The sequence below is a fragment of the Capricornis sumatraensis genome, chromosome 6 (genome assembly GCF_032405125.1).
Source record: "Capricornis sumatraensis isolate serow.1 chromosome 6, serow.2, whole genome shotgun sequence".
NCBI lineage: Eukaryota > Metazoa > Chordata > Mammalia > Artiodactyla > Bovidae > Capricornis > Capricornis sumatraensis.
In genome coordinates this window covers 91,560,524-91,848,881 of record NC_091074.1, presented here as the reverse complement: position 1 = coordinate 91,848,881, position 288,358 = coordinate 91,560,524, and the positions used below count along the sequence as shown (strand labels likewise).

General features: G+C 39.5%; 1 protein-coding gene across 1 annotated transcript; it reads right to left on the bottom strand.

Moving 5' to 3' along the window:
* Positions 1-68,846: 68,846 nt before the first annotated feature.
* ERCC6L2 (ERCC excision repair 6 like 2) lies at positions 68,847-219,763 on the bottom strand. Its single transcript, XM_068973896.1, has 19 exons — positions 219,682-219,763; positions 213,923-214,347; positions 201,666-201,785; positions 189,588-189,781; positions 178,480-178,641; positions 177,902-178,109; positions 169,541-169,681; positions 168,824-168,937; positions 167,907-168,026; positions 163,431-163,502; positions 161,007-161,152; positions 139,779-139,874; positions 128,353-128,452; positions 118,076-118,228; positions 107,198-107,278; positions 104,658-105,810; positions 99,228-99,382; positions 78,559-78,740; positions 68,847-71,071 (listed from the first exon to the last, which is right to left on the bottom strand). The coding sequence occupies exons 1-19, from the start codon at positions 219,761-219,763 to the stop codon at positions 70,099-70,101; spliced, it is 4,677 nt and encodes a 1,558-aa protein (XP_068829997.1). The 3' UTR covers positions 68,847-70,098.
* Between the last annotated feature and the right edge of the window lie 68,595 nt (positions 219,764-288,358).

The following is a 288,358-nucleotide window of genomic DNA, read 5'->3' as shown; positions in this document are numbered from 1 at the left end:
CCTGGGTGTCATCTGAGAGCCGGTCCAGTGAAGCAGGAAAGGAATGTTCTGGGTGAGCTGTGAACACGTTTGCCTACGAGTCCCAGAATCACACGGCTTTACAGTCCTTCCAGGCCCTGTAGTACTCTCGCTTCAGGCACAACTGGTCCAGGTCTAACTATTGGGAGCAAATCAAACTTGCGATATGTTAAGCTTACAAATTTAGAGTTCATGATTCAGCCAGGATGGCTTTATGACTTTCTCCTCACTGCATTAGTTATTCAGCAAAGATCTTTTCTAACCTTTCGCTGTTTCTCCTAGTTACTGAGAGAAAACCATGGGTATGTAGAGCTGCAGAGTCTTGGCATACAATGGAGCAAAGCTCCTTGTTTTTCATGAGGTTCGGGTGCCTTGGTGATTTGAAACAGACTTGGTGGAGTGTGGAACTGGGTGTTGGTTCCCAGTGGGCTTCTGTTTGTTCAGGGCAGACAAAACGACTTTGTCATTGTTGTTCAGTGACCGTGTCTGACTCTTTGCAACACCATGGGCTGCAGCATGCCAGGCCTCCCTGTCCATCACCCCCAGAGTTTGCCCAAGTTCATGTCCATCACATCAATGATGCCATCCAACTATCTCATCCTCTGTTTCCCTCTTCTCCTTCTGTCTTAAATCTTTCCCAGCGTCAGGGTCTTTTCCAATGAGTCGGCTGTTTGCATCAGGCAGCCAAAGTATTGGAGCCACCTTAACTGTAACCAAATTCTCAAGATCTCATAAACTAGTATCCAGCTAGCTCTGTTGGTTTTACTGAGATCCCACTAAAAAGGACTTAAGCCTCCATGAGAGATAGGTGTCTGAAGGACTCAGAACACTCCAGGAAACAGGATTGCAAAGAAACTGCCCAGTGGAAGGTTTCCCAGTGTGAGGAAGGCATTTGGCACACTGTAGGCAGAATGCCAGGTGCAGTGTGAGGAAGGAATGGGAGTCCAGGCAGGAATGTGCCCCTCTAGTCCCTGGTGTATCAACAAGAAGACACTGTAGAGCCCACAGACCAAGTCTGGCCCAGGCCTATTCTTGTGTATAAACCTCTATTGGCTCTCAGCGATGCCAATATGTTGTAACAGTACTTACAGAGGAAAAGCGTACATAATTCCATCAAGAACTTCATCCTAGAGGTAGAGGCATCGCCACCCTTTCTGTCAGGAATGCAAAGAAAGGACAGGGTAAAATCCAATCAATGATGAATCTGAATCAGTACAGCTCAGTGCAGTTGCTCAGTCGTGTCCGACTCTTTGTGACCCCATGAACTGCAGCACGCCAGGCCTCCCTGTCCATCATCATCTCCCGGAGTTCACTTAGACTCACGTTCGTTGAGTCCGTGATGCTATCCAGCCATCTCATCCTTTGTCATCCCCTTCTCCTCCTGCCCCCAGTCCCTCCCATCATCAGAGTCTTCCAATGAGTCAACTCTTTGTATGAGGTGGCCAAAGTACTGGAGTTTCAGCTTTTGCATCATTCCTTCCAAAGAAATCCCAGGGTTGATCTCCTTCAGAATGGACTGGTTGGATCTCCTTGCAGTCTAAGGGACTCTCAAGAGTCTTCTCCAACACCACAGTTCAAAAGCATCAATTCTTTGGTGCTCAGATCTGAATAGGTGTTATTTAAATAAAGAAGTCTTAGAGCAAAAGATCTTAGTCCCAAGTAACATGTGGCATCTAGGGCTGAGAACTTTACTAAAAAAGCCCTTGGTACCCACGCTGAATCAGTGTCTTGGGATGAAGTTCATACAAAAAGCAGGGACACTGCGGGTTCCTCAAATGGGCATCGTTTAAGTTAACTTGTTCCTGCTAATAACCTGCAACAGCTTGAACTTCAGTTGTTGCAAGTTTATCATGCCAAGGGAGGGAGAAATGACAGAAAAAACATAAGGAACTTGTGAAAAGTTACTAGAGAGGACGTGAGCCAGTCTTTGGCAACATCAGTTAGCTCCAGAGCTTTGTAAAACCCAAAGCACCAGGATTATCTTTACCTTTGTGCACTACAGATACACCAGAGAGTGGTACAAGGAAGATTTAGAGGGAGGAGGGGAATGGGAGAGAATGAAGGAAACCAATGAACTTTATAATCTTCAAATGGCTGCTTCAGAACATCTGCAGGTTCAGTCCCCAGGAATTCATCAATCAATCCCCCCGGACATGTCCAAGGTCACAGGGGTGGCCAAGGAGCAAATGGACACATGGCCAGTGCAGTCGATGCCAGGCCGTGCTCCAGAAGAGGGTGAGAACTGCACGTGCCTCTGGGGGCTGATGGCCCTGCCCCGCCACACAGAGCTCCGCACGATGCCCTCAGAGTACAGCAGCTCTGGTCCTTCTTCAGTAGTTGGAATGCAGCATCACAGCTTCAGCCTTCTTCCTTTTCTTCCTTCACGTTCTCCAGCCTCCAAGAAAGCAAAGTGTGAGTCACAGGAAAAGGCTTGGAGACTGCAAAGCACTCGTTTCTGTGGGCATCAGCCTTCTCATCTGTGAAAGGGGAGAGATGTGCATGAGAGCAATGGATTTCCAACTTTTTGTTTTAAACAAACAGGTGTCATTTTTCAAATAAAATGTTGCTCAAAACCAGGTGGAAACGTTTCAGTTGAAGAAAGAGGAGGGGAGAGGGAGAGGCCTGTGACGGCGGTCATGACAAAGGACCACCAACAGAAATGTGTTGTCTCACCATTCTAGGGGCAGACATCTTAAATCGGTCTTCCGGGCGCATGAGTGTGAGGGAGGGATGTGTGCAGGCCTCTCTCTTTAGCTTGGAGATAGCCATCTTCTCTCCTCAGTGTCTTTCCTCCAAGCATGTCTCCATGTCCACATGCCCCCTTTTTGGAAGGATCCCAGTTATGTTGGATTCAGTTCAGTTCAGTTCAGTTCAGTTCAGTCACTCAGTCGTGTCTGACTCTTTGTGACCCCATGAATTGCAGCACGCCAGGCCTCTCTGTCCATCACCAACTCCCGGAGTTCACTCAGACTCACATCCATCGAGTCAGTGATGTCATCCAGCCATCTCATCCTCTGTCGTCCCCTACTTCTCCTGCCCCCAATCCCTCCCAGCATCAAAGTCTTTTCCAATGAGTCAACTCTTCGCATGAGGTGGCCAAATTACGTTCATCCTAAGACCTCACCTTAACTCAGGTACCTCTGTAAAGACCCTATCTTCAAATAAGTTCATATCCTCTGGGGGTTGGGACTTACATGAATTTGGCAGGCGGTCGGGGTGGGAGTGGGACACAGTTTAACCAATAACAGAGTCTTTCCTGCTCTGACCCAGTGTCCTCTCCTGTAGGCTCCTGGGACTGCACCACAGAGCTCAGACACAGTTTGCAAAAGCTGACAGAGTCAGCCCCTTCTTGCAGCTCTGACAGTCTATCCTTCGGCAAATGGCTATACTTTTGAGAATACATGTGTCTTCACCTGGTACCCAGATCTTGGTTTCTAAATAACATTCCCCACTGAGAGAAACCAGGTTTCCTTGAAGAAATGGCAGATTCTATCTAGGATGGCATAGAAAAAGCATGAGATGCATCTGAAACAGATTTTGGTGATAGAATGTAATGATGGGAACACACTGAGAGAATGCCGAGTAGGGAGCAGAGAGAGAGAGAAGAAAAAAGAGGAGAAAAAAGGACACTAAAGCCTGTTTGAAGGGGCCCCAGTGGCTAAATCTAGGGTAACATGGATGTTAAACAATGATTGTAACAGGTTATAACCTTTTGAATAAAAGCAATCTACGAGTCTGTACTGATAGAAATAAGTGACTAAATAAAGAAACAGATGTGGAGAGGGAATGTGGTTTCTTATGGTCTAATGCCAATGAATACATTTGTAATTAGATAGATTTTGAAAATCACCTTTGGAAGCATCACAGTAATAATTTCAGGCAAGAATTATCTTTAGATGCTAAAACTGTGGGGGATGTATGAGGACAAATGAGATCTTTATATTGGGTCTCATAGAATCTCCCCACAAGTTATCCATTAATTTCAAAAGGGTAAATAAAAATTCTATGGTGAAGAAACACAGAGAACATCACCTTAACTGATTAACAAAAGGAGCAATGGGTCAAACCTCCTGTATGATGCACTAAGAAGGACAAAACTTTTTTGCGCTGTTTCTGCTGTATTTGTTTCCTGTGGATGCTATTAAAAGAATTTACAATGAGCTTGGTAGCTTAACAGAATAGAAATTTATTTTCTCACAGTTCTGGAAGCCAGAAGTCTGAAGTCAGTGTCAATGGGCAAAACCAAAGTGTCAGCGGTTGCTCCTTCTAGAGGCTCTACAGGAAAATCCATTCTTTGCCTCTCTGTTTCTGCTGGTTGCCAACCTTCCTTGGCTTGGCGTCCATCACTCCAGTCTCTGCTTCTGTGGTCACATCACCTCCTTCTGTCTCAGTGTGAAAACTCCCTCTGATTCCTCTGATAAGAATTCACACAACTGCACTAAAGGACCATCCAGATAATTCAGGAGAAGTGCTTCATCTCAACATCCTTAACTTTCTTACATCTGCAAGGGTCCCTTTTCCATAGAAGATAATGCTTCCAGGTTCCCGGGATGATGACCTGTTATCTTTGGAGGACCATTTGTTAATATTACCCAACATCTTTTATTTATTTATTTATTTATTTTTACTTTATTTTACTTTACAATACTATATTGGTTTTGCCATACATTGACATGAATCCACCGCGGGTGTATACAAGCTCCCAATCCTGAATCCCCCTCCCACCTCCCACCCCATATCATCTCTCTGGATCATCCCCATGCACCAGCCCCAAGCATCCTGTATCCTATATCGAACAGGACTGGCACTTTGTTTCTTACATGATAGTATACTTGTTTCAATGCCATTCTCCCAAATCATCCCACCCTCTCCCTCTCCCTCATAGTCCAAAAATCCATTCTATACATCTGTGTCTCTTTTGCTGTCTCGCATACAGGGTCATCATTACCATCTTTCTAAATTCCGTATATATGTGTCAGTATACTGTATTGGTGTTTTTCTTTCTGGCTTATTTCACTCTGTATAATCGGCTCTGGTTTCATCCATCTCATTAGAACTGATTCAAATGTATTCTTTTTAATGGCTGAGTAATACTCCATTGTGTTTATGTACCACAGCTTTCTTATCCATTCATCTGCTGATGGACATCTAGGTTGTTTCCATGTCCTGGCTATTATAAACAGTGCTGCGATGAACATTGGGGTACATGTGTCTCTTTCTATTCTGGTTTCCTCGGTGTGTATGCCCAGCAGTGGGATTTCTGGGTCATAAGGCAGTTCTATTTGCAATTTTTAAAGGAATCTCCACACTGTTTTCCATAGTGGCTGTACTAGTTTGCATTCCCACCAAGAGTGTAAGAGGGTTCCCTTTTCTCCACACCCTCTCCAGCATTTATTGCTTGTAGACTTTTGGATCGCAGCCATTCTGACTGGTGTGAAATGGTACCTCATTGTGGTCTTGATTTGCATTTCTCTGATAATGAGTGATGTTGAGCATCTTTTCATTGTTTGTTAGCCATCCGTATGTCTTCTTTGGAGAAATGCCTATTTAGTTCTTTGGCCCATTTTTTGATTGGGTCTTTTATTTTTCTGGAGTTGAGCTGCATAAGTTGCTTGTATATTTTTGAGATTAGTTGTTTGTCAGTTGCTTCATTTGCTATTGTTTTCTCCCATTCAGAAGGCTGTCTTTTCACCTTACTTATAGTTTCCTTTGTTGTGCAGAAGCTTTTAATTTTAATTAGATCCCATTTGTTTATTTTAGCTTTTATTTCCAGTATTCTGGGAGGTGGATCATAGAGGATCCTGCTGTGATTTATGTTGGAGAGTGTTTTGCCTACGTTCTCCTCTAGGAGTTTTATAGTTTCTGGTCTTACATTTAGATCTTTAATCCATTTAGAGTTTATTTTTGTGTGTGGTGTTAGAAAGTGGTCTAGTTTCATTCTTTTACAAGTGGTTGACCAGTTTTCCCAGCACCACTTGTTAAAGAGATTGTCTTTACTCCATTGTATATTCTTGCCTCCTTTGTCGAAGATAAGGTGTCCATAGTTGTGTTAATATTACCCAACATCTTTTAAAAATGCAAAATCAAATTGTTTTGTGAGGATATATCAGACTGACCAAAACTGAGGGCAACTAGCCTGTGTGCTTCAAAAAATTTGATGTTATGAAAGAGAAAACAAGTGGGGACCAGTTTGAGACTAAAGGAGACCAAAGAGACAAAAGGAGACCAAAGAGACGTGACAGACATTTCCATGTATAATCCTGGGTGGAATCATGAGTGGGTGGCAGGGATGTCTAAGGACAGTATCAGAAAAATTGGAAAAGTTTAATGCTACAATAAATAATGGTAATGCAGTAATGCTAAAACTACTAACTTCTAAGCTATATAAGAGAATGTTCTAGTTCTGAGGCAATGAATGACATAGTATTTGAGGGTACAGAAGCATCACTTAAGTTTAAAAGGATATCTCAACTAGTTCTAAAAAAAAATGCTCACAGTAGATACAAATAAAGCTATAGAGAGATAAAGTAAATTTGGCAAAATGAATCTGGTGAAGGTTATTTGGGAGTTCTTTATACTATTCCTGCAAATCTTCTCTAGGATTTCTGTAAGTTTGAGTTACAAAAGAACATAGAGTATGTGCTTTAATTATCAACCTGGGTACAAGTTTATGTCATTGGAAAGTTCAGATGTAGTGACTTTGTGTTTTAGTGGTAATATCCTGATTGGAAGGGCCAGTCTTTTGATAATGAAACATTAGAGGTGAAGAAGGCAGCCTGCAGGTGGAGTCTTTTTTCTTCTAAGTTTTTTTTTTTTCTTTTTGGAACACTTTATCATGAGATATAATCCATATATATATAATTCATGAATTTAAAGTGTACAATTCAATGACTTTTAGCATTTTTACTGTTGTGCAACTATCATCACAGTCAGTTTTGGAACCCTGTCATTTCCCCCAGGAAAAACCCCTTACATCTATCTCATCTATCACCCCATCTCTTCAACCTTCACTCAGCAGAAGCAACCACTAATCTGCTTTCTGACTCTATTGATTTAGCTAGTTGGTGCATTTCATATGGAATTACATAATACGTAGTCTTTCGTGACTGGCTTCCTTCGCTTAGCATAATGTTTTCAAGGGTCATCCATGTTGTAGTGTTTATCAGTACTTCATTCCTATTGTACAAATGAGCCATGATGACCTTAGCTTGTTTATTTCTTCCCAGCAGGCTGAGACCTCTTACCTCAAAAGTCTACAGGTGCCACACTCAAAATTTTACACATCTAATTGTTTTAAGAGTAGCCCAAACAAGCAGACTTTTAGCCATATAGGATCTGCCTGTTTTGCATATCCTGAGGAAACTACACTCAGCTTTTGCCAGCCATTGACAACATAGAGTCTTGTGGTTTTAAGATCCCATGGTGCTATTGCTCTTCAGAGCTCTCCAACTCAAAAGACTCATTGCTGTGCTTCTAAGCAAGGTCACCTAGACACATATGCTCGTATTCTGGGCCCCCTTCTCTGGGATTTCCTTGCCTTCCTCCCCTTTGGGGTTGTCTTAAGCCTGTGCACCATCTCATGTTGTAAGGAACTTCGCTTCGCATAGAACCCCCATCCAACTGCTGCCCAAGAAGGCTTGTGTGTTACTCCCTCTTTTGGCCATCTCTTTCCTCCATTTCCCCCAAATCACACATAACCTCTATAATTTCTTTTTATTGTTGTGAAGTGAAGTTGCTCAGTCGTGTCCGACTCTTTGCAACCCCATGGACTGTAGCCTAACAGGGTTTTTTGTCCATGGGATTTTCCAGGCAAGAATACTGGAGTGGGTTGCCATTTCCTTCTCCAGGGGATCTTCCCAACCCAGGGATCGAACCCGGGTCTCCCGCATTGTAGGCAGATGCTTTACCATCTGAGCCACCAGGAAGTAATAGCATTCAATTGTATGGATAGATCACATTTTCTTTACTCATTAATCCCTTGATGGACATTTTGGTTGTTTCCAACTATGGGCTATTATTTTTGCTGCTATGAATATTTATGTCCAAGTTTTTATTTGAAACTTATTTTTATTTCTCTTGCTACCTAAGTGTAGCATTGCTGGATCATAGGGTAACTGTATGCTTAAACCTTTGATAAATTGCCAGACTGCTTTCCAAAGTGGCTGTAATATTTTCTGTTCCTGCCAGCAGTGGACAAGGGTTCCAATTATTCCACATCCTTGCCAACATCTGTTTTTATCTGACTTTTTAATTATAGTGATCCTAGTGGGTATAAAGTGGTAACATGTTTTGATTTGCATTTTCCTGACCAGTAATGATGTTGAGCATCTTTTCATGTGCTATTGGCCATTTGTGTATTTTCCTTGGAGAAATGTCTATTCAGATTATTTGCTCATTTTAAAATTAAGTTATTTTATTATTAAGTTATAAGAACTACTCATATATTCTGGATCCAAGTTCCTTATCAGATATGTGATTTTGAAATATTTTCTTATATTCCATGGATTATCTTTTTATTTCTTGGTGATCAGCACAAAAGTATAGAATTTTATTGATGTCTAATTTATATATAATTATATACATACACATATATACTTTTTTCTTTTGTTGCTTAAGCTCTTGAAGCTATATCTAAAAATCCATTGCCAATCCAGAATCACAAAGATTTAGCCCTCTGTCGTCTTCTAAGAGTTTTACAGGTTTAGCTCTTACATTTAGATCATTGATCCATTTTGAGTTAATTTTCTATAGTGTAGGTTCATTTCCATATGGTGATTATTTCCTTTCTTCTAGAATATCTTTTTCATGCTTCATTAGACTGCTTCACATCTTGGCCTCAACTTTGGTATTTTCAAATCAGAACCAAAAAAGTAAAACAGAGTCAACACTCAAAGACCAGTGTCAGTGGGAGACAAGGAGTGCAGAGGAACCCCCACTCCCCTATCTCCTGTAGACTATGAGTTTTATCCCTGCCCTTCACCAGTCTCTTCTGTTCCAAGTTATCAAGCTTTTGTCTCAGCACTATTTGTTGAAAAGACAATTCTTTCCCCATTGAATTGTCTTGGCATCCTGGTCCAAAATCAATTGAACATAGATATATTGATTTGTTTCTGAACTTTCAATTCTATTCCTTTGATCTGCAAATTTATACCTCTGTCAGGACCACAATATTTTGATGCTTGGAGTGAAGACTTTTATGTGACTTATTGCCTTAACTAATGAACTGAGGTGAGTTGAGGCATCACCCTAGGCCATGTGTCCTACATATAAGAGTAGGAAATGGAGGAAAGAGATGGCCAAAGGAGCTGCTGCCTGAGGTCCTCAGATTTGCACTGTATCCCTGTCCATGTCTTGTGTTTCTCCTCCTTTCTTGCTTTTGTTGGACATTCTATCACTCAGGAACATCCCCCTTAGGCTGGTGGCAGTGGCTCATGATAACTTGAAACAGTGAGAGGCCTGGTGAAGGGCAGTGATTAAACTCAGTCTGCAGGAGATGGGGGCACTCCTCTTGCACTCCCTGCCTTTCATTGACACTGGCCTTTGACTCTGCTTCACTTTTTGGGTTTTGATTTGAAAATACAAAAGTTGAAGCCAAGGTGTGAAACAGTCTAGTGAAGCAAGCAAAAAAATTCCAGAAGGAATAGAAGAAAAAGACAAGGGCTCAATTCCTCAATACTTGGGCCTTTAGCCTTCATATGTTCTCTAGACTTCCATCCTTTTGAAGTGAGGTAAAAAGACAGATGTTGAGAAGGAATCCATTTGTAATCAGTAGTACCATGGCTCTGAAAACCTTCGTCAACCTGAAACATTTCCAAAAAGGGATATTTTACAGACTCGCTAGGGAACATAATAGAATCTGGACCTGGAAAAGCAACTGAAAAGAGGCAAAGATCATTGCCTTCAGGAGAGAAATACTGGGGAAAGGAGACATCCCCAAAGAATGCTTTCACATGGAAGAGGGATGTGAGGAGAGCTCAGGTAATACATCTCCAGAATGAGGTCACTTCAGGTGCTTTGCTGGGAACCAAGAAGACCTTATATCATCTGGGAATATCTTTAATGAAAGCATCACTGGCGATGATTTTAGACAGAGGAAGTGTTGCTTAATATTCCTCATATGGAGTCCAGCTGGAACAGGATGGGGGTGCAGGAAGGAGTCTAAGGACATCTAGAAGGACCTCTTTCCTAGATGAGAAAACAGCATCACCATTTTGCAAACATAAAGAAGGTAGGGACCATGTCAGCTTTAAGTTGTCCTATCAGAATTCCAGAGTTCATACCAGCACTATAACCACTAGTCCCTGATTCCAGAGGCCATGGGGAGGAGAAACGGAAAAGGCATAGAGACAAGGCTTAGCTTAGACTGGACCATCATGTCTAGAGTGGCTCACTTTGGCTTTCCCTGTTGGGACACTGAGGCCAACCTTTTTTCCCTTGCCTAAAACAGTACATGTTTTTAATACCAGGTAGCCAAGAGCTGGAATGAAGACCCTAAGGGTTCCCCCTTAGCACAGGGTGTGGAGGACACAATATGACAAGAGTCCCTAGAGCTGTGCCCTGAGGGGACCCTGGCAATTTGGTCTGTCCCCAAGGTGTTGTAAGCAGGATATTTTTTATACCTTAACAATTTTCTTTCACATTAATTATATGCTGATTTAAACAGTGCAAGAAAAGAAAAATAGTGATAATGACCTGGCATTCCACCTGATAGCTTTTGAGAATATTTTCACATCTACTCTCTAAGACTTAAAAATACATACTCACTTATACACACACACATACAGAGACACATATAATTTCTTCAAAAATTGAGTTTCACTGTAGGTTTTTTTCCCACTCAACTGTATATAAGGAATATCTATCTTCTCATCTCTACATGATGAATATTTTCGTATGTCAACTGACATCTTTCACAACATCATTTTTTAATTGAAGTTAAAAATTAATTAATGGGTTGATTGATTAATTGATTTACAACGTTGTGTTAGTTTCTGGTATAGAACAAAGTGATTCAATTATATATATATATATATATATATATATATATATATATAAACACATATATTTATACTTTTACATATTCTTTTCCACTATAGCTTATTACAGGATAAAGAATATTGTTCCCTGTGCTATACCGTAAGACTCTGTTGTTTATCCATTTTATATATAGTAGTTTATATATGCTAATCTCAAACTCCCAATTATCTCCCCCCTACCCTTTCCTCTTTGGCAAGCCTAAGCCTGTTTTGTATGTCTGTAAGTCTGGTTCTGTTTTATAAATAAGTTTATTTGCATCATGTACATCATTTTTAGTGCTTGTTTAGTATTCCATCCCATGGATGGTTCACAGCCTTCTAGTGGGTAGTATATTAGACGAATAATTATAATCAGAGCAACACATTTTTGACTCTCCTGAGCAGAGCCAGAATAAGGATATCTGTTAGACATTCATCTTCTATCTCCCAACTTTTCTTAAAGAAATAAGGGTTCATAAAAAGGAAGACCAAGGAAAATAGTGATCCCATAGTGAGTAAACACTGAATCCTGCTTAAGAATTATTTATTTCTGATGGTTCCCTTAAGCTTCAGTGAAATTCATGTCTTCCCTAGAATAGATAATATCTGTGGTTCAGAGGGTAAAGCGTCTGCCTGCAATGCAGGACACCCGGGTTCGATCCCTGAGTTGGGAAGATCTCCTGGAGAAGGAAATGGCAACTCATTCCAGTATTCTTGCCTGGGGAATCCCATGGATGGAGGAGCCTGGTAGGCTACAGTCCACGGGCTTGCAAAGAGTCAGACACGACTGAACGACTTCAATTTCAAGTGAGATAATACATTTTTATTATAAATTAAGTTCTGGACTTTGGGTTCATAGCAAGAACCTATAGAAGATTTAGAATTACACAAAGCAATAGTGTGTTTCACTTTAGCCATATATGCTCCAAAAAGATTGGGACAAAATAAATGTTTAGTAAATTAAATCATACATTCATGCTGAAACTTGAAAGTGGTTCTGAAAATGGTTCTGTTTTCCTTTCTGATTGGTGTTCAATTTTCTCTGCTGTTAAAATTTTAGTTTCAAGTTCCTCCAAGAGGCTAAGTTTAGGCAAACACTTCAACCTTCCAGGGGAACCTCCTAAAGGATTGGTCCAAGTGTAAGGCATCCTGTTTGCTGCCTTCTGCCTCCTGCCATCCACCGTCACCCTCCTGACACGCCCCTGAACTAGGAGTCTGGCATGCATGGACTGCATTCTACAGCTTTGAGGTCCTCAGGCTTCTGGGTGGGCTTGGCCAATGCAAGCCCTAACAGGAGATCAGAAGGAGGGGGAAGATGGAGGCCAGGGTATCCATTGCTTTGGCTTCCTCCCTACAAAGTCACCTTTTGAGAAGGCATCCTCCTCACAACTCTTTCCTTCTTCATCCTTTAACTTTTTCCCCTTCCTTATCTCATTGGGTTTGATGATGCTAACAGCTCCTCTGCCCTAGCCTACACCTTGTAAGTAGTCCTTTTGTAATCTAAAGAAACCCTATTCTAAGTATTGTAATTTGAGTGTACCTTCTCTTTCCTATTGGGGCCCTGCCTGATAAAGTCTGGAGGGCTCAGGAATCCTTTGATAATAGATTGCACTGGTGGCTAGAAGCCAGTGGAAGCTTTGCTATTTTTTTTCAAGGGCTCTGTGAATTAAAGATATAGACACAAAATAGGGAGGACCATCAAGGATCTAGGTGCTAGACAAAAATGGCAAAGCTATCAGTGGGAGAAGATGATAGTGGTCAAGCATATATAAGCTTTGGTGCCATGCTGCCTGAATTCAAATACAGCATAGTGCTCACTTGAAGGTGGCCTCCACTGACCCTGGCTCCTGCATTCTGCCCCTGTGCAATCCCTCCCTTTTAGTGTGGTAACATGTGACTGCTTCTAACCAATAAAATATGATAAAGGTGATAAAGTATCATTTCTGTGATTATGTTGCTTTAGTTTGTAACTTCTTTCCTAGTAGACCCTCTCCCAGCAGCTTTGACTATGCAAGCTAGTGTGCTGTGAATCATCATAAAAAGAGGCCCATGAGGCAAGGAAATGAGGTGGTCTGTGGACAACAGTCAACAGGGAACTGAAGATTTGACTACAATAGTACTCAAGAATCTGCCACATCCAACAACTCTGTGAGTGTGGAAGGAAATTCTTCCCCAGTCGAGTCTCCAGATGAAATCCCAGCCCTGGTGACAACTTGATTGCAGCCTCATAAGAGACCTTGAGCCAGATCATTCAGCTAAGCTATGCCTGGGTTCCTGACCCATAGAAGCTGTGAGATAATAAATGAGGATTGTTTTAAGTCACTAACTTTGTGGTAATTTGTTAGCCAGTGAAAGATATCGTAAACTTTCTATCTGTGTAACTGTAGAGAAGTTACTAAACCAATTTATGTCTTAGTTTCCTCATCTCTAAAACTGGAATTAAGATAATAATTACACACTTCTGCTCTGTAGGGCTGGAGTAAGGATAAAATGGGTGAACTGAAACATGCCTAACACAGCATCTGTCATAGAGGTGGCTGATTACATCAAGTCAAGTCAAGTGTTAGTTGCTCAGTTGTGTCCAATACTTTGTGACCCCATGGACTGTAGCCTGCCAGGCTCCTCTTTGTTCATGGGGTTCTCTAGGCAAGAATACTGGAGTGGGTTGTCAGGCTGGTTACATAATGTTGGCTAATATTTTTAGACCAGACTCTGTAACCCCTTCGGGGATATGCTGCCTTCCCTGATAATAAGATTCCATTGATCCTGAACCCCAATTTTCCTCCCTCATTTGTCTCTTCAGTAAGTTTGCTGTTTAATAACAGATTTTCACAGAGCAGAAAGATTTTGCAAGCTTGCAGAGCCCTAGAGCATGAAAGCATTGTCCTGAACTTTTTCCAAGACTCAGCCCATCCACTCTGTCATACTCTCTATGGACTCTACCCCACTGTGATCTCTGAATTCCAAAAATCAGCTGGAGACACAACTTGGCTGACTTGTGGAGCTCAGGATCAGAGCATAAATCTGGATGTTTGTTTGGTGACATTTATTGTAATTCATCTCTCTAGGGGCCAAAAGAGCATCAGAGACCCATGGCATTTGGAAGCTGGAGAGGAGGGTCTCCAGCTCTGTATCTCCCAAAACAAAGTTCTCCTGCAGTGCCAATTCACTGTTCTGCCCAGATCTTGGGTCCTTCTCTCTTCCTCAGGTCTGAGAGATTCTGGATTTTGAGGATCTTTTCTTATTGATCTTCTTTCTCCATACCTTCTCCCCATACACTTTAAACTTTTGGATCCATCTTCTTATCATCATGAGGCCTAGGCCTCTGAGCTCCTTCCCTTCTCCTTGTACCCACCATGCTCCTTTTTCTTCATTAACATTTTATCTTTCCACCCAGTCAGCCCTCTCTTTTACTTCCTGTTCCTACCTACCTGGATTTGGTAGAGATGGGTTTTCCCCATTGTCCCATAAGCCACTTTGCCCCAAATAAACACATGTATACCTATGTCCATATGAAAAATACACTTGTTTCAAGTATAAGCTGCCCCACATGCTGTGGTAGAAAAAACAGATCAAAAGAGGAAAAAATGACTCCCCAAATTAGGGGATCACTCCAGTTAGAGATCATTACCCCAGGAATTAAATCCAGGTGTCCTGACCCAGAGCAGACACTATCAGACAACAGAGCTGGCCTTGTCGCTGGGTGCAGTCAGCTGTGTGATAGTTATGGTTACTTTATGACCCCATGAGATGGGGCAGAGCTGGACCTGGGAAGCACTCAGGAAATATGGTTTGCTCGTCATTTCTTTCAGAGGGCAGGGAAACGAAGAGCTTGGAGCTCATCCGGAAAAACAGCCCACACTTTCCAGTGGAGCCTTTCCAGGGGGTGCATTTCATACATTTCACAATAGCTGTTTACCTTTAAGCACGCTGTCAGCTCTCAGGGGCTCTGCTGCATGCGTTTTATTTCAGGGCCAGACAAAATGATTCTTTTCCTTGCCAACTGTGGTTTTTTAATATGTGAGTAAGCAGCTCCCTTGCATCTTTTAAATCTCCCTCTGCTGAACTCTGGGCTGCAGCACTGAGGAGAGCAAGGACAGAAACAGAGTGGATTTGTTCACAGGGATATTTTATTAGTAGAAGGACAGCTTCCTTTCCTTTCCCCCTTTTTAAGGAGGGCAGTGGGTAGACATGGCAGTCCTGTGAGTAGGTGGGCAGATGACTGAGTGCATAGACAGAAGAAAGAGCTTTCTTCTTGGGATTCTTATTGGTTTGATTGGTCTGTGCTTTACGTCCCATTCACCGGGAGGGCACTGAGATCAATCAGAAACAGCTTGAGCTGAAACTGCCTTTGCTGAACTCCATCAGGATCTCTTCCCTCCTTCCCACCAATCAACTCTTGCTTTATTCTAAACAAAACTCCCCCCAAGTGTCCTTAATCTCAGGTAACCAACACATATAAATTCATCATTTAAACTAAAAGCAGTAGGTACACAGAGTTTAAAAAAAACAACAGACAAAAACAGTACAGAGAAATGTACAATAAAATTCCAGGTGCTCCCCTCAAAAGAAACTTTTTGAGATTGGACATTTACAGAAAAATGCAGCTACTACACCAAGAAAGCTTATGTACTTTTTATTTATAGAAAAGCATCTTCTCTACATTCACAGCTCTGGTCCTTGCTTTCTACTGGATTTTACCTTCTACACATTAGAGATCTTTTCAGATGTGATCACTCTTAGTTCCTTCCTTATAGCAGTTGCTGTTGTTCGGTCGTTCAGTTGCTCTGTCCTGTCCGACTCTTTGCAACCCCATGGACTGCAGCAAACCAGGCTTCCCTGCCCCTCACTATTATCTGGAGTTTGCTCAAACTCATTTCCAGTGAGTCAGTGATGCCATCCAACCATCTCATGCTCTGTTGCCCGCTTCTCCTCCTGCCCTCAATCATTCCCAGCATCAGGGTCTTTCCCAATGAGTTGGCTCTTCACATCAGGTGGCCAAAGTATTGGAGCTTCAGCATCAGTCCTTCAAATGAGTATTCAGGGTTGATTTCCTTTAGGATCAACTGGTTTGATCTCCTTGGGTCTGAGGGACTCTCAAGAGGCTTCTCCAGCACCACAGTCTGAAAGCATCAGTTCTTCAGTGCTCAGTCTTCTTTATAGTCCAGCTCTCACATCCATACATGACCATGGAAAAACCACGGCCTTGACTAGATGCACCTTTGTCAGCAAAGTGATATCTCTGCTTTTTAATAAGCTCTCTAAGCTTGTCATAGGTTTTCTTCCAAGGAGCAAGTGTCTTTTAATTTTATGGTAGCAGTCACTGTCCATAGTGATTTTGGAGCCCAAGGAAATAGTCTACCACTGTTTCCAGTTTTTCTCTATTTCCCTATCTATTTGCTCCTTGGAAGAAAAGCTATGGCCAACCTAGATAGCATACTAAAGAGCAGAGACATTACTTTGCTCATAAAGGTCCATCTAGTCAAAGCTATGGTTTTTCTAGTAGTCATGTATGGATATGAGAGTTGGACCATAAAGAAAGCTGAGCACCAAAGAATTGATGCTTTTGAACTGTGGCATTGAAGAAGACTCTTGAGAGTCCCTTGGACTGCAAGGAGATCCAACCAGTTGATCCTAAAGGAAATCAGTCCTGAATATTCATTGGAAGGACTGATGCTGAAGCTCCAATACTTTGGCCACCTGATGCGAGAACTGACTCCTTAGAAAAGACCCTGATTCTGGGAAAGATTGAAGGCAGGAGGAGAAGATGATGACAGAGGATGAGATGATTGGATGGCATCACCAAGTCGATGGACATGAGTTTGAGCAAGCTCCAAGAGTTGGTGATGAGGGAAGCCTGGCATGCTGCAGCCCATGGGGTCACAAAGAGCTGGACATGGCTGAGAAACTGAAATGAACTGACCTGATTAGCCATGAAGTGATAGGACTGGATGCCACAATCTTAGTTTTTAAATGTTATGTTTTAAGCCAGCCTTTTCACTTTACTTTTCAGCTTCATCAAGAGACTCTTTAGTTCCTCTTCATGTTCTGCCATTAGGTTGGTATCATTTTCATATCTGAGGTTATTGATAGATCTCCCAGAAATCTTGATTCCAGCTTGAGCTTCATCCAGCCATTTCACATAATGTACTCTGCAAATAAGTTAAATAAGAACAGTGACAATATTCAGCCTTGAGGTACTCTTTTCCCAATTTTGAACCAGTCTGTTGTTCCATGTTCAGTTCTGACTGTTGCTTCTTGACCTGCATACAGGTTTCTCAGGAGGCAGGTAAGGTTATCTGATATTCCCATTTCTTTAAGAATTTTCACAGTATGTTATGATCCAAATAGTCAAAGGATTTAGCATAGTCAATGAAGCAGAAGTAGATGTTTTTCTGGAATTCTGTTGCTTTTTCCAAGGTCCAGAGGATGTTCGCAATTTGATCTCTGGTTCCTCTGCCTTTTCTAAATCCAGCTTGAACATCTGGAAGTTCTCAGGTCACATACTGTTGAAGCCTAGCTTGCAGTAGTTTAAATATTACCTTGCTAACATGCGAAATGAGTGCAATTGTGTGGTAGTTTGAACATTCTTTGGCATTGCCTTTCTTTGGGACTGGAATGAAACTTGACTTTTTCCAGTCATGTGGCCACTGCTGAGTTTTCCAAATTTGCAGGCATGTTGAGTGCAGCACTTTAACAGCGTCATCTTTTAGGATTTTAAATAGCTCAGCTGGAATTCCATCACCTCCTTTAGTTTTGTTCATAGTAATGCTTCCTAAGGCCCTCTCAAGGATATCTGGTTCTAGGTTAATGATCTCTATCATAGTTATCTGGGTCATTAAGATCTCTTTTGTACAGTTCTTCTGGGTATTCTTGCCATCTCTCCTTAATATCTTCCACTTCTGTTGGGTCCATACCATTTTTGTCCTTTATTGTGCCCATCTTTGCTTGAAATGTTCCCTTGGTATCTCTTATTTTCTTGAAGAGATCTCTAGTCTTTCCCATTCCATTGTTTCCCTCTATTTCTTTGCACTGTTCACTTAAGAAGGCTTTCTCATTTCTCCATGCTATTCTTTGGAACTCTACATTCAGACAGGTATATCTTTCCTTTTCTCCTTTGCCTTTCACTTCTCTTCATTCATCAGCTATTTGTAAGGCCTCCTCAGACAACCATTTTGCCTTTTTGCATTTCTTTTTCTGGGGGATGGTTTTGTTCACCACCTCCTGTACGATGTTATGAACCTCCATCCATAGTTCTTCAGGCACTCTGTCTATCAAATCTAATCCCTTGAATCTGTTTGTCACTTCCACTGTATAATCATAAGGGATTTGATTTAGGGCATACCTGAATGGTCTAGTGGTTTTCCCTACTTTCTTCAGTTAAAGTTCATGATCTGAGCGATAGTCAGCTACTGGTATTGTTTTTGCTGACTGTGTAGAGCTTCTCCATCTTTGGCTGCAAAGAATATAATTAATCTGATTTTCATATTGACCATCTGGTGATGTCCGTGTATAGAGTCTTCTCTTGTATTGTTGGAAAAGGGTGTTTGCTATGACCAGTGTGTTCTCTTGGCAAAACTTGGTTAGCCTTTGACCTGCTTCCTTTTGTACTCCAAGCCAAACTTGCCTGTTACTCTAGGTATTTCTTGACTTCCTACTTTTGCATTCCAGGTCCCTATGTTGGAAAGGACATCTTTTTATCGTGTTAGTTCTAGGAGGTCTTGTAGGTCTTCACAGAACCTACCTCAGCTTCTTCGGCATTAATGGTTGGGGCATAGTCTTGGATTATTGTGATATTGACTGGTTTGCCTTGGAAATGAACAGAGATCATTCTGTTGTTTTTGAGACTGCACCCAAGTACTGCATTTCAGACTCTTTTGTTGACTATGAGGGTTACTATATTTCTTCTGAGGGATTCTTGCCCACAGTAATAGATATAATGTCATCTGAATTAATTCACCCACTCCCTTGCATTTTAGTTCACTGATGCCTAGAATGTTGATGTTCACTCTTGCCACCTCCTGTTCGACCATTTCCAATTTACCTTGATTCTTGGACCTAGCATTCCAGGTTCCTATGAAATATTGTTTTTTCTCTTTTTTTACCACATCCATTCCTTTTGGAGCTATTTCTCTGCAGTTCTCCAGCAGCATATTGGACACCTACCAATCTGGGGGTGGGGTTCATCTTTCAGTGTCATATCTTTTCATCTTTTCATACTGTTCATGGGGTTCTCAAGGCAGAAGAATGCACAAGTTCAATATCATTCCCTTCTCCAGTGGGCCACATTTTGTCAGAACTCTCCACCATTACCTGTCCCTCTTGGGCTGCCTACACAGCAGGCTTATAGTTTCAATGAGTGTCACAGAGCTATGATCCATGTGATCATTTTGGTTAGTTTTCTGTGCCTGTGGCTTTCATCCTTTCTGCCCTCTGATGGATGTGGATAAGAGGCCTGTGCAAGCTTCCTGCTGGGAGAGACTGGCTATGGGAAAAACAGTCTTGGTCTGGTGGCCAGGGCTGCACTCAGGGCCATTTCTTATAATGGCTGGATTGTATTCCATCATATGGTCCCTTCTAATTTATTCAATCAGTTTTTTGTTGATCATTGTTTTGGTGGTTTGCAGCTTTTCATGTGGCATCTTCAATGGCAGAAGTCTCTGACAGGAATGTGAGCCCTGGTGGTCATTGGCACATTGCTCCTGCTTAAGGAGTCTACCATCCAGGGGCTGAGCCCATGGACTCTGAGATGCTCCCTCCTACAGCAAGGCCTCATCACAGGACCGACCCAAGCACTGCATGCTAAAGAGATGTAGGAAAAAGAAATTACGCTCCAGGGTCCTAAACTGGGGCACCATTACACAAGATCTCCAGAGTGAGCAGGGAGAACATTCTCTGGGAGCCCATGCCATGGGCTCTGGTCCTCCCTCTACACAAGAATAAGAAACTTAGGGGGCATGGACCAACAGTTCACTGTGCTCTGACTCAGAGCCAGTCACTTCGCATAGGCCGTGGCCCCTCCTGCTCATTACAGGGGTAGGTATTATGTGGGTGTGGGGCCTGAAGCATCAGTGCTAAGTCTCCTGCCCTAGGTCAACACTATTCTTGTCCTAGTGGCAAATGTCAGGGTCACTTCTCTAATAATTCTGAGTTTGAATTCTTTCCTTCCCACCCTCTCTTTGCTCTCCTTTTTGCCACTCTTTCCCCATTTTTCCTGCCCTCTCCTTTCAGGATAAACTAAACAAGACCAACAAGCTTTTACTGAGCTCCTGTTCTTTGCAGAATATTTCTTTTTCTCTTTATCCTATAGGTTTCCAAATGGGAAGCAAAGTTGTCTAAATGATTTCATGGTCTCAAATCATGCCCCTTGGACCACAGACTCAAGAAGTCTGCCTTCTTGGTACTCAACATTGCTAATTATTAGAGAAACGCAAATCCAAATTATGAGGTACCACTCCACACTGGTCAGAACGGCCATAATTAAAATGTCTACAAATAAGAAATGCAGGAGAGGGTGTGGAGAAAAGGGAGCCCTCCTACACTGTTGGTGGGAATGTAAATTGGTGCAGCCACAACGAAAAGCAATATGGAGATTCCTTTAAAAACTAAAAACAGAGTTGCCATACGATCCAGCAATCCCACTCCTGGGCATATGTCTGGAGAAAACTCAAATTCCAAAACGTACATGCACCCCAGTGTTCACTGCAGCACTGTAATAAAACAGCCAAGACACAGAAACAATATATATATACATCATATATATAATAGATTACTACTCAGCCATAGAGCAACATGGGTGGACTAGAGATTACCATACTAAGTAAAAAAAGAAAGAGAAAGACTCACAGACATAGAAGACAAATTTATGGTTGCCAAAGGAGAAAGGGGATGGGTGAGGGATAAAGTAGGAGTTTGAGATTAGCAGATACAAACTACTATATGGAAAATAGATAAACAGCAAGGACCTACTGTATAGCACAGGCAATTGTATTCTATATCCTATAAGAAATCATAATTAAAAAGAATATGAAAAAGTTGTACATATAATATATATACATACAACTGAATCACGTTGTACACCTAAAATTAACACAACATTGAAAATAAACTATATTTCAGTTAACAACAACAAAATGTCTACCTTCTCAAGGTCTCCTTGGGGGAGAAGTCACAGGATGCCCTCCTGGCATATAATATTGTAAAAGGGGTTTGAAGAGAGGGGCTGGTGGTGAAGTGGGCCCTCCCTGCCTGCATGTGTCTCCAGCCAGTGTAATGAGCCCAGGGTTTCTCCAGATTGCACTCTGAGCTTCAATGCTAAGTGCGTCCCAGGCTGGGAGGCTGGAGGCTGCACCAGGGCTCAGGCCACAGAGGGCTTAGAAGGGAGGGACCTGAAAGGTCCCTGGGGCAGGGTGAAGACAGCACGCTAGTATCTGCAGGGCTGGAGACTGAAGGAGGAGGTTTATGCAGTCAGAAGCCAGACACCCAAGCCCTGTCCCCACCACCCACCCCACCAGTCCCTGTGGGAAATGGGCTCTGAGGAGTGAATCAACAGCAAGTAGCGCAGCCCTAGGCCCCTTGCTGCCATCAAAATCCGGCCTGTCATCAAGTCTATGGGACCTCCTCAATTGCTCCAAAGTCTGGATGAGGTAGCCATTCCCTGGGCAATTGCTGAGGCCAGGCACTATTTAAGCTGGGCCCTTTTCTAAACCCACAACAGCCCTGTAAGTCATCTAACAATAGGCACATTTTAAAAACAGCAAGACAGAAGTTAAAGTTAGTCAACTGTGTCTCCCAGAACATGAAACATGTATAAGCCAGGCAGACAAAGTATGAGCCTGACGTGGGGAAACCTGGGTGGCAGCCTGAGGTGGATGGGAGGTGGCCCTGGCTAGGGTGCGGGAAGCAATGGCATTAAAGAGCCCTTTGGGCCTTGTCTTCCTTGAATGGGGCTATTTATTGGAGAATCCATAACACTGGAGCAGATTGGCCTCTTTGGCAAATCTCTTGGCAAACCCCTTGGCAGGCTTTCCTTAATGGAACATCCAGAGAGAAAAAGTCCCCTGTCCTCCTCTGTGTCCCTCGTAACCTCTGCCCCAATCACAGGGACCTTGTTTGCTCTGGCAGACAGGGAGCCCATTCAGAGCCCTGGGGTGGCACAGACCGAGTCTGGCCTGGGAGCCTGGACCCCACGTCTAGTTCCCAGGGGTAGGGGGCAGGGAATTGCAGGGGCCTCTGGAAGCCTCTTTTGGCTTGAGGTGGGAGGGTGCTGACTTTATTCTGGCTGATGAGAAAGACTGGCTTTATGGTTCCATTCTGCCCGTAAATCAGAAAGCCACTTCCAGCTGGTGGAACGGCCCCTGGTGGGAGGGTGTCTGGGGCCAGCCTGCTGCGGGAGGGTAGCAGGCTGGTGGGACTGTGGTCTCTCTTGGCCACAGGGAAGGAGATTCTAGGGCCAAGAGCACTCCAGAGGGGGCCTGGCCACATCTCTGGGGAGAATATTTGCTGTACCTGCTTGGAACCCCAGCCTAATATTTCATTTATGCTACTAGCTGATAGTTTTTTGTTTTGTTTTGTTTTGTTTTGTTTTTTACACAAGGAGGGGCTGCCCAGAACCTTTTATTTTCCCAAGGGTGGAAATAGGAGCTTACCTTGGGCTCTAACCACATCTGATCATGAAGGGGCTGAGAGTGAATTCCACACAAGCTGCCACCCAAACTGCCCCCGGGCTCTCTCCGCTTTGGAGCCCAGACAAGCCCTCATTTCCAGCTCCTGGCACCAGCAGCCCAGCCCCCAGCGAGGAACAAGCTGGGCTGCCCAGGCCGGCCCTTCCGAGGAACAACACGGGCACCGGGAGGAAGGAACATTCGCAGCTTTCCCCCTCCCGCCTTCTTGTTGGCCAAAACTGTGCACGATGAGCTGAAGGTTATTATGTTTAAATATTCGAAAATACTTGCCTAAATATGTCGTCAGCTTGTTTTCTTTCGCTGATAGTAACAGTCTACCCACAAAGCCATTTCAAACCTCGGCAGTGTTTGGGAAAGTGGACAAGGGACTCATTCAGTGACGTGCAAGTTTGAGCGGAGCCAAGAATGAAGCATGGATTTCATGAAATGAAGAGTAGCCTTGGACCACACACAGAGCCAGTTCTGAACTGGGGCTGCCTGCCTGCTCCTTTGCATCACACACACACACACACACACACACACACACACACACACACACCACACATACTCACTCCCTCTCCTCACCCTGACAGACGGCCCTGACTAACAGCAAGAAAGCTCACTGGTGTCCACATGAGGGGTGCAGGGGTGTCCTGGGCTTAGGCGGCCCTTTGTTAGCAACAAGCTGATGAAAAATGGATTACTACAGTGTGTGCACCCCATCCTAAAGAGAGCTCACACAAAAGCCAGAGCCAGAGCTGTTAGAGAAAAAAATGGAGCTGAACAAAAATTGTTGAAATCACTTTTGACTGGGGATGCATGAAACATCCAAGTTTTCCCTTGGAATGAGGCCCATTTTTGGAGACTTGCCCTGAGTTCAGCAAGTCCAGAGGATGCACCCTGGTCCTATTCCCTGAAATGTGGGTGCCCCCAGATGAGATTATCAGGACTCTAGGAAATATGTTTCTTCTAGGAGACATTGGGGCAAAATTGTATATTGTCTCCTTGCTGTTTTCCTGTCATTGACTGCAAATTTCATGCAGTGTGAACTGAATCTGACTGATGCCCTGTTTGAAATTTAGAAGATTTAGGCCTTTTTTTTCCCTTTTGAGCTTTTATTTAAATGTATGTTCCAGTGTATCCAGGGAGATTGAGCAGTTACACTCAAGAAATATTTATGGCACTTCAGTGAACTGGGATAAATATGTGGGCTGGGGGCACAGGCGGGCAGGGTGAGGGAGGCAGCCCCAGCCCCCACAGCCCCTCTTCCCTCCTCGTCCTTATCAAAGGGATGTGTCTCCCAAAGCTTAGGTCCAGGCAGACATCACTGTCACATCTAACTTGGCAAAGACTGCAACAATTTTTCATGGTTTTTGTTTTTCCTTCCCTATTCACAACCTCTCCTCCCCTTCCCCCCTCATCCCTGGCACAGTGGAGTGGTTGACCCTGTAGAGGTTTGGGGGAGGCGGATTGCCAGCACCTTCTAAGGATGCTTGAAGGAGAGCGACCTGAAGAGAAAACTTGTGTGGCTTCTTTCTTTTCCATTTTTTGAAATGAGAAGATGATTTTGCCAAGAATAAATACAAAGTTAGAAGCCAAGGGATTCTGGTTTGGTTTGGAACGTGAACCACGCAGTTCCAGGATGTCTCAATGGGGCACACAAATTCTTAACCTCAAGTAGTGCAGATGGTCAGGAGGATGAGTTCTCTCTTTTGAGCTTTCTTGGGGTTTTCCTGAAGCTTCCTCTTAGTCTGTGACCATGCTGGTGAAATCATTGACCTCAGCTTCCTTAGCCCAGAGCATGAACCGCAGAGATGGAACAAGGGCCAAAGGTTCCTGGCTGAGTGGTCACTTCACATCCAGGAAGGTTTCCTCCCTCCATCCTGGGTTGATGGAGCTAGTTACCACTTCAGATGATGGTGGCACCTCCCACAATAACTCATATTCTAACTCAAGAGCTGATCTTTAATCCTTCTGCTCTGTACCCTTGGGAATCCATGAACTTGCTGCCTTGCTAGATAGATGGCCACCCTTCTGCTCCCCTGGCATCTCTATTCCTGCACATTTACCTCTCTCAATCCTGCTGCTCCTGCCCCTGGGACACCAGGCAAATGGAAAGGTGGGCAGGTAGCATCCACATATCCTCCTGCTTCACATGTCCCAGTGTCTCATGTGTGGCCCAGGGGGTAGTCACAGCTAGGTCAACCCTCCTCCACAGGCCTCCTAGGAGGGGCAGAAAAACAGCTTCCTCAAGCAGTAAAATAGAGATCATGACCTGAATCTTTCAGGACGATGTGAAGATAAAGTAAGATTCCCCCTTTTTTAAAGTCAAATATTTATCAAGTACCTATTACACTCCAGGTACAGAAACATTGCCAGTTTCCAGTTATTTGACAAATATTTTGGAACAAGTTATCAGAACAAGAAGCAACTTTTTCAGATGTTATAACTAGTTATAACAGTTAATCGCCAGTTTCCAACTGCTCGCCAGTACCTCATACCTCTCTTCCATTGCTCTTGCTCCTGGAACACTGTCCCAGCTGCCCTTGCAGCCAGGTGGAACCATGTGATTGGGTCCTAGCCAATGAAATGTGTGCCACGCCCAGGTCCAGCCCATAAAAATTTCCCACACCTTACAAAAATGAACACAAAACTCGTCACAGACTTAAACATAAAACTATAAAAGCTTTAGAATAAAAAAACCCAAAACAAAACAGAATCCAGGGCTAAACAAAGAGTTCTTAAGCTTGACTAAAATCACAGTCCATAAAAGGGAAAAAATTCTTTAAACTTCCTAAATTAGGCTTCATCAAAATGAACACCTTTGTTCAGAGAAAGACTCTATTAAGAAAATGAGAAGACAAGCTACAGACTGGGAGAAAATATCTGTAAATCATATACACGTATATCTAGAATACAGACAAACCTCTCAAAACTCAGTAGTTTAAAAGCAAACAATCTATAAAATGGCAGAAAAATAAATGTAAACAAAGAAAATAGGCAGAGAACATGAGATATTTCACTGAAAAGGACATACAGAAACAGATAAGCACATAAAAAATGCTCAGTATCACTAGCCATTATGGAAATACAAATTCAAATGACAATGAAATAACCATACTGGAAAACAGTTTGGCAGTTCCAAATATTGTCTACTCCAGTGATTAGACCCATGAGTATTTTATAGCAAAGAAATGAAGACTTTTGTACTTAAGTTCACATACAAACCTCTATGCAAATGTTTACAACAACTTTATTCATAGTAGACAAAAGCTGGAAACAACCCATATCTCTTCCAGGGGGTGAAGAGCTACCAAATTGTGGCATATCTATACCATGACACACTAGTTCAGCAACAAAGAGAATGAACTACTGCTCACATATAACAACTTGGAAGAATTTCTCAGGCGTTATGGTGAATGAAAAAATCCAGTCTCAAAAGGTGATATATATACTATGTGATTTCACATATACAATATGATTGAAATAAAATTATAGAACTGGAGAACAGGTTGGCTTGCCAGGGATCAAGGAAGGAATGGAGGTAGGAGGGAAGCAGGTGTGGTTGTAAATGGGTAGCATAAAGGATCCTTGTGTGATGAAACTGTTCTCTAGCTTGACAGTACTGATGTCAGCATTGACTGTGATATACTAAACTAGAGATTTGTAATGTTACCACTGGATGAAGCGCCCATGGACTCTTTCTGTTTCACTTCTTACAATTTTATGTAAATTTACAATTGTCTCAAAATAACAAGTTTGATTACTCCCTCCCAAATATCCTTAAGATGTATGATCTTTGCTATCTTTCCCACATTCATTGGATGGATGAATATAGAGGGTCAAGCCCCAAAAGTGTTCCTGAATGGCCATGTACAGTAAAGTTGTTCCCTCAACTTCCCACACTGGGCTGAGATGTAATTTAAAAAAACCCTTTTCTTGTGTAAAATCACTGATATTGGGCGATTGTTTTTTACTGCAATCACTTCTACTTATCCTACTAATGACACATTGAGGATCTGGGACTTTATCCCAAATTTGGGTTCCACAGGGAACTCCATGACTTGCTCTTGGGGCACTGTGTCCCTCACTTGAGGCTGACCTCAGAAACAGTACGTAGGTGGGGCCTGGTGCCGGGAGCCAGCGTGAGGAACTCCGCCCGTGGCAAAGGTCATGAGGAAGGAGGCTTCGGCATACGCAAAGGCAGGATCGAGCCCCAGGAAACCCCCTGTTCCCCGAGCATCTACTCCCAAAACCAGAGTCTACCTACTTTACTGTTTTATGCTCTCACCTATACCTCTGACTTTACGGGGGGCTGACCCCCATTACCTCTTTTGGAGAAGGAGTTAACTTACAGCTCTAAATCAATAAAAATTCCTGGGCATGACAAGAGTGTTTCAACTTACGAACTCCTCTGAAGGTTATCTAGCCTGCCTGTACAGGTTCGTCCGGCCACATGTGATTGTTTACAGCCTCCCAACCGTTAGAGGCACGAGATGTTTTAGACTTACTAAAGGCAGATTCTTTTGGGAAGTTAGAAATTATTAGTATAGTGAGTTGGTTAGGAATTATATTGGTGAAGGGTTTTTCATTTGTTGTGCCAATAATTGCTGCTAATTCCCTGCCCTGGGTGTGACAAGGGTGTCTCAGGTCAAACCTCTCTGCTGGCAAACTAGCTTGTGTGACAACCTCTCAACCGTAAACAGCACAGATAGTTTGGAGTATTTTGAAAATCTTAATTAGCACAGGGCTTTTTCTCATTGTTGAGTCAATGATTGCTGCCAGGCCTCCATATCCTTAGGCACCTGGGAATATATTAATCAATGTATTTGGAATATAGAAAAGGAAATATGGTAGTTTTTGATGTTAGCAATACTAGACTTTTTGAGTTAATGAATTTTCTCTTTTGTTATAGATCACTGTACTTTGTTATAAATCACTGTGTCCTTGCTATGCAAAAATGTAACTTTATCACTATCTTGAGACTAAATAGATCTTAAGGGGAACATTGGTGAAGGGTTTTCATTTGTTGGGCTGATGTTTGCTGCTAAATCTCCATATTCCCTGCCCTTATAATGAATATAACTAGCATACAGGAGAAATAAGTATTAACCTTTAAGATTAATCATGTTAACCTTAGGTTAAATAAATTTCTTTCTTAGTTGTAACCCACTACACCCTCACCCTATAGGAATGCAACTTTATCTGCTACCTTCAGAGGGTGGTGCCTGGTTTAAGAAAAAACACCCTTGGAAAAAATAAGTTTTGGTTATCAGAAAGAAAGGATCATAAAATGTCAGCAGGCCTCATGGCCAAAAGATGATGTAAAACCCCTAAGACCTTTTTTTATACATTTATATGAAGCACCTGATCTTGATAAAGGTCAGGACTGCTGACCCCCGCGTGACTCTGTATTCATCCCTATGTATAACAAAAGGTATATAAGCAAACCTAAAAAATAAAGAAATGGGATCAGTTTCTGGAAAGACTGATTCCCCCATGTTGTTTCTTTCTTGCTCCCCGTTTTTCTGGCTGAATTCCCATCTGGAGCGTGGATGCTCACCCCGCCCATGTAAACCAAGTTATTCAGCCTCTTTTTCTCCACTAATATTTCCTACTACACTATTCATTTCCAGTCTCTCTCTATATCTGTAATTAAATAAGTTTTTTCCTAGGATGCCGATTCCGTCCCCACCTTCGAATTATCCTGGATCCACTGGGGCTGGACCCCAGCAGCCTGGGTTTTACCTGCTCCTGAATGGCTTCACAAGCTGGGCTCTGGGGAGAGTGCTCCTGTACATCATCTTACCTGTTACACACAATGTCCCTCTGTAGAATGGGAAGTTCTGGCAGGCTCTTTTTAGGGTGGGGTCCTAAAGTTAGGGGCCCCCAGACCTCAATCAAGCCACAATGAAGTGTCACTGGTTGCGCGAGTCTTGTAACACTGCTGTAACAAATTACCATAAACTCAGTGGTTGAAAACAACACGAGTATATCTTCCTGTTCTGGAAGGTTCCAGGTCTCACTGGGTTAAAATCCAGATGTCAGCTGGGCTGCGTTCTTTCCTGGAGGCTCTGGAGGAGAATCCCTTCTCTTGCCTTTCCAGCTTAAAGAGGCGACCCTCCTGCCTCGGCCGATGGCCCCCTCCTCCGTCGTCACAGTCACAGTAGTGGGTGGAGGGCTTCTGCCTATGGCATCATTCGATGTCCTCTTCTGCCTCCTTCCGTTTACGATTACACTGGACTTGTGATTACACTGCATTGGGCCCACGTGGATAATCCAAGACAACCTCCTCATTTTAAGATCTGTTTGTGAACAACCTTAATCCTATCTGCTACCTGAATTCCCTTCTGCTATTTAAAGTAATACATTCACTGGGTCCAGGGATTAGGAGGTAGCCATTAGGCCTAACACACTGGTCCATAGCAAAGTGAGAAAAATAACAATGTAGTGATCTTCCTATGAAGCTATTTTTTTTTAAGTTATAATTCTTAACATATGCCTTTGCAATCTGGGAGAGGGGTGTTAAATAGTATGAAATGTCCTTTTGAGAAAAAAATTAAAATTTGGCAAACTGAGATCTTCCCAGTCCATGAAGATACAACCTGTGGGAAACAATGTGCTGTGTGTGCTAAGTCGTTTCGGACTCTGTGACCCTATGGACTGTAGCCTGCCAGGTTCCTCTGTCCATGGGGATTCTCCAGGCAAGAATACTGGAGTGGGTTGCCATGCCTTCCTTCAAGGGATCGTCCCAACTCAGGGATTGAACCCAGGTCTCCCACGTTGTCGGCAGATTTTTTTTTTTTTTTTTTTTTACCATTTGAACCATCAGGGAAGCCCAAGAATACTGGAGTGGGTAGCCTATTCCTTCTCCAGGGGATCTTCCCAACCCAGGAATCAAACTGGGATCTCCTGCATTGCATGCAAATTCTTTACCAGCTGAGTTACCAGGGACCCTGTGGGAAATAATGCTTTGGGCCAAATAGTCCCATGGACATGATCTCCCAGAGCATCACCAGCTCGGCAGCCAGAGACTGGCAACCTCAGCTGAGAATCAGGAGAGGTAAGGGAGTCGATGGCAGGAGCTTACCCTCTCATTCAGATCGACTCCCTGATTAGTACTCACGTTGGGCTGAGCGAGGCGAGGGCAGGGGCAACTACAGGAGGCAGGCTGATGTAATGTGTCACAATCGTTCACTGACAGGTGCAGCAAGGGGGATGTGTACATGTGTTTGTCTAAGGCAAATGTGGTTCCATGGATGTAGTAAGAGGGCTGGGTTGAAGCCCTCTGAAGAAGCCACTCAACCTCTCTGAGACTGTTTCTTCATTGTCAGTTAAATAAAGAGCCACAATACCTTCCTCAAGGGCCTTATGAGGCCAAATGAGATCCCGCACGAGAGGAACTTTGTGTGGCCCACACACTTATACTATGGGTGTATGCTTAGTCGCTCAGTCGTGTCCTACTCTTTGCGACCCCATGGATTGTAGCCTGCCAGGCTCCCCTGTCCATGAGGATTCTCCAGGCAAGAATGCTAGAGTGGACTGCCATGCCCTTCTTCAGGGGATCTTCCCAACCCAGGGATCAAATCCAGGTCTCCAGCATTGAAGGCGGATTTAAGCAAATAAAACAAATACCAGGTTTTACCTTACCTTGTAAAGAAGACTCGATATTTCTGAGGGTTAGTAATAACTGTAGGGCTTCCCCAGCGGCTCAGCAGTAAAGAATCCACTTTGGACCCTATAGTCCATAGGGTTGCAAAGAGTCAGACGTGACTGAAGTGACTGAACATGCACTCACATGCAGTAATTGTAATCTTTAACAAAATCTGTTTCTTGGTTTTTTGCCATTGTCATTTGTTTTTAGAAAAGCAAGTTAAACCAGACAATTTTAAAATAACTTCTAAATCAGCATTTCAAGTTTCAAGATGTTGATAGACAGATTTACTCAAGAGATGAGATAAAATCCAGCCATTGGCAAACAGATGAATTTGGTTCAACTGTTGTGTGCTTATAATATTTTGAAAATGTTTAATAACCTATTAGTTCCACAGGTAAGGATTTACCTACTGGTGAGACCTTTTAGAATATCAGCAAATGATTTGAAAGAATAAAAAGAAAGAAAAAAAAAGGAGAGAAAACATTTGGTTTTGGTTGATTACCTTAAAAATCATATAAATGGCTTTTTTTTTTTTACAGATAGGAAAATTAATATAGAGATATTGATGGATATATAAAGAGATTGTATAAGGCTGAAAATAATAGCCACTCTTATTTCCATGACCCAGAACACTGCTGACATTTTTTTGTGTTCCCTCGTTGTTTCCTTTTTAACCAGCAAGAATAAAGTGACTTGCATAATGTATTGCTACCTCACAGAATCCTACCAGTGCAGAAAAATGACTTTAGCTGAACAACAGAAGACTTTGCTTGTGGGGTTTTCTAATTATTACAAAATTTATATTTACCCTCCAATATTTCTAGATGTCTGCTTTGATTCCATGCATATTTTCCATTTTTCTTCTCTCCTAGAAATTCCTTGAAACTGTCTTTCTTTTTAAAAAGCTTTTAAAAAGATTTCATGTTGAGACATTTCTAAGTGTTTTCTTTTTAAAAAGTCTTTATTTGTTTATTGTTTTTGGCTGCACTGGGTCTTCATTGCTGGTGGCCAGCTCTGTCTAGTTGCAATGAGTGGGGCCTACTCTCTAGTTACAGTGTGTGGGCTTCTTTTTGACATGGCCCCTCTTGTTGATGAGCACAGGCTCAGTAGTTGTGGTATACAGGTTTAGTTGTTCTGTGGCCTGTGGGCTCTTCCCCAACCAGGGATCAAACCTGAGTCCCCTGCATTGGCAGCTTTTAGAACCACACTGGGATTCATCCATGGCCAAGGAACCCAAGGAACCCAAGGATGATGAAGGCAGGAAGAGTTGGAGACGAGTCCCATTTCCCGTCTCCCAGTCCTTAGGCATTTATCTCATGACCACCACAGTAGCATGGTGGCTGGGGCTCAGCCCATGTCCCTCCTTCTGCTCACACTCCTGATCTGCTGGGGTGGAAGGACTAAACAACTGTACCAAACTCTCTTGTACCCGAGCGTTTGCATATGAATTTAATGAAGTTAGCCACTCAGATACATCAATGACAGGCTTGGAAGATAAGAATGAGGCAAGGCTGGTGTCTGGTTTCTGCACAGGCTTGTGGACTTCAGGAGGTGGAGGCGTGGGAGCCTTCCATTTAGGTGGGATGGGTGATAGCCAGCAGGTGTGACTTCTAGAGCCTGCAGCTGTAGGGGCTGTTTCTTGATAACAGAAGAGGCAGCAGCTCTTTGATAGCTCCATTCTGAAGAGTGGCTTTGAGAATCACCCCGAAAGCTCCCCACAGAGGTAGCTTTCAGCCCTTCCACTGATTCTATTAAGCTCAACTCACTTACACCAGCTATAATGGCTTCTCTTCTCTGCAACTGAGCCCCCACTGATACTGCTCTTCTACTGGTTACATCCATCTTGAGCATCTGCTCTGAGTCCACATTGTACTAGGTAAGGAGTCTGTCAGAGAAGTTCTAGAATGACTTGCAATGTGCTACCCCAAAGTTACCTTACTCTTCTCCATCACTCTTATCAAACAGAAGAGGAAATGGAGTCACAGATGAATTAGATAACTTGCCTGAGAGATTTTCAAACCTGAACTCAAACAAGGGAACATAAACATCTCCTTCCCATTATGTTTTGCCACACAGTCATTCATGGTCTCTTTTCCACTCCTCTTCCACACCATCCATCAGCAGAATGATACTTCACAAGAAGCCTGTTTAACTCTTAGAAACTAATTTATTTATGTCCTGTATTTGAAGTCTGGAATATTAACTGAATAGTGCTGCTGCAAAAGACAATTTTGGTCTGTTCCTAGAGCGGGCTAGAGTATGACTCACACTCACCACTGCAGTTCCTGCTTTCTTGGTAGAGAGATTAGCAGGGTGAATTACTCTTTTTTTCACTTTTCCACAGGGACACTCTATCACTATTTGAAGAGTTGTATGTTTCTGTTGATTTCTTGGTTTCGAATTGCAACAGACACTCAGACCAAAATTCCAATTACTTTCTGCATGGAATGCAACTGAATGCTTGGATGTCTTCCAGAGAGCAGGTCTTATGAATAACACAATTCTTGGAGCCCATTTTCACTCGAGCCTTGCATTGATGGTTTCGGGAGCTCCAGGTCAGAATTTCACTTTACACATCTGAGGTTCACACTCATCCCTACCCCTGTCCTGCTTCATCCAGTACAAAAAGAGGCAACATGAACTTGATGGAACTGAAAATGCCAAAACCACACAAAAGAATGTAGGCCTGGGTGTAGCACTCAACTGCCAAGTATGAGATCTTTCCCCCCAGTGAGTCCTCCACAAACAAGGTCAGTCTTGAAAGCCGACACTACCTTAACCAGGGAGGAGCCAATGGCGCCATTAAAAACTCTTCCAGTGGTTACCTCAGACAATGTAAATACAAAACTGGTGCTTATGTTTATTTAAAGTTATTGGCATTGCGCTTATTCCTGGTAGACAAAGATTAGCTTGTTTACAGCAGCATCCAGCTGATGGACAAGACTCTGTATAACATAAATCAAACTATGTGGTGGGGGTGGGGGTGCGGCGGGGCGGGGGTGGGGGGAGACCCGTTAGCATAAACAACTTCCCTCAAGCAAAACAAATCCTGCCAAGACTCAAGCTGGAATTCATTTATTATACAGTTTCAAGTTGACTTGTTTCAACATTAAACAACTGCAAAAGCAGAAGGATAAGAACTGGTGTCCAAGGCCATGACAAGCCTGTCCTTTTTGCTCCTAGCAGTTTTTGCAGAAGGGGTTTCTGGCTTTGTTGTGTTGCGACATTCACTCTTGTGCAAATGTTGCTGTTTGTGTTACTCCACAGGGAAAGTGTGGCTGTGGACCAGACACGTGTATAGACGACAGGAAGGGGCAAGGGGACCACCTGAAGTTTACCATGGTCTTTTCAAAGGCATTTGGCCTGGTGGACAAACCCGGACTTGGGAACCTTAGTGAGTTTAACGATACAGAGACGAGGTGTTAGGATTTCAGGGCAAATGTACACAGCTCTGCTGCTGCTGCTGCTGCTAAGTTGCTTCAGTCGTGTCCGATTCTGTGCAACCACATAGATGGCAGCCCACCAGGCTCCCCTGTCCCTGGGATTCTCCATGCAAGAACACTGGAGTGGGGTGCCATGTCCTTCTCCAATGCAGGAAAGTGAAAAGTGAAAGTGAAGTCGCTCAGTCGTGTCTGACCCTCAGCAACCCCATGGACTGCAGCCTTCCAGGCTTCTTCGTCCATGGGAGTTTCCAGGCAAGAGTACTGGAGTGGGGTGCCATTGCCTTCTCTGTTACAGAGCTCTAGTGGGGGTCAAAGCTTGGCAATGACCTCAGCCTCCTTCTGGGGTTCAGACTTGTAGGCACTGGTGGCAGGGCCTTGCTGAGGTTTACTCACAGGAGAAACTGCAGGACCTCCTGGGAAAGACTCATGTCAGTGAATATATAATCTAGCAGACAAGCAGGCCCCAGAGATAGGAGCGGTCCTAGGTCCTGCCTGGTGACGTAGTAGCATAGACTCTCAGCAGAAGTTGTGCCTGGGGAACACATCTACCCTCAGAAAAGTGAGGTATGGACAGGAGTAGGAAGAACCGCAGTGGTGGTGGCACACGGGGTGGGGGTGGGAGGCACCCAAGGGAAAAAGAAACACTCTGTGTCAGGGGAGGAAACAGGAGATGATGAGTAAGAGGAGCCTGCCTCAGAAAGTGAGAGTGGAGGATGGATGGATGGATGGATGGATGAAGAGGCCCCTCATCCCAGCACAGAACATGCGACATTGGAATAGGAGGGAGACTGGCCAGGAGGGGCTGGCAGGGCTTTGTTTCTCAGAAACTCAATTTGCATTCTACGTTTTTCTCCCTTTGCTGTCTGTTTCTCCTCTAGTTAGGACGTGTCTTAACCAGGTTGTCCCTGGCTTCCCACAGAGGGTGGGATTGACACTGGGCTTGACTCCATGCCCATCTGTTCTTCCTGGCCACACTACCATCCCTGCAGCCCTCTTGAGCCAGGGGCATCCTTGGCTATGCACAGGCTCTTATGGCTCCACTCTTTGGAAAAACCTCCCTGAAGCCTCAGGCGACCCATAGATACCACCTTTATCCTGCCACCTTTTGGCTGACCCACTCTAGTATTCTTGCCTGGAAAATCCCATGGACGGAGGAGCCCGGTAGGCTACAGTCCATGGGGTCACAGATTTGGACACGACTGAGCGACTTCACTTTACTGATACATATTAAGACCTTTGATATCTGAAGGTAGGTCCTTCTCTCCAACCTAAGCCTCACCTCTGTCCTGGTTGCCTTGACTCTTCATGAACCTTAACGCCGCTGACCTCAACACCTCAACTTCCCTTAACCTTCACCCTGACTACCAAACATGTTCCCCTCAAACAAGAAACACTACCTGACTCCCCTACACTTCACCCACTCACCCCACTCCCATGCATATGCTCTTTGGTTCCTCCAGGCCTGTGCCCTCTCCATCACCTTCTCACCTGCAAGGTGCTTCCTGGCCCTACTTCATTCTCTTCTCATATCACCAGTCACCCTATCCCCCTGCTTCTCTGACCTCTGCCAGGGTCCACCCGCCAAACCTGATCCTGGATCAGTCCCACTGTCTGCCTTCTCTGCGCTCACATTTGGGCAGTATATTGGTTATCACTTGTTCATAAGAAATTACTCCAAAGCTTAATGGCTTAAAACAGCAAACATTTATTTTTCTTCATTTGTTTTCTGTGGGCTGAGCTGGGTGGCTGTGATTCAGGGCCCCTCGGGAGGTTGCAGTGAAGATGCTGTCCAGGGATGCAGCTACCTAAAGGCTGGACTGAGGCTGGAGGGTTTGTCTCCAAGGGCTGCATGATAGCTATTGACAGGAGGCCTCAGCTCCTTGCCATAGGGCCTCTTCATCAGGTTGCTTGAGTATCCTCAGGGTCTGACAGCTGGCTTCCCCCAAAACAAATGATCTAAGAAGGAAAAAGAGCAAAGGAGAAGACTCCAGTCTCCTGTGACCTAGATTCAGACATTACACACTGTCACTGGCACTTCTGCTATTTTCTATTGCTTAGAAGAAAGTTGCCAGTCCAGCCCACACGCTGAGTTAGGGGAATTAGACTCAACCATTTGAAGAGAGGAGTGTCAGGAATATGTGGACATTTAATATAACCACCGCAACTTCCTTCATTCTTTTACTTTAATGACAGCAATCACTCCAATTTCCTGCCCACTTGACTACAGTCAGAGCCAACTTGTGAAATCTTCAGTTCAGTTCAGTCGCTCAGTCATGTCTGACTCTTTGCGACACCATGGACTGCAGCATGCCAGGCTTCCCTGGCCATCATCAACTCCCAGAGCCAACTCAAACTCATGTCCATTGTGTCGGTGATGCCACCAACCATCTCATCCTCTGTTGTTCCCTTCTTCTCCTGCCTTCATCTTTCCCAGCATCAGGGTCTTTTCCAATGAGCTGGTTCTTCACATCAGGGGCCAAAGTATTAGGGTTTCAGCTTCAGCATCAGTCCTTCCAATGAATATTTAGGACTGATTCCCTTTAGGATTGACTGGTGGGATCTCCTTGCAGTCCAAGGGACTCTCAAGAGTCTTCTCCAACACCACAGTTCAAAAGCATCAATTCTTTGGCACTCAGCTTTCCTTATAGTCCAACTCTCACATATATACATGGCCACTGGGAAAACTATAGCTTTGACTAGATGGACCTTTGTTGGCAAAATAATGTCTCTGGTTTTTAATATGCTGTCTAGGTTGGTCATAGCTTTTCTTCCAAGGAGCAAGCATCTTTTAATTTCATGGCTGCAGTCACCATCTGCAGTGATTTTGGAGCCACAAAAAATAAAGTCTGTCCCTATTTCCACTGTTTCCCCATCTATTTGCCCTGAAGTGATGGGACCAGATGCCATAATCTTTGTTTTCTGAATGTTGAGTTTTAAGCAAAATTTCTCACTCTCCTCTTTCACTTTCATCAAGAGGCTTTTTAGTTCTTCTTTGCATTCTGCCATAAGGGTGGTGTCACCTGCATATCAGATGTTCTTGATATTTCTCCTGACAATCTTGATTCCAGTTTGTGCTTTATACAGCCTAGCATTTCACATGATGTACTCTGCATAAAAATTAAATAAGCAGGGTGACGATATACAGCCTTGATGTACTCCTTTCCCTTTATTTGGAACCAGTCTGTTGTTCCATGTCCAGTTCGAACTGTTGCTTCCTGACCTGCATACAGATTTCTCAGGAGGCAGGTAAGGTGGTCTGGTATTCCCATCTCTTTAAGAATCTTCCAGGGTGTTGTGACCCACACAGTCAAAGGCTTTGGTCAAATCAATAAAGCAGAAGTAGATGTTTTTCTGGAACTCTCTTGCTTTTTTGATAATCCAATGGATGTTGGCAATTTGATCTCTAGTTCCTCTGCATTTTCTAATTCCAGCTTGAAAATCTGGAAGGCCATGGTTCATGTACTATTGAAGCCTGGCTTGGAGAATTTTGAGCATTACTTTGCTGGCGTGTGAGCAAAGTGTTCAGTGATGTGGTAGTTTGCACATTCTTTTTGGCACTGCCTTTCTTTGGGATTGGAATGAAAACTGACCTTTTAAAATCCTGTGGCCACTGCTGAGTTTTCCAAATTTGCTGGCATATTGAGTGCAGCACTTTCACGGCATCATCTTTTAGGATTTGAAATAGCTCAGCTGGAATTCCATCACCTCCATTAGTTTTGTTCATAGTAATGCTTGCTAAGGCCCACTTGACTTTGCATTCCAGGATGTCTGGCTCTCGGTAAGTGATCACACCATCATGGTTATCTGGATCATAAAGATCTTTTTTGTATAGTTCTTCTGTGTATTCAGCTGTTTAGGCCTCCTCGGACAACCATTTTGCCTTTTTGCATTTCTTTTTCTTGGGGATGGTCTTGATCCCTGCCTCCTGTACAATGTCACGAACCTCCATCCATAATTCTTCTGGCACTCTGTCTATCAGAGCTAATCCCTTGAATCTATTTGTCACTTCCATTGTATAATCATAAGGGATTTGATTTAGGTCATACCTAAATGGTCTAGTGGTTTTCCCTACTTTCTTCAATTTAAGTGTGAATTTGGCAATAAGGAGTTCATGATCTGATTCACAGTCAGCTCCTCATCTTGTTTTTGCTGACTGTATAGAGCTTCTCCATCTTTGGCTGCAAAGAATATAATCAATCTGATTTCAGTATTGACCATCTGGTGATGTCCATGTGTAGAGACTTCCCTTGTGTTCTTGCAAGAGGGTGTTTGCTATGACCAGTGCGTTCTCTTGGCAAAACCTGGTTAGCCTTTGACCTGCATTGTTTTGTACTCCAAGGCCAAATTTGCCTGTTGCTCCAGGTATCTCTTGATTTTCTACTTTTGCATTCCAGTCTCCTATAATGAAAAGGACATCTTTTTTGGGTGTTAGTTCTGAAAGGTCTTGTAGGTCTTTATAGAACCGTTCAACTTCAGCTTCTTCAGCATTATTGGTCAGAGCATTGACTTGGATTACCGTGATATTGAATGGTTTGCCTTGGAAATGAACAGAGATCATTCTGTTCTTTTTGAAATTGCATCCAAGTACTGCATTTCGGACTCTTTTGTTGACTATGATGGTTACTCCATTTCTTCTAAGGGATTCCTGCCAACAGTAGTAGATATAATGGTCATCTGAGTTAAATTCACCCATTCCAGTCCATTTTAGTTCGTTGATTCCTAGAATGTCAACATTCACTCTTGCCATCTCCTGTTTGACCACTTCCAATTCACTTTGAATCATGGACCTGACATTCCAGGTTCCTATGCAATATTGTTCTTTACAGCATTGGACCTTGTTTCTATCACCAGTCACATCCACAACTGGGTGTTGTTTTTGCTTTGGCTTCATCCCCTCCTTCTTTCTGGAGTTATTTCTCCACTGATCTCCAGTAGCATATTGAGCACCTACTGACCTGGGGAGCTCCTCTTTCAATGTCCTATCATTTTGCCTTTTCATACTGTTCATGGGGTTCTCAAGGCAAGAATACTGAAGTGGTTTGTCATTCCCTTCTCCAGTGGACCATGTTTTGTCAGAACTTTCCTGCTGACTTGACTACAGTCAGAGGGAAGTTGTGAGATCTTAACGGGAACCAGTCTTGTCATCCACCTTCTCCTCTGCACATGGGTAACTGAGCCCTGATGGAGAAAATCCCACAAATGGGCGATAGGGTTTATGCAGACGTGTTTTCTTCCTGCTTCTGGTGCATCTTCTCTGTGGCCCTAGGTGACTCTCACTGCTGTTTCTTGGTGGCACAAGCAGAGTTCACCTCCCTCCTCTGTGCCTCCTCTGGACACACACACCACACACGGTCATCAGGCAGCTGCCTCCAGCTTCACTGATGGCAGCACTTCCTCCCCTCTCTCCAAATGACTTTGTGTCATAAACTACTTTCCCTCCTTTCTTAGGGCAAAGGGGCCTTCCCTCCTTTATTCAAGCTTGATTTTCTCTGATTCAATCCCCTGTTCCTCTAGTAATTGGCCCAGGTTCCTCTTAATCTTTCACCTTTCCAGTGGGTTCCCGTGTCCCCCTGTGACCCCCAAACTAAGAGCAAACTCATGTTTGTTCCAGCTTTTTACTTTAAGGCAAAACAAAATAACAATCCATCCTCAGCCACACAAGACACCCACAGCTATCTTTCACGGATGGTCTTGTGTCTCCTCCACTTCAAAGCAGAGCTTCTAGAATGAGTGGTCTGCACTCTTGGGCTCTTTTTCTACCCTACCACCACCATCCAGCTCTCAATCCTTGGCAGTCTAGCTTCCCCTCCCTGGCTTCCTTGATATTCTAGGGGCCACCACACAGCTGGCTCCACAGATTATCTGGTCTTGTGTGGCTCCCTGTAGCCCTGGACTCTCTGTCAATACCTCCTTCCCTTTGACACTCTCTCCTCATTCCTGTTTGTCTCCTCAGCCCCTTCTGGCTCTCCTACTTCTTCCTATGTGTTCTTGGTCTTTCTGAGGAATCTCACCAACTCATATTACTCGCCCTGGCTTTCTGCAGCTGCGCTTCCAGCCCTGTCCTTGTTAAGCAGCTCACAGCTATTGCTCGTGGCCCTGCTCCCCCTGCATGTCACATGCGAAACTTAACCTTGACACAGTCACGTCTAGACTGATCACATTTCCTCCCAAACTTGGTATCCCTAGGCACTCAAATCAGGACCTAGAAGCCTTCCATCTTACATACATATGACCAATCTATTAAGTAATCTTGGGGAAAAAAACAACAATGATAACAAAAATGTGCTTAGTCGCTCAGTCATGTCTGACTCTTTGCAACACCATGGACTGTAGCCCGCCAGGCTCCTCTGTCCATGGGATTCTCCAGGCAAGGATACTGGAATGGGTTGCTGTGCCCTCCTCCAGGGGATCTTCCCAACCCAGTGAATGAACCCAGATCTCCCATATTGCAGGTGGATTCTTTATCATATGAGCCACCAGGACAGCCCAGCTTCCCCTCACAGCTATCTTGGCCAGCTCCTTTCCTACTGGCATGAGCCTCTGCTTCCTCATCAGTAAACTGGGCATAATAACAATATTTACTTGTGCTGGCTTTGTGATGATCCATGTAGTGCCAGAGAGTAAGATCTCAGTAAAGGTTGGCTCTGACCATCGCTGCTTTTCATCGCCAGGGACAGACATGAGCTGCTCAAGTTCTGGCCCACAGACTGGGGCCAGTTTGGGAAATATCTGTCATTGGTTTGCAATGGGATAAATTCAGAAGTTGAGAGTATGCAGTTTCAACTCTTTTAAATTGTTATAACCCTGAAGCATTCTAAACTGTTAGAGGGTCTGATGGGTAATTTTATACAGATTGAATCTAAAGAGAAAAAAGGGGCTTCTCCTCGCACTCATAAGGATGTGTGACCAGAAGACCAGGAGATACCAAATGCTGGTGAGGATGTGGAGACACCGGAACACTTGTACTGGTGGGAATGTAAATGGTGCCAGCACTGCAGAAGAGTATTGCAGTTCCTAAAAAATTTTTAAAATTACCATATAATTGGCAATTCTACTTCTGGGTATAAACCCCAAAGAACTGAAAGCAGGGAGTTAAACAGATATTTGCACACCCATATTAATAGCATGGGCTTCCCAGGTGGCAGTCGTTGTAAAGAACCTGCGTGCCAATGCATGAGACATAAAAGATGCAGGTTCGATCCCTGGGTCAGGAAAATTACCCTAGAGGAGGGCATGGCAACCTACTCCCGTATTCTTGGAGAATACCATGGACAGAGGAGCTGGGCAGACTACATAGTCCATGGAGGTTGCAAAAAGTCGGACACAGCTGAGGCAGCTTAGCCCACATGCATTCATAGCATCATTATTCATTAGCTAAAAGATGGATGAAACACAAGTGCCCACAGTAGGATGAAAGGGTAAACAAAATGTGGAATATTATTCAGTCTGAAAAACGAAGGAAATTCTGCCTTCCTGAGGGCATTATGCTGGGTGAAATAAGCCAGACCACACACAAAAGGACAGATACAGTATCATCTCACTTGAATCAGATTCCTAGAGAAGTGGAATTCAGAGACAGAAAGTAGAAGGGTGGTTGCCAGGGACTGGGGCAAGAGAGAATAGATAGTTCTGGAGATTGGTTACATAGCAGTGTGATTGTACTTAACACTACTGAACTGTACATGATAAAAAATGGTTAGGATGGTAAATTTTATATTATGTACATTTGATCCCAAGTTTAAAAACTATTTTGATAAAAAATTAGATCTAGAAGACCTCCTAGAACTAACACCAAAAAAAGATGTCCTATTTATCTTAGGGGATTGGAATGCCAAAGTAGGAAGTCAAGAGATCCCTAGAGTAACAGGCAAGTTTGGCTTTGGAGTACAAAATGAAGCAGGGCAAAAGCTAACAGAATTCTGCCAAAAGAACACACTGGTCATAGCAAACACCCTTTTTCAACAACACAAGAGATGACTTTACACATGAACATCACCAAATGGTCAATACTGAAATCAGATTGATTACATTCTTTGTAGCCGAAGATAGAGAAGCTGTATACAGTCAGCAAAAACAAGATCTGAAGCTGACTGCGGTTCAGACCATCAGCTTCTCATAGCAAAACTCAGGCTTAAGCTAAAGAAGGTGGGGAAAACCATGAGGCCAGCCAGGTATGACTTAAATCAAATTCCTTATGAATATACAATGGAGGTGATGAATAGATTCAAGGGATTAGATCTAGTGAACAGTGTGCCTAAAGAACTGTGGACAGAGGTCCACAATATTGTGAGGAGGCAGCGAACAAAACCATCCCAAAGGGAAAGAAAAGCAAGAAGGCACAGGGGTTGTATGAGGAGGTTTTACAAACAGCTGAAGAAAGAAGAGAAGCAAAAAGCAAGGGCGAAAGGGAAAGGTACATGCAACTAAACACAGAGTTTCAGAGAACAATAAGGGGAGACAAGAAGGCCTTCAATGAACAATGCAAATAGAGGAAAACAATAGAAGGGGAAAGACTGTAGATTTCTTCAAGAAAATTGGAAATATCAAAGGATGGGCACAATAACTGCGGATGTCAAATATCCAAAGATGGGCAAAATAAAGGACAGACATGGTAAAGACCTAATAGAAGCAGAAAAGATCAAGAAGAGAATGTACAGAAGAAGTGTACCAAAAAGAGTTTAATGAACCAGGTAACTACGATGGTGTGGTCAGTCACCCAGAGCCAGACGTTCTGGAGTGTGAAGTCAACTGGGCCTTAGGAAGCACTGCTGTCAATAAAGCTAGTGGAGTGATGGAACTCCAGCAGAGCTATTTAAAATTCTAAAAGATGGTGCTATCAAAGTACTGCACTCAATATGTCAGCAAATCTGGAAGACTCAGCAGTGGCCACAGCACTGGGAAAGGTCAATCCTCATTCCAAACTCCAAGAAGGGTAGTACTAAAGAATGTTCAAACCATTGGGTAATTGCACTCATCTCCCATGCTAGTAAGGTTATGCTCAAAATCCTTCAAGCTAGGCTTCAGCATTATGTGAATCAAGAATTTCCTGATGTCCCAGCTGCATTTAGAAAAGGCAGAGGAACCAGAGAGCAAATTACCAACATTCACTGAATCACAGAGAAAGTAAGGGAATTCCAGAAAAACATGTACCTCTGTTTCATTGACTATGCTAAAGCCTTTGACTGTGTGGATCATAACAAATTGTGGAAAACTCTTAAAGAGATGGGAATACCAGACCATCTTACCTGTCTCCTGAGAAACCTGTATGTCAGTCAAGAAGCAACAGTTAGAACCCTGTGTGGAACAACTGACTGGTTTAGGATTGATAAAGGAGTACGACAAGGCTGTTCATTGTCACCCTGTCTATTGAACTTATATGCAAAGTACATCATGAGAAATGCTAGGCTGGATGAGTTACAAGCTGGAATCAAGATTGCCAGGAGAAACATCAACAACTTCAGATATGCAGATGATACCACCGTGATGGCAGAAAGCAAAGAGGAACTAAAGAACCTCTTGATGAGAGTGAAGGATGAGAGTGAAAAAGTCAGCTTAAAACTCACATTCAAAAAACTAAGATCATGGCATCTGGCCCCATCACTTCATGGCAAAAAGAAAGGGAAAAGGTGAAAGCAGTGACAGATTTTCTCTTCTTGGGCTCTAAAATCACTGTGGCTTGTGACTGCAGTCATGAAATTAGAAGAGGGTTACTTCTTGGATTGAAAGCTGTGACAAACCTAGATAGGTTTTTTCTTTTTTTCTTTCCAGTAGTCACATATGATTGCAGGATCATAAAGAAGACTGAGCGCCAAAGAACTGAGGCTTTTGAACTGGAAAAGCATCAATTTTGACTCTTGAGAGTCCCTTGGACTGCAAAGAAATCAAACTAGTCAATCTTAAAGGAAATCAACCCTGAATATTCATTGGAAGAACTGGTGCTGAAGTTGGAGCTCCAATACCTTGGCCACTTGATGCAAAGAATCAACTCATTGGAAAAGATCCTGATGTTAGGAAAGACTGAAGGCAGAAGGAGAAGCGGATGACAGAGGATGAGATGGTTAGATGGCATCACTGAATGCAGTGGACATGAATTGGGGCAAACTCTGGGAGATGGTGAGGGACAGTGAAACCTGGCATGCTGCAGACCAAGGGGTTGCAAAGTCAGACATGCCTTGGTGACAACAACAATGACATGTGGTCCCAATTTTAAAACAACTTTGATAAAAAGTTAGGGTTTATATTTTGTATGTTCTTTTAAATTTTCATTTTTTTCTGATAACATGTTTTACAAAAGTATCTGCCCAAGAAGTATTGGAAACAAAATGGGTCTGTCACTGCACACTATATATGCTTTCATAAGCTCTGCCTGGGGTCAGGCTCCTGACCAATCCTACTGGTTTGCCTGCCTGCACTGTCTCACCCCTCTCCAATCCATTTCTCACCCTGAGGCCACAGTAATCTTTCTAAAGGGCAAGTCTAACTTCAGGTCTGTCGTGGGGAAAGTTCTTAGTTGCTTTTTGCTTGCTTTGAGAAAACCTTCCAACTCCTCAGCTGACACTCCTCTGAGCTCCAGTCTGTGCCCCTGCCCAGCCTCATGGCTCCTTGCTTGCGGATGGACCTCAGAGCATCCCCGGGGGCTCTGAATCTCCTGGTGGGGCACTGGCTACCCTTTTGCTCGTAATGCCTTTGCCCTTGTGTCCCACCCACCTAACTGGCTTATCTGTAAAAGACCACCTTTTCCCAAAAGCCTTCTCTGAAAGTCAGGAAGCCAGTAGGAGTATGATTAACCATGGGAAAATGAGCTTCCTTGGCATGGACTGAAATATGAGAAGCTGGAAAGTAAGAGGTCAGGCACTCTGATGTGCCATAGGAGGGAAGCTGCTTCTTTGCACTCCCCAAGTGATGCCTGGAGGGTCCTCCGACACTTGCTATGCGTTTCTGTGTCTCTGTTTCCTCCTCCAGATACTTTAGCAAATCAGAGTTTCTTCACAGCTGGTGGGATGGTGTCAGACAAAGGGGCCCTGAGGGTGTGAACATCTATGGGACTCCAAGCCAGGACTCGCCCTGTTGCCACTCTGCACCACGTGGAGAAGGCAGGTGGTACAGAGTCCCCTGGGCCTCTCAGGCCCCCAAAGATTGCTGTCTCTCCTTTCAACTTGGGACGCGAAAGAGAGACTTCAGGCCAGGTTTCCGACGTGCTTCTCAGTGAGCGGGGAACAGCCAGGCAGAGCTGGAGCCCTAACCCAGCAGTTGGGCTGTGTGGACAGCAGGCCCTTCCAAGCCTGCTTCCTGCCTGTGCTCCTGCAGTGGCCTTGACCTCCCAGCCCCATCCTGAGGGGTCAGTGGGGTGGAAACCTACTTCCTGCCAGCAATGGCCCACATCCTGCTTGGGGCACCTGGATTCATATGATGTGCCCAAACCTCCAAATACCTTTGTAAGATCTGCCCAAATGACCACTGCAGGCATCTCTTTTATTTCAAGATGACTACAAAAAGGGGCAGTGCTGTCCCGGCCAGACTTCTTTCCTAGCTACCTGGTTCCCAGCCTCCTCTTGCGGGTGGGGAATTAAAAAAAAAAAATCATTATTATATGTAGACCCAATGTAGAAATTAAGAATTATTTATGGTTTCCTGCAATCCTCTCAGGTATAATATGTCAGATTCAAACTGGAAACTATGTCTGGGATGAAATCCTGCTTGAAACAGTATTTTGTGGTTCATATTAATGACTGGTTTCTGGCAGGTTTACACAAACAAAATGAATATTATAATTTGGTGGGTAAGCAAATAAATTACTTTTATAGGATTTAGGCACTTTCCATGGAAGCTTTGATTTATCCAAAGGCACCTATGCATGCAGGTTGCTAAATAGCCAACTTGTGACCTTTGAAACCTGGTTCTTAGATTAAACAGGAGGCAGGGCCCATGCCTCTGCAGGCTTTCTGCTTAAATAGAGAAATACAGGATGCTTGATAAGTAGAAAGATGCTAAGTTGAATTTTAAGCCAGCTGGGAGCCTTGAGACTTGACCTACATACAAGGGAATGGACATTTTCACAGGCCATCAAGTGCCTGGTAGAGTTTGTGGAGGACAATGACATTTTAGAGATGGCCAGCATTATTTCTGGGCCACACAGAAGCTCTCTTGGGCTCTGCTAGCCCTGGGCTTCCATGAGATCTCTGCTGGTTTTAAATTGCTGCAAGGTATAAGAGGGTCCTTTAGAGTTTTCATGGCTCTGAAGCATGATATTACTGACAGATAAAAAGGCTCCCACAGGACAGCTATCAAAGCTGAAGGGCTGTGTTTGTATAAATACCCAAACAAACCCTCCAGGGAGATATATGACGAGAGACAAACTCTTGGAATCTGAGGCAAAGATAAACAAGCCAGTTGTAGCGACAGAGCCAGAGCACCACCGAGTTCTTAGGGAATGTTCTGTGAGGAGCTGTTGCTGGCTCAGATCCCCGAGGAGAGAGGCTGTGGAAAAAGAGCCTGAGTAAGATGCTATGTGTAGCTTCCACATGGCAGGCCTCGCTTGGCCCAGCTCCAGTGGCCCCAGGTGAAATGGGCCTGCTCTTCCCTGGAGGCTCCGGGGGGAGCCATGCTCTGTTCCCAGTGCCTAGTCCTTCTTTGATGGAGGCAGGTGTATGGAGCACTGGTCTTGGGGCCCAGGGCATGTGAGGAAGGATCCCAAGTGCGGAAGGGCCCAGGCCCAGCCCAGGAGCTCTGAGGAAGGGGAATGTGGGAGCTGCCAGCTCTCCCCGCCCTCAGACATGTACATCCCTCAGCCGCAGGCCTCCAGACAGACCTGCGCCTTGTCAATGATCTGCGCTACCATGCCATTCATGAGCTGAGCGCCCGAGATTTAGTTTTTCTACCCTTATTTGATTGAAACCTACTTTGATTGTCCAAAGTAAGTTGAATCTTAAAAAAAAAAAAAGCTGGAATGTTGTGTGCTTTTAATGTGGATGGAGGATGGCTAGCGTGCCCTTCCTGGGGTGTGTCTAGGGCAGGGGGCAGGAAGGGAGGCAGTTAGGTCTGCAGTGACCAGGGAAGCCTTCTGTTGCTGCTGAGCTGAACCAGGCAGTGGGTCCTCAGTAATGGGGAGTGAAGAGGGCTTGGGGCTCCACACACTTACTTTTTATTTGCAAACAGTTATGTAAACACATATGCAGGCTGGTTGCTGCCTTGGGGGATTTGGCATGTAACCAACCCATCCCCTGCGTCCTGGTGCTTGGGTGCCTCCACTTTACAGCATTTGGAAGGCAACTTGATTGGAGCAGGCTGTGGACTTTGCTGATGTGGGGAAATAATTTTCTCTTGGAGTCAAGCCCTCCTTTGCTTGTTGAGAAAGGGAGAACGTTTGTTCTGGATGAGTATTGGCAGGAGATATGTCATTCTTGTTATTTTAGATGCCCAACACCAACCTCCAAGGGTACCCTTGGTGTACAAGCAACTATTGAGGCCAAATGTTTGACCCATTTGCCTGGGTCAAATGTCACCTCCTTAAGGAGAACTTTTCTGACCAGTCTTACTGAAAAACAAACCAAAAAATCCCAAACAACATAAAATGTCTCATCCTGGCCTATTTCATTCATACCACCTTAACTCTATCTGGAAATATTTATTTCTTTGCTTGTTTATTTTCTCTGTCCTATTAGACATGAGCTCTGTGAGAGAACGGATCTTGTTTGTATGATCTCTGATCTATCCTTGGCGTGTAAAACTGTTCCTGAAATAGTAGGTGCTTAAAAAAATTGTGAAATGAATGAAGGGGCTTTCAAAAGTACACAAGATTTGTTTTTATCAGGTTGGTAAGACTATGCAGAAATGATTGCCATTGAAGATGTCTATGCTCACAGATCCCTGGAAACTGAAGGCACAACATACCATGCAAGGCCCTGTGGGGAAGCACAAGGGCCCACCAGGAGGCAGAAAGAGAGTAAAGCATGAGCCAAAAGGCTTTATTGTGACTTCTGCGGGAAGGGATGAATCTGAGTGAACAGCTGAACAGGTTCAAGATTGGCTGGTTTGAATAATTTCCACAGCTCTGGGCTCTAGGGGTGGTCCCTCATTGTCTAGTAGTTGGTTATTAAAGCAGAGGATATTGCCTCTAGTGTAAAAACTAGATAGAGGAGGTGGTTTGGAGCATAGTCTCTGGATGTGTTTGCATATGAAAGACACGCAGGCAAGTCGTTTGCTGCCTGGAGAGATTAGCTAACCCTGGGAGGGGCAGTCCTTCACTGGGTCCCCAAAGTCCCTAGATGACAAAGTATCACAAAATATAGGAAATAAAAAACATGATTAATGCAGAATGACTCTTTGACATGCATAGAAATGTAAAAGTTGTGGGTATAGATGTTTAGACAAATGTGATGACCAAACACACTTAGAGTGAGCTAAGGCAGGTGGAGCTATCATTCCATTTCTGTTGGTCCTGTAATCAGCATATTTCCCCTGGGTGGTTTTGCTAATGGCATTGTCAGTGGGGGATGATCTTTTCTGACACCAGCCCTCTAAAACAATTTATTGGAGTGTAACATACATACTGCTGCTGCTGCTAAGTCGCTTCAGTCGTGTCTGACTCTGTGCGACCCCATAGACAGCAGCCCACCAGGCTCCCCCGTCCCTGGGATTCTCCAGGCAAGAACACTGGAGTGGATTGCCACTTCCTTCTCCAATGCATGAAAGTGAAAAGTGAAAGTGAAGCCGCTCAGTCGTGTCTGACTCTTAGCAACCCCATGGACTGCAGCCTACCAGGCTCCTCTGTCCATGGGATTTTCCAGGCAAGAGTACCGGAGTGGGCTGCCATTGCCTTGATTGCATCTAACATAAGGTCTGACTCATGAATATTTACAAACTGAACACACCCAGGAAGCCAGCCCTCTTGTACCCTGTTCATTTCCTGTGGTGACCACCATCTTGACCTTTAATAGCATAGGTTAGTTTTGCCTGTTTTTACCTTCATATAAGTGGATTAATATGGTGCTTCACTTTTTTTTTTTCTAATTATATTTGTGAAATTCACACATATTATTGCCCTTGTAGAAAATAGTCCATTCTCGTCACTATAAGGTATCCCATTGTGTGTGGATACACCACAATTTGCTTATTCATTCAAATGTAAGGAGCATTTGGGAAACTTCCAGTTTGGGTCTCTGGCCCCTCCACTGACTTTTTGCCCACTGGTGTGTCAGTCAATAGAACTGTTACCAATAGAACTTACTGTGGACGAATTGGTTCAGAAGGCAGATTTATTGGAACCATTCTAAGGCACTCACAGAAAACTATAAAAGGAAGAGAGGGAACAGCCAGGCTTTGAAAAGGATGTGAGTCAAGGCTCCCCCTACTAGGGGATCTTGGTGCCCACAACTTGTGGATGACCTTTTAAGGTGGAACAGTAAGTTAAGTTGCCCCACCTGCATAGAGCAGTGTTGCTTATCTGTTGTGTAAACACTAGTGGCTCACAGGAATTTTATAAGTGACATTGAAAAACAAAACAAAACTAGTGGCTAAGGTAGTTGAGAAACTGGTTTAAAAAGGTTATACTTCTCAGGACCTTTAATATAAAAAAATATATTTTAACTTTCCAGAAGGACAATGTTTTCCAAACTTGACTTTTTTTCATGGAGCATCAACTTCTATTGTAACGGGCCCTAGTGTTCCAAGGAAGACAGTTTTGGGAAAGAGCAGAGTGTGAATGAAAGAGGATAGTGGAAAATACACCTTGGGCTGAATTTTTAATGCAAAGACAGGGATTTGGTTTTGTTTTTTTTTCCCCCTAGAAAATAAGGAACTTTGGAAATAGATGATCAGTGTTATACTTCAGGAATAACAGTCTGGCAAGTGTTACACTAACAACATTATGTGAGTTTTGCAGTCTGCAAAGTATCTCCAAGTACATTACCCCAGTCAGCTCTGAGGGTGGGAGTTATTAGCCCAGTGTGCTCTTAGAAAGCTGAAGGTCAGAGGGACAGAGGAGGATTCAGATGTGCAACACTGAATCAGGCTGTCCATTGACTCTCTGATAGATGCCAACTTAAGACTTGGTTCTAGATTGCCTTTGTGATTTAAGCCATGGGTGTGGATGCGATCACCTGGGAGAATGTGGAGCAGAAGACCCAAGAGTAAGACTTGGACAATACTCATGCATAAAGGCCACGCGGATGAAGATGAACCCGCAAAAAACTGTCAGAAAGAACATCCAGCAACATCTGAGGGAAACCAGGAAAATACCGAGATACAGAAGCCAAGACAAGATCAGGAGAAGGGACCAGTCAACAGTCTCAGTGTTCAGAGAAGTCAGGTGAGCCCAAGGCTGGAGGAGGATGCTGGGTTTGTTGGAGCAGTGGCTGTGGCCGTGTGGCAGTGCACCACCCAGATCTCCCTCCCAGAGAGGACCTGGCCCAAGGAGGAGTTTCCTTCTCTTTTTCCTTTTTTTAGCTGCACCACATGTAGTATCTTAGCTCCCTGACTAGGGATCAAACTTGCGCTCTCTGCATTGGAAGTGCAGTGTCTTAACCACTGGATCACTTAACCAGGGAAGTCCACAAGGAGTGGAGTTTCTGATAGCCCCCAGCTCTGTGTGCTCAGGATCTGCCTCAGTGTTGGAGCAAGACCACGTTTCTTCAGGGCAGCCCTCAGCCAGTGAATGAGCAGACTGGTCATGCTAGGGCTCACACTCCTGGCCAATGTAGTTAAACTTCACGCTACAGCTCCACAGGGGCTGCTCCAGACTGCCCAAAACCCAGTGTCCTTCCTACCCTCTCCCTTTCCTGCCCTCTTTTCTTCACAGCAGTCAGATCCACATCACAGTCTCCTCACTGCTTTATCTTTCACAGGGGTCACCCCTAATGAAGCTCCTGCACCTCTAACTCTTAGAGTCTGCTTCTATTAATAGAAGGACCTGAATTGACACAGTGGTCATTGGTGAATTTAGTGAAGGATGTTTAGATAGAATTATGAGGCTGGAAGCCAAACAAGGGTGAATTAAGAGTGAGTAGAAAATGATAAAACAGAACAAGAGTGTATAAACAAATTTGAGGAGGCTTAGATGAGGATAGAAACTTCTGGTGAGTATCCTGTAGTCCATGAATCATGTTCTCTTTTGTAGGCACATTTTTCTCAAAGCTATATATTTTTTTATGTCTTTGCACAAAGGATCATCCAAAGAAAAGCTGGTTGATTTAGCATTGCCTTCTCTGTTCCATTTATTGAAAAGCCACTAACTTCTCAGTTTCTTTACCACCTTTACCAGATGATACAAAGGCTATTCAAAAGCTCTTTAGGATATAAAAGAACCAGTACTCCAGTGTCACCTTCCTCTCTGTTGGATGCCGTGAGTTACACTGAATTAAATTTATTTTTAATTAGACGATAATTGCTTTACAGGTTTCCCAGGTGGCTCAATGGTAAAGAATCTACCTTCCAATCCACCAATCCAGGAAGAAATGAGTTCGATCCCTGGGTTGGGAATATCCCTGGAGAAGGAAGTGGCAACCCATTCCAATATTCTTGCCTAGAAAATCCTATAGATGCGGGGGTGGGGTGTGCTGACTGGTTATAGTCCATGGGATTGCAAAGAGTTGGTCATGACTTAGAGACTCAATAAGAACAACTTTGTTTTACAATGTTGTGTTGGTTTCTGCTGTACAGCAGTGTGAATCAGCCATAAGTATACATATATCCCCTTCCTGTTAAACCTCCCTCCAACCTCGCACTCCCCCATCTCACCCCTGTAGGTCATCATAGAGCACTGGGCTGAGCTCCCTGTGTTAAAAAGAAACTTCCCACTAGCTATTTATTTTGTACATGGTAATGTATACATTTCAATGCTACTCTCTCAATTCACCCCACCTTCTCCTTCCCTCCCTGTGTCCACAAGTCCATTTTCTACATCTGGATCTCTGTTCTTGCCCTGAAAATAGGCTTTCTCTGCATAACAGGTTCTAGGTTCGCTCACCTCAGTTCCACTGACTCAAAATTGTTCCTTTTTATGGCTGGGTAATATTCCATAGTGTATATGTACCACAACTTCCTTATCTATTGATCTGTCAATGGATATCTCAGTTGCTTTCATGTCCTGGCTATTGTAAATATAGCTGTAATGAACACTGGGGTACATGTGTCTTTTTGAATTGTTTAGTCAGGGTATATGCCCAATAGTGGGATTGCGGGCTTACATGGTAGTTTTAGGATTTGATTTAGGTCATACCTGAATGGTCTAGTGGTTTTCCCTATTTTCTTCAATTTAAGTCTGAATTTGGCAATAAGGAGTTCATGATCTGAGCCACAGTCAGCTCCTGGTCTTGTTTTTGTTGACTGTATAGAGCTTCTCCATCTTTGGCTGCAAAGAATATAATCAATCTGATTTCAGTGTTGACCATCTGTTGATGTCCATGTGTAGAGTCTTCTCCTGTGTTGCTGGAAGAGGGTGTTTGCTATGACCAGTGCATTTTCTTGGCAAAACTCTATTAGTCTTTGCCCTGCTTCATTCTGCATTCCAAGGCCAAATTTGCCTGTTACTCCAGGTGTTTCTTGACTTCCTACTTTTGCATTCTAGTCCCCTATAATGAAAACGACATGTTTTTTGGCTGTTAGTTCTAAAAGGTCTTGTAGGTCTTCATAAAACCGTTCAGCTTCAGTTTCTTCAGTGTTACTGGTTGGGGCATAGACTTGGATAACTGTGATATTGAATGGTTTGCCTTGGAGACGAACAGAGATCATTCTGTCGTTTTTGAGATTGCATCCAAGTACTGCATTTCGGACTCTTCTGTTGACCACGATGGCTACTCCATTTCTTCTGAGGGATTCCTGCCTTCAGTAGTAGATGTAATGGTCATCTGAGTTAAATTCACCCATTCCAGTCCATTTTAGTTCACTGATTCCTAGAATGTCGACGTTCACCCTTGCCATCTCTTGTTTGACCACTTCCAATTTGCCTTGATTCATGAACCTGACATTCCAGGTTCCTATGCAATATTGCTCTTTACAACATCGGATCTTCCTTCTATCACCAGTCACATCCACAACTGGGTATTGTTTTTGCTTTGGCTCCATCCCTTCATTCTTTCTGGAGTTACTTCTCCACTGATCTCCAGTAGTATATTGGGCACCTAATGACCTGGGGAGTTCCTCTTTTGGTATCCTATCATTTTGGCTTTTCGTACTGTTCATGGGGTTCTCAAGGCAAGAATACTGAAGTGGCTTGCCATTCCCTTCTCCAGTGGACCACATTCTGTCAAAATAGGGAAAACCACTAGACCATTCAGGTATGAACTAAATCAAATCCCTTATGATTATCCAGTGGAAGTGAGAAATAGATTTAAGGGCCTAGATCTGATAGATAGAGTGCCGGATGAACTATGGAATGAGGTTCATGACATTGTACAGGAGACAGGGATCAAGACCATCCCCATGGAAAAGAAATGCAAAAAAGCAAAATGGCTGTCTGGGGAGGCCTTACAAATAGCTGTGAAAAGAAGAGAGGCAAAAAGCAAAGGAGGAAAGGAAAGATATAAGCATCTGAATGCAGAGTTCTCAAAGAATAGCAAGGAGAGATAAGAAAGCCTTCTTCAGAGATCAGTGCAAAAAAGTAGAGGAAAACAACAGAATGGGAAAGACTACAGATCTCTTCAAGAAAATTAGAGATATCAAGGGAACATTTCATGCAAAGATGGGCTCGATAAAGGACAGAAATGGTATAGACCTAACAGAAGCAGAAGATATTAAGAAGAGGTGGCAAGAATACACGGAAGAACTGTACAAAAAAGATCTTCATGACCCAGATAATCATGATGATGTGATCACTAATCTAGAGCCAGACATCTTGGAATGTGAAGTCAAGTGGGCCTTAGAAAGCATCACTACAAACAAAGCTAGTGGAGGTGATGGAATTCCAGTGGAGCTGTTTCAAATCCTGAAAGATGATGCTGTGAAAGTGCTGCACTCAATATGCCAGCAAGTTTGGAATACTCAGCAGTGGCCACAGGACTGGAAAAGGTCAGTTTTCATTCCAATCCCAAAGAAAGGTAATGCAAAAGAATGCTCAAACTACCACACAATTGCACTCATCTCACATGCTAGTAAAGTAATGCTCAAAATTCTCCAAGCCAGACTTCAGCAATACGTGAATCATGAACTCCCTGATGTTCACGCTGGTTTTAGAAAAGGCAGAGGAACCAGAGATCAAATTGCCAACATCTGCTGGATCATGGAAAAAGCAAGAGAGTTCCAGAAAAACATCTATTTCTGCTTTATTGACTATGCCAAAGCCTTTGACTGTGTGGATCACAATAAACTGTGGAAAATTCTTCAAGAGATGGGAATACCAGACACCTAACCTGCCTCTTGAGAAATCTGTATGCAGGTCAGGAAGCAACAGTTAGAGCTGGACATGTAACAACAGACTGGTTCCAAATAGGAAAAGGAGTATGTCAAGGCTGTATATTGTCACCCTGCTTATTTAACTTCTATGCAGAGTACATCATAAGAAACGCTGGACTGGAAGAAACACAAGCTGGAATCAAGATTGCCGGGAGAAATATCAATAACCTCTTATATGCAGATGACACCACCGTTATGGCAGAAAGTGAAGAGGAGCTAAAAAGCCTCTTGATGAAAGTGAAAGAGGAGAGTGAAAAAGTTGGCTTAAAGGTCAACATTCAGAAAATGAAGATCATGGCATCTGGTCCCATCACTTCATGGGAAATAGATGGGGAAACAGTAGAGACAGTGTCAGAGTTTATTTTTCTGGGCTCCCAAATCACCACAGATGGTGACTGCAGCCATGAAATTAAAAGACGCTTACTCCTTGGAAGAAAAGTTATGACCAACCTAGATAGTATATTCAAAAGCAGAGACATTACTTTGCCGACTAAGGTCCTTCTAGTTAAGGCTATGGTTTTTCCTGTGGTCATGTATGGATGTGAGAGTTGGACTGTGAAGAAGGCTGAGCGCCGAAGAATTGATTCTTTTGAACTGTGGTGTTGGAGAAGACTCTTGAGAGTCCCTTGGACTGCAAGGAGATCCAACCAGTCCATTCTGAAGGAGATCAAACCTGGGATTTCTTTGGAAGGAATGATGCTAAAGCTGAAACTCCAGTCCTTTGGACACCTCATGCGAAGAGTTGACTCATTGGAAAAGACTCTCATGCTGGGAGAGATTAGGGGAGGAGGAGAAGGGGACAACCCAGGATGAGATGGCTGGATGGCATCACGGACTCGATGGACATGAGTCTGAGTGAACTCCGGGAGATGATGATGGACAGGGAGGCCTGGCGTGGTGAGATTCATGGGGTCGCAAAGAGTTGGACACGACTGAGCGACTGAACTGAACTGAACTGAACTGATGGTAGTTTTATTCCTGGCTTTTTAAGGAATCTTCATACTGTTCTTCATAGTGGTTGCATCAATTCACATTCCCACCAATAATGCACCGTGTTCCCTTTTCTCCACATCTTCTCCAGAATTTATTTTTTGTAGATATTTTTTGGTGATGGCTATTTAAATTATCTTAAGCACATTAATTTAAATTTATAAAACTAAATACTATGTACTCATTAAACACAATGAGAATCTATTTAATATAATATTATAAAAAATATTACCATGAGATATTTTGAATAAAAAAAGCAAAGGTTTATATGTATATAGTATGGTACCACCTGTGTAAAAGCAGAAGGAAATAAAATGCAGTTGTATTTATTTCCATTTGCATAAAATACCTCTGAAATATGCATTCTCATTCGGGTGATATCACCCACAAAGGGGTAAAAATTGTATTTGTGTGGGAGGAATCTTAAACTTTATGTATAGAACATATTTCTATACATAAAAGGAGATAAACAGTACAAAAGGAGATACACAATATACTTGGGTATGCAAATTAAAAGGGGAGCCAGTAATCAGAAAGAATGTCTCCAAAGACTCCTTAGGAGAGTGGTGATTAAAAAAAAGTTTGAGAAACACTTTTCTAGAAGGATGTAAATAAATGAATCCATATGGAGCCTGAGAGAGCCGAAATGAATTACCAGGAGAAGGAAGTGATGAGAATTAAGACTGTTCATTGTGTGCTCTTTCATATTTTTGGTATTAGAACCATTATTGGAAGATCAGTTCAGTTAAGTCACTTAGTCGTGTCCGACTCTGCGACCCCATGAATTATAGCACGCCAGGCCTCCCGTCCATCACCAACTCCCGGAGTTGACTCAGACTCATGTCCATCAGGTCGGTGATGGTGATGCCATCCAGCCATCTCACCCTCTGTTGTCCCCTTCTCCTGCTGCCCCCAATCCCTCCAAGCATCAGGGTCTTTTCCAATGAGTCAACTCTTTCCATGAGGTGGCCAAAGTATTGGAGTTTCAGCTTCAGCATCAGTCCTTCCAATGAACACTCAGGACTGATCTCCTTTAGGATGGACTGGTTGGATCTCCTTGCAGTCCAAGGGACTCTCGAGAGTCTTCTCCAACACCACAGTTCAAAAGCATCAATTCTTCAGTGCTCAGCTTTCTTTATAGTCCAACTTTCACATCCATACATGACCACAGGAAAAACCATAGCCTTGACTAGACGGACCTTTGTTGGCAACGTAATATCTCTGCTTTTCAATACGCTATCTAGGTTGGTCATAACTTTCCTTTCAAGGAGTAAGTGTCTTTTAATTTCATGGCTGCAATCATCATCTGCAGTGATTTTGGAGCCCCCGAAAAAAAAGTCTGATACTGTTTCCACTGTTTCCCCATCTATCCACCATGAAGTGATGGGACCAGATGCCATGATCTTCGTTTTCTGAATGTTGAGCTTTAAGCCAACTTTTTCACTCTCCTCTTTCACTTTCATCAACAGGTATAGTATCTATCAAAATTTAAATTAAAAACAAACCTTAAAAAGGAATACAAGAAATATTTAAGAGGTAAAATTTGGAAGACTTGATTACTGAATGAGAGAAATGGACTCATCCAATGAAAAAGATGGTGCTGAGATTTAGGTAATAAGGTCAAGGATTGACAGTAAAATCATTGATTTGGGAGAAGAACGAGTAGAGCGTTAAAGAATTTCCTTCTGGATATGTGTGTGAGGTGCCCATAGATCACCCAAGGCAGTGCACTTACACCAAAGCAATTGGATGTGAGTCTGAAACTCAGAAGAGAAGTCGGAGTTGTGCTGAAGACTTACAATCACCTCCAAATAGATTAATTAGAAGCCTAAAAATGAATGGGGATTGTGTGGTGTGAGACTAACCCTACTCTGAAGGCAGCATCCTAGGAAACAAAAGGGCAGCTGAGAAGTGGGGGCCCACCAAGGAGACTAAGAAGAGATTGGTAGAGAGGTACAGGATATCCAAGAGCACAGCCTTCAAGCTAAGGGAGCTCTGCTGTGTGATGTCAGGCCACCTTGACCATATAGGAAAGCAAAATGTGTACTTTCCTAATGACATTGGGACTGATCAGGCAGATTTTAAACAATCTGATCCCTGACTTCCCTTCATGCACTCTGGTTACACCTTCTTGTCTTCCTGATCACCACTGCCTCCCCCAAAGGATGGAGGAAAAAGTAACGAGACAGGGACTTTGACCAGGGAATGCAAATCTTTGGGATGGCATGAGGTATGCTGCGCGGCCTCTCTTTATGAAGTCACTGGACTAGAGGAGCTGAATCAGACTAGTTTCTGCAGCAATAGTTAGTATCGACTTTATAGGTGGTTGCCTCAGTTCATTTCTGGGAAGCAATTAGTGTTCAGGACACCTGAGACTCAGATAGTCTCTGACAGATAAAACTGATATTAAAACACCCCTCCCCAGAAAAAAATTTAAACCAATCTTGAGAAAGAGAAGGCCACTCCTGCTTGGTTATGTTGGCTGGTTACTCCTTCATCTGATCAACAGCCAGGTTGTTCGAACGTGTGGTTACTGCAGTGATAGATTCTAGCACCCAGCAACTCCTCCCATCACAATTAAGTCTAATCTTGCACATTTCACATTCTCCTGCATTTCTTGTTCTGTAACCAGAGATTATTAAGGAAATCTTTCAGTCTCTATCTGAGGCAGATGCCTCCTCATTCTTGCCATTTGCCATTTGATTAACAGTTTGAACCATGGGCATGTTGAGAATCTCAGCCCATCATTCTGAAACTCTGTTGATTTTTTTTTTCAAAGCATCAATTACTATATGTTGTGGCTCAGACGGTAAAGTGTCTGCCTACAATGCGGAAGACCTGGGTTCAGTCCCTGGATCGGGAAGATCTCCTGCAGAAAGAAATGGTAACCCACTCCAGTATTCTTGCGTGGAAAATCCCATGGATGGAGGAGCCTGGTAGGCTACAGTCCATGGGGTTGCAAAGAGTTGGGTACAACTGAGCGACTTCACTTTCTCTTTCAGTGGGAACACGGAGGTATCCAGGTAAAAAGAAATGAGGCATGTTTATAAATGTGTGGACTATTTCCAAAAGAGACCCACAATAGTGGTAACAGTACCAGGTAAGAGTGAAGATGGCAGAGCTTGCCCCTGGGTGATGAGGGAAATTGCTCTTTTTTACCCTTTTAATTTCATATTATGAATCTATACAGAAAAAATAATTTTAAATTATATAAAAAAGCAATAAAGCCACTAGTAGGACATGTATTACAGAAATTGGAATACATATATTTCCAAAAAGAAAGCAAAACTATTACATAACAGGCAAGTTCACAGAAATTAAAATTGGGGATTCACATGAGCAAATGCTAATATCTACTATCTCTGAATGTCTGTCCATCTTATCTAGGTTATAGAAGCTCCGGTGGGGAGAAATCACCTTAATTCCTAGATAAGAAGTGGAGGCTAGGGACACTTGTGGTGCCAGTGTGGCTCTTGGAAAGGGAAGCGGTGCTGACACTTGTATTCCTAGTCACTAACTAATGATAGAATTCCCACCCTCTCCCAGGACAAAGGGCTTCCCTGGTGGCTCAGATAGTCAAGAATCTACCTGCAAAGCGGGAGACCTGGGTTTGATCTCTAGGTTGTGAAAATCCCCTGGAGAAGGGTAGGGCTGGCTACCCACTCCAGTATTCTTGCCTGGAGAATTCCACAGAGAAGCCTGGTAGGGCTACAGTCCATGGGGTTGCAAAGAATTCTACACAACTGAGCCACTTTCGCTAGGAGTCGGACATGACTGAGCGACTTCACTTTCACTTTTCACTTTCATGCATTGGAGAGGTAAATGGCAACCCACTCCAGTGTTCTTGCCTGGAGAATCCCAGGGACGGGGGAGCATTGTGGGCTGCCATCTCTGGGGTCGCACAGAGTGGGACATGACTGAAGCGACTTAGCAGCAGCAGCAGCAGCAGCAGAGCCACTTGGAGCTTCCCAGAGCTGGTCTCATTCACTGTGCAAAGGAACTAGCCAGAGGCTGCTGCTTGCCTGGTCTGGGATGAGACGGGGTGGAGGGTGGAAGATGGGGTGTGAAGCGGATTGTGAGGTGGAGGGGTGTGTGCTGGAGATGGAGGGTTCTCGAACCTGTGTTTGTGGAGAGTGACGAGAATAGCAGAAGTCTGCTTTGGGGATTGGATTCGACACCTGTGTTGTCTCTAGCATGCTGCCAGGTAAGAGGAGCAGCCTAAGGATGGTAGGTGAGTGTGAGGAAGAGGAGTCAAAAGTGGAGACTCCTCTGAGAAACTGAGTTTCTTCCAGAAACTCAGACCCCTAAGCCACTAACATCTGCCTGCCCTATCCACTTAGTACTGCTTCCACCCAGCCTCTAGGACACAGCTGGTGCTGTGGGTCACTCCATCCCTGTTAGGAGGGTCAGGGTTTTCTGCAGTGGTGGGGGGTGGGGGCAGTGCAGGACCGCCTGGCTCCAAGTGCCTCTGCTACCCACAAGCTGTGTGATCCTCTGTGTTGCAGTTTTTTCCTTCATAATAATAGATGATAATAATAATAGATAATAATACTTAATAATTCCTACCCAGAAGGGTTCTTGGACAGTCAAATGAGAATATGCACTTGAAATGCCTAACGAATGACATAGTAAGTGCTCAATGAATGAGAACCGAAGCCCTCAGAACCTTCATTCCTCAGCCCAAGCACCCTTAGCTTGCTTAACAGAGGAAATACGAGGTTCACCACCACCGGGGTAACACGCTCTTGGAAGCAGTGTGGAAAGTGGATTAGGGAGGGAGGAGAAGCAAGACTAGAAATCCAAAAAGAAGTCTGCAGGCATCCAGATAGGAGGTGGAGGGGCGGGACCTCGGACCCTTGGCAGTGAGAGACATTATTTCGGAGAAAATTTCTCTAGGACTCTAGGCTGGGAAGGGACCTTGGCCAAAGGCCGGGCTTGGATGGCGGGAGGAAGATGGAAGGGAGGGAGAGCAGCAGCAGGGAAGATCTTGGGCGGGAGGCGGGGGGGTGCAGGGGTGCGACACGTGCGGTCTGGGGCTGGAGACAGAAGCTGCAGGCAGAGGCGGCTGTGAGTGCCGCGGTGGAGTTAGAGTAGGAGGTGGAGGAGCAGTTTTGCACGTGGGGGGCCCATTTCCCCGCGCAGCTGGCCGGGATCTAGGTGCTGTGTGAGGAGGTGCTAAGCCCGATTTCCTCCCTGGACCGTCGGCTCCGCCGCCGTCGGGTGTGCCCCGCCGAGCCGCCCAGGGGCGCTCGCAGGCACCGAGCTCGGGCCCCGCCAGGAGGAGCTCCATCTGGCCGGCTGGCTTCCTTCCTAGCGCCCTTCATACCCCGCGGTCTTCAGTCAGAGCTCGCATTCTGCCCAACTACCCGGCGCCCGCGTCCTCTTGCTTCTCGTGACCTCCGTTAGAGGCGCTGGGGATCAAATTGAGGCTGGTTTTCCAGCCGGCCGCCGGCCAGACCGCAGAAACCTTCGCCGTTCACACCCGGCGGCCTCGCACCCTCCACGTCCAGGGCGGGACGCGCGCGAGCGGCGGGAAGGGGGCCCCCTCTCGGCTCGATTCCCCCAGTCTCCGCGCGGCCCACGGGTGGGCGGGTGTCTAACTTTTCACTACTCACTGAGTTCTGATCCCGCAGGTGTGTGCTCTGAGCCAAGCAGTGTCTGCTTGAGGGGCGATGGCGGGCTGTGCGCACCGAGGGGACCTCCCCCTGTCTGTCCCCGGCTGGATCGCAAGCTCCTGCGGGTTCCCCAACCCAGGGTTGGGGATTTTCACGCCTCGCGGCGCCCGGAATCTCGAGGGGAAGCAGGATACCCCCACCACCACCCCAAAGGGCACCTTCTCCACCTTCCTTGCTTCACTTTTCACGGTGGACGAGACCCCAGGGCCCGGTGGAGATCGGCAACCCAATGCTTGCTGCTCACAGAGGGGCTCGCGGACTTTATTGAGGTTTGCAGCTAACGGGAGATCAGGTGCCCTCGAGGCACGAGGCCCCGGAGTTTGCTTTTCATGTTTTCCATCAATACAGCCAAAGCATAATTTAATTCGCTTTCTTTTTTCCCCAAAGGGAGAAGAAGGTAAACCTAATTTGGCGGATGACTCCCCCTTCTTGGAGGTGGTGAATCCTCGCTCCGGTTGTGGGGCACCGCAGCAAGGGCTTCTAGTGACGACCCTCAGCAGCGGCGGGTGGCCTGGAAACTCGCTGAGGAAGATTCAAATGAGCTTTACTTAGAGTGATTTCTCCATACAGTGTCTAATATGTGCCTGCCACGAGGGAGAGAGAGGTAGGCGGAACCAGCAGCGAGGTGGATTCCCCCATGGCGCTCTGGCGGAAAAGGCGTGCAGCGCCCAAGAGAAGCGAGGGAGGCGGTGGTGGTGGGGCGGTGGGGGTCTTCCCTGTTATGTAGCTGGGAAGCTTACCTTTTCCACCACTCAAGAGAGCACCCTTCATTTGTGCTTGGGTTCCTTGGTGGGTCTTCTTCCTTTACTCACACACCTCCCTAGGGGACACTTCAAGCTTCTGCCCTCCCCCAAACGTTTCCCACACACCCGCTGTGTCCTGTGGGGTCTTTTAGGACTACAGGAGTTGTTATGCCTTTCAGGGGAATGTGGCAGCTCTGGGACATTTCAGGCAGTAAATGGCACCTCTGCAAAAGCCCCACTAACTGGTCAGTTTTGCCCTTTTCCTGGCTGGTCAGTGAATTGCTGCCTCTGGGTATGACTTGCCTGGTGATATGACCTCTGCAGTCTCCCAAGTATGACATTCAGAGCTCATTCACTGGTGGCACTTCCCAATAGGTGAAGCAGGAGGATGAAGTACCTACTAACCAGGGAACTTGGGGAGTTAAGAAGTCTGAGACGCAGTTGGATGAAGTGTTTGGGGAGGCTGGGGAAAACTGATTGAGGTGGGGAAGATACTAGGTTGCTGGGCACCACACTGAGGGCTCCATTGATACTGGTGAACAGGATGCTTGGTGGGGGCAGATAGGAACTGACCTGGGAAAACCCTGTGGCTTTGCTGCTGCTGCTGCTAAGTCACTTCAGTTGTGCCCAACTCTGTGCGACCCCATAGATGGCAGCCCACCAGGCTCCCCCGTTCCTGGGATTCTCCAGGCAAGAACACTGGAGTGGGTTGCCATCTCCTTCTCCACTGCATGAAAGTGAAAAGTGAAAAGGAAGTCGCTAGGCAGTGCTAAAGGGAGACCATTTAGGGCACTGGTGCTGGGTCTGGAAGGCAGTGAGTGCGCCTTCAGTGACAGAGTTGAGTGTGTGACACAGTTGAGTGTGGGAAGCACAGTGAGGGCACTGGCAGGTGAGCAACGTGGGTGAACTCTGATCATGTAAGATCAGAAGTTCCCATGACTACATGTTGACATTTGTTTTGAAAAATTAAGATTTTGTTCTGTTGTTTTTATCGATACTTTTATAATAGTTTTAGGAAAGAGGAAAATATATATATACAGATTATCTTAATGAGGCCTCTTTTGAAGGCCATCTTTCAGTCCAGAGGAATGTCTCACTTTACAAAAACTAAAGAAAAATCCAAAGTTTAAAAGATATCAGTTCAGTTCAGTTCAGTCACTCAGTTGTGTCTGACTCTGCTATCTCACAAACCACAGCACGCCAGGCCCTGTCCATCACCAACTCCCAGTGTTCACTCAGACTCACGTCCATCGAGTCAGTGACGCATACAGCCGTCTCATCCTCTGTCGTCCCCTTCTCCTCCTGCCCCCAATCCCTTCCAGCATCAGAGTCTTTTCAAATGAGTCAGCTCTTCGCATCAGGTGGCCAAAGTATTGGAGTTTCAGCTTCAGCATCAGTCCTTCCAATGAACACTCAGGACTGATCTCCTTTAGGATGGACTGGTTGGATCTCCTTGCAGTCCAAGGGACTCTCAAGAGTCGTCTCCAACATCACAGTTCAAAAGCATCAATTCTTCAGTGCTCAGCTTTCTTTATAGTCCAACTCTCACATCCATACATGACCACTGGAAAAACCAGTCTTGACTAGATGGACCTTTGTTGGCAAAGTAATGTCTCTGCTTTTTAATATGCTGTCTATGTTGGTCATAACTTTCTTTCCAAGAAGTATCTTTTAATTTCATGGCTGCAATCACTTAACACTCTGCAAGATCATGTAAGGCAAGATCCTATGGTTGATCTTTAACAGAGAAAAAGTGCAGTGTCCTTTCTACCTGCCACAAGCACTGGGAGAGGGGTGAGGCAAAGGCAGTGTATGGGGCTGTCACCCAGGGCAAACGCAGTGTCACCAGGGCTAAGACCGGTTCCTGAGCTTACGAGCCTTTCCTTTAAGGCCTTTCAGAAAGTTCTGGGTAAAGCATGTTTTGCAAAAGAAGGTGGGGATAGAACTGGGAAAGGTCACATCAATGAGGATTAAATCAGATTTAGGTGAGGAGCCTAAAAAGTGCTTTGAATTCTGGGCTCTTTGATGGCAGATGCATCTTATAGTATCTCAGGTTCACTGACATCTTTGAAGATGCCCAATCCACTGCTAACTGGATTTATGACATAGTGACTGTGGAGCTCAGTTGCTTCACATGTGAAAAACGACATTCGAGGGAGGCATTGAATCCATTCTTTCAGATTTGAAGATCAGTTCAGTTCAGTTCAGTCGCTCAGTCGTGTCCGACTCTCTGCGACCCCATGAATCACAGCACGCCAGACCTCCCTGTCCATCACCAACTCCCAGAGTTCACTCAGACTCACGTCCATCGAGTCAGTGATCTCATCCTCTGTCGTCCCCTTCTCCTCCTGCCCCCAATCCCTCCCAGCATCAGAGTCTTTTCCAATGAATCAACTCTTCACATGAGGTGGCCAAAGTACTGGAGTTTCAGCTTTTGCATCATTCCTTCCAAAGAAATCCCAGGGCTGATCTCCTTCAGAATGGACTGGTTGGATCTCCTTGCAGTCCAAGGGACTCTCAAGAGTCTTCTCCAACACCACGGTTCAAAAGCATCAATTTTTTGGAGCTCAACTTCCTTCACAGTCCAACTCTCACATCCATACATGACCACAGGAAAAACCATAGCCTTGACTAGACGGACCTTAGTTGGCAAAGTAATGTCTCTGCTTTTGAATATGCTATCGATGTTGGTCATAACTTTTCTTCCAAGGAGTAAGCGTCTTTTAATTTCATGGCTGCAGTCACCATCTACAGTGATTTTGGAGCCCCCCAAAATAAAGTCTGACACTGTTTCCACTGTTTCCCCATCTATTTCCCATGAAGTGATGGGACCAGATGCCATGATTTTTGTTTTCTGAATGTTGACCTTTAAGCCAGCTTTTTCACTCTCCTCTTTCAATTTCATCAAGAGGCTTTTTAGTTTCTCTTCACTTTCTGCCATAACGGTGGTGTCATCTGCATATCTGAGGTTATTGATATTTCTCCCAGCAATCTTGATTCCAGCTTGTGCTTCTTCCAGCCCAGCGTTTCTCATGATGTACTCTGCATAGAAGTTAAATAGGGTGACAATATACAGCCTTGACGTACTCCTTTTCCTATTTGGAACTAGTCTGTTGTTCCATGTCCAGTTCTAACTGTTGCTTCCTGACCTGCATATAGGTTTCTCAAGAGGCAGGGCAGGTGGTCTGGAGTTTCCATCTCTTTAAGAATTTTCCACAGTTTATTGTGATCCACACAGTCAAAGGCTTTGGCATAGTCAATAAAACAGAAATAGATGTTTTTCTGGAACTCTTGCTTTTTCCATGATCCAGTGGATGTTGGCAATTTGATCTCTGGTTCCTCTGCCTTTTCTAAAACCAGCTTGAACATCTGGAAGTTCACGGTTCACGTATTGCTGAAGCCTGGCTTGGAGAATTTTGAGCATTACTTTACTAGCATGTGAGATGAGTGCAATTGTGCACTAGTTTGAGCATTCTTTGGCACTGCCTTTCTTTGGGATTGGAATGAAAACTGACCTTTTCCAGTCCTGTGGCCACTGCTGAGTTTTCCAAATTTGCTGGCATATTGAGTGCAGCACTTTCACAGCATCATCTTTCAGGATTTGAAATAGCTCAACAGGAATTCCATCACCTCCACTAGCTTTGTTCGTAGTGATGTTTTCTAAGGCCCACTTGACTTCACATTCCAGGATGTCTGGCTCTAGGTGAGTAATCACACCATTGTGATTATCTGGGTCGTGAAGATCTTTTTTGTAAAGTCTTCTGTGTATTCTTGCCACCTCTTCTTAATATCTTCTGCTTCTGTTAGGTCCATACAATTTCTCTCTTTTATCAAGCCCATCTTTCCATGAAATGTTCCCTTGGTATTTCTAATTTTCTTGAAGAGATCTCTAGTCTTTCCCATTTTGTTGTTTTCCTCTATTTCTTTGCATTGATCGCTGAGGAAGGCTTTCTTACCTCTTCTTGCTATTCTTTAGAACTCTGCATTCAGGTGCTTATATCTTTCCTTTTCTTCTTTGCTTTTTGCTTCTCTTCTTTTCACAGCTATTTGTAAGGCCTCCCCAGCCAGCCATTTTTCTTTTTTGCATTTCTTTTCCATGGGGATGGTCTTGATCCTGATATCCTGTATAATGTCACGAACCTCAGTCCACAGTTCATCAGGCACTCTTATCTATCAGATCTAGACCCTTAAGTCTGTTTCTCACTTCCACTGTATAATCATAAGGGATTTGATTTAGGTCATACCTGAATGGTCTAGTGGTTTTCCCTACTTTCTTCAATTTAAGTCCGAATTTGGAAATAAGGAGTTCATGATCTGAGCCACAGTCAGCTCCTGGTCTTGTTTTTGTTGACTGTATAGAGCTTCTCCATCTTTGGCTGCAAAGAATATAATCAATCTGATTTTGGTGTTTACCACCTGGTGATGTCCATGTGTAGAGTCTTCTCTTGTGTTGTTGGAAGTGGGTGTTTGCTATGACCAGTGCATTTTCTTGGCAAAACTCTGTTAGTCTTTGCCCTGCTTCATTCCACATTCCAAGGCCAAATGTGCCTGTTACTCCAGGTGTTTCTTGACTTCCTACTTTTGCATTCCAGTCCCCTACAATGAAAAGGACATGTTTTTTGGGTGGTAGTTCTAAAAGCTCTTATAGGTCTTCATAGAACCGTTCAACTTCAGCTTTTTCAGCATTACTGTTGGGGCATCAACTTGGATTACTATGATAGTGAATGGTTTGCTTTGGAAATGAACAGAGATCATTCTGTTAGTTTTGAGACTGCATCCAAGTACTGCATTTCAGACTCTTTTGTTGACCATGATGGCTACTCCATTTCTTCTGAGGGATTCCTGCCCGCAGTAGTAGATATAATGGTCATCTGAGTTAAATTCACCCATTCCAGTCCATTTTGGTTTACTGGTTCCTAGAATGTTGACATTCACTCTTGCCATCTCTTGTTTGACCACTTCCATTTTGCCTTGACTCATGAACCTGACATTCCAGGTTCCTATGTAATATTGCTCTTTACAGCATCGGACCCTGTTTCTATCACGAGTCACATCCACAACTGGGTATTGTTTTTGCTTTGGCTCCATCCCTTCATTCTTTCTGGAGTTATTTCTCCACTGATCTCCAGTAGCATATTGGGCACCTACTGACCTGGGGAGTTCCTCTTTCAGTATCCTATCATTTTGCCTTTTCATACTGTTCATGGGGTTCTCAAGGCAAGAATACTGAAGTGGTCTGCCATTCCCTTCTCCAGTGGACCACATTCTGTCAGACCTCTCCACCATGACCCGCCTGTCTTGGGTGGCCCCACAGGCATGGCTTAGTTTCATTGAGATAGACAAGGCTGTGGTCCTAGTGTGATTAGATTGACTAGTTTTCTGCGAGTACGGTTTCAGTGTGTCTGCCCTCTGATGCCCTCTTGCAACACCTACCGTCTTACTTGGGTTTCTCTTATCTTGGGTGTGGGGTATCTCTTCCCGGCTGCTCCAGCAAAGTGCAGCCGCTGCTCTTTACCTTGGACAAGGGGTATAGATCAGTAAATGTGAAAATTTGGGGGAACTGACATATGGTTAGCAATTTTTACATAAAGTAAAGACGATTAAATAGGTGAGAATACTATATCATTTTGTAAGATTATTTTGTACCATAAAGGAAGAATAACTTCAGAATTTTAAAACTGCATAATCAACGTTAAAAACAACTATACCTCCCTTGGCTTTCTCATATTCTATGGATTGATGAAAAGTTTATCACCAACTCATCTCTGCAAACTAAGATTCTGTCACCTTGAACACATGAGGGCAGCTGCACTGCTTGTAGAGGATGTTAACTTATCCAACTAAGTGGTTTCAGGGCTTGAAGGGACCTCTGAGGAATTCAAGTGCAAAGATTTCACAGTATCTTGCCTCAGTTTCCAATAATGACAACTGTGTGTTGAATGCTAGCAGCCAGAAACTGTCATTGCTTTGAAGAGAAGTAAAAAAATACAGATTGTGGCAAATAGAATCATGGAAACTTGAAGTTGGAAGGTTTTTTAGCAATGATCTTATTCCTTTTCAAACTAATACTCCACGGAGGCACAGTAGTGCTCCTTGAATCAATGGACCTCCATTTTAATTGTTATAATTGAGCCTCTACTCACAGTGGACTTCAATTGCTTAAAAAAAATGCTTGACCCACCACTGATTCAGTCCATCTTCAATTTAAAGAGGAAACTGAGGCTGAAAGAAGCCCTGGGATTTGCCTGTGGTCACCTACTTAGTTGGCAGAACTTGGTAGCACATCACCAGTGGAGTAGGAAGGAAGGACTGTTGGTATAGTGTCTGTTCCCATACTCATCAATGGTTGAACCAAATTTTCTCATTGCTCCATGGCAAGGAGAGTCAACCTTTACAGTTACCCTTCTGGAATGTTCTGACTGGCTCCTTTCCACACTGATCCTCATCCTCTGCTTGGCATACCATTCCTACGTGATAATTATGACAAAACATTTCACTGACAACTGCTGGAAACTAATTTCTTAACTCCAAGTCTGTATTTTTACTCCCATTTTGACCATGATTGATAAAAATCTCGTTTAATAGCATTTCACTATACTTGAAGAGTACAGAGCTAATATTTGTATGAACATCATTTTATGTTTCTAAGGTCAAGTCTATGTAAAAAAATTAAAAAGTACCTGATTTTATGAAAAATATACTTTTATTAAAATGACTGAACTCTACTGTCTGATATGTAAGCTGAGTTGAAGAGGTAGCTACTTTCTTTCTGAGGTCCTGGTAGAGCTGATCCCACATCAGTCTAACAACATTTATATATTAAGTCTACCACATACTGCACAGCACATTCATTTTGCAGCAAGCTCTTGGTGGTGAAATGTAGCATCTATTAAGTCTGGATACAATTCTGCTGCAAGTAGCAAAAAAGAAAAAAGAAAAAAACCCAACTAAGTCTATATAACCTAAAACTGAATTTTTTAAACTGTGGTTACCAATCATTAATGATCATGAAATCAATTTAGTGGGTTATGAAAACATTAAAAAAAGCATACATATACAAGAGCCAAAATTACAACAGAAGAGAAAATATCGAAGTATGTTGCATGCCTTAAGGGTAAATATTTCATAAACATTTTATTTCAGTCACGTATATATAACACAAATCTACTGGGTCATGAAGTAAAATATATTTCATAGCTCTCAACACTGCCCTAGAGAGTTAGGCCATTCACTGGCTATTTGGTCCCCTGAGAAAAGATTTTTCTTTCTTTCTTTTTGTCATTTCTGAGCAACAGCTTGACACTACAATGGCTGGGTATTCCAAAGGGCCTCTCCCCCAATACAGTAACAATTCAGTGTTCTCTGAGCACCACCATTTCCTGGTTCACTGCTATTTTCTGGACACTTCCTCCCATCATAGCCCTGCAAGTTCAACTGACGGAAAGTTGCCACAGAGCATCTGTGTGTGGGTCAGTAGAAGGCTCGGGTCTGCTACCATGTGCCAGGGGCTTTACAGACATGACTCTTTATAGACATGGTTTTGTTTGTTTTACTGGTAGCAGTGCCTCACCTGTACATCTAGTGCTCACAGCACAGTACCCACACAGTGAATGTTTCCAAACAAGTGAATTCAACAACAAACACATTTTACTGGTTATAAAGCATATGTTAAATTCAACAAAATATAAAAGTTTTAAATAAAATCAAATGTTTACTCATTTATTCATACTTAAGAGAAATACAAAAATACTATACGAAGTTTTATATACTTTTATAAAAAGTTGAGGCACTGATGTTCTGTGGCTAATGATAATAATTATATTACTTTAGCATCATACATCATATATTGATAGTAAAATTATACAACATTAACTCTTTGCTTTTGAGCAGTTATGAGCTTACTATTTTAATATACATCATGTATTTAGTACTCATTATTACTTTTGTATAAATAATTTCATAATGGTAGCACATGATACTGAGGGAAAAGGAAAACAGTTACTAATCTTCCAAATGCTAGTAAGAAAGAAACTCATTAATGTACACTTGATTTGAGGGGGTAAGCATAATTTGGTTCTATGACTTAATGGAATCTAGGAGAATGAAACAAACTGTTTTTAAACTGGAAGATACTCATGTTCATCAATTTCAAGCCCTTCATCTTTCATATGAGGAAATGGCTGCACACTAGCCTAAATGACTTATCTAAGGTCACATAATTATACAATGAGAGATGCCCCAGGTCTCCCAGTAACAAATCTAGGATCTTTTCCATTTCATAATAACAGGTTTATACTATAATATGACCATATATTTTTTTTAAAGATCAAATCAGCTATCAAGGAAAACCAACACATGGTAACATTTGAGACTGAAAAAGAATCCAGAGCAAGGGTTTATTAAAAATATATACTGACAACTTTGTAACATAATTAGTGTGGAACACAGAGTTCTAAACATTGATAGCAGCAATTCATTGGTTGTAGTAATTCATCTATATGTTTATGTATCACTCTTGTGTATTAGCTGTGCTTTCATCTGTATCACTTAAGTTAAATTTTTTCCACAAAAATTTCTCGTTTGATTTCCAAAGAGAAGCTTCAAGATCCTCCTTCCTTTTGGAAGATGCCGCAAAAGGCACTTTTTCACAGAGAGTCTCTATTACTGCCAAGTCGGTGAGTTTACTAAGACTGTCGTCATTTTGGTCATTCAAGATGTCCCAGAAATCTTTTGGTCTCTGTTTTGCTTTCTCTATGGACCCAGAAAGAACCTTCTTTGGCAGTTGTGTGGGACTATTCTCATGACTTTTAAAGAGGTCATCAAGAACAGAGGTGTCACCAAGTAAGCCTACCACAGAAGTGTCTTCTAACACTGGATTTTCTATTGTTTTGTTTTCCACTTTGAAGATGGGTCCATTTCTTGAAATACCCAAACCAGTGAGATCCTGTTGGTCTTTCCTGGCATTTTCCAACTTTTCCAACTCATCTGCTCCAGACTTACTGTTCAGGGAACAGGATGCTGCAGTGTCTCTGGACGCTTGGCTGCTTTCCCCACTGTCAGTCTCTTGGGTACAGCTTATAGGTAATTTCTTAGTTTCCATATCATTGGAAAGCACCTTTTCTTTATAGGAACTATGATTTTGAAACTTAATTGATTTTTTTTTACATATGCTGGGGCTGAAAATTGGAGAAATTTTTTTGGTAGAATTTTTAAATGACAAAGTTTCAGAATCTGATAGCCGCTCTTTCATAAGAGATTCTCTTTTTTCAGACTTATTCTTGACTCTCTCTCCTTTCTCATAGGCAGACTTAGTGCATTCTGAGGGAGAATCCACAAAAAATTCTCTTACCTCTGGATACTGGGAAGTATAAAATTCTCTTAACATTTTCTGTCGTTCTTCTGATGTGGCATTAGTTACACGTTTAGCAAATTCCTTTACAGAAGACAACTTAAAATAAGCAGCCATTTCTTCAAATTGTTTTCTGAAAATTTAATGAACAAATCCAATGGTTATTTTTACTATATTTTATTTTTAAAGAACTTGTCATCAGTGTTATGCTATGTAGCAACAAAGCTATGTAAATGTATTCATTAGCATATATTATCTTAATATCACAATGAACATACATTTTGTACTTAAGAGAATGTGAACTCTTCCCTTACACTACTTTAGTTCATGAAATTACCAACTTTTTAAGTTATTCTGACTTTAAATCAGGTATTTCCTGGGAATTGTATGATCCCAGCATGCTGCTCTTCCATTCAGACAATTTATGACTTACAGCAGAATTATAATTTATATAATCTGTTTGAAAATCTATATTGCACACAAGATACATGAAATAAAATTGTCAAAGAGGGTATCAATAAATAGAAAAGAGAAAATGCTCAAAAATTAATAGTTTTAAAGAATTTTTCTCTTCTATATCCTTTTTTCTCTTTCTTCCACAAATACAATATAGAAATTTCACATGCCTTTTTGATGAGCCTAAAGGGAAGTTCTAGGAGACCAGGGTTTGATCCCTGGGTTGGGAAGCTCCTCTGGAGAAGGGAATGGCAATCCACTCCAGTATTCTTGCCTGGAGAATCCCACAGTCAGAGAAGCCTGGCGAGCCACAGTCCGTGGGTTCACAAAGAGTCGGACATGACTGAGCTATTAACATACACACACACATACACACACACACTCACACACAAAGGGAAGTTCTAAACTGATAAGTCTAGATTCTTTCTCAGTTTTGATCTGATGGATCTGACTTTCAGTACAGGTAACTAAACTAATGTCAGATGGTATTTGAAGAAATGAGTTTCAGAGTTAGCATCAGATATTAATAAAAGCCGTTGAAGAACTGCACCTTCTGAAACCCTAATAAGATGAGAGGTGGAAAGCTCGTTTAGGAACCCTGGGCACTAGACTCTGGTCCCTTTCCCCAAGTAAGGGTTCTATAGACTGAACTGTGCCACCCACCCCAAATCCGTATGTTGAAGCCCTAAACCCCAATGTGACTATATTTGGAGATGGGGTCTTTAGGAGGTAATTAAGTTTAAAAGAGGTCATAAAAAGCCACCAGAAGACTTTTCTGGTGATCCACTGGTAAAGAATCTGCTGCCAATGCAGGAGTCACAGGTTCAATCCCTGGTCTGGGAAGATTCCACATGCTGTGGAGCAACTAAACGTGTGTGCCATTAACTACTAAGGCTGTGCTCTAGAGCCTGGGTTCCGCAACAAGAGATGCCCCCGCCATGAGAAGCCTGTGCACCGCAACTAGAGAAAGCCTGCACGCAGCAACAAAGACTCAGTACAGCCAAAAATTAATAAATAGATGAAATTTTGGGGGAAAAAAAGTCACCAGTGAGCTCTCTCTCTGCCATAGGAGGACACAGTGAAAAGGTGGCCATCTGTGAGCCAGGAAGAAAGCTCTTACCAGGAATCCAATCAGCTGGCACCCTGATCGTGGGACTTCCCAGGCTTCAGTACCGTGAGAAACATATTTCTGTCTTTTAAGCTGCAGCCTGTGGAATTCAGGCCAGGCAGACTAAGAGGGTTTTCCTTTGCTGATGCTGAGTTTAGGCCATGAATCAGGAAGGCTCACTGCTTACAAATGTTTTTATAAACAAAAGCTACAGATGACGCTGGAGCAAATGATTAAAAGTCCCCAAATTGAAGACTTACATCCATTTTTATATAATATTTCCTTAAAACTTTGATTTACTGACTGAAAAAATATTTATAGAGCTCTCTTTTCTGCAAGGCACTGCAAGAGAAACTATACAACACTCAACAAATCCCAGTTCCCTGTCTTCACGGAGTTTAGAGTCTGGTTGGCAGAGACAGATACGTGAAGATGAGACCAGAAGGGAGGGATAAATCCTATGATGGAGGTAAATATGGTACCCTGTTGGCACCCACAAAAGGGGTGTCTAAGCCAGTGACTGGTAGTGGGCTGAATAGCAGGGAAGGCTTCACTGCTGTCACCTCAAGCCAGTCAGGTAAAGATGAGCCAAGAAGCCCCCTAGAGAGAGAGGGAAGATGCACAAGCCCAGTTCCAAGAAGACGTGGTGGACAGAGGGGCAGGAGGAACTCCAAGGAAGAGGATGAAAATCATGAGGGGTCTGTATGCCAATTTCAGAAGTTTGAATTTCATTCTGTACACAACAGGGAATCCTGAGGGTAAAAAAAAGTGAGTTTTTAAATGTACATAAACAGGAGCTTTACTTAAAGCCACTCTTATTTTTGCCACTGAGACCAGGTTGTATAAAGTTTGTGTTTCCTTTGATTTTAGCGGCAATCCATACCATATATTCAGGACTTTTTTTTGTAGTTTCAGATGAGCACCCTGGCTTCTAGTCCTCACCACACTGGTCCTGTTACTTGTTTCCAAATCCAGGTCCTAGCTATGCCTGATCAACAGTCACTCTCATTGCCAAGAGAATATTTAAAATAACACAAAAACAAGTTTCCAAATTTCTGTCCTGGGTATGGCCAATGTCCTTGTTGTAAAGCATCAAGTATGTTTTTAAGAGGTTCCAGTTTCAACCTCACAGGAAGTAACGACGTATCATTATTTTATTAATCACTTCTGAATCCATTTTCATGGCCTTTCTAATAAATATTTGTGCTGTGAAGATTAAGTTATTAGCAATATCTTTTATTTATCTGAGACTTGGTGGTGTATCAGCAGTTGCCAAAGTACTTTCCCCTTTGCTGTGTTGACCTCACCTATGACCCTGTGCTTCTGTCAGCTCTGGGAGGAGAGGTGCTTCTGATCTTATTCTGTCTGAATGTTATACCAGGATCCCGGGCTGTGTGATTACCCCTTACAGGATGACTTATGATTACAATTCATTTTATTTTTGCTTTCTAAACTTGGTTTCATAATTCTTGGTCTTTAAAAGAGTTTTCTTTAAATATTTAATGACTGCAAGGTACAACCAAGGGATATAAGCTAGCCACTTTGTGGGGGAAATTTTGTAGACATTCATAAGCCACTTAGGGAAGGGGGTGTGGGTGGGGGAAGAAATCAAAGTTGGGTATCTTTGTCTTTCAGCAAGTAGATGAAGAGTAGCTGTGGAAAAATTCAATTCCTCTCCCTTGTTCTTGAGGAACTGAAGGAGAAGGGGTGGAAACACAGCTAAAAACCATGCTGTTTCTGCCTGAACTTTCTGAAGAGAAGGTAGGACTGAAACTTCCTTCAGATGACCCATGGGACTGCATCGTGGTATAAATTCTTGATTCACACAGAGTAGGATGGTTAACAGGAAAGAGGTGCTAGCAGTTCGGGCACTGTTCCCTAGCGCAGATGTTGGCATTCCAATATTAGACACCCTTCACCTTTTTATGTAGCATGAGACATTTATCCTGAGGCTAAGATAGAGAAAAAAAAAAAAACAGGTAAAAAAATAATCATTGTTAATTCTTTCTTTCTTCCTTCCTTTCTTTAATGTTTTGGCCATGTTGCGAGGCATACAGGATCTTAGTTCCCCCACCAGGGTTCGAACCCAGGCCCTCTGCAGTGCAAGTGTGGAGTCTTAACTACTAGACTACCAGGGCAGTCCCAATACTTTTATTTTTATATACAGTGCCAAAGGGGATAAGATGCTTTTGCTTCTCAAAGATTGGTAAAAATGTATACAGTTGGCCTTCTAGCAAAATAATTGCCCATACAAAACTGCCCCAACTTTACTCCAAATCATTGCTGTAAATATATCTGTGAGGAGCTGCAATGCTGTAGTAGTGTGGGATGTTCACTTTTCTGGGCAATGGTGCGCAGCTCAGGAGTGTGATCCAATCTGCCACACCAGGACCTGAGGAGCTAAGGGGCCAGTTGCCTGGGAGTTGCCAAAACCCTGAGGGAAGCATCGGGAACACACAGAGCAACTAGCACTTTCCCATTGCCTGTAGAAGCCATCAGGACCAACTGGAGCTTGCCTCCTCTCCCTGCTTACCTCAGTCACTACACCACAGTTACCCTGAACACTGGCTTCTCATCCTCCTCCTGGCCTCTACAGCCTTGATCTAATCCAATCCCTCATCCTTCCAGACCACTCCTTGGTGCCCCTGGAATCAGGCTATGATCTACCATCTCTCCTGTGTCTTCTACCCAAGGAGTCCCTCTGTCTCCTCCAGATACTGCCTCCTCCTATGCAGCCTTCACAAGTCAAAATTCTTATACCTCCCATCCTTAAGCCTCAGAGTTCAAGCTTCCCACTGCTGTTTCCAGATTATTTTTTCTTAAAAACTCCTCCTACTCTTTAAGGTGCATGCTATCCAGCTTTCCATTCTCACTCCCACCCCATCTTATTAACTGACTTCCTAGTTGCTCCCTGCTGGAGACTGACACTCAAGATCCTGGATTAACGTTGCTTCCTTTCCCATTTTCTGCCATCATTCTTGGTAATATCAGTATCCGTGTGGATGTCCCACCCAACTCCTGGCCCACTAGTTTCTTTACCTCACCTCCAAAGACTCAATTTCACGCAGGTCCCTATTGCCAAGATCATACCACTAATGTCATTACCATTAACTGCACAACTTCCAAATTCCTGAATTCAGTCATATCATGCTTCAGTTCAACTACTCAATTATCCCCATGACAACTATGTTGGATTGTACTTTTCATCTCATCAAGTCCTCCAATTTGCTGACTCTTCTGCTTTCTCACTATCATCAACATCCCTTTGTTGAGTTTAGGTTCAACTTTATAATCACTTCTTTGCGAACATCATTCATCTTCCTTTCTTTCCTTTCCTTCTCCTTGTAAAACTCAGCTGTTTGCCTATTCTGTGTCTGCAACTGAGCAACTGAAACTTGAATGAAGTCTGTACAACTGCACAGAAGGTTTCACTGTAATTACTCTCAAAAAGGGACTTAACATCACTCAGGAATTCTAGCCCCACAAGCGTGCTTTACTACTTTATAAATTACTTCTTTCATAATTTCTCTTTCCCCCAATTTTTCTCCCTCAATACCGATGCTTTAATTCTCAATTAATTAAGGAAATACCCATTGTATCTGTGCCTTTCTTTACGCCTTTCTCTTGTTGTCGTTCAGTTGTTCAGTCATATCCGACTCTTTGCAACCCTGTGGACTGCAGCATGCCAGTTTTTCCTGTCCTTCACCGTGACCCGGAGCTTGCTCAAACTCGTGTCCATTGAGTTGGTGATGCCATCCAATCATCTCATCCTCTGTCGTCCCCTTCTCCTCCTGCCTTCAATCTTTCCCAGCATCCGGGTCTTATTTTCCAATGTACTGAAGCTTCAGCTTCAGCATCAGTCCTTCCAATGAATATTCAGGATTGATTTCTTTTAGGATTGACTGGTTGGATCTCCTTGCAGTCCAAGAGACTCTCAAGAGTCTTCTCCAACACCACAGTTTAAAAGCGTCAATTCTTCAGCACCCACCCTTCTTTATGGTCCAACTCTCACATCCGTACGTGACTATTGGAAAAAACACAGCTTTGACTATATCAACATAGCCACAATATCATCTCTATTGTAATGTCTCTGCTTTTCACTATGCTGTTTAGGTTGTCCCTTTCTCTTAGTACCTCTCAAAGGCTAGACCTTCACCTGTGGTCTCGATCCCACCTTTTTCTGCCTTCAGGACTTCACTCTTTCTGTTGTCACCTCCCTGGTATAATCTCTTTTTCCTCTATTAGTCTTTTTCCTTGATATACAAATAGGTTCTCGTACGTTGGCAATCTTAAGGAAAAACATGAATGAACTTTTTGGCCAACCCAATATTATCTTCTCAACCTAAAAACAAACTACCCTTGATCCCACAATGCCCTTCAGCTACTGCCAGTTTCCCCATCCAGATTTAAGGAGCAGTCCCAGGGGCTTACCCTTTCACTGCCTGCCCACCTCACCTTGGCATCTGCCTACTTAGAGTGCTCACATGAAAGCAACCAAAGAGTCCTTCAGCTCCAGGGGCTTTCCCTTTCTGCTTCTGGTCCTCAGCAGTACTCAATAAAGTCAGTGCTCCCTCCTTTCTGAAACTCTCACTTCTCTTGGACTTCAGGGTCTCACATAGGGCCTCCTACCCAGCAGGAGTACATAGTCACCCTCCAGGCTCAGTCCTGGGGCTTCTCCTCTCCTCTCTGTGTTCTGTTCCTAAGCTGCTCACACAGTCTATGGCTGTAAAGGCCATTTGTAATCTATTTCTAATCTCCATGCTGATAACTTCCAAATTTAGATCTCCAGTCCCCAAATCTCAGGGTAGCACTATCCACTGCCTATGTGACATTTCCCCACATCCTCAAATTTAATATGAATGAAAGAGAACTCTTGATTTTTTTTCATTCCAACCTTTTGTCTCTCCTACTTTTCCCTATTCAGTGAGTCCAATCTGTTGTTTAAAATTGGGAGTAAACCTGTCTTCTCCCTTTTCCAACAACCAGTTCAACACCGAACTGAATTTATCCAATTGGCTCTGTCTCCCCGGCAACTACTCTACTCTAGCAAAACACCATCACCTAGTTCCTTATGGTTTCCCCTAGTCCACTCTGCCCTCTTCCAGGCAGAAGCTGGAAAAACCTTTTAGAAACATTAATACATCAAATCATGTCATGCTTCAGCAATTTCTACTGCGGTTGGAACAAAATCCAAATTCTTTTCTACAATCTACAAGGCTTTGCATGCTCCAGCCTCATATATGTCTCTCCCTTCATCTCATGCCATTCTCTCCTTGATTTATTATGCACTAAGTACACTAGCCTTCTCTCAAAAGCCCCTCCCTCTTCAGAAAGTTCTTACTCTGTTCTTTGCCTGATTATCCTTTAAGTCTTAACTCACATGTCACTTGTGTAGAGAGGTCTTCCCTGACTACCCGCTAGAAAGGAAGTGGTGCCCTTCCTGATCCCACTCTTCTCTATAAACTGTCCATTTCTTTCCTATAACACACTATTTCATAATTACTTATGTTTTTTTTTTACTTTTGAAAATTTTATGGTTTGATGCCAAACCTCATCTCACTGTACTGTAAGCTCTTTGTCTCTTTTTTGACACTGTATATCCAGCACTTAGCCCAATGCCTGAGTGCGTATCAGGTGCTCAATAAATATTCAATGACTAAATGAATAGAATGCACTCAAGTATTTCATTTACCTATATAAAATCTACCTACTTCATTTACCTGTATTTCATCTTTTATCAATTCAGGGATTAACCTTCTTAGAACACTGAAACATTTTAGATTTTTTTTTTTTTGGCCATGCTGCAAAGCTTGTGGAATCTTAGTTCCCCAATCAGTGACTGAACCCAGGCCACCACAGTGCAAGTGCTGAGTCCCAACCACTGGATTCATGAGGGAATTTGGGGATTTATTTTTTTAAGTGTAAAAATTTAGATTTTTCTGAAATATTCAGATGCTAAATGTAGTTAAAATTCAAATAATTTATGTATTTAACTAGGTAGTTATATTTCTTTTGAGAACTATTCACAAAGCCAGGTGTTATTATAGATGACATACCTGCGGATCCCCTTCGGTGTTTCTCCAACTATGAAGGTGGTCTGGTCTATTCGGCAGACTTTTTTCTTCTTCTGGCTTACAGGGTGTGAAATGTAAAGAGGAAATGAAATGCTGCCTTCACTTGGTGGTTGGCATTCCTTTGTACGTGTTGATACATCGCCCTTCATTTTTTCCTTATGTGTCTGAAACAAGGGATGAGAGCAAAAACTTAAAAAATATTCATTTTTACTCAAATAAGAAGTCTGTCTTACTTTTTCCCAGTATTCTTTACAAGCTTGTATATCATATTCATGGGCTTCCCTCGTAGCTCTGTTGGTAAAGCATCTGCCTGCAATGCAGGAGACCTGGGTTTGATTCTTGGGGTGGGAAGATCCCCTGGAGAAGGAAATGGCAGCCCACTCCAGTATTATTGCCTGGAGAATCCCATGGATAGAGGAGCCTGGCAAGCTACAGCCCATGGGGTCACAAGAGTCAGACACAACTTCGCAACTAAACCAACAAACCATATCATATTCTCCAAGTGATAATCATTGCCAGATCTTGTTAGATCTTTAAAAAGATACTACATTTGGCAGTAATGTGATGCTTCTATTTTCATTAAGATATATGCTAAAGATGTATCTTTCTTAAAGATATACGAAAGGTAATGGTAATATGATGTTTCTACTGTCAAGACTGTGGGTATACTGATACACATGCTGGCATCTACTTTCCTAAATAAGGATACAAATTAGTGATGTAAATAATGGTATAAAATGAGATATTTAAAAACTTTTAATTTAGACATTTTTCTCAATATTACTAAGCAGACTTTCAGTTATTTAATCTTATGTAAGTAGTCAAACTTTTAAAAATAATAATCTTTAATGATAATGAAATAAACTAGTTTCATAAATCCTACTTCAATATCTATTGAGTTGCAAGAAGTAATTGTTACGATGTTTAACAACTGAACCTGGGATTGAACCTGGGTCTCTGGCCTCTCCTGTATTGGCAGGTGGATTCTTTACCACTGAGCTACCTGGGAAATATTGGATGTAATTTGACAACAATAAAGTTATATTTGAGCTCAAAAATAGAAAGGAAAATCTCTAGATGCCCAAATTAAAGTAACACAGCAGCAGGTGGGAGCTGAAGCTCAGCAGCCCCCAAGGATGGGTCCTAAGTTCTGGACTGCAGGACTCCATGTGTAGAGGGAAAATGGAAAAGATTTAACTCTCTGAGTTAAAACGATCAACAAACCAAAAACACAGTAGGAATTAAAAGGATATCCAATTTTTAAATTAAAGCTAGGAAAGCCCAAACTGGGGCACAGGATAGAAATAGGCTACTTTTTTGGTCTTGATAGAATCACTGGTGAAAACATGGAATGTCCAGCCTGTGCGATTTGTGGAACACACTTGCATTGTAAGGAAAATCTAAGCTAAAAACCAACATAAAAAACTAGCCCAGAATCAGTGAAAACCATAGATCTCAATGAGGGGTAAAACATAACATAGGAACACTTTTTAAGTTTAGGGAATGCTTGTGATTCTAAGGGGGAGTGCAGCGGGAAGAGCTCAGGTAAAATTATAAAGAACATACAGAACCCACTACCATGAAAGTGGGCAGATACAACAAATGTGAGAATTTGTATCTGAGGAATTATAGGTTACAAAGCAATGTGAAAGAGACTTTAAATCATTAGCATGTCCAGAAAAATAAAGGAAGTACTAGGTATTATAAAATACCAGATCTGAGAAAGAACAAGATACAAACTCTAGAAGGGAAATATAGGTTTGGAAAAAAGGACATAGAAACAAACTTAAAATCTGTGTTAAGAAGCAGGCTAAATAGCCTTACAATGACAGTTTATAAACTGGTAGAATAAATTACTCAGAATGCTGTGCAGAGATTAAAAAAGAAAAACAAGAAAGAAAAATTAAGAGACAGAAGACCTGTCAGAAGATAAACCAAATTTATAAAATATTAGAAGGACAGAATAGAGAAAATAGAAGAGATAACGCCAAAGATATAACGGCAGAGAACTGAAGAAGGCACGAATCTTCAAAGTAAAGAAGGAGACTCTCTAGTGTGAAAAATGAAAATAAATCTATACCTTGTTATATCACAGAAGAGAGAATATCTTATAAACAGAGAAAAAAGATAAGCTCTCCCACAAAGAAGTAATAATCAAACTAAAGGGAGACTTCTCATTACTACTACTAGTATCACCATCGCTGCCAGCAGAAGATAGTGAGGTTATCTTCAACATGCAGGGAGGAAAAAAACCTACCAACCCAGAATTCTACACCCAGTTAACTACCATTTAAGAAATTTGCAGGCATACAAATACTGCAAAACACAGATTAGTAATTCTCAGTAAGACAATTACTCTTTCTTTTATAGGTATTCAATGGGATTGAAGTAGTACATATCATTGAATGTGGCTGGGGAATGGCTTTCATTCCACATATATTTACAAAGCACCTATTACGTTCCTGCCACTATGCAATGTAGTTGAGAACCAAAATATTTACATACAGAAGGAGGCTTGTACTCTTAAGGGACTTAAAAATGCTGTTACCCCTCCCTTTTTAAAATGGCACATTTAGTTTATTCCTTTTTAAAATTAAATAATTTATCTCTTTAATTTATATTCATTTCACTGAAATAAACTGAACAAGAGAAATAATTGTATTATTTTTTAAAAAGCAAACCATTCCTAATGAAAAGAAAGACTTCTTCAAAATCTACTGTGATTCAGATGGGCATCACAAAATGCCAGGTTGTCAGTTTGAACTAGGGCTTTGCATTAGTCAGTAATGCTGAAAGTACTTTCCTCAAATACATCATTTCCTATATCTTAAAACATTATTAATAAAGAGAGAAACATGTTCATCACTAAAGATAAATTTGAAAGAGATTTGATGCATTTACTTCACATCACAAGAAAATAAGATGAATTTTAAAAGTTCCTAATAAAAAAGCTCATTATCTTTGATGATTCTCAAGAAATAATTGTCCATTATTATAAGGAGGGATGGTAATGTCTATGTGGGGATAAAGGGAATAAGCCAAAAGAGAAGGAACTGGGCCAACCAGAAACATGCTCTCCTCATATACCGTAATTTCTGAAGTCATGGAGAAATCATGCCAAGCAATGGCAATCTTCAATTATTTACATGATTACTCTGAGTCTTTCTGACTCTGGAAGTATTATAAAACTCATATTTCAAACTCCAGATACATTTTTTCTTAAATTAGTTTTATATATTCTTCAGGAAAATTCAACTTTTCCAATCATAGCTATCAGACATGTGAATTTTATATTTTAAACTTATGACAAATATTCTATACTTTAAAATCTGATTATTTTAGATAATAATGAAAAGAGAAAAGTATTTTTCTCTCACATGGGCTCAATATTCCATCTTTTATTTAAAAAAAAATCTAGGTTCAGATTTCCATTTTAGTAGGGTAGTTTAACACTTACTGAAACAAGGCTGTGAAACAAAATTTCATTTACTAATTTGTTTAATAAACACTTTGATGCCCTGGTTATAAAAGCTGGTGTCACTATTTTGTAGTAAAATAGTATCTTTTACAATAGATAATATAAAGAAAGCAGTGACATAACGCAGTTACAATTCCAGGGGCAGTTATAATTTATTATAAAGTAAAGTACAAGGCCTGCGACCAAGATGATAAGATTCCAAATAATGTGAAATTAGATGCAAACTCGTTTACTACCACTTATCTCAAAGCTGGGAAGTCATGTGACACTGGGGCAACAGTAATGACAGGTCAAGAAATGAAAAATTCAGTAAAATGAGCTGGATTAAGAATTTAAAAGATAATATTATTGCTTCTCAACATTATGGTAGAAGGTAAGACTGCCAGCTCTGGAAAGCAAAATAAATCCACTCTTCTTTCCACCAGAGAACAGAACGGCCAACAGCTGGAACTCTATGTCTGTATTCAATAGGAAAATTTGAGATCATTTAACATGAAGGAAGCAGAAAGCCCAGTTTCCATAAAAGCCTCTAATTGATAGCAAAGTTTCCCTAAAGAGTTTCTTCAAAATTGTCCAAGATTTGCTTTGAGGAATTATCTCTATACTCCATGATGCTGATGTAGGTTTCCTTCCTCTTAAGATTTATGGTTATAATGTCAAGGAGGAAATTATGAAGATAAGAACTTTGCATGGTATTTGTATAATAAAAACATGTCTGCTAATAAGTATTTTACAAAGCTTGACACTGAGTTTAATTTATAACAGTAACTGCTATGTTCATGATTATTTCCATAAATTATTGGATATTGTTAGGTATTTCTACTATGGTACTTTTACAAAAACAATCAAATTTAACTTCTGGAATATTTATTAAAAATAAAATTCAGTAGGTGTAAAGAGTATAGAAATTATTTCTAAATAATGTAAATATATAGTTAAAAAATCCATTTGATGATGAGATTAACTGAATGGAAATGTGGGGTTACTTGTGCTGTGCTGTGCTGTCACTTTAGTCATGTCCAAATCCTTGCAATCCTGTGGACTGTAGTCCACCAGGCTCCTCTGTCCATGGGATTCTCCAGGCAAGAATATTGGAGTGGGCTGCCATGCCCTCCTCCAGGGGATCTTCCCAACCAGGGATCAAACCCAGGTCTCCCGCATTGCAGGTGGATTCTTTCCCAGCCGCGCTACCAGGGAAGCTCCATGGGTTACTTAAGAAAGCTAAATCTATTAGAGAATATTGAAATAATTCCAATTTATGAGTAGTAATATATCTTTCTCCTTTGGCTGTTTCCTATGTGGAGCAGCCAATTGAAAGTTGAAAAAGTAGAGGAAAAATTCTCTCCCTTCAGAATTAAACACATCTAAAAAGGTAAAAGGTGGGCCATGGCTAATTGTGTTAAATCCTAATCTGATTTATATAATTAAAATTTTTTTAATGTTATTGTCACAAAAAGAAATATGTTATTAAAAACAAAATTCAGAATATAAAAATTATTTAATTAAACCAAAAACACTAAATATATATTATTTCTACAAGTGGTAATTATTTTAATATATTTTGGCCAAAATAATCTCCTTATCTATCCACAATTAAGTGTTTACTGTGGAAATGGCTCACTTCAAAGACTTCATAAATATCTACTTTTTAAAAAATTGAAGCATAGTTCATTTACAATATTATATTAGTTTTAGGTATAAAACATAGTAATTCATTATTTTTATAGATTATACTCTAAAATTATAAAACACAATAATATGCTATGCTGTACAATATATCATGAATATCTGCTTTGACTTAATTTTGATAAAAATATAAAATCAAAACTCATGTCTCTATAAAATACACTTGAAAATACATCATTAAAATTACTACTGAAACATGTATAAAGTATACATTCTGTAAAATAAAAGCTATAATTTTAAGTTGTAAAAGATATACATTAGGATTATAACAAATAAGAGGGTACTTTTACAGGGAAGCATTTCTTCTTTTAGAGTAGCCAAAATGAATTTACACTAGACCTAGTCAACTATATACAACCCTGGACAACTTATTTATTTCTTATTGTAAAGTTTCAGATTTATATTGATTCTAGGAGGAAAGTTTATCTTTAGATTAATAGTATGAGACATTCAAAAGACTTTTGATAGTAAGTACTTTTTTCTTTTAATCCCAAAGTGTACTGTCTGTATTACAAGGCATTAGACCTAAGCAGATGGTGATTGCAGCCATGAAATTAAAAGACGCTTACTCCTTGGAAGGAAAGTTATGATCAACCTAGATAGCATATTCAAAAGCAGAGACATTACTTTGCCAACAAAAATCTGTCTAGTCAAGGCTATGGTTTTTCCAGTGGTCATGTATGGATGTGACAGTTGGACTGTGAAGAAAGCTGAGTGCCGAAGAATTGATGCTTTTGAACTGTGGTGTTGGAGAAGACTCTTGAGAGTCCCTTGGACTGCAAGGAGATCCAACCAGTCCATTCTAAAGGAGATCAGTCCTGGGTGATCTTTGGAAGGAATGATGCTGAAGCTGAAACTCCAGTACTTTGGCCACCTCCTGCGAAGAGCTGACTCACTGGAAAAGACTCTGATGCTGGGAGGGATTGGGGGCAGGAGGAGAAGGGGACAACAGAGGATGAGATGGCTGGATGGCATCACCGACTCGATGGACATGAGTTTGAGTGAACTCCAGGAGTTGGTGATAGACAGGGAGGCTTGGCGTGCTGCAATTCATGGGGTCGCAGAGTCGGACATGACTGAGTGACTGAACTGAACTGAACTGAGACCTAAGCCAACAGCATTATTTTAATTGAACCAGTAGTTATTTTTTGAAAGGCATAACTGAAAAAAGAAGATAAGGTATACATAGATTTTCAATTGAAAGAGTAAGAAGAAATAAAAAATGAAAAAGTTTGCAAATAATCTTTGTTGCCAGTGTACTGAAAAAAGGAAAAAGGAATATTCTCCCTACCTCACAGCCATATGACTACATTAGCATTTTTCTATTTACTCTGCTACATATTAAATTTATCTTTACATAATAGAAAACTTCCCAGGTGGCTTCCCAGGTGACTCAGTGGTAAAGAATCTGCCTGCAATGCAGGAGACACAGGTTGGATCCCTGGGTTAGGGAGATCACCTGGAGAAGGAATTGGCAACCCACTCCAGTATTCTTGCCTGGGAAATCCCATGAACAGAGGAGCCTGGCAGGCTACAGTCCATGGGGGTAGCAAAAGAGTTGGACACAACTTGGCGACTAGACAACAATAACAACAACAAACAGAAAACTTCACTGGAATAGTGCAGAGAATGTGGTCTTTTAAGTATATTTTTGTAAAAATTTAAAAAATAAATTTAAAAAAATTTAATCTATTAATTAATTTGTGTCTGTGCTTGGTTTTCATTGCTGCTTAAACTTTTCTCTAGCTGCAACGTGAGACCTTCTCACTGCGGTGGCTTCTCTTGTTGCAGAGAAAAGGCTCTAGGCATGTGGGCTTCAGCAGTTGCAGCACGTGGGCTCAACAGTTGCAGACCCTAGGCTCTAGAGCAGAGTCTCTAGTTGTGCTGTACACAAGCTTAGTTACTCTGAGGCCTGTGGGATCTTCCTGGATCAGGGATCAAACCTATGTCTCCTGCACCGGCCGGTGGGTTTTTACCACTGACTCATCAGGAAAGCTTCAGTGCAGAGAACATTTAAGGAAAAAAAAACCCTCTTTCTTTGAAGTAAAAAATAATTTTGGAGGCAAATTACTAAAGAACTATAGAGTGCATCTAGGTAGGAATAGCAAGGAAAAGGGAAAAGTTAATAGGCATCAGTTTTCCCATACACACCCACCCGTGGGCAACAAATGGGGCAGGAAGCATTACAATCCAGGAGACTGAGTTTCAAAAACAACCATGAACAGCCTCTAGTTTCCATTTTGGCAGGAGAAATACTATTGTAATCTGTGCCATCTTTCTTAATCTCTTTGAGGCTAATTACTGGAGACACATTCATAGCTGGTGCAGATAATGCCGATTCCTATTCTGATCACTGGTACCCCTCACAAGTAGAGGAAGCTTTGAAGGGGATAATGTACGATGCAAAACAGCCTGATAGGATGCGTAGCCTGTCTGTGGTAGGCTACCAGGAGGTAGTGAAATTTTTATTAAGCAATTTTGGAATGCATCTGTCTGCTGAGCTGGTTTTTCTCACCTTAGAAAACATTACAGAGCATACATCAGAACAAAGAGCAATATATATTTAACAGCCACATTCACCATTTTTTTCCATAATCAGATGATTAGCCTTGATTTTTTGCTGTTGTTGTTTAGTTGCTAAGTCATGTCTGACTCTTTTATGACCCCATGGACTGTAGCCCACCAGGCTCCTCTGTCCATGGGATTTCCCAAGCAAGAATACTGGAGTGGGTTGCCATTTCCTTCTCCAGGGGATCTTCCCAACGCAGGGATCCAATCTGCATCTCCCGCTGAGCAGGCGGATTCTTTATCACTGAGCCACCCGGGAAGTCCTTAGCCTTGATTAGTCATTGAGAAAACGGGAATCAGGGAGGACATTTTCAAAGGCAATGGAAGGTCCCAATGGCTCTGACCCACTGAGAACCCTGAGTGTGGATCCTAAGAATCACCAGAGGATCTGCCCCTTCCAGGAAGGATCACCTGTTCCTGAGAACAGCACAGAGTTTCACAAGGCAGCCTATGCTCACTGTCAGAGCTGGGCACGTTGTATAGCCAAAGTCCCTCGCATTGGTCTGCTCACACTAACTTTGCCACAAAGACTTTTTTTTTTTTTAAGTGCTCTTTCACTTTTTTTCTTCATTAAACCTTAAATAGTTAAGTCTGAGAGGCAGCAATGCTTTTGTTTACACATCTGTTCAAACAAAAGATTAAAAAAGAAATCTCTCTTTGGGTAAAGGCCAATCCCTGTAAACACATTAAAAAAAAAGTCATAAACTTGCTTGTCTTTGCAAAGCAGGGAATCAGGAGTTCTATAAAAACATATAGCACATGTAAATAAATTCATTCAAATGGCATCCGAGAGTCCAAAATGACAAAGAACTTCAAGAATCTTTGCACAACTGTGAAAAAGTCCTTATCCTTCAAGTGATCATTCAAGATTTCTGCCTGGAGGTGGAAAATATTACTGTAAATGTAGTTTTCCAATACTCAACAAAAACCTAAGGCAACTGTGAGATACCCCTGAATTGCCTTCACTCAGACTCTGGAGAAAAGCCAGCTGGTTAGAGGACCCACCACAAATATACAATGAAGTATAATTTTCTGCATATGTTTAAAAATGTCATTCAAATCTGAAAAAACAAACTTAGATTCAAATCCAAACCTTCCCTCCCTCCCCTTTTTTTAGGTGGTAAAGGGAGATTAAAGTTTGTAATTATGGGTTTGTTTTCCTCCTGGAAGGAGTAACAGTTACAATTCAGTTATATATATATATATATATATATATATATATATATATATATATATATAGATATGTATGTACTTTCTTTTTTGGTAGTGCTTTGCTTTCAGAGTGAGCCACAAAAGGACAGGCTGTCCTGAGCCTAGCTTCCCTTTTTTTGTGCACAATATCCATTTCTCACTGTCCAAGAAACTCATCTATCTGAAAGAACAAAGTGATGGCCTCGGGAGTACAGTTGACTACTGTGGGCACACACTACAGGCAGAAATGCAGAAGCCCTGTCTCCCTGGGACCTGGGAACCTGGAGGGACTGCCACAGCAGTTAACCTGTAGGAAAGGGCCAGGTGAGCTGGTGGCAATCACCTTCAAAAAAGCCTGTGGGCCAGCAACAGGGAGTTTCTGCTAATATAATCTCAGACCTTCATGAGAGGATGGTCAGGCGGTAGATTCCCCTCAATACCTACACACAAAGGCTAGAGCAAGATCTAGGGCCTTTTGGGGTAGCTGTCTGAGCAAGACTCAGCACTACAAGCCCTGGTGTCTAGGCCCTCCTTGGTCATTTACTGTGTAAATTTGGGAAAAATCTTTTTTTTTTTTTTTTAATCTTTTTGAGCCTTATTATCCTAAGGAGTAAAAAGGGATTTGGAGATCAGGATCTAGGGAATAAAAATTTGGATCTGGGACCCCCATCAGTCTCTTCCATATTTAAAGTTCACAATTCTACTAGTCTTTTTAGGATCTCCAATAAGTTGTAATGAATAAGTTCCTTAGCATCTTATAATCCTGACTAAATTTTAAACCTTTACATATAATATTTATGTTAATATAAAAATGTCTGTAAAGATTACTTGAAGGTTCTACACTAAATAATACTTGTTAGTGAAAAGACCACGGAAGGGTGGTGCTGATGGAAAAACTTTAAAGTCTTTTCTTGGCAGGCACTCGCCCCTGCTTGCCTTTCCAGTGGCTGGCACTTCCCATAGGGAGCTTAGGCTCTCACTTCCTTCCTCTAGGCCTCCAACTAGAGTAAGTGTAGGCTTCTATGTAGGCTGATTCAGTTACAAGGCTATGGCTGGCTCTCCAATGTCTAGGAAACAACATTTCAGGCACCGTGCCACAAATGACACAGGGACACTGTTACTAGTTGTGAAGTTGGATGCAGATTACTGTTTATAATCAAGTACTGAAAACTGTGAATAATTCTCCTTTTTAGTGAATTAGAGTCGGACAGGACTGAGCGACTTCACTTGGTGAACTGGAGTAGGTTTCATATAACCGCATCATTTTCACTCTCTTCTACTCTGATATGCTTTCAGGGGCCATGTAGCAGAGGAGGTAGAGTGTTCACACAGAGAAAGGCCAACTGAAAGTATGTTCCACTAGAACTGAATTTAATAATCAAGTGACCCTGTCCACATGATCTAAGGTGGCAATTCTGAAACTTTTTGGTCTTGGGACCGTTGTTTAGTTTAAAAATTAATGAGGACCCCAAAGAGATTTTGTTTATGTGGGTTTTATCTACTGAAAGTTTAAAACAATTAATTTATTAAAAATAAAAATAATTACATGTTAACTTAAATAACTCTTTTTACCAACAAAAAGTTAATATTTTCCAAGGCAAACAAACAAAAAACTAACCAGAAGACTGACTATATTTTACATTTTTACAAATGTCTTTAGTAGCTGGCTTAATAAAATTCTCCAGGCCAGGATACTGGAGTGGGTAGCCTTTCCCTTCTGCAGATATATATAAGGTGTCACATAATACAATAAGTGCCATAGCATACATACATGCATATACACACACAAGTAAAGATGAATTTGAGGAAAATATTTATATTGCTTTGGAGAAGATAGAGAAGAACTGTCACTAATGATACAAGGAGTTGGAGTTCAACAGGCAGACACAGGTAAAATGGAATTTTAAACAAAAGAAACACAAGAGCAAAGACATGGAAGGGTAAAAATCCATGGTGTGCTTGAAGACTGATTCATAAACTGAAGGATGACTAGGAAGAACCTGTTCAGCTTGCTATTCTCAGGGTCTAGTACAGTGCCTGGCACTCTCAGCAATTCTGAATGAGTGTCTCAGAATGAGACTGGAAAACCCGGCTAGCACCAAATTGAGACTGGAACACAGGAAACTACTCCAAAGTGACTGCTTGGATTTGCTACTGCTAGATGAGGAAAGTTCACAAAGTCACACATGGGTGTGGATATCTTTCTGACACCATTCTCTATGTTCTCCCTTCTTGGGCGGGTTTCCTACACTAGAACTATGGTCAATAGATGACAGATAATGAGTGAAGATGAAGAATACCAGCATTTCTGCTGCTCCAAAATGACTAACATCTTTACATCATCTGCTAGAATACCCCTTTTAACATTTAATTTGTGGAGCCTATACTCACAGTGAAAACTGTTGTGGGTATCTGCATTATGTAGTAATGTCTTGCAGGAATTACTAATAACAAACGTTTTCTGAACTTTCACTCTGTATTGCCTGTTGCTAAGTGGTGATGCTAATGGACATGTACACTGTGGTCCTGATCCTTAAGAAATTTGTAACATACATGAGAAGAGAACAAACACTAACATGGTGTCCACCACGTCTACAGTGATGATAGGCACAGAGAATGGGTGTGGAAGGAGCTTGGAAGAGAGTGATCTCCGAAGACTGAGGTTTTATGGAGGGAGTGAAACTTGAACTGGGAGTGAAGGAGCAGCCAGTAGATGATCTGGTCGGAGGTGTAGACTAAGTTTACTGAAGACCATGAATGACAGGCAAACCTGAGAGTACTTCTAATTCAGATACGGAGGGATTGTTTCCCTTGGCTGATTATAAATACAGTCAGTAGCTCTGAACAATCCCAAGTCATTGCCAGAGGATTTTTAGGAAAATCCTGAGATTTGTTTATAGAAAAGATAGTTTAAACTATTTAATTTTCAGAACATAGGGATGGGGTTCATTATACCCTGACAACAACTGAAAACCTAAATTACTCAAAAAGTATCAAATATACAAGACACTATTTTAGGTCTCCAGAGTTATCAAATGAGAATCAGAGATATATTCTGCTATTTTTAAAGTCCAGAGTTTACTAGAAAAGAAGAGGTGTACTTACCCAACTGATAAAAATTTGGAAGTCGTATGTTAGAATAACTAGGCCAAAGTACTATTACATGAAGCAGAAAAAGCATAGGAAGGACAGCTTACGCTGGAACTGGGGCAGGCTTTGTGAAAGAGTGGCACATCTGAGTTACATGCTGAGAGGTAAAGAGGTTTGGAGATTTCGGAGTTAGGACAACTAAGGCTGAGTAGATACTGCCAAGTCTTACGGTATTTCTTGAGTCCAGATAGTTTTAACTATCTAAAGGAAGATTTTTAAAGGGAAGGATACATTCAATCCACCCGAATTTTTTGTTAACTGCTAAAGTGAGGGAAATTCTTAATAGACAAGTTATCTTGAAAAATTAGACTGATTTGTCATATTGGAAAAGCAAAATAGAATTAAAAAAAAAAGGAAAATCTCCAAAGCAAAATAGAAAGTAAAGGAACTGGGGGAGAAACCAGAAGGATTGAAAGACTACAGGGATTTAAGCTGACTGCCACTGTTGAGCCTGAGGGAAGTCATATACCATCTCATTAAAAAAAAAAAAAAATCAGTAAAATAGTATTGTTTGCATTAGTCTCCAAGAATCCTTCAAGTTCTGAAATACTATGATTCCCTATACTTATCATTCTACTTTATTCATCCTATGCAACTCAGAATTCATATGTGTAGAGGCAGGATTCTTGGCCGATAAGGTGATAGGTGTTTCCATTAAGTGGGCATGTCCAAGTGACACCATGGTTTTCATAGAGGGATAAAATATACATTTGAAAAGGGCTGTTAAGTGCTTAACATTCTCTTAAGTCACTAGGTAAAGTCAATCAGAGTTCAATGAGGCCTTATATCTCTAAGCCTTTATATTGTTACTTATGCTCAGATGCTAAGTCGTGTCAGACTCTCTGTGACCTCATGAATTACAGCCCACCAGGCTCCTCTGACTATGGGATTCTCCCAGCAAGGATACTGGAGTGGGGTGCCATTTTCTCCTCCAGGGCATCTTATTGAACCAGTGTCTCTTGCATTTCCTACATTGGCAGGTGGATTCTTTTAGGAAGCACTATTTGAAGAAATACTATTTTTAAACTATTTATAATCTTCCAATCATTCTAAACAGAGAAACTGTTCAAAGACACCTTATCAATCTTCTAAGCAATTGGCAACAATGACCAGCTAGGAGAAGAATTAGAATCAAGCTATTTCCTAATGAGCAAAGAATATTTTAATCAGCCCAGGCCACTGTCACATTAGCTTATAATTACTGTCAAATATAATTTTTTTCTACAGTATTCTTTATGATAAACCAGGCACAGTTCAAGGTGGGTCCTTTATTTATAAAATTTGAGGACTGAACTGGTTATCTTTTATGGTATTCTAACATATTTTATTATTGGTGCTACTAACAGAGCCTGGCAGGCTATAGGGTCCATGGAGTTGCAAAGAGTCGGACAAAACTGAGCAACTAACACACACACTAATAACAAAACTAATAACAGGTTATTGCACAGAATAAGAGAAAGAGCTTCACTCATCACCCCTACTAGTAAGCAATAAGCAATAACCATAAATACAATAATAAACATGTATGCCTTTCTGGAAAAGGAGTACGTCAAGGCTGTATATTGTCACCTGCTTATTTAACTTACATGCAGAGTACATCATGAGAAATGCTGGGCTGGAGGAAGCACAAGCTGGAATCAAGATTGCTGGGAGAAATATCAATAACCTCAGATATGCAGATGACACCACCCTTATGGCAGAAAGTGAGGAAGAACTAAAGAGCCTCCTGATGAAAGCGAAGGAGGAGAGTGAAAAAGCTGGCTTAAAGCTCAACATTCAGAAAATGAAGATCATGGCATCTGGTCCTATCACTTCATGGCAAATAGATGGGGAAACAGTGGAAACAGTGGCTGACTTTATTTTTCTGGGCTCCAAAATCACTTCACATAGTGACTGCAGCCATGAAATTAAATGATGTTTACTCCTTGGAAGAAAAGTTATGACCAACCTAGATAGCATATTCAAAAGCAGAGACATTACTTTGCCAACAAAGGTCTGTCTAGTTAAGGCTATGATTTTTCCAGTAGTCATTATGGATGTGAGAGTTGGACTGTGAAGAAAGGTGAGTGCTGAAGAATTGCTGCTTTTGAACTGTGGTGTTTGAGAAGACTCTTGAGAGTCCCTTGGACTGCAAGGAGATCCAAACAGTCCATTCTAAAGGAGATCAGTCCTGGGTGTTCACTGGAGGGACTGATGTTGAAGCTGAAACTCCAATACTTTGGCCACCTGATGTGAAGAGCTGACTCATCTGAAAAGACCCTGATGCTGGGAAAGATTGGGGGCAGGAGGAGAAGGGAACGACAGAGGATGAGATGGCTGGATGGCATCACCGACTCGATGGACATGGGTTTGGGTGAACTCCCGGAGTTGGTGATGAACAGGGAGGCTTGGTGTGCTGCGGTTCATGGGGTCTCAAAGACGACTGAGCGACTGAACTGAACTGATGCCTTTCTGGCAAGAACTGAATGTGGTTTTGTCCTCATTAGCTCATTAGTGACATTACTCCAGCAATCCTGGTGACCTCACCTTGAGAAAGGATGACCCAGCTCCTCGTTGCCACCAGCTAGAAGTGGAATAGATGTTTACAGGTAACACCAGATTCTCATTTCTGTGACTAGGTAACAGGTGATTTTCACAAATGACACTGTCTATCTCTCTGAATCAATCTTAGTTCTAAGGATAGAAATACCAAAGCCTTCTTCATGCCAACACTGGTTCCATAATTTTATACATATATACACACAACTTTAAAAATCTGATCTTTACTAAAATCACTTGGAAGAAAAACTTTCTGATGCAAATACTATAAAATTAACATCTCAAGACAGAAAAATGATAAGACCATGAAAAATCCCACCCAGCAAGAGTTAATTCCACTGCATGGTGAAACCATACACTTTACTTACTGGACTAGTTCATAAACCAGTCGTTTGTGAACAATTACTTTAAACCATTATGCCATTCACTATCCTGAAAAATAGGCTAATGGAATGCTGTATCTCCCCAAAGTCTGCTTACTGTAAATAGCCCATCTCTCCTTGCTGACTCCAAAAGCTGTATAAACATACTGCAATCAAATCCACCATAGCTCATAAAAATCCTTTCTTTAAGTAACCTACAAAATGCCAATCTAATACAAATACGAGAAAGAGAAGTCTTACTAAGACAACATTTTGTATTTACAGTATTCTGAACAGTGCTTAAACCTGCACTGGTTATATAAAAGACTCTCTCCCCCATGCCACCTCCGCCCCCAGGCTGACAGCATGCTTAGTTCTCTCATTTACACCACACTGCAGTAACATAAAGAAGGGTTTACTATTAATCCAGGTTTTACTACAAAGCGACCCGTTATTTCTCTGTCAAACATTGGCAAGAGTGCCAAGTGTCTGTCATCCCATTCAGGGGATTAAGTCTTCTTTTATAGTCTGATACTTGTACCAATTTATAAAAATACAGATATAGTTTCTTCGAGTTGGTCACAGTCTATATTTTGGCTTGGATTCAGGCAACAGAGGTTGACTATGACAGCTGGCAGGAAACTGAGGGGAGAATACATCCTCCCCCTTTCAGTCACCACATCTCAGTTGCCATAGTGATTAATCCTTAATTGAATGCTGTCTTTGTATAATCTTTTCAGAAAACTTTAAGTAAGCTTAAGTTGAAAACATAACAGTTGACTGAAAAAATGAGGTACCACATCACACAGGTATAGCTAAGTTTTATGACAAACTTCCATATAGTAGAAGAACAAGTTAACTTTAATAAAGGTACTATCCATTCCTTCCAGTGCTTAAACATTCCTGTTTGGTCTAAGCTTAGACCTAAATCACACAGGTTTTCCCTCTTGTTATCAGACATCTTATCTTTTAAAATAAGCTGGTCTCAGAAATGGTTCTGAAATATCCAAGCACAACTGAACGTAAAGCAAGTTCTTATTTTACACAGTTTTGTACTGCTAAACAGGCATAATTAGAAATTTAAGGTTTTAATTCAACACATCAAATATGTTCTGTAAGTAGAAATTAATTTATAAAAGTATACACTGTAAGAAACCAAAGGAAATATGGGAAAGACAGTATACTTTAGAACTTTTCTTAATATATGGTTGAATTTGATTTGATCATAGCTTTTGCCATTTTGGTTTCTAATCATTTCATCAAAGGACTGAGAAACTCTGAAAGACTACAATATGTTATTTATGATTGCAATGTACATTATTTCCCCTTTGTAAGTTTTTCATTTAGTATATTCCTTTGCAATTTAGTTAAAGGTTCTCACTTAGACTCAATTACAGTATTCCTTGGAAAGTAAAATACTTGCATATTGTGGCCACTGTCAATCTTGTGTTGCCTTCATACAAATAAACAGGACTTGTTTTGTTTTCTCAGGAACTGAGGCAGCACATCTGCATCTGGTGCAGACACAAACACATACACCGAGAGACCACACACAGACATAACACACACACACACACACACACACACACACACACACACACTCTTTTCAAACACAAAGGTCTCTAATAAATCTTTGATGACAGACATGAAGCACTCAAAAGAATTCTCAGTCAATCAAAAAGATTCTGGCTGGAAACCCTAGAAGAAAGATACTGTACTGGAGCTGGGAGGTCTAGGGATATTTGGAGATTTCAGAAAGAAGAGGGTTGTCAGTACTTCTAATACGATGGCTGAGCCTTTTTGCCTTCATCTTTTTTATTTACCTTTAGTTTATTCTCTTTTCCTTCCATAATGGTTTAAAAGTTTTTTTTCTAGACTGCAACTCCATCATTGCCACCTATCACCACACAGCAAGCTGCAAAACCTCTCAGTGAGTGAAATACCCATCTCTAACCAAAGATGGTGGTGTGTTTCAATGATTTACTCATTAAAGGTGTTGAAGTATCATCAACCAGATATGATAAAATCAGTGGCTGTGAACAGCTTTTTCCTTAGAAATTCCGTGAATGACTGTGAAATGTCATCAATATTTCAAATCATCTTTACAAACAGTTTTAGTAAAGAGATACTACCATTATTCCATCTCACTGACTTTATTAGTTTCTAGTTTCCAGAAGAATTATAATGAAGAAAACCCAGAGTACTATGTATAGAGATGCAAAACAACTAGTTTGATGGAAGAGTGCAGTCTCACTCATTTGAATGAATGTTGGCAGCCATGGAGATATCATGAATTAGAAGCAATCACTTAAACTGATGAACCTAAGCAGAAACTAGATCTATCAGCTCTAACAGAAAAGTCACTAATAATTTTCATTCTAATACAGAAAAGCCTAAAATAAAATATAAATTATAAAGCACTGAGTGACTTTGTTTTCATAAACAAAAACGAAGTCACATATAAAAATCTGAAAAATACTATATTAATAGCATAAGCATTCTTAGTTTTCTATTTAAAAGGAAGTTCAAAGCCCCAAACGGACTAGCACCACTCATTCTTTTACTTATAGTTAAATATGATTGCAGGGCTTCCCCAGTGGCTCAGTGGTCAAGAATCTGCCTGCAATGCAGGAGATGCAGGTTTGATCCCTGGGTCAGGGAGATCCCCTAGGGGAGGGCATGCAAACCAATCCAGTATTCTTGCCTGGAGAATCCCATGCACAGAGGAGGCTGGCAGGCCACAGTCCATGAGGCTGCAAAGAGTCAGATATGACTAAAGCGACTGGGCATGCAGGGCACGCAAGACTGTTTACAGATTATTTGTCCTTGTTGATTTTCACCTTCTAGGGAAGTTAAAGACCTGACATCAGTCTTATCCACTGGTTGCAATGACAATATTTACTATTCATTAACTGCTTACTTTGTGTCAGATACCGTTCAGAGCATTTTATAGGCATTACCTCATTTAGTCTTCACAAGAACCTTTTGAAGTAAGAAGTATAATTACTTGTATTTTAAGCACAAGAAAATTGAGGCAGAGAAGGTAACTAACTTTTTCATGGTCACAAAGGAAGTATGTATCAGGTAGAATTATAATTCAGACAGACATCTGAATACATTCCACCTCATAGACCAGTTATAACCATCAAAATTCCTCTGCCTTGAGAAGATTGCAGAGCTCAACAAATTGTAGATGTCTCATTATATGAATTCTTTTATTTACTTCTAAATAAACTAAAAGGAGAAAAGCATGAGGTACGTCCAGGGGCTGGGTTTCATGTAAAAAATACAATAGGTTTAGTTTTCAACAGTGGTGAAAAACTTAGAACATCCTAAGTATGTATGATCATTATCTATTTTGAAAATGGATTTTCATATACCAAGACCTTTCTTTTTATGAATCTATCTATTCATTTATTTAAATTTTTTACTGGAGTATAGTTGATTCATAATGCTGTGTTACTTTCAGATGTACAGCAAAATTCACTGCTGATTCATCAATTATACATATACACATATCCCTTCTTTTTTAGATTCTTATCCCATATAAGTCATTACGGAGTACTGAGAGAAGTTCCCTGTGCTATACACTAGGTCCTAATTAGTTATCTATTTTATATATAGTAGTATATACCCAAGATCTTTCTTTTTTGATGGTAAGTTTATAATACTGTCCTCAAGTGGTTGTTGTACATAAATAATACAATACAGCTTTCAAGATGCTGAAGTACAATGATACTATTAACTTGATGTATTAAATGATATAGGTCAAATCTGAGGGATTAAATCTTACTGTCAGAATTTTATTGTATCAAATATTGATTTACAGAAGTCAGCTGATGAAATGAGTATGCTTATATAGACTGTCCTTGCCCTGCTAGCACTGGTGGTGTGGGATTGGCCTTCCAGCTTAATGGCTTTAAAACTTCCCTGCATATTTTTTATACCCACCATGAATCAGTCATTAAACACTAGATTTCCTTCATATTCCTTGAAAAAGTTCTGCTAAATTGGTCTATGTGTGATGAGGGAGATATATGGCCTCAAAAGGCAAATCAGAAACTCCAGGGGCAGGCTATTCCAATTTGTTTCTCCTGGCAAGAAATGCCCCTCACTCTGAACATCACTGTGAAAAAACAAGGTTTCTGATGAGATTATATTGTCCATCTCAAGAATGTTGAGGCTAAAAAAGGTTGAAAACTATTTGTATTGCTAATGTAAAGATGAAACTCCCTTCCCACCGTTCCCAATATAAAAGCAAACTATATTTCCATCAGTGGTTTCCTGGTGGCTCAGTGGTAAAGAATCTACCTGCAATGCAGGAGACATGGGTTCAGTCCCTGGGTTGGGAAGATCCCCTGGAGAAGAAAATAGCAACCAACTCCAATATATTTGACTGGAAAATCCCATGGAGAGAGGAGCCTGGCAGGCTACAAGTCCATGGGGTCGCAAAAAGGTCGGACATGACTTAACAACTAAACAACAACAAAATATATTTCTATCCTGTTTGATTTTACAACTTTCCTTATGAAGGTTCCAAAGGGACTTTTTACTGCTTCTTGGTCCATTTTGGGAGGTATTATATGGCTATAAACTTCTTCCCTGAGAAATATTTAAATAAGCTAGTGACCAATATCCAGTTAAATCACTGTATTAACATGTACTACAGAATTTGCCAAGTTTTCTGACCTTTCACATTAAAGTCTGTTTGGAAAAGAGCATGGTTTTAATAAAAGGCATGGTTTAAAAGAAAACAAAAAACTAATAAAAAATTAGCTGTCTGTTTAAAAGATTCTGATATGCTCCTCATTTTAATATAGCATATTTCTGGCAAACCCAGCACATTTCTGCCTTTTTCATATAGCTTCTACAAAGTAGTACAACTGTAGAAATGCTATTTACAGTACTGCTTGAGATATGGTATACTCCTAGGTAAAGTGAGAATATAAAAAAGTAGCATACTTGGGTCATGAAACTGCTTTTATATGATTTGCATTTTGGAACTAGGCCTTCGGATTACATCAAAAAATGCTAAAAGCACAGCCTTTCAAAGCCCAATATTACAATAACTCTAAGATATTACAAGACAATGTGGTCAGTCATTTCAGTTGTGTCCGACTCTTTGCGACTCCATGGACCGTATCCTGCCTATGGCTGACATGACTGAGCAACTGAACTGAACTGAACTGAACTGATGGCTGATTCATGTTGCGATTTGACAGAAAACAGCAAAATTCTATAAAGCAATTATCCCTCAATAAAAAATAAATTTTAAAAATCCTTTTGTTAAAAATACAAATTCTATATGTAGTTTTTTTATGTGTCTTCATTTTAGATGAAAAATTATAGAAGAAATCTAATGATACACTTTCCTTTTTCCGTATGAGCAGGAATAGTTTTGGTTATGATTAAAATGATTCCCTCAGTCCTCATTTTTGGCAAACATTCACTAAAGAAACTATTAAACAACTCAACACTATTAGGTATTTAGATACAGATTTGTCTTTTAATATAAAACATTTTGTGAATACAATGCCCCAAATAGTATTTTGCTTTTTACACTTATTTGTAAGTCATTTATAATCCTGTTGGTACTTTTGAGGGGGTACTTAGAGAAGATCCTACTGAGGAACTTCTGTGAAAATGATATAAAAACTAGAGGTATATTATCTTCTTACCTTAGAAGTGCAAACAGCTATGTTAGCAGGAAGCTGAGAAAACTGCTTCAGTTCAAATACATCACGTGCTGCCCATCGGCTCATGTGATTTTCAGCTTTGCTTGATCCTATCACATTCTGGTTTGAGTGAATGTAAGCCACTTCCTGAACACCATCTAAGAAGAAATTGATGTTTATTAACTGATGTCTTATGATGAAACAATAGAGTTCAAGATATACTTTAAAAATTATCAGCAACACATTTAAAATAGGTTATGCTTATTTTATTTTTAATCCTCAAGAAAAACACTGAATTTATATGTCAATATCTCAATATTCTTTTTAAAAAATTGAAAAGAGTTCAAATATATTTTTAAACTCTTAGATTAACTCAGAAATGACTTTTCCCTCTCATATAAGAATTTCTGATATCAGGTAACAATTCTTAGATTTAAGCGTGAAATGAGGAAAGTCATTGTAGAAGGTTGTTTCTATGAATTCGTCATCTCTGTTGATGTAAAAAGAATGTTTACTAATTTAAAAGCAGTGCTAACCTCATTTGTTCCTTTAAACACATACTTGATTACAGTTATGAAGTAGGAGCATGGGGTTTATGACCAGGGAGTTTTGTTTGGTCAGCTTTGTTCAGTTTTATTGTTTGTAAATTGTCTTTTTTTGTACATATGCCCAGAGATTGTCAAGATTTGGAGGTTTTTAGGAAATGAAAAAAATTAACTTACAGCTTTTATCTAAAAGAAGTTTAAAAATGGCTACTTTTTTTTTTTTTATCGCTTTGCTTCTAGGCACCTATAATTTACTTTTAAATTGTGGTCATTAAAAGAGAAGGCTAGAATTGAAGTCTATAAAAGCTCCCTCAAACACCTCTGACAGTGAAGCTCAATTATGTCCTTCAACACTTGTGCTTTTTCAGCCCTGAAACTCTCTCAGTCAGAATTGCCAATCATGAGAAAACAAGATGTTGTTAAATGACTAAAAGAGCAACCAAGATAATTTTCTCCTTAAATTCTGAAATATCAGTTAGGGGGTATATAGCAACAGTTTAAAACCATCCAAAGAATTCTTCTGCTAAAAAATTGACTCAGATAGCATTCTTAATTTTAATGACATATTTCATACATTCAAAATAGGTTCCACACAAACTATTACATCTTTTATATAGTAAGAAAGAAAAAAAGACCCAGCTTGGCTGCTCTTTAAAACAGAAGTTCATGCAATAATTCTTCAAACCTAAAATCTAATTGTTGCACACAAACCAAAGGACAGTCCAGTGTTGGTATCCCCTACTTCTTGAATGTTTCCTTTTTACCACTTAGCTTTTCTGACTTACATTAGTACCTGTTTTCACTCTAACAGAAAGAAATCCAAAGAGGATTTTCACTTTTATGAAAAAGGGCAAAAAGCACAAGTGTTTGTTTGTAGTCAGACCTTAAAGAGGCAGCATACTCTTCGGCAGCAAGCATGGCACTGCGAAGCTCCTTTACCAGGAACAACACTCAGTATCTTAGCATTAAGCCATCAGAACTTTGAATTGTGTTGGTGAGTATCTGTGCTTTACCTGGATTTACCTTGTGCAGCCATTAACAAGATTTATCCTAAGGTAAAGCTTCTTTGCTTTACGCCATTTCAGTTTATGAAAAATTACATAAGAAGGCTCTACTTTTCCATAGCAGGGCAAAATATGTATGTATCATAATGAACTTTTAAATGAAGACTACTAAAAACCACAAAAGCAAGCTTGTTTTGTCAAACACAATTATTAAGGTTTCTATATCAAAATATCAGATTCTTTCTGGTGATTTTTTTGGGGGGGAATAAATCAAGACACTTCTGAAAGCAATGCTAACTCAAAAATCACTAATCTGACTGTCAGCAGATGATGGTAAAGGGAAGCAGTTTTTCCAGCTTTCTAAAACATGAGAGCAACTAGACTGCAAAACCAAAAGCCAAGGACAACACTTCCAACAAAATTAGATGACAAGATATTCCTACTAGCTCTAAACTACAAGAAGCTAGGTTCAGTTCACTGTAGCTACACACTCTGTAGGCATCAGGGCTTGTGTGAAGGAAAAAGGAAGGGGCAGGGTGGCATCTGATGGATTTGAGAACAGGAGATTCTAGCACAATAGGCTACCTGGAGATCAGCAGCTATATTTGGGGAAATGTTCCATTCTCTACAGCTGAGTACAGAGTACATGGGGCTTGCCTAAGGGGCTAGGGCAGGCTAGCCCTAAGCAACTCCCCAAACTGACCCCCTAGGGCTCCCAGGCCAGGGTTAAATAAGAAGGAAAACTGCTGGGGTGAAGTAAAAGTGAACAGAATAGGAAGAACAGGAATGAGGAAAAGAGATGGTCGAGAGCAAAGCAGGAGAAATGGTTAGAAACAAGAAATCCCAATACTGTTTTGAACACTATGCAAAAATTACAAATATGAATCTCTGTGAAATTAGAAAAGATTTCCTAAATTCTGCCTCATTTTAAAAAATTCAGGGGAAAGAATCTGTATAAAAATGAGCAAAGGGTCAAATCTCATAAAAATTATAATGGAAAAGAGAATAAGCAGCAGAATAACACCCCTAAATGCCAGAAAGACAAGCTTACAAAACAAAATTGTAACTAATTTCAAAATTAGGTAAAAGGCTTCAAGAAAATGGTAAAACATAGGGATCAGCAATAAAAATCAGACTTTTAACTACAAAGGGCACAAACTGTTATTAACAAGAATCTCAGAGAATAGTACTCTCATGAGTACTTTATGGGATCTACTAGAAATAAGACATCTATTAGAATATAAGCTTTAGACAATCAAAATGACTAGAGAGACACTGACATGAAGACTAATGAGAAGCATTAAATTTACAGTTACCTGCAAACCAAGAATAGAAGTCTAAGAGGAGAGAGTATAATACAGTGTATTCTGACAATGAACACATAACATATCCATTTTAAAATCAGGGAGAAATGGGAGAGCATATGGATAGTCTGCCCCAAACATTAATGGTTCCAGGAATCACACTACAATAGTATTGATATTTTTATTATTTGACTTTTGTGTAATATGGATACAAAATGAGTAATTATGGGATATTATAATTAAATCATTCCCTGTATGCTTAAGAACCAGGATTATCAGTAGCGAAGAAAAAGTATGTAAATATGATAGAGAAGAGATTAAGTAAAAGCTCTAGGTGTACTTAGTCACTCAGTTGTGTCCAACTATTTGTGACCTCATGTAGCCCACCAGGCTCCTCTCTGTCCATGGGGATTCTCCAGGCAAGAATATTGGAGTGAGTTGCCATGCCCTCCTCCAGGGGATCTTCCCAACCCAGGGATCAAACCCAGGTCTTCCACATTGCAGGGAGATTCTCTACCATCTAAGCCACCAGGGAAGCCCAAGAATATTGGAGTGGGTAGCCTTTTCCTTCTCTATACCCCCCAAATAAAGAATAAATATGGAAGCATGAAAATGAACTCATCAAGTATTTATCTCATATATAAAAATACATACTTCACACATATGTAAACTCACATATACATATATATATATACACACACACACACAATTTATAATAAAATTTATCCACTGAAAAGATCCAGAAATAATAACTAAGCAAGTAGTAGCAATGATCATTTCTAGCACCAGATTGTGGTCTTGAAACACACTTTGTCACTAGAAGAAACCCAGACTTCTTAGAGAAATGACTGATTTTAGGTCTGAGGCAGAAAATGCATGAGATGACCCTGGAGTATTGTGTAATACTAGATCGCTTTCAAAGAAGACTAGCATCACGTCGAAGATCTAAGGACTCAAAATGCTCATGTTTAAAGGCTCCCATGTCCAAAGATGGGAATACTGAGCCTCAATAATGGTACTAATTAAAATGAATTTAGACTCATTAAATGTGCTTGAATCAATCAATTCACAATGATTTTAAGAAAAGAAATTGAAGGATGACTAAAAGTTGGTAAAGAAATTATTTTTCCTACCTTATCTACATGAACTATACCACTGGGTAAGTAATAGTAGATGAGGGGGAAGTACTGCCTCACAAAAGCATTCTAACAAATGAAGAAGAAATGAGAAGTAGAAACCATCACTGTGCTACTCTGAGTGAATAAATGGCTGCTAAGATCATAAAGAGACAAACCAGCAAACATTTTGTCAAACACTAACATTCAGAAATGGCATCCGGTCCCATCACTTCATGGGAAATAGATGGGGAAACAGTGGAAACAGTGTCAGACTTTATTTTTGGGGGCTCCAAAATCACTGCAGATGGTGACTGCAGCCATGAAATTAAAAGACGCTTATTCCTTGGAAGAAAAGTTATGACCAGCATCGATAGCATATTCAAAAGCAGAGACATTACTTTGCCAACAAAGGTCTGTCTAGTCAAGAATATGGTTTTTCCAGTGGTCATGTATGGATGTGAGAGTTGGACTATAAAGAAAGCTGAGCACAGAAGAATTGATGCTTTTGAACTGTGGTGTTGGAGAAGACCCTTGAGAGTCCCTTGGACTACAAGGAGATCCAACCAGTCCATCCTAAAGGAGATCAGTCCTGGGTGTTCATTGGAGGAACTGATGTTGAAGCTGAAACTCCAATACTTTGGCCACCTGATGCAAAGAGCTGACTCATTTGAAAAGACTCTGATGCTGGGAAAGATTGAGGACAGGAGGAGAAGGGGACGACAGGATGAGATGGTTGGATGGCATCACCGACTCAATGGACGTGGGTTTGGGTGGACTCCGGGAGTTGGTGGAGGCCTGGCGTGCTGCGGTTCATGGGGTCGCAAAGAGTTGGATGTGACTGAGCGACTGAACTGAACTGAACTTTTGTCTTGCCAAAGGGACTGAACCTGAATTTGATACAGTGTCAGAAGCCAACTGCTCTTTTTCAGGAAATACAGAGGTTTGAGGAATATGTTCACCTGCACCAACAGCACACAATCAGCAAAAGACAAACTGCAGAAAATAACTGGCATGCTTTCTTCAACAAAGAAATCATATAAAGAAGGGGGGAAAAAAAAGAAAAAAATCATATAAACTGTAAAGAAATGAAAGGGATGGAGGAAGAATCTTATAAACTATATAAAAATTTTTTTAATGAGACTAAACTATAATGTTATGGGTTATACATTGTATCAAATGTATACACATTTGATAAAACCATAAAAATGCAAAAAAGTTAAAATAATTAGTTTATAGTGATTCAGATGGGCTACATAGAAGGGGTTCTGATATACATGACAAACTTCTCTATCCTGATCTAGGTCTTCCCTTTATCCTGCCACTACCCACTTCCTCATTTGTATCTCAATATAGCATCTCGATTGCAGAGTTAATTCAAACTAATTCAAGCATCTCTTAAGAGCTATTTGATTGCATACAACAAATATGTAAAGAAAAGTTTTCAGAATGGATTTGCAGTTACCTAAAAATTTATCCATTGATTCACATATCTGATTTTGATTGACAATGCTCTCATTTGAAAATTTCATTGGTTTTCTTGGTATGAAAGTGCTGTTTCTTTTACGGTTAGTTAATTTTGAAGAGACACTGATTTTATCTTTTATAGTTTTTGGTCTGTGGTTTTGTTTAGAGAAACTGATGTGGCCAACAGATAAATTATCATCTGAGGATGAAAAATCATCAATAGTCTGAGAGTTACCATCTTCATCTGTTGCACACCGTTGGTTTGCTTTCTTCATTGTTTTTGGAAAAGTGTAAAGTTCCCTTTTATTTTCCTTTTTTCTCTTAAATCTCAGAGAACTAGTAGCTCTTTGCTTTCTTACTCTTGACTTGCAGAAAACTTCAATGTCATCAGATTCATCACTAATATCACTACTACCTTTTCTTTTTGTATTAGATTTTAGGGTCTCAATCTCAAGATTTAATTGTTTTGAAATTAGCCCATTTCCTCTGACATTGGTCTTTGTATCATCACCATTATTTTTTATATTTACAGGATTTTCTGATTCAGAATCTTCAGATCCATCCACAGGTGGCTTAAACCTTATATTCTTCTTAAGGAATCTCTGAGTTGTATACTGTGTGGGAAAGATGATATCACTATCTTCTGATTCGGTGGCATTCTGTAAAATGCAATGGTGGTCAACTGTGTTTTTAAAGTTCTTCTCATCATCAGATTCAGAAGGAATATTCTCTTCTAAAATTTTCTCACTTTTATCTAAAACACATTTTCCATTTGGATTTAGGACATTAGCTAATTTCTGATGTTTCAAAGTACCAAGAGAGTCTTGGCTCTTCTGACAACCTGCATTTTTGGCTTCTGTGGAAAAGCATGTGGGCTGTTCATCAGAACTTTCACTGTCAGAGGCAATATTTTCATCACCATCCTCAACTGTTTCACATTTTGTCTCAAATAATTCAGAAAAACCACACTGGAGTAGGCTAAGCTGCCCAGGAGAAACGGAAGCTTTCCTTGAGTCAGATGCTTTGTTCTTAGCAGTCTTTGTTACTGAGTTGCTCACTGCTTCATCTTCACTGAAATCACCGCAGAGATCACATGCTGCTTCCGCCAGCTGTTCTGGACCTCTGTGTTCCGGACCGTCAGGCTCCCTTGCCTGTAGAAGAGGCAATGACAGAAACATTAGAAAACGTCAGAATAATCACAGCAAATCTATTACACTGCAAGGGAATTAAATTTGGGCAGATAATTTATATACAAGTATATCACTTGGTTTTTTCTAAAAGTAAAACGTGGTAAACAAATATAAAGGATTTAATATTACAGTCTGGTATACTCTTTTCAAGTTGAATAACTTTCCGAATAAATAAAAGTTAAAACTAGAATATAAAGTGGTCAAATTATTCACAAGGAAAACACAGAGCAGAACTGTTAGCTTCTAAGATGCAGAGATTGAATCTGGCCTTAAAGTGAAAAGCACATAACCTGTTGCTTACTACAGTCCAGCTGATACTTTCAACCATGCTTTAAAAACAAAACAAATGTGCAGGAGTTAAAGAATTCCCAACTAGAAAATATTTCTAGTTCATTAAAAATAAGATTGGACAGGATCTTGACCACCATAAATAAATAAAATATTGAAGCTATTCTGAAGTAAAATTTATTACAAATTTAAGCCTAATATTTATTTTTTTTTCACATCAATTAGAGCTAAATATATTCTTCAGTTTCTGTAAACTGAGGTTTTATTAGTGAAAGATTTGGGGAAAGTATTATCCGATAATCTGGTAATATTTCTGCCAACATTTGATATTCATGTATTTCTATAAATTAAAAAAAAAATCACCACATAATGGGTGATATAAATTTACAGGAGTGTTACAAATTAACAGCTAACACTGCCTATAGTTATCATAGTTACATAATACACTGCTGTATCATACAGATATTATATCATAACAGCTAGTTATCATTTAGCCCACTATATCTTTGGGCTACTATAAATTTAGAGTTAAGTTCTTAAAAGAAAAAAGGCAAAAATAGCAACAGCAATTAAAATTTTATACATATTCTTTACTTTTAAAAAGGCTTTATGATGACAACATAAATTTCTGTAGAATGTGAGATGACAAACTACTAAAACTGTCACAAGACAAAGGACTTAAATATCTGCTTGAGTCAGAGAATGAGTTTGATGTCTGGATTTAATAATATTAAATATATACTGATTGTGATTTTTCCATTTAATTTGTTGCTTATGTTAGACTGGTTACCTACACAGTGCATTTATTTCTGAATTTGTAGTTTGGTATAGTTAAAATTCCAGTTTGGATGTAAACACCTGAAGATTGCTCCTGAATTTTTTTAATGATATGAAATATTAGCCTAAATTATTAACTTTACTGACAGTCCTCTAACTTTGTGTCCCTGACTTTTTAAAAAATCCATTTTCTTTACACATTGAAAAATGAAGGAAAAAGAAAAGAAAGTTAAAATCATTATGTACATGTGTCCCAGGAGCTCTAGATTAAAAAATTGCTTACTGTTTCTAGTTTGTGTACTGGAGTTTCCTCGTTCAACCACGTTGTAGCTGTCATGATCCCAGCTTCCACCTTGCCTTCTCTCTACAAAAAATGCAAATCACTGTTTAAAATATATAAAGTAGAAACAACCAGATAAACTACAGCAATGGCATGATAAAACTTAAGAGTTAGGAAAACTGAACACAAGGAATTCCCTGGCAGTTTAGTGGAGAAGGGAACGGCTAACCACTCCAGTATTCTTGCCTGAAGAATTCCACCGACAGAGGAGCCTGGCGGGCTACAGTCCATTGGTTAGCAAAGAGTCTGACATGACTGAGCAACTTTCACTTTCTCAGTGGTTAAGACTCTCTCTGCAATTTCACTGCTGTGGGCCTGGGTTCAATCCCTATCTGGGAAACTAAGATCCCTCAAACCACATGGGGTGGCAAAAAAACAAATAAGTAAGTAAACTGAGTACAGCTTGCTTTAACTCTCTAATGCTATTTTTCAATTTGCTAATTCAGGAATTCATATATATATATATATATTTTAAAATGCTTATAATTCTTAGATAGTATACAGGCACTGTGGAAATCTGCTGGGCCCATAAAAAACTCATTCTTATCATAAGCTTACTTTTTCAGATAGAAAATTAATATCATTTTTCAGCAAACTCCACTAAAAGCCCTAGTAGGGAGGGAAGGTGAAAAAAATATTAAAAATTTACCCAGTAGTGATAGCCTATAATAACCATGTCTATATGATAACTATATAACTTGGTATGTAATATAATATTTATATAAATATTATATAACATTGCAGTAACTCTAAAGATACATTGTCATAGAAAATACTGGGTATTGGGAACTTGATATTTTAGCTTATGTTGCTAGTGTGCTTATATTTCATATTCATTAAAATGTTTATTGATTTCTTCAGTGAAGCAGATATGAAAATGAAAAAATCCACCTTATATAAAACTGAAAAAAATCTTAATATTCTAAGAGGCTAGCTACATCTTTTAGGAAAAGTATGCTTTTACAGCTTTTGGTATATCATTCAGCAGAGATATTTAATGGCCTAGATTCCAGAATACTAAATTCTTCTTCAAAAGGAAATACATTAATTTCTCTTTTCAAGTCTATCTCTTGATAGACAAGGGGAAATAACATTATCATTACCAGAGTTACAAATATCAAATTTATGAATACACCAGTGTTCATAATTTACCAAAGATATGGTTCTGGTTACCTGGTACCCAAGGCAACAAGTGAGAACCTCTCCTAATGAATTTGAAAGAATGATAGAGTTCTTGAATAAGATCTTTTCTACCAAAGCCCAGAGGCTGTCACGTTAAGGGAGTGAGGAGCCTCCTTCCTAGTACTCCTTTTTTTCTCTTCAACAGAAGTCAAATATGATAGGTGTAACTGACAGCACCAGAATTCTTCAAGCTGTCAGAACCCCTCAGTGACAGGTATATGGCAACTCCAGTCTTCTGCTGCTTAGTCCAAACACCCTGGTGTACATGCATGTTAAGGCACTTCAGTTATCTCTGACTCTTTGGGACCCTATGGGCAGTAGCCCACCAGGCTTCTCTGTCTAAGAGCTTCTGCAGGCAAGAATACTGGAGTGGACTAACATGCCCTCCTCCAAGGGATCTTCCTGACCGAGGGATCGAAACAGCATCTCTTGGTGTCTCTTGAAATGAGAGGCAGATTTTCAGCACCAGGGCCACATGGGAAGCCCATAAATACCCTGGGTCAGTTCAGTTCAGCCGCTCAGCCGTGTCCAACTCCTTGTGACCCCATGAATCACAGCACACCAGGCCTCCCTGTCCATCACCAACTTCCGGAGTTAACTCATGTCCATCAAGTCAGTGATGCCATCCAGCCATCTCATCCTCTGTCATCCCTTTCTCCTCCTGCCCCCAATCCCTCCCAGTATTAGGGTCTTTTCCAAAGAGTCAACTCTTCGCATGAGGTGGCCAAAGTATTGGAGTTTCAGCTTCAACATCAGCCCTTCCAATGAACACCCAGGACTGATCACCTTTAGGATGGACTGGTTGGATCTCCTTGCAGTCCAAGGGACTTTCAAGAGTCTTCTCCAACACCACAGTTCAAAAGCATCAATTCTTCGGGGCTCAGCTTTCTTCACTGTCCAACTGTCACATCCATCACATTACCACTGGAAAAACCACAGCCTTGACTAGGTGAAACTCTGTTGGCAAGGTAATGTCTCTGCTTTTGAATATGCTATCTAGGTTGGTCATAACTTTACTTCCAAGGAGTAAGCGTCTTTTAATTTCATGGCTGCAGTCACCATCTGCAGTGATTTTGGAGCCACCAAAAATAAAGTCAGCCACTGTTTTCACTGTCTCCCCATCTATCTGGCATGAAGTGATGGGACCAGATGCCATGATCTTCGTTTTCTGAATGTTGAGCTTTAAGCTAACTTTTTCACTCTCCTCTTTCACTTTCATCAAGAGGTTTTCTTTTAGTTCCTCTTCACTTTCTGCCATAAGGGTGGTGTCATCTGCATATATGAGGTTATTGATATTTCTCCCGGCAATCTTGATTCCAGCTTGTGCTTCTTCCAGTCCAGCATTTCTCATGATGTACTCTGCATAGAAGTTAAATAAGCAGGGTGACAATATACAGCCATGATGTACTCCTTTTCCTATTTGGAACCAGTCTGTTGTTCCATGTCCAGTTCTAACTCTTGCTTCCTGACCTGCATATAGGTTTCTCAAGAGGCAGGTCAGGTGGTCTGGTATTCCCATCTCTCTCAGAATTTTCCAGTTTATTGTGGTCCACACAGTAAAAGGTTTTGGCATAGTCAATAAAGCAGAAATAGATGTTTTTCTGGAACTCTCTTGCTTTTTCCATGAAACAGCAGATGTTGGCAATTTGATCTCTGGTTCCTCTGCCTTTTCTAAAACCAGCTTGAACATCTGGAAGTTCACGGTTCACGTACTGCTGAAGCCTGGCTTGGAGAATTTTGAGCATTACTTTACTAGCATGTGAGATGAGTGCAATTGTGCAGTAGTTTGAGCATTCTTTGGCATTGCCTTTCTTTGGAATTGGAATGAAAAGTGACCTTTTCCAGTCCTGTGGCCACTGCTGAGTTTTCCAAATTTGCTGGCATATAGAATGCAGCACTTTCACAGCATCATCTTTCTGGATTTGAAATAGCTCAACTGGAATTCCATCACCTCCACTAGCTTTGTTCATAGTGATGCTTTCTAAGGCCCACTTGACTTCACATTCCAGGATGTCTGGCTTTAGGTGAGTGATCACACCATCATGATTATCTGGGTCGTGAAGTGCTGGGAGCCACCACGGGAGATCCCACCCATGACAAAAGTCATGTGGAAGAGAACTGTTAAGCAAGGCTTTAGAACTCAACGGGCTCCCTAGGCTTTCTTGAGCATCTACCCCAAAACCAAAATCTGTCTGTTTTACTATTTCATGACTTTCACCAACTCCTCTGACATTAACAGGGGGCTTTTCTTGACCACCTTTTTCTGGAGGAAATTAACTTAGGGCTATAGCTAATAAGTCTCCTGGACATGAGAGGAATATTTCCAATCAAACCCCCTCTGTTAGCATTTTAGCTTGGTTGGCAGATATATCCATATCCAGACTCTTGCAGCTACACATATGATTATTTACATCCTCCCAACTGTGAGAGGCATGGAAAGCCTAAAACATAGAGCCTTTCAAAGAGTTAAAAGTTATTAGAGTAGTGCTAATGTAGGATTTCATTATTGGGCCAATGCTTGTTGCTAAGTTCCCATATCTCTTATCCACTGTGAACCTGGGAGTGCATTAGTTAACATAGTTGGAAAGTAAAAAAAAACAAGTGTAACCTTGAAATTAACATCAGACTTTTGAGCTAATTGGTTCTTTCTTGTAACTCACTGCACCTTTGCTTCCTGAGAATTTTACTCTGTTTAATACTTTTTGAGGCTGACATAGATTAGAAATATAAGAAAAAACATTTCAAGAGAAAATGTTTTCTGGTTGAGAAGCCTTTATCAAAAGAGGGTCATAAAATGTTCACAGGTCTCCAAGGCCAAAAGATAATGTACATGACATTGTTTTTGGAAAAGGTTTGCAAAAATAATCCTGGTTTCGATAAAGACAAAACAGATGTAATGTTTGGGCTGACTCTGTATGGCTTTGCATCTTTCATGTCCCATGATACCAAGGGATCATTTCATGCAAAGATGGGCTCAATAAAGGACAGAAATGGTATAGACCTAACAGAAGCAGAAGATATTAAGAAGAGGTGGCAAGGATACACAGAAGAACTGTACAAAAAGAGCTTCACTGCCGGGGTCCAGCCCCCACAGGATCTAGGGGAACCTGAAGGAAGAATGGCGTCTGCGGATGATTTAGAGAGAGATAAGGAAAGAATATTGTAGAGGGCCTCGCGTAAAGAAGCTTGGTCACCCCGTGTTTTTCTTTTTTTCTCTCTTACTTTCTTTTTCAGGCTGATCCCTTGGAGCATAGAGGCTCCCTGCGTTCACTTATCTGCCCGGGTTTCTAAGACCTGAACGGGAAGACGCTCTGCGTCTTCACTCCCTCGGGAGACCGGGAAGGCACCTGTGGCCTCTGTAAACAGGGCAAACTTCTTGTCTCAAAGTTTTATTGGCTTTCTTTGTAAACCAAAAAATATCAGCCTCTTTCTCTCCTCTATTTTCTTATCTACAATATTCTTTCCTTATCTCTCTCTAAATCATCCGCAGACGCCATTCTTCCTTCAGGTTCCCCTAGATCCTGTGGGGGCTGGACCCCGGCAGTGAAGCTCTTTTTGTACAGTTCTTCTGTGTATCCTTGCCACCTCTTCTTAATATCTTCTGCTTCTGTTAGGTCTATACCATTTCTGTCCTTTATTGAGCCCATCTTTGCATGAAATGATCCCTTGGTATCTCTAATTTTCTTGAAGAGATCTCTAGTCTTTCCCATTCTGTTGTTTTCCTCTATTTCTTTGCATTGATCGCTGAGGAAGGCTTTCTTATCTCTCCTTGCTATTCTTTGGAACTCTACATTCAGATGCTTATATCTTTCCTTTTTTCCTTTGCTTTTTGCTTCTCTTCTTTTCACAGCTATTTGTAAGGGCACCTCAGACAGCTATTTTGCTTTTTTGCATTTCTTTTCCATGGGGATGGTCTTGATCCCTGTCTTCTGTACAATGTCACGAACCTCAGTCCATAGTTCATCAGGCACTCTGTCTATCAGATCTAGTCCCTTAAATCTATTTCTCACTTCCACTGTATAATCACAAGGGATTTGATTTAGGTCATACCTGAATGGTCTAGAGGTTTTCCCCGCCTTCAATTTAAGTCTGAATTTGGCAAAAAGGAGTTCATGATCTGAGCCACAGTCAGCTCCTGGTCTTGTTTTTGCTTACTGTATAGAGTCATCCTTAATTGCTTTTTCTACATACCTTATATCTACTGCATCAGCAGATCCTGTCAGTGCCTCAGGGTACACAGCACTATCCTCTGGCCCAAACCACCAACTCTTGGCTAGGTTGTTGCAGTATCTCCCTACCTGGCTTCTTGCTTCTGTTCTTATACTTCTATAGTCCAATTCTTAATCTTTAGAATAAACAGTATAGATTACACTATGTCATTCTGCTATTCAGAACTCCAATTGTTTTTGTTCTCACTCAAAGTCAAAGCCAAAGTTCCTACAGGATCCGGCTTCCTGTCATCTCACTGGCCCCATCTTTGGTTCTCTTGTTTACTACACTCTGGCTACTTTGGCTTCCTTGCCATTTTGAAATCATGCTGAGCATGCTCCTCTCTGAGGGTCTTTGCATTGTTTTTCTGTCTAAAACACTTCTTCCTTGTCTCTTCAAAGAGTCAAATGCAATCTCACAGTGAATACTTCCTTGGCCACTCCATGTAAAATTGTAATGCTCTTTCCTTGGCAGTCTCCCCACTTTGTTTCCTGGCTCTATTTTTTTTTTCTTTTTTTAGATATACTTTACATATTACAGCATGTACATTTAAGGTCTACAAGGTATTAATTTCATATGTTTATATATTGTAATGGGGGGCTTCTCAAGTGGCTCAGTGGTAAAGAATTTGCCTAGCAACGCAGGAAATGCAAGAGACATGGGTTTGATCCTTGGTTCAGGAAGATCCCCTGAAGTAGGAAACGGCAACCCAGGGACAAAGGAGCCCAGTGGGCTACAGTCCACTGAGCCACAAAGAGTCAGACGTGACTTCAGTACACATGCACATATGCTGTAATATGATTACCATCACAGCTTTAGCTAACACCTCTAATGTATCATATAATATCATTTCTTTCATGTGCTGAGAACAACTAAAATCTGGTCCTTAGGCAGTTTTGGGGTATATAACATAGTATTGTTGACAATACTCATCACCATGCTGTGTATTACATCTCTAGAATTTATTCATCTTCTACTTGCTCTATATTTATCTTTAGAATCTGTCATCATGATATACTAAATTCAGTTATTTTTTCTCTTTATTATTTGTTTCTCCCAAATAGAATGCAAATTTTTGTAGATAGGACTTTTAATCTATTTTATTAATTTCTGTATGCCTAGCTCTATGATCCAGAGAAAGCAATGGTACCCCACTCCAGTACTCTTGCCTGGCAAATCCCATGGATGGAAGAACCTGGTGGGCTGCAGTCCATGGGGTCGCTTAAAGTCAGATACGACTGAGTGACTTCACTTTCACTTTTCACTTTCATGCACTGGAGAAGGAAATGGCAACCCACTCCTTTGTTCTTGCCTGGAGAATCCCAGGGACGGGGGAGCCTGGTGGGCTGCTGTCTATGGGTTCGCACAGAGTTGGACATGACTGAAGTGACTTAGCAGCAGCAGCAGCAGCAGCTCTATGATCAGAGAAGGCAATGGCACCCCACTCCAGTATTCCTGCCTGGAAAATCCCATGGACGGAGGAGCCTGGTAGGCTGCAAGTCCATGGGGTCATGAAGAGTCGGACACGACTGAACAACTTCACTTTCACTTTTTACTTTCCTGCACTGGAAAAGGAAATGGCAACCCACTCCAGTGTTCTTGCCTGGAGAATCCCAGGGATGGGGGAGCCTGGTGGGCTGCTGTCTATGGGTTCGCACATAGTCGGACACAACTGAAGTGACTTAGCAGCAGCAGCAGCAGCAGCTCTATGATGTATAATACTGGACATTTCACACATACTCAATATTTGTGAAATTAGTTATCAATATATATATTTTAAAGGGAAACCATTAAAAGAAAGTCAATGTCAAATAGAACTAAAATGCCCAGAAATCATCATAGTAAAAACACTCTATAAATTCAAATTTCTATATCTTAAAATATTTAAAAAGGGATTTTTCTACAATCTTGAAAAATTAAAAATGTATCACAGGAAGTAAAACACTTCTTTTACTTTATGATATATGCTTCCCTTATATAGGGCTTGGACTAATAATATTTAAAAATGTAATCTGGCCAAAAGCACAACATGAATCTACTAAATTCTGACTGATAACAAATGAGCAATTTTAATTCAAAATTTAATTTAATAATTGAATGCCAATGAGATTCCTAGAGAGAAGTTAAGCATATTCTCCCATAAACAAAATATAAGATTATGGAGGGTCCTGTCATTAATAAACAATCCTGGAGGAAAAATAACATATATTGAGGACAACCTGAGAATAAGAGAACTTTCTGTCTAATAACCTGTCAAATGCAATATCTTATATAACAGTTTTTTAACAGAGGAACAGCGGCTATGCTGATTAAAAACAGAGAACAAAACTATTTGATATATAGCAGAAAACAGGAAGGCTGAGCACAAAGACTTGATGTTTTATAACTGTGGTGCTGGAAAAGACTCTTGAGGGTTCCTTGGACAGCAAGGAGATCCAATCAGTCAATCCTAAAGAAAATCAACCCTGAACATTCATTGGAAGGACTGACGCTGAAGCTGAATCTTCAATACTCTGTCCATCTGACATGAAGAGCCAACTCACTGGAAAAGACCCTGATGCGAGAGAAGACTGAGGGCAAGAGGAGAAGGAGACGGCAAAAGATGAGATGGCACGACCAACTCAATGGACAAGATTTGAGCAAATTTCAGGAGATAGTGAAGGATAGTAAAAGATAAATGAAAGCTAGTAAAAAATGATGCTGTGAAAGTGCTGCACTCAATATGCTAGCAAATTTAGAAAACTCAGCAGTGGCCACAGGATGCAAGAAGTCAGTTTTCATTCCAATCCCAAAGAAAGGCAATACCAAAGAATGCTCAAACTACCACATAACTGCACTCATCTCACATGTTAGCAAAGTAATGCTTAAAATTCTCCAAGCCAGGCTTCAACAGTATATGAACCGTGAACTTCCAGATGTTCAAGCTGGATTTAGCAGAGGCAGAGGAACCAGAGATCAAATTGCGAAAATCCAATGGATCATCAGAAAAGCAAGAAAGTTCCAGAAAAACATCTACTTCTGTTTTATTGACAATGCCAAAGCCTTTGCCTGTGTGGATCACAACAAACTGTGGAAAATTCTTCTAGAGATGGAAATACCACACCACCTTACCTGCCTCTTGAGAAATCTGTATGCCAGTCAGGAAGCAACAGTTAGAACTGGACATGGAACAACGGACTGGTTCCAAATAGGAAAGGAGTATGTCACCCTGCTTATTTAATTTATAGGTAGAGTACATCATGAGAAATGTTGGGCTGGATGAAGCACAAGCTGGAATCAAGATTGCCAGGAGAATAACCTGGCAATATCAATATCCTAATAATCATTATCAATAACCTTAGATATGCAGATAACATCACCCTTATGGCAGAAAGTGAAGAAGCACTAAAGAGCCTCTTGATGAAAGTGAAAGAGGAGAGTGAAACAGTTGGCTTAAAGCTCAACATTCAGAAAACCAAGATCATGGCATCTGGCCCCATCATTTCATGGCAAATAGATGGGGAAACAGTGGAAACAGTGAGAGACTTTATTTCTGGGGCTCCAAAATCACTGTAGATGGTGACTGCAGCCATGAAATTAAAAGATGCTTGCTCCTTGGAAGAGGACCTTTTCTTGGAAGAAAAGTTATACCAACCTAGACAGCATATTAAAAAGCAGAGACATTATTTTGCCAACAAAGGTCCGTCTAGTCAAGGCTATAGTTTTTCCAGTAGTCATGTGTGGATGTGAGAGTTGACTATAAAGAAAGCTGAGGGCCAAAGAATTGATGCTTTTGAATTGTGGAGTTGGAGAAGACTCTTGAGAGTCCCTTGGACAGCAAAGAGATTCAACCAGTCTAACCTAAAGGAAATCAGTCCTGAATATTCATGGAAGGACTGATGCTGAAGCTGACACTCTAATACTTTGGTCACCTAATACAAAGAACTGACTCATTGGAAAAGATCCTGATGCTGGGAAAGATTGAAGGCAGGAGGAGGAAGGGGTGACAGAGGATGAGATGGTTGGATGGCATCACTGACTCAATGGGCATGAGTCTGAGTAAACTCTGCAAGTTGGTGATAGACAGGGAGGCCTGGCATGCTGCAGTCCATGGGGTCACAAAGAGTCGGACATGACTGAGTGAGTGAACTGAATGAGTGAAGGACAGGGAAGCATGGCATACTGCAGTCCATGGGGTTGCAGAGCCAGGCAGGACTTAGTGACTGAACAACAACAGAAAACAGGAAAAGTAATATAATATGAATATATTTTATAGATAATGATCTCAAATTAGAAACACAAATGTACATATGTTGCGCAGTACTCTGTGATGGAGGTACGATCTGAGGGGGACCTGAAGGACAGACAAAGTTATTGATTAGAGAAGAGGAATCAAGAAGTCCATGAAAGAACCAGCATATACGAAACAAGAAAAGGGGGAACCTTAAATGGGTCACTCAATTCAGAATCAAATAATTACTATAAAATAAAACTCAGCAGTATACATCAGACATTGTATAACAGTTGTAATATTCACGACATACAAATCATACATACCTTCCTCTTCTCCATCCATTGGTCATCACATTTGAACCTCTACCGAACTGACTTAACATATGCTCACCAATGTTACGTGTACATTATATAAATGTTCTCTTCCATATCTCATAAACATGGTCTAAACTCTTTAAGGACAGAGACTAATAGCTCCTTGAACTGTTTTTATGGTACTATTAAATAAATGAAGTACATTAAGGTTTTACCACAAAGTCCTGGAAGTTAAGGGAAATATCCTTAAGTTTTTCAAGACTCAGTTTCCTCAGCTTTATGAGGAAGGGATTGAAAAAAAATGATAGCCCAAGATTTCACAATACTCATATCAATATTAACTAAAACATAGGCTAATATTCTTAGTATTCTAGTATATTAAAGAATTTAAAAGTTTTTTTAAAGGATATAAATATCCTGTTAAGAATAAGAAATATCTGTATCCTGAGGATGAACACAACTGGGAGAGTTTGAAATATTGGTGTGTAATTTTTACTGGGAGAAAAAGAAAGTCTCCACAAGACATGAGAGTGCATCTCAGGGAGTATTTGGTAACTTTTAATCAAAACACATTTTATATTTTTGTTTACTTAGGAAAGTCTCTTTTTTTAGTTCCTGACTTCAACAGCTGTTTTCCAAATGATAAATTTCTCTTTACCAGTCTGAAAATGGCCTTGGAAGGTCATACCACCTTGTATATGTATCTGAATTTAACTATGCATGGGGAAAATCTTAAGATTAGAGGTATAATAATTCATTTCCAATTTCTCTAAAAGTAGAAATTCTAAATATAGGACTTATTTATGAAGAAAACCAAAAATTTCTCTGAAAAGGCACCAGCAATTTTCCTGAGGTAGAAAACCATACTGAAAATACTGAAAAGATCAAAGAAAAGTTTCACACCTCCAGGATGTCCCTTGTAAGACAAGACCCTTGGGACCTCAGTTTGAAGAGATTATAGACCCCAAAAAGTTCTCCTTGATGCTCTTTTGATCCTTGAACTGCTTCAAAATATCGCTTGGCATTTTCACTTCCAACCACCACACAGTGAAGTTGCTATAACAGAAAAAACACAAGATATTTTTGAAGTGTTTGCTCCAACAATATGTCAGAATTTCCTGGCATTCCCTGTATATACACAGCTTTAGCTTGAGCAGGCAGAATCTCCGTAGGGAGGAAATTTTATTTTAATTTCCCTGGCAGATGTTGCCATTATGGTGAAATAATCTGTCCAGTCTTATTAAAGAACAAAATCTTACATTTCCTATTTTATCTGTTTTCTAACAACTGACTCAAGATCATTTCTCTATGGCCTAGCCACTTGATGTAAAATGTAAAAGGCACACATTTGAAAACACTTTTCTTCTTTCTAGACTCTTACTTCAATAGAAACTACTAAAACTGGAAAATAGTCCCTACATCACCAAAGTTAAATTATAATCTAAAGTAGTTATACAATAACCACGTTGGTATCAAACTAATTGTGGCCATGGTTACACTGTCAACTAACAGCAAAGATCCAACCATTGTTTAAAGACACTGCATCCCTGAAACAATGGTGAATTCAGCAAGAACACTGACACGGAACCCTTAAGGACATACACCACTTTAGTATCAATGTAATGTGTCTCCTAACTGATTAGATATTTTACTGTATATAACTAAATACACTTCGATTAATCCCATGTACACTCTAACATTTCTTAAAAGAAACAAAGAGTGAAAAATAACCTCAATCTATTGCTGATGGAAGGATTAGTAAGAAGGGATACTTTGTGATTTTCACCAGACTGATTTGTACTATCAGTTCAGTTCAGTCGCTCTGTCGTGTCCCACTCTTTGCAAGCCCGTGAACTGCGCATGCAAGGCACTATAATTCATTGTTTTAGGGGCTTCCTTGGTGGCTCAGTGTAAAGAATTCACCTACCACGGTAGGAGATGCGGGTTTGATCCCTAAATTAGAAGTTCCCCTGGAGAAGGAAATAGCAACCCAGCTCCAGTATTCTTGGTATTCCCTGGTGGCTCAGACAGTAAAGAATCTGCCTGCAATGTAGGAGACCTGGGTTCGACCCTTGGCTTGGGAAGATCCCCTGGAGAAGGGAATAACTACCCATTCTAGCATCCTTGGAGCTTCCCCAGGGGTTCAGTGGTAAAGAATTCACCTGCCAATGCAGGCAATGCAGGAGACTCAGGTTTGATCCCTGGGTCGGGAAGATCCCCTGGAGGAGGAAATGGCAACCGACTCCAGTACTCTTGCCTGGAGAATTCCATGGACAGAGGAACATGGCCAGCTACAGTCTACGGAGTCACAAAGAGTCAGACATTACTTAGCAACTGAACAACCACCACCAGTATTCTTGCCTGAGAAATCCCATGCACAGAGGAACCCGGTGGGCTAGAGCCCAGGGGGTCGTAAAGGAGCCAGAGCCTGAACGACAACAGCCAAAGCTGCTTTAGGTAACTAAAATTATTCTTACTAATAGCAGCTTCTATTTATTGGATGTATGTGCAGCATTTTTATATTCTCATTTAATTCCTACAATCCTATATTATCTTCTCCCTTCTAGAAATAAAAGAACTTAAATTTGGAGAAATCAAGTGTCTTTCTCACAGCTGCCCCACTAGGAAGCATCACTTGTAGAATTTATACCTGAGTTTGGCTGAACACAAAATTTATACTTGTATCAATTTCTCATCGCCAGATGTCCCTCTTAAAACAAGACCCTTGGGACCTAAATTTGAATAAGTTATGGATCAATACACTGATTTGTTTTATATGTGTCTCCAAAATACAGGTTATAGTCCTGGAAATACATAATCACAACAGCAACTGATTTACTTGATGGACCGGTTACTGATGATTTTACCCTTGCTACTGATACTTCCTTAAACACTTCCTTAAAGTCTGTGTTGTCAGACTGTTGTAATTTGTAGGCATTCATCTGAATCTCTGTCTCCTACCAAAGCTTTATCACAAAATTTATAAAAGACACATTATTTTGTACTTAAAATTTAAGTTTTCCAAAGTGGCCCAAGTAAAACTGAAGGCCAGATGCATCCATCTCTAGGGTAACTGTAACAAAACCATTGTTACAAATCAAGAGAGTAAGGGGGAAAATATCAGTATTTGGAAAATGTAGTTTCTAACTTAAGAAAAAACTTATGCAAGGCTATGAAATGCTTAGATTTCTTCACAATATACAAGATATGCAAGAAGTAAAAATGGACTATTCACCATGTTAAAGAGTACATGACCCCATCCTCCATCTTCAAGGCCAGTAATGAGGCATCTTCACATCATTCTCTCTGACCCTCTGTTTCTGTCATCATGTTGCCGCCTTCCTTCCTTTTTCTAACCCTACTGCTACCCCCTCCCTTTATAAGGACCCTTGTGATTACACTGGGCCCACCCACATAGTCCAGGTGTGTTCAGGGAATTAGGATGCAGGTATATGTGGAGGACCATTACTCAGCCCACCACAGTAAGGAGCTGCAATAAGCATGATGACAGCTTACCAAAATGAGACAGAAGCCCCCTTGAAGGGGTTCTCACTGGTAAAAAAAAATGAGTCTGAACATAAAAACAATTCATGATATTCAGTGTGTTCCTAAAATTTGTTACTAAAATACTAGCCCATGAGTCCACATAGATTAAATCAATGGAAGAGAAAGGAAGGCTCTCTTTTTGGTAGAATGCCAACAAATACAAAAGAAGTAATAATAAATAGAAAAATCACCATCTGACAAACCATCCCAGTGGTAGCTGATTCAGGCAGGAATCACCAATGAACACTAAAGCTGATGAGGAACAGGGTACAGTTGTCCCTCAGCCCTTGGTATGGTTCCAGGACCCCCATGTATATCAGAACCATGCATGCTCAAGCTGCTTTTATGAAATGGCATCGTATCTGCATATAAGCTAAGCATTACCTTCCTATATGCTTTAAATCATCTCTAGATTACTTATAACACCCAATACAATGTAAACTCTGTGTGCTATGTTGTGCTGTGCTTAGTTGCTCAGTCATGTCTGAGTCTTTGCAACCCCACGGACTGTAGCTTGCCAGGCTCCTGTGTCCATGGGGATTCTCCAGGCAAGAATACTGGAGTGGGTTGTCATGCCCTCCTTCAGGTATCTTCCCAACCCAGGGATTGAACCCAGGTCTCCCACACTGCAGGTGGATTCTTTACCATCTGAGCCACCAGGGAAGCCCAAGAATACTGGGGTGGGTAGCCCATTCCTGCTCCAGGGGATCTTCCTGACCCAGAAATCAAACTGGGGTCTGCTGCATTGCAGGCAGATTCTTTACCAGCTGAGCTACTAGGGAAGCCCAAACTCTGTATAAATACATGTAAATACAATGGACAGGGAAGCCTGGTGCAGTCCACGGCGTCGCAAAGAGTCGGACACAACTGAGCGACTAAACTGAACTGAACAACATAAATGCTACGCAAATAGCTAGCACAGGGCGAATTCAAGTGTCACTTTAATCCACAGTTGTTTGAACCTGTGAAAGAAGAACCATGGAAAGAGAGGGCTGACTATATTGGCATGGTCTCTGATGATCTTCTCATAATATATGTATCAACTTACAAATGAAAAAAGTGGTAAGTCTGCAGTGGAGAAAGCTGGTAGACACAAACTTGACAGGTGATCAAGATTAATATCACTGGCAGGTCAGGTCATCTAGGCACTGGGTGCCTTCTTTCAATGCGATCAAAAGAGCACAGCACTCTTTCTGTGCCATTCTTGTGAAATCTGCTTGTCTTGAGTTGGGACATGAGGGGACAGCAAATGGACATGCTGAGAGAAAGTATACACAAGGAAAGGCTTTACTTTTTAAAACTGTCAAGGTCATGAAAGACCAGGAAAACCTGTGTAACTTAAGGTTGAAGAAAACTTAGAAGACACAAAGAGAAATGTAATTATGATCCTGGATTGGATTCCGAGCCAGAAGGAGAAAGGAGACGTTGCCAGGAAAGCTGATGAAATCTGCATGGGTTCTATGAATTATAAGGTAATGCTGTAAGTGTTAGTTTCTTGATTTGGATACCTACATTTTTGAGAAGAGAGTAGGGGATGAAGGAGAAGTAAGCTGCAGAAAAATATGTAAAACTGAGTGTTTATAATGCATAAAGCTATTTTTATATGTACATATAAACAGAGAGAAATATTGAGAATGTAGAGGTGATAAGTTGACAACTTGCAAATGGTTCAGAAAAAGAATAAAGATCATGGCTGAGTGAGAGAAAGAAAAAGCAAATGTGGTAAAATGTTAACAACTGGAGAAGTTGGGTGAACTTAATTGGGAGCTCTCTGTGCTGTTCTTGCAACTCTTTGTAAATACATATTTACTTCTAAATAAATTACATATATGTGAAAGATGAATTTCTGAATGTCAAACTAGATTATATGCAATGCTCCAAACCAGAAGGAGCAGTCACCGTATCATTGTATAAGTGTTTTCTTTTTTTCAGTATAAAATACCTGTAGACTTTTATTGTAAACAAATGTAAACAAAAATATCAAAGGGCAAGTCTCCCTGAACAATACAGATAATCCCTTATCAGTCTAACAATACTGTAATATTTAGGTTTATCCTTCCTAGAGATTTTTCAATGCAGTTAGAGCTATTTTTATATACATAAATTTTTTTGTATATTTATGTAAATTTTTATATACATAAATAGTTTTATAAACCAACACAATTGGTATACATGTTCTGCAAGTTACTTTAAAAGTCTTAAAGATTGTGTCACATAGGTACATCTGTTCTATAATCTTCTAAAAAATTTTTTGCTGTTCCAAGGTATTCCATAATGTGGTATATCAGAATCTATGTTATTCTGTTACTGTTGTACATTTAGGCTGTTCTTTTTTTCCATTTTTCAAACAAATACAATTCTGAACAGAAATCCTTGTCATTCTTCACTGTGCATATGTGAGAATATTTCTACAAGGTAAATATGGAGAAAGTGCATTTAAAAATGCTGTTAAATTAACTTCTAAAATAAATGCTCACTGTATTCCAAAAACACTAAATGAGCATCTCTTTAAAAGTATCTTCACCAATAACAAGCAACATTAATCTCCCCAGCTCCCTAAAAAATACCCCACATAACAAAAAGTCTTTTGCAGAACATGCAGAACGCAATCTTATTTTTTTATTTCTCGATTATAAGTGTGGTTAAGCATCTTTTCATATGCATTATGTATACATTAGTATTTTTTCTTCACTAAAATGTCTAATCATAGTCTTTTTATTGATTTGTAGGAGTTCTTTATATATTATAGATGCTAATCCTTTGTTTACTATATTTATGGCAAATATTTCCTCCTGTCTGTCCTTTAATTTAGCTTGTACTTCCTTTGTCATATAGAAGTTTTATATAAAAATGTAGACAACATTTGCCTTAGAGGCTGCATCAGTTTCCTAAGGCTGCTGTAACAAAGTACCATAAACCATGTGGTACAAAACAACAGAAATTTATTCTCTCTCAGTTCTGGAGGCTCAGCCTGAAATCAAGATATTGGCAGGGCCATACTCTCTCTGAAAGTTCTAAGGGAAGGAAAATCCTTCCTTCCTTTTTCCTAGTTTCTGGTAGTTGCTGGCAATCCTACGCATTCCGTGGTTCACAGCTTCATCACGCCAGTCTTTGCCTCTATCATTACATGGCATCCTCCTTCTGTGTTTGCATCCAAATTTCCCTTTTGTAAGAATATCAGTCATACCAGAATTAGGGCCCACCCTAACAGAGTATATCGGAGAAGGAAATGACAACCCATTCCAGTGTTCTTGCCCAGAGAATCCCAGGGACGGGGGAGCCTGGTGGGCTGCTGTCTATGGGGTCGCACAGAGTCGGACAGGACTGAGGCGACTTAGCAGGGGCAGCAGCAGCAGCAGCTAATAGAGTATAACATCATTTAACTTGACTACATCAGCAAAGATCTTACTTCCAAATAAGATCCCATTCACAGCTACCAGAGGTTATGGACTTCACCATAGTTTTTATTCATTTTTTTGTGGCGGGGGGCAGGGGGTGGTGGTGGTGGGGCACAATTCAACTTCTAACAGAGGCTTTGTTAAAGATTTTTACCTTTATGTTCATGAGACTTATTTGTCTATAATTTTCTGTTCTTTTAATGTCTTTGCCAATTTTGGCTTCAGTATTCTTCTATCTTTCTTAAGTAGGCTGGAATTGTTCCCTTCTCTGTTCTCAAGAAGAATATTAAATGTTTGGTATAATTCACCACTGAAAGAAAAGTTTCTACCCCTGTGGAAAACTTTTGAATTAAAAATTCATTCATTTTCTCTGGTAATAGAGCTATAATTTCCCCTCATTTTAAGTTACTGCTCCTAGATATCCAATACTGCTAATGACAATTAGATATCTACCTAATTCTAGTACTTCCATAATTTGTTTTTCCTCTCCATAAAGTTTATCTCTGGGTATTTTAAGGATTTATCTTTTTATCCTTGGTATTTTACAACTATAAAAAGACAATCTAAGTGTGGATCTATTCTCATTTATCCTTTTAGCACTTAGCAGGCTCACATAATCTGTGGACTCTTATTTTCTACTACTTAAAAGTTTCATCCTTTATTTGGGGCTTCTTTCTTCTGTTAACTTCTTCAACTATATGACTGACACTGGAATTCCTAGATCTAACCTTCATTTCTCCTAACTGTTCTTAGATGTATTCTCTCCCTGTCTTTTTGCTCTGTAATCTAGAAGAACTGTGTGGCTTGTTCTTTTAGATGAAACTTTGCTCTTTGATATTCAGCCTATTGCTGGAGTTTTTCATTTTCTGGATCTCTAATGGATTTTTTTCTAGTAGTCTTTTCTTATTTCCAGGATCCTACAACCTCACTTACCTCTTGATATTTATAGTTTTTTTAAAAAAATCTACTCTTTTCTATTACTTTTGTTTTCTCTGATGTTATTTTTTCAATGCCTATAATAGTTCCTAGGGGATTCCCAGGTAGAACAGTGATAAAGAACCTGCCTGCCAATGCAGGAGATACCAGAGACATGGGTTTAGTCTCTGGGTTGGGAAGATCCCCCGGAGGAAGAAATGACAGACCACTCCAGAATTCTTGCCTGAAAAATTCCATGGAGAGAGGAGTCTGGCAGGCTACAATCCAAGGGGTTGAAGAGAGTCAAACACAACTGAGCACACATGCACATATTAGTTCCTGTATCTCTTGTAACAAATTATCATAAACTTGATGGCTTAGAACAATAGAAATTTATTCTCTTACAGGAGGCTATAAGACTGATAGCAATATCACTGGAGTAAAATCAAGTTTTGCAGAGCCATGTTCTCTTCACAAGCTCTAGAGTAGGATCCATTCCTTGCCTCTTTTCACTTCTGGTGGCTGTCAACATTCCTTAGTTTGTGACTGCTGCTGCTGCTGCCAAGTCACTTCAGTTGTGTCCGACTCTGTGTGACCCCACAGATGGCAGCCCATCAGGCTCCGCCGTCCCTGGGATTCTCCAGGCAAGAACACTGGAGTGGGTTGCCATTTCCTTCTCCAATGCATGAAAGTGAAAAGTGAAAGTGAAGTCGCTCAGTAAGTGTCCGACTCTTCATGACCCCATGGACTGCAGCCTACCAGGCTCCTCCGTCCATGGGATTTTCCAGGCAAGAGTACTGGAGTGGGGTTGCCATTGCCTTCTCCTAGTTTGTGACTGCTGCTACTGCTGCTAAGTCGCTTCAGTTGTGTCCGACTCTGTGTGACCCCATAGACGGCAGTCCACCAGGCTCCCCCATCCCTGGGATTCTCCAGGCAAGAACACTGGACTGGGTTGCCATTTCCTTCTCCAGTGCATGAAAGTGAAAAGTGAAAGGGAAGTCGCTCAGTCGTGTCCGACTCTTCGAGATCCCATGGACTGCAGCCGACCATGCTCCTCCGTCCATGGAATTTTCTAGGCAAGAGTAGTGGAGTGGGGCGCCATCACCTTCTCCTAGTTTGTGACTACCTAGTTCTAATCTCTGCCTCTGTGGTACGCTGCCTTCTCTTCTGTCTGTGTCAGATTTCCCTTTGCTTCTTATTTATAAGTCACGACTTAGGGCCCACCTGAACAATCAAGGCTAATCTTCCTATCTCAAAAAATCCTTAATCACATCTGCAAAGATCCTTCTTTCCATATAAAGTAACATTTACAGGTTCCAGAGATAAGGACCTGGTATCTCTGAGGGACACTTTCATAGTGTTTTTATTTTCCAAAACTGTTCCATACTATTTGGTGGGGGGGGGGGGGTGTTTCATCTGACTTCAAATGTCTTACATGCTCATCTAGGCCTACTGCAACAATTATTTAAAGCAGAGAGCAGGTGAAGGGGTTTGCAGGCATTTATTGTTTTGGACTTTCTTCTCTATTTCAACAAAAATTTGGAGCTTTGCTTCTTTCCTTCCAGTATCTCTATGTTTTGTTCCTAGTTGAGAGCAAACATTTCCATTGGCTGCAGTTTGGTACAATGGGGGAAAGATCATGTTAGATTATTAATAATACCCCAAAGAGGGGGCATTATATTTAACCCAAGGCTCCTTTCTTTTTTTAGTATCTATGACTCTAAGCTTGGAATATTCATAAGTTGCACCTACTTTTTCCAATAATCTTCTCATGACTGATTTCTTCCTTCAATCTGATCTCAGTTGCCCTTTGTCTTTCAGGGTTTCTTATCATTTCTAGCCCACAGAGAGAACTCTTTTGTTTTCCAACATTTTTATAGGTTTTTTTAAAAACATCATTTTAGATTTCCTTCCCGCCCCAAGAGATTTGAGAACACTTGTGAGGCTACAGTGTGTTTGTCATTTGCACCCTTGGTTCAAAATCCAATCAATCTTTGAAGTCACATGTATGCCATTTCTCACATAATGGCCATCTTACCTTTATTTGTGCCTACCAAGCTGTATGGCTGAATGTTCCCTAAGGTTTATTTTAATAAGCAATTAGATCATACAAACTTCTGAAAACTTTAATTACTTTCATGTTCTGAAGACTTTTTTATTACATATTATTATGTAACAGGCCAAATAGGCAAAAGGAAATAATAGGATTGAGAAAAGTCTTACTTGTGACAAGTCAAAGATAGTATTTTAAAGAGCTGCTCCAAGGATGCAAAAAATAATATTCTACTTTTTCCCAAGATTACTTAAATATGTCCGAAAAGATAATTTTCAGGCATTGTGCTATACCAAAGAACAAAAAGATTACAAGTTTCTTACAGAGCTAAATGCTTTAAGAAAAATAAAAATTTCTGTGTTCAATTCTACTTTTAGAATTAAGAAAATAGCATAAATTTAAGGTTGGATCATTCTTAGGTTAACTACCACCACATGTGGCAGATGTTCACTCTTAAACAGATTCCAACTAAATATATAGGGAGTAATTCAAATTTAACATTTATAATTAAGCTTGAACCTCATTCCAGATCTTCTCAAGTGGGCAGTTATAGACTAAATAAACTTTGTTTAGAGGCATAAATGGAGCAGTGATTGATACCCTAAGGATATCACAGAGTTACTGCAATTTTAGATGAATATTAAAAACACCAGCACAGTAGTTAACTGCACTTGAGTTCCATTCCTATGATTCCATTTATTGGGGCATCCTGGGTCCTGGTTTCATTATATACAACCTGAAACATTTGTATTAGATATCTCTATGGTATTCCTCTCCAGTCTTCTTCATGGCATATACAGAAAATGGTAATATGTGAATGTCTACTCTGAAGGGAGGCTATCTTGCTGTCCAGAGAGCGCAGGCTGTCTGGGTGCACCGGTACCACATCTGTGGCATACACTTAGCTGTGACCTTGCTACTCAAACTGTGGTCTGTAGACTAGCAGTGCTAGCACTTCCGGGAGTTTGTTAAAAATGCAGAATCTTGGGCTCTACCCAGTACTACTAAATGAGAATCTGTATTTTAAAGATCCCAAGATGATTTTGTGTGTACAGTGAAGTATTGCTGCAAGAAAATTTCAGCTCTAAAATTCAATGAACCTAAGAATTAGTTTTATAGAAGTGTATTCTAGAGTATATTCCATCATCTTATTAAATTCATTATTATAGCTAGAATAAAATAAAAATATATTTGTATAAAAATTTATTATTAATTTCTTAAAACTGAAAAATATTAACTTTTAAATAGAAAAAGGGAAATACATTCACCTGCTTGTACACTTGTCGTAAGTACATGATCTCCTCCACAGTTCCCAAGGATATCAGCCTAAGCACTTTGACATCTCTGCATTGCCCGATCCTATATGCTCTGCAGAAAAATTAAAAATAAAAGGCGACCAAGATCAAGTGAAACAACTTCAAGTTCAGGAGGCAGCTTTATGGATATAAAAATGAAACATTACTAAAATTTTAATTGAAAAAAAATCTTATGTTTAGGTATGTGCTGTTGCTTTGTGCTTAGTCGCTCAGTCATGTCCGACTCTTTGCAATCCCATGAACTGTAGCCCGCCAGGCTCCTCTGTCCATGTTTAGATAGGCTGTATTATTTAATAATAATGTAAAAACAGAAATTCATATGAAAAGGAGTAGAAAACATATACATATCAACTTCATTTCTGTTATAAACATCACTTTCTACTGTGCAAAACTTTCCCTAAATTCAGATTTTTCTTTTATGGCAGTCTTAAGCTTATGAAGGACTCCATTTATATAAAACCTCTCAAAAACACAAACTAATCCATAGTGACAGTAAGCAGATCAGTGGTTGCTTGGGAATAGGGGCCTCAGGAGAGGAAAGAGGGATGGATTACAAAGTGGCACAAAGAAAATTTGAAGGGTGATGGATATGTTTGCAATTTTGATTGTGGTTATGGGTTCATGCTATATTTTTATATCAAGACTTATCAACTGTACACTTGAAATATGTGCAGTTTATTGCATGTTAATTATACTTCAATGAAACTTAAAAAAAAACAACAACCCTGAGGGAAAGCAGTTAATCAACTGGCAAGCCTACAGAAATGCAGATTTATACCCTTCATCTACTGAGATTTCCACACAGGCTGTCTGACTGGATCACTCAGTTGATTAGTACCCCAGGTGTTTTGATACGGACTGCAGTGCTAATTAAAACTCTAGCCTGACTCACCACACTGGTTAACTATAGGTACAATCCCTGTAGCTTCTTCCAGGTGGAGGTTTTATTGGATGTTCTGAATGAGATCACCTGCTTCTAAATACCTGTTACAGTCGCGGGGGATCATGGGCAAGGCCATATTGCCTCATGGTTGAAAATGTTATAAATTAGGGTAGATTTAATTTTGACCTTATAAAGCCACACTATGTTGTTATACTTGGTGCTTCCTCTGCCTCCTTTGCCCATTCCTCCTCCCAGAGAAGGGCTTTTCCTAGAGGACATACTGGGGTACTGAAAATCTTGCATTCCCAGAAAAGAATGAGTGCTCTTGTGACACAGCAAAGCCAGATAAGTTACTGCATTGTTACTTGCCTCCTGCAGCCTGGATAGAGAGGGGCTCATAATCCCTTTCTCTTCCACAAGGCATTTGGGTCTAAGGATAAATACAAATGGATCTAAGGAAATGTCCTTTGGTGTAAGTCAACTGTTTGCTGAATGATAGACTGTGTTAGAATATTTACTCTTACAGATAAAGCCTTGTAACATGTTATACTGGACCCATGAGTCATCAATTTCTAAGTCTATGAAGTACAAATGTGTAAAAGGTCTTTAATCACATAAAGATGAGTGTCAAGAAACTGTTATACAGTATGGAGGTCAGTATCTTCACTTTTCTTCTTGGTTCCTCCAGTCAGAGTCAACAGAAGGAGAGGGAGAAGAAGAAGAATCCTGTTCATGTAGTTTTATCATCAACTAACTTTCACTGAATGCCAAAGCAGAGTGAACTGTATTTTGAGGGACCACTGGGATAAATAAGATAGGTCCTGATGGCCTAGATGAAAAAGAACATAATTACAAGTGTTGTTAAGTCAAAAGGAAATGGAAATTTTTCTGTGGTTTTCATTTGACCATTTTCCTGAGCAGCTGTCATTGGGAAGAGGCTGGTTGAAAGTCTAGGCTCTGCAGGTCAGACTGCATGGGTTCAAATTTATCCTATCTTAAGCTGATACCAACTTAATTTCAATTGCACTAAACTACCTTTACAGCTCTGCTATCACCCTTTATTTTATTGATGTTACAAATTATATCTTTATATGCCATGTATTCATTAGCAGTACAGTAATAATTATTTTATGCACTTGTCTTTTAAAATTTATAGAAAACAAGAAGAATTATAACTTAAAGTTAATACTGATTTTGATATTTGTCTATGTATCAATGGGAATGGGTGAATTTAATTCAGATGACTATTATATCTCTACTGTGGGCAAGAATCCCTTATCAGAAATGGAGTAGCCCTTGCATTACACAAGAGTCCAAAATGCAGTACACTAGAGTCTGAAATGCAGTACTTGGGTACAATCTCAAAAACAACAGAAAGATCTCAGTTTGTTTCCAAGGCAAATCATTCAACATCACAGTAATCCAAGTCTATGCACCAACCATCAATGCTGAAGAAGCTGAAGTTGAATGGCTCTATTAAGATCTAAAAGACCTTCTAAAACTGTCACCAAAAAGAGATGTCCTTTTCATCACAGCAGACTGGTATGCAAAAATAGGGAGTGAAGAGGTATCTGGAGTAACAGACAAGTTTGGCCTTGGAGTACAGAATGAAGCAGGGCAAAGGCTAACAGAGTTTTGCTAAGAGAACATACTGGTCATACCAAACACCCTCTTTCAACAACACAAGACAAGACTCTGCCCATCACCAGATGCTCAGTACTGAAATCAGACTGACTATATTCTTTGCAGTTGAAGATGGAGAAGCTCTATACAGTCAGAAAAACAAGACTGGGAGCTGACTGTGGGTCAGATCATAAACTCCTTATTGCCAAATTCAGACTTAAATTGAAGAAATTAGCGAAAACCACGAGGCCATTCAGGTAGGACCTAAATCATATCCTATGATTATACACTGGAAGTGACAAATAGATTCAAGGGATTAGATCTGATAGACAGAATGTATGAAGAACTATGGATGGAGATTCCTAATACTGTACAGGAGGCAGTAACCAAAACCATCCCTAAGAAAAAGAAATGTAAAAAGGCAAAATGGTTGTCTGAGGAGGCCTTACAAATAGCTAAGAAAAGAAGTGAAGTGAAACACAAAGGATAAAAGGATAGATAAACCCATCTGAATGCAGAGTTCCTTAGGAGAGCAAGGAGAGATAAGACAGCCATCTTAAGTGAACAATGGAAAGAAACAGAAGAAAAATTCGAGATACCAAGGGAACATTTCATGCAAAGATGGGTATAATAAAGGACAGAAACGGAATGGACAGAAGACATTAAGAAGAGGAGGCAGGAATACACAGATGAATCGTACAAAAAAGGTCATAATCATCCAGATAACCATGATAGTGTGACCACTTACCTAGAGGCAGACATCCAGGAATGTGAAATCAAGTGGACCTTAGGAAGCAGTACCACAAACAAAGGTAGTGAGGGTGATGGAATTCCAGCTGAGCTATTTCAGATCCTAAAAGATGAGGCTGTTAAAGTGCTACACTCAATATGCCAGCGAATTTAGAAAACTCAGCAGTGGCCAAAGGACTGGAAAAGGTCAGGTTTCATTCCAAACTCAAAGAAGGGTAATGCCAAAGAATGCTCAAACTACAGCACAATTGTACTCATCTACCATGCTAGTAAAGTGACGGTTGCTTACTTGTGTCCGACTCTTTGCAACCCCACAGACTATACAGTCCCTGTTATTCTCTAGGCCAGAATACTGGAGTGGGTAGGTTTTCCCTTCTCCAGGGGATCTTCCCAACCCAGGGATCGAACCCAGGTATCCCACATTGCAGATGTATTCTTTACGAGCTGAGCCACAAGGGAAGCCCACCATGCTAGTAAAGGAATGCTCAAAATCCTTCAGGCTAGGCTTTAACAGTACACGAACTGAGAACTTCCAGATGTACAAGTTAGATTTAGAAAAGGCAGAAGAACCAGAGACCAAATTGCCAACATCCGTTAGATCACAGAAAAAGCAAGGGAATTCCAAAAAAAATCTGCTTCCTTCACTACATTAAAGGTTTTGACTGGGTGGATCACAACAAGCTATGGGAAATTCTTCAAGAGATGAGAATACCAGACCACCTTTCCTGCCTCCAGAGAAACCTGTATACAGGTCAAGAAGCAACAGTTAAAACTGGACATGGAACAATGAACAGGTTCAAAACTGGGAAAGGAGTATGTCAAGGTTGTATATTGTCACCTTGCTTATTTGATGTCTATGTAGAGTACATCACGTGAAATGCTGGGCTGGAGGAAGCTCAAGCTGGAATCAAGATTGCTGTGGGAAATATCAATGATCTCAGATATGCAGATAATACCACCCCAACGGTAAAAAGTGAAGAGGAACTAAAGAACCTCCTGATGAAAGTGAAAGAGGAAAGGGAAAAAGCTGGCTTAAAACTCAACATTAAAAAACTAAGACCATGGCATCCAGTCCCATCACTTCATGACAAACAGATGTGGAAAAAATAGAAACAGTGACAGACTTTATATTCTAGGGCTCCAAAATCACGTAGACAGTGACTGCAGCCATAAAAATTAAAAGATGTTTGCTTTTTGGAAGAAAGCTATGACAAACCTAGACAGCATATTAAAAAGCAGAGACATCACTTTGCAACAAAGGTCCATAGGGTCAAAGCTATAGTATTTCCAGTAGTTATGTACTGATGTGAGAGTTGGACCATAAAGATGGCTGAACCAAAGAATTGATGCTTTTGAACTGCGGTGCTGGAGAAGACTCTTGCAAGGAGATCAAACTAGTCAATCCTAAAGGAAATCAACTCTGAATATTCATTGGAAGGGCTGATGCTGAAGCTGAAGCGCCAATATACTGGTCACCTGATGTGAAGAGCTGAGTCACTGGAAAAGACCCTGATGCTGGGAAAGATTGAGGGCAATAGGAAAAGGGAGTGACAGAGGACAAGATGGTTGAATGGTATCATCAACTCAGTGGACATGAGTTTAAGCAAACTCTGGGATATAGTGAAAGATAGGGAAGCCTAGCATGCTGCAGTCCATGAGGTTGCAAAGAGCTGGACAGGACTGAAGGACTGAACAACAATATGACTTTGAGTTACCAGAGTCCCTTCATCTGAAATTGAAACTCTCTCCCAAACACTTTACATATCAATAGAACAGAATAAAGAGCCCAGAAATAAACTCATGCACCTGTAGACAACTAATCTATGACAAAGATGGCAAGAATATATAATGGACAAAATAGTCTCTTCAACAAGTGGTTCTTGGAAAACTGGACAGCCACATGTAAAACAATGAGAATGGAATATTTCCTCACCACCAACAAAAATAATCAAATGGATTAAAGACCTAAATCTAAGTACTGAAGTCATAAAACTCCTAGAAGAGAACAGAGAACAATCTATGACATAAACTGTATCAACTGTTTTTAGATCAATTTCCTAAGGCAAGGGAAATAACAGCAAATATAAACAAATGAAACTTAACCTTACAAGGTTTTGCACACCAAAGGAAACCATTGACAAAATGAGACAATGACCTAAGGAATGGAAGAAGATATCTGCAAATGATATGTCCAACATGGGGTTGCTGTTGCTGCTGCTGCTAAGTCGCTACAGTCGTGTCCAACTCTGTGTGACCCCACAGACAGCAGCCCACCAGGCTCCCCCATCCCTGGGATTCTCAAGGCAAGAATACTAGAGTGGGTTGCCATTTCCTTCTCCAATGCATGAAAGTGAAGAGTGAAAGTGAAGTCGCTCAGTTGTGTCTGACTCTTGGCGACCCCATGGACTGCAGCCCACCAGGCTCCTGCGTCCATGGGATTTTCCAAGCAAGAGTACTGGAGTGGGGTGCCATTGCCTTCTCCAACATGGGGTTAGTATCCAAAAAATATAAATAGCTCACAGAACTCAGTATCAAGGAAACAATGTCAAAAAAACCAAACAACCCAATCAAAGATGGGGCAGACAACCTGAAGAGAAATCTTCCTAAGAATTTAACAGGAACCTGAAAAGATGGTCAATGTCACTAATTATTAGAGAGATGCAAATCAAACCCACAATGAGCTATCAGCTATTACGTCTTAGAATAACTGTCATCACAAAACCACAAACAACTGTTAGCAAGGATGGAGTAAAAAAGGAATCACTGTACACTACTGGTAGGAATGTAAATCGGTGCAGCTACGATGGCAAACAGTATGGAGATTCCTCCAAAAACTAAAAATAGAACTATGATATGATCCAGCAATCCCTCTTTTGTGCATGTATCTAAAAAAATGAAAACACTAATTTGAATAGATTCACGCATTCCAATGTCCATAGAAGTATTAACTACAATAGCCAAGATATGGAAGCAATCCAGTGTCCATCAACATACAAATGGATAAAGATGTGGTATACATATAAGAATAGATTATTGTTGTCGTTCAGTCACCCAGTCATATCCGACTCTTTGTGACCCCATGGACTGCAGTACAACAGGCCTCCCTGTCCCTCACTATCTCCTGAAGTTTGCCAAGTTCATGTCCATTGCATCAGTGATGCCATCCAGCCATCTCATCCTGTGATGCCCTCTTCTTCTGCCCTCAATCTTTCCCAGCACCAGGGACCTTTCGAATGAGTTGGCTGTTCGCATCAGATGACCAAAAAACTGAAGCTTCAGCTTCAGTATCAGTCCTTCCAATGAATATTCAAAGCTGATTTCCCTTACGATTGACTGGTTTGATCTCCCTCCTCTCCAAGGGACTTTCAGGAGTCTTCTCCACCATAGTTTGAAGGCATTAATTCTTTGGTGCTCTGCCTTCTTTATGGTCCAGCTCTCACAACCATACATGACCACTGGGAAGACCACAGCCCTGACTATACAGGGCAGGCAGAGTAATGTCTCTGCTTTTCAACACACTGTTTAAGTCTGTCATAGCTTTCCTATGGATTATTTCTCAGCCATAAAAAAGAATGAAATTCTGCCAATTACAGCATCATGGATGAACCTAGAGAACATTATGCTTAGTGAATTAAATCAGAGAAAGATAAATACTATATGATATCACTTAGATGTGGAACCTAAGAAATAATACAAATGAATACATATATACGAAAACAGAAACACAATTACAGAATAGAAAACAAACAAATGCTTAACAGTGGGGTCAGGGAAGGGGATAGGGACAAGATAGGGTAATGGGATTAAGAAATACAAACTACTGTATATAAAATAGATTAGCAACAAGAAGATATTGTATAGTGCAGGGAGTTATAGCCATTGTCTTACAATAACTTTCAATGAAGTATAATCTGTAAAAATACTGAATCACTATCTATATACCCAAAACTAATATAATACTGTAAATCAGTAATATTTTGTTTACAAAACACTATAATGTTATATGTCAGTTATATTGCAATAATAAAAATAAAAAATACAACTTTAAAATATACTAAAATGAATTAACAGTTGATCATATGATACAGAAGAATAGATCAGTGAGCTGGCAGACACAGCTGTGGAAATCACTGAAGCTGAACAGAAAAAAGAAAAAGAATAAAAAGTTAAGAAGGACAGTTTGAGACCTCTGGAACTGTATGAAACATACTAGCATTCACATTATAGGGGTCCCAGACAAAGGCACAGAGGCCATATTTGAAGACATAATACTGAAAACTTCCCTAACTTGGAAAAGCAAAGATATTCAGGTCCAGAAAGCACAAAAAGTTCCAAACAGGACCAACCCAAACAGGAGTACACCAAGAAACGTGTAATTAAAACGTGAAAAATTAAAGATAAAGAGAAAAAGGAAAAGCAACAAGTTATATCCAAAGCAAATCCCTAATGCTATGAGCATTGTGGAGAAACTGTGCAGGCCAGAAGGGAGTGACACAATATACTTGAAGTGATGAAAGGGGAAAACCTACAAGCAAGAATATTCCAATTAGCAAAGCTTCATATAGATCTGGAGAGATCAAAAGTTTCACACATAAGTAAAAGTCAAGAGTTCTGTGCCACTAACTGAATTCCAAGAAATGTTACAGAAACTCTTCTACGTGAAAAAGAAAAGGCCACAACTAGATACATGAAAATTACGGAAGGGAAAAAATCTCACTGGTAAAGGCAAATATACAGTAAAAGTAGTAAATCCACCATGTATAAAGCTGGTAGGAAGGTTAAAAGACAAAAGTAGTAACATTATGTATATCCATAAAAGTCGTTAAGGGACACACAAAACAAAAAGATATAAAATAAGATGTAAAAAATAATAACCATTCTGGGGGGGAAGAGTAAAAATTCAGGGTTGATAAGTGTGTGTGAACTTAAAAGATCAGCAACTTAAAATAATCATATACACAGACAGTTGTTGCTTAGTCACTAAGTCATGTCCGACTCTTTGACTGTAGCCTGGAGGCTCCCTTCTCTCCATGGGATTTCCCAGGCAAGAATACTGGAGTGGGTTGCCATTTTCTCCTCCAGGGAATCTTCTTGACCCAGGGATCGAACCCATATCTCGTGCCTTGGCAGGCAAATTCTTTACCACTGAGCCATCAGGGAAGCCCTGTAAATAGAGTGCTATATTATGTCTTACAGTAGCCACAAACCAAAAATCTAAACAAACAGAAAAAAAGAGAAAGGAATACCAACATAACACTAAATATATCTATCAAATCACAAAGAAGATAACAGAAGAAGAAAGAAATAAAAAAGAACTAAGGAAACAACCACAAAACAAGAAAATGTAACGGAGAACATATCTATCAGGAACTACGTTAAAAGTACATGGACTAAATGCTGCAATCAAAAGACACAGAGTGGCTGAATGGATACAAAAACAAGAGCCATCTATATGCTACCTACAGGAGGCTCACTCTTGAGTTACAGACACGCCGACTGAAACTGAGGAGACGGGAAAAGATATTCCTTCCAAATGCAAAGGAAAAGAAAACTGGGGTAGCAACACACACCAGAGAAAACAGACTTTAAAACAAAGATTGCAGAAGTGACAAAGACAAGGTATCAATTTAAAAAGGAGGTATAACAATTGTAAATGCATATGCATCTGGCAAAGGAGCACCTACATACATAAAGCAAATATTAACAGACATAAAAGGAGACTGATAGTAGCACCACTAATAGTAGGGAGCTTTAAGACCCCACTGACATTACTGGAGTTAGTGAACATCCAGAGAGAAAATGAATTAGGAAACACTGGTCTTAAACAACATATTATACCAGATGGACTAAATAGATAAAGATAGAATATTTCATCCAAAAGCAGAAGAATGACCTTTTTTTCAAGTTCACATCGAATACTGTCCAGGACAGACCATATGTTAGGCAACAAAACAAGTAGATTTAAGACTGGAATGATATCAAGCCTCTTTTTCTGACCATAACTATAGAGACGAGAAATTAACCAGTTAAAACAAATCTGCAAAAACACAAATATGTGAGTTTAAACAATACATTCTTAAAAAACAATGAATCACTGAAGAAATCAATGGACAAATAAAAATATACCTGCAGACAATGAAAATGGAAACACAATGATCCAAAATGTATGGGACTCAGTAAGAGCAGTTTCATGGCTTATACCATTACAAGCCTCTGTCAAGAAACAAGAGAAACGGGGAAAAAACCCAAATGAACAAACTAAACTTAACTTACACCTCAAGGAACTAGAAAAAGAACAAAACTGAAAGTTAGTGAAGGAAAGAAATAAACATCGGAGCAGAAATAAATGACATAGAGACTAAAAAATTTGAACAGATCAATGAAACTACGAGCTGGTTCTTCAAAAGGTAACAAGAATTAATTTAGCCAGATTCTTCAAGGAAAAAAGACAGAAAACTAAAATCAATAAAATCAGAAATGAAAATGGAGAAGTCACAACTGACATCACAGAAATACAAAGGATCGTAAAAGATTACTAAAAACAATTATACACCAATAAAGTGAATAACTAAGAAATGAACAAATTACTAGAAATGAATCTCAAGATTGAACCATGAACAAACAGAAATTTTTAACAGACTAATTAATAGTAACAATATTGAATTGGTAATCAAAAAACTACCAACAACAAAGTCTAGGACCAGACAGCTTCACAGATGAATTCGACATTCAGAGAAGAGTTAACACTATCTTTCTCAAACTAATCTCATTTTGAACTCATTCTATGAGGTCAGCATTGCCCTGATACCAAAACCAGACAGAGATATCATAAAAATCACAGGTAATATCACTGATGAACACAGAAGCAAAAATCTTCAACAAACTGAAATTCAAAAACACATTAAAAGGATCATATGTCATGATCAAGTGAGATTTTATCCCAGGGATGCAAGGGATTCAATATCTGCAAATCAATTGATGTGATATACCATGTTAACATATAGAAGAATAAAAGTTATATTATCTTAATAAATGTGGAAAAAGCTTTCAACAAAATTTAATATCCATTTATGATTAAAAAAACCCAAGAAACGGAAAATAGAGGGAACATGCCCCAATATAAAAAAGGCCATATATGATAAGCCCACAGCTAACAACATACTCATACCCAAGTTAGAGGGGAAGAAGTAAAACTCAGTGTTTCTACATGATGACACTATATACAGAAAATCCTAAAGATGCAAGAAAAAAAAAACATATTAGAGCTCATCAATGAATCTGGTAAAGCTGCAGAATACAAAATTAATATACAGAAGTCTGTTGCATTCTATATATTAACAATGCTCTATTAGAGAAATAATAAAATCCCATTTACAATTGTATCAAAAAGGATAAAATATCTAGAAATAAATTTAACTAAGGAGGTAAAAGAATTGTATTCAGAAAACTTTCAGACAATGATGAAATGGACTGTTTAAGAAAGCTGGGTTTCCATGCTTTATGATCTGGTGCAAACAACCACTGTAAGAATATTTTGTCAGTCTGATTTCCCACTTATTTATAAAATTTATGAAATGATTCTTTCAGTTTTGATCAAGAAGCACATGTTATAGGTTAATCCCTCTTTATGTACAAAGTATGGGACAGGAATCTGTTTTAGAGTCAGCACATTAATCTCCTGGAATGATGTACTCTGGTCTACTCTCATATCCTGAAGTTGCTGATCCCATGCTTGAAAATTCTCTATGCTCTCCTATTGACTTTGGATTGTGGCTTTTCTCTGCTGGTCCCTTCATCATAAAAATTCTTTTATGAGTTTCTTAAAACTTCTGGTCTACCAGTAGTGGCCTTTTCGACTTTCCTGCAGGAGTAGGGATTTATTCTCTCTTCTAAATTAATCTTGTTCCAATAATGAGATCTTGAGATGGAGGGGAAATAAATGACTAACAGCCTGCCATTTGGATTTAAAAGTTCAGAGTTATCTTAAACAAAAGTTAAAAAAAATTTTACAATGGTTTCCTTATCTTCTAATCACAGTCACATTACAGGCAACCTAAAAGATTCAGGAGCATTTTTAGATTAAAGCTTTTACAGGTCACATCAAAGTTTGTCACTACTGTACCTGTCAATTGCTTGAAGATCATTGGCTGGATTCCATGTAGGGTCAAATAATACAACCACATTGGCACCAACAAAATTAAGGCCTAGTCCACCAGCCCTGGAGTAAATTTAGAAAAAAAGCACATTAAAACAGTAAAAACAAATTTTGCTCTGTAACTCAATGATGCCAGGTTTCTATAACAAAATAAATATAATATTACATTAACATTATAAAAGTAAGGTAATTAAAACACAAATATGCCACAAGGAAAATTACTATGGAACATTTTTTTTTTTTTGGTACCACTCTAGAATATTCCTGAAGAACTATGGACAGAGGATCATTACATTGTACAGGAGGCAGTGATCAAAACCATCCCAAAGAAAAAGTAATGCAAGAAGGCAAAATGGTTGTCTGAGGAGGCTTTACAAATAGATGAGAAAAGAAGAGAAGGGAAAAGCAAAGGAAAAAGGGAAAGATATACTCAAGTGAATGCAGAGTTCCAGAGAAGAGCAAGGAGAGATAAGGCCTTCTCAAATGGACAATGCAAACAAACAGAAGAAAACAACAAAATGAGAAAGAGCGGAGATCTCTTCAAGAAAACGAGATACCAAGGGAACATTTCATGCAAGAATGGACAGGATAAAGGACTGAAATAGTAAGGACCTGACAGAAGCAGAAGAGATTAAGAAGAGGTGGCAAGAACACAGAGAACTACACAAAAAAGATCTTAATGACCCAGAAAACCACAAAGGTACGGTCACTCACCTAGAGCCAGACATACTGGAGTGTGAAGTCAAGTGGGCCTTAGGAAGCATTACTAAGAGTAAAGCTAGTGGACATAATGGAATTATAGCTGAGCGATTTCAAATCCTAAAAGATGATGGTGTTAAAATGCTACACTCAGGATGTCGGCAAATTTGGAATACTCAGCAGTGCCCACAGGACTAGAAAAGGTCAGGTTTCATTTCAATCTCAAAGAAGGGCAATGCCAAAGAATGTTCAAACTACCATAAAACTGTGCTCAGTTCACATGCTAGCAAGCTTATACTCAAAATCCTACAAGCTAGGCTTCAGCAGTATATGAACTGAGAACTTCCAGATGTACAAGCTGGGTTTAGAAAAGGCAGAGGAACCAGAGATCAAATTGCTAACATTTGCTGGATCATAGAGAAAGTAAGGAAAATCCAGAAAAACATCAATTTGTGCTTCAATGACTATGCTAAAGCCTTTGACTGTGTGGATCACAGCAAACAACGGAAATTCTTAGAGATGGGAATACCAGACCACCTTACCTGTCTCCTGAGAAACCTCTATGTAGGTCAAGAAGCAACTGTTAGAACCAGCCATGGAACAACGGACTGGTTCAAAACTGGGAAAGGAGTATGACAAAACTCTGTATTGTCACCCTGCTATGCAGATTACCTGATGTGAAATGCTGGGCTGGATGAAGCTCAAGCTGGAATCAAGACTGCCAGGAGAAATATCAACAACCTCACATATGCAGATGATACCACTCTAATGGCATAAAGTGAAGAGGAACTAAAGAGAGCCTCTTTTTGAGGGTGAAAGAAGAGAGTGAAAAAACTGGCTTAAAACTCATCATTCAAATACTAAGATCACAGCATACAGTCTCATGAATTCACAGCAAACAGAAGGGTAAAAAGTGGAAGCAGTGACAAATGTTCTTTTTCTTGGGCTCCAAAATTACCATGGACAGTGACTGCAACCATGAAATTAGAAGACGCTTGCTCCTTGGAAGGAAGCTATAACAGACCCAGACAGTATATTAAAAAGCAATGAAATCACTTTGCCAGCAAAGGTCCTTATAGTCAAAGATATAGTTTTTCCAATAGTCATGTATGGATATGAGAGCTGGAGCATAAAGAAGGCTGAGCACCAAATAATTGATGCTTTTGAATTGTGGCACTGGAGAAGACTCTTGAGAGTCCTTGGAACTACAAGGAGATCTGACCAGTCAATCCTAAAGGAAATCAACCCTGAATATTCACTGGAAGGACTGATTCTGAAGTAGATGCTCCAATACTTTGGCCAACTGATGCAAAGAGATAACTCACTGGAAAAGATCCTGATTCTGGGAAAGACTGAAGGCAAAAGAAGGGGGAAGCAGAGGATGAGATGTTTAGGGACCATCACTGACTCAATGCACATGCATCTCAGCAAACTCTGGGAGACAGTGAAGGACAGGAGAGCCTGGTGTGCTGCAGTCCATGGGGTTGCAAAGAGCTGGACATGACTTAGTGACTGAACAACAAGAGTAACAGAATATTTCTAAGAAATTTGAGCATTAGACCTCATTTAAGTAGGCTGTGCTACATTTTTTGGAGTTTACATTTTTTGTTTCTACATTTTTTGGATACTCAAATACTATTATCTATGATTTTCCTAACATAACTTTTAAAAACTGCTAATTTACTCTAGCTAAATAAATATACACACTTAAAAAATGTACTTGTCTTTATTTCTCTAAGTGCAGCTGAAAACCTTGGACATTATATATAAAATGAAACACAAGATTATGAAAGCTGGAGGGAACACAGAATGGTTACAGACCACAAGAGGAACAACATGGCAGTGAGTTTTCTGGCTGTATTTCTGCCTAATATATCCCAGATTGGAATACCAGAGTGGGTTTCCATGCCCTTCTCCAGGGAAATCTTCTCGACCCAGGGATCGAACCCAGGTCTCTTGCATTGCAGGCAGATTCTTTACTGTCTGAGTCACCTGCGAAGTTCCTTGGGAGAAGCCAGTGAACTGGAAATGCCAAGAGCAGTCAACAGACCAGAAAAAAAAAGAAAAGAAAAGAAACCTAAGAAAAGCCTCTTCCTTTAGGCAAAGAAGGAGGGAAGGCATAGAGTTTTAAGACAGAAAACTGAAGACAATAACCAGCCTATTATTGCAAACACCACAGAAAAAAAAATCTGTGGCCCTAACCCTAACTTCGTCATCCAAGGCTGAGTGGGGAGACTAAATTACCACCTTTGCCTGACAGTAAAGAGGTGCCTCTCATTCTCATTCAGGTGGTGTCAGGGAAGACTGATAAAGGAGCTCGAACTTTTGACTTCTGTCAAGCTATAACCAAGGTCCCCTCTGTGGTATGAGGAAAGCCATGCAGAAGTAGCAATAAAGTGCCTCAATCTCAGGATAGCAACATAGGCCAAGCAAGAGACATGGATTTCTAATCTCATGTGGCTGGCATGGTGTCTGGCTAAAACAGAAGTTTTAAATAAGATACACAGTCTCATAACATAATACTCAAAGCATCGAGTATACAATAAAAAATTACTACTCTCACCAAGATCTAAGAAACTCTCAATTTTTATGAGAAAAGACAATTGATATTTGACAACACTGCAAAGAATCAGATGTTCGAATCATCTGAGAAGGATTTAAATGCAGCCACAATAAAAATGCTTCAAAAATGCTTGAAATATGCTTGAAACAAATTAAAAATATTAAGTCTCAGCAAAGAAAGAGAGGATACCAAAAAAAAAACTTTAGAACTGAAAAATAACTGAATAACAAAACTTGCTGGTTGGATTTGATACTACAGTGGAGATGACAGACAACAGAATCAATAAACATAGGAGCAGGTCAATATTATTTGCCCAGTCTACACAACAGAAAGGAAACGTCCAGGAAAAAAGACGTCTTAGAGGCCTGAGGGACAGTAATAAAAGAGCTAATACTTGTATCATAGTAGTCCCAAGAGAAAAGAGAGAGTAACACTGAATGAAAAGGTACTGAAAGAAATATAGCTGAAAACTTTCCAAATTTGGGGAAAAAGATAAACCTACAGAATGCAAAAACTGCATGAACTCCAAAATGATAAACCCAAAGAAAACTATATTTAGATATAGTGTAATTAAACTTCCGCAGACAGAAGACAAACTCTTGTAAGCAATCAGAGAGAAATTGTATCAACATACTACTTTTAAGGGAACATAAATTCAAATAACAGTAGATTTCTCATTAGAAACCAAGGTGGCCAGGAGGAAGCAGTGCATTATTCAAGTGCTAAAAGCACTATCAACACAAAATTTTATATCCAGTAAAAACACCCTTCAAGACTGAAAGGGAAATCATGACACTGTCAGACTAAGGACAGTTAATAGACTGTCACCAACAGACTTAGAAGCAAGATAAAACTACTAAAAGAGCCAACCAACATCCAGTCCTATCAGATTTATCTCAAAAAAGTATTTTTTTTTTCTTTTTCATGAGTCCCTTCTTCATTTCTATTTTCCCTTCCCCCTATTTCAAACCTTGACATCATACCTGTATGTATTACTTCACTGGCCTCCAGTCTTCCCTTACCTTTGACCTCAGATCCATTCCCATATTACATAAAATAATTTTAAGCACAGAATATAGAAAACTAGAGGCTTTCTAGGTGGCCCAGTGGTAAAGAATCTGCCTGACAATGCAGGAGATACTGGAAATGCAGGTTTGACCCCTGAGTCAAGAAGATCTCCTGGAGGAAGAAATGACAACCCACTCTAGTATTCTTGCCTGGAAAAATCCCATGGACAGAGGAGCCTAGTGGGCTACAGTCCAGGGGGGTCACAAAGAGTTGGACATGACTAAGCTACTGAGCACACTTGCAGAGAAAACTAAGTATGCCATTCCTCTATTTAAAACTTCTCAATTCTTTGGAGAGTCAAAGTTTTGTCTTCATTTAATTTGACCTCTGTTTAAAATATACAGTGAAAAGATGCCACAAAAGATATATGGGTATTTTGACAGTTTTAAAAATAAGAAATTATTTAATGGATCTGACAAATTCATTTTTCTACCAGCCAAAACATATCAGAAGACAAAGAATTCATTCTGGAATGAAGTTATTTATAAAGATTTTTTTTCTAAATATATCTAGCAAAACTTAATAATAAAATGTTTGTCTACTGATTTAAAGATTTCAGCTGCCTACAGCTTTCTAGATTTTACCTAACAACAACTGTTATCCTCTCATATTTTGAACTTTTGGTGTCTAAATACCCTACATTTAGCAATTATTTATTATATAATGATCATAAAATTCTGTATTTTAAAAAAGTAAAACTTAAAATTCAAGAATAAAATCAGTTTTCTTTATATTCTACACTTTGCTAATCTCAACCTTCAAAGCCTTACACTGAGGCTTTCTCTTGCTGTTTTTCCCTTTTCAGAATCTTTATACTAGATCCTATTCATCTGGGGAGAGAAAATGTTAATAGTCTTCTCTTACACAGTTTCTATCAAAATAGAAAGAAACAAATATTTATACAGCATCTACTATATACCAGGAATGGTGCTAGAAATTTTCATATATCCTATACTTTCATCCTCAACACAGTTCTATGAGCTATTATTCTCATTTTACAGATGAGAAAATTGAGAATCAGAAATATTAATTTACTTGCTTAAAAGTCATTGAAGTGGCTAGCGTCTGGATTCAAACCCAGGTATTCTTACTTAAGGTTCAGTATTCAATAGAAATTGAATTAGCTCCTTTGGAAAATAACTTATTAGAGGCAACAGCAAAAAGTTATCACAGAGACTTAAACTCAAAGAAAGGAATGAGGTGGGATAAACAGTAAGGTTTGGAAAAAATTCTAAAAATAAGTAAATTAGGGGAGTAGGTGATTTAGATGCCAAACAAGCAGAAGAAAAGTTAGAAGTTTATCTGTCTACTATTGTGATGGGGAACTTTTTGAAAAATCAAGGTTCATAAGATTACATAATTAGACTATTATGTGAAAAATCAACTAGTTATGATTAAAATAAAATTGGAGAGTAAGAAATATTTTCTAACATTTAACACCAAAAGTAAGTCTAGTCAACTGTTCAGTAAGTTGTGACATGAATTTACCTCAGGTGTCCTAAATAAGCCACAGAAAGGTCACCACTAGTTGACGTAACAATCTTCAAAGATACTCTGAAGACTGTCCAAGTTAATTCAGAGGCAATATTTCTTTTAGAGAAAAAAAGAATCTCTAAACTCTGTCTCTAGAGACAAGATGATTCTCTATTTGATGATAATACAATTCAGAACTGCAAACATTTTCAAACCTGTCACTCCTCTCATATGGCTAAGCGCAAAAGCTTACTCCTTAAGCAATAAAATACAAAAAGAATATAGTTCTTTTCAACCTGAGAAATGGTATTAAGACAAACCCATAATCAACATGCAATCAACATTCATTCCTTAGGTCTTTCATGTTCTATTTTGTATCAAAAATATATAAAAATTATATTTAACCATATCTTAATGTTACACAAAAATGCCATCAATGAATTAAGTTTTATTGTTATGTATTAACTATTATATAAATCCTGCATGCCATAAGAAGATGATACTGCATGCCACAACAAAGACCTGGCACAGCCGAATAAATATTTGTTTTAAAAGGTCAAATAAACTATTCACTTACCGAGAAGCCTAAATATATTTAACCAATACCATGCTCAGAGATAGGAAGGTTCAAAAGCATTAAAATGTCATTTTTCTACACAAAGTCGTTTATAAATTCAGTGATTCCAATAAAAATTCCAACCCAAGGAAAAATGCCAGAAAACTCTCCTTTGATGAACTGAATGAGATGATTATGGAAGCTAAGCTTTAAGGTATTGACATTCCAGAATAAAGATTCACAGAATGAGAGTTTAAAGCAAAAAAATAAAACACATAAGTTAAAAGACAAAAATTAGTTATTTAAAATAAAATAATAAAATTGGAAAATGCCATTTTTTTCAGCAATAGATCCAAGAAAGATAAAAACACGAAGTAAGAGATCAAAGTTCACAGGTTTAAAGAATCATTCTAGGGGAATTCCCTGGTGGTCCAGTGGTTAGGACTCCGAGCTTTCACTGCTAAGGGCCTGTGTTTATCCCTGTTTGGGGAACTAAGATTCTGCAAGCTACGCAGTGCAACTCTGTCCTCCCGGCAAAAGGAAACATTGTAGGAACACTAAAATCAGATAACCTAGTGAGCAGGAGAGACACTAGAGAAAACCAAAGAGAAGCCACTGTCAAAGAAATAATCAAAGAGAACCTTCCAGAGTTCAGAAATACAAGCCTTCAGATGACACCCAGCAAAATAAACGAACAAAAACTCACATCAAGACTCAAATATTGGACTTCCATGGTGGTACAGTGGGTAAGAATCTGCCTGTCAATGCAGGGTACATGGGTTCAATCTCTCGTCCGGGAAGCTTTCACATGCTGCAGAGCTACTAAGCCCATGCATCACAACTGCGGAGCCACACTTGACAACTCTGAAACCTGTGCATCCTGGAGTCTGCATGCTGTAACTATGGAAGCCCATGTGCCTAGAGTTTGTGCTCTGCAACAAAAGAAGCCACTGTAATGAGAAGCCCATGTAGCACAATGAAGAGTAGCTCCTCATGCCGCAACTAGAGCAGGTCCACGCAGCAACCAAAAGACTCAGCACAACCAAAAATAATCAATCAATTTTTAATTAATTTATAAAAGAGTCAAATATCACTGTGAAATTTCAGACTAAAACAGGTTGATTGGCATTAGACAAAATTTTAGAAATACTAAATACCAGAAAACAATGTTGAAGAACCAAAGAGCCTCTTGATGAAAGTGAAAGAGGAGAGTGAAAAAGTTGGCTTAGAGCTCAACATTCAGAAAACTAAGATCATGGCATCCGGTCCCATCACTTCATGGCAAGTAGATGGGGAAACAGTAGCTGACTTTATTTTGGGGGCTCCAAAATCACTGCAGATGGTGACTGCAGCCATGATATTAAAAGATGGTTACCCTTTGGAAGGAAAGTTATGATCAACATAGATAGCATATTCAAAAGCAGAGACATTACTTTGCCAACAAAGGTCCATCTAGTCAAGGCTATGGTTTTTCCAGTAGTCATGTATGGATGTGAGAGTTGGACTGTGAAGAAAGCTGAGCACAGAAGAATTGATGCTTTTGAGCTGTGGTGTTGGAGAAGATGCTTGAAAGTCCCTTGGACTGCAAGGAGATCCAACCAATCCATTCTAAAGGAGATCAGTCCTGAATATTCAATAGAAGGACTGATGTTGAAGCTGAAACTCCAATATTTTGACCACCTGATGCGAAGAGCTGACTCATTTGAAAAGACCCTGACGTTGGGAAAGATAGAAGGCAGGAGAAGAAGGGGACGACAGAGGATGAGATGGTTGGATGGCATCACCGATTCAATGGACATGAGTTTGAGTGAACTCCGGAAGTTGGTGATGGACAGGGAGGCCTGGCGTGCTGTGGTTCAGTTCAGTTCAGTTCAGTTCAGTCACTCTGTCGTGTCCGACTCTTTGCGACCCCGTGAACTGCAGCACGCCAGGCCTCCCTGTCCATCATGAACTCCCAGAGTTCACTCAAACTCACATCCATCGAGTCAGTGATGCCATCCAGCCATCTCATCCTGTTGTCCCCTTCTCCTTCTGCCCCCAATCCCTCCCAGCATCAGTCTTTTCCAATGAGTTAACTCTTCGCATGAGGTGGCCAAAGTATTGGAGCTTCAGCTTTAGCATCATTCCTTCCAAAGAACACCCAGGACTGATCTCTTTGCAGTCCAAGGGACTCTCAAGAGTCTTCTCCAACACCACAGTTCAAAAGCATCAATTCTTCGGCACTCAGCTTTCTTCACAGTCCAACTCTCATATCCATCCATGACTACTGGAAAAACCATAGCCTTGACTAGATGAACCTTTGTTGGCAAAGTAATGTCTCTGCTTTTGAATATGCTATCTAGGTTGGTCATAACTTTCCTTCCAAGGAGTAAGCGTCTTTTAATTTCATGGCTGCAATCACCATCTCCTGTGATTTTGACAGACTGGTTCCAAATAGGAAAAGGAGTACGTCAATGCTGTATATTGTCACCCTGCTTATTTAACTTCTATGCAGAGTACATCATGAGAAACGCTGGGCTGGAAGAAGCACATGCTGGAATCAAGATTACCGGGAGAAATATCAATAACTTCAGATATGCAGATGACACCACCCTTATGGCAGAAAGTGAAGAGGAACTAAAGAACCTCTTGATGAAAGTGAAAGAGGAGAGTGAAAAAGTTGGCTTAAAGCTCAACATTCAGAAAACGAAGATCATGGCATCTGGTCCCATCACTTCATGGGAAATAGACCGGGAAACATTGGAAGCAGTGTCAGACTTTATTTTGGCGGGCTCTAAAATCACTGTAGATGGTGATTGTAGCCATGGGGTCGCAAAGAGTTGGACAAGACTGAGCAACTGAACTGAACTGAATACCTACAAAGATCTGAAAAGAAATTCTCTACAGTTGGCCAAAGCAATTACATGAGAGATCACATAAAAGACATTTTTGATATTAAGAAATACATGAAATTTATTTTCTACATATTCTGGCATACAAAGTTATTTGTTAAAATAGCTGAGAGATAATATAGACAGATGACAAAAGTAGAAGAAACGGTGGATGTGTGCCAATGTTAATACCACACATTACAAGTACTTAGAAGATACTGTAGAAAGTTGCTGGACTAAAAGTCAAAAATGAAAGTATATTATTTAAGCCTAAAAATTAATTAATAGACAAAAAATAAAAAGAATAAAGACTACATGGAAAACGGGGCTGCTGCTAAGTTGCTTCAGTCGTGTCTGACTCTGTGTGACCCCATAGACGGCAGCCCACCAGGCTCCCCCGTCCCTGGGATTCTCCAGGCAAGAACACTGGAGTGGGTTGCCATTTCCTTCTCCAACGCAGGAAAGTGAAAAGTGAAAGTGAAGTCGCTTAGTCATGTCCGACTCTTCGTGACCCCATGGACTGCAGCCTACCAGGCTCCTCCGTCCATGGGATTTTCCAGGCAAGAGTATTGGAGTGGGGTGCCATCGCCTTCTCTGGGAAAATGTGGAAGGGGAAGTAAAAGAAAACTAAATTTCCCTTTAACATAACACAAAGTCCAAGCTGTTGATAAACTAAAAGATAATGAAGAATTAGGATTCTGGCAAAAATAATGAACTGAGCCAGTGTGAAAGTCTTGTTTCAACAGCCAGAAATTAAACATAAATTTCTGCAAAACACGAAAAACAAAACAAAAACTGAGTGTATCTCTTTTGAAAAATATAGCTGATGAATGTATTTATTATATTTTGTAAAGTTCTTTATGTAACAAATGTAAGGACTTAGGTAACAAATCATTCTATGAATTCACTCACAGGAAAACAGGAATCCAAAACTTCTCGTGCCCTGGTTGGGATACCTAACAGAGAAGTCAAAGTAAAACCACAGTAATGGAGAACTCCTATAACCAGTCTCCTAAGGATTAACAGAGGAAGATAAGCTCAAAATAAAAAATTACAAAATGTGTGAAGAAACCATCTTCCATGAGCAAGAGCCAGAGGGAAGAACAAATAGAAGGATTAGCATCCCCCCAAAATAGGAGTTAAATAGAGTAAAAATGCCATTCGAAAAGGTATTTTAAAAAATGACTAAGACTACTAAAGAAATAAAAGCTAGAAACCATAAAAAACAAAAAATATAGATCAATGATCAGCCAGATTTGAAAAATATAAGGAAGACCTTTTAAAAAATTTGAGTATATTCCTATGCTATATGCTATATCCACCTGACTTTTTTATTTTGACCCTCTCAATCCCCTGTACCTTTTAACCCCTTCTCCCTACTCCTTCCCTTTGAGCAATCAGTAGCCTGTTCTCTGTATCTGAGTCTATTTTGCTATGTTTGCCCTTTTATTTTTTAGATACTGTATATAAGTGAAATCATATAGTACTTGTCTTTCTCCATCTGATTTATTTCACTTAGATTATACACTGTAGATTCACCCATGTTGTCACAAAGGACAAGATTTCATCCTTTTTATGGCTAACTAATATTCCACTGTGTGTGTATATATATATATATATATGTAAATATATCTATGTATGTGTGTATAATCATTATCCATTTCATTTATCAATAGACACTTAGGTTGCATCTGTATCATAGTTATTAAATATACTGCTGCTTTGAACATACATATATCTATTCAAATTAGCGTTTTTCATTTTCTTTACATAAATGACCAAAAGAGAAATTGCTAGGCTGTATGCCAATTGTACTTTTAATTTTCTGAGGAACCTCCATACTGGTTTTCATAGTGACTGTATTAGCGTAGATTCCCACCAACAGTGCAGAATGGTTGCCTTTTCCCCATTTCCTCAACAACACCTGTTATCTGTGTTTTGTTTTTTTTGGTAAAAGTTACCCTGACAGGTGTGAGGTGTTATCTCTCTGGTTTGAGCTGCATTTCCCTGATGACTAGTGATGTTGAGCACCTCATCATGGGCCTGTTGGCCATCTGTATGTCTTCTTTGGAAATATATCTATTTAGGACCTCTGCTGATTTCTTGGATTATTTGGCTTTTTTATATTGAGTTTTATGAGTTCCATATATATATATATAGGATATTAACCCCTTATTGAACATATCATTTACAATATCTTCTCCCATTCAGTAGGCTGCCTTTTTCTTTTGTTGATAGTTTCCTCCACTGTGCCAAAGCTCTTTAGTTTGATATAGTCACGTTTATTTTTGTTCTTAATGTCCTCGCCCAGAAAGATTCAAAAAACATTACAAAGATCAATGCCAAAGAGCTCACTGCTTATATTTTCTTCTAGGAGTTTTATGGTTTTAGGTCTAACATTAAATGTTTAATCCACTTTGCATTTATTTTTGTATCTGGCATTAGAAAAGAGTCTACTTTCACTCTCTGACATCTATCTGTCCAATTTTCCCAACATCACTTATTGAAAAGACTTTTTCCCCCACTGAATATTCTTGGCTGCTTTAAGACAGATCAGTTCAGTACAGTTCAGTCGCTCAGTTGTGTCCGACTCTTTGCGACCCCATGAATCGCAGCACACCAGGCTTCCCTGTCCATCACCAACTCCAGGAGTTCACTCAGACTCGCATCCATCGAGTCAGTGATGCCATCCAGCCATTTCATCCTCTGCCGTCCCCTTCTCCGCCTGCCCCCAATCCCTCCCAGCATCAGAGTCTTTTCCAATGAGTCAACTCTTCACATGAGGTGGCCAAAGTATTGGAGTTTCAGCTTTAGCATCATTCCTTCCAAAGAAATCCCAGGGCTGATCTCCTTCAGAATGGACTGGTTGGATCTCCTTGCAGTCCAAGGGACCCTCAAGAGTCTTCTCCAACACCACAGTTCAAAAGCATCAATCCTTCAGCGCTCAGCCTTCTTCACAGTCCAACTCTCACATCCATACATGACCACAGGAAAAACCACAGCCTTGACTAGACAGACCTTAGTCGGCAAAGTAATGTCTCTGCTTTTGAATATACTATCTAGGTTGATCATAACTATTCTTCCAAGGAGTAAACGTCTTTTAATTTCATGGCTTCAGTCAACATCTGCAGTGATTTTGGAGCCCAAGAAAATTAACTCTGACACTGTTTCCACTGTTTCCCCATCTATTTCCCGTGAAGTGATGGGACCGGATGCCATGATCTTCATTTTCTGAATGTTGAGCTTTAAGCCAACTTTTTCACTCTTCTCTTTTACTTTCATCAAGAGGCTTTAAGTTCCTCTTCACTTTCTGCCATAAGGGTGGTGTCATATACATATCTGAGGTTATTGATATTTCTCCCGGCAATCTTAATTCCAGCTTGTGTTTCTTCCAGTCCAGCGTTTCTCATGATGTAGTTGACCATATAAATGTGCTCTGTTCTATTCCACTGATCTATGCGTCTGGTTTCATACCAGTACCATATTGTTTGATTATTATGGCTTTGTATACCACACAAATTTGATTTTGAAATCATGAAGCAAGACAACTCTAGCCTTGTACCTTCTCAAGCTCTCTTTGGCTGTCTGGGGTCTTCTTGGTTCCACACAAATTTTAGGACTATCTGTTCTGTGAAAAATGCAATGGGTATTTTGACAGTGATTGTATTGACTATGAAGATTACTTTGGCCTATATGGACATTTTAACAATGTTAATTCTTTCAACCCATTACCATGGTGTATCTTTCCATTTATTTGTGTTCAATTTCTTTCACATTTGTGTCATAGTTTTCAGTGAACATGTCATTTACCTCCTTGGTTAAATTATTCCTATTTTATTATTTCTGATGTAGTTGTAAAAGAACAACTGTAATTTCTCTGACAGCATATTATTTGTGTATAGAAATGCAACAGATTTCTGTATGATAATACTGTCTCCTGCAACTTTGTTGTTTAGTTTCTAAGTCATGTCCAACTCTTTGCAACTCCATGGACTGTAAGCTCACCAGGCTCCTCTGTCCATGGGATTTTCCAGGCAATAATACTGGAGTGGTTGCCATTTCCTCCTTCAGGGGATTTTCTCAATCCAGGGATCGAACCTGCATCTCCTGCTTGGCAGGCAGATTCTTCACCTCTGAGCCACCAGGGAAGCATCTTACAACTTTACTGAATTCATTTATTAGTTCTTATCGTTTTCTGGTATTGTCTTCAGGGTTTTCTATATATAGAATCATGATATCTGCAAATAGCGACAGTTTTGCTTCTTCTGTTCCTATTTGGATGCCTTTTATTTATCTTTCTTACCTAATTACTGTGGCCAGGAATCACAGTAACATGTTGAATAAAACTGGTAAGAGTGGGTGTCCTTAAAAAAAAAAAAAAAAAGAGTGGGTGTCCTTGTTTTGTTCCTGATCCTAGAGGAAAAGTTTAAAGCTTTTTACCACTGTGTATAGTATTAGCTGTTGGTTTTTCATATATGGCCTTTACTATGTTATGTTCCCTCTATAACCACTTTATTGAAGGTTTTTATGATAAACAGAGATTGAATTTTGTCAAAATCTTTTCTGTATCTATTGAGATGATCATACGATTTTTCTTCTTCAATGTGTTAATGTGATCCATCACATGATTGATTTGTGAGTATTGACTCCTACTTGCAGCCCTGGGGTAAATCTTACTTCATCATGGTGTTTAATCGTTTCAACTGTTATTGAATTCCATTTGCTAATATTTGTTGAAGATTTTCGGATCTCATCAGGTATCACTGCCTTGTAATTTTCTTTTTTGTGTGATATCTTTGTCTGGTTTTGGTATCAGGGTTAATGCTGGCCTTGTAAAATGAGTTTGAACGTGTTTCTTTTGCTTCAATATTTATGGAATAGTTGGACAAGACTAGGTATTATCTGTTCTTTATTTGGCCAAGCCACTTGACTTATGGGATCTTAGTTCCCCAACCAGAGATCAAACCTGGGCCCCCTGCAGTGGAAGCGTGAAGTCTTAACCACTGGACATCCAGGAAAATCCCAACTGGTTCTTTAAATACTTGGTAGAATTCCTCTGTGAAGCCATCTGATTCTGGACTTTTGTTTGTTAAGAGTTGTTTGACTACTGATTCAATTTCACTATAGCAATCAGTCAGTTCAGATATTTTATTTCTTCCTGATTCAGTCTTTGAAGACTGTATGATTCTAGGAATTCATACATTTTTTTCCAGGTTTTCCAATCCATTGGTACATAATTGTCTACAGCGGTTTCTTATGAGTGTTTGTATTTCTGTGATATTGGTTGTAACTTCTCTTTTATCTCTGATTTTGATAGGTGTATGCTGCTGTTGTTCAGTTGCCCAGCTGTGTCTGGCTCTTTGTGAACCCATGGATTGCAGCATGCCAGGCTTCCCTGTCCCTCACTATCTCCTGAAGTTTGCCCAAGTTTCTGTCCATTGCACTGTTGATGCCATCCAGCCATCTTATCCTCTGACACCCTCTTCTCCTTCTGCCCTCAATCTTTCCCAGCACCAGAGACTTTTCCAATGAGCGAGCTATTCGCATCAGGTGACCAAAATACTGCAGCATCAACTTCAGCTTCAGCCCTTCCAATGAGTCTTCGGGGTTGATTTCCTTTAAGACTGACTGGCTGGATCTCTTTGTTGTCCAAGGGACTCTCAGGAATCTTCTCCAGCACCACAGTTCAAAGACATCAATTCTTTGGCATTCTGCCTTCTTTATGGTCCAGTTCTTACAACTGTATGTGAGACCACTGGGAAGACCATAGACTTGACTATAGGGATATTTGTCGGCTGAGTAATATCTCTGCTTTTCAACACACTGTCTAGGTTTGTCATAGCTTTCCTGAAAAGAAGCAATCGTTTTCTGATTTCATGGCTGCATCACCATCTGCAGTGACTTTAGAGCCCAAGAAGAGGAAATCTGTCACTGCTTCCACCTTTTCCCCTTCTATTTGCCATGAAGTAATGGAGCCAGATGCCATGATCTTAGCTTTTTTCATATTTAGTTTTAAGCCAGCTTTTTCACTCTCCACCTTCACTCTCCTCAAGAGGTTCTTTAGTTCCTCTTCACTTTCTGCCATTAGTGTGATATCATCTGCATATCTGAGGTTGTTGATGTCTCTCCTGCCTATCTTGATTCTAGCTTAACTCATCCAGTCTGGCATTTCTCATGGTGTGCTCAGTTTATAGTTTAAATAAACAGGGTGACAGCAGACAGCCCTGTGGTATTCCTTTCTCAATCCTGAACCAATCAGTTGTTCCATACAGGGTTCTAAGTGTTCCTTGCTGACCCACATACAGGTTTCTCAGGAGAGGTAAGATGGTCCGGTACTCCCACCTCTTTAAGAACTTTTCAGTTTGTTATGATCCACATAGTCAAAGGCTTTAGCGCAGTCAATGAAACAGAGGTAGATATTTTTCTGAAATTCCCTTGCCTTCTCTATGATCCAGCGAACGTTGGCAACTTGATCTCTGGCTCTTCTGCCTTTTCTAAACCCGGCATGAAGATCTGGAAGTTCTTGGCTCACGTAATGCTGAAGCCTAGCATGAAAGAGTTAAAATAGGACCTTACTAGCATAGCATAGGAGATGAGTGCAACTCTCAGATGGTTTGAAGATTGTTTAATACTACTATAGGTGTATACTTACTGACAGCTAACATTTTGTCAACTGCTTTCTGCTTGCTTTTGTAATACTTCTATGCTTTTCCTTTAGTCTCTTCCCTTGTGGTATGATAACTTTCTTTAGTGTTAAGTTTGGGTTCCTTTCCCTTTTATTTTTCTGTATCTATTGCAAATTTTTGGTTTACTATTACCATGAAGTTCATATATATTGACATGTGTGTATAGATATATATGTAAATATAAAATACATAAATATGGAACCAGTCTGTTGTTCCATGTCCAGCTCTAACTGTTGCTTCCTGACCTGCATACAGATTTCTCAAGAGGCAGATTAGGTGGTCTGGTATTCCTATCTCTTTCAGAATTTTCCACAGTTTATTGTGATCCATATAGTCAAAGGCTTTGGCATAGTCAATAAAGCAGAACTAGATGTTTTTCTGGAACTCTTGCTTTTTCCATGAAACAGCGGATGTTGGCAATTTGATCTCTGGTTCCTCTGCCTTTTCTAAAACCAGCTTGAACATCAGGGAGTTCACGGTTCACGTATTGCTGAAGTCTGGCTTGGAGAATTTTGAGCATTACTTTACTAGCATGTGAGAAGAGTGCAATTGTGTGGTAGTTTGAGCATTCTCTGGCATTGCCTTTTGTTGGGATTGGAATGAAAACTGACCTTTTCCAGTCCTGTGGCCACTGCTGAGTTTTCCAAATTTGCTGGCATATTGAGTGCAGCACTTTCACAGCATCATCTTTGAGGATTTGAAACAGCTCAACTGGAATTCCATCACCTCCACTAGCTTTGTTCATAGTGATGCTTTCTAAGGCCCACTTGACTTCACATTCCAGGATGTCTGGCTCTAGATTAGTGATCACATCATCATGATTATCTGGGTCGTGAAGATCTTTTCTGTACAGTTCTCCCGTGTATTCTTGCCACCTCTTCTTAATATTTTCTGCTTCTGTTAGGTCCAGGCCATTTCTGTCCTTTATCGAGCCCATCTTTGCATAAAATGTTCCGGCTGTATATTGTCACCCTGCTTATTTAACTTTTATGCAGAGTACATCATGAGAAACACTGGGCTGGAAGAAGCACAAGCTGGAATCAAGATTGCTGGGAGAAATATCAATAACCTCAGATATGCAGATGACACCACCGTTATGGCAGAAAGTGAAGAGGAGCTAAAAAGCCTCTCGATGAAAGTGAAAGAGGAGAGTGAAAAAGTTGGCTTAAAGGTCAACATTCAGAAAACAAAGATCATGGCATCTGGTCCCATCACTTCATGGGAAATAGATGGAGAAACAGTAGAAACAGTGTCAGACTTTATTTTTGGGGCCTCCAAAATCACTGCAGATGGTGACTGCAGCCATGAAATTAAAAGACGCTTACTCCTTGGAAGAAAAATTATGACCAACCTAGATAGTATATTCAAAAGCAGAGACATTACTTTGCCGACTAAGGTCCACCTAGTCAAGGCTATGGTTTTTCCTGTGGTCATGTATGGTTGTGAGAGTTGGACCGTGAAGAAGGCTGAGCGCCGAAGAATTGATGCTTTTGAACTGTGGTGTTGGAGAAGACTCTTGAGGGTCCCTTGGACTGCAAGGAGATCCAACCAGTCCATTCTGAAGGAGATCAACCCTGGGATTTCTCTGGAAGGAATGATGCAGAAGCTGAAGCTCCAATACTTTGGACACCTCATGCAAAGAGTTGACTCATTGGAGAGGACTCTGATGCTGGGAGGGATTTGGGGCAGGAGGAGAAGGGGATGACCAAGGATGAGATGGCTGGATGGCATCACGGATGCGATGGACGTGAGTCTGAGTGAACTCCAGGAAACGGTGATGGACAGGGAAGCCTGACGTGCTGCGATTCATGGGGTCACAAAGACTCGGACACGACTGAGTGACTGAACTGAACTGAACTGAACTGATACACACACACACGTTGTTGTTGTTATTCAGTCACCCAGTCTTGTCTGAATCTTTGAGACTCCATGGACTGCAGCACACCATCTCTCTGTCCCACACCATCTCTCGAAATTTGCCTAAGTTCGTATTCATTGCATTGGTGATGCTATCCAGCCATCTCATCCTCAGATGCCCTCTTCTCCTTTTGCCCTCAATCTTTCCCAGCATCAGGGACTTGTCCAATCTGAGTCAGCTGTTTGCACAAGATGACCAAAATACTGGAGCTTCAGCCTCAGCATCAGTCCTTCCAATGAGTATTCAGGGTTGATTTCCCTTAAGATCAACTGGTTTGATCTCTTTGCTGTCAACGGGACTTTCAAGAGTCTTCTCCTATACCATAATTCAAAGGCATCAATTCTTTGGCATTCTGCCTTATTTATGATCCAGTTCAATATATATACACATACATATATGTATTCTTACATATATATTTATATACACACATATACATAATTTTATATATTTATATATATACACACATTATATAAATGTTTTAAAATGACAGTTGCTTAAGTTCAAATGCTTTTAAGCGCTACATTTTTACTCCACACCCCATGTTTTATGTTTTGAATACCATATTTTACATTTTTCTATTCTTTGTATCATCTAACTCTTTAATGTAGCTTTAGTTATTTTTACAACTTTTCCTTTTTTAAAAAAATTGAAACATATTTGATTTAGAATGTTGTTAGTTTATGATGTATAGGAAAGTGATTCAGTTATGTTGTTTTTCAGATTCTTTTTCATTTTAAATACTGAAGATAGTTCTGTAATTTCTGTCTTTTAATCTTCATTCTACCCCTTTCTAAGGGTTTGAACTGCTGCCTTTACTATATATTTGTCTTTATTAGTGAGATTTTTTTCTTTCATATATTTTGTTATTTCTGGTTATGGCCTTTTCCTTTCACTTGAAGAAGATCCTTTCACATTTGTTATAGGATCCATTTTGTGATGATGAACTTTTAGCTTCTGCTTGTGTGGCAAACTTCTTCTCTCCTTCAATTCTGAATGATAGCCTTGCTGGTAAAGTATTCTTGGCAATAAGTTATTTTGGTTTTTTTTCTGGTTTCAGTACTTTAAATATAATGTGTTACTCCCTCCTGTCCTATGAAGTTTTGCTGAAAAATCAGCTGACAGGACTTCTAAACACAAAAAATAGATTTTAAAATAAAAAATTCAATAAACAGATTAAATAGCAATTTGCAATATAGCTGAAGTGATAATTAGGAACTTTATGACAGAGGTTATCAAATTAGACTACAGGTGAGCAGAACAGGAATGAAAGATAATTGGTTGTCATGATAAATTCTGAACTATTTGAACTATTGTTGAAGGTATTTGTACCTTTAAAACATTATTTAAAAATTAAGAATGCTTACGTGTGTTTGATAAAACTTAGCTGAAGACAGTGTTCTGTCATTTACTACTGAGTATTTAAGGAATCATGTGTGAAATTCTTCTTGAATTCATTCACAGGTAAATGGAAATCTAGAGCTTCTCAGGCCTTAGCTGCAAGAATTCAAGAATAATTTTAGTCCTCAGCAGTTAAGCAGCTCACTCACCATATATATTTGATTTCTCACTATAATTTTTCTGTTTTTTGGCCATGCTGTATAACTTGTGTGATCTTAATTCCTTTACCAGGGACTGAACATATCCCATGGCAGTGAAAGCACTAAGTCCTAATCACAGGACCTCCAGGGAATTTCCAAAGCAATTTTTTTACTTACTTACTTTTCCTTTCTTGTATTTTATATGTTTTTTTAAAGTCCCTTGAGATTAACTTCAAAAATATACAAACAGCTCATAAAGCTCAATATTAAGAACAAAACAATCCAATCAAAAAAATGGGCAGAACACCTAAACAGACATTTCTTCAAAGAAGACATACAGATGGCCAACAGGCACATAAAAAAATGTATAAAATCACTAATTATTAGATAAATGCAAATCAAAACTATAATGAGGTATTGCTTTACTCCATTCAGAATGGCCCTCATCAAAAAGTCTACAAATAATAAATGCTGGAGAGAGAAAAGGGAACCCTCCTACACTGTTGGTGGGAATGTAAAGTGGTATAACCACTATGAAAAACTACCATATGATCCTACAATTCCACTCCTGGGCATGTATCTAGAGAAAACTATTATCCATCCCAGTGTTCACTGCAGGACTATCTATAAGAGCCAAGACATGGAAGTAACTTAAACGTCCATCCACAGATGAATGGATAAATACATATATATGCACAATACAGCAACATGAATGGACTTTGAGGTTATCTAACTAAGTAAAGTAAGCCAGATAAAGATAAATATATGATATCGCTTATATGTGGAATCAAAAAAAAAAGGTACAAATGAACTTATATTTAAAACAGAAGACGACTCACAGATCAAGGGAGGGGAGGGATATGTCAGTAGGATGGGATTAACATATATACACTACTATATATAAGACAGATAACCAACAAGAACCTACTGTATAGCATAGAGAACTATACTCAGTATTTTGCAGTAACATAAAAGGGAAAAGAACCTGAAAAATAATATAGGTTACTGAATCTTTCTGCTGTACACCTGAAACTTACATGACATTGTAAGTCAACGATACTACAATCTTGAATAAATAAATAAATAAATAAATAAATAAATCTCCTTTGAAATTCTTTTTGAAAGACAGTGGGAGTATAACACAGTGGGAGTATATCTATAAAATACTTATTATATTAGATGTTAAAAAGTTATAGATTTCTTACCCCTGCCAAAAGAGACTAATCTTCTCAGGTGTTTATATCAACTTAAATTTTTCTCTAAAGTATGTGTATGTCTTAAAAAGTTCACTGAGATTCATAAATAGGTGTTAGAACTGATTAAGCTTTATAAAACCTATAAATGTTCAGCTGCTCTCCTTGAGACCAAGTAGAGACAGAGGAGGGAAACTCCTGGTCCATTAAGCCTTCCTTATGGGTTCTCAAGGGTTCCTTGACCACAGTTTGAAAATCACTGCCACCATGTGACTCTCAACTATTCAATTAATAACTTGATTATTCAATTAAGTCTGACTGTTCTAACCACAATACACGAGTCAAAAAACCACAGAATATTTTGATGAAGAAGCATCCACTTTTCGGATATTTTAAAAAATAAAGCCAGACGTATAAAGAGGATGAAAATAATGGAACTGACAGAAAAGTTTAGATAAAACTCAATAATGTTATCCCAGTCAAAATTAGCATTTTTGTTGCTTCTCCTTAAAGCTAAATGAAACACAGCAATAGAAGCATAATCACTAAAAATCCAGTAATAGGTTAAGGATTATCTTAAATCTTAAGAGCAATTAGATAGAAATCAAGTTATAAAATTTTATTTTCTTACATTGTAGAGACAAGGCAAATGTTTACATCTTGAGTGCTGTTGAATTCTTTCACAATCTTGATTCTTTCCTCTGATTTTGTACTTCCATCAAGTCGTCGGTAATCAAGTCCAGATGCCATACAGTATTGCTGCAGCACATCAAGCAACTAGAGGAAAGATACAGAGACATGCAAAAATAAACTCACGGTTTAATAAGTTTCATACCATTATACAGATGAGCTTTATTAAGTATTAATATCGCTGTTCACAATTTCCTTCTTATAATTACAAGAGCAACAAATATTTTCTATTTTCTGACTCATACATCTTCCTACTATTACACTGAAACTGACTTTAACATTTGGCAACCTTTGTGTTAAAAAAAGAAAAATCAATATTTCAATGGAAAAAATCAATCTTTAGCTTTCTAAACTAAAAAAAAAAGGAATAAAAAGAAAAGTATTGGCCAACTCATTTATCTAATTATATTAATTATTTTTGCTATAGTCCACATTCTTAAATATCTTAAAGAACATTTTAATTATTAACAAAAACATCTAAGTAGAGAATCAGAAATCTATCTTTATGTTTGCTATCTGATAGTAAGTAATTCTGATATCGGAGAAGGCAATGGAGATTTAAGTATCTGTTTTAAAAGTTGTGTACCTCATTACCATTTCCCACAGAAATCATTAAGAAGCAGAAGATATCTGGAAGAGGTCGTAAGAATATACAGAAGAACAAAAGATCTTCATGACCCAGATAATCACGATGGTATAATCACTCACCTAGAGCCAGACAACCTGGAATGTGAAGTCAAGTGGGTCTTAAGAAGCATCACTACAAACAAAGCTAGTGGAGGTAATGGAATTCCAGTTGAGCTATTTCAAATCCTGAAAGATGATGCTGTGAAAGTGCTGCACTCAATATGCCAACAAATTTGGAAAACTCAGCAGTGGCCACAGGACTGGAAAAGGTCAGTTTTCATTCCAATTCCAAAGAAAGGCAATGCAAAAGAACGCTCAAACTACCGCACAACTGCTCATTTCACATGTTGGCAAAGTAATGCACAAAAGTCTCCAAGCCAGGCTTCACCAATATATGAACTGTGAACTTCCAGATGTTCAAGATGGATTTAGAAAAGGCAGAGGAACCAGAGATCAAATTGCCAACATCTGCTGTTTCATTGAAAAAGCAAGAAGAGTTCCAGAAAAACATCTACTTCTGCTATACTGACTATGTCAAAGCCTTTGCTGTGTGGATCACAACAAACTGTCGAAAATTCTTAAAGAGATGGAAACACCAGACCACCTTACCTGCCTCCTGAGATATCTGTATGCAGGTCAAGAAGCAACAGTTAGAACTGGACATGGAACAACAGACTGGTTCCAAATAGGAAAAGGAGTACGTCAAGGCTGTATATTGTCACCCTGCTTATTTAACTTCTATGCAGAGTACGTCATGAGAAACGCTGGGCTGGATGAAGCACAAGCTAGAATCAAGATTGTCGGGAGAAATATCAATAACCTCAGATATGCAGATGACACCACCCTTATGGCAGAAAGTGAAGAACTAAAAAGCCTCTTGATGAAAGTGAAAGAGGAGAGTGAAAAAGTTGGCTTAAAGCTCAACATTCAGAAAACAAAGATCAATGCTTCTGGTCTCATCACTTCATGGCAAATAGACGGGGAAACAGTGACAGACTTATTTTTTGGACTCCAAAATCACTGCAGATGGTGACCACGGTCATGAAATTAAAGGATGCCTGCTCCTTGCAAGATAAGTTATAACCAACCTAGACAGCATATTTAAAAGCAGAGACATTACTTTGCCAATAAAGGTCTATCTAGTCAAGGCTATGGTTTTTCCAGTAGTCATGTATGGATGTTAGAGTTGGACTATAAAGAAACCTGAACGCCAAAGAATTGATACTTTTGAACTGTGATGTTGGAGAAGATTCTTGAGAGCTTCTTGGACAGCAAGGAGATCCAACCAGTCCATCCTAAAGGAAATCAGTCCTGAGTATTCACTGGAAGGACTGATTCTGAAGCTGAAACTCCAATACTCTGGCCACCTGATGCAAAGAACCTACTCATTTGAAAAGACTCTGATGCTGGGAATGATTGAAGGTGGAAGGAGAAGGGGATGACAGAGGATGAGATGGTTGGATGGCATCACCAACTCAATGGACAGGAGCTTGAGTAATCTCCAGGAGTTGGTGATGGACAGGGAAGCCTGGCGTGTTGCAGTCCATGGGGTCAGAAAGAGTTGGACACGACTGAGCGACTAAACAGAATGGAACTGAACTCACAGAAGATACATAAGCAGTAAATGTGGCTAGATGTTTTTTTAAATCTCTTTAAGATACAGACACCTCTTTACAGACTTTTAGGCCTCAGGAACTAGACCTGAATCAATCGAAAATATGCTTCACACAAAACTCACCTTGGTGGAAAAGGAGAAAAGAAGAACTTTATCTTTGTTTTTCCTGCAGTGATTTAAAAGCTGCTGAAGAACCTGGAAGAGAACCACAAGAACATCAGTGAACCAGTTTCAATAAAAAGTATACTTTATATACATAAACAACACTTAAGAATTTTTTTAAAAATTATTTTATACAATATAATCTCAGTAATCTTTGATAATTCCCTTCATCTTTTCCAAGTTTAAAGTATTAGATATTACATGAGATGGTGATGGACAGGGAGGCCTGGTGTGCTGCGATTGATGGGGTCGCAAAGAGTCAGACACCAACTGAGCGACTGAACTGAACTGAACTGAACCGAAATTCATCATCATATTGTTAAAAATGAGGTAAATTAAATTGCTCAAGGACTTAGTTCATCTCATCTGGATTAATAAAAAGAAAGCATTTTAGATTATAAGATGCATTTAAATTGATTAATTTAATTTCCAAAAACACTTTTTTTATACTTACAGTATGTTCAGAAACTAAATTACAGAACAGTATTTCTTTTAGGACTTGGGCCTAGATATCCATCTAATATCAAGAAAACTAGAGATATCAAGAAAACTAGAGATATCGAGGGAATATTTCATGCAAGGATGGGCACAATGAAGGACAGAAATGGTATGGACCTAACAGAAGCAGAAGACATTAAGAAAAGGTGTACACAGAAGGACTATACGAAAAAAGGTCTTAATGACCCAGAAAACCGCAATGGTGCACTTACCTAGAGTCAGATGTGCTGGAGTGTTAAGTCAAGTGAGCCTTAGGAAGCATTACTAATTACTACAAACAAAACTAGTGGAGGTAACAGAACTACAGCTGAGTTATTTATAATCCTAAAAGATGATGCTGTTAAATTGTCAGATATATGTATATATATATATATATATACACACACACATATATATGTCAGATATACATATTGTACCATTCTAATGGTATAAAGTGAAGAGGAACCAAAGAGCCTCTTGATGAGGGTGAAGAGGAGAGTGAAAAAGCTGGCTTGAAACTCAGTTCAGTTCAGTTCAGTTCAGTTCAGTCGCTCAGTTGTGTCCGACTCTTTGCGACCCCATGAATCACAGCACGCCAGGCCTCCCTGTTTATCACCAATTCCCAGAGTTCACTCAGACTCACGTCTATCGAGTCTGTGATGCCATCCAGCCATCTCATCCTGGGTCGTCCCCTTCCCCTTCTGTCCCCAATCCCTCCCAACATCAGAGTCTTTTCCAGTGAGTCAACTCTTCACATAAGGTGGCCAAAGTACTGGAGCTTCAGCTTTAGCATCATTCCTTCCAAAGACATCCCAGGGCTGATCTCCTTCAGAATGGACTGGTTGGATCTCCTTGCAGTCCAAGGGACCCTCAAGAGTCTTCTCCAACACCACAGTTCAAAAGCATCAATCCTTCAGTGCTCAGCCTTCTTCACAGTCCAACTCTCACATCCATACATGACCACAGGAAAAACCATAGCCTTGACTAAATGGACCTTAGTCGGCAAAGTAATGTCTCTGCTTTTGAATATACTATCTAGGTTGGTCATAACTTTTCTTCCAAGAAGTAAGCGTCTTTTAATTTCATGGCTGCAGTCACCATCTGCAGTGATTTTGGAGCCCAAAAAAATAAAGTCTGACACTGTTTCTACTGTTTCCCCATCTATTTCCCATGAAGTGATGGGACCAGATGCCATGATCTTCGTTTTCTGAATGTTGACCTTTAAGCCAACTTTTTTACTCTCCTCTTTCACTTTCATCAAGAGGCTTTTTAGCTCCTCTTCACTTTCTGCCATAAGAGTCGTGTCATCTGCATATCTGAGGTTATTGATATTTCTCCCGGCAATCTTGATTCCAGCTTGTGTTTCTTCCAGTCCAGTGTTTCTCATGATGTACTCTGCATAGAAGTTAAATAAGCAGGGTGACAATATACAGCCTTGACGTACTCCTTTTCCTATCTGGAACCAGTCTGTTGTTCCTTGTTCAGTTCTAACTGTTGCTTCCTGACCTGCATACAGATTTCTCAAGAGGCAGGTTAGGTGGTCTGGTATTCCTATCTCTTTCAGAATTTTCCACAGTTTATTGTGATCCACACAGTCAAAGGCTTTGGCATAGTCAGTAAAGCAGAAATAGATGTTTTTCTGGAACTCTCTTGCTTTTTCCATGATCCAGTCAGTGGATGTTGGCAATTTGATCTCTGGTTCCTCTGCCTTTTCTAAAACCAGCTTGAACAACAGGGAGTTCACGGTTCACGTATTGCTGAAGTCTGGCTTGGAGAATTTTGAGCATTACTTTACTAGCATGTGAGATGTGTGCAATTGTGTGGTAGTTTGAGCATTCTCTGGCATTGCCTTTCTTTGGGATTGGAATGAAAACTGACCTTTTCCAGTCCTGTGGCCACTGCTGAGTTTTCCAAATTTGCTGGCATATTGAGTGCAGCACTTTCACAGCATCATCTTTGAGGATTTGAAACAGCTCAACTGGAATTCCATCACCTCCACTAGCTTTGTTCGTAGTGATGCTTTCTAAGGCCCACTTGACTTCACATTTCAAGATGTCTGGTTCTATATCAGTGATCACATCATCATGATTATCTGGGTCGTGAAGATCTTTTTTGTACAGTTCTCCCGTGTATTCTTGCCACCTCTTCTTAATATTTTCTGCTTCTGTTAGGTCCAGACCATTTCTGTCCTTTATCAAGCCCATCTTTGCATGAAATGTTCCCTTGGTATTTCTAATTTAAAAACTAAGATCATGGCTTAGTTGGGGCTTCCCTGGTTGGCTCAGAGGGTACAGCGTCTGCCTGCAATGTGGGAGACCCGAGTTCGATCCCTGGGTTGGGAAGATCCCAATGGCAACCCACTCCAGTATTCTTGCCTGGAAAATCCCATGGACGGAGGAGCGTGGTAGTCTACAGTCCTATGCCTGGAGAATTCCATGGACAAAAGAGACTGGCAGACTACACCCCATGGGGTTGTGAAGAGTAGGACTGAACAATTCACACACACATACACAAGATCATCCAGTCCCATCACTTCATGGCAAAATGAAAGGTAAAACGTAGAAGTAGTGACAGATTTTCTTTTCTTGGGCTGCAAAATCACTTCAGTGACTGCAGCCATGAAATGAGAAGGCACTTGCTCCTTGAAAGTAAAGCTATGACAAACCTAGATAACATGCTAGAAAGCAGAGACATCACTGTGCCTACAAAGCTATGGTTTTTCCAGTAGTCATGTACAGTTGTGAGAGCTGGACCATAAAGAGGCTGAGTGCTGAAGAATTGATGTTTTTAAATTGTAGTGCTAGAGAAAGAAGACTTTTGAGAGTCCCTTGGACTGCAAGGAGATCCAATCAGTCAATCCTAAAGGAAATCGATCATGAATATTCATTGGAAGGAATGATGCTGAAGCTGAAGCTTTGGCCATCTGGTGCAAAGAGCTGATTCATTGGAAAAGACCCTGATGCTGGCAAAGACTGAAGGCAAAATGAGAAGGTGACAGAGAATGAGATAGTTGGAGAGCATCACCAACTCAATGGACATGAATTCGAGCCAACTCCAGGAGATAGTGGATGGCAGAGGACCATGGATTGCTACAGGTCCATGCTGTTGCAAAGAGTAGGACATAACTTAGAGACTGAACAATAACAAATTGCTTTTAGTAAGTATACAAATTTTCTTTAAGTATATGTAATAAAATGTGTTTAATTACACCTAGTTTCTAAAAACTCTGATATTTATTTTCTACAACAATCAGTCAGATATATACCTCTTCTCATTTAATCTCCTCTGTTTCTCTATTACAGTAAGTCCTGAATTCCAGATTTGATTTTGATGCCAAAATGCCAATAATTTGCCCCCATATGCAGTATGTTTAGAGAGGAAGCAAATAATCCAAAGCCTGTGTAATAGTAGTAATACTGTTATTTTTAAAACAGGCACTTATACATCTGGCAATGACAGCTCCAAACACTGTGGAAAAGAAAACCACAAAGGAAAGAAAAGAAATTTTCTGTACTAAGCATAAGGTTTTTCTGAACTATATATATAATAAAGACAACCTATTTTATTTCAGTTCAGTTCAGTTCAGTCACTCAGTCATGTCCAGCTCTTTGCGATCCCATGAACCACAGCACGCCAGGCCTCCCTGTCCATCACCAATTCCCAGAGTCCACCCAAACCCATGGCCATCGAGTAGGTGATGCCATCCAACCATTTCATCCTCTGTTGTCCCCTTCTCTTCCTGCCCTCAATCTTTCCCAGCATCAGGGTCTTTTCAAATGAGTCAGCTCTTCCCATCAGGTGGCCAAAGTATTGGAGTTTCAGCTTCAACATCAGTCCTTCCAATGAACACCCAGGACTGATCTCCTTTAGGATGGACTGGTTGGATCTCCTTGCATAAATATTTAAACTTTTAAATACATCATCCTTGCATGTATGCAAACTGAAAGAGTAACAACTTACCTTCATTTTTCCACTGTATTTTGGGTCAGAAAGTGTTTCAAAGGCTGCATCTTTGCTTTTTTGCACAAAATCTGGGAATCTGGAAAATACCTGATCACATATCCTTTTGATAAGTGTTTCCTTAAGGGGAAAAGGAAAAAGAAAAAAAATCTCAGCACTTTTAATCCTGTATAATTTGAAAATATTTATAAAAAATATATTTAGAAGGAATGTATTAGGTTGAAAGTTTTACCTTCTTTAATTTAAAATACCTTAAAGTGATATGTTAAACATGTAAGGTTTTGATGAGTTCTGAGATAGTGATATGGTTACTAATTTTACTGTTACTTTTTTAAGATTTTCAAAATAAGGAATTGGATACTTCTCAAAGAGTATTACATTACATTTTAACAGCCTCAAGCCTATCATACAAAAGCAAAATATGAAAACATTATACAAAAAGCTTTTAAAAAGATCTTTTTATTTACATTGTGCTTTAGACACAGCTGACATGACTAAAGTCAATGATTCCATGTATGTCTAAATTTTGAAATTACTGATTTTTACTAAATATTTAATATACAGATTATTATAAAGCCTCATTTAATACAATAGATTAGATAAACATAATTAGATACATTATTAGTGGAATTAGGATGGACTCATCAAATATGTTTAGTTGGTAATATATCAAAAGTTATTAGGAAAATGAAAATAATATGAACATATCAGAGGCATAAAAAAGATTTAAGGTTAACTTTTCTCACTTTGATTAAAAATTTAAATACATAAACTTCTCTGACATCTAAATTAAAAAACAAGCAAGTCAGTTACCTCTTAAATTTCATACAAAGATAACTTAAGGATATTTGGCTAAGAAATTTTATACCAAATACACTAAATAGGATCACAAAGAAATTTAAAAAGCCAACCCAAACCTGTTGTTTAGAGGTGCTAGCAGTCTGCAGTAATGCCACATGGTTAGCTACCTTCTGAAGGACTGCAAGGTAACTGAAATACAAGGTTTTCACTGTTTCACCCTGTGAATTGGTCTGTAACCATAAAAGTACAGAAAATAAAAATTAGCAAGGGACTAACATGGTGATATAACTAATTACACCAAAAATATATCACTTACAATAATATTTATTATCTGGTTACTATCAGCATAATACATTATGAGAAAATAATGGTCAAATGATACACAAAATATCCATGAATCACTAATATGGAATTGTACTTTTGGTAAACCATGACACAATGGTGTTTTTAATAAAAGAGCAGAGAAAGTCCTCATTCCAGGAAGTATACACGGTGACACAGCTTCTACAGATAAAAAACCATGAGGAAAAGTTATATTATGTGCTACTTATCTGATACTAGAACTGAGTACTGTGTAATCAAAAACAAGACAGTAAAGATATCATGTAACGTGCTTACTCACTCAGTTGTGTCGGACTCTGCAACCCCGTGGATTGTAGCCCATCAGGCTCCTCTGTCCATGGGGATTCTCCAGGCAAGAATACTAGAGGCATTGCCATGCCCTCCTCCAGGGGATCTTCCCAGCCCAGGGAGTGAACAGAGGTCTCCTGCATTGCAGGAGGATTCTTTATCATCTGAGCTACCAGGGAAACATACCATACTGAAATACTTACCTTATAACAACAATTTCTCCTTTTCTGGCCACTGCTGCAGGTACAAGGCTCAGAAGATTGAAGTATCAAAGACACATCTTCGGTTTCTAATACTGTTTGATAGACAGCTTTTTGAAAATCTGTCAGAGAACAATATACCATCTGTCAAGATAAAATAGAAGGTAGCTATTAGTATTTTTACAGCAATGATAATTACAATGCACATCAGGTTTCACAGACTGTAAGAGTGAAAACTGCTCATAAACTGTAATTTTTCTTACATGACTAGCCCATGTAATCATTATATGGGCTTCCCAGGTGGCACTAGTGGTGAAGAGCCTGCCTGCCGATGCAGGAGACGTGGATTCGCTCCCTGAGTCGGGAAGATCCCCTGAAGGGCATGGCAACCTACTCCAGTATTTTTGCCTGGTGGATCCCATAGACCGAGGAGCCTGGGGGGCTATGGTCCGTAGGTTCACAAAGAGTTAGACACTACTGAAGCAACTTAGCACATATGCACACACATCACTTTATAATAGAAAAATACAAGAAAATCTCTCCTAATTCTATGCTATCACCTTTCCTAAACTACACAAATTATACTTTCCAAATAAATCTCACAGTTTGTTCTTTAATTTTAAAAACTCAAAATGTGAAAAAGCCAAGCATGTGATTTCCTAATAAATTTCTCAACATATTATTGTGGGTCTTTTCAGCGTTCCACATTATTAGCTCATCATGCAAATAAGTGATTAAAGTTTAGGTCAAATAAAAAACTAGAAAAGGAAAGATTTTTAGAACAACGACACAGATAATACTTTAATTACTTGAAAATTTGGAAAAAAAAATTTAAAACTTCCTATTACTGAAGATAGGATAAAGTAAAATTTTTGCTATAAATTCCCAAAATTAGTAAATATAAGAATTAAACAAATACACATGAAGGCAAAACTTGTAAAATTGCCACCTTGTGCCCAAATTCAAGAAAAGAAGAAAACACAGAAAATAATGCCAGTAAGTAATAGGGGATACATTTTGCTTATATTTCTGGTAGTCTGGAAACTGGTAAAGTTCTTCAAGATGCAGCTGTATGTAACCAGGGTCATAAAACTAAATATATACATAGTAGGACTTTGAGGAATGTGAATAAGAGGGAAAGCCATCTATTTAAAAATATTTATATGTGTGTATCATTACAACAGAACATTACTGCAAAAAGAAGACAAATTGCAGACATAAGAATAAAAAGAGAATATTGAAGATAGGGTCAATGATTAAGATACAGGGGGAAATTCTGAGTTATTATTTTACCCCAAGTTTATTAAGATATAATTAACATATAAGTTTACAGTATACAACATTATGATTTGATATGTGATTTTATTGTAAAATTATAAGCGCAGTGATATGGCTAGTTAACACATTCATCATGTCACATAACTACTTTTTGTGTGTATGGTGAGAACATTTAACATTTATTCTCAGAGGCGGGGACTTTTAAGATGATGGAAGAATAAGATAGGGAGATTACCTTCCCCTCCACAAACAAATCAAAAATTCATCTGCGTGTGGAACAACTCCTACAGAATACATTCTGGATGCTGGCAGAAGACCCTGGGGATTTCCAAAAAGGCAAGTCAATCTCCACAGAATGAGACAGGGCAGAAGATAAGGATAAAAAAAGAGACAAAGGATTTCAGGACCAGGACCTGTGCCATAGGGGAGGGAGTTGTAAAGGCGGAAATGTCTCCACACACTCAGAAACCTTCTCGCAGGCAGAGTCTGGGAGGAGCTTTGGAACCTCAGAGGGGAAGGAGCTGGCAAGGCAAAATGGAGAGAGTTCCCCACCGAGACTGTACCAGACAGCACTCCCCAGGCAAGAAGTGGCTTACATGCCCAAAGCAGCGAGTGCAGGCTCAGCGCTCAGGCTTCGGGATGAGACCCCAGGGAAAGGACTGGCGTTGGCTGACATGAAGATATTCTGAGGGAACTAGTAACACATAGCTGAGGGAGTACAGAGAGAAGCCTGGGCCCACCATAGAGGCAAGAGACTACTGCCACGGGAATGCTCTAACTCTGCACATGGAGAATGCAGGACCCCACCTTCACCAGTGCCGGAGGTGGGATAAGCCAGCTGCAGTCTGGGACCCCAGAAGAAGAAAAGCAGGTGTGAATGCCAAAGGCAGAAGACAGGAGGCCACTACAGTTTCAACTCCAGAGGTCACAGCTGCCACCATGCTGTGAGTGAGCACAGGTCACTGACCATACCTTCCTGGGAGCCTGAGCAGCTTGGCTCTACTGAGGGACCCAAAACCCAGGGCCAACCCCCCTGGGGAGCACACAATCCACCTCAGACTTCAGGGATTTCCTGCACGTCTCAGTCACAGCGGGCACTCCCCATACACCCCAACTGTGTCTGCCCTACCCCTTCTCTCCCCAGCCCAACTGAGCAAGTGAGCCCCAAGAAGCTGCTACTTTCGCCCCCTCCTGTCTGGGCAGGGAACAGACACCAGAGGGCAGCCTACAAGCAGAGACAGGGCCAGAACCAAAGTGGAACACCAGGAGCTCTGTGAGCAAAGGAGAAAAGGGGAAATCTCTCCTGTAGCCGCAGATGCAACGGATTAAATCCCCACAATAAGCCTGAGACTGTGAACTCTAGGGGCAATTGTGGCTTTGGGGAGCAAGTATAAGCTGGAGTAAGGGAAGATCTGAATCTGAGCCAACCTCACACTGACAAAAACAGATCCAGAGATTTTCCTAGAAATATTAGAGGACTTTCTGAGTAGGCAGATTGACTAGAGCACACTGTGTGGAGAAGTCAATGGAGAAATCATGAGGACATTCTTCTTAACATCATTCTATTTTTGTTTTCTTTTCCATATTGTTCTAATGTTGTTTTTCTTCATTCAGTTCAGTTCAGTCGCTCAGTTGTGTCTCTTTGCGACACCATGGACTGCAGCACATCAGGCTTCCCTGTCCATCACCAACTCCCAGAGCTTGCTCAAACTCATGTCCATCCCGTTGGTGATGACACCCAACCATCTCATCCTCTGTCATCCCCTTCTCCTGACTTCAGTCTTTCCCAGCATCAGGAGGATGCTTCCTCCTGACTTCCAAGGAGTCAGTTCTTCACATCAGGTGGCCAAAGTATTTTCTTCATTACTCTTTTAATTTCTCTTTTTTAAAATATACTTTTTCCTATTTTTGAAACATCTTATTTTTAAATAAACTCATTTTATTTTCATACTTTTACAGTACTCTTTAGTTATATTGTATTTTCCCATGTTTTTGATTTTGTGTTTTTGCTAGTTTTTAGTATTCATTTTCATTTATAAGTTTACCTACTGGTTTGACTACTCTCTTCTTTTTTAACTTCTGATTTATCCTTTCTGTTTTTTCTCTTCTCTTTTTTCTCTCTTCTTTCTCTTTTGTAAGTATGTGAGTTTCTTTGGGTGCTATGGCCTGTTGAGTGTTGTTTTCACCATTATTCTTGGGGTTTTGTTTTCTATGCTGTGTAACCTGTGAAGTCCTGGTGCTACAGTAAGGAGTTGGACCTGAACTCTCTAGGTGGGAGACGAGTCCAGGACTCTGGATCACCAGAGAACTCCCAAACCCATGGAACATTAATCAACGAGAGCACTCCCAAAGGCCTCTATCTCAAAGCTAAGACCAAGCCCCTCACAAAGGCCAGGCAAGCTTTAGAGCTGCACATGTCAGGCCAAAATTTCAGCAAAACAGGAACTCAATTCTGCCCACTAGCAGACACGCTGCCCAAAGCCATACCAAGCCAGTAGACACCCCAGCACACTACTGAATATGGCGCTGCCTTCAGAGAAAGAAGATCCAGCTCAATCAACCAGAACAGAGGCCCAAGTCCCCCAAACTAGGAAGTCTTCACAATCACTGGTCCAACCTCACCAATGGAGGCAGCCTCCACAATTATGAGAAACTATGACCTTCCAGTCTGAAGAAAGGAGACCCCAAACACAGTAAATGAAATGAAATGAAAAGACAGATAAACATGCAGTGGTTGAAGGAACTTGGTAAAAACTCACAAGACCAAACAAAGAGGAAATATTCAGTCTACCTGAAAATGAATGCAGAATAATGACTGTAATGATGATCCACATCTTGGAAATACGATGGAGGCACAGATGAATATAATGGAGGGGGTGACTGAGAAGATACAAGAAATGTTTAACAAGAACCTAGAAGGGATAAAGAATAGACAGTCAACAGGGAACAATAACTGATATTACAATTAGACTAGAAGGAACCAACAGCAGAATAACTGAGGCAGAAGAGTGTATATGTGAGCTGACAGACAGAATGGTAGAAATAACTGAAGCAGAGCAGAATAAAGAAAAAAAGACTAAAAAGGAATGAGAAGAGCCTCAGAGACCTCTGGGACAACACTAAGTGCACCAATATCCAAATTATAGGGCTTCCAGAAGAAGAGAAAAAGTAAGGGTATGAGAAAATATTTGAGGAGCTTATAGTCAAAAATTTCCCAAACATGGAAAAGGAAATAAGCCACCCAAGTCCAGGAAGCCCAGAGAGTCCCATATAGGATAAACCCAAGGAGAAAGATACCAAGACACATATTAATCAAACTAACAAAAATTAAACACAAAGAACAAATATTCAAAGCAGCAAAGGAAAACCAACAAATAACATACAAGGGGATCCTTATAAGGCTAACAGCTGATTTTTCAACAGAAACTGCAGGCTAGAAGGGAGTGGCAGAATACTTAAAGTGATGAAAAGAAAAAGGTACAACCAAGAGTACTCTACCCAGCAAGGATTTCATTCAGATTCAGAGGAGACATCAAAAGCTTCACAGACAAGCAAAGTTAAGAGGATTCAGCAACACCAAACCAGCTTTATAACAAATACTAAAGGTACTTCTCTAGACAAGAAGCATAAGTGAAAGAAAAGGCCTACAAAAACAAACCCAAAACAATTAAGTAAATGGTAATAGGATCATACATATCAATAATTACCTTAAATGTAAATGGATTAAATGCTCCAACCAAAAGATACAGATTGGTTCAACAGATACATAAACAAGACCCCTATATATGCTGTCTAAAAGAGAACCACCTCAGATACACGGACACATACAGAATGAAAGTGAGGGGCTGGAAAAAGATATCCCATGCAAATGGAAATGAAAAGAAAATGGGAGTACCAATACTTATATGAGACAAAACAGACGTTAAAGACCATTTTAAGAGACAATGAAGGATACTATATAGTGACTGAGGAATCAACTGTAAGAAGATACAAGAATCATAAATATATACATACCCAACACTGCAGCACCTCAATACATGAGGCAAATTCTAACAACTATTAACGGGAAAATGGACAGAAACACAATAATAGTGGGGTACTTTAACACCCCATTGACACCAATGGACAGTTCATCCAAACAAAAAATTAATAAGGAGAAACAAGCTTTAAGCGATACATTGAAACAGTTGGACCTAATAGATACGTACAGGGGATTTCATTTAAAAACAGTAGATTTCACGTATTTCTCAAATGCACATAGAACATTCTCCAGAATAAACCACACCTTATGTCATAAATCAAGCCTTGGTAAATTTAAAAAACGGGAGGTAATTTCAAGCACCTTTTCTGACTACAACACTGTAAGATTAGATAACAACTACAGGAAAAAAGCTATAAAATAAACTACAAACACATGGAAGATAAACAACATGCTTCTGAGTAACTAAGAGGTCACTGAAGACATTAAAGAGGAAATCAAAAAATACCTAGAAGCAAACAACAATGAAAACAGGACAATTCAAAATCTATGGGATGTAGGAAAAGCAGCCCCATAAGAGCCAAGTTTATAGCAATACAATCCTACTTCAAGAAACAGGAGAAACATCAAACAAACAACCTAACTCTATACCTAAAGCAACTAGAAAAAGACGAGTGGGAAAAGAAAACAAAAAAGCCCCTGAAGTTAGTAGAAGGAAAGAAATCATAAAGACCGAAGTAGAAATAAATGAAATAGAAATGAAGGAGATAATATCAAAGATCAATAAAACTAAATGCTGGTTCTTTGAGAAAATATAATTGATAATTCATTAGCTAGACTCATCAAGGAAAAAAGGGAAGTGAAGTGAAATGTTAGTCGCTCAGTTATGTCCGACTCTTTGCGACCCCATGGACTGTAGCCCACCAGGCTTCTCTGGGATTCTCCAGGCAAGAATACTGGAGTGGATTGCCGTTCCCTTCTCCAGAGGATCTTCCTGACTCAGGGATCAACCCCTGGTCTCCTACATTGCAGGCAGATTCTTTACCATTTGAGCTACAGGGAAGTCCTGCCAAAAAAAACAAAAAAGGAGAAGAATCAAATCACGAAAACTAGAAATGAAAAAGGAGGTTACAACAGACAATGCAGAAATGCCAAGGACAAAAATACTGTCAAAACAAAAATTTTCACAATGTGTATGGAAACACAAAGGACCCCGAACAGCCAAAGCTATCTTGAGAAAGAACAATGGAGCTGGAAGAATCAACCTTCCTGACTTGAGACTATACTATAAAGCTACAGTCATCAAGACAGTATGGTACTGGCACAAAAATAGAAATATAGACCAATGGAACAATATAGAAAGCCCAGAGATAAAGCCACACGCCTATGGGTACCTTATCTTTGACAAAGGAGGTAAGAACATACAGTGGAGAAAAGACAGTCTCGTCAATGAGTGGTGCTGGGAAAACTGGACAGTTACATGAAAAAGAATGAAGCTAAAACACCTCCTAAAATTATATACAAAAATAAACTCAAAATGGATTTAAGACTTAAATGTAAGGCCAGAAACTGTAAATCTCTTGGAGGAAAACACAAACGCTACAGTCCTTGACATAAATCATAGTGAGACCCTCTGTGAACCACATCCTAGAGTAATGGAAATAAAAATAAACAAACGGGACCTAATTAAACTTAAAAGCTTTTGCACAGCAAAGGAAACTATAAGCAATGTGAAAAGACAATCCTAAAACGGGAGAAAATAATAGTAAATGAAACAACTGACAAAGAATTAATCTCCAAAATATCAATTAGTTCATGTAGCTCAATACCAGAAAAACAAACAATCCAATCAAAAACTTGGCACAAGACCTGAATAGATATTTCTCCAAAGAAGACATATACATGGCTAATAAACACATGAAAAGATGCTCAAATCAGCTATACGCCCATACAAAATAAAAGGTTTAACATTTGAAAAAAATAAAAATAAAAAAGATCCTGTTAGAGTCAAGTCTTCAAATTTTCTCACAATTAACAGAATTTAATTGTAATTTTCATGCAAACTCTTAAAATTAGTTGTGCAAATATACACTGCATTCTACAGGAAATATACCTATTAAAAAGAAGCTTTTAACTACTTTGTTCTGTAGTGAGAATTAAAATACCAAAGAATATACTGGGTTATGGGCTTCACTTGTCACTGAGCTGGTAAAGAACCCACCTGCAATGCAGGAGACCTGGGTTCAATCCCTGGGTTGGGAAGATCACCTGGAGAAGGAAAGGCTACCCACTCCAGTATTCTGGCCTGGAGAATTCCATGAACTGTATGGTCCATGGGGTCACAAAGAGCTGGACATGACTGAGTGACTTTCACCTTCACTTTTCATATGGGGCTTCCCAGGTAGCTTAGCTGGTAAAGAATCTGCCTACAGTGCAGGAGATTGCATTGACCCGGTTTGATTCCTGGGTCAGGAAGATTCCCTGGAGAAGGGATAAGCTACCCTCTCCAATATTCTTAGGCTTCCCTGGTGGCTCATTGTAAGAATCCTCTTACAATGCAGGAGACCTGGCTTTGATCCCTGGGTTGGGAAGATCCTCTGGAGGAAGGCATGGTAATGCACTCCAGTATTCTTGCCTGGAGAATCCCCATGGACAGAAGAGCCTGGCGGGCTACAGTCCATGGGGGGACAAAGAGTCAGACATGACAGTGAGTAAGCACAGCACACCACATACTGGGTTATAGACAGTACACAGTACAAGATGGGCAAAATATGAACAGAAAACACATTAGGGCAAGAAGTTCTTTCCTCTTTGAGGAAGAATTGTATCAAAAGCCTTCGTGTTCTAAAATAAGAGAAATGAGTTTAATGTATACTAATAATAGACCTGTTAGATAAAATGTTAGTAAAGTTAGTGAGGAAGATTTCTCAGGCTCGATTAATATTTTATGAAACTCTGCACGTAACAATTTTTTTCACACTGAGTAAAATGCAAAAAACTGTATTCATAAAACACCATAGGAGATAGATTTCCTCTTCAAAAGAAGTATTTTCAGAATAAATAAAACATGACAAGGAATTCCTAATATACACAAAAGCGGTTCTCACCCGATCTTCCTTCTTAGGCAATTGATCCTTGATTAGAGTCTTGGTTCGTCTGAGAAACCACCCAGACATCTTCCTTGCAAGCCTTTGCATGGCCTTTCGGCCAGTAGCTAGTTCCCTTTTTGTTGCTGTGTGTCTCTGACCATGTTCTACTGGGTCAGAAAACTGCTTCTTGAAGTGGATCCTGCTACCTAATAGTCCTGGCACAGCCCTTTATAAAGGCAATAAGAAAAATGTTAAGGCTTTATTAAACTAATAAGAAACAGACTTCTTTTTGCTCTCAAGAGATACGCTAAGTCACGTGTTTATTAAGGATAACAGTAACAAAAGGCAAGAAAGCAGAATGTTCTTTATGACAACTTCAGTGAATAACTATAAGAAGATGATGGGACTGGTAAATTACTTCAGATATTTACTTCAGGGACCAAGAGTAATATATAAAGCTGGGTTTTCATGGGACTCTTTACTGTGCATACTATGTTAGGGATAAAACACCTCTGTAAACAGACAACTAATTTTTTTCAGAAGCACATAATTAGGAAAAAAGGTTAAGAAAGGAGAAAATAATTTTCTAAACTCACCAGTCCATAACACACCACAATTCTTTCATGTTGTTCTGAAGAATGGTTCCAGTGAGGCCAATTCGGACATTACATTTTAAAGCTTTCATAATTTCTGTTACTCTAGCCTTTGGATTCTTGATTCTATGAGCTTCATCTACAATGATAGCTGACCATTCCAAACTACAAAGTGAGACAAAAAGGAAAAAAGGTTGAAAAAATGTCCCTTTCTTAGTCTATATAATTTTAGCCAGTTTTCTCTACCAAAGTTTTGCAGTTTTTCTTCTTTACTCTCTGATGATTCCACAGAATTTTCACTTAAGTTGTTTAAATGATCACAAGTTTGGACAACCCATGAAAATAAAAGGTGTAGGGAGATAGAAGGGTAGAGATTCTGTTTAGGGACAATGAAAAGAAATAACTCATTTAAACATGACTAAAAGCACAAAAGGAATCTTTTAAAAGTAATTAAAAAAATAAATATAAAATAAGCAAAACTTATAATGCTAATTATGAATAAAAAATATCAATATAAACTCATGATTTTTACAAAGCTGCACTACATAGCTCTGCCTGCTAAAAAGGTTTAGGATTGATTATTACCCCAAAAGCAATGAACAACCACAGTCATCAATCCACTAAAAGGAAGCACGATCCCACGAAGAAATAGTTGGTTTCAGGTATGCAGCAAGGGAAATACTGGAGACTGAGAAAGCATAGATGCTTTCAAAGACAAATGGGGGCATGTCCAAAGAACACAGGAGGAAAACTAATTTAAAAATTAAAGCATCATTAATAATGACTATAGGGTAGTGTAAAACACTGACTATATAAAATCCAAGGGCTGTATGAAAAAATTCACTTTAGATTCTTATCTCATGCCATATATAAAAATTAACTCAAAATAGGTTGTAGACCTAAAAAAAGAGCTAAATTATAAAAGTTATAAAATGCAGGAAGAATCCTTATGATTTTGGGTTACAGAAAAATTTCTTAGATCTATAACACCAAAAGCATGGTCAATAAAAAAAACCTGGTAAGTAGAACTTCATCAAAGTTAAAAAAAACTTTTGCTCTTCCAGACATCATTAAGAAAATGAAAAGACATAATATAGCCATGCTACAGAGAAAATATTTGCAAATCATAATCTGATAAAAGAATTTGCATACAGAATTATATAAAGAGCTACTGTAACTCAACAGAAGTTAAAACAATCCAATTAAAAGATGCTAAAATATTTTAACAGACACTTCACCAAAGTGATATATAAAGGCCAATAAGCACATAAAAAGTTCATAATTAGAAAAAAAAAAAAGAGAGAGATACCACCACAAACCTATTTGGCAATCAGGAAAGACTGACAAAATTAAGTATTTTCAAGGAAAACTGGACACACTGCTTTTGGCAAAGTATAGACATTTTTAAAAAACACTTTGGCTGTTTCTTAAAATGTTAAAACTCCTTACACCACTCAGCAATTTCATTCCTAGATATCTTTCCCAGAGAAATAAAAAATTTACATTTACTCAAAGATGTGTACATGAATGTTCACAGCAGCATTATTCATAATAGCCTCAAACTGGAAACAGTCTAAACATCACCCATTAGATAAACAAAATGAGGTATATACAACAGTACTGTTCAACAATAAAAAGGAATAAACTACTGAAATGTGTTATAGGAGGAACCTCAAAAATGCTAAGTGAAAGAAGCCTGATACAAAAGACTACATATTGTATGAAATTTACATGAAATCTCCAGAAAAGGCAATTCTATAGAGACAGAAAGCATATTAGTGGGGTCGTGAAGAGTCAGATACGACTGAGCGACTTCACTTTCACTTTTCACTTTCATGCTTTGGAGAAGGAAATGGCAACCCGCTGCAGTGTTCTTGCTTGGAGAATCCTAGGGATGGGGGAGCCTAGTGGGCTGCCATCTACGGGGTCGCACAGAGTCGGACACGACTGAAGCGACTTAGCAGCAGCAGCGGCAGAACTGGAGATGGGATCAAAGACTGACTGAAAACAAAAAGCTGTTTGAGGTGATGAAAATGTTCTCCAACTGGGCTGTGGTGATAACTGCACAGCTTTATAAATTTACTAAAAACCATTCTATACTTAAAATGGGTACATTCTATGGCATATAAATTGCACCTCAATAATCTATGAGTCCACACTGATAATCAAAAAAAGCGGGTTGGGGAATGGGAGAGAAACTTTGTGGATGACCACCGTATCAATGTGCCCGTCTGAAAATTGGAAATGGCAGCAAAAGAATCAAGCATTCACCTTGCTGTCAGTTGAAACTGCAGATAATTTCTAAATGCAGGAGAATGCTGTTAATACGTGTAAAAGAAATGATAAATTTAGGAAAACATTATTTTGAAAACCCAGTAAAATAACTGATTCAGACAACAATAATTTCTGAATGTTAATATCACTAAGCAAAAGGACTGAAGGACCAGAATATTTAACTAGTAGAAAAGTATAACCCCACAATTTACTTCTAACTGTAAAAGGAGAAACATATCTTTAAAATGAAGAGATCTGATGATCATCTCCTTAGCCTATAGGACAAACTTTGCAACCTTAATACTAAAACAACATGACATTAACATTGTCTGATGTAACATAATATGAAGTCCATAGTATCATTTATGCCGTATTCTAGTCAAAAATGTCTGATCTGAATCTAATTAAGCCTTTAGATCAAAATCAGCTTACCAAAATACATATGGTAGAGGAATACACAACTCTTTGAAAAAGCAATCAGACAAATCTGTGAGACACCCTAAGAGACAACTGGCCTGGTCTCCTCAAAATGTCTTATATTAGAAAATTAAAGTCGAGGGAATGCTCTACATTAGAAGAGACTAAATGGATTTAGTAGTCAACACACATGTTAACTTATATCTCCCTCCCCTCCAAAAAAAGCACACATACAACCAGCGAATATAGGGATTGAGTATATAGATATTCATGTACTATCACTTCAATTTTTCTATAGGTTTGATCATTTTCTTAATATAAAGCTGAATAAAGGACAAGAGATTAAGAATGAAGGAAAAGAGGAAAAAACAATCACAAGATTTTAAAAGCAGGGAAGAAGATGAACAAAACAACTTACGAAACAGAGGAAGGAGTATCCCATGCCAGTAGCAGAGAAAGCCAAGAAACAATCTGATTAATGTTATTGAGTTCTTAAATGGTACGACCAGATGCCAGTGGAAACTGGATTAGGTAAGTGTTCAACACTGACACAATGTGGTTCACTGGAGGAGGGAATGTCAAACCCCTCCAGTATTGTTGTGAGAAACCCATGAACAGTATGAAAGGCAAAAAGATATGATGCTGGAAGATGAGCACCCCAGGTCAGGTGTCCAATATGCTACCAGGGAAGAGGGCAATTACTAATAGCTCCAGAGAATGAAGAGGCTGGGCCAAAGTAGAAATGATGCTCAGCTGCAGTTGTGTCTGGTGCTGAAAGTAAAGTCAGATGTTGTAAAGAACAATATTGCGTAGGAACCTGGAATGTTAGGTCCATGAATCAGGTAAATTGGATGTGCTCAAGCAGGAGATGGAAAAAATTAACATCGACATCTTGGAAATCAGTGAACTAAAATGGACAGGAATGGGCAATTTTAACTCAGTTCAGTTCAGTTGCTCAGTCGCGTCTGACTCTTTGCAACCCCATGAACCGCAGCATGCCAGGCCTCCCTGTCCATCACCAACTCCCAGAGTCCACCCAAACCCATGTCCAATGAGTCGTTGATGCCATCCAACCATCTCATCCTCAGTCATCCCCTTCTCCTCCTACCTTCAATCTTTCCCAGCATCAGGGTCTTTTCAAATGAGTCAGCTCTTCGCATCAGGTGGCCAAAGTACTGGAGTTTCAGCTTCAACATCAGTCCTTCCAATGAACACCCAGGACTGATCTCCTTTAGAATGGACTGGTTGGATCTCCTTGCAGTCCAAGGGACTCTCAAGAGTCTTCTCCAACACCACAGTTCAAAAGCATCAATTCTTCGGCGCTCAGCTTTCTTTATAGTCCAACTCTCACATCCATACATGACCACTGGAAAAACCATAGCCTTGACTAGACAGACCTTTGTTGACAAAGTAATGTCTCTGCTTTTTAATATGCTATCTATGTTGGTCATAACTTTCCTTCCAAGGAGTAAGTGTCTTTAATTTCATGGCTGCAATCACCATCTGCAGTGATTCTGGAGCCCAGAAAAAAAAAGTCAGCCACTGTTTCCACATCTATTTGCCATGAAATGATGGGACCAGATGCCACGATCTTAGTTTTCTGAATGTTGAATTTTAAGCCAAACTTTTCACTCTCCTCTTTCACTTTCATCAAGAGGCTCTTTAGTTCTTCACTTTCTGCCATAGGATAGTGTCATCTGCATATCTGAGGTTATTGATATTTCTCCCGGCAATTTTGACTTCAATTCGGGTTATCATTGTATCTACTACTGTGGTTAAGAATCCCTTAGAAGAAATGGAGTAACCCTCATAGTCAACAAAAGTCTGAAATGCAGCACTTGAGTGCAATCACAAAAACAATAGATCTTGGCTGTTTCTAAAGCAAACCATTTCAACATCATAGTAATCCAAGTCTATGCCCTAACCACTAATGCCAAATGGTTCTGTGAAGACCTAAAAGACCTTTTAGAACTAACATCAAAAAAATGATGTCTTTTTCATCTTAGGGGATTGGAATGCAAAAGCAGGAAGTCAAGAGATACCTGGAGTGAAAGGCAAGTTTGGCCTTGGAGTACAAAATGAAGCAGGACAAAGATTAATAGAGTTTTGTCAAAACAACACGCTGGTCATTGCAAACACCCTCTTCTAACAACACAAGAGACAACTCTATACATGGACATCACCAGATGGTCAATACTGAAATCAGATTGATTATAGTCTTTGCAGCCAAAGATGGAGAAACTCTATACAGTCAGCAAAAACAAGACCGGCAACTGACTATGGCTCAGATCATCAGCTCCATATTGCAAAATTCAGGCTTAAATTGAAGAAAGTAGGGAAAATCACTAGGCATTCAGGTATGACCTAAATCAAAACCCTTATGATTATACAGTAGAGGCGATGAAAACATTCAAGGGATTAGATCTGATAGAGTACCTGAAGAACTATGGACAGAGGTTCGTAACATTGTATAGGAGGCAGTAACTAAAATCACAACAAGAAATAAAAAGAATGAAAAAAGGCAAAGTGGTTGTCTGAACAAGCTTTACAAATAGCTGAAAAAAGAAGGGAAGGCAAGGGAGAAAGGGAAAGATATACCCAACTTAATGCAGAGTTTCAGAGAACAGCAAGGAGAGATAAGAAAGCCTTCTTAAGTGAACAACGCAGAGAAAGAGAGGAAAATAATAGGATGTGAAAGACTGGCCATCTTGCCAAGTAAATGACATACTAAGGGAACACTTCATGCAAGGATGAGCAAGATAAAGGAAAGAAACGGTAAGGAACTAACAAAAGTAAAAGAGATTAAGCAGAGGTGGCAAGAAGAACTATACAATAAAGGTCTTAAAGACTGGGATAACCACAATGGTGTGTTCACTCACTTAGAGCCAGACATCCTAGAGTGTGAAGTCAACTAGGCCTTAGGACACTTACTACAAACAAAGCTAGAGGAAGTGATAGAATTCCAGCTGAAGTATTTCAAATCCTAAAAGATGATGCTGCACTCAATATGCCAGCAAATTTAGAAAACTCAGCAATGGCTACCAGACTGGAAAAGGTCAGTTTTCATTTCAATCCCAAAGAAGGGCAATGCCAAAGAATGTTCAAACTATTATATAATTGCACTCATTTCACATGCTATCAAGGTAATGCTCAAAATCCTTCAGGTGAGGTGTGAGCAGTACATGAACCGAGAATTTTCAGATGAATAAGTTAGGTTTAGAAAAGGCAGAGGAACCAGAGATCAAATTGCTAACATTTGTTGGATCATAGAGAAAGCAAGAGAATTCCAGAGAAACACCTACTTCTGCTTCATTGACTATGCTAAAGACCTTGACTGTGTGGATGTCAATAAATTGTGGAAAATTCTTAAAGAGATGGGAAAACCAGACCTTACCTGTGTCCTGAGAAACCTTTATGCAGGTCAATAATCAGTCATTAGAACTGCAGATGGAACAACAGAATGGCTCAAAATTGGGAAAAGAGTATGACAAGGCTGTATGGTGTCACTCTGCTTATTTAACTTCTATGCAGAGTACATCAAGCAAAATGCTGCACTGGATAAATCACAAGATGGAATCAAGATTGCCAGGAGAAATATTAATAACCTTAGATATGCAGATGAAACCATTCTAATGGCAGAAAGTGATGAGGAAGCAAAAAGCCTTTTGATGAGGGTGAAAGAGGAAAGTGAAAAAGCTGGCTTAAAACTAAACATTCAATAAACTAAAATCATGGCTTCTGGCCCCATCAGTTCATGACAAACAGATAAGGAAAAGGTGACAGATTTTATTTTCTTGGGTTCCAAAATCACTATGGACAGTGAGTACAGCCATGAATTAAAAGACACTTGCTTCGTGGGAGGAAAGCTATGACAAATCTAGACAGTGTGATTACAACCAGAGACATCACTTTGCCAGCAAAGGTCCATATTCAAAGCTATGGTTTTCTATTAGTCATCCACCTATGTCAGAGTTAGATCATAAAGAAGGCTAAGCACTGAAGAATTGATGCTTTCGAACCGTGGTGCTGGAGAAAACTCTTGAGAGCCCCTTGGACAGCAAGGAAATCAAACCAGTCGATACTAAAGGAAATTAATCCTGAATATTCATTTGAAGGAATGATGCTGAAGCTCCAATATTTTGGCCACCTGATGGGAAGAGCTGACTCACTGGAAAAGACTCTGATGCTGGGAAAGACTGATGGCAAAAAGAAAGCGTCAGCAGAGGATGAGATGGTTAGATAGCATCACTGATTCCCAGGACTTGAATTTGAGCAAATTCTGGAAGACACTGAAGGATAGGGAAGCCTGGCACAGTCTAGTCCATGGGGTTGCAAAGAGTAGGACATGACTTAGTGACTGAACAACTACAAAATGTTCAACAGTCTGTTTAAGAAGTTGTTGGATCTCCTATATACTATTTCCTATTACACAAACTATCCCAGCCAGGACACTGTGAAGCAAGCAACAGAAGTGCAAAATACAACAAAATCATCATTTTTCATTATAGTAAATCAACAAGTGATGCTGACAACTGAAAAAAGTTTAAGTTGCAGCATGAATGTGATCTTTGAGATATAAAAGTAAACACTAAAAAGGTAAGTAAAAGAAGGTGACTGTCTCTGAAGAAAAGGCAATGGTTGTGGCAGACAGGAATGAACTATGTTCATATTTGGCTCTTGAAATAATATGTGTATACAACTTTGATAAAAATAAAGTAAAACATTAACCGTAATAACAAAAAGAGATACAGCTCCACTCCTATAGTGTTCATCTACTCTGTATATTGTCTATGATAAATCCTGGTCTATCATTTAGAACAGTCTCACAAAAATTACTTAGTATTTACTCAGATTGAACATAAATTATTTTGAATATTTGTCAAATAAAACTATTCAAACAAAGGAAAGCTGAATACCACAAAAACTGAGACACTTTATATTTCTTATTTTACACAGAAACTTGATTTATATTTACATAACTCTACTTTGGAATTCTTATTTAATATTTATAACAAACAGAAAATAACCATCTAATGCAATTATATGCCTGGAAGTGTAATAAGCACTAAAACACAGAAATTATCCTGTATCGAAGACCTCACAGTTTAAAGGGGTAGACAGTCAAACAAAAATTAAAATATGACTGGTGCTAAGATAAATAAACTTATTACATTTATCTAAATGTAGAATATCTCTTACATACTAAATTCAAAGTCAAGGTTTAAACCTCTTGTGCACCCCGACTTACTTGTTGCAGGCTTGTACAAGTTACTTAACTTCATGCCTCAGATTGTTCCTATCTTCTGACAGCATACAGGGTATACTAACAGGTAAAGTTAGGAGTTTGTAAATGGACTAAAATAAAATCCTAGAGCTTACAAAAATGGTAGCTCTAAATCCACCACATTAAGTATAAATGAACTAAACACTCCAAATAAAAAGGTACAGATCATCCAAATGGATAAAAATGCAAGACCTGATAATATGCTAACCACAAGAGACTCACCTTAACGAACAGATAAAACTTAAAAGCTGGAAAATGATAAACATACAGTAAGGATAAGATTGTATTGTCTATATTAACATCAGAGAAAATTTCACGATTCTAGACATAAAAGGAGCATTTTTAATGATAAAAGGGTCAATTCATAAGGAAAAAATACTAATCATCGATATGTGTGTGCCTGCAGTGCAGGAGAGCCGGGTTCGATCCCTGGGTTGGGAAGACCCCCTGGAGAAGGAAATGGCAACCCACTCCAGTATCCTTGCCTGGAAAATCTCATGGACAGAGGAACCTGGTGGATTGCAGTCCACAGGGTCGCAAAGAGTCGGGCACGACTGAGCGACTAACACAAACACACAATACCTAAGTACAGAGCTTCAAAATATATGAATTGAAAACTGACTGAAATAAAAGGAGAAATAAACAAATCTATAATTGTAATTGAAGATTTCAATATTCCTCTCCTAGAAACTGTAAACCAACTGGGGAGAAAATCAGTAAAGACAGAGAATGCTTGAACAACACCTAACCAAATTGACTTTACGGATATTTGAAAGTGAAAGTAAGTCACTCAGTCATGTCCGACTCTTTGCGACCCATGGACTGTAGCCTACCAGGCTTCTCTGTCCATGGGATTCTCCAGCAAGAATACTGGAATGGGTTACCATTTCCTTCTCCAGGGGATCTTCCCGACCCAGGGATCGAACCCGGGTCTCCTGCATTGGAGGCAAACGCTTTAACCTCTGAGCCTCACAGAACAGTATATTCAACAATTATAGAACAAACACTTTTTTCAAGTGTATATAGATCAGATAAAGGCAAATTATATTGTAATGGGATACCACTATACACACTAAAAACAAAAAGATTATACCAAATATTGTTGAGTATATGAAGCAAATGAACTCTAATAGTTTGCTAGTTGGAGTAAAATGATACAATCACTCTGGAAAAATGGCTTCTCAGTTTCTTCAAATTTAAACTTATACTCACCATATAATCCAGAAATCCCACTCTCAGGAATTTATCCAAGAGAAATTACAATGTATGTCAAAGAAGTCTTACACATAAATTTACTTAAATGTTTACTTTTAATAACCAAAACCAGAAAACCCAAATATCTATCCTCAAATGAACAGGTAACAAAGTGTGATATATTTATAAAATGCAATACAATTCAGCATTAAACAGAATGATCATTGATATGTTCAATAACACAGCAGATTCTCAAAAACATGATGAAGAGCAAAAGATGCCAGACACAACATTTCTGGGGGCTTGAATTCCAGGATCAAAGTGTTGGCAGGTTTGGTTTCCATTGAGGTCTCTCTCCTATGCTTGGGCTTCCCTGGTGGCTCAGCTGGTAAAGAATCTGCCTTCAATGCAGGAGACATGGATTCAATCCCTGGGTTGGGAAGATTCCCTGCAAAAGGCAACAACTACCCACTCCAATATTCTAGCCTGGAGAATTCCATGGACTATATAGTCCATGGGGTCACAAAGAGGCTGACATGATCAAGCAACTTTCACTTTCTTTTCACGCCTATGCTTAGAGACTACAGCCCTCTTGCTACATACATCTTCCTGAATCGTTTCCTGTGTATACAAGCTCCTGACATATCCTTCTCTTCCAAGGATAATCAGTCAGACTGGCCTCAGTCCCCACCTTAATGTATCATTTTAACTTAATTACCTTTAGTTACATTCCAAGGTCCTTGGAGTTGGGACTGGAACAAGTCTCTTAATTGGAATTTCACCATTCAATCTGGCTCTATTCTGCACAAACAGCAACATGATGACTTGTAAAATGCAAATCTGATAATTTTTTATCATAATAGTAATCCCCTGAAAACACTTCAGGGAGACTCTTATTGTTCTAAGAATAAAGATCAAAATCCTCTAAGAAGCTTTAAATAGTCTTATGATCTGTTCCTTGCTTACCACACTGGTGTTGTCTCCTGGCCACTATCCTTTTACGTTCTAGGTATAGTCATTACATGCACAAAGCATCAGAACTGCTTTCATTTACTAAAAAGTGCTGTGACCTTTGTTGTCAGGAGGCCTCTGCAAATGTTTGTTCCCTCTTGCTCGATTCTCCTTCTCGTACTCATCGTTCAGTCCTCAGTAAGCTCACAGATCATCTTCTGTGCGAAGCTCTCTGACTGCTCTCCTCACTCCGCAGCAGTCAGGCTCCTCAGGTGCTCCCATAACATCCTCTATTCCACATCATAGCACACACATGACTTCATAATTGACTGTATCTAGATTCCCCGCTAAGATATTAAAATGTAGTTTATTTCTTCTGGGTACCTATAGTCTTGTCATAGTGGTTCTCAATATGTGTATGTATTTTTTGCCACTCTACATTAACAACAAGACTCCCTTAAGTAAAATCATTCATGAAACTCACTATTTTAGTCTAGAGGCATCAAATACACAAAACATTGTACATGAGACTTAGGACAAGTCTTATTCATTAATAGGCACTGCTTGGAGAGGTAATAGAGGAAATAAAATAAGGAACTGTAGAAACCCTGACTCAGGTTTTCCTTCTTAGAAAATGAGTTAATTACTATAAACTGTCTATTTCAATAACTTTGAAATCAAATTAAATAATGCTAAAGAATATTTACAGCTTAAAAGAATTTCAATATAAAGTGTTCAGTTGCTCAGTCATGTCCAACTCTTTGTAGCCCACCAGTCTCCTCTGTCCTTCGGATTATCCTGACAAGAATACTGGGTAGGTTGCCATTTCCTCCTCCAGGGTTTCTTCCCAACCCAAGGGTCAAACCTGTGTCTCTTTCAGCTCTGCAGATTCTTTACCACTGAGCTGCCTGGAAAGCCCCACAATACAAAGGCATAAATACAGCTGATGTAAGCAGAATACTAATGCAATCACTCCCATTATTCTGATTACCTGTTAAGTTCATCCAGACATAAGCGCAGTGTTTCGTAAGTTGTTAGAGCAATTTCACATTTCCTCTGTTTCACACGAATCAGTTCACTATCCTTTTTGTTACCATGTAAAATAGTGACTCTGAAATATCCCCAGGTGTCCAGCTCATCCTTCCAGTTGTAGAGGACAGAAAGAGGAGCAACTATTAAGAACATCTATAAGAAGAAGAAAAATGTATGACATAATTTTTTTAATGACAAAGAACCCCAAAGTTAAAACAGAATATCAACTATCCTATTCTTTGTTTTTTAACACTGTGGTTAATAAGTATAAATACAATTGAGCAACTGAATATATATAACTTAGAAGACCATCAAACATTACTTTATTGTTATTCTTAAGAAAAAAAATAGATACCCAGCCCTGTCCAAAGTAAGAGCTATTTTTTATTTTCCCCTCAAAAGGAGCTGAGGAATAAGGAAAAAATAATTCTCTGAAACAGAGAAGAGTATACTCAGGATCCCAATATTAACTTCAAGGGCCACACTGGTAATAGAAATATGCAAAGCAGGCCAGGTTGTTTTTCTTGAAATGTATGCTCTTCCAGAGCTCTCTTTCCGTTTCACTTTCCTAGTCCATTTCTTTCCCCCCTCTTTCAGATACTATCAGTTGATAACCTGGAAAATTAAAGCAATTAGAAGAAAACCTCCTCTTCTCTTACCACTAGATCAATAACCGACCTACATTTACTTCCATATATTCTGCCCTCCCATCTTTTACCATGGGTGTACTGCCCATGTCCTTATTTAAAGACAAACTCTGAACTTACATAGTGGCTCCCATTACTTCCTGTCAACCTGAAGTCAATGCTGAAGAAACTGGCCCCAATCTTCCCAACATGATTAAATTTCGCTTTTTAACAGAACACATATAAACACAACATGTTCTAATATTTCTCAATAAATAAAACAAATCAAATTTATTGTTCTCAATAAAACAAAACAAATAAAAAAGACTTCTTCCTACATCTCTCTCAAACTATCACCCATTACTTTACTTTCTTTATAGCAATGATCCTCAGGAGTTATCAGTACTTACTGTCTCTACTTACTCTCTTCCTATTCTCTCTTAACTCATGTAAATCCTAACCCATTGAGATTAATAACATATATCTGTTTAGTCTTCAAATAAATGTTTTGGGGTTTCACTGACCTTTCCTATACCAATCCAAAATCCTGCTGGCATCAACCATTTTAATTTCTAATGTTTTTATCTCTTACTGTTACCACTGTTCCTGAACTATTATCTTTAATAGGGTTTAAGTAAGTTTCTTTCCTAAAGTTTTATACTTGGTCCTACTGATAAAGATGAACTAATTAAATATACTGAAAATTTTCAGTTTAACAAAAAATAATATAATATTACTCTAAATCCTACATTCTCTTCTATGAAGCATTTCAGCTGGGCCATTTATCAGCTGTAAGATATCAAGTCTGTGACTTTCTTTCAGAAGCAGAAAAAAGAAAAAGAACAGAAGATTAATTCTCAAATAGTTTTGTCTTCTACTTGGAATTCACTCTATGAATTCCATTTTTCTCCTTCAATAAAAAATGGGGGCTACAAGTAAAAAGCTTCTGTTCCTACCCTCTTTTCAATATTACACAATGAAAATGTTATCCAAACACCATCTGAGCACTTTGAGTAGTTTTCCACTTGAGAGGTCATTCACCAAAGGTGTCAATGAATGTAAAGATTTCTAGAACCAGCTTTAAGATTCCAATAGAAGTTTAAAAATTAAGACATTCCTTATGGACATTACTGATCTTCAAAACTATGAAAAGTAAATCAAATAAATCAATAACTAATTTTAATACTAAAAGAGGAAAGAGAACTGAGCTACACCATTTGCAAAGTCCAGAGAAAGTATAAAAGAAGAATAACTTGAAGTATTTACTACCATGTTGTGAAAAATTCTTAACTCAATAAGCCTTATTTAAGCAAAGAACGCCAAAACAATAAAATGGAAAGAACTGTCCAACTGCTAAGTCACTAATTACAAAGCAACTCCATTTTTTCTGAAGTCAATAAACAATTTTACAAAACTAGGTCTAAAATGTAATATAAATAAAATTTAAATTTGCCCACTCAAAGTTATTAAGAAATCATCAGAGGCCACATTTAACAGTACAACTACAGAGTATTAAATTACTTTTATCTCTTTCAAAAAAATTAGTTCAATTATTAGGGTACATGCTTTTAAATTTTCATTCTTTGTATACTATTGCTTCAGAAAAATGATGTGTTATGTACTGTGACAAAATACCCAAAGATGTTTTCCATGTGTGATGATTTTTGTGGTAGGAGTAGTTATAGTATTAACAATTACCAGAACCAATTCTGAGCACTTCCTATGGGCTAAAGACAGTGCAAGGTAGTTGACAGACCTTACCTCAAGAATTTTACATAAAAGAGGCTATAAAGTAGAAATATTTTATATTTCTTTTTTAAAGATGATAAAACTAAGGTGCAGAGATGTTAAATAATATGCCCAATGCCACAATGTTATTAAGCAAGATGAACCCATGCCTGTAAAATTCCAAAGCTCTTAACCAATAACAATATATCATGTTCACATCTTAAATCCACTGTAACTACAGTACTTTGTGCTGTGCTTAGAAAATAAAGGTGTTCAGTTGATAAATAAATTAATGAATGAAGGCATGTGTCAATGGCAAGGTAGGAAGAGGACTGTATATTCAGAGGACAATGACCAAGCACCATAGCCAAAGTAAAAATTTCATACTGGAGGAAGTGATACATCAAACTGAAAAATAAAATGTACCTATACTGAGAGAATTTACAGATCATAAAATTGGAATTTTTACTACTTAACTCAAAGTTCTAAAGCATATAACCTAATTCTTTCAAAAATGTCAAATCTAATTAACTTACATGCTAATTATGCATAATCTTTCCCTTGGTATATTCTGGTGATTTAATATATGAAAATTTAAGTTAAGAATCTACTCTAGGAGCCTCTCCAAATCCTTTTTAGAAAAGCAGCATAATATTAATACTAAAATTTGACAAATATTCTAACAAAGTGGCAAGTTACAGATGGATATCAGATCAGTTTCATTCTGTGCAGATCAATGGTTAGCAAAACAATCACTATCACCTGTTTCATTAAACAGAATAATCAAAACATGAGAACGGAAATGACAAGTAAAATTACTTCCAGTTAAACGCAACAACAACAAACTGTGGAAAATTCTTAAACAGACGGGAATATCAGACGACCTGACGTGCCTCTTGAGAAACCTGTATGCGGGTCAGGAAGCAATAGGTCGAACTAGACGTGGAACAGACTGGTTCCAAATAGGGAAAGGAGTATGTCAAGGCTGATATGCAGAGTACATCATGAGAAACAATGGACTGGATGAAGCACAACCTGGAATCGAGATTGCTGGGAGAAATATCAATAACCTCAGATATACAGATGACACCACCCTTATGGCAGAAAGCAAAGAAAAACTAAAGAGCCTCTTGATGAAAGTGAAAGAGGAGAGTGAAAAAGTTCGCTTAAAACTCAACTTTCAGAAAACTAAGATCATGGCATCTGATCTTAGTGATGCCATGGTCCCATCACTTCATGGCAAATATGAGGAAACAGTGGAAACAGTGGCTGACTTTATTTTTCTGGGCTCCAAAATCACTACAGATGGTGACTGCAGCCAAGAAATTAAAAGATGCTTGCTCCTTGGAAGAAACGTTATGACCAACCTAGACAGCATATTAAAAAGCAGAGACATTACTTTGCCAACAATGGTCCATCCTGTCAAAGCTATGGTTTTTCCAGTGGTCATATATGGATGTGAGAGTTGGACTATAAAGAAAGCTGAGCACTGAAGAATTGATGCTTTTGAACTGTGGTGCTGGAGAAGACTCTTGTGCGTCAGTTGGACTGCAAGGAGATACAACCAGTCAATCCTTAAGGAATTCACTCCTGAATATTCATCGGAAAGACTGATGCTGAAGCTGAAACTCCAATACTTTGGCTAGCTGATATGAAGAACTGACTCATCTGAAAGGACCCTGATGCTGGGAAAGACTGAAGGTGGGAGGAGAGGGAACAACAAGAGGATGAGATGGTTGGATAGCATCACCGACTCAATGGACATGAGCTGGAGTAAATTTCGGGAGCTGGTGATGAACAGGGAGGCCTGGCGTGCTGCAACTCATGGGGTCGTTAAGAGTCAGAAACAACTGAGTGACTGAACTGACTGAAAACATAATAAACAAAACACGAGAATGGAAATGACAAGTAAAATTATAACTATTTGAAGAAAACATAAACAAAGCAAATAAATGAATAGTAAATCAACTACCAAGAATATTCAAGAATTAAGCAAAGTCAAATCTATAAATACATGCGGTACCTTAAATGACTCAGACCAGACTGACTTAAAACTTACATACTGAACATTCCAAAAGCAGCATAATATATGCTTAAACTCACATGAGACATTCTCAAGAAAACATCATATGTTAAGCCACAAAAAAGTCCTAATATATTTATGAAGGTTGAAGTCATGTCAAACACATTTCCTGACGACAATGGTATGAAACTAGACATCAGTTCTACGAGGACTGCTCAATTCTATGAGCAACTCTATGAGGAAAGTTCAGTGATAAAGAACTACCTCAAGAATTAAGAAAATTTTCAAATATGCAACCAAACTCTACACCTTAGGGAACCAGAAAAAACACACACTACAAAATGAAGCCCAAAGTTAGTAAAATGAGGGAAATAATAAACATCAGAGAGGAAATAAATGAAATAGAGACTAGCAAGGCAACAGACAAGGTTAATAAAACCAAAAGCTGATTCTTTACCAATACAAATAAAATTAGAAAACCTTCAGTTAGATATAACAGAAAGAAACAAAGAAGGCTCAAATAAATAAACCCAGAAATAAGAGAATTTAAAGCAGATCACTTCAGTTCAGTCGCTCATTCATGTCCAACTCTTTGCAACCCCATGAACCGCAGCACGCCAGGCCTCCCTGTCCATCACCAGCTCCCGGAGTTCACCCAAACTCATGTCCACTGAGTCAGTGACACCATCCAACCATCTCATCCTCTGTCGTTCCCCTCTCCTCCCACCTTCAGTCTTTCCCAGCATCAGGGTCTTTTCAAATGAGTCAGCTCTTCACGTCAGGTGACCAAAAATTAGAGTTTCAGCTTCAACATTAGTCCTTCCAATGAACACCGAGGACTGATCTCCCTTAGGAAGGACTGGTTGAATCACCTTGCAGTCCAAGAGACTCTCAAGAATCTTCTCCAACACCGCAGTTCAAAAGCATCAATTCTTCGGCACTCAGCTTTCTTTATAGTCTAACTCTCACATCCATACATGACCACTGGAAAAACCATAGCCTTTACTAGATAGACCTTTGTTGACAAAGTAATTCCTCTGCTTTTTAATATGCTGTCTAGGTTAGTCATACCTTTTCTTCCAAAGAGTAAGTGTTTTTTAATTTCATGGCTGAGGTCACCATTTGCAGTGATTTTGGAGCCCAAAAAAATAAAGTCTGACACTATTTCCACTGTTTCCCATTCTATTTGCCATGAAGTGATGGGACCAGATGCCATGATCTTTGTTTGCTGAATGTTGAGCTTTAAGCCAACTTTTTCACTCTCCTCTTTCACTTTCATCAAGAGGCTTTTTAGTTCTTCTTTGCTTTCTGCCATAAAGGTGGTGTCATCTGCATATATGAGGTTACTGATATTTCTCCTGGAAATCTTGATTCCAGTTTGTGCTTCCTCCAGCCCAGTGTTTCTCATGATGTACTCTGCATATAAGTTAAATAAGCAGGGTGACAATATACAGCCTTGACATACTCCTTTTCCTGTTTGGAACCAGTCTGTTGTCCCATGTCCAGTTCTAATTGTTGCTTCCTGACCTGCATACAGGTTTCTCTAGAGGCAGGTCAGGTGGTCTGGTATTCCCATCTCTTGAAGAACTGCCCACAGTTTATTGTGATCCACACAATCAAAGGCTTTGGCATAGTCAATAAAGCAGAAATAGATGTTTTTCTGGAACTCTCTTGCTTTTTCCATGATCCAGCGGATGTTGGCAATTTGATCTCTGGTTCCTCTGCCTTTTCTAAAACCAGCTTGAACATCTGGAACTTCACAGTTAACGTATTGCTGAAGCCTGGCTTGGAGAATTTTGAGCATTACTTTACTAGCATGTGAGAAGAGTGCAACTGTGGGGTAGTTTGAGCATTCTTTGGCATTGCCTTTCTTTGGCATTGGAATGAAAACTGACCTTTTCCAGTCCTGTGGCCACTGCTGAGTTTTCCAAATTTGCTGACATATTGAGTGCAGCACTTTCACAGCATCATCTTTCAGGATTTGAAATAGGTCTACTGTAATTCCATCACCTCTACTAGCTTTGTTCATAGTGATGCTTTCTAAGGCCCACTTGACTTCACATTCCAGGATGTCTGGCTCTTAGGTGAGTGATCACACCACTGTGATTATCTTGGTCATGAAGATCTTTTTTGTATAGTTAGCAGATACCACAGATATAAAAAGGATCATAAGAGACTAGTATGAATCATTTTATACTGACAAACTGGACATCTAGATGAAATTTATCATGTATCCTTTTTAGAAACATACAACCTACTAAGACTGAATCACAATCTTAGTGATTCAGTTTTCTATTTTTTTCTATTTCTAAGAAATAGAAAATGTGAACACAATAGCTCCAAGTAAGGAAATTGAATCAATAACCAAAAACCTCCAAATAAAAGTTCAGAAACAGACAGCTTCACTGGTAAAATCTACCAAACATTCAATGAAGAATTAACACCAATCTTTGTCAAACTCTTCAAAAAAAATGTAAGAGCAGGACATGCATTCAAACTTACTTTATGAGGTCTGATACCAAGATCAGATCAGGATACCACAAGAAAGGAAAATTATAGGCTAGATCCCTGATGAACATAAATACAAAAATTCTCAGTGAAATATTACCAAACTGAATCCAACAGTATATCAAAATGACCTTACACTTTGGAAAAGTGAGATTTATTCCATGGATGCAAGGATGATTCAACATATGCAAATCAATCACATGATACACCATAGTGACAAAATGAAGAATAAAAATCCTACAGTCATCTCAATGGAGCAGAAAAAGCATTTGAGGAAATTCAACATCCATTTATGATAGAAACTCAACAAATTTGGTATAGAGGGAACGTGCATCAATATAATAAAGGCTATATATAACCAGCAGACAGGTAAGATTATACTCATTGGTGAGAATTAAAAACTTTGCATGTAAGACACGGAAAAAAACAGAGATGCCCACTTCTACAGCTTTTATTCCCATAGTACCGAAAGTCCTAGCAGGAGGGAAGAAAAAATCCAAACCAGGAAGGAAGTAAATTGTCACTATTTCCCAATGACATAGAAAACCCTAAGCCCTCCACCAGAAAACTGAAAAAACTGATAGAAAAACTGAGCAAAGTTACAGGATATTCAATTCCATACAAAAATCTGTTTTATTTTTATATACTAACAATAAACTATTAGAAAGAGAAACTAAGCAAACAATCCCATTTATAATTGTATCAAAAAGAATAAAACAACTAGGAATAAATTTAAACAAAGAATTAAAGACTTGTACACTGAAAACTATGAGATATTGATTAAAAATTTTTAATGTCATAAATAAGTGGAAAGAAAATCCATGCTCATGGATGAATAAATATTGTTAAGAAGTCAATAAATGGTGCTAAAAAAACTGGATACCACATGCAAAAGAATGAAACTGGGCTCCTATCTTGTACCACACACAAAACAGAACTCAAAATGGATTAAAGATTCAAAACTAAGACCTGAAACCAAAGAACTTCTGAGGAAAACATAGGCTGTAAGCTCTTTAACATCTTGACAATAATTTTTTTTTAATTAACACCGAAAGCAAAAACTAAAAAGCAGGACTACATCAAACTAAAAAGCTTCTGCCCAGCAAAGGAAATCAACAAAATGAAAATGAAACCTACTGAATGGAAGAGAATATTTGCAGACCATGTATACAACAAGGGGTTAATATCCAAAGTATATGAAGACTGCAACAGCAGAAAATCAAACAAGTAGCATCATTTGCAAGACAATAAACTAAAGAAATAGTGTATAGTAAGTAAAACACTAGAAAAATTTTTTGTCTAATCATCAATGAAGTTGCAGCTGATTCTGGTATTATGATTGCTAGACAAATCATCCTTCTCTGCCTTAATCTGATTATGAATTTTATACAGAATGACTAAAGTTTTACCACACAAGATTATAATATTCTTTAAGTTTTGCCAAACAAGATAGTAGTATTTGATTCATCTTCGTAAAGACTGAATTTCAATCTTAACAGCCTAAATCTAAATAGTCATTTCAAGAATTAGTATCTGATGCAAGGTTTGTATATTTTCCTCCAGGAATTTATTCTTGGCACAAAACCTCTATTTCACACATTCTTAGATGATTTATTCACCCCTGAAAATGTTAAAAATATATATAAGATGTATCATGTAACACACATACATAACTCAAACTCATCACTCCTTAACTGATAACATTTAAATTCATTAAAAGGATATTTTTTAAGTGGTTCTAACATTAATTTTTCAGGATTCCACTGCAATTTTGGCATGAGCATAACAAATAACAGCTATTTCATAGACTATGTTTTAAAAATGCACAAAGTTTTAAATCACTCAAAACAAATTTATCTTTCATAAATTTCATCACACAAAATTGTAATTTTTGTCCACACAAGCTTCTGAGGGATATTGTAGAATATCACTGGTAATCTCATCAAAACCCTTCTTTATAGAATTCCATTTCTAATTACCAACTAAATTCATTTATTGATGTCATTAAAACAAAAGAATATAAAAATATATATCTAATAGTGGTAAAATGCTTAGAAGGGCACTACCAAATATCCCTCATAACATTTTTGAAGACATATTTGAGGACCTGAGGAATTCATCTTTTACCTATGTAAGAAAAAACTCCTCCCTACCCCCAAAAAAACCCCACAAAGTGAATTTTCCTAGAAGAAACCTAAATACAACAACAACCAACAAGATAAAACAATAATATAAGCTCAACAAAGAACAGGCAGTTGGAAGGACTGGGTCATGGAAAGAAATGGCATGTTAAATGTAAATAGATTAAATCATCCAACTAAAAGACAGTGCAGTTGATTAGATTAAAAAAAAAAAGGACCCAAATATATACTACCTACAAGAGATTCACTTCAGCTTTAAAGACACGTATAGACTGAAGATGAGTGAATGGAAAATGATATTCCATGCAAATGGAAACCAAAAAACAGCAAGCATAGCTCTTTTATGTCAACAAAATAGGCTTTAACCCAAGCACTGTAAGAAGAGTGCTTGAATTGACAAAGAGTCAATTTAAGAGGATGTAATAACTATATTTATATACCCAATATCAGAATATCTAAATATAGAAAGCAAATTATTAACAGACCTGAAGAGAAAAAAAGTCAGCAATAAGAGACTTCAACACTTCACCTTCAACTACAGGGATCACTCAGAGAGGAAATCAGTAAAGAAATACTGACACATACAAGATGCATCTAACAATAGCAGAATACATATTCTCAAGCACATATGGAACATTCTCCAGGATAGACAAAATGTTAGAACACAAGACAAATCTTAATAAACTTAAGAGGACTAAAATCATATCAACCATCTTATCTGACCTCAATGGTATAAAAACAATCAAAGGGGAAAGCTAAAAAAATTCACAAATAAGTGGAGATTAAATAAAATACTCCTCAACAACCAGTGGGTTGAAGAAGAAATAAAAAATGAATTTAAAAATACCTAAGACAAATGAACACTGAAATAGAACATACCAAAACGTATGAGACACAGCCAAAGGAGCTATGAGAGGGAAGTATACAGTGATAAGTGCCTACATTAAAAAAAAAATAAGATATCATATAAACAACTAAAATTTACACTTCAAGAATTTATAAAAAGAACAAAGTTAGTAAAGGGGAAGAAATAACAAAAAATCAGAAAGTATAAATGAAATAGAGAGTAGACAATAGAAAAGATGAATAGAAAAACTAAAGGCTGTTTTTTTTTAAGACACACAAAACTGATACCTTTACCTAGACTAAGAAAAAGAGAAGAGTCAAATAAATATAATTAGAATGAAGGATACATTACAGATAATAACCCAGAAATAGAAAGAATAATAAAAATTACTCTGCATAATTATATACCAACAAATCAAATAAGCCAGAATAAATGGTACGTAGAAATAAATTCTTATAAACATACAACCTACCAAGACTGAATCATGAAGAAATAGAAAATCTGAACCGAAGAATTACTAGCATGAAGATTCAATCAGTAACCAATACCTCCAAACAAACAAAAATCTAGGACCAAACACCTTCACTGGTAAATTCTACCAAATAAAACCAGTTCTTTGCAAATTCTTCCAACAACAAAAAGGAGACGATGCTTCCAAATTCATTCACAAAGCCAGCATTATCCTGATACCAAAACCAGATAAGGATACCACAAGAAAGGAAAACAGGCTAATATGTCCAATGAACATCCTCAATGAAATATTAGCAAGCTAAATTCAACAATACATTAAAAGGATCATACACCATCAAGTGAGATTTATTCCACGGATACAAGGATGGTTCAACATACTCAAATCAATCTCAAAACAAAGTGAAAAACAGTAATTGAACTCTTGAAAACTTAAAACACATTAAGAATTATAATGTTTCATTAGGGTCAAATTAAATTTGACACTAAGAATGTGTTTATGCTACTGAAAATAATAGGAAATTTAAAGTAACAATAATTATTACTAATAATACCTTAGGCCAACGTTTCTCAAAAGTTTATACTGAAATGCCCCGAATTATAGACAGGAGTAAACTTGACCTTCTCAGAAATTCTATGTATGAGAATTATATAAAAGATACGGTTTTAAAACTTGTAGAAAGTAGTTTATTACCATAATATGATAAGGATGTCATAAAGTCACTTCAACTTTATTTTTATCCAGTTTCCTGGATGCTGAGGACAAAAGTCAGACACATACCTCCGTGTCTGTGTGTGTGTGTGCGTGTGCGAGCACGCACGCTAGCAAACTCAGTTGCACAGTCATGTTCAACTCTTTGCGACTCTGTGGACTATAGCCCATTGAGCTCCTCTGTCCATAGAATTTTCCAGGCAAGAATACTGGAGCAGGTTGCCATTTCCTACTGCAGGGGATCTTCCTGACCCAAGGACTGAACCCGCATCTCCCCTGTCTCCTGCATTGGCAGGTGGATTCTTTACCACTGAGCCACCCAGGAAGCTGCCCACATACCTACAATACACCTTTTTTTGTGGATTTCATTTTTTTAAAGAAATCTCTTATTTTTTTATAAGAATTATGTATAATACATTCACAAATGTATGTTTACAAAGGAGAAAGCTTAAGAAGGGTTATGAATAGCATTAGCAGTCACATGGTCACAGAAGGACAAGCCTAGATCTGAGCTTTTCTGACTCTAGCTTCAGTGGTCCTTGTTCAGAGAAGATTTGTTTCATATTTTCAGCAGGCGGCTATTTTGCTAAGCAACTTCATCAGGACATACCTTTGTAAGAAATATCTACAACTGTCTGTTTTTCATTCTCAAATAAATAAAAACCAATACAATGGACTTCAATTAACTTTACATACACATTCATGGAAATTTAACAAATTAATCAAATTAACTGAAAATCTTGACAAGAAAAAGATTCAAAGCCTCCCCAAAATTCAAACAAATTATATTTTACTATTTTCAGAGTAAATCAAATCTAATTTAAGGATGAAACTGGTACTCCTTCACTAATTAGGTTTATAAAACAAACATTTAGTGTCTATAAATTCTTGTTTTAAATTTATACTATAATGTGTAATGTTTCAAAGTTTCCACACACCTTTGCAATGCCAGCTTCATGAAGTTTATATTTCTAGATATCTTACCTTTTTTGCTGTAGAAGGGGGATCCTTTTTCATATTTCTCAGTAAAAATTCTGGCATGTTATTTTCAATATCTTCACGAGTTCCCTTTTTACCCAAAACTGCAGCTAAAAATGAAATAACCTAGGGAGGAAAAAATCCAACAGTTTTAATCACTGTGTATTGTGATGGACAAAAGTTTATGACTCACATGAATGGCTACTCAATTAGTGAGAATATGAGTGTGTACAGATTTGCTAGGAAGAAAAACAGTATGAGCCACTAGTATGGGTTTTCTTTATTTGCATTAATAAACAAATAATAATATAAAAGTTACCACTGAATGCAGTAAAACGAAAATCCTCACATCGCCATCTCTCCCTTGATAATTTTTTAAATAGATATATTTTACTGAAGTATAGTGGACTTACAATGTCGGGCACTCTATGAATTCTTTCTCAGTCTCATTAGCTGAGATATTATTTTCTTATGTATTTATATTCATAGACTCTATCTCTTCATTATTGGCTATTACAATAAACTATGTACATTCCTTTTTCCTTGTAGAAAATAAACTCCTTAAGGGAATAATATTTGGTTAATAAGTTTGTCTATTTTTCTGTATCCAATAAATATAGGTAACTCAAGGATGCATATTACAATATCTAAGGTAATCACTAGAGAAAAATACAACAGTGTGTAACTACTAATCTACTATGGGAAGAATAATAAAATAATATGAACAATTTATACAAAAAGAGGACAAAAATGAATAGATGACATGCAATAAATAAAAAGCATATAGTAAGTAAAACAGTAGGTTTAAATCTAAATATATTTAGATGGATATATGTATATGTATAACTGAACCACTTTTCTGTACACCTGAAACTAACACGTCGCAAATCAACTGTACTCCAATATCAAATAAAAATTTTAAAATAAATAAATCTAAATATATTAGAAAGTGGAAGTAGACTAAATAGTTTAATTAAAAGACAAAAGATTTTCAGAAACATAAAACATGTGTGCTTTACACACAGAAAACCTAAGACATAGAGAAAATTCTAAGTGAAAAATTGAAAAAAGACAGACCATACAAACAAAACCAAAGAAAGTTAATATAGTTATATTAATATCAGATAAGACTGAGGCAAAAAGCATTACTAAATTACAGAGGGACATGATATTGATAAAAATTATTTCATTTGCAAGTTATAAGAGGTGTAAATTATTAAAGAAAAAGATCTACTGAAACAAAATAAGTAGACAAATTCATAAGCACAGTGTTAAGAGAAAATAATCAGTAAAGATATAGACTGTATTAGTAAAATGATAAACTTGACCTAATATACATCTGACAGACGATGGTAAACTACAACAAAACGTACTTTATACTTAAAGTACACATAAAATATTTACCAAAATTGACACAGAAAGTCATAGAACAAATCTTAATCCATCCAATAGACAAGAATCATACAGAATATGTTTTTTGGTCACAGCATAAGAAATTAAAAAATATAAACAGAAAATCCCCAAATATTTGGAAAGTAGGGAATGTATTTTAAACTAGAATTCACAACGGAGATTATAAAATACTTAAGATGAATAACTGTGTAATAATCACATATTCAGCTTATGAAATACACTTAAATCCATGCCTTATGGACTTAAATGCATATAGACACACATTAGGACATAAGAGGAGCTGTTAATAAAATACCTAACCATAGATCTGAAAAATTTATAAAAAATTTATAAAAAATTTTAAGAAAACTTAAATACACAAAAATAGAATTATAAAACATGAAAAAGCATAAAATAAAAGGGATTAACAAAGCCAAATGATCATACTATGAAAACATTTTTTAAAGTGATAACTCCCTAGAAAATTGATAAAAGGAAAAAGAGAAACTAAGAAAACAGGCAAACACACAAAAAATATGTATAGTACACAATAAACAATGTTATGCTAATACCTGTGAAATTTTAGGTGAAATGGAAAACCAGAACTTAGCAACAATGAAACAAGAAACAAGTTCTCTATACTCAAATAACCATTAAAGAAATCTAAATACATAATTACAAACCTTCCACAAAGAAAACTAAGGATCAAATAACCAGGGATAAAGTCTACTAATGCTTCAGAGAGATATAATGCCAATCTTAAACAAACTCATCCATATTTTAGAGAAAGGGAAAAATATTCTCAACTCATTTTTTGAGTACAACATAATCTTGATAAATTCTAGCAGAAATACTGTTTCATAAATTTACAGGCCAATTTCTCACACACACATAGGAGCAAAACTCTTAAATATTAGTAATGGAACACAGAAATGTAAAAAATAAGTATATACCAAAACCATCTTGGGTTGATTCTGAATATGTAATCCTGGTTTAACCTTCAAAATTTAGATATTATATAGGTATTAAGCAGTATCTTAGATATTACACTTAGCTTTCCTCTCAAGCTTCCATAAAATAAAAATAAATAAAAATAGGACAACTTATTTCATTACAAGATACTTACATTTTACATGAAGTGATACATTATTAGCTTTAAGCACATTATGAAACATCAAGACTGTGTATCTTTATTACTAGCGCAAACATCAAAATATGATGCAAAGGAGTACAGTTAACAATCAATAGAAGAATTAAAATGGAATTTTTAAAAATACCCTGTCAACCCAAAATAAGGCAGGAAAGGAGAACAATTAAAAGAGAAAGCAGTCTGTTCAAACAAAACTAATAACAAAACAATATGCCAAATTGAAACATAACAGAAATTATACCAAATGTAAATGAACTAAACGGTCCAATTAAATATCAGAGATTGCCAGAATAGATAAAAGATTTATCTATGAGACATATTTAAATATAAAGACACAGATAGCTTGAAATAAAGGTTTAGGAAAAGACAAGCCATTCAAATATTAAGCATAAGGATACTGAAGTAGTTATCAAAATATCAGATAAAGTATTCAAAAAGTATTACCAGAAATATAAAAACATTTAATAATGATAAGCAGGTCAGGAAGACAAAGTGATCATAAAGATTATGACCTAATAACAGAGGTTCAAAATACATAAAGACAAAATTGACAGAATTAAATGGGGAAAGAGACAAACCCACAATCACAGCAGGAGATTTTTAACTTCCCACCCTCACCCATTAGGTGGTAAAGAATCCATCTGCAATGCAGGAGCCACAGGAAACATGGGTTCAGGTTTCATCCCTGGGCTGGGAAGATCTCCTGGAGGAGGGCATGGCAACCCACTCCAGTATTTTTGCCTGAATAATCCCATGGACAGAGGAGCCTGGCAGGCTACAGTACATAGATTCATGAAGAGTCAGATACAACTGAAATGACTGAGCATACATGCATTCACCTATTAATATTAAAAACATAGAAAATCTGAACATTATCACTTATCTTGATCTGCTAATTGGTATTTATATGCAATAGTACATCCAACTGCAGAAATGACTGCAAAATAATTCAGAAATCAATGAAGTACCAAACAACAGAGAAAATTAACAAAGTTAAAAGTTGACTCTTTGAAAAGATCAACAAAATCAACATGCCTCAAGTTATGCTAAGTAAGAATAAAATAGAATATAAAAGGTCCACATTAAGATGCAGAGAGGTATCACTTATATCCCACAAATACTAAAAGAATAAAAAAGGAATATGGAGAAGTATTTTATGCCAATCAGTTTGATGACATAGATAAAATGGATAAATTCTTAGAAAAATACAATTTAGCAAAACTGACACAGCAAGAAACAGAAAATCTGAATGGTCACATATCTATTAAAGTAACTGAACTCAGGGCTTTCCTGATGGTTCACTGGTTAAGAACCCATCTTGCAATGCAGGGGATGTTGGTTCGATCCCTTGTCTGGGAAGATCCCACATGCTATGGGGCAACTAACTCTGTGCATCACAACTACTTAGCCTGTGATCCACCACTCCTGAGCCCACCTGCTGCAAATCCTGAAGCCTATACACCCTAGAGCCTGTCCTCAACAACAAGAGAAGCCACTGCAACGAGAAGGCCATGAACTGAAACTAGAAAATAGCCCCACTCTCTGCAACTAGGGAAAGCCTGGGAAAGCAATGAAGACTGACAGCAGACATAAATAAATAAATAAAATGTTTTAAAGTAATTGAATTCAGTGTCAAAAAAAATCTTAAAGAAAACTCCAGGTCTAAGATTTCACTAGTAAATTTCATAAAATATTTAAGTATAAAATAACTTAAATACACAATGGTTTTAGAAAAGAGAGAGGAAACACTTCCTACTTTATCTTGAATCTTGTGCAACCCAGATACCAAAATCAGACAAACACATTGCAAGAAAAGGAAATTATAGTTCAATATCCATAATGAACATAAAAGCAAAAATTATTCAAATATAAAGCAACTAAATCCAGCAATATAAAAAAAAACCTCATGATCAAACTGGGTTTATCACAGGAATAGGAAATCGGTTTAACATTTAAAAACCAACTAACATAAATCATATTAGTCCATATAATAATTTATTAACTTAATAAATGGGGAAAAATATGGTTATCTCAACAGATATCAAAAAATTTTGATAATATTCACTATACATTGTTTTTAAAAATCTCAGAAAATAAGGACTAGAAGGAAACATCCTAAATCTGATAAAAGATACTAAGAAAATCCTACAGCTAATATACTTACTGTTAAAATATTAAATGCTTCCTCCCTAAAAGTAGGAATGAGATAAAGATGTTACTTCCACTGTGTTGTGTGGTGTGTGTCTGTATGTGTGCGCATGCTCAGTCACTTCAGTCGGGTCACACTCCTTGCAAACCTATGGACTGTAACCCGCCAGGATCCTCTGTCCATGGGATTCTTCAGGTAAGAATACTGGAGTGTGTTGCCATGCCCTCCTCCAGGAGATCTTCCTGACCCAGGGGCTGAACCCATCTCTCCAGCATCTCCTGCACTGCAGGCAGATTCTTTACCACTGAGCCATCCCAGAAGCTCCGTCACTCCCACCACTGCTGTCCAAACTGTACTGAGATCATACTTAGATAGTGAAATAAGGCAAAAGAGAAAGGAAGAAAAGGCATAAAAGGAGAAGAACAGAAACTCTATTTGTGGAGGGCATAATTGTTTACACAGAAAATCCTAGAACATCTACAAGATAACTACTAGAAATAATAAGTGAAGAATTTAGCAACATACAGAACATACAAAAACAAATTTGATTTTATATCAGTTCAGTTCAGTCGCTCAGTCGTGTCCAACTCTTTGTGACCCCATGAACCACAGCACGCCAGGACTCTCTGTGCATCACCTACTCCCAGAGTTCACTCAGACTCATGTCCATCGAGTCCGTGATGCCATCCAGCCATCTAATCCTCTGTTGTCCCCTTCTCCTCCTGCCCCCAATCCCTCCCAGCATCAGAGTCTTTTCCAATGAGTCAACTCTTCGCATGAGGTGGCCAAAGTATTGGAGTTTCAGCTTAAGCATCAGTCCTTCCAATGAACACCCAGAAATGATCTCCTTTAGGATGGACTGGTTGGATCTCCTTGCAGTTCAAGGGACTCTCAAGAGTCTTCTTCAACATCACAACTCAAAAGCATCAATTCTTTGGTGCTCAGCTTTCTTCACAGTCCCAATTCTCACATCCATCCATGACTGCTGGAAAAACCATAGCCTTGACTAGACGGACCTTTGTTGGAAAAGTAATATCTCTGCTTTTGAATATGCTATCTAGGTTGGTCATAACTTTCCTTCTAAGAAGTAAGCGTCTTTTAATTTCATGGCTGCAGTCACCATCTGCAGTGATTTTGGAGCCCTAAAAAATAAAGTCAGCCACTGTTTCCACTATTTCCCATTCTATTTCCCATGAAGTGATGGGACCAGATGCAATGATCTTCGTTTTCTGAATGTTGAGCTTTAAGCCAACTTTTTCACTCTCCACTTTCAATTTCATCAAGAAGCTTTTTAGTTCTTCACTTTCTACCATAAGGGTGGTGTCATCTGCATATCCAATGTTATTGATATTTCTCCTGGAAATCTTGATTCCAGCTTGTGCTTCCTCCAGCCCAGCGTTTCTCATGATGTACTCTGCATAGAAGTTAAATAAGCAGGGTGACAATATACAGTCTTGATGTATTCCTTTTCCTATTTGGAACCAGTCTGTTGTTCCATGTCCAGTTCTAACTGTTGCTTCCTGACCTGCATACAGGTTTCTCTAGAGGCAGGTCAGGTGGTCTGTTATTCCCATCTCTTGAAGAGTTTTCCATAGTTTACTGTGATCTACACAGTCAAAGGCTTTGGCATAGTCAATAAAGCAGAAATAGATGTTTTTCTGGAACTCTCTTGCTTTTTCCATGATCCAAGGATGTTGGCAATTTGATCTTTGGTTCCCTTGCCTTTTCTAAAACCAGCTTGAACATCTGGAAGTTCACGGTTCACATACTGCTGAAGCCTGGCTTGGAGAATTTTGAGCATTTCTTTACAAGTATGTGAGATGAGTGCAATTGTATGGTAGTTTGAGCATTCTTTGGCATTGCCTTTCTTTGGGATTGGAATGAAAACTGACCTTTTCCAGTCCTGTGGCCACTGCTGAGTTTTCCAAATTTGCTGGCATAATGAGTGCAGCACTTTCACAGCATCATCTTTGAGGATTTGAAACAGCTCCACTAGAATTCCATCACCTCCACTAGCTTTGTTCACAGTGACGCTTTCTAATGCCCACTTGACTTCACATTCCAGGACGTCTGGCTCTAGGTGAATGATCACACCATCGTGATTATCTGGGTCGTGAAGCTCTTTTTTGTACAGTTCTTCCATGTATTCTTGCCACCTCTTCTTAATATCTTCTGCTTCTGTTAGGTCCACACCATTTATGTCCTTTATTGAGCCCATCTTTGCATGAAAAGTTCCCTTGGTATGTCTAATTTTCTTGAAGAGATCTCTAGTCCTTCCCATTCTGTTGTTTTCCTCTATTTCTTTGCACTGATCACTGAGGAAGGCTTTCTTATCTCTCCTTGCTCTTCTTCGGAACTCTGCATTCAGATGCTTATATCTTTCCTTTTCTCCTTTGCTTTTTGCTTCTCTTCTTTTCACAGCTATTTGTAAGGCCTCCTCAGACAGCCATTTTGGTTTTTTGCATTTCTTTTCCATGGGGATGGTCTTGATCCCTGTCTCCTGTACAATGTCATGAACCTCCGTTCATAGTTCATCAGGCACTCTGTCTATCAGATCTAGTCTCTTAAATCTATTTCTCACTTCCTCTGTATAATCATAAGGGATTTGATTTAGGTCATACTTGAATGGTCTAGCGGTTTTCCCCACTTTCTTCAATTTAAGTCTGAATTTGGCAAAAGGGGTTCATGATCTGAGCCACAGTCAGCTCCTGGTCTTGTTTTTGTTGACTGTATAGAGCTTCTCCATCTTTGGCTGCAAAGAATACAATCAATCTGATTTTGGTGTTGACCATCTGGTGATGTCCATGTGTAGAGTCTTCTCTTGTGTTGTTGGAAGAGGGTGTTTGTTATGACCAGTGCGTTCTCTTGGCAAAACTCTATTAGCCTTTGTCCTGCTTCATTCTGTACTCCAAGGCCAAATTTGCCTATTACTCCAGGTGTTTCTTGACTTCCTACTTTTGCATTCCAGTCCCCTATAATGAAAAGGATATCTTTTTTGGGTGTTCGTTCTAAAAGGTCTTGTAGATCTTCATAGAACCATTCAACTTCAGCTTCTTCAGCATTACTGGTTGGGGCGTAAGCTTGGATTACCATGATATTGAATGGTTTGCCTTGGAAATGAACAGAGATCACTCTGTCATTTTTAGGATTGCATCCAAGTACTGCATTTTGGACTCTTATGTTAACCATGATGGCTACTCCATTTCTTCTAACGGATTCCTGCCCGCAGTAGTAGATATAACGGTCATCTGAGTTAAATTCACCCATTTCAGTCCATTTTAGTTCGCTGATTCCTAGAATGTCAATGTTTACTCTTGCCATCTCGTTTGACCACTTCCAATTTGCCTTGATTCATGGACCTGACATTCCAGGTTCCTATGCAATATTGCTCTTTACAGCATTGGACCTTGCTTCTATCACCAGTCACATCTACAGCTGGGTATTGTTTTTGCTTTGGCTCCATCCCTTCATTCTTTCTGGAGTTATTTCTCCACTCTTCTCCAGTAGCATATTGGGCACCTACTGACCTGGGGAGTTCCTCTTTCAGTATCCTATCATTTTGCCTTTTCATACTGTTCATGGGATTCTCAAGGCAAGCTCTAATTTTGGATTAGCTTAATTCACTAAATACAGTAGTGATTTTAAAGAAAAATCTCTACATCCCTTTAATTTATTTATTGGCCATGCCACACTACTTATGGGATCTTAGTTCCCTGAGCAGAGACTGAACCCAAGCCCTTGGCAGGGAAAGCATGGAAATCTAACCACAGGGAATTCCCATACTGAATTCACTAAATACATTAAAAATTTTAAAGAAAAATCTTTGCATCCCTTTTAAATAATCCACACTCCTTCCTAAGAGATTAGTTACCTATCCCCAAAAAGTGACTTGAAATGAAAATAAACTTGAATTTATTTGAGAATACACACTAACAAGAGGAGTTAACGTAAAATCACTGACAAACTTTTTACCTCATTATTTTAAGGTAATGTAGCAGTAGTGTATCAACATCCAAAAAGCAGACAGACATAGGGAGAATGGAAAGAACAGCACAGGTGGAGTTTATGTACCAGGAGTGTTCAGTTCAGTTCAGTCGCTCAGTCGTGTCCGACTCTTTGCGACCCCATGAATCACAGCACGCCAGGGCTCCCTGTCCATCACCAACTCCTGGAGTTCACCCAAACTCACGTCCATCAAGTTGGTGATGACATCCAGCCATCTCATCCTCGGTCCCTTCTCCTCCTGCCCCCAATCCCTTTCAGCATCAGAGTCTTTCTCAATGAGTCAGCTCTTTGCATGAGGTGGCCAAAGTACTGGAGTTTCAGCCTTAGCATCATTCCTTCCAAAGAACACCCAAGACTGATCTCCTTTAGAATGGACTGGCTGGATCTCCTTGCAGTCCAAGGGACTCTCAAGAGTCTTCTCCAACACCACAGCTCAAAAGCATCAATTCTTCGGCGCTCAGCTTTCTTCACAGTCCACCTCTCACACCCATACATGACTACTGGAAAAACCATAGCCTTGACTAGACGGACCTTTGTTGGCAAAGTAATGTCTCTGCTTTTGAATATGCTATCTAGGTTGGTCTGTAAACAGCACATATTACTTTGACCCTCATCTTTGTTGACAAGTGCAAGAGAAGAAAGGGGAACTGGGAAACCAGTCATTTGGGACTGAGAATAGGAAACTGGGAAACTTTGTCATTTGGTCACAACTCCAAGAGGGCAAAGGTAATACATCATTTTGTGTAGATGTAGCACTTTCACTTTTCACTTTCATGCACTGGAGAAGGAAATGGCAACCCACTGCAGTGTTCTTGCCTGGAGAATCCCAGGGATGGCGGAGCCTGGTGGGCTGCCATCTATGGGGTTGCAAAGTCAGACACGACTAAAGCGACTTAGCAACAGCAGCAGCAGCAGCCCTCTCTATCACTCATACTAGCACAGAAGAGGTCTATCAAAACCTTAATTCACAGAAGGTGAACAACATATTTACAATGCTAATTTACAAAACTAATCTGAAAAAAAAGACCATCTGCTTTAATGTGGAATACAGTAGTTCTAAAGTTATGGTTAAGGATGAAAAGAACAAAAAACTATTTAATCAGCCACCTACAGAATAGAAAAAGGGGAAAAACTGCATTTCAGAAATGATGCATCACTCTGGAAAAGCTTTGTTTTTACAGACATTCCTCTGAAACTCTGTCAGGCAAATGTTTTTATAGTCTATTTTTTCTCACACACACTCATGATACACAGCATAAATCAGACATGGGGCAATAAGGCAACAAACATTCTCTCAGACCAACAGAAAGCATAGCAAAAATTATCTATTTCTTATATAATTTTTTAAAACCTACATTCCTTATTTTTCATCTTCCTGGGAGATAAAAAGGTAAGAGAGTATTTTGGAATCATACTTCACAAAGTACAATAATTTTTGCTTGGTTTAAACAACAACAGAAACAACAGTGTGTTATTCTGAAAGGGAACCTAGCCCATTTAGTGTTACAAAGTTCTATTCCTAAAATCTAGACTATTAATACATGCAAAAATGAGAAAAGCAATTTACCTTCAAAATGCTAGGACATTTTTGTTTCTGCTTTAAAAGCTTTGTGGCTCTGGAGGTTAATTAACCTTTCACATTGGGTACTATGGCATTTTCTCCATGAATGAAAATAAAGAAAATATGATTATTTTCTTCATTACTATGTTCTTGAGGGAACAACATGACTTATGATCTAAAGAAGTTTTAAATTGTTGTATAGCTTTTGAATCAACTAAAGATCATATTATGCCAAAAAATGGTATTGATAATAACCAAAGAAAGCTGTAATTATCAGCAATCCCACCATTTGTCTCAGGGTTGAGGTTTCCTATACCTATATTCTGAAAATGTATAGTAATGACATTTTTTATAATATCAATGAATATAAAATCAAAGATTCAAAGACAATTTTTACAGTTTGAAAACTGTTCTTTCCTCTGCTGCTCAAAGGCATAATACCATCTTCACATAGCAGATGTAGCACCTCATGTTTCTGATATTGAAGATGACCAGGCATTGACTAGTCAAAATCATGTTGGAAAGAACATTCTACAATGGGAAAAACAGTAAAAGTATATGTAAAGACAGTCACAGAGGAATTATTATTTATTTTCCTCTAGTAGTCATCGGCATATGGGTCACAGCTGGTAGTTTCCCAAAGGCTCTTTTCTTTTTTCTTTGAATCTATTCTCCTGAGAAAGTAAATTCATTTATTCCACAAGCAATTACTTAACACCTTCAATGTGCAAGTCTCAAACTATGTGCATTGCCTGAGATTAAAGGAAAATAGAGTATGGCTAAAAGTAATACACCATGATTACTGAGGGACTTAATTTTACCCTAACTTTTTACACCAGAACTTTAAACATAGCCATTATTTGGTATTCTCAACTGTTAATTTGAAAGTAAAAGTTAATTTAATTTTTCACTTACCTCTGAACTCCACTAACAATGGAACTGTCATGAAGAAAAAATAGCTTAAATTCAGTTGTAAAGAAGGAAACACAAAAAGACTTAATCACACACTAGACAAACACTCCTGAAAATTCAGAGTGACTGTTTTTAGTATAAAGTCTAGATTCAGAACTCTAATCCTTCTGAATTACTAACCTTTGTGGTATACAGCTTCTGACAAGGCTGCCCAAAATTCCCACCTCTTGGTATCCATGACTATATTTCATGCCCACTATGGCCCAGTTGGCAAGCAACCAAGGGAGGGCTTTGCTAATAGCTCATGCAGAAACAGTGGCCTCAGTCTAACAACACACAAGGAACTGAGCCCTTGCAACAGCCACACGAGATAGGAAGTGAATCCTCCCTAGTCCAACTTTGAAATAACTATGGCCTTAAGAGAAACTCAGCCAAAAGACCCAGCTAAATGGTACCCAGATTCCTGATCCACAGAACTGTTATATGATAAATGTGTATTGTTTCAAGCTGCTATATCTTTAATAATTTGTTATACAGCAATAGATACCTAACATAAGCCTATCTGAAGAAAAGTATATTCATGTGCTAATTCTGGTACATATTTTAGAGAAACAAGAAGCCTCTCTAAAGTCCACCAACTGAATTCCTAGTGGCCCAGAGATCCTAGACTAAGAAACCTCTGCTATGATAAACTCCAAACAATATGTACAAAAGGCCTGCAGAAAATTGAACCATGCTGTGTAGCTTAACAAATGTCAGAATACTTTCCTTCCATAAGGTATCATTAAGAAAGTTAAATTAATCTAAATATAAATACTATCTTAGTATTAACATTATCAAAGGTAAAAACAAGTCAAATTATACTAAAACATTACTTTAAATAACGTATTTCATAGTACTAAATAAGTACTGAGGTTAAAAAATTGACTAAACACCATCCTTAAGTACTGTGTGAGACAAACACACACACAAAATAATTATAATAAGTTCTGGGATACAAACAGAAATTTGCAGATGGTATCCATTCATGTATGTAATACACATGACATATATGCATGACTTTATTAAATTTTAATTATAAAGTAAATAAATACCTGTACAGTTTTTCCAAGTCCCATGTCATCACCAAGAATACACCCTCTTCCTTGGATGAAGTGTCCATAGAGAAACTGGGCTCCCTCCCTTTGGTAGTCTCTTAAATACCTATTGATAGTATAAGGAATGGAGTCTCCATTTTCAGATAGTTGAAAAGGAACAGCTGACGATGGAAATTTTCGGTCTGGGAAATAAGGTTTTTCCAAATCTTCATCATCAAATATAAAATTCCTGGAGCAATCTTTAACAGATTTTACTTCTTGAAGTCTTTTAAGAGGTACTCTCCTTTCTTGAAAATCTGAATATAAGATGACTGCAAATGACTTCCCATTTTCATCCACTGTGATAGATTTTATGCTTGCTTCACAAAGTTTTTCATTATCTGGAGAAGGGGCAAGACATCGTTCTCCTGGATGCCATATATCTATAATAATAAAGGAGAAAATAAACTTTCCAAATCTAACTTTTAAAGTAACACCTCATTTATCCACTTCTATGAGAAAAAAATATTCCTCACATAAATACCCTTCCCAAAATCTGAAACAAGACAAAGCATAGGTATCTTCCTAAAGTATATTATCATAATAAAGGGGATATAATTTATTTCCAGTTTTTCTCACCCTGACTATGTGTCATAATCTCCCCATACATGCTTAATCTATTTATGGTGATTAGGTTGATATGGGTCATGGGCATTTGGCTTTATTATTGTGGGCAAATGACTCATGGGCATTTGGTTTTATTATTGTGGTTGGTTATTATTGCTAAATTCAAAAGGTGATTCTGATGCACAGCCAGGATTAAGAACCACTAAGAATCACCTGATGACTCATGAACATTATGTATAACACTCATACATATGGCAGAATAACTGTGAATAGGACTTGGTAATAGGTAAGCTAAAGTCCTCTGAACAGCTATATTTTTGTGATTCTTCTGTCTGCTTTTTTAGTTATTCCATGTCCTTTTTCTGAACAAAGCTATTTCGTCTCACTGTCAACACTGCTGTTTCTAAAACGTTCCTTGAAGCTGTATACAGCTAATCAAGAGAATCCCCAGTTCAACAGCAGAGTGACATGCACCAGCTTAATACAGCTTTTTCCATTCAAGGTTTTTAAAAGCTGAGGTTCTTAAAAACGAGATGAATTCTAAGATCTCCTTCTGCTATCATTTCACTATCCTTTGAAAAGTCTGACTTCTCTCTATGTATGAATTCATTCTGTGCTTAACTGTACAGCTATTTTATTTTGTATTCAGAAAATACAGTACTATGGAGTGGGGAGGGAAGCCTCTACAGAGTATAATATTGGTACAATTAAAAGGTACCAAATAGAGGAAATTAAGTAAAAATAATTTTCCTAATGGGATTTCATGTAACAAGAATTCCAGAGGAATTGTATGGCTACAATTGTAAGAATACTAGGAATTATTTTTTCCACACATTTCTCACAGAGATCATATGATCATTGGTAGTTTCCCAGGGTCCTTCTAATGATTCTGAATTAGGCTTTTATAACATTCATGATTATAACTAGTATGTCTATATTCTCCAGTAAGAATAGCTCATTATGCTATTCCTCATGAGTTGTTCCTCAAAAGTAAAACCATTATTCTAACTTTGATAAAGTTGTTTTTATATAACAATCAGAAGCACAGCAAAGAAAATCTGTTCTCCCACTCTAATTTTGCTTTCAAACTGTTTGAGAATTATTACACTCTTCTAAAAATGTTCTAATGTGAAAATAACACTCCGATTCACTGTACAGAGATAAGTCAATGGACCCTATTTTCATAACAGTACTATCTGAACCTTAAAACCTATGTTAAGCCTTAAGGTAAGTCTTAACACATTACTTGTTTCATATGATTTGTCTGCCTATCCAGCATATGCCTTGTAATTTTTTAGAGCTTTAATTCATTAACTTATTATCAATGTATATGATTTAAAACCAGCTATTCACCAGATACTGTACCACACTATGAGTATAAAAATGAAGAAGAAAAATGTCAAAAATGATAGTCATTAAACCTTGCTTGAAACTAGTCTTTCCCAATTTCATTAAAAGGAATCACTGTCTAGCCAACATTTCAAGGTAGAAAACCTTTCAGTTCAGTTCAGTCGCTCAGTCGTGTCCGACTCTTTGCGACCCCATGAATCACAGCACACCAGGCCTCCCTGTCCATCACCAACTCCCGGAGTTCACTCAGATTCATGTCCATCGAGTCAGTGATGCCATCCAGCCATCTCATCCTCTGTCGTCCCCTTCTCCTCCTGCCCCCAATCCCTCCCAGCATCAAAGTCTTTTCCAATGAGTCAACTCTTCACATGAAAACCTTTAGTCAGTCCTTATTCCTCTTCTGATATTACTCCCTACATTCAATCCATCAGAACGTCCTGGTGGTTCTACTTCCAAAAAAAAAAGCCATCACTTTCCTCCATGCCACCAACTCTTCAAAATAACTATTGGCAAACTTTTTCTGTAGAGTCAGATTTTAGCTGTTTATTATTTTAGATTTTGCAGGTTTTATTGTCGCTTGCCTTTGTAACACAAAAGTAGCTACAGACACATAATCAAATGGATATGGCTGTACTCCAATAAAACTTTATCTACAAAAAAAACTGTCGGGCTGAATTTGGTTCTGACTTTAATGTGTCAACGTCTGGCTTTCTCCTAAATTACTGCTCTAGACTCCATTCTTTACCCATTCTCTCCACTGACATTATCTCCCCCTACAATCCATTTTCCACATAGCTGCAATATCAACTACTTAAAAATATTTATTAGTAAATCTTTAATTTAAAATCTTTTAATAATTACCCACTACAGAAAGAATAAACTCCAAGCTCCTTACTATGGTCTACGTGACCCTGTATCATCTCCCCCTACTTATCTCTCCAACTTAAAATCTATCAATATTCCCCTTGACTCAGCATACTAGGCAGGTCTTCTCTCACTTATTGTTATGTCATCGCCTCATAGATTTTGTTTCTGATCATCTTATTTAAAGTACCCCACTATTCTGTACCTGAGTATTTTACTGCCTGTATAGCACATATCACAATGTTTAATTATCATGTTTACCTTTTAAAAATATTTCACTAGAGAATAGTATCTTTTTGGAAAAAATGTCTGTATTGTTCAAAATTTTATCCCCAGGGCCCGCACACAGTAGGCACTCAATAAACGTGCTGAATATATTAACAGAAACACATTCCGAACCTCATAGAACCTTGTTATCTAGTGAGAGAGACAAATCCTAAAAAGTTCACACATGTGAAATTGTTGCTTTAAGACTGCTGTAAGAAAGAAGGACTAAAGAACAGTTTAAAAAGGAAGGAAATCTAGGCAAAGAATGTCAGTCGGAGGGTACATATAGCAGGTGCAAAAACCTCATGGGCTTCACACAACAATCTATAGAAATCTATTAAAATTTGGTTTCTGAGTTTGGGTAACTTGTAGAACTAAGGAGATTCAGTTAAGTTTGATCTAGGGCAGTATCTCTCAGCATTCAAAGTCCAGAACAAATAGTTTAAATTAGGACGATTTCTTTTTGGACTGAATGGGGGGTAAGGCTCCTTACAATCTGGTCCCTGTGTCCGCTTTAACTTCATTTCCTCCCTTTCTCCTGATTTCATCCCAAACTTGCCTTCTAGCTGTTCTTCAACCATGACAAGCATACTCCCATCTTCAGTCCCTGATATTTCTGTTCCTTCCACCAACCCTCTCCCTAAATCCCAATGTGACTGATTCTCTCACTTCATTCAGGGTTCTGCTCAAATGGCATCTCCTCAGAGGTATCTCGGAGAAGGCGATGCCACCCCACTCCAGTACTCTTGCCTGGAAAATCCCATGGATAGAGGAGCCTCATAGGTTGTAGTCCATGGGGTCACAAAGAGTCAGACACCACTGAGCGACTTCACTTTCACTTTTCACTTTCACGCACTGGAGAAGGAAATGGCAACCCAACCCAGTGTTCTTGCCTGAAGAATCCCAGGGACAGGGGAACTTGGTGGGCTGCCGTCTATGGGGTCACACAGAGTCAGACATGACTGAAGCGACTTAGCAGCAGCAGCAGCAGAAATATCTTCTCTGATCACTCAATCTAACATAGCACTCCCTGCCACTCTCTCTTCCTTTACCCTGCTTGATTCCATTTTCAGAAAAAATTTGAAATATCTGTTATTGGTTATCTACTTCAGTTCCCCAGAGTAGAGACAATTTGTGTACACTGCCATATTCTGGACACTGAGGACAATGTTTGAAACTCAAATACTTATCAGATTAACAAATATTTATGTAGAGCTAACATTTTGAGGTTTATGTGTGCCACACATGCAATTTATATATAGTAGTTCATTTAAACCTTACAACAACCCTACTTCCCTACTTCACTACGTTACTACTTCATGTAAATACTATTATTAGTTCCCTTTTATAAATGGTGAAACAGATAAAGGTTAACCACAGCCACAGCTGAAAAGTCAGAGCCTGGATGTGAATCAAGCTATCTGAACTTGTAGCTACCATGCTGTACCAGTACACTCATGAATGAACAATTCCTTGAAACTGAGCAGCCCTCAGTTCAGTTCAGTTGCTCAGTTGTGCCCGACTCTCTGTGATCCCATGGACTGTGTAGCACGCCAGACTTCTCTGTCCATCACCAACTCCTGGAGCTTGCTCAAGCTTATGTCCATCAAGTCAGTGATGCCATCCAACCATCTCATTCCCTGTCATCCCCTTTTCCTCCTGCCCTCCACCTTTCCCAGCATCAGGGTCTTTTCCGATGATTCAGTTCTTCACATCAGGAGGCTGAAGTACGAGTAGCCCTGCCCCCTTTTAAATGAGATATGAACATCCCAGTTACTATAATCTCCACTCAGCAGCTTCATCTACTTATTTTACCTGCCAGGTTTCTAAAGATATTTGTATTTGTGGTCCCTGAGTGATAGTGTCATCAATTTCTAGTCTTCAGAGCTGAGGCTTGTTACTTAAAAGTCTCTGAAGATTGGTTCTATATTCCTCATCTATTTAATCAGATCAGTATCTTCCTCAAAAGAAAACATGTAAACAATCAGCATATTTCTAGGCACAGAACAAGCATTCATTCAATATCTGTAAGTTTTTGCTATATCACTATTAATAATGAAAACTATTAATTTGGGGGCAAGAGGACATTCCAGATGACTTGTGGCAAATAACCATGTTCTCCCTAAACCACTTACTGACCCATTAAAGGTGACCCTGACTCAATAAATCACATATAAAGCTCTTTGTGTAATAAACTGAACTAATCTCAATCTATATTCACCACTTAATAATGAACCTACCATTCACTAAGGACTGAGGCATACAACGGAGAATAAAAATACCAAACATTTACTTAGTGTTTACTATGAGCCAGACACTGGGTCACGTTAAGTGCTTTGCATGACACCATCTCAATTAATAGTCAAAAGAACTCAACTTGATTGAACTCAGCAATGATTTCAATTTTACAGATGAGCAAACTACGCAAAGTTGCTCAGCAAATGACTGTCAGAGCCAGCACTAGATCCAAGGGCAGTCTGACTTCAGAGTTTCTCATCACTGAATCGCAAAGAACTAGTCCCAGCTCTAGAGCGGGTACACTATCTCCATCTGTCACTCACAGAGGCCACAGGGTGAAATCCCGACCCCAAGGGAACTGGCATGAACAGGTCCAATCCTACACAGTCAAGACAGGTGTCTGGGCAGAGCGGCGAGCTCAGAGCTTATACCTTTGCCGTTGGTTTCCGCGCGGGGCTTCGGGGTAGACGGATCCATCTGGCCAGGGGGAAGGGCTTGGCAGCCAGGTTGCATTTAACACCCCACGGGCGGCAGAGGACCGCCAGGAGGAGGCGGGCAGGCGGAGGGTGGCAAACTCCACCTTCCGCCACCCTCGGTACATCGCCCTCCCCTGGAGCTCGACGTCACGGCACGGCGGGAGCAAAGGTGGAGCCTGATGGGGTCCAGGGAGAAGGGACGGTGGCCTCTGCGACAGCGGCAGAGCCGGAGGACGCTATGGAAGCTGGCAAGGCAGCGCTCACCTACTAGCCTGGCGCTCCGCCGGCGGGGGAAGACAACAGGCTGGCTACTCGACCCTTTACCCTCCCTCTCACCGTTAGGCCTCCCTTTGCAGCCCAGCGTAGCTTCTAACCCGAACTCGGAAAATCCCGCGAGAACTGGCTCCGGTACAGTCCTCGGGATCTCACGATAACAAAAATCTTGGTTTACAGGGGCGGAGCGATCTTTCGGCCGTCTTTCCTCTAGAAAGCGTGCAACACAAAGATCCGCGATAGTTGCAAGTAGCGCGGGGGTTGGTATCGTTTACCCGCTTTGTGCGGCTGTTGTGGCTGCAGGGAGAGTCTGGAAGGTGGCCGTGGGCGTGGACCTGCCGAGGGTCTTTTAAGGACCGGTAAGAAAGGTGACGGCCTAGCAGGAGACCATTGTCCCAGCGCTCCTTTGTCCATGGGATTCTCTAACCAAGTATATTGGAGTGGGTTGCCATGTCGTCCTCCAGGAGGACATAGTCACGTCTCCAAGTGCAGCTGGGAAAGATTATTTGGTTTTAAGGGCTCATACGATAAAACTGGGTCCTCCAGTAATCCAGGATACTCTTCCCTTGTCAAGATCTATACCCTCAAGCACATGAGTAAGATTCCTTTGCCGTAGGATTAAGATATGAACATCTTTGGAGATCATTATTCTGCCTACCCCAGCTTCTTAATGAGGAAAACTATGGCTATTTCCTCTGCAAATAGACATCTATTTTTGACAGATACTAAAAATCAGCATGTTTTCATAAAATGCTTCATCTAGAATAGCACTTGTTTCTGTTTACCAGCAGGTAGAAATTTTGTATTGAAGAGAAACATCTAATTCATCCATTAACTATGTGTTACATGGCCCTCAAACATGGTTCAGAGATTAGACATTTATCCTCACTGCTTCAAAGTCCTCACCCATAGCAGACTCATAATAGTAATCCACCTAAAAAGGATTATTGTAATAAATAAAATAAATACAACACCTAAAACAATACCTACTCATAGTAAGAATTTAGTAAGGAATAGTATTGCAATATACTGTTGTTATCAATGGAATTTGTCCACTTGAAAGTTGCATTCTGCATAGCAATTACTTCAGTTTAATATTTTGGCCAATAGTTGATAATGCATTATTACTTAGAATTTTAGACTAGATTCTAACTTAAATAGCACGAATTGTAAGGCATATTTTCTAGGTACAGCTGAACAAAACTTATTACTATCATTACATGCATCTTGATATTAGAAATTTTAAAATGTAGAAAAAAACTTGGACTTGATGAAATATATCTATTTTACTTAAATTCTGTAAATTTTGTCCCTAAAATCAATAGCAATTGGAAATTCCAATCTACCTTATTTTTTTGTCCTACACCTATTAGAGAAGACATTTGATTTTTCCCTCCACTGAAATGACTAGTTATGTAATGTCGTATTTTTCCAGAGGTCCACTGATTTAACAAAAATTTTAGAAATAAATATTGATTTAAATGAAAGGGATCATCTGGTTGATGGAATACTCTTGTGACTAATGAAAGCAGTTGTTTTTGTTGTTCAGTTGCTCAGTCATGTCCGGCTCTGTGCAACCCCATGGACTGTACTATGCCAGGCCTCCCTGTCCCTCACCAATGGAAGCAAAGGGAACCTCAATTTCTGAATATTTCTTATTTAATCTCACCACCATTGTTATGATACATGGTGGAGTAGAAATAATCAGGACATAAAAATATGTTTTAGTGAATGAGATGCCTCACAAAATTAGACATCCTCAAACATTCCTTTCCCCATTTAACAATAGTGTTTGTCTCAGCCCATTACAGTGATGTCTTTGTCTAGGTGCTAATATTGTAAACATCCAACACGATAATAGGACACTGCAAAGTGAAATTAAAAGACTTGCAAAACATTGAGGAATTCCTGAAGTCAATATAAATGATATTGGATAGATACATCACATGTAAAAACGGTTGGCAAAGTCATATCTAGCAAAATTAAGCATGTAAAAACTACAAAAAGAGAAAAAACACAGATGATGGTAGCATAGACATTTCAAAAGAATATTACTTGACTATCAAAGAGACCCTTGAGAAAGATGATTAAACCTTGTAATGTTTTACAAAAAAGTAGTCTTTCTTTATGTTCCCACTCAGGAGTCAAAATTGTGACCTCCAAATTGTGAGTTAAGCAGCAAAAAGGTGCAAGAAAAAATAGGTATATGTTTTAGTCTATTTTGGTTGCTATGACAAAATTCTAAAGACTGGATTGCTTACAAACAGCAGACATTTATTTCTCACAGTTCTGGAGGCTGGAAAGCCAAAGATAAGATGTCAGCATGGTTCTATTCTGGTGAAGGCCCCATTTTATTCATAGCTGGCCCCTTCTTGCTGTGTCCTCACGTGGTGGAATGGACTACAGAGCTCTGTGGTATCTCTTTCTCAAGAGCACTAAAAATGGCAACCCACTCAAGTATTCTTGCCTGGAGAATCCCAGGGAAAGAGGAGCCTGTTGGGCTGCCATATATGGGGTCGCACAGAGTCAGACATGACTGATGCGACTTAGCAGTAGCAGCAGCAATCCTATTAATGCAGATGACACCACCCTTATGGCAGAAAGTAAAGAGGAACTAAAAAGCCTCTTGATGAAAGTGAAAGAGGAGAGTGAAAAAGTTGGCTTAAAGCTCAACATTCAGAAAACGAAGATCATGGCATCTGGTCCCATCACTTCATGGGAAATAGATAGGGAAACAGTGGAGACAGTGACAAACTTTATTTTGGGGGGCTCTAAAATCACTGCAGATGGTGATTGCAGCCATGAAATTATAAGACACTTGCTCCTTGGAAGGAAAGTTATGACCAACCTAGATAGCATATTCAAAAGCAGAGACATTACTTTGCCGACTAAGGTCCGTCTAGTCAAGGCTATGGTTTTTCCAGTAGTCATGTATGGATGTGAGAGTTGGACTGTGAAGAAGGCTGAGCGCCGAAGAAGTGATGCTTTTGAACTGTGGGGTTGGAGAAGACTCATGAGAGTCCCTTGGACTGCAAGGAGATCCAACCAGTCCATTCTGAAGGAGATCAACCCTGGGATTTCTTTGGAAGGAATGATGCTAAAGCTGAAACTCCAGTCCTTTGGCCACCTCATGCGAAGAGTTGACTCATTGGAAAAGACAGTGATGCTGGGAGAGATTGAGGGCAGGAGGAGAAGGGGATGACCGAGGATGAGATGGCTGGATGGCATCACTGACTCAATGGACGCGAGTCTGAGTGAACTCTGGGAGTTGGTGACAGACAGGGAGGCCTGGCGTGCTGCGATTCATGGGGTCGCAAAGAGTCGGACATGACTGAGTGACTGAACTGAACTGAACTGAACTGAATAGTCTATAATAGGAAAGAATTTGACCTGAATCACTTTGCTGTACACCTGAAACATTTTAAATCATATATACTTCAAAAATATTTTGAAATAAAAATTTTAAAAAGCAGAGTGGACATATCCAAAAAAAGAAGCTATAATAGAAAAAGCCAAAATAGAAAATAGTAAGATCTAAAGAAATGACCCCAAATGGAGGACAAAATGTCAAGTAGATGTAAAGTATAAAAGAAAGCTTAAGAAAAATGGAGGTTAGAATTGGATTTTCAGAAGTATTGAAAGGTGAGATTGAAGAACAAAAATTTTCAAGGAAATGATAGCTAAAATCCTCAGATTCAGGAAGCACAATGAATTGAGTGCAATATAAAAATATATATGCAAAAAGACACACTGAAGTAAAATTACAGAAGACAGTAACAAAGAATCTTGAAAGCAGCCATTAGAAAAGACAGATTACCTATAGAGAAAAGAATGACAATTTAGCTGATAGCAAAAGACTTCTCTGTAGTAAGGAGAAGACTAAGAAGCCAGGAGACAATGGAATAGTACAAAGAGAAAATAACTTTCAACCTAGAATTTTATAGTTTGCTACACTATGAAGTGAATGAAGTCGCTCAGTCATGTCCAACTCTTTGTGACCCCATGGACTGTAACCTACCAAGCTCCTCTGTCCATGGGATTTTCCAGGCAATAGTACTGGAGTGGATTGCCATTTCCTTCTCCAGGGGATCTTCCCGACCCAGGGATTGGACCCAGGGGTTGAACCCGGGTCTCTGGCATTGTAGACAAATGCTTTACCATCTGAGCCACCAGGGAAGCCCCAATAATGAGAGCAAAAGAAGAATATTTTCAGACAAAAGCATAGAACCATTGGACTCTCACTACAAAAACTTTTTAAGGGTTTTGAACTCAGAAAACATCTGAAATGTAAGAAGAATGATTAGCCTAACAAAATTAGCAAACAACCATTTACCGTAGTAATGATAATAATGTAATTTGAATATATAAAAACCTGGGTCAAACTCAGATCAAACCTGGGTCTCCGGTATTGCAGGCAGACTCTTTACCATCTGAGTCATAGAATAGGGAAATAGTAAAGGGGGAAAAACTATCAGAGAAGCTCAGAATATTAATATCAGATAATACATGTCTTCCCTGGTGGCTCAGCAGTAAAGAATCCACCTGCCAATGTAGGAGATGCAAGAGAGGCAGGTTAATCCCTGGGTTGGGTAGATCCCCTGGAGTAGGAAGTGGCAACCCACTCCAATATTCTTGGCTTGAAAAATTCCATGGACAGAGCACCCTGATGGGCTATAGTCCATGGGGTTGCAAAGATTTGGACACAACTAAGCACACACACACACAAAGGAAAAATAGAATAACTCAGAATATTAACATCAGATAATACAAACGTTAATGTGAAAAGCCATAAGGACAAAGAAATTAGCCACAGAAATGATAAAAGGCATAGTTGTACCAAAGAGACTGTGGGCTTCCTTGTTGATTCAGCAGTCAAGAATCCACCTGCCAATGCAGGAGACCTGGGTTCAATCCCTGGGTTGGATATATCTCCTGGAAAAGGTAGTCTTGCCTGAGAAATCCCATGGACAGAGAAGCCTGGTGGGCTATAGTCCATGGAATTGCAAAGAGTCAGACATGACTTAATGACTGAACAACCACCATTAAAGGGAAAACGTTATAAGATTTTTTCAACTGATGCCCTAAAATGACAAACTTCACATTTAATGTAAGATAGTCTTCCATGTAAGATACCCAAAGGAAACCATCAACATAGATTTTATAATCCTAATTTCTCATCTCCATTGAGTATATAAAAGTATTGGATGGAAGGGATTAGAGCATAGGGATGGGAGGTTAGAGAAAGAGAAGAAAATGTTTTTGATAGAACTATTGCAGAGATAAGTTCCATACCTCAAGACAAGCAAACGGAGATTCAGAGGAATCACATGGAATGTTTAATATGCTTCCCTTGGAATTTGTGGAACATGATGGACTGTTTGGCTTGAACCTTAAGAATCTGAAGGGCAACTACTGTGGCTGGCTAATTGCCCTGAAGTCAAGTAAGAAATGTTAAGGTATTTGGGGCACCTTACTCCCAGAGTTATTGTGACAAAAGGATGCACATTTCTTCAAGACGTGGGCCTTAGGTGACAGAAAGCCAGTAGAGATTTCAAGGTGACCCCAAAAGGGATCCTGGAACAACTGGATACATAGGGGTAAATTAGTGACTCTGCAGAACACGGAAAATCACCATATGGGAGACATCCAAAGAAGGTCTATGCAGTCTCATGGAAGTACTACTTAAAATGTCTGTTCTTCTTTCTTAATTTTTCCCTTTACCCAAACAATTCTGCAAAAGTCAGGAGCAGCCTAGTAAGTAGGAGAGGAAGGCAGAAGCATAAGTCATATAAAAGAAGTAATTATCCCTACTTTTTCCCCTTACTGTAACTTTGCTTTGTAAGTCCAAATGTTGATTTCAGCCTAACTTACTAGACTAATTATTATTATTAGTTTTCCATGTTGGTGGGCATACAGTGTATGCACATGTAATTTTCTGACATCAGAAACTGAAAAGGGTGGGGACAAAGCTTTAAAGGAGCAGAGTTTTTGTATATTATGAAATTAAGCTCATCTAAATTCAAATTAAATGTTTATAGCATTAGCATGTTAAATGTAATTCCCATGGTAACCACAAAGAAAATAGCAGCAAAATATATACCCAAAAAATGAGAAATAAATTTAAACATTTCACTAGAAAAAAAATATTAAAACACAAAAGAAGATAGTAATGCAGGAAATGAAGGACAAAATAGCTATAGAGCATATAGAAAACAAATAGCACAATAAAAGGAGTCCTTTCTTGTCAGTAATTGCTTTAAATGTAAATGGGTTAAAATTCTCCAATCAAAATTAGAGAAAGAGATTGATAGAGCGGAGAAAACCACATGAACCAACTACATGCTGTCTACAAGAGACACATATGAAATCCAAAGACACAAACAGTTAAAAGGGAAAGAATGGAAAAAGACATTTCATGCAAAGAGTAAACAAAAGAGATTGGGGGAAGCTGCTTCCCTGGTGGCTCAGATGGTAAAGCGTCTGCCTGCAATGCGGGAGACCTGGGTTCGATTCCTGGGTCGGGAAGATCCCCTGGAGAAGGAAATGGCAATCCACTCCAGAACTCTTGCCTGGAAAATCCCATGGATGGAGGAGCCTGATAGGCTACAGTCCATGGGGTTGCAAAGAGTCGGACACGACTGAGCGACTTCACTTTCACTTTCTTTCATCCTAGTATCAGGCAAGGTACAGTTTAAATCAAGTAAGTTATAAGTGACAAGGAAGGACATTATATGAGAGAAAGATACCCTGAAGAAGGGAATGGCAACCCATTCCGGTAGTCTTACCTGGAGAATCCCATGGACAGAGGAGCCTGGCAGGCTATAATCCATAGTGTTGCAAAGAGTTGGACATGACTGAAGTGACTCAGTATGCATGCATGCACATACAGGAAGAAGATATATAACTATTATAAACATTTATGCACTTCCAGTGAAGAAAGCTGACCACCAAAGAATTGATGCTTTTGAACTGTAATGTTGGAGAAGACTCTTGAGAGTCCCTTGGACTGCAACGAGATCCAACCAGTCCATCCTAAAGGAGACCAGTCCTGGGTGTTCATTGGAAGGACTGATGCTGAGGCTGAAACTCCACTACTTTGGCCACCTCATGCGAAGAGTTAACTCATTGAAAAAGACCCTGATGCTGGGAGGGATTGGGGACAGGAGGAGAAGGGGACGATAGAGGATGAGATGGTTGGATGGCATCACCGACTTGATGCACATGAGTTTGGGTGAACTCCAGGAGTTGGTGATGGACAGGGAGGCCTGGCGTATTGCAATTCATGGGGTCGCAAAGAGTCGGACACAACTGAGCGACTGAACTGAACTGAACTGAACTGAGAGGATCGTCCCAATTCAGGGATTGAAGCTGGGTCTCCCAGATTGCAGGATTCCTTCCCATCTGAGCTACCAGGGAAGCCCAAGAATGCTGGAATGGGTAGCCTACCCCTTCTCCAGGAGATCTTCCCAACCCAGGAATCAAACTAGGGTCTCCTGCATTGCAGGTAGATTCTTTACCAGCTGAGCCACCAGGGAAGCCCTTTTTGCACCTAATGACACACTAGCAAAATCCGAAGCAAAAGCTGACAGAATTGAAGGGAAAAACAATTCCATAGTAATAGTTGGAGACTTTAATACTCCAATAATAGATAGAATGAGACCGAAGATAAGTAAAGAAATAGAGAGTGTAATACAACATACCAACTAGATCTAATAGATATACAGAACAATCTTGCTGTTCAGTTGCTAAGTTGTGTCTGACACTTACAGAACAGTTTACCCAATAACAATAGCACACATATTCTTCTCAAGTGCAGATGAGACATTTTCCAGGATAGACCACACTTTAGACCAGAAATCAAGTCTTACAGATTTAAAAATATACAAAACAGACGAAGTAAAAAGTATCTTCTCTGACTACAATGGGATGAATTTAGAAAATAAAAACAAAAGTAAAACTGGAAAATTCACACAATTGTGGAAATTAAACAATACACTCTTAAGCAACTATAGCTCAAAGAAGAAAAACAAGGTAAATTAGAAAATACTTAGAGACTAATGAAAACAAAAACATGATGTACCAAAACTTATGGGATAAAGCAGAAGCAGTGCTAAGCAGGAAATTTAAAAAGAAAAAAGCTCCCAAATCAACACCTTTACAATTTAAGGAATTAGAGAAAGTACAGTGAAAGTGAAAGTCACCCAGTCATGTCTGACTCCTTGCGGCCCCATGGACTGTAACCTGCGAGGGTCCTCTGTCCTTGCAGATTCTCTAGGCAAGAGTACTGGGTTGGGTTGCCATTCCCTTCTCCTGGGGATCTTCCCAACCTGGGGAGCGAATCCAGGTCTCCTGCATTGCAGGCAGATTCTTTACCATCTGAGCCACCAGGGAAACTCATAAGGAACTAGAGAAAGAAAAACCTAAACCAAAAGCTAGCAGAAGGAAATAATAAAAATAAGAGCAGAGACAAATGAAATACAAAATAGAAAAACAATAGAGAAAATCAATTTAAAAACGAATTTTTAGAAAAGAGTAACAAAACGGACAGACCATTAGCTAGATGGACTAAGAAGAAAGAAGACTCAAAATTACTAAAATAAGAAAAGGAGGAACACTACTATATTTTTGACAGAAATCAGAAGATTATGAGAATATGATGAACAAATGTATGCCAAAAAATTGGGTAGCACAGATGAAATGGACAAATTTCCTAGAAACATAAAACTAACCAAAGCTAAATCCCAGAGGAATAGAAAATCTAAGTAGACTTATAACCAGTAATGAGATTGAATCAGTAATCAAAAATCTGCCAACAGAGAAAACCTGGACCCACGTGTTTCATCTTTGAATTTTGTCAAACAGTTGAGGAACCAATACCAGTACTTCTCATACTTTTATTAAAAGTTGAAGAAGCAAGATCACTTCCTAGTTTATTTGAATTTATTTGAGGCCAGCATACTAAGGTATACCAAAGCCAAGTAAAGACATTATGAGAAAAAATTATATGCCAAATCCCTATGAACACTGATGCAAAAATCAACAAAATACTAGCAAACAGAATGTATCAGCATTTAAAAGAATTTACACCATGATAAACAGAATTTATTCTTGGAATGCAAAGATGATTCAACATACAAAATTTGATTAATGTAATATGCCACATGAATAAAATGAAGGATAAAAACCCATATGATCAACTCAATGCAGAAAGTTATTTGATATCCTTTCATGGTAAAACACTCAACAAACTAAAATAGAAGGAAAATTACTTCAACATAATGAAACCATATGGAAAACTTTTTTTTCATACACTGAACACTTTTTTCCAAAACTGAGCACTTTTCCTTGAAGATCAAGGCAAGGATGCCGACTTTTACCACTTCTCAAAATACTATTAGAAGCTCTAGTCAGACTAATTAGGCAAGAAAAAGAAATAAAAGACATTCAACTTGGAAACAAAAGTAAAATTATCTGTTTGCAGATGATATTATATGTAAAAAGAATTACACCCACACAAAAGATGTTCAGTTCAGTTGCTCAGTTGTATCTGACTCTTCATGACCCAGAGGGCAATGACTGCAGCACACCAGGCTTCCCTGTCCATCACCAACTCCCAGAGCCTACTCAAACTTGTGTCCATCATGACAGTGATGCCATCCAACTATCTCATCCTCTGTCGTCCCCTTCTCCCCCCACCTTCAATCTTTCCCAGCATCAGGGTCTTTTCAGATGAGGCAGTTCTTCGCATCAGCTGGCCAAAGTATTGGAGCTTCAGCTTCAGCATCAGTCCTTCCAATGAACATTTAGGACTGATTTCCTTTAGGATGGACTAGTTGGATCTCTTTGCAGTCCAAGAGACTCTCAAGAGTCTTCTCCAACACCACAGTTCAAAAGCATCAATTCTTCAGTGCTCAGCTTTCTTTATAGTCCAACTCTCACATCCATACATGACTACTGGAAAAACCATAGCTTTGACTAGATAGAACTTTGTTTAAAAGTTCAATGCCATAGAAAAGAAAATGTATATGTGTGATGAAGGATAGAGAGTACTGGGGAGAGAACTGTTCTAATTAAAAGAGACTAATGAGACACACAAAACCCCAGTTGTGCAAAATATTACATAAAATGTATTTGGGGAACAAATGAAGAAATTTGCATATGATCTGGGTATTAAATAATATAGAATTCATTTTCTTGGATGTGTTGATGATATGATCTACAGTGAAATGTCCTGTTTTTAGAGGATGCAACTGAAATACTTAGGGAAGAATATCATGAAGTCTATAGGGCTTCCCTGGTGGCTCAGTTAGTAAAGAATCTGCCTGTGATGTAGGAGACCCAGGTTTGATCCCAGGGTTTGGAAGATGTCCTGGAGATGAGAATGGCTACTCACTTCAATATTCTTGCCTGGAGAATCCCATGGACAGAGGAACCTGGTGGGCTATAGTCCATGAGGTCACAAAGAGTCGAACATGAATGAGTGACTAACATTTTTTTGATCGTGAAGTCTCCACTTATGTTGAAATGGATTCAGCAAACACACACACACACACACAAGCTTATAAAGCAAAATAGTTAACAATAGCTGAATCCAGATGGTACATGTATGTGTGATATGAGTGTTTGTTGTGTTTTTCTTCCTGATTTTCTATATGCTTGAAAAACATTCATAGTAAAAAGTTGGAAAAACAAAAATTACTTAAACATTTATAGAAGACAGAACTGTTAGAATTCTGAGAAAAGAATCTAAAGGAATTCTCTATTAAAAATACAGAGCTGAGCTCAAAAATGAACCAGCACTGTTTACAAAGAATGCCATTAACCCATTACTAAATAAGTGCCAAGAAAATAATGGTAATCATCCTTAAGATATAGGCAGTTGAAGTCACAATACCAGTTATCTGTATTTCTAAACATTGTGCATGTTCTCTGGATAAATACAGATGCTAATGGCTACAAGCATTATACAACTTGAAACTCATAGATGTCAGTATATTTTTAATTATTTCCAGTACCATAGACATCCATCTTTGCCAAGGTTTTAATTAACAGATTGATGAAATTCTGACTTAATATAAAATCTAACAATTTTTGTAAGCAAAATGACTAAGTAAATAGTTTACAATTTAACTAACATAGCACATGAATTTACCTGTATAAGTATGGACCTCACTGAAGTTGTGTCTTGGCATCTCTGAAATACTGCATTAATTGCAAAGCTTCCCAGAAAATGCTGCGTTTTTACACTCCGAGTTGGAGAAACAAACTTGGTAGCAAATTGATTTATCTGCTAAACATAAAAATGAAATATTGAGCTGAAGAAATATCTGTTAGTGTTGTGCTATGGTGATAAAAATTACTCTTTTAGTATCTGGCATTGACATTTGTTTGTACAATAGTAAGCAGTGTGATCAAGGTTATATTTCTTACTAATTCAGGGTCTTTTGACAAAAATGTAAAGATAATCATAAGGTTTATGCATCAGTTATATCATGTTCTATGATCTAAATTAACATGAAAAAGCTAAAATAATTAATGTTAAAGAGTTTTAATTATCCTTGCTATCATTCTGCAATTAATATTCAATTTTTCTTTTTTTTTTTTCTAGTTATCTTTTATTCTACCATCCAGGATACCTTTCTCTTCCCCTCTCTTTCCCTCTTTTCTTTAATACATGTGTTGAAAATCTGTCATGATATCCTATGATTTCCAACAAGCCCTGGAAGCATCAATAAGCACTAAATTATGGGCCCTCCATCATATTTTCAAACCCAGAACTGAAACTTCATCTTATTCTAGAGCTCCCATAACTTTTAACCCCTTCTCAAATGCCATGATGATCCAAGTCTGCTCTGAAATCCACCATGGATAATATACAAGGTTCTCCAGGATGGTTAGGAAGATAGGATCTGGAGCTTATGGCAACCGAATATTAAATATTTTAATATTTAAAATATTTTAATATTTAATATTAATTTATAATTACCTTCGGCTGAATGTAGATTTTCACCTTGTGTGCAAAATCCCGCATTTCAGTCAGCTACATACAACTTCTTAGGAAGAGTGTTCTTAAATTTTTCTGAAAAGAAAAAAGTTTTACTCTTGGGTGCCAGGTAAAAAATTCTTTAAAAAATCCCTAGAGCAACATAAAGTTGTCTTCTATCATTTTGAAAGGTAGAACTTGGCACCAGTAAGGAATTTGCATTAATAAAACTTTCTGATCTCACGAAGAGAAAATTTTCCTTTATAGATTTGATTAGTTGTTTGTCGTTGAGGTTAAGGCCACCTGAAAGGAAACTCCTACTCATTTCTTCTACTGAAAGATATCAAAAGTAGAAGTTAGTTAGTCATAGTGAGGTTGCTTATCACCAGTGACCATGTCAGTTGAGTCATACAAGGAACATCTAAAATGGACTTCTGAGAAGTAAAAGTTTCCTTCTCTTAATCAGTAGTGCAAGGAAGGGAAAAATAGGCATTCAGTGACAAACAGGAAAACATCCTTTCCCATAGACTAAGGACAGCTGAAGAGCCCATGAATGAATAAATCAGGGAGGAAAAAGCCAGTGCCAGTATAAAAGGGAATCGCCTCTTCTTGTTTCTATGAAGAATGTCTCTTTGCTAATCCTTATCACTGTAACAATCCAGAGAATAGAAGAAGTTACACCAAAGATTAAAGTAAAACTTTAAGAATTACATTAAGTGTATAATTATGCTTTTATAAATTATCATCTCAATTTGCTGGAAGTTTAGATTCAAGTCTTTTGCAAAATTGTTAAATAGGGGCAGTTTGTAACAATCTTTCCTTCTTCCTTGTGGTTGCTCCTGTAGACCTTGTCCCTTCCTCACTGGTATCCCTTCTGTCACTGGAACATCTGTGTGCTCTCAAGGGTGCACTAAGTGGCTTGATAATCTATCCCACAGAGGATGTGAAACCCTCCATTTGTATTTCATGGCATGGTTGCTAACAGACTACATGAATTTTGATTTTAAAATAGTAAGGCATATCTTTCAAGTGAATTCAATTTTGTGATGTGTTTGTTGATGATCATTATAAAATTAAAGATATATTTTCCTAGAATTAATTGGATAAAGAGTTAATGGATAAAGCTGTTAATGCAACAGCTGTTAAAATCACACATTTAAATAAACTGTTATAGATAAAAATGAATCATTCTCAAAAATGTTAATAATTTCTAAAACATTAAGAAAATATCATCCAATAATAACTGAAAATAAGATGTCCCAAGTACAATATTTGTAAAATACCTAAAGTTTGGTGTGTGCTTCCCTAGTGGCTCAGACGGTAAAGAATCTGCCTGCAATGCAGGAGACCCGAGTTTGATACCTGGGTTGGGAAGATCCCCTGGAGAAAGGAATGGCAGCCCACTCCAGTATTCTTGCCTGGAGAATTCCATGAACAGAGGAGCCTGGCGGGCTACAGTCCATGGGGTCACAAAGAGTTGGACATGACTGAGTGATTAACATTAAAGCTTGGTACTTTTCATACATTGTTCACATGATTATGGCAATCCTTTATCTTTAAAACTTGACAGCAATTTAGTTCACTCTATCCCAACTTGAAATGACCTAAGCTTTTATTTTCTCTATGAAAGCATGCACCTTTGTGAGCACATTGAGATTTTTTCCTGCTTCATAACTGGAGCCCTACCCCAGAAGATCTGAATAGGACTCTTCTCCCATTTTAGACAAGAGAGAGGCTGGGTTTGACTTTTCATTGGAGGATCTAGGGGTCGCAAAGAGTAGGACACGACTGAGTGACTGAACTGAACTAGCTGTCCAGGTGTTTGATTCCCCGAGTATGTATCTTCTCTTTCTACACAGACCTACCTCAAAGGAAGAAGGAATACTCTTTTTACAGTCAGTCACCCTGGGGCAAGATTCACCTAGAATTGTGAAAATTGCATTCTGATCCAAATACAAGGCTGCCGTTTTATTTTCTTCTCATGGACAAAAAAAAAAAAAGTCATTTTTTTTCCTGTTCTCTCCTCATACCCTCTCAGGACCCTGACATACGTGATGACCACCACATGTCATTGCAGCATGTCCTACATTCAGGGTGTGCCTTTTTTTTTTTTTTTTGCAACATAATTCCAAGACCATACAATCATCTGACTAAAAACAGACCATAGTGATTGTAGCCCTCTATCTGCTCATATTCCTCGAGCTGGAAGGCACTCATCTCCCACTCCTGAGGTTTCTAGGTAGAGCACAACCATTTGTGTGGCACAGTGCTGCCTCACTCTGTCCTCCTCTGAAAGAAAGTACCTTATCTGAATAGGGAGCTTCAGATAATGAACTTACAGCTTAGCTCTTTCCTTTTTCTTTATTACTGGTGTATGCTTGCCTGTAGAAGGCACATGTTTTAGGCTGCTCTTGATCATGAAGTAACTGATAAAGTCTTTGGGCTGTGGTTTTCTAGCACTGCCTCTAATTCTGAGGTTAAGTATTGGGAATCTAATTCTTCTCATGTTTCTATACCTTCTTCTCCCATTGATCTATCAATAATGAGGCCAACATTTGCATTCTATCTGTCTGGTTCCAGTTTTTAATCTCAAATGGTTCAAAAGTCTAGTTGAAAAGGGCATAAATACATTGACTTCCTTGTGGACAGCAGTCTTCAGAAGCAGTGGGCTCCATGAACTGGTTTCCTTGGCAACCCCAAAGTAGCCTTCATCTTTCTTCTCCACCCCAGTAGTGAAATCTTCAGTGCTTGTGTATATCAAAAACAGCTGTGATCGCACCAATGTCACAGCAGCTTTAACTAATGGTGCTGCTCCTGCTGTCCATGTAGGAGTCACAGCTGTAAAAGCCTGAAGGTGAGGACACTGCTGTCTATACAGAAGGCCCTCTCCATCACTGCTGGCAGTGCTACCTTCTGTTATTAGTAAATCAGCTTGCACCTTGGTCTCTCAGTGTCCTACAGGATATCAGCTGATAAGCTCCATATATTCTTCATCCTGGGGCCCAGGCCAAAAGAATATGAGAACCAGACTGAAGGACAATCTGAGAGAAAGAATCCATGCTGTACAGCAAAGTGCACAAATCTTAAGTATGTATATATGTGTGTTATTCACTCAGTCGGGTCCAGCTCTTTGTGACCCCGTGGACTATAGCCCACCCAGGCTCCTCTGTCCATGGGATTCTCCAGGAAAGAACACTTGAGTGGGTAGCCATTCCCTTCTTCAAATATTAAGTGCACAGTCCAATAAATTTTATATATCAATACATCTGTGGAAATACTGCCCAGATCAAAATACAGAATACTTTCAGCACTCCAGAGACGATTTTCTCATGCTTCCTTTTATTTCAAACCTCCCCACAACCAAAGGTAATTATGATATTGATTTCTATCATGTTCTTAAACTTGATGTAAATGAAATAATAAAATATACATTCTCTTGTGTCTTTTTTTTAAATTTATTTTTTATTGAAGGATAATTGCTTTACAGAATTTTGCTGTTTTCTGTCAAACCTCAACATGAATCAGCCATAGGTATACATATATCCCCTCCCTTTTGAAACTCCCTCCCATCTCCCTCCCCATTCCACCTCTCCATGTTGATACAGAGCCCCTGTTTGAGTTTCCTGAGCCACACAGCAAATTCCCATTGGCTATCTATTTTACATATGGTACTGAAAGTTTCGATGTTACTGTTTCAATACATCTCGCCCTCTCCTCCCCTCTCCCCATGTCCATAAGTCTGTTCTCTATGTCTGTTTCTCCATTGTTGCCCTGTAAATAAATTATTCAGTACCATTTTTCTAGATTCCATATATATGTGTGTTAGAATATGGTATTTATCTTTCTCTTCCTGACTCGCTTCACTCTGTATAATAGGTTCTAGGTTCATCCACCTCATTAGAACTGACTCATGTGTTCTTTTTATGGCTGAGTAATATTCCATTTTGTATATATATCACAGCTTCTTTATCCATTAATCTGTTGATGGAAATCTAGGTTGCTTCCATGTTCTAGGTATTGTAAATAGTGCTGCAATGAACAATGGGATACATGTGTCTCTTTCAAATTTGGTTTCCTCAGCATATATGCCTAAAAGTGGGATTGCTGGGTAATATGGTGGCTTTATTCGTAGTTTTTGAATGTATCTCCACACCATCTTCCATAGTGGCTGTATCAATTTACATTCTCACCAGCCATGCAAGAGTGTTTCCTTTACTCCATATCCTTTCCAGCATTTATTGATTGTAGACTTTTTGATGAGAGCCATTCTGACTGGTGTGAGGTGATATCTCATTGTAGTTTTGATTTGCATTTCTCTAATAATGAGCAATATTGAGCATCTTTTCATGTGTTTGTAAGCCATCCATATGTCTTCTTTGGAGAAATGTCTGTTTATGTCTTTTTCCTACTTTTTGATTGGATTGTTTGTTTTTCTGATATTGAGTTGTATGAGCTGCTTTTATATTTTGGAAATTAATCCTTTGTCAGTTGTTTAATTTGCTATTATTTTCTCCCACTCTGAGGGTTGTCTTTTCACCTTGCTTATCACTTCCTTTGCTGTGCAAAAGCTTTTAAGTTTAATCAGGTCCCACTTGTTTACTTTTGTTTTTTTTCCGTTACTTTAGGAGGTAGGTCATAGAGGATCTTGCTTTGCCTTATGTCATCGAGTGTTCTGCTTATGTTTTCCTCTAAGAGTTTTATAGTTTCTGGTCTTACGTTTAGGCCTTTAATCCATTTTGAGTTTATCTTTGTGTATGATGTTAGGAAGTGTTCTAATTTCATTCTTTTACATGTAGCTGTCCAGTTTTCCCAGCAACATTTGTTGAAGGGGCTGTCTTTGCCCCATTGTATATTCTTGCCTCCTTTGTCAAAAATAAGTTACCCATAGGTGCATGGGTTTGTTTCCAGGCTTTCTATCTTGTTCCATTGGTCTATATTTCTGTTTTTATGCTTATACCATACTGTCTTGATGATTGTAGCTTTGTAGTATAACCTGAAGTCAAGAAACTTGATTCCTCCAGCTCCATTCTTTCTCAAGACTGCTTTGGCTATTCATGGTCTTTTGTGTTTCCATATGAATTGTGAAATTCTTTGTTCTAGTTCTGTGAAAAGTGCCATTGGTAATTTGATAAGGATTGCATTAAATCTGTAGATTGCATTTGGTAGCATACTCATTTTCACAATATTGATTCTTCCTACCCAGGAACATGGAATATCTCTCCATCTGTTTATGTCATCTTTGATTTCTTTCATTAGTGTCTTATAATTTTCTGTGTATAGTTCTTTCATCTCTTAAGTTTATTCCTATATATTAATTCTTTTTGTTGCAATGATGAATGGGATTGATTCCTTAATTGCTCTTTCTGATTTTTCATTGTTAGTATATACAAATGCAAGAGATTTCTGTGTATTGATTTTGTATCCTGCAACTTTGCTAAATTCACTGATTAGCTCTAGTAATTGTCTGATACTATCTTTAGGGTTTTCTATGTACAGTATCATGTTACCTGCAAACAGTGAGAGCTTTACTACTTCTTTTCCAATCTGGATTCCTTTTATTTCTTCTTGTTCTCTGATTGCTGTAGCTAGGACTTCCAGAACTATGTTGAATAATAGTGGTGAAAGTGGACACCCTTGTCTTGTTCCTGATCTTAGGGGGAATGCTTTCATTTTTTCACCATTGAGAATAATGTTTGCTATAGGCTTACCATATATGGCCTTTAGTACGTTGAGGTAGGTTCCTTATATGCCCATTTTTGAAGAGTTTTAATCATAAATAGGTGTTGAATTTTGTTAAGGCTTTTTCTGCATCTGTTGAGATGATCATATGGTTTTTATCTTTCAATTTGTTAATATGGTGTATCACATTGATTGATTTGTGTATATTGAAAAATCCTTACATCCCTGGAATAAACCCAACTTGATCATAGTGTATGAGCTTTTTGATGTGTTGCTGAATACTGTTTGCTAAAATTTTGTTGAGGATTTTTGCATCTATGTTCATCAGTGATATTGGCCTGTAGTTTTCTTTTTTTGTGTTGTCTTTGTCTGGTTTTGGTATCAGGGTGATGGTGGCCCCATAGAATGAATTTGGAAGTGTTCCTTCCTCTGCAGTTTTTTGAAAGAGTTTTATAAGGCTAGGCATTCAGGAAAGTCAGGAAAGTGAAGTCACTCAGTCGTATCTGACTCTTTGCAACCATGTGGGCTGTAGCCTACCAGGCTCCTCAGTCCATGGAATTTTCCAGGCAAGAGTACTGGAGTGGGTCGCCATTTCCTTCTTCAGGGGATCCTCCCAACCCAGGGACTGAACCTGGGTCTCCCACATTGCAGGCAGACGTTTTACCATTTGAGCCACCAGGGAAGGCTAGGCATTAGCTCTTTTCTAAATGTTTGATAGAATTCTCCTGTGAAGCCATCTGGTCCTGGGCTTTTGTTTTGGGGGGAGACTTTTGATCACAGCTTCAATTTCAGTGCTTGTAGTTGGGTTGTTTGTTATTTCTATTTCTTCCTGGTTCAGTCTTGGAAAATTGAACTTTTCTAAGGATCTATCCATTTCTTCCAGGTTGTCTATTTTATTGCCATGTAGTAGTCACTAATGTGGAGAAGGCAATGGCACCCCACTCCAGTACTCTTGCCTGGAAAATCCCATGGATGGAGGAGCCTGGTGGGCTGCAGTCCATGGGGTTGCTAAGAGTTGGACACGACTGAGCGACTTCACTTTCCCTTTTCACTTTCACGCATTGGAGAAGGAAATGGCAACCCACTCCAGTGTTCTTGCCTGGAGAATCCCAGGGACGGGGGAGCCTGGTGGGCTGCCGTCTATGGGGTTGCACAGAGTCGGACACGACTGAAGTGACTTAGCAGCAGTAGCAGCAGCAGTCACTAATGATCCTTTGTATTTCTGCATTGTCTATTGTAACCTCTCCTTTTTCATTTCTAATTTTGCTGATTTGATTTTTCTCTTTTTCCCTTGATGAGTCTGGCTAAGGGTTTGTTAATTTTATTTATCTTTTCAAAGAACCAGCTTTTAGTTTTATTAATCTTTACTATTGTTTCTTTCATTTATTTCTTATTGGATCTTTATAATTTCTTCCCTTCTACTAATCTTGGGGTTTTTTTTCTTCTTCTTTTTCTAGTTGCTTAAGGTGTAAAGTTAGGTTGTCTATTTGATGTTTTTCTTGTTTCTTAAGATAGGATTGTATTGCTGTAAACTTCCCTCTTAGAACTGCTTTTCCTGCATCCCATAGGTTTTGAGTTGTCATGTTTTCATTGTCATTTGTTTCTAGAAATCTTTTGATTTCTCTTTTGATTTCTTCAGTAACCTGTTGGTTATTTAGAAACATGTTGTTTAAGTCTCCATGTGTTTTTGTTTCTTACAGTTTTTTTTTTTCTTTGTAACTGATATCTGGTCTCATAGCATTGTGGTTGGAGAAGATGCTTGGTACAATTTCAATTTTTAAAAATTTACTGAGGTTTGATTTGTGACCTAAGATGTGGTCTATCCTGGAGAATGTTCCTTGTGCACTTGAGGAGAAGGTGTATTCTTTTGCATTTGGATGAAATGTCCTGAATATCAATGAGATCCATCTCATCTAATGTATCATTTAAGACTTGTGTTTCCTTATTTTCTGTTTTGATGATCTGTGCATTGGTGTGCATGGGGTGTTAAATTCTCCTACTATTATTGTGTTACTGTCAATTTCTCCTTTTATGTCTGTTAGTGTTTGTCATGTATTGAGGTGCTCCTATGTTGGGGGCAAAGATATTTACAATTGTTATGTCTTCCTCTTGGATTGATCCTTTGATCATTATGTAGTGTCCTTCCTTATCTCTTGTAATCTTTTTTATTTTAAGGTCTGTTTCATCTGATATGAGGATTGCTACCCCAGATTTCTTTTCCTTCTAATTTTCATGGAATATACCTTTCCATCCTCTGACTTCCAGTCTATATGTATCTTGAGGTCTGAAGTGGGTTTCTTGTAAACAGCATATATATGGGTCTTGTTTTTGTATCCATTCAGCCAGTCTGTATCTTTTTGTTGGAGCATTTAATCCATTTATATTTAAAGTAATTATTGATATAGATGTTCCTATTGCCATTTCCTAATTGTTTTGGGTTGATTTTGTAGATCTTTTTTCTTCTCTTGTATTTCTTGACTATATAAGTCCATTTTACATTTGTTGTAAAGCTGGTTTAGTGATACTGAATTCTCTTAACTTTTGCTTCTTTGAAAAGCTCTTTTTTTCACCATCAATTTTGAATGAGATCCTTTCTGGGTACAGTAATCTTGGTTGTAGATTTTTCCCTTTCAGTTCTTTAAATATATCCTGACATTCCTTTCTGACCTGCAGAGTTTCTGCTGAAAGATAAGCAGAAGATAAGTGTATGGGGTTTCCCTTGTATGTTACTTATTGCTTCTACCTTGCTGCTTTTAATGTTCTTTCTTTGTGTTTAGTCTTTGTTAGTTTGTTTAGTGTGTGTGTTGGCATGTTTCTACTGTTATTTATCCTGTATGGGACTCTTTGTGCCTCTTGAACTTGATTGGCTATTTCCTTTTCTATGTTGGGAAAATTTTCAACTATAATCTTTTCAAAAATTTTCTCATACCCTTTCTTTTTCTCTTCTTCTTCTGGGACCCCTACAATTCAAATGTTGGTTGATTTGATATGGTCCCAGAGGTCTCTGAGACTGTCCTCAGCTCTTCCCATTCTTTTTACTTTATTCTGCTCTTCAGAAGTTATTTCCACCATTTTATCTTCCAGCTCACTGATTCGTTCTGCTTCAGATATTCTGCTATTGATTCCTTCTAGAGTATTTTTAATTTCAGTACTTGTGTTGTTTATCTCTGTATGCTTATTCTTCAATTCTTCTAGTTCTTTGTTAATTGATTCTTACATTTTCTCCATTTTGTTTTCAAGATTTTTGATCATCTTTACTATCATTATTCTGAATTCTTTTTCAGGTAATTATCCTATTTCCTCTTTATTTATTTGGACTTCTGTGTTTATAGTTTGTTCCTTCATTTGTGCAGTATTTCTCTGCCTTTTTTTTTCTTTTTTTGAGGTCTTCTTTTCCCAGGCTTCAAGGAAAGTTGAATTCTTTCCTTGAAGAAGGTTGAATTCTTTCTTCCTTTTGGTATCTGCCCTCCTAAGTTTGGTCTAGTGGTTTATATGAGTTTCACATAGGGTGAGATTTGTGCTGAGTTTTTGTTTGTGTGTTTGTTTGTCCTCTGATGGGCAAGGCTGAGTGAGGTGGTAATCCTGTCTGCTTATGATTTGGTTTGTATATTTGTTTTATTTGTTGTTCAAATGAGGCATCCTGAACAGGGTGCTACTGGTGGTTGGGTGATGCTGGGTCTTATATTCAGGTGGTATCCTTTGTGTGAGTTCTCACTATTTGATGTTCCCTATGGTGGGCTGCCCTCTATGGGGTCGCACAGAGTCGGACATGACTGAAGCAACTTAGCAGCAGCAGCAGGGTTAGTTCTCTGGTAGTCTAGGGTCTTGGAGTCACTGCTCCCACTCTAAAGGCTCAGGGTTTGATCTCTGGTCAGGGGCAAAGATTCCAAAAGTGGTTTGTTATGCCATTAAGGGAGAGTAAAACAAATATCCAGAAATGAGAAACCAAAGATGAACCCTAGGCAAATGACAGTTACAAAATCAGGCAAAATGGAACATACACATATACACCTGAGAGCAAAGTGGAAACAGTCCAACAAAAATAAAGTACAATAGATTGATCTGATGAACAAAAGAAATAAAAAATTATATTTACCAGTTAATACCAAAACTAACTTAAACAAAGTTAACTCAAGTTCAAAGATTTTTTAACTTAAGTTCAAAGTTTTTGAAGAAAGTAGGGAAAACCACTACCATTCAGGTATGACCTAAATCAAATCCCTTATGATTATACAGTGGAAGTGAGAAATAGATTCAAGGGCCTAGATCTGATAGATACAGTGCCTGATGAAGTACGAACAGAGGTTCGTGACACTGTACAGGAGACAGGGATGAAGACCATCCCCATGGAAAAGAAATGCAGGAAAGCAAAATGGCTGCCTGGGGAGGCCTTAAAAATAGCTGTGAAAAGAAGAGAAGCAAAAATCAGAGGAGAAAAGGAAAGATATAAGCATCTGAATGCAGAGTTCCAAAGAATAGCAAGAAGAGATAAGAAAGCCTTCTTCAGTGATCAATGCAAAGAAATAGAGGAAAATAACAGAATGGGAAAGACTAGAGATCTCTTCAAGAAAATTAGAGATACCAAGGGAACATTTCATGCAGAGATAGGCTCGATAAAGGACAGAAATGGTATGGACCTAACAAAAGCAGAAGATATTAAGAAGAGGTGGCAAGAATACACAGAACTGTGCAAAAAAGATCTTCATGACCAAGATAATCACGATGGTGTGATCACTCACCTAGAGCCAGAAATCCTGGAGTGTGAAGTCAAGTGGGCCTTAGGAAGCATCATTAAGAACAAAGCTAGTGGAGGTGATGGAATTCCAGTTGAGCTGTTTCAAATCCTGAAAGATGATGCTGTGAAAGTGCTGCACTCAATATGCCAGCAAATTTGGAAAACTCATCAGTGGCCACAGGACTGGAAAAGGTCAGTTTTCATTCCAATCCCAAAGAAAGGCAATGCCAAAGAATGCTCAAACTACCACACAATGGCACACATCTCACACGCTAGTAAAGTAATGCTCAAAATTCTCCAAGCCAGGTTTCAGCAGTACGTGAACTGTGAACTTCCAGATGTTCAAGCTGGTTTTAGAAAAGGCAGAGGAACCAGAGATCAAATTGCCAACATCTGTTGGATCATGGAAAAGGCAAGAGAGTTCCAGAAAAACATCTATTTCTGCTTTATTGACTATGCCAAAGCCTTTGACTGTTTGGATCACAATAAACTGTGGAAAATTCTGAAAGAGATGGGAATACCAGACCACTGCCCTGCCTTTTGAGAAACCTATATGCAGGTCAGGAAGCAACAGTTAAAACTGGACATGGAATAACAGGCTGGTTCCAAATAGGAAAAGGAGTACGTCAAGGCTGTATATTGTCACCCTGCTTATTTCAGTTATATGCAGGGTACGACATGAGAAACGCTGGGCTGGAAGAAGCACAAGCTGGAATCAAGATTGCTGGGAGAAATATCAATAACCTCAGATATGCAGATGACACCACCTTTACGGCAGAAAGTAAAGAGGAACTAAAAAGCCTCTTGATGAAAGTGAAAGAAGAGAGTGAAAAACTTGGCTTAAAGTTCAACATTCAGAAAGCGAAGATCATGGCATCTGGTCCCATCACTTCATGGGAAATAGATGGGGAAACAGTGGAAGCAGTGTCAGACTTTATTTTTTTGGGCTCCAAAATCACTGCAGATGGTGACTGCAGCCATGAAATTAAAAGACGCTTACTCTTTGGAAGGAAAGTTATGACAACCTAGATAGCATATTCAAAAGCAGAGATATTACTTTGCCAACAAAGGTTTGTCTAGTCAAGGCTATGGTTTTACCAGTGGTCATGTATGGATGTGAGAGTTGGACTGTGAACAAAGCTGAGCACTTAAGCATTGAAGGTTTTGAACTGTGGTGTTGGAGAAGACTCTTGAGAGTCCCTTGGACTGCAAGGAGATCCAACCAGTCCATTCTAAAGGAGATCAGCCCTGGGATTTCTTTGGAAGGAATGATGTTAAAGCTGAAACTCCAGTACTTTGGCCACCTCATGGGAAGAGTTGACTCATTGGAAAAGACTCTGATGCTGGGAGGGATTGGGGGCAGGAGGAGAAGGGGACGACAGAGGATGAGATGGCTGGATGGCATCACTGACTCGATGGACATGAGTTTGAGTGAACTCTGGAGTTGGTGATGGACAGGGAGGCCTGGCATGCTGCAATTCATGGGGTTGCAAAGAGGTGGACATGACTGAGTGACTGGACTGAACTGAACTGAGCTGTACTTAAGCACAAACTGGAAATCAAAACTAAAACAAGGTACCAAGTGGGGAAAAAAGCAATGAAAACAAAACTAACAAATATGTTGAGAGGAAAGGAAAAAAGAAAAGAAAGAAAGAATAGACATGCACAGTTAAATAGAGATAGATGAAGAAGATTTGTTAAAGATTAACTGCAAAGGGAAAAGAACAGTAGGAAAGGCAAAGAAAACAATAAATGCAGAAAAAGGATAATAGGTTTAAAAAAATTAAAAAGTAAAATTATAAAAAGGGAAAAGAGAAAAAAGTGAAAAAAGAAAGAAAAAGGGGGAAAAAAGGAAAACTCCACAGAACTGCAAAAGCCCAATGTAGAGGTGGAGGTTTATAACAACAATAGAAAGTGTGACTGAATAAACACATATAAATATACACCCATAAGCAAAATCAAAACAATCTAACAAAAATTAAGTACAATAGATTAACCGAGAAAACAAAGGAAACCAAAAATTATATCTACCAGAACAAAACTAATTAAAGCACAAACTGGAAAACAATACTAAAGCAAGGTGCCAATTGGGGAAGAAAGTAATGAAAATAAAACTAACAAATATGTTGAGAGGAAAGGAGAGAAAGAAAAGAAAGAATAGATGTGCAAAGTTAAATGGAGGTAGATAAAGATTTACATATGTTAAAGATTGACTGCAAGGGGAAAAGAACAGTAGGAAAAGCAAACAAAGGAATAAATGTACAAAAAACAATGATAGGTTAAAAAATTTTTAATTAAAAAAGAATAAAGAAAAAAAAGAGGAAAACTCCACAGAACAGCAAAAGCCCAACATAGAGGCAGTGGTTTATGACAACAATAAAAAATGTGACTGAGGATAAATTTAAAAAAAAGCTCAAAAGCTTAATTGGATTTCTTAGTGCCAATAAAATCAACAGCTACAACAGAAGGGGGGAAAAGGGGAAAAAAGAAAAAATCCAAATGAATCTACAGAACATGTCAAAAAATAAGAATAATAATTGTTTTTCTTGAGTCACTGCTGTCAGAGTCCTTTTCCACACTGGGAATCACAGTCCACTTTACCTCCCTAGGATGCCCTCCAACGCTGTACTGATCTCTGGACGTGCTGTGGGGGCTGCTCAGATTCTAATCTGGTCCTACTCCTGTGTGTTCTTGCCTCCAATGTGCACAACTATCGGAGCTAGTGCGTTTTCTTTTGTGGGAGCTCTCAATGGCCTTTTATATATTCCATAGACAGAGTCTACTTAGTTGATCGTGTGAATTTAATCTGCAGCTGTACAGGTGATGAGAAGGTTTTGGGTTTTCTTCCTTAGCCACACTGCCCCTGGGTTTCAATTGTGGTTTTATTTCCACCTTTGCATGTGGGTTGTCCACTGGGGTTTATCTCCTGAGGCTGTCCTGGAGGCCTTGGGTTTGTCCCTGTGAGGGCTAGGTGTGGAAGTGGTGCAGCTGCTTGGGTCACTGGGGTTCTGGCAGCACCAGGTACTCAGGGGGGTTGGTGGCTAGGGTAGTAGGAAATACAGTGCTCTAGAAGGGTATGGCAACCAGCATTGGCCACTATGCTCCAGTATTCTTGCCTGGAGAACCCCCTCTCTGACAGAGAAGCCTGGCAGGCGACAGTCTACAGGGTTGCAAAGAGTCAGACAGGGCCCAAGCAACCCTGTGTGCATAAGCACAGACTTTTTTTTTTTTTTTTTTACCTGTGGCAGCTCTGCCCCAATGAGAGCTGAGCGTGAAGGTGGCATAGCTGCTTGACTTGCAGGGACCCTGGCGGCACCAAGTGTTCAGGGACACAGACTGGCTCCACAGCAGGAGTTATGGCCCTATCAGAGTCTTTTTTTTTTTTTAATATAAATTTATTTATTTTAATTGGAGGTTAATTACTTTACAATATTGTATTGATTTTGCCATACATCAACATGAATCCGCCGCAGGTATACACGTGTTCCCCATCCTGAACCCCCCTCCCTCCTCCCTCCCCGTACCATTCCTCTGGGTTGTCTCAGTGCACCAACCCCAAGCGTCCGGTATCATGCATTGAACCTGGACTGGCGATTCATTTCATATGTGATATTATACATGTTTCAATGCCATTCTCCCAAATCATCCCACCCTCACCCTCTCCCACAGAGTCCAAAAGACTGTTCTATACATCTGTGTCTCTTTTGTGGTCTCGCATACAGGGTCTTTTTTGGAGCCTCTTGTAGCTGGCGATCAGAAGGCCTCTTCGGCCAGTCTTTCTCCGTGGCTCTGCCCATTCTGGCACCTCTCTTATGTCTTTTAGGTGAGACTCATCGATTCTGTTGCATGCAGCTAAGGTTTGTTCTTTTTCATTGTCACATGGTATTGCATTGTGTGCAGTTGCCACCATTTATGTTTCTATTCTGCTGCTTTGAATGTTATAAAATATGTTTTTTGATGAGCATATGTGTGTTATTTGTTTTGTTTTATTACACTTTATTTTTCATAGCAGCTTTAGATTTACAGTAAAATCGAGCAGAAGTTATAGAGAATTCCTGAGTACCTCCTGTCTACATCCCCCCTACCCTGCAATACGCACAGCCTTTCCACTATCAACATCGTCACCTGCGGTTGTACATTTGTTACAATTGATGGACCTGTACTGACACATCATTATCACCCAAAGTCCATAGTTTACGCTAAGGTTTACTCTTGGTGTTGTACATCCTATGGGTTTTAAGGTGTGTATAATGGCATGCATCTACCATTGCAATATCATAAAGAATAGTTCCACTGTCTTGAAAATCCTTTATGTCTGCTTATTCATCTTTCCTTCCTCCCTAATACCTAGCAACCACTGATGATTTTGTTATCTTCTTACTTTTGCCTCTTCCAGAATGTCACATGATTGGAATTATACACTATATAACCTTTTCCGATTAGCTATAAAAGTCATGGTAATAAGCATTTATTTCCTCCATGTTTTTTCATGGCTTGTTGGCTGTTTTCTTTTTAGCACTGAATAATATCCCATTGTCTGGATGTACCGCAGTTTATTTATCCATTGACCTACTGAAAGACATCTTGGTTACTGCTAATTTTTGGCAATTATGGGCAAAGTTGCTATAAACATCCTTGTGCAGGCTTTTGTGTGGAGATAGATTTTCAACTTCTTTGGGTACATACTAAGTACAATAGCTGGATTATATGATAAGAGTATATTTAGTTTTGTCAGAGTTTACCAATTGTCTTCCAAAATAACTACCATTCCTACCAGCACTGAATGAGAGTTCCTGTTGCCCTACCTCCTTACCAACATTTGGTTCTGTCAGTGTCAGGAATATGGGTCATTCTAATAGATGTGTAGTGGTATATCATTGTTGTCTTATTTTGCATTTTCCTAATGGCTTATGGTGTGGACTACCTTTTCATACGCTTATTTGTCATCTGTATATCTTTGGCTTCTCAGGTGGTGCTAGTGGTAGAGAATCTACCTGCCAATGCAGGAGATGTGGGTTCAATCCCTGGGTTGAAAAGATCACCTGGAGTAGGAAAAGGCAACCCACTCCAGTATTCTTGCCTGAAAAATTCCATGGACAGAGGAGCATGGTGAGTTACAGTCCATTGGGCCAAAAAGAGTCAGACATGACTAAAAGACTGAACACACACACACACACACACACATATCTTCTTTGGTAAACTGGCTATTCGATCTTGGCCCCATTTTTTAAACTAGTTGCTTGTTTTTTTTTATTGTTAAGTTTTTTGAGAGTTCTTTGTATATTTTATGTAACAGTCCTTTATCAGATGTTTCTTTTGCAAGTACTTTTTCAAAATCTATGGCTTATCTCCTCCTCTTAAGAGTGACTTTTACAGAACAGAAGTTTCTAATTTTTATGAAATCCATCTTATCAATTCTTTTTCTGATGGATTGTGACATTGGTGTTGTTTATGGGAGGTCATTGCAGAACCCAAGTTCACCTAGGTTTTCTCCTGCTTTATCTTTTAGGAATTTTGTATTATTGTATTTTAAATTTAGCGCTATGATTCAGCTTGAGCTAATTTTTGTAAATGGTGTAAAGTCTGTGTCTTGATGCATTTATTTACATGTGGACGTCTAGATGTTCTAGTACCACTGGTTAAAAAGGCTATATTTTCTCCATTGCATTGACTTTGCTCCTTTGTCAAAGATCAGCTGATTATATTTGTGTGGGACTATCTCTGGGGTTTCTCTTCAGTTCTATTAATCTATTGTCTGTGATATTTGTCTTTTCACCAAGACCACACTTGATTACTATTGTTGTTGTTCAGTCACTAAGTCGTGTCCAATTCTTTGCGACCCCATGGACTGCAGCACACCAGTCTTCTCTTTCAGTATCTCCCAGAGTTTGCTCAAACTCATGTCCATTGAGTTGGTGATGGCATCCCACCATCTCATCCTGTCACCCCCTTCTCCTCCTGCCTTCAATCTTTCCCAGCATCAAGTCTTTTCCAATGAGTCTATAGCTTTTAGTAAATTTTAAAGTCAGGTAGGGTCAGTCCTGTAAATTTCTTCATCTTCAATATTGTGTTGGCTATTCTGGCTGCTTTGCCTCTAATAAAAGCTTTTAAATCTCTTTGTAGATATCCACAAAATAATTTTCTAAAACTTTGGTACTGAATCTATAGATTGAGTTGGAAAGAACTGACATCTTAATGATATTGAATCTTCCTATCCATAAACATGGAGGATCTCTCCACTTATTTAGTTCTTTGATTTCTTTCACCAGAGTTTTGTAGCTCTCCTCGTATATATTTGGACATCTGTATGGGCTCCCCTGGTGGCTCAGACAGTAAAGAATCTGCCTGCAATGTGAGAGACCTGGGTTCAATCCCTGGGTTGAGAAGATCCCCTGGAGGAGGACATGGCAACCCACTCCAGTATTCTTGCCTGGAGAATCTCCATGGACAGAAGAGCCTGGTGGACTACAGTCCAAGGGATTGCAAAGAGTCAGACATGACTGAGAAACTAAGCACACACAGTACATTAGATTTATACTTAAGTATTTTTTCTTAAGGGGCTTCCCAGGTTGCTCAGTGGTAAAGACTCTGCCTGCCAACGCAGGAGACACCAGAGATATGGTTCGATCCCTGGGTCAGGAAGATCCTCTGGAGGAGGAAATAGCAACCCACCCCAGTGTTCTTGCCTGGAAAATCCCCATGAACAAAGGATCCTGGAGGGCTACAGTCCATAGTGTCACAAAGAGTTTGACATAACTGAGCTCATGACTCATGAACACATTTCTTAAGAGTTCTAATTTAAATGATATTGTGTTTTAAATTTCAAATTCTATTTGTTTATTGCTGGTATATAGAAAAGTGGTTGACTTTATATTATCCTTGTAACTATCAGGCAACCTTGCTATAATTACTTATTAGTTCCTGGAGTATTTTTATCCATTCCCTCATATCTTCTGTATAAATGATTTTGTCATCTGTAAATAAAGACAATTTGATTTCTTCCTTCCCAATCAGAATACTTTATATTCCTTTTCTTTCTCATTGTATTAGCTGATACTTCCAGAACATGTTGAAAAGGAGTGGTGAAAGGACCTAATCTCAGCAGGAGTTTTTATTTTTTGCTGCTAAGTATGATGTTACCTATAGACTTTTTGTAGATAATCTTTATCAAGTTGAGGAAATTCCCCTCTATTCCTGTAGTTTTCTGAGTTTTTTTTTTTAAATCATGAATGATATTGAATTTTGATAAATGTTTTTCTGTATTTAATGATATGATTATGTGATTTTTCTTCTTTGATCTGTTGATGTGATGGATTACATTAATCGCTTTTTGAATGTTGAAACTTGAATACCTGGGATAAATCCCACTTAATTGTGGTGTATAATTCTTTTCATATATTGTTGTATTTGATTTGCTAATAATTTGTTGAAGATGCTTGCATCTAGGTTTATGAGGGATGTTGGTCTGTAGTTTCCTTTTCTTGTAATGCCTTTTTATCTGCTTTTGGTGTTAGCGTAATACTAACCTCATAAAATAAGTTTGGAAGTAATTCCTCTGCTTCTACATTCTGGAAAAGATTGTAGAAAATTGGTATTTTTTTTCCCCTTAAATCTTTAGTAGAATTTACCAGTGAGTCCATCTGGGCCTTGTGCTTCCAACTTGAAAGGTTATTATTAACTAAACTTATTAATAAATATAGACATATTTAGATAGTCTATTTCTCTTGTGTACATCTTGACAGATTGCATTTTCCAAGGAAATAGTTCATATCATTTAGGTTATCAAGTTTGTAGGCACTGAGTTGTTCATAATATTTATTATTCTTTAAATTTCCATGGACTCAGTAGTGATGTCCTCTTTTTCCCTTCTGATATTAGTAATTTATATTTCTATCTTTTTTCTTAGTTAGCTCAAGTAGAAGCTTATTAATTCCACTAATCTTTTCAAAAATAGCAGATTCTGGTTTCATTGATTTTCTCTATTGATTTACTACTTAAATGTTATTCATTTGTGCTCTAATTTTTATTTATTTTCTTCTGCTAATTTGGATTTAATTTGCTTTTCCTTTTGGAGTTTCTTATGATGGAAGTTTAAATTATTGACTTTAGATCTTTTCTAACATATGTATTCAATGCTATAAACTTCCTTCTAAACACTGCTTTTGCAAATCCCACAAAATTTGATAAGTTGTATTTTCATTTAGTTACAATTATTTTTAAATTTCTCTTGAGAGAAATTCTTTGACCTGTGTTTTAGACAGTAGTGTGTTATTAAATTTCCAATTATTTGGGGATTTTCCATCTACCTTTCTATTATTGATTTCAAATTTAATTCTATTGTGGTCTGAGAGCAGACATTATAGGATTTCTCTTCTTTTAAACTTGTTAAAGTGTCTGTTTATGTGCCATAATATCTGTTTTGGTGAATGTACCTTGTGAGCTGGAACATTTATTGTTGTTGGATGTGGTAGTTTATAGATGTTAGTTATGTTTGATGAATGGTCGTATTGAGTTAAGCTATGTCCTTATTAATTTCCTGCCTACTAGGTCTGTTGCTTTTTGTTAGAGGAGTGTTGAGTCTCTAAATATAAGAAAGGACTCACTGATTTCTCCTTGTATTGCTACCAGCTTTTACCCCCATGTATTTTCAGCTCTATTGTTAAGTACATACATGTTAAGGATTGTTGTATCTTCTTGAAGAGTTGACCCTTTATTATTATTATTATTATTATTATTTGACCCTTTATTATTATGGAGTGCTTCCCTTGTAGTTCAGTTGGTAAAGACTCTGCCTGCAACTCAGGAGACCTGGGTTTGATTCCTGGTTTGGGAAGATCCCCTGGAGAAGGAAATGGCAACTCACTCCAGTATTCTTGACTGGAGAATCCCAGGGACAGAGGAGCCTGGCAGGCTACAGTCCATGGGGTCACAAGAGTCAGAGACAACTTAACGACTAAACCACCACCATTATGGAAAGCTCGTCTTAATTCCTGATTATTTTCTTTGCTCTAATATCTGTTCTGCCTGAAATTAATATAGCTACTCCTGCTTTCTTTAAATTACATAGCTTTTGGCTTACATAGCTCACAGTACAGTGGAGTTTCTTCTAATTTGAAAGTCAGGTTCTGAGTAAATGTGTAATGTTATACATTGTACTATATGTGATGATATATATGTATATCTTTGGAAATACCTTTAAATTTCCCATTGAATACATCTTTTATTAAACCCAAAACAAAAAGGTGAAGGCCTAGACAGTGATTTCTTCCTGAAAAGTTGGCATCATGATTTGTTGTAACATCTTTCAGGTCCATGAGGTTCAAATTCCCTTCTACCACCAGGAAGGGATGGTAAGTATGGTAATAGTACAAATCCACCTCAAAGACACAAGAGTAATTTCAAATTACCTTTCAAACATTTATGTAAACTGTTGCATCCTGTTTCAGAAAATAATCCATGATATTCACCTATAAACAGAAACTTAAATTGCAACAGATGTTTTTCTTTTTGAAAATATTCTTGAATTCTTAGGCAGACCTTTTCCTAAACTGATGAATTAGTTTGTTTGGGCCATATTTCACAAATCCTCTAATAAATTTTCCCTTTACACATATTGACCTTATTTTTTAGATCTAAAGCATGTGGTTTAAATGTTTTAATTTTTTGCTAGTTTAATCAGCTAACATTTATTTCAGGGTTGGATGATGACCAGCCTTTGAAAGATACAGGTAACTATGGTATTAAGTCCAATTTGTCAGTGAAACAAACCTAAATAATAAGTAGAAATCAGTCTATGTCACTGAATTTTGAAATATTTGATGTAACACCTCTTCCAGGGCTGCATTAAAGATAAGCTTCTAGGTATTGCTACAATCCTTGGACATACCTATCATTGCCACACTTAGATGTGGCTGGTTTAGCTTGACTATATACAAGCAGTCTTTTAACTATTTAAGTAGATTTGTTCATGATGTGTTAGATTCTTTTTTCACTAATACATGAAAGCTAACTACCAAGTTAGCATGGTTTAAACCAGGCTTCAGTACAAATTCCCCAGAGCTTTTTAAAATTTTAGTCTTGTTAACTCACTACACTAAACTTGAAGTGCATATTTCTTAACATAAACAAGTTTAAGATCAAGTTTGGTAAAAATCTTCCAAAGACTGTATGGTTTTTTTGAGTGTTTACTAGAAAACTGTATTTCTAGAGCCCAATTAACCAAACATCATGGATTTTTTTTCTTATGATTAATTGTAATTTCTCAATGGGAGAGAAATTCAATGGGTCACTTACTGGTCATAACAAGTATGGATTTAAGTTGGTAACACTAGCTCTCTCATTGTCTAGGATTCCTATTAGATTATTGCAGTGAAATTGGTAATAAGTTTCAAGATAAAGTGCTTTCTATGTATTGGGAAGACTAGTTTATGACTGTTCCAATCTTAGGTTGGTTAAGTGTAAGATAATGGATAAAGCACAGTTAGAATGATTTTGCTTTAGAGTTCAGCTCAGTTTAGTCACTCAGTTGTGTCTGACTCTTTGTGACCCTGTGGACTGCAGCACGCCAGGCTTCCCTGTCCATCATCAACTCCCGGAGCCTGCTCAAATTCATGTCCATCAAGTCGGTGATGCCATCACACCATCTCATTCTCTGTTATCTCCTTCTCCTCCTACCTTCAATCTTTCCCAACATCTGGGTCTTTACCAATAAGTCAGTTCTTAGTGCCAGGTGGCCAAAGTATTGGAGTTTCAGCTTCAACATCAGTCCTTCCAATGAATATTTAGGACTGATTTCCTTTAGGATTGGCTGGTTGGATCTCCTTGCAGTCCAAGGGACTCTCAAGAGTCTTCTCCAACACCACAGTTCAAAAGCATCAATTCTTCAGCGCTCAGTTTTCTTTATGGTCCAACTCTTATATCCATACATGACTACTGGAAAAACCATAGTTTGACCAGATGGACCTTTGTTGGCAAAATAATGTCTCTGCTATTTAATATGCTCTTTAGGTTGGTCATAGCTTTGCTTCCCAGGAGTAAGCGTCTTTTAATTTCATGGCTGCAGTCACCATCTGCAGTGATTTTGGAGCCCAAAAAAATAAAGTCTGTCACTGTTTCTATTGTTTCCCCATCTATTTGCCATGAAGCGATGGGACCAGATGCCATGATCTTAGTTTTCTGAATGTTGAGTTTTAAGCCAACTTTTTCACCCTCTTCTTTCACTTTCATCAAGAGGCTCTTTAGTTCTTCTTTGCTTTCTGCCATAAGGGTGGTGTCATCTGCATATCTGAGGTTATTGATATGTCTCCTGGCAATCACGATTCCAGCCTGTGCTTCATCCAGTCCAACATTGCTCATGATACTCTGCATATAAGTTAAATAAGCAGGGTGACAATATACATCCTTGACATACTCCTTTCCCCATTTGGAACCAGAACTATAAGAGCTCTTAAAAAAAGTAAGTGGAAAATTTCACAACATTGGATTTAGCGATGATTTCTTGGACGTGACACCAAAAGCACAAGAAACAAAAGAAAAAATAGATAATTGAGCTTCATGAAAATTTAACATGTTTGTGCATTGAACGATGGTTCAAGAGAGTAAAAAGGTAACCTACAGAATGGTAGAAAACACTTGCAAGTCATATATCTGATAAAAGATTACTATCAAGAATATATAGAGAGGAGAGTGGGGAGGAGTAAACATTTTTTAAGGAAGAATATATACAGCACTCTTAAAACTCAACAACAAAAAATTAGCACCCCAATTCAAAAAATGAGCAAAGGATTTGAATAGATATTTCTCCAAAGGAGATATACAAAGGACCAATAAACACATTAAAAGAAGCTTACGTTACTGGTCACTGGGGGAATGCTTATCAAAATCACAGTGAAATACTTATTCATACCTACTAGGATGGCTACTAATTTTTTTAAAAAAACAATTAAATAGCAAGTATTAATAAGGATGTAGAGAAATTAGGACCTGTGTACATTGCTGGTGGAAATGTAAAATGGTGCAACCCCAGTAGAAAACCATCTAGCAGTTCTTCAAAGAGATATAGAATTACCATATGATCCTGCAATTCCACTTCTCAGTATACACTCACAAGAATTGAAAGCAGAGACCCATATACCATATACTAATGTTCACAGCAGCATTGTCCACAATAGCCAAAAGATGAAAACAACCCAAATATCCATCAGTAGATAAATAGCTAAACAAAAGGTATTCTATACATATAATGGAATATTATTCAGCTGCAAAAAGAATGAAGTTTAGATACATGGTCCAACCAACACAGATGAACTTTTAAAACATTATGATGGAGCATTTTAACAAAACATGGTCCACTGGAAAAGGGAATGGCAAACCACTCCAGTATTCTTACCTTGAGAATTCCATGAACAGTAAAACAGGTAAAAAGATATTACACTGGAAGATGAGCACCCCCAGATCAGTAGGTGTCCGATATGCTACTGGGGAACAGCAGAGAAATAGCTCCAGAAAGAATGAATAGATTACGCCAAAGGAGAAACATCCCCTAGTTGTGTATGTGTCTGGTGGTGAAAGTAAAGTCTGATGCTGTAAAGAACAATATTGCATAGGAATCTGGAATGCTAGGTCCATGAATCAAGGTAAATTGGACATGGTCAAGCAGGAGATGGCAAGAGTGAACATCAACATTTTAGAAATTAATGAACTGAAATGAACAGGAATGGGTGAATTTAATTCAGATGACCATTATATCTACTACTGTGGGCAAGAACTCAAACTAAATGGTAGCTTTCATAGTCAACAAAAGAGTGTAAAATGAAGTACTTGGGTGCAATCTCAAAAACTGAATGATCTTGGTTCATTTCCAAGGCAAACCACTAGGCCATTCAGGTATAAGCTAAATCAAATTCTTTATGATTATAGAGTGGTAGTAACAAGTAAATTAAAGGGATTAGGTCTGACAGAGTGCCTGAAGAACTATGGACGAAGGTTCGTGACATAGTACAGAAGGCAGAGATCAAAACCATCCCTAAGAAAAAAGAAACACAAAAAGGCAAAATGGTTGTCTGAGGAGGGCTTACAAATAGCTGAGAAATAAGGAGAAGCAAAAGGCAAAGGAGAAAAGGAAAGGTATATCCATCTGATTGCAGAGTTTCAAACAATAGCAAGGAGAGATAAGAAAGCCTTCCTAAGTGAACAATGCAAAGAAACAGAGGAAAATAATAGAATGGGAAAGACTAGAGGTCTAATCAAGAAAATTAGAGATACCAAGGGAACATTTCATGCGAAGATGGGCATGATAAAGGACAGAAACATTAAGTACCTAACAGAAACAGAAGATATTAAGAAGAGGTGGCAAGAATACACAGAAGAACTATACCAAAAAGGTCTTAATGACCTGGATAACCATGATAGTGTGATCACTCACCTAGAGCCAGACATCCTGGAGTGCAAAGTCAAGAGGGCCTTAGGAAGGAAGCATCACTATGAGCAAAGCTAGTTGAGATGATGGAATTCCAGCTGAGTTATTTCAAATCCTAAAAGATGATGCTGTTAAACTGACGCACTCAATATGCCAGCAAATCTGGAAAACTTATCCGTGCCCATGGGCTTCCTTTGTGGCTCAACTGATAAAGAATCTGTGTGCAATGTGGGAGACCTGGGTTTGATCCCTGGATTGGGAAAATCCCCTGGAGGAGGGCATGGCAACCCACTCCAGTATTCTTGCCTGGAGAATCTCCATGGAATGCATAGTTCATGGGGTCACAAAGAGTTGGATACAACTGAGCAACTTTCACTTCACTATCTGTGGCCACAGCACTGGAAAAGGTCAGGTTTTATTCCAATCCCAAAGAAGGGCAATGCCAAAGAAGTTTCAAACTACCACACAATTGCACTCATTTCACCTGCTAGCAAGGTCATTCTCAAAATCCTCCAAGCTAGGCTTCAACAATATGTGAACTAAGAACTTCCACATGTACAAGCTGGATTTAGAAAGGGCAGAAGAACCAGAGATCAAATTGCCAACATTCGTTGGATTATATAAAAGCAAGAGGACCCCAGGAAAACATCAACTTGTGCTTCATTGACTACACTAAAGCCTTTGACTGTGTGTATCATAACAAACTATGGAAAATTCTTAAAGAGATGGGAATACCAAACCACCTTACTTACCTCCTGAGAAATCTGTATGCAGGTCAAGAAGCAACAGTTAGAACCAGACATGGAACAATGAACTGGTTCAAAATTGGGAAAGGAGTACAATAAGGCTATATGTTGTCATCCTGCTTATTTAACTTCTATGCAGAGTACATCATTAGAAATACTGGGCTGGATGAATTACCAGCTAGAATCAAGACTGCTGCGAGAAATATCAACAACCTCAGATATGCAGATGATACCACTGTAATGGTAGAAAATGAGGAGAAACTAAAGAACCTTTTGATGAGGGTGAAAGAGGAGTGAAAAAACTGGCTTAAAACTCAATATTCAAAAAACTAGTATCCTGACATCTGGTCCCATCACTTCAAGGCAAATCGATGGAGAAAAATTGGAAACAGTGACAAATTTTATTTTCTGGGCCTCCAAACTCACTGCAGACAGTTACTGCAGCCATGAAATTAAAAAAGGCTTTCTCCTTGGAAGAAAAGCTATGACAAGCCTAGAGAGCATATTAAAAAGCTGAGACATCACTTTGCCAACAAAGATCTGTTTTTCCAGTAGTCATGTACACAGATGTGAGAGCTGGACCATAAAGAAGACTGACTACTGAAGAATTGATGGTTTTGAATTGTGGTGCTGGAGAAGACTCTTGAGAGTCCCTTCAGCATCAGGAAGGACTGATGCTGAAGCTGAAGCTCCAATACTTTGGCCACCTGATGCAAAGAGCTGACTCACTGGAAAAGACACTGATGCTGGGAAAGATTGAGAGCAGGAGGAGAAGGGGGCAACAGAGGATGAGATGGTTGGATGATGTCGCTAACTCAATGTACTTGAGCTTGAGCAAACTCCAGGAGTTACTGAAGGACAGGGAAGCCTAGTGAGCTGCAGTCCATGGTGGTCACAAAGAGTCAGTAAGGACTTAGCGACTGAACAGCAAAGTGAAATAAGCCAGACACAGAAAAGACAAATACTATTGTAAGGCAGGCAAATTCATAGAGAGAGAAAGTGGTATAGCAAGACTGGGGAGTAGGATGGAGGAAATGGCGAGTTGCTCTTTAATGAGTCTAGAGGGTTTTTTTTTTTAATGATTGAAGAAGTTCTGGAAATAGATATTCGTGATGGTTATAAAACCATATGAATGTGCTTAACATTACTTAATTGAACACCATGCAAATGGTTTAAAATGTGTACTTATCTCAGGTATATTTTGTCATACCACACAAATACCCTACAGATTCCTGGGTCCTATCCCCAGAATCTCTGACTCTATAGATCTGGATTGAAACCAGAGAATTTACATTTCTAACAAGTTCCCCAGTGATGCTCATGCTGCTGGCCTAGAAACCATACTTAAAGAAATCTCTCCTTTAAAGACTAGTTTTTCCCATGCAAAAAGAGAAGTTCAAAAGAGGATTTTTTAAAAGTTGCATAATCCTTACTCAACTTTTTAAAAAAAAAATCCAACCACTGTGGAGAACATTGGAAGGTTCCTTTAAAAACTAAAAATAAAACTACCATTTGACCCAGCAATCCCACTACTGGGCATATACCCTGAGAAAACCACAATTCAAAAAGACATATGGCAAAACGAAGACAATATTGTAAAGTAAAAAACTAACTAAATTAATAAAACTGAAAAAAAGGCAAAAAACAAAAAGACATATGTACCCCAATGTTCACTGCAGCACTAACCATAAAAAGAAATGAAATCGGGCCATTTTTAGTGATGTGGATGAACCTAGAAACTGTCATACAGAGTGAAGTAAGTCAGAAAGAGAAAAACAAATTATGAATATTTACGTATATATATGGAATCTAGAAAAATGGTACTAATGAACCTATTTACAGGGCAGAACTAGAGACACAGAGGTAGAGAATGGACTTGTGGACACGAGGAGGGGAGGAGAGGTGGGACGAATTGAGAAAGTAGCAATGACGTATATACACCACCATGTGTAAAATAGATAGTGGGAAGCTGCTGGATAGCAGGGAGCTTAGCTTGGTGCTCTGTGATGCCCTAGCAGGGTGGGATGGGGAGAATGGGAGGGAGACTCCGGAGGGTGGGGATATATGTATACATATAGCTGATTCACACTGTTGTACAGCACAAACTAACACAACATTATAAAACAACTACACTTCAATAAAAAAAGTGGAAGCTGGTAGATACTGGAAACTCAGGGTTAGGAAGGATTCTTGAGTCATATCCAATCTCAGTGGAACAGTCATCTAGGAGAGAGTGATAATGCACAGCTTAGGTACAGGAGGAGCCTCTGCCAGCACAAGCCCCACAGTTGTCATCCACAGGGTCGACTGGTTTTAATCTTGTTCTTGTTTATAGTACAATCTCACTCTCACACTTGAGATTCATTCATATGACAGAATTCGATTTCTTTGGTCTAAGACCTCAGCAAAAGTTAAGTCAATGTGGCCTAGCCAGGATGTCAAGTTTTTCTTTTCGGGGAATGGGGTGGGGAGAAGTGTGAGGTAAGGAAATGAGGAAAAGAGGAGAGGACTAGAATAAAGTGAAGAAGGCACGAGGGCAAAAGCTGACAGAATCTAGCTGGAGAGGCACACAGCAAAGTGTGTGCAAAAGATTTCTTGTGGACTTCCAAGCATTCAATTAAAAGCAGGCTGAAGCTTGAGAACTGAGTTGAAGGCTTTAAAGACTGTGAGGAGGGTAAGGGTGGGTGATATATTTTTCTGGGACCAGCCCCATCACTGGCTCAGAATCTTAGACATGGGTTCTCTTAGGCAATTTGTATTGGAAGCCTGGGTTTCATCTGGAATTCAAGAACTCTTCATGTTTTGAATATACCCTAGAGAACACATGTGGTCCACAGGCTGCATTTTTGCCACCCACAAATATGGGCCACATTTATAGAAGTCAGTGAAAGAATCAATATGCTGAGTCAGAATAGAATCTAACACTTAAAAATATTATCCAAATAGGAATTTATAAATGTTGCCATATTAAGCATTCAAGGGGTCCCATTAATAATAAACTCTTTAGACACAAAAGGCACTTATGTCACAAATTATGTTACAAGTCATAAATAGAGGGCAAAGCAGCTGAGACTATAGAGCCAGGAATCCTAAATTCTGTTGCTAGCTTAAGCACAGGACTGAAAAAAAAAAAAAAGGCATTCACCTCTCAATTCAGTTTTAAAAGGTATTCATGTCTCAATTTAGTTTAACAGTTTTTCTCAAGTATCTACAAGGCACATAAATGGTATACAAATGAGGCCAAGTGTCTGTCTTGAAAGTGTTTAAAATCTAATGAAGGGGGTAAAAGAAATACACAAATCAATGAATGTAAGACATGGTAATAAAGATAGATACAAGCAAAACATTGACCAAGGTTAAAAAACAACAGTGATAAGATGTTAACTTCTCCATATTCCACTAGATTACTCTTAGCACATCCAGTTCCCAATACAAAGGAGACCTTTGATAAATGGCTTTTTGAGTAAACTAAATGATCCATGTCTCTTCCCAGACCTAAACAGTCTGATGGCCTAGTTTACAATTATTCTCTCAACTTACATAAGTAGACTCAGTATCTGCTTTTGAGTAGATATAACTTCTTTTTTAAGAGGTGACTTTAAGGCAATGTGCTCAAAGTTATGGGGTTCTAAACATGTTTCGGCAACTTTTTTTTTTTTTTTTAAAGGAAGAGCTCATGACTGATTAACTTATTTCTGTTCTACTGAAGAATACAATAACTATGTTATGGTTCTTATTCTTTCTAGGCAAAATTAATCTTGCTAATTCCATGAGCAAACATGAATACAGACAGAGCTAGTGAAACTGATGTAGCAAAGCAATGAATGGAGAGAAATCAGGCCTTTTGGCAGTACTCACACCAGGAAATCAGCAGGTGTCACATATCAAGGCTGTTTTTCTTTTGTTTTTCCTTTTCCTTTGTGCTTTGAGCACCAGTTTACCAGCACAACATTGGTAGAAGAAAAACAGCAGCAGAGTGAAGTAGTAAAACGGGATTCAGTTCAGTTTAGTTCAGTCGCTCAGTCGTGTCCGACTCTTTGCAACACCATGAATTGCAGCACGCCAGGCCTCCCTGTCCATCACCAACTCCAGGAGTTCACTCAGACTCACGTCCATCGAGTCGGTGATGCCATCCAGCCATCTCATCCTCTGTCGTCCCCTTCTCCTCCTGCCCTCAATCTCTCCCAGCATCTGAGTCTTTTCCAAGGAGTCAACTCTTCGCATGAGGTGGCCAAAGTACTGGAGTTTCAGCTTTAGCATCATTCCTTCCAAAGAACACTCAGGACTGATCTCCTTCAGAATGGACTGGTTGGATCTCCTTGCAGTCCAAGGGACTCTCAAGAGTCTTCTCCAACACCACAGTTCAAAAGCATCCATTCTACAGCACTCAGCTTTCTTCATAGTCCAACTCTCACATCCATACATGACCACTGGAAAAACCATAGCCTTGACTAGACAGACCTTTGTTGGCAAAGTAATGTCTCTACTTTTGAATGTGCTATCTAGGTTGGTCATAACTTTCCTTCAAGGGAGTAAGCGTCTTTTAATTTCATGGCTGCAATCACCGTCTGCAGTGATTTTGGAGCTCAAAAAAATAAAATCTGACAGTCTTTCCACTGTTTCCCCATCCATTTCCCATGAAGTGATGGGACCAGATGCCATGATCTTCGTTTTCTGAATGTTGAGCTTTAAGCCAACTTTTTCACTCTCCTTTTTCACTTTCATCAAGAGGCTCTTTAGTTCCTCTTCACTTTCTGCCATAAGGGTGGTGTCATCTGCATATCTGAGGTTATTAATATTTCTCCCAGCAATCTTGATTCCAGCTTGTGCTTCTTCCAGCCCAGCATTTCTCATGATGTACTCTGCACAGAAGTTAAATAAGCAGGGTGACAATATACAGCCTTGATGTACTCCTTTTCCTATTTGGAACCAGTCTGTTGTTCCATGTCCAGTTTTAACTGTTGCTTCCTGACCTGCATACAGATTTCTCAAGAGGCAGGTCAGGTGGTCTGATATTCTCTTCTCTTTCAGAATTTTCCACAGTTTATTGTGATCCACACAAAGGCTTTGGCATAGCCAATAAAGCAGAAATAGATGTTTTTCTGGAACTCTCTTGCTTTTTTGATGATCCAGTGGATGTTGGCAATTTGATCTCTGGTTCCTCTGCCTTTTCTAAAACCAGCTTGAACATCTGGAAGTTCACGGTTCATGTACTGCTGAAACCTGGCTTGGAGAATTTTGAGCATTACTTGCTAGTGTGTGAGATGAGTGCAATTGTTTGGTAGTTTGAGCATTCTTTGGCATTGCCTTTCTTTGGGATTGGAATGAAAACTGACCTTTTCCAGTCCCGAGATGATGAACTCCTTATTGCCAAATTCAGACTTAAATTGAAGAAAGTAGGGAAAACCACTAGAAAACTACGATTCAGGTATGACCTAAATCAAATCCCTTATGATTATACAGTGGAAGTGAGAAATAGATTGAAGGGCCTAGATCTGATAGAGTGCCTGATGAACTATGAACGGAGGTTCGTGACATTGTACAGGAGACAAGAATCAAGACCATCCCCATGGAAAAGAAATGCAAAAAAAGCAAAATGGCTGTCTGGGGAGACCTTACAAATAGCTGTGAAAAGAAGAGAGGTGAAAAACAAAGGAGAAAAGGAAAGATATAAGCATCTGAATGCAGAGTTCCAAAGAATAGCAGGAAGAGAAAGAAAGCCTTCTTCAGCGATCAATGCAAAGAAATAGAGGAAAACAACAGAATGGGAAAGACTAGAGATCTCTTCAAGAAAATTAGAGATACCAAGGGAACATTTCATGCAAAGATGGGTTCGATAAAGGACAGAAATGGTATGGACCTAACAGAAGCAGAAGATATTAAGAAGAGGTGGCAAGAATACACAAAAGAACTGTACAAAAAAGATCTTTGCAACCAAGATAATCACAACGGTGTGATCACTCATATAGAGCCAGACATCCTGGAATGTGAAGTCACGTGGGCCTTAGAAAGCATCACTATGAAATAAGCTAGTGGTGATGATGGAATTCCAGTTGAGCTATTTCAAACCCTCAAAGATTGTTATAATAGTTGAGCCTTTAACATTCAGATAGAATGGAAAGAATTCCAGTGAGCAAGCCAATTTTTGTTTGTTTTTGAGGGGGAAGAATTCAATTCCAACAGGCTATTATTATCCTTAAAAAGATATCAGATAGCCAAAAATGTGTATATATTTTTTAATGCCCAAAGTGAGTGCATTAGTTTGCAATGGGGGAGACCCGGGTTTGATCCCTGGGTTGGGAAGATCCCCTGGAGGAGGGCATGGCAACCCACTCCAGTATTCTTGCCTGGAGAATCCCCATGGCAAAGGAGCCTGGTGGGCTACAGTCCATGGGGTCGCAAAGAGTCTGACATGACTGAGTGCTTAAGCACAAACATACAAGAGTGATATTTGGTCTTGAATCAGAATTAAATAAGAACAAGTTTTAGATGTGAAAGGTAAAACCTTAATTTGTGTCTGATTAAAAGTCAAGCTTATGTTTGACTTTTTGTTTTATATTATTTTTTACATAGATTAACCCCTCTTAATAATATTTATACTTAGTATAATAATAATTCCTTACAAGGATTGGTCCATTTTAATACTAATAAATTGCATATTTAATCATAAATAGATATAATTAAGAAGCACTTCTTCTCAGTCACAAAAGTTTATACTTGATGTGGGAAATAGAAAATTATTTTTTCAGTGTCATATCTATGTCAATATTGCTGTCCCACCTTCCATTTTAATACCATGTATTAAACTGACACACCAAGGCTTCCCTGGTGGCTCAGGTGGTAAAGAATCTGCCTGCAATGCAGGAGACCGAGATTCAATCCCTGAGTCAGGAAGATCCCCTGGAGAAAGGAATGGCAACCCACTCCAGTATCCTTGCCTGGAGAATTCTATAGACAGGGGAGCCTGGTAGGCTATAGTCCATGGGGTCACAAAGAGTCAGACACATCCAAGTGACTACCACAAACTGACACACAGAATGGGTAATAATATACCTAGGGAAACATAAATTCCTCTCTCCATCACCCCGATCATAAAATTCAATTGAAAAAAATCCTTAAGCACCTATAACATTAGGCAATACTCACTGAAATCTCATGAAGAACAAGGTACTTTAGATTAAATAATACTTCTGAGGGTCCTGGTCATAAAGGGACACCCTCATTTATGGAACACTGGATCCTGTGCTGCTCGTTTGCCTAATTTCTTTCAATTCCATTCCTCACTCTTTCCCAACTTTTTCTTTCACTGAAACCTGATCCCCATAAGCTTCCTTTCCCAAATGCTCCCTTACCAAAGAGCTTCCTTTTGAATCTGGACAGTGAGAGACACTGGTTGGAGACAGGAGGGCAGGAAGAAGGAAAATATCAGAATACTGCTCCTCTTTCCTCTCTGCTTGGGCTGCATTTCCTCTGTGCCCCCGCCTAGTTCCATATACTGGGCTCTGCTCCTAGCAGTGGATCCCCCTCTGTTAAAAGTCTGATAACACCACCTCCTTCCTATGTCTTCCTTCCTTGGAGGCAATAACAGCTTCCTAGTGTTGCTAATATCTGACTTTTCCTCACTGTCTTCTGTATCCTTTCAATTCTCCAAACACCTTTGTAACCAGCATTTTATTCTCTCTGTTGAGCTCCTTGTTTTCTATAAAACTCTGATCGAACCCCTCGGCGTGGTTATTGTTTTCCTGCATGTGGGTGTGCTAAGCTGTTTCAGTTGTGTCAGACTCTTTGCAATTCTATGGACTCTAGCCTGCCAGGCTACTTTGTCCATGAGATTCTCCAGGCAAGAGCACTGGAGTGGGTTGCCACGCCCTCCTCCAAGGGATCTCCCCGACTCAGGGATCGAGCCTGAATCTCCTGCATTGCAGGTGGATTCTTTACTCCTGAGCCACCAGGGAAGCTATTGTTTTCCTGAGCAGACTCCAGTTTATATGATTCCCATCCACAGTCTAAGCTGGGTTCATATGAGAACTCAGCCAAATCTAGTGGCCTGGTAGAGTGTGGAGATGTCTATTCCTCTGAAGACTCAATGAACTTTTAAGAAAGCACTTAGCCTCAGAAAGGAAAAAAAGGACATTGGATCCAGGTCAGAGAGAAAGGGTTTTATCCAGGTTATCCCCAAATAGAACTTTATTGAAGGTACAGTTCCAGGCAGCACGAGGAAGAAAAGAAAGATGAGGAAAAATAGAACTAAATAAAAAGTGAAACCTGACTGAAATGACTACATCTGCACAGTAAGATATATAGATTTCTTCCAGATCGGAACCCCTGTGCCTTTTAAAAAGTCTGTTGATGGAGGTAGAGAAAGGAAGAGAAAGATTTTATTTATGGTAAGGAATTTATCTGCTGGCTCCTTTCCTTCTACTTCTTTTTAAAATTAAATCAATTTTTTATTGAGGTACAAATGACACATAACATTATATTAGTTTCAGGCACATAACATAATGATTCAATATCTGTATATATTGTGAAATGATCCTCAAATAAGTCTACTTAACATCTGTTACCATACACAGTTAACAACTTTTTTCATGTGATGAGAATGTCTAAGATCTACTTATCAACCTTCAAATATGCATCACAGGATTATTGACTATAGTCACCATGATATACATTGCATCCCTATGATTTATTTATTTTAAAACTAGAAATTTGTTTCAATTTTGACTGCTTCCCAAACCCCTGCCTCTGGCAATCATCAGTATGTTCCCTGTATCTTTGAAGGCTATTCTATTTTTTTGTTTTTATTTGATTTTTTACATTCCACATATGAGTAAGGTCATAAGGCATTTGTCCTTCTTTAACTTATTTCTCTTAGCATCCTGCTTTCACGGTCCATCCATGTTGGCAAGATTTCCTTCTTTTTGTATGGCTGAATAATATTCCATTGTGTGTGTGTGTGTTTGTACATGTGTGCGTGTATGTATCACACTCTCTTTATCCACTCGTCTATCAATGGGCACTTGGGTTGTTTTTATATCTTGGTTATTGTAAATAATGTGGCAATGAGCACAGGGTTGTATATATCTTTTCAAGTTAGAGTTTTTGTTTTCTTTGGATACTCACCAGTGTAATTTCTGAATCATGTGATCGTTCTATTTTAAATTTTCTGAAGGATTTCCATATTGTTTTCCATAGGTACTGCACCAATTTACATTCCACCAACAGTGCACAGGAGTTACCTTTTCTCCACATCCTCACCAACACCTGTTATTTCTTGTTTTTTTTATAATAACCATTCTAACAGGAGTGAGGTGATATATTTCATTATAGTTTCGATTAGTGAAATTATGCATCTTTTCATGTACCTATTGGCCATCTGTATATCTTCTTTGGAAAAATGTTTATTCAGACTCTGCCCATTTTTTAATCAAATTAGTTCTTTTTTTGCTACTGAGTTCTATATATGTTTTAGATGGTAACCCCTTATTAGATATACAACCTGCAAATCTTTTCTGGTAGGTTGCCTTTTCATTTTGTTGATGGTTTCCTTTGCTGTGCAGAAGCTTTTTACTTTGATATAACCCTTATTTGTTTATTTTTGCTTTTGTTGCCTTTGCTTTTGGTGTCAAATCCAAAAAATTATTGCCAACAAATCACTGCAAAGGAACTTACTGGTAATGGGTTCTAGGAATTTTGTGGTTTCAGACCTTACTTTCAAGCCTTTAATCCACTTTGAGTTAATTTTTGTATATGGTGTAAGATAGTAGCCCAGTTTCACATTTTCACATTTGGCTGTCCAGTTCTCCTAGCACCATTTATTGAAAAGACCGTCCTTTCCTCATTGTATATTCTTGCCTACTTTGCCATAAATTAGTTGATTGTATATGTGTAGATTTATTTCTGGGCTTTCTATACTGTACCACTGATTTAAGTGTCTATTTCTATGCCAATACCATACTGTTTTGATTCCTACAGCTTTGTAGTATAGTTTGCAATTAGGAGGCATGGTGCCTTCAGCTTTGCTTTTTGTCAAGATTCCATTGGCTGTTTGAGTTCTTTTGTGGTTCCACACAAATTTTAATATTGTTCATTGTATTTCTATGAAAAATTCCATTGAAATTTTGATAGGAATTATATTGAATCTGTAGGTTGCTGTGGTTAGTCTGAATATTTTTAACAATATTGATTCTTCCAATCTGTGATTACCAAATATCTTTCCACTTTTTTGTCTCATCTTCAATTTCTTTCATCATGTCTTATAGTTTTCAGTGTACAGGTCTTTTACTTCCTTGGTCAAATTTATTCCCAGGTATTCCATCTTTCCACCTCTTGTGGAAATTTAAATTTTGCCATGTAGCTGATTGCTGGTATCAGAGAAGAGGTGAGGATGCTTGGGGCTCTCCTTCCAGCAAGGATCTGAGACTAGGGAGCAGGTGGAGCTGAGCAAAGCTGGGGTTAGCAACAGTGACAATCACAAGTACACTATAGTGTCTGTTTCCTGGATTTTCCTCCACTCAGTTCCCATGGGTTCAGGCTTGAGTTATAAAAATCAGATGTGATAGCAAAAAGATATGAAAACAAAAAGCTGTTCAACTAAAGGCTCTGTGGGTATCAGCAGCTTTAGCCCCAGTGGCATGGCAGCATCAAGAGATGGCACTGGTGGCAAGGAAGAGATGCCAGTTGCTGGCTTCTGCAGACACTGAAGATGGTAGCATCTGTTTTAGCTGCAGTAGGAAATGAATTTCTAGATGTTGGCCACAGCAGGGTGTTGACAGGAGACATGAACCAGCCACCCAGTGCAGAAGGTCTCTGTGTCATTAGTGCTTCAGTGGCATAGCTGCTGCTCTGGGCATTGGAAGCAGGAAAAGACATAGCCACAGTGAGGCTGAGTGGGAGAGGAGGCAATGCTGATGCCAGTGGCCTTTGAATAGAGCATTCCACAAAGTGACTGGTATAATCACCATATTTTACCCTTAGGCAGGGTGGTTATAACATATGTGAGCAAGATTTTGCTTTTTGCCATCAAGGAATGGATCTACTAGGGTGATTCAGAGAGAGATCTCTGCAGCCCACCAAACCAAACACATTCTTCCTATCAGATATTAATTCTTTTACTGAAAAGTAAGTTGCTCAAGCGCCACATCTCCAGCATCAAGTAGAAGAAATATGGACATAAACCTTACCATGTCAAATCCATGTTCTTCTTTTCTGATTCTATTGTGCTGCAGTTTCTGCATGATTTGACCTTAACTGACTGACTTTAAATAATGTCCAAGAAGGGCAAGTACATGTTAGGTGTGGAAGCAGACTATTCTGCAGGATTTCATCTACCCATTCCAGATCCAGATCAAAGAGTGGGGCTTCTGTGCAGTTGGGCAAAATGCCAATGATAGGAACACTGAAATACACTTGGAAATGCACAGGATGTGCAAGTGTACTTCCCAGAGCTCCTCAAGGAGAGTGTGACATGTGGCCAGAAGGTGGGGTGTGTGCGGGAAGCCCACCCAAGTGTTATCGCACAAGGAAAGAGATGGCCAGGAATTTGCCTTCTAAAATGGCATAGAGTTTACCTAAAGAACTCTGGCTCTGGCACCATCACAGCTCCTTTAGTCTTCATCTACATAGTTTTATCTCCAGCCACATTGCTTCATCCACATCCCTCTTATAGGGAATTTTCAAGTAAGTGTTGAAGGGCAATTATAGAAAACTATCAACATTTGGGAACTGACAAATGATGGTGTGATCTCTCCCCACTTTCCTCTCAACCCTGGCACTACCAGGCATCTCTGGCTCTGGTCCTTACAGCCTCTCCGTCAGACTATTATTATGGCTTTCAGCCTGCCTGCTCTGATTCTTCTTAAGCAATGTCTCAAGACTGCACTTCCTGAAGCTACTCATCTCATGTTCATGTTTCAAAGCCCCCAGTGGTTTCCCACCTACAACCCAATGAGACCCAATACCTTAGTAGTGAGTTCAGGTGTGTCCAGAACCTGATCCCATCACAATTTTAACTTTGTTTTCTGCTATTCCCTTTCTTTCTCTCTACTCTGGTCAAACCAAAATATTCACTACTTTGTTTTATACCATGTGCAGAATCTTTTCATGCCTCTGCTCATGAAATTCCCTCAAGTTACATTGCTCCTTCCCCCCCTCCCTCCATCCCCCCACATCCAAATCCATTCCAGCCTTTAAGGCCCAACTCAGTGCTATCTCCTTCCTGGAGTCTTCTCTGATTTACCAATCTAACAGTCAGACTTCAGGAGTATTTCATCTCTTCCACACCTGAAGAATGGATCACTTATATAGCTGACCATCATAGCTGACTGATGTACCTCTTATTTTCCCTGTAACAAACCTGTCAATTCCTGGAAGATCCCCCCAGGGGCTTGTCTGACTTCTCTGTACCTATATAGTCCAGGGCTAGTAAGGCATCTTGCATCCACCTGCTGGAAGTATATTGACATTCTTAAAATGTTTAAAAGGAAATGATTGTGTGTAGTTCCTCCTCTTCTACCACTGAAATGTTTATCATAGTGAGAAACAATGTAACCTTCTTTAATAATATATAAGCATCATTTAAAAAGCAAACATAATCATAGGCATAATCATGCGACTATGCCTGAGAGATTAATGATGTTTAAAATGTATTGCTCTTGCTCAGGTTTGAAACTATATGCACAAAAGGAGTGGGGGGAAAGTTGAATGCGGTCAAGAAAGAACTAACTGGAATATTGATATTTTTAAAAAAGTGATTTATGTGTAAAAAGGAATATTTTCCATCATCAATTGGGACAATCAGAAGTGCAGTTCTTGGGAGGTCCCTGGTGAATCCTTCCCAGTAAGGATTCAGCTCTTTCACTGCCGTGGTCTAGTTCAGTCCATGGTCAGGGATCCCAAAAGCCAAGTGGCCAAAATTAAGGAAAAAAGTATGATTCTGATATCCAGGTAGGTGAATGGCCAATAGATAAAGCAAAGTAACAAGCCCCTAATGAATAGGGAAAACCAGTAATGAACTATTTCACACTAGGGTAGGAATTTAGTAAACACCCGGTGCCTTATCCTTATCCATTCATTCATTGTACACAGTTATTGAGCTCCTGCTAAGTGTCAGTCATTTCTCTTAGCACTGGAGACATAAAGGTGAACAAGATCCCTGCTTTCATTGTGTTCCATTCATATAAGAGGAACCAGTGAACACTTAAGTGAAAAAGTTAATCTCAGGTTGTGAAAAGTGTAATGAAGAAAATAAAATAAGATGATATAATGTCAAATGACTGGGTAGGGGTACACTGATAGAGTCAGAAAAAGCCTATACAAGGAAGTAACTTTTATTCTGAGAACTGAATGTCAAGGAACTAGCCATGAAAAGCACTGATGGAAGAGCATCCTAGGAGCAGAGAACAGGTGGGTTGACATTTTGGATGAGATAATTTTTTCTTTTTGGGCAAAGGTCCTGTGCATTGCTGGATGCTACTTAGCAGCATTCCTAGATGCTACCCACTAAATATCATTAGCAGCTCCCTCAATCTACCCCCACTTGTGACAATCAAAATGTCTCCAAACTTTGTTGAATGTATCCTGTGAGGCAAAACTTGTTTGAGAATCACTGTGCTAGAGTAAAGGCTCAGAGTCACAATTAGGCTTGAGGTGTCCAAAAGTCAGGAGGCATTTTTAACACTTGCTCCCCTACATGACAAAATTATTTTCCATAATAATTGTGTAGCAATCCATAACAATCATTTGTATTCACTCTAATGTTGTAGAATAACTAGCAATTAAAAAAGAAAATTTGCCTGCAGTGCCTGGGAGAACTCTGAATTAACTTCCATGTTAAATACAATTTTATTAAAAGATAAAGAATAAAACTGTGCTCATTTAACTTCAGTTCAGTTCAGTTTAGTCGCTCAGTTGTGTCCGACTCTTTGCGACCCCATGAATCGCAGCACGCCAGGTCTCCCTGTCCATCACCATCTCCCGGAGTTCACTCAGACTCACGTCCATCGAGTCCGTGATACCATCCAGCCATCTCATCCTTGGTCGTCCCCTTCTCCTGCCCCCAATCCCTCCCAGCATCAGAGTCTTTTCCAATGAGTCAACTCTTCGCATGAGGTGGCCAAAGTACTGGAGCTTCAGCTTTAGCATCATTCCTTCCAAAGAACACTCAGGACTGATCTCCTTCAGAATGGACTGGTTGGATCTCCTTGCAGTCCAAGGGACTCTCAAGAGTCTTCTCCAATACCACAGTTCAAAAGCATCAATTCTTCAGCACTCAGCCTTCTTCACAGTCCAACTCTCACATCCATACATGACCACAGGAAAAACCATAGCCTTGACCTATATATTATTAAAACTCTACAGATTTTTGGCAGTTGTTCAGAATTCAGACCAACAAATGCTTTTTTTCAAGGAAGTATTTTATCACTGACATAGTTTGGAATTGCTGATTCAGGTTGGTAATAAAAAGCTGTCTACGTGGGTTTTACCATGGTTTTGCATTTTTTGTGGCCAATGCATCCCCTTCTTGCCTGCACCCAGAGCTGACCTCACCCATCATTCTGCCCTTGATTGACCAATGATGAGAGGAGGTTAGCCCAGAGGGGCAAGTGAAGCCAGAGAAGGAGCAACTATGGAAGCTACTGGTAAGGATTTGGGGTTTTTTACTTGAATTTTATGTGCAGAAGAGAGTGAGTGGAGGGTATCGAGCAAGAGAGTAATTTAATCTAAATTTTTTTCTAATGTAATCATTCTGGCAGGAAGGAAGAGTAGGGGCAGGAAGATGAGTGAGGGGTCTGAAGAGCTCCTATGAGGAGCTCAGGTGAGCATTTACAGTGACAGATGAGGCAGCTGTAGCAGGTGGAGCAGTATGAGCCTAGCAGGGTAATTTTGAAGGTAAAAAGCACATGGCTGAGCTATGCCATTGGCTTTTTCCGTACTTCTGGCCTCCCCAAGAGATCTGATGGATGTTAGTCTGAACCAGAAAATTAAAAGCCATCAAAAAAGAAAAAAAAAAAAGAGGAATTAAGGGATAAACTGGGAGTATGGGATTAACATATACACATATATAAGATAGAAAAAAAACACAAAGACATACTGTATAGCATAGGGAATATATTCAATATCTTAATTATAATTGAGAAGAATCTGTTAAACTATATATATATATATATATATATGCAGCAAAGAATCACTTTAAAAAGAAATTAGTATTTATGAAATCAGTCAGAAATGTAAAAGGATAAGCAGCCTGAAAGAACCTGCATTTCAGGATTATCATATATACTCTACTATATATAAAATAGATAACCAACAAAGATCTACTGAATTGCCCAGGGAACTACACTTAATATTTTGTAATAACCTATAAGATAAAATAATCTGAAAAAGAACATATATATATATATAAAACATGAAATTATAAATCAATAATATTTCAATAAAATAAACCCTACAATGCTGAACTGAAGTAGAGACTCTGAATTAATATATCATTGTTAGAGCTTGTATCTCTCTTTGGGGGGATTGCACTGTTGGGATTACAAAATATTTATTTTGCAATATCAAAAATAAACACCTTGGGAGTAGTCAAGAAGTTTAAGAATTCCTGTGCCAATAATAAAAATTAACATGCAATAATTGAAGCTATGAAAATGGGAAGATTCCTAAAATATTGCTGATTTTGAAAACCTGGCTTCTAGGCACTAGTACCGAATCAAATCCCAGAGACAAAGATTCTGAGTGAAATAGCAAAGAATAGTTTTATTACTTTGGCAGGCAAAGGGAGAAACAGTAGGCTCCTGCCCTCAAAAACTGTGTGGCAACTAGGGAGGATTTGGTGAGCACTTTTATAAGGACAGTTCAAAGGTGGGGTTGCTGATAAGATTAGGGTGTGTCAGGGCCTCCAATCCTTTCATCAGGCCTGAGGTGATCTTTTCTGGAATATAAAATGCCAACTCCATTTGTTGGAGGTTTCAATTCTGTAAAGAGCTCAAAGATATTATTGTGCATCCCTTGAGGCAGAGCCAGAACCCTGCCCCAAGATTCAGTTCAGTTCAGTCACTCAGTCCTGTCTGACTCTTTTGCGACCCCAGGGACTGTAGCACACCAGGCCTCCCTGTCCATCCCCTACTCCCAGAGTTTACTCAAACTCATGCTCATTGAGTCAGTGATGCCATCAACCATCTCATTCTCTGTTGTCCCTTTCTCCTCCTGCCCTCAATCTTTCCCAGCATCAGTGTCTTTTCAAATGAGTCAGTTCTTCGAATCAGGAGGCCAAAGTATTGGAGTTTCAGCCTCAGCATCAGTCCTTCCAATGATTTCCTTTAGGATGGACTGGTTGGATCTCCTTAGCTGCCCAAGGGACTCTCAAGAGTCTTCTCCAACACCACAGTTCAAAAGCATCAATTCTTTGGTTCTCAGCTTTCTTTCTAGTCCAAATCTCACATCCATACATGACCACTGGAAACACATAGCTTTGACTAGATGGAACTTTGTTGGCAAAGGAATGTCTCTGCTTTTTAATATGCTGTCCAGGTTGGTCATAGCTTTTTTCAAAGGAGTCTTTTAATTTCATGGCTGCAATCACCATCTGCAGTGATTTTGGAGCCCCAAAAATATAAAGTCAGCCACTGTTTCCACTGTTTCCCCATATTTGCCATGAAGTGATGGGACCGGATGACATGATCTTTGTTTTCTGAATGCTGAGTTTTAACCCAACTTTTTCACTCTCCTGTTTCACTTTCATCAAGAGGCTCTTTATTCTTCTTCACTTTCTACCATAAGGGTGGTGTCATCTGCATATCTGAGGTTATCGATATTTCTCCCAGCAATCTTGATTCCACCTTGTGCTTCTTCCAGCCCAGTGCTTCTCATGATGTACTCTGCATATAAGTTAAATAAGCAGGGTGAGAATATCCAGCCTTGACATAACTCATTTCCTGATTTGGAGCAAGTCTGTTCCACGTCCAGTTCTAACTGTTGCTTCCTGACCTGCATACAGGTTTCTTAAGAGGCAGGTCAGGTTGTCTGGTATTTCCATCTTTTTAAGAATTTTCCACAAGTTTGCAGTATCATTTCTTGGCTTCTCCTCCCTTGTCTCTCTATCCCCTCCCTTCCTTGGTTAGCAACTGTTCAAATCTGTCCTTTTAAACTCTGGAAAGGTCATGGAGTCTGGAGTCTGCTCCCTATAAACAAAGAACAGGGGGGACAGTAGGCCCACGAGGTCCTGCTCAGTTTCAATTAAAAAAAAATAATATGTTTTATGTGAGAGTCATGTTCCCAGAAGCAAAAACTAAGGAAAAGGCCAAAAAAAGCAGACAATATAGATTAAAAAAAAAATAAGCATCTACTCTCAGTAAAATCCATACCCTTGAAGGATGGTTTACATGGAAATTTTGATTTGGAGCTGGAGGAGAAGGTGTCTGAATGTGTTCGCATCTTGAGGTCTCAGAGTTTCTAAAATGAGGAAAAAAACTGGGAAGTTGATAATATCTTTAAAAGCATACTGCTCCAGAAAACATAAGCAATGAAAATTCATTATATTTAGCATAGTTTTCAGGGAGCTCTTCAATATAGCTCCTGCCTACCTTTTCAGTCTCAAGTCTCCTTCCATCTTTCCCAGCCTTCTTTCAAGACTGTCAACTCATTTATAGACTATACCTTTTCTTGCTTTGTATCTCCAAAGCTTCTGTGCCTGGGCCAGAGAAGGCATACAATAGTATTTGTTGTGGAGAAGGCAATGGCAATCCACTCCAGTACTATTGCCTGGAAAATCCCATGGACAGAGGAGCCTGGTGGGCTGCAGTCCATGGGGTCACTACTAGTCGGACACGACTGAGCGAGCGACTTCACTTTCACTTTTCACTTTCATGCATTGGAGAAGGAAATGACAACCCACTCCAGTGTTCTTGCCTGGAGAATCCCAGGGTCGGAGCCTGGTGGGCTGCTGTCTATGGCGTCGCACAGAGTCGGACACGACTGAAGCGACAGCAGCAGCAGCAGCAGCAGTATTTGTTGAACAGATAGATGAATAAATGGAAATTGGAGTGGGTTGCTGTTTTCCTTCTCCAGGGATCAAACTCTTATCTCCTGCATTGGCAGGTAGCTGCTTTACCACTGAGCCATTAGGGAAACCATCAATATAGATGGGATCCCACTTATTCTTTCTGATTTCCTCGTACCATAGAGGAGAGAATTGTCATGATGGAAAGTAACAAAAATAAGTGAAAATAAAATAAAATGCATCATTTTCTGAGAGAATTAGGACATGTCCAACCTTCTCAGTCTGGTCTTGTACAGAGCTCCTTAACTAAAAAATTGAAGAGAGAAGAGCAAAATGGAAGGCCTTGGGCATTTGGAATCACTGACTTCTAATTGGAGCTGAGAAACTCACACTTTACCACATTTGAACATTTATATAGCATCTGGTGAAGAATGAGCTCAGAAATCCTTTTCTAAATCTTTAGTCCCGCCTACATGATATTTATACTAGTGAAATTTTATTGCTCTTATTTCCCAGGGGCTGTGTGCTTAGAGAATAGGAAAGCTCAGCTCCTTTGCTGCCAGATCGGACAAACTCTGAGATGTAACATACACTCCTGAGTACCCTTGCAAGATCAGGCTGTTGCCACCACCCCAGGACTCAGCCTGAGATAGCATCTTTGCTTGACTTCCTCCCTCATGTTACCCAAAAAACTGGATTCGCCTTTTAGTGGACGTCGAGCCAAAAGACACAACCAAGCCAAAGATAGGGAGAAGGATTTATTTACTGGCAGCAGGTAAGAACACCAGGGATCTTTCCCAAAGCAGTGTCCCCTTGAACAGCAAAATGGAGAAAATCTTAAGTTAAGGGTTATGCACATATTCACGAAGGGACTTGGGTGGTCCACAGAGTTTAAGCTTTAGTTGACTGAAGTCTCAGGGGTCAGAAAAGGTCAACATCATCCTCCCTTAGGTTCCAGCTGATCTAAGTACTTCAGGCTAACTTTAACATTAAAACAAAAGCAGAAGTCTTTACAACTTATACATTATCTTTGCTATTCTTACTTCTCTGCCTGACAACAGTTATTTGTTTCTGTATTCTTTTGTTTACTTAAATCATTTATTACTGAAATCTGTGCTTGGACTAGTAATGTGGTCAGGCTTAGATAAACAGCACAACACAAGAGAAGACACTACACATGGACATCACCAGATGGTCAACACCGAAATCAGATTGATTATATTCTTTTGAGCCAAAGATGGAGAAGTTCTATACAGTCAGCAAAAACAAGGCCAGGATCTGACTGTGGTTTAGATCATGAACTCGTTGCCAAATTCAGACTTAAATTGAAGAAAGTGGGCGAAACCACTAGACAATTCAGGTATGACCTAAATCAAATCCCTTATGATTATACAGGAGAAGGAAATGGCAACCCACTCTAGTATTCTTGCCTGGAAAATCCCATGGACGGAGGAGCCTGGTGGGCTACAGTCCACGGGTCGCAAAGAGTCGGACACGACTGAGCGACTTCACTTTACGTTAACACCAACCTTTTGGACTTCCCTGGTGGCTCAGACAGTAAAGCGTCTGTCTACAATGCAGGAGACCCAGGTTCGATCCCTGGGTCGGGAAGATCCCCTGAAGAAGGAAATGGCAATCCACTCCAGTACTATTGCCTGGAAAATCCCATGGACAGAGGAGCCTGGTGGGCTGCAGTCCATGGGGTCACTACTAGTCGGACACGACTGAGCGAGCGACTTCACTTTCACTTTTCACTTTCATGCATTGGAGAAGGAAATGACAACCCACTCCAGTGTTCTTGCCTGGAGAATCCCAGGGTCGGAGCCTGGTGGGCTGCTGTCTATGGCGTCGCACAGAGTCGGACACGACTGAAGCGACAGCAGCAGCAGCAGCAGCAGTATTTGTTGAACAGATAGATGAATAAATGGAAATTGGAGTGGGTTGCTGTTTTCCTTCTCCAGGGATCAAACTCTTATCTCCTGCATTGGCAGGTAGCTGCTTTACCACTGAGCCATTAGGGAAACCATCAATATAGATGGGATCCCACTTATTCTTTCTGATTTCCTCGTACCATAGAGGAGAGAATTGTCATGATGGAAAGTAACAAAAATAAGTGAAAATAAAATAAAATGCATCATTTTCTGAGAGAATTAGGACATGTCCAACCTTCTCAGTCTGGTCTTGTACAGAGCTCCTTAACTAAAAAATTGAAGAGAGAAGAGCAAAATGGAAGGCCTTGGGCATTTGGAATCACTGACTTCTAATTGGAGCTGAGAAACTCACACTTTACCACATTTGAACATTTATATAGCATCTGGTGAAGAATGAGCTCAGAAATCCTTTTCTAAATCTTTAGTCCCGCCTACATGATATTTATACTAGTGAAATTTTATTGCTCTTATTTCCCAGGGGCTGTGTGCTTAGAGAATAGGAAAGCTCAGCTCCTTTGCTGCCAGATCGGACAAACTCTGAGATGTAACATACACTCCTGAGTACCCTTGCAAGATCAGGCTGTTGCCACCACCCCAGGACTCAGCCTGAGATAGCATCTTTGCTTGACTTCCTCCCTCATGTTACCCAAAAAACTGGATTCGCCTTTTAGTGGACGTCGAGCCAAAAGACACAACCAAGCCAAAGATAGGGAGAAGGATTTATTTACTGGCAGCAGGTAAGAACACCAGGGATCTTTCCCAAAGCAGTGTCCCCTTGAACAGCAAAATGGAGAAAATCTTAAGTTAAGGGTTATGCACATATTCACGAAGGGACTTGGGTGGTCCACAGAGTTTAAGCTTTAGTTGACTGAAGTCTCAGGGGTCAGAAAAGGTCAACATCATCCTCCCTTAGGTTCCAGCTGATCTAAGTACTTCAGGCTAACTTTAACATTAAAACAAAAGCAGAAGTCTTTACAACTTATACATTATCTTTGCTATTCTTACTTCTCTGCCTGACAACAGTTATTTGTTTCTGTATTCTTTTGTTTACTTAAATCATTTATTACTGAAATCTGTGCTTGGACTAGTAATGTGGTCAGGCTTAGATAAACAGCACAACACAAGAGAAGACACTACACATGGACATCACCAGATGGTCAACACCGAAATCAGATTGATTATATTCTTTTGAGCCAAAGATGGAGAAGTTCTATACAGTCAGCAAAAACAAGGCCAGGATCTGACTGTGGTTTAGATCATGAACTCGTTGCCAAATTCAGACTTAAATTGAAGAAAGTGGGCGAAACCACTAGACAATTCAGGTATGACCTAAATCAAATCCCTTATGATTATACAGGAGAAGGAAATGGCAACCCACTCTAGTATTCTTGCCTGGAAAATCCCATGGACGGAGGAGCCTGGTGGGCTACAGTCCACGGGTCGCAAAGAGTCGGACACGACTGAGCGACTTCACTTTACGTTAACACCAACCTTTTGGACTTCCCTGGTGGCTCAGACAGTAAAGCGTCTGTCTACAATGCAGGAGACCCAGGTTCGATCCCTGGGTCGGGAAGATCCCCTGAAGAAGGAAATGGCAATCCACTCCAGTACTATTGCCTGGAAAATCCCATGGATAGAGGAGCCTGGTAGGCTACAGTTCATGAGGTTGCAAAGAGTCGGACATGACTGAGCGACTTCACTCGCTCACTCACTCACGATTATACAGTGGAAGTGAGAAACAGATTTAAGGGACTAGATCTGATAGACAGAGTGCCTGATGAACTATAGATAGAGGTTCGTGACATTGTACAGGAGACAGGGATCAGACAATCCCCAAGAAAAAGTAATGCAAAAAAGCAAAATGGCTGTCTGGGGACACCTTACAAATAGCTGTGAGAAGAAGAGAAGCGAAATGCAAAGGAGAAAAGGAAAGATATACCCATTTGAAGGCAGAGTTCCAAAGAATAGCAAGGAGAGATATGAAAGCCTTCCTCAACTATCAGTGCAAAGAAACAGAGGAAAACAATAGAATGGGAAAGACTAGAGATCTCTTCAAGAAAATTAGAGATACCAAGGGAACATTTCATGCAAAGATGGGCTCGATAAAGGACAGAAATGGTCTGGACCAAATAGAAGCAGAAGATATTAAGAAGAGGTGGCAAGAATACACAGAACTATACAAAAATGACCCAGATAATTACAATGGTGTGATCACTCACCTATAGCCAGACATCCTGGAAAGAGAAGTCAAGTGCCTTAGGAAGCATCCCTATAAACAAAGCTACTGGAGGTGATGAAATTCCAGTTGAGCTATTTCAAATCCTAAAAGATGATGCTGTGAAAGTACTGCACTCAATATGTCAGCAAATTTGGAAACTCAGCAATGGCCACAGGACTGGAAAAGGTCAGTTTTCATTCCAATCTCAAAGAAAGGCAATGCCAAAGAAGGCTCAAACTACTGCACAATTGCACTCATCTCACATGCTAGTAAAGTAATGCTCAAAATTCTCCAAGCCAGGTTTCAGCAATATGTGTGATCCACAAACTTCCACATGTTCAAGCTGGTTTTAGAAAAGGTAAAGGAGCCAGAGATCAAATTGTCAACATCCGCTGGATCATTGAAAAAAGCAAGAGAGTTCCAGAAAAATATCTATTTCCGCTTTATTGACTATGCCAAAGCCTTTGACTGTGTGAATCACAATAAAGTGTGGAAAATTCTGAAAAAGATGGGAATACCAGACCACCTGACCTGCCTCTTGAGAAACCTAAATGCAGGTCAGGAAGCAACAGTTAGAACTGGACATGGAACAACAGACTGGTTCCAAATAGGAAAAGGTGTACGTCAAGGCTGTATATTGTCACCCTGCTTATTCATTTATATGCAGAGTACATCATGAGAAATGCTGGGCTGGAAGAAACACAAGCTGGAATCAAGATTGCTGGGAGAAATATCAATAACCTCAGATATGCAGATGACACCACCCTTATGGCAGAAAGTGAAGATGAACTAAAGAGCCTCCTGATGAAAGTGAAAGAGGAGAGTGAAAAAGTTGGCTTAAAGCTCAACATTCAGAAAACTAAGATCATGGCATCTGGTCCCATCACTCTATGACAAATAGATGGAGAAACAGTGGCTGACTATTTTTTAGGGCTCCAAATAACTGCAGATGGTGATTACAGCCATGAAATTAAAAGACACTTACTTCTTGGAAGGACCAACCTGGAGAGCATATTCAAAAGCAGAGACATTACTTTGCCAATAAAGGTCCATCTAGTCAAGGCTATGGTTTCTCCAGTGGTCATGTATGGATGTGAAAGTTGGAGTATAATGAAAGCTGAGCGCCAAAGTATTGATGCTTTTGAACTGTGGTGTTGGAGAAGACTCTTGAGAGTCCCTTGGACTGCAAGGAGATCCAACTAGTCCATCCTAAAGGAGATCAGTCCTGTGTGTTCATTGGAAGGACTGATGTTGAAGCTGAAACTCCAGTACTTTGGCCACCTCATGTGAAGAGCTGACTCATTTGTAAAGACCCTGATGCTGGGAAAGATTGAGGGCAGGAGAAGAAGGGTACGACAGAGGTTGAGATAGTTGTATGGCTTCACTGACTCAATGGACATGAGTTTGGGTTGACTCTGGGAGTTGGTGATGGACAGGGAGGCCTGGCATGCTGCAGTTCATAGGGTCGCAAAGAGTCGGACACGAGTGAGTGACTGAACTGAGCTGAACTTAGATCACAAAATGCCTTCGCCTAGAAATGGCTTCTCTTTTGTCAAACAAGCCTGGTTCTCTTTCTCCAGGTACTTGCCCCTGCCCTAGCTCTTTGCACTTACTGCCCTGCTTCCCTTACTCGTGACTGGTCTCACTGTCAGTACTTCCTTAGTAAATCCCTCACACATAAATCTTCACCTCAGAAGTTTCTGGAGAATCTGACTTTACATGAGTGTTTACTAAGTGGGGAATATGAAATGTATAAAAATGCAGTAACAATTTTCAAGGCATTTTCAACAAAGTTGAACTTAATTTGAAACTGTGTATGTATTTCTCATTGGAAGATAAACCTCCAATGGGCTTAGAAACAGCATGATTACATAGACATTCTTGGAATCTTGAGGACAATCCTGTTTTTATAAAAATTGCCTGCCTTTTGCATAGCAGTTGGTTTGACTATTTGGCCTTACTTCACTAAGTTAAACAAAAACAAGAATTATCAAATGTTTAGATTCACTGGAGCCTTTGGCTCTAGTGGCTTGATGAGTCATTCCTGACAAGCTCACAGCAGACCTGTAGCTGAATTAAGGCCATAACCTTTGTGGTGGTAAGGTGGGTTTCCCTAGTTTTATTTTTAATCTAACAACACAAGCAGTGCTGCCCACATCAATTAAAGCAAGTAAAGAGTCAGTCTTCAAAATGACCACAGTCCAGACAGCAGCATGGAAGCTATCAGAGTCATTTAATCTTCGAGAAGATTTATCGCTATTGTTACCCAAGTCTTTCATGTGGGTTTCTGACAATGACTGTGGACACACAAAAAGAATCCAGCATTCATGGGTATAGCACAGCACATGAACACAGATTTGTGCCATGAACAGGTCCCTTGGGTCAGAATGGCTGCCGGGAGAAGCATGGAGCCTCCGCCGACAGGCTTTATGAAGATGGTCATGTTGGTGACAAGGGTGTTCAGAGTTCTTGGTGTTACTTCACACCCACTGCTTGCTCTCACTCTTACCTCTTATCCTGTTCTCATTCTTAGCTTCTGCCAAACAAATATAGCAGCTATATATTCTCCTTTCTTCTGGTTCTGCCCAGATACTTTCCCTTGCTCTATTCAAAAAGCCTCAGTTTCCCCGCTCAAAAGTTGTTCCTCAAGAATTATCATTTCCCCACTCTGCCAACATCCCACCCAAGAAATTGAAGTTTACATTGTTGCACTGAAAACCTGGAAAGGAGGGTCTGAATGGGTCACCTGACTCCCTGGCTGGAAGGCAGGGCCCCCATGTCTTCACACTCAAATCTTGTTTTCGGTTCAGTTCAGTCACTCAGTCGTGTCCGACTCTTTGCGACCCCATGAATCACAGCATGCCAGGCCTCCCTGTCCATCACCAACTCCAGGAGTTCACTCAGACTCACATCCATCGAGTCCATGATGCCATCCAGCCATCTCATCCTCAGTCATCCCCTTCTCCTCCTGCCCCCAACCCCTCCCAGCATCAGAGTCTTTTCCAATGAGTCAACTCTTCACATGAGGTGGCCAAAGTACTGGAGCTTCAGCTTTAGCATCATTCCTTCCAAAGAAATCCCAGGGCTGATCTCTTTCAGAATGGACTGGCTGGATCTCCTTGCAGTCCAAGGGACTCTCAAGAGTCTTCTCCAACACCACAGTTCCGAAGCATCCATTCTTCGGCGCTCAGCCTTCTTCACAGTCCAACTATCACATCCATACATGACCACAGGAAAAACCATAGCCTTGACTAGATGGACCTTTGTTGGCAAAGTAATGTCTCTGCTTTTGAATATGCTATCTAGGTTGGTCATAACTTTTCTTCCAAGGAGTAAGCATCTTTTAATTTCATGGCTGCAGTCACCATCTGCAGTGATTTTGGAGCCCCAAAAAATGAAGTCTGACACTATTTCCACTGTTTCTCCATCTATTTCCCATGGAGTGATGGGACTGGATGCCATGATCTTGTTTTAGGCACCCTGAAATCAGGTTTCAGAGCTAATTCTCTATGGTCTTGAAAGTTTACAAAATGCTACAAAGAGTTGAATTTAGATGATATAGCCACTTTATTTTCAATACAATGTGTTTTTAGCTGAAGGGGGTTTTCAGAGGAAAGCCATATCTTTTACAGGGTGTCATGCTTGTCAAAAGCAATTGAATACTACACAGAGCTCTCAAAGAAAGGTTCAAGTGTAATCTGGATATGGTTTGTGTATCTGAAAAAAACATAAATTTGACCAAACCTTCTTGTATATGAAATATAACCTAAAACATATTACTTCTGAAAAAAAAAAGTGAAGCTATTCAAATGCTTTGATTTAAAATTGCTTCCAGCAGCCATTGACTTAGAAATGTCGTTTGCCATGTAATGACTTTGCAGACTACAGAGCATGGACTTATTGATTTAAAAGGAGATTTTAATGATCTTACATAAGCCAAAAAGGCTTCATTTAAAATTTATGTGAAACATATATCAATCGTTGGCCCAAGAACATCTTATTCAGACAGACACCTATCATTTAAATAACTGGATTTAACAGAATACATGATATTTAAGAGAATACATACCAGACCAAGGTTATAGCAATCAAGTATCAACTTGTCTCTATAGTCAAGATAACTCAAAACCATGGCACATATTGTTTGTTCCTATGACACATTTGCTCTCAGACCCATTCACACCATCAAGTCAGTCCAAGTCAAAATTATTAGTCTCATCGCCTATTGCTGCATAACTAACTCTCCCAAGTGTAGTGACATAAAACAGCAACTATCAGACTGTGGGTCAAGAATTTGGAAAGGGCACAGTAGAACTGGCTTGTCTCTACTCTGTGATGTCTGTGGCCTCAACTGAAAAGGTTGGATAGCTGAGCCTGGAGGATTCACTCCCAACATGGCTTCTTCACTCACGTCTGGCTCCTGGGCTGGGCTGCTCCAAGCTGGGCTCAGTGGGGATTTTAACCAGGGTACCTATATGTGGTCTCTCTGTGTGCCTTGGGCTTCTCATAGTGTGGCTGATAGGATACAAGAGGGAACATTCCAAGAACAAGTGTTCCAAGAGAACCAGATGGAAGCTGTCTGGCCTTTTCTGACCTTCTTGGAAGCTACACAGCATCACTTCTGCCACACTCATGGTTTAAAGCACTCATGAGCCCACACAGATTCAACAGGAGGGAACAATGAGAGGAGGGTCCAAGGATACGTGGTCATTTTTTAAAATCGCCACTGTTATGGTTTTGGCAAGATGGAAAAAATAGAAGCTTGGCTTTAAGTCCTGATTCCTTCATTTCTAAATGAGTGACCTTAGGCTCTTTTCTCTTTCTTTACTTTTCAAACTTAAATCATGATCAATCATAAGGTTGCTACGACATACAAATCCACATTAGAGTGCATAGGTATTCATGAACAATTGGCTGGTTTTAAGCCTCTTTTTTTCTTAACCACATTTACCTCCTTTCTCAGGCAGGAGCATCCTCAATCTCCTCCCATAATTCCATCAAGCCATTATCCAGAAAGTAGAATCTCCTGGTTTCCCTTCAGTGGCTAATGAAGGACATGGTGACATGCTCACAGAAGTTGCACCTTGCAGAGGTCACCTACTCTACTACTCAACCATGCCTAAGCACGCACCCCTGTCTTGGGTTTGGTTAAAATTTCAAATCTCCCCTCTTGTGACTCCTGTAGGAGCCATTGAAAGACTTTAAGCTCTCCGGAATTTCCTTTTCCTTTTTTTTCCCCTCTAACTTTAAACATTTTATTTCATATTGGGGTACAGCCAATTAACAATATTGTGGTAGTTTCAGGTGAACAGCAAAGGGACTCAGCCATCATATACATGTATCCATTCTCCCCCAAATAAAATGAAATGGAATTCCAGATCAGAGACCCACAGGACAGAATTTTTCTGAAGTATATTCTATTCTTTCTACTTCCTATGCCTGCCTGGTGTCGAATCAGCTGAGGTAGAGGTGAACTGAGAAGGTTATTGTCAGTCCCAAAGTTTTGTCTGACTCTTTTTGACCCCGTGAACTTCAGCACACCAGGATCCCTGTCCTTCAGTGTCTCCCAGAGTTTGCTCAAACACATGTCCATTGAGTCTGTGATGCCATCCAACCATCTCATCCTCTGTCTCCCCCTTCTTTTGCCCTCAATCTTTCCCAGCATCAGGGTCTTTTCCAATGAGTTGGCTCTTTCTCGGCTCTTTGCCTAAGATGGCCATAGTATTGGAGTTTCAACTTCAGCATTAGTCCTTCCAGTGAATATTCAGGGTTGATTTCCTTTAGGATTGACTGGTCTGATCTCCTTGCTTTTAAAGTACACGTTCAGCCTGGCTTCTCCTTCTGCCCAGGTTCTTTACCCAAGCTCATTACCCACATCTGCTCCAGCATCCAGAGCAGATTCACTTAACCTCAGAGCTGAAGAACACAGAATATTTCAAATGTGAGGGGGTGGTGAGGACAATATTGTTTCCAACTATGTTGAAAGAATACCACACAGAGTTATTTCTTCAATGTCATTGTTACAATTCTTTAGCAACCTTGCTGGCCTCCCTATTGTCATTCCTGGTTTTCCCAGGTTCATCTCCACAAGAATCAGAGCTCTTTTTAGCACCATGTCAGGCCACATACTTACTTACTTAGAACCTATGATGCATTCCTATTGCAGTTCAGTTCGGTTCAGTCGTTCAGTTGCGTCTGACTATTTGTGACCCCATGAACCGCAGCACGCCAGGCCTCCCTGTCCATCACCATCTCCCAGAGTTCACTCAACTCACATCCATTGAGTCCGTGATGCCATCCAGCCATCTCATCCTCAGTCATCCCCTTCTCCTCCTGTCCCCAATCCCTCCTAGCATCAGAGTCTTTTCCAATGAGTTAACTCTTCGCATGAGGTGGCCAAAGTACTGGAGCTTCAGCTTTAGCAGCATTCCTTCCAAAGAAATCCCAGGGCTGATCTCCTCCAGAATGCACTGGTTGGATCTCCTTGCAGTCCAAGGGACTCTCAAGAGTCTTCTCCAACACCACATTTCAAAAGCATCAATCCTTCGGCGTTCAGCCTTCTTCACAGTCCAACTCTCACATTAGTACATGACCACAGGAAAAACCATAGCCTTGACTAAACGGACCTTAGTTGGCAAAGTAATGTCTCTGCTTTTGAATATGCTATCTAGGTTGGTCATAACTTTTCTTCCAAGGAGTAAGCATCTTTTAATTTCATGGCTGCAGTCACCATCTACAGTGATTTTGGAGCTCAAAAAATAGTCTGACACTGTTTCCACTGTTTCCCCATCTATTTCCCATGAAATGATGGGACCAGATGCCATGATCTTCATTTTCTGAATGTTGAGCTTTAAGCCAACTTTTTCACTCTCCTCTTTCACTTTCATCAAGAGGCTTTTTAGCTCCTCTTCACTTTCTGCCATAAGGGTGGTGTCATCTGCATATCTGAGGTAATTGATATTTCTCCTGGCAATCTTGATTCCAGCTTCTGTTTCTTCCAGCCCAACGTGTCTCATGATGTACTCTGCATAGAAGTTAAATAAGCAGGGTGACAATATACAGCCTTGACGTACTCTTTTTCCTATTTGGAACCAGTCTGTTGTTCCATGTCCAGTTCTAACTGTTGCTTCCTGACCTGCATACAGACTCCTCAAGAGGCAGGTTAGGTGGTCTGGTATTCCCATCTCCTTCAGAATTTTCCACAGTTTATTGTGATCCACACAGTCAAGGCTTTAGCATAGTCAATCAAGCAGAAGTAGATGTTTTTCTGGAACTCTCTTGCTTTTTCCATGATCCAGCGGATGTTGGCAATTTGATCTCTGGTTCCTCTGCCTTTCCTAAAACCAGCTTGAACATCAGGGAGTTCATGGTTCAAGTATTGCTGAAGCCTGGCTTGGAGAATTTTGAGCATTACTTTACTAGCATGTGAGATGAGTGCAATTGTGCGATAGTTTGACCATTCTTTGGCATTGCCTTTCTTTGGGATTGGAATGTAAACGGACGTTTTCCAGTCCTGTGGTCACTGCTGAGTTTTCCAAATTTGTTGGCATATTGAGTGCAGCACTTTCACAGCATCATCTTTCACGATTTGAAACAGCTCAACTGGAATTCCATCACCTCCACTAGCTTTGTTCGTAGTGATGCTTTCTAAGGCCCACTTGACTTCACATTCCAGGATGTCTGGCTCTAGATGAGTGATCACATCATCATGATTATCTGGGTCATGAAGATCTTTTTTGTACAGTTCTTCCGTGTATTTTTTGCCACCTCTTCTTAATATCTTCTGCTTCTGTTAGGTCCAGACCATTTCTGTCCTTTATCGAGCCCATCTTTGCAAGAAATGTTCCCTTGCTATCTCTAATTTTCTTAAAGAGATCTCTAGTCCTTCCCATTCTGTTGTTTGCCTCTATTTCTTTGCATTGATTGCTGAGGAAGGCTTTCTTATCTCTTCTTGCTATTCTTTGGAACTCTGCATTCAGATGCTTATATCTTTCCTTTTCTCCTTTGCTTTTTGCCTCTCTTCTTTTCATAGCTATTTGTAAGGCCTCCCCAGACAGTCATTTTGCTTTTTTGCATTTCTTTTCCATGGGGATGGTCTTGATCCCTGTCTCCTGTACAATGTCACGAACCTCATTCCATAGTTCATCAGGCACTCTATCTATCAGATCTAGGCCCTTAAATCTATTTCTCACTTCCACTGTATAATCATAAAGAATTTGATTTAGGTCATACCTGAATTGTCTAGCGGTTTTCCCTATTTTCTTCAATTTAAGTCTGAATTTGGTAATAAGGAGTTCATGATCTGAGCCACAGTCAGCTCCTGGTCTTGTTTTTGTTGACTGTATAGAGCTTCTCCATCTTTGGCTGCAAAGAATATAATCAATCTGATTTCAGTGTTGACCACCTGGTGATGTCCATGTGTAGAGTCTTCTCTTGTGTTGTTGGAAGAGGGTGTTTGCTATGACCAGTGCATTTTCTTGGCAAAACTCTATTAGTCTTTGCCCTGCTTCATTCCGCATTCCAAGCCCAAATCTGTCTGTTACTCCAGGTGTTTCTTGACTCCCTACTTTTGCATTCCAGTCCCCTATAATGAAAAGGACATCTTTTTTGGGTGTTAGTTCTAAAAGGTCCTGTAGGTCTTCATAAAACTGTTCAACTTCAGTTTCTTCAGCATTACTGGTTGGGGCATAGACTTGCATAACTGTGATATTGAATGGTTTGCCTTGGAGACGAATAGAGATCATTCTGTCGTTTTTGAGATTGCATCTAAGTACACTGCAATTCGTACTCTTTTGTTGACCATGATGGCTACTCCATTTCTTCTGAGGAATTCCTGCCCACAGTAGTAGATATAATGGTCATCTGAGTTAAATTCACCCATTCCAGTCCATTTTAGTTCTCTGATTCCTAGAATGTCGACGTTCACCCTTGCCATCTCTTGTTTGACCACTTCCAATTTGCCTTGATTTGTGGACCTGACATTCCAGGTTTCTATGCAGTATTGCTCTTGACAGCATCGGACCTTGCGTCTATCACCAGTCACATCCACAACTGGGTATTGTTTTTGCTTTGGCTCTGTCCCTTCATTCTTTCTGGAGTTATTTCTCCACTGATCTCCAGTAGCATATTGGGCACCTACTGACCTGGGGAGTTCCTCTTTCAGTATCCTGTCATTTTGCCTTTTCATACTGTTCATGGGGTTCTCAAGGCAAAAATACTGAAGTGGTTTGCCATTCCCTTCTCCAGTGGACCACATTCTGTCAGACCTCTCCACCATGACCCACCCGTCTTGGGTTGCTCCGCAGGCATGGCTTGGTTTCATTGAGTTAGACAAGGCTGTGGTCCTAGTGTGATTAGATTGACTAGTTTTCTGTGAGTATGGTTTCAGTGTGTCTGCCCTCTGATGCCCTCTTGCAACACCTACCATCTTACTTGGGTTTCTCTTACCTTGGGCGTGGGGTATCTCTTCACAGCTGCTCCAGCAAAGCACAGCCTCTGCTCCTTACCTTGGACAAGGGGTATCTCCTCACCTCCGCCCTTCCTGACCTTCAATGTGGGATAGCTCCTCTAGGTCCTCCTGTGCCTCCTCAGCCACCTCTCCTTGGGTTGCTCCTCCCAGCTGCCGGCCTTGGCCTTGGGCGTGAGGTGGCTT

What these genes read in the sequence shown, in the direction of transcription:
- ERCC6L2 (XM_068973896.1), bottom strand. Translation starts at nt 219,763, where the DNA reads ATGCAACCTGGCTGCCAAGCCCTTCCCCCTGGCCAGATGGATCCGTCT. An exon ending in TTACAAGGGACATCCTGGAG is followed by an intron (nt 107,279 to 118,075) that starts GTGTGAAACTTT and finishes CATTTTTTGTAG; the next exon opens with AGAGAAGGCAAGGTGGAAGC. An exon ending in ACACCGAAGGGGATCCGCAG is followed by an intron (nt 71,072 to 78,558) that starts GTATGTCATCTA and finishes TTAAATTTTCAG; the next exon opens with AAAACAATTTGAAGAAATGG.